This window comes from Erithacus rubecula, assembly GCF_903797595.1.
Source record: "Erithacus rubecula genome assembly, chromosome: 11".
Lineage (NCBI taxonomy): Eukaryota > Metazoa > Chordata > Aves > Passeriformes > Muscicapidae > Erithacus > Erithacus rubecula.
This window is the reverse complement of record NC_136663.1, coordinates 13,625,472-13,868,665: the sequence shown is the minus strand read 5'-3', so window position 1 is coordinate 13,868,665 and position 243,194 is coordinate 13,625,472. Positions and strand designations below refer to the sequence as shown.

Genomic DNA, 243,194 nt, shown 5'->3' with positions numbered 1-243,194 from the left:
TGAACAGTCTGGTACCTACCCTGATAAGCTTTACAGGTAAATCTTTGCTTCCTATGTCTCCATTTGAATCACAGGGAATATTTTTAACACCGCATAATGTTTTTGTTCATTTTTAAAAAGGGCCTCTGCAAAGACACATCTTCTGGGGGCTTGTGTGGAGCATATGTGGGATGTCTCTCATTAACAAGCCATCTTTGTGGCACACATGAGGAACACTAAAGGACAGCAAGCCTGAGGCTCTGTGGTTTCTTACATACAGATAAAATAATTGCAGCCTTCAGTACACTCTTGTTTTCTAAAACTGATTTTTACTGCAAAGTGACAGCTTTTGCATTATTTTATTAAATGTATTCACTGGTTGTGAAAATTCTTCAAGATGAGAAAAATTAAATTTTATTACATATTTATTAATATTTTTGATTCAAGAGGCTGTTTAACTTTTTTTTGTGTGTGTGTGTGTTAGGCTTCCATTTCTCCAAACCTGTTCTGTGTGTTAGGCATTGATGTGGCTTTAAATTGCATCACCTTACCATGCAACCTTTCTGTGAGTGGGAGGGGGGAGGGATGAGAAATGGGGAGGGTTCCATGTTTATACGTGAAAGTGCGGGGAGATTGTAATAAAAATATCAAATCAAAAGGGATCTGGCCTCTTGTGAACTGTTTGTAAAAGCCAAAGCTTAGCTGCAGGTACTGAGTGCTGGATGACAGCTGGTACACTGCTGCTACACTGGTGTATCCACAGGCTTCACACAGTTAGAGATCTGTAAATGTGTTGGGGAAAACCTTTGCATGTGTAAATAGCCTCCCTGGCTGCACTTCCAGAAGTAGGATCTAAAAGGTCCAAAAAATATATATTTTCTCTTTTTTTTTTTCCTGATGAGAGACACTGTTATAAGATTTTGTGAATTGTTGGAAATGTGATAATTAAGTGGGGAATTCTTTTTGCTAATATGAATTCTGAAGTGATCTGGAACATTTGAAAATATGAAGAATGCTTGCATACAGTAAAGACTTTCTTAGAATGAGTATTAAATAGATGCATTGATTATGAAAAAAAAGAATATACCTTTAAACTCTGCATATTTCTAAAACAGATTCTTTATAATGTATTATAAATAGATAATTTTTTGTATTTTTTTTCTGCCTGTAACATAAGGTGTTTCAGGATAGGATTCAGCAGAGATTTTTGTTGCTGAACTATTATAAACCAATTTATTTTTTTCTTAAATGCTGTGTATTCATACCTGGCACAGACCAGATGAGGCTTTCTAGAGATAAATGTAGGTACTGAAATCAGTTGGGGACAGGGAGAATCCTAACTGTGCAGTGGGAAGATGATCACTTCAGATCCAATTAACTTCTTCATTACTTTTATCTTGTAGCTGTTTATAAGTGGAGGAGTGATAAATGTCAGTGTTCTGGGTCAAGTGGGACTAAAGATGCTTTGCCACAGGAATATTTTATCTGCAGAATCAATTCTATATTTCGTTTAATAGCTAAAAAAACCTTCAGGGTAGAAAATCACTTAGCATTTCAGGTACTTTTCAATAATTTTAATTTCAGCTTTTATAAAATTCTCATCAGTGATTATAGAAAGCTTAAGCCAAGTAGCAAGAGAGCTAAAGGAGCACGCACACCCATTAGGGTTTATTTTGTAACTGCTCTATTATGCAATACCTTTTTCAGTGTCTGTTCTCTAAATACAATTGTCATATCTCTTGGTCTTTGTTTTGCTGCCTGGGCTCTAAAACAGCTGTTCTTACCCAATAGTCTCTTAAGAGCAGTTAAGAATCTGTATCCTTTACTGGATTGCCTGGCTTTTTTGCCCTGTAGAAAAGAGTATACTTTGATCCTGCTTTGTTTTAATTTCCTCCTGCCCTGGTGCTTTTGTTTATAGCTTGGCCTTTCCACAAAGAAAAACAGGAATCAAGTGGCATCTGGTAACAAATATTTTGTAAAAGATGCAAAGTATTATTGAAGACTTAATATTAGGCTGCTTTTGAAATTTATTTTTCTTTAGGTCATGCTGCAGTGACAAAGCACAGTCGTTGTGTGCCATTATTACTATGTGACTTGTGTTTCTGCAGCCTTTTGGGTGAAGTGCTGAATGGGTAATAACAGATCTGGGATTCAGGAAGTATCATTCAGATGAGTCCTTGTGAAATGAAGTGCTGTCCTGAGGTGGTGTGGTCCTGTGTCCCCGATGGTTTCTGTGGTTGTAGAGGAAGAGGGAGCCCATTATCCTCTGAGACCCCTCAGTGTGTGAGCATCCAGCTCTTCACTTTGGGAGGGTGTAGGGACACGAGTGGCTAACATTCCTCTCCTGCCCTGCCTTAGGGAAACCAGAGGGAAATGTTCATGCTTCAGGGTTTAGGCTTGTCCAAAGCAGGAAACTGAGTGTAGCTTGTACAGCCTGGTTCTAGCCTGGCTGAGAGCCCCCATGCAGCCTGGAGCAGAGTGGGGTGCCCTTGGGAAGGGGATGTCTGTGGTGTGTCCTCAGTCGGTGCTGGACACTGCTGCTGTGATGAGCTGTGGTGCAGCCTGCCCTGCACTCCTGCACATGCCAGTGCTTAGGGCAAGGCCTGCAGGGACACAGCTGCAGGTGCATCTGCTCTGAGCCAGCCCTGGCAGTCTCCACAAGGCTTGGTCAGGCTCAGTGCTGGCCTGTGGGCCCTGTGCTGCTGCAGAAAGCCAGCTACTGCATCGAGCTTCCTTGCAACAGGAGGCTGCTTCTGTAACTTCCTAGTGTTACAGAATTGTTTTAAACTTTGCCTTCCCTGCACAGCAGCTGCATGGTTTATTTTTGTAATACTGTTTGAGGAAGAGTTGGTTTCTAAATGTCAGTGTCAAGTTATTATTCAGACACTGTTCACATGCATGTGGTCTCCCCCCAGCTCCCCTTTGCAGGTTTTGAACTGTAAGAACACCACTTAGGAGCAAGGGTAACAAATCCATGTTTCCCAAAGCGTGTATTTAGAGCCACAACTACTGCTGATGTGAGTTCCTCTGTCCTGGTGACATGAGAGCAGAGAGTTCATGGAACACCTTAAAAACCAGAATCTTGGGATGAGAAAAGCCAGATCAGCCACAAATGGCAAATCTCTAATCACTTGAGGCAGCTTGCTTGAGGGGTTTTCTTCCACAGGCATTGACAGTGCTTCAGTGGAATTAATGCTTGGAATAAATAATGTGAAGAATTGCTGTATTGCTGCATGTGGACTAAGGTCTGAACTTGATGGGTTTTGGATAGGTAACTTGCTGCACCTTGTACAGCTGTGGGAAGAGTTTGGGCTGGGAGGGTTATCAGCTATTCTCCGTCTACTCTGAATATCTAAGGTGGATATTCTAGAGGAGAAGACAGCAACAATGGCAAAACCTAGATGAGAGTTTTAGTTACCCTTTCTTAAAATCAAGCACTGTTTGGTATCAATCTACTCAGTATAATGAGATTTATCAAAATACAAACCTGATTTTGTAAGTCTGAAAATTTCATCAGTTTTCAGAATAAGGCTGCTGAAGTTTTATTAAAACAGCTCATAGTAGTATTTTAAAGTTTCTTTTTCTCATTTCTGCCTGTGCTGTTGCACTGAACCACCAGTACTTTAGTGGTTCTTGCTGCTGCTGGAGCTGCTGCTCCTTAATTTCTAAGCCACTCTTGTAAGGATCACAACTAAATGCTAATTTAATTTTGTCCAAATCTCTTTCCCCTGTAGGATACAGAAATCTTAAACAACTGCATACTGTTTATTCCTCCACCTGCTTCTGTCTGTACACTGTTGGCTTTCATGGGTGAACCTGTCCTATTTGCCACTTCTGATGTCTGATCTTGTGCTAGGATATTCTACAGTGTAACTGTCATAAGCTGGAAAGTTTTCTGTTTGTGGCTATTTAAAGGGGAAATGGTAGTTTCACATGGACTTTTTTTTGTCTTACTTACTTTTGGGTTTATATTTTATACAGAAAATTTTCAAATTGACATGGCAACAATAAAATTGTCAGTTTGCTGATATCCCAAAATGGTTTTATTTTTAACCTGGAAGAGAGCAATGTTTGTGCTTGTTATGCATGAGCAGTATTTGGCCTCACCAGCTCTCCTGCTGCTCGATGCTGTTCTGCCTTTGTTGTCCAACCCTAATGGCTGCTGTTCCTCTGTCAACAGCGACCTCTGTGCTCCTCTAACTCATTAATGATCCAGGGCTGCTCACTCCGTAGCTGTCTGTATAAATCTCTCTTGAGCAGAGGAAACTCCCCCTTGGGACTGCTGCTGGACAGGGGGATGATGAGCAGCTGGTTAGCAGGGCAGCAGTTTGCAGGAGGGCAGGGAGCATGGGTGCTGCTGCAGAGGGACCTTGAGTGGCTGGGCCAGTGTCACACCTCGGTGCTGCTCTGGGGGCAGGTCCTGTTCCAGCCTTCCCTGTGCCTCTTCCATCCTTTCTGCTGCCTTGTTTGACAGCTTTCCTTGTGCAAAAGGGTGAGTGGGCACAGGGTGGGCAGCCCATGGGATGAGGTGCAGGGCAGGAAGAATGTGCAGAACTGGGGCCATCCCTTAGCATCTGTGAGCTGTTACAGGCTGGGCCTTTCTCCTTCTCTCCTTTGCTCCAGGAGCACTTGAACACAGCACTCAAACTGAGAGGAGCAAATGTCTCCAAGATAATTTAGGTTCTGCAAGATCTGTGAAAGATGAAAAAGAGGAAAGAGACCTCAGATGCCCCCACAAGATGGGAAAGGTTGGGATATGAACTCTTGATGTTAGAACCCAGAGTATTCCTTTGGGATAGATTACAATCCCCAGTTACTGAGAATTTCCACTTAGAGCACAGAGTTTCTAAACATGGGATGTTTTGGTGTCCCTGGACCTTGCTCTATTTTTACTCTTGTGTGGACTGGGGAACTTGCTGTAGCAGTTTGCCTTAAATACAGACCATCAGTTTGACTCTTCAAGACCTTGTTAAGAGGCTGCCTGTAAGCAAGTGAGGAATGTGTTTCCTGAATTTTTCTTGGCCTCCTGAGGCTGGACCTAGGTCTGAGATTAGAGCTTGTGTATGATAACTATGCCTGTAGAGAGATGAGCAAGGGTAAGCATAAGGTCTGTATAAAGCTCTCAGAAATCCTTCACATAAAGATTTTACCTGGCAGAATTTCTTAATTCTGTATGACAAACTGTTCTTGTTTTAAAATTTAGCTGGCGTGGGAAGAGAAGGGTGGAATTGATGCATACAATTTGGATTTGTGGAAGATGGAGCAGCCTGTGCCCAGGATTGAACTTCCAGGATCTTTACCATCAATCAGAATCATCACCAAAGCCATCACTAGGAGAAGAAGCCAGTTTTCATCTTTTTTGAGCCATGCTAAAGAGGTACAGCTCTGGTGTTTCAGGAATGATTTGGCCAAGTGTTTTCACCTGCCAGATCCTGCTAAAGCAAACACTGACCACATTGTTGCAAATGGAAGCTCAGGAGGGTAGAGATGAATCTTCTGAATTTATGGTATAGAGGTTTGCACTGTAGCTGATACTGGGCATTTTCACCACAAAATCTGCATCTCTTGGATTTCTGGTGATTTTTTTTTTTTTTCCCCTGGCATTTCAGTTTATCTTTGTGCTATGAGAAAAGAACAGTCTGCTGATTAGCTCAATGGAGAATTTTGCCTTGGGCAAATTCTGGAAAAGAATTGGCTATAAACTTTTAGACATGAGACTGGGATTGAATTTTGACCATTGTGTGAACTAAGGAGCTGGAGATTCTCATCCTCTGTTTTAGCACAGGGTAATTACTGTAGTAAATAAATTAGGAAAAGAAAAGAAAAGCGGAGAAGAGAGAGAAAGAAGATGTTTGTCATAAAGCCTGATTTCACCAGGGGAAAACTCATCTTTCATGCCAGCCTGCAGGAAGTCTTCACTGTGGTATGGGGTAGAAATACGAAAATGCTACAGATAGAGTCCCTTTTGCTCAAATCCTTGGGATTTTCAAGAGTAATTATTGAATGATTTATGATACTCTTGAGTTTTGAAGAGATGCAATGGATTAATTTCAAGAACCTTCCTAGACAGTAATTTACAGTACATTCAGAGAACTGAATTCTCACTCTTTTGCCCAAAGCTCTGTGTTTGAATTTTCGGATAAGGATTGGCAGCTCTCTTCCTTGGGATTTAAATTTGTCCAATCCATGTCAAATGAGGAGTGTCTATTTTGCTCTATCACTGGAGAGCTTAGATCCAAGGGAACATTGTTGTGTGGCTCCTGCCTCCTGCCCTCAGGGAGAGGAGAGGCAAGTGAAGCCCTGGGGCTGTGCAGCAGGAGGTGTGAAGACCCTGCCGGCAGAGCCCCTGGGACAGGGGTGCTATCCATCCCCCTGGGACAGGGGTGCTGTCCATCCCCCTGGGACAGGAGTGCTGTCCATCCCCCTGGGACAGGGGTGCTATCCATCCCCCTGGGACAGGGTGCTGTCCATCCCCCTGGGACAGGGGTGCTGTCCATCCCCCTGGGACAGGGATTCTGTCCATCCCCTGGGACAGGGTGCTATCCATCCCCTGGGACAGGGGTGCTGTCCATCCCCTGGGACAGGGTGCTGTCCATCCCCTGGGACAGGGGTGCTGTCCATCCCCTGGGACAGGGTGCTGTCCATCCCCTGGGACAGGGATTCTGTCCATCCCCCTGGGACAGGGGTGCTGTCCATCCCCCTGGGACAGGGTGCTATCCATCCCCTGGAACAGGGATTCTGTCTATCCCCTGGGACAGGGGTGCTATCCATCCCCCTGGGACAGGGGTGCTGTCCATCCCCTGGGACAGGATGCTGTCCATCCCCTGGGACAGGGTGCTGTCCATCCCCTGGGACAGGGGTGCTGTCCATCCCCTGGGACAGGGGTGCTGTCCATCCCCCTGGGACAGGGGTGCTGTCCATCCCCCTGGGACAGGGGTGCTATCCATCCCCTGGGACAGGGGTGCTATCCATCCCCTGGGACAGGGTGCTGTCCATCCCCCTGGGACAGGGTGCTGTCCATCCCCTGGGACAGGGTGCTGTCCAGGAAAGGGCTGCCCTGAGCAGCTGGAGGGCTCCCCAAGCCCGAGGATGGAGGGTGCTAGCACGGTCATTAATCAGGATCATGGATTTAATTGGAGGGAGTTTAGAGATGCCCGAATGTGTGGGGCTGGGGTAGCTCTTAGGTGTGACCTGCTGAAGGTTTGGGAAGCCTTTGAAGTGAAACAGTGCATTGCCCATTGTTTTAAAAGTACATGGTTACAAAAGTAGAATCTCTTAATTTCCTTTAGAACTTCAACCAGTTACACAACAACTGAAAAAAGATTTCTAATTTTAATAAAAGTCAAATAGAGGCTAATCTATATTGTAGTGTCCTCAGGACATTTGCAAGGTTCTGGAATTCCTTCAAGCTGCACAAACAAAAATTTATAAATATTTATTGAAGTTAAGATTATTGAAAATATCACCTGTGCAACTGAAAGTGAACATGAAAGAGAAACTGGGGTGGAAGGAAACAGCATGTTACAGACAGGTTGTCCACTTGGCTTTGTATTTCTGGTTTATTAGTGGCTGCTTTAATTTTGGTCCCTGCCAGCTGCTTCTGCACACACAGTTCAGAAGGAACATCCAAGAGAAAATGGATACTTTAGGAGGCAGATCATGGCACCTATCACTCAATGGAATGGCTGCTGAAGGAGTCAACATTACCAGAAAAAACTTTTTTGAGAGAAATCACCTGCCACTGCTGCGGGACATGTTGAATATGCTGAATTCTGACTGGGGCAGTATCACTTCAAGGGAGGAAGAAATTCAGCTAGTCAGGATTTGGGTTGCCTAAATATTACATGTACAACTCATAAACAGAGTTACTAAATATAAAATACTAAACTGTGATATAAAACATTTAAGTATTGAATGAAAAAAAAAAATTATTTCCCCTCATATTTTAAATCAAGGCATTTTAATTGCAAGTAGTTATCCCTCACTTTACACATTGCTGGCTGCAGAGTTTGAGGTGAATACAGCCACTCTACTTCTGAGTTTTGTAATGTGTAACAATCTGCACTGGAAAAGGAGCATTCTCTTCTGCTCCTCAAAGGAAACTACATGTAATTGTTCAAAAGTAAAGCTGGCCTAGAAAGAAGTGTTAGGGCTTAGAATTTTACTTTTTTGATGATGAATTTTGCTTTTTGAAGAAAGGAAACTTTTTATTATTTAACATGGGTGATCTAGTGTACTGAAATTAGTGAGCCTAAAATAGATGGCATGAAGTAAAATAGCGGGTGGAAAATGTACACTGAAGTACCTAATATATTTGTGAAGAGCTGATTTTGTTCAGCAGCAGAATGTTCCTCTTTCACCCACTTTCTGTCTCTTACCATTTTTTATATTTTTGTCTTTCTTTTCCATATATGCTTCTAATGCTTTGCAATAGATATATAAATTATTTTAAAAAACCAACCAACCAAAACTTCAAACTTCTGAATTGAAAGTTGGCTGAATAAATCTCTTCCATATAAACTTATTCAATATTTGTTGATATTGAGTTATTCAAAGTGCTAACCAGGCCAGAAATTTCTGGGAAGATCAGCTAAACATCTGCACTGAACCTGACTGACTGCAGTTGTGTTGTGCATGGCTACTTGGATCCACCTGCACAGCATAAATACCCACATGGCTCCAGTTTTGAAAAGCAAGATTGTGTTTAGCAGCACGTAGGTCAAATTAAAGAGCTGCTGGGCCTCGTGTTTTCCTCCATGAGTTGGAGCAGTTTGATGGAGGCAGCGTTGCTGTCAGTGCTTCTGCACTGGCTGATTCAGAGAGATGTAACCACTGTGTAACTGCAGGGAAGGTGCAGAATGCAATTACAGCTTTGCAGGTTTGGGTTTACTGGTTAGTTTTACCTTTTCACATGTTATACCTGCAGTTCATGTTTGCTTATCTTTATTTGTTACTTGCTAAATTTTAAATGCTGTAAGAACTGGAGGTGGCATTGTAGGTTTTATAGAAAATTTCATATCTCTTTTCAAGCAAGTGAAATGGAAAGGGGATTAATGTGAACTTCATGGTATTGTAATGATTTCTCACTGCTATGAATTGGCTTTGCTCCCTGTAGCCTCTGTCCTTTATTGCATTAGTGCTGCAGAACAATAGTGGTGGGAAATACGGCTTTATGAACTCCAGTGTCTCAGCACTGCTGTTGTCATTCATCATCTAATATAGGCTAATTGATGCTACTACAGACCATTCCAGAGTGAAAAAGGAACATTTCTGCTTTAGCTAGGTGATGGTCACTTCATCTGTAGTGAGCATGGAAAGCCAAATAAATATTTGATGTGAACCTTTATGAAAATATATAAAAAGGCAGAAGTCTTATATTATGTGAAGAGTTCATGGAGAATTTTATGCAACAAGATGCTCCAGAGGTTTATTATTTTTCATCATATACTGTGTTTCAAGTGTTACACGTCAATTGTTTTAAGCTGATCAGATTTAAATCAGATTTAAACATTTCTTTTGCCAACTAGATACAAATAATTTGTACACAATGTGGCTTTAAAGACGGAAGTCTGGAGCACTGTAGGGTAAAAAAAGGCTTCCCCTTCCCCCTCACTTTTGATGAAATAGAGACATTTTCTTGAATATCTAATGGTTATTTGAAGTCTGCTATTAACAAATTACTTCTGTATGAAAAGTCACAGCGACATTTAAACCCTGGCAGCATGTGGGACGGTTCTGAGTTGCTGTGTGTGGGTTGATGGCCGTGTCGCAGCCGGGACAGCGGCCGAGGGTGGCACTGGTGTCGCACACCGGGGCAGTCCCTGCTCCCATCCCGCCGCCACCCTGCCCTGACAGCGCTCGGAGGAGCAAGCAGGGAGGAGAGGAGCCCTCCTGCTACGGATCTTACCCTTCACTATGCGGCTGGAAGGGGCTTAGAAGTCTTTCCAGAAAGGGAACTTGGCTGTTAATATCCCTGCAAAAAAAAGTGGGAAGAGTATTGAAATATTTTGATAAGGGATATGAAGATTGCTTACACATTTAGCTCCTTCACCCTCTTGTATTGTTTTCTTGCCTTTATCAGTATCCTACCAGGCAAGACACACAATTTGTGCTTTATCTGCTTTCTGAGTGTAAAAGCTTTTGCTGTAGTGTCAGATCGGTGCTGTTAATAAAAGTTCCAGCAAAATCTCACCAGTGTCACCGATTTGGAGGGATGGTGTGAGCCAGGGGCAGCCCCCAGCAGCTCCCGGCTGCCCGGGGAGCCCGTGCCTGTCTGTGCTCGGTGGGAAAGGCTGCACCGCTGCGAGAGCTGCTGGGCAGAGAGAGCAGTGGAAGGGAGAGAGCAGCCAAATGCTTCTGTAACTCGTGAGCAGCCCCGGAGCGCTCCGAGCCCGGTCGGGGGCGGAGGAAACCGCTGAGAAAATTCCAAAAGAGTCACTGGGCATTGCCGGGAGCCCATCGGAAGCCTGTGTCCCACAGGCACGCTGTCCCCACGGGACCCGCCACTCCGTGCCCTTTTCAGGCGCGTTTTGGGCATGTGGTCGTCTTTAAAGCACCGGTGCTGCCTGGGGCTGCACCACTGCTAACGCTGCCCTTCGCACAGCGCTGTGTCTCCGGGACACAGGAGAAAGCCCTGCCCGCTTTGATTCACCCTGGCGGAGGGAGTTTCGGGGCCCATCGCCGGCCAGCTGCGGGCGGGGAGCTGGGATCTGGGTGCGGGGAGCTGGAGCTGGAGCTGGGATCTGGGTGCGGGGAGCTGGAGCTGGAGCTGGGATCTGGGTGCTGGGAGCTGGGATCTGGGTGCGGGGAGCTGGAGCTGGAGCTGGGATCTGGGTGCGGGGAGCTGGAGCTGGGATCTGGGTGCGGGGAGCTGGAGCTGGAGCTGGGATCTGGGTGCGGGGAGCTGGAGCTGGGGCTGGGATCTGGGTGCGGGGAGCTGGGGCTGGAGCTGGGATCTGGGTGCGGGGAGCTGGGGCTGGGGGCGGCAGCAGCGAGGCCGGGGCGGCTCCGGCCGCTCCACGACCGAAGGAGTCCCCGGTGACTGAACGCAGGCTATAAAACACTGTGAAGAACTGCGGGCGGATGGGTTTGTCCGGAGCTCTGCCAGGAAGATCCAGTGTGAGGGTTTTTTTAAATGTTGTGGAAAACCTTTAAGAACTCCGAGTTTCTGCACAGACCGAATAAGGGAGGGGGGCTGGGCCCGGAATCCTCTCAGGCCTTTCAGGGCTTTCCCCCTGTGATGTTTTTGCCGTTACCGGCGCAGCTCGGCTGTGCGAGCGGTAGCGGTGCGGAGCCCCCGCGGGGCAGGGCTGGCGGAAGCGCCCGGCAGAGAGCGGCTCGGGCGGAGCGGGGCCGCGGCCGCCCGGTGCGATCGGCGCGGGCGGAGCGCTGCAGCCGGCCCGGGCGGGGGCCGCCAATGGCGAGCGCGGGGCGGGCACCAACAGTCGGGGCCGCCCCTCGGTGGCGGCGGCGGCACCGGAGCTCTCCGGCCGCGGCGGGGCGGGGCAGGAGGGATGCGCTCCGGCGGGGCGGCGCGACCCCCGCCCGCCCCTCGCTGCCGGTCCGCGCTGTGGGGCGGAGCGGAGCAGCGCGGTTCCGCCTCGCCCGGCGGCCGTGAGCCGTGAGCTGCGCTGCGGCGGCGCCCGCGGCCGCTCGGCGATGGCGGCGCGGAGAAGCGCGGGGCGGGCGGGCGGCCGTGCCGCCGCTAAGTAGGGCAGGGGCGGGGGCGGCGGCGGCGGGGCCGTCGCGGCGGCTGCGCTATGCGGGCCGGGCGCGGGGGGCCGGCCGGGAGACGGCGCCGGGGGCGGCGCGCCCTGCTGCCCGCCGCGGGCCCCGGGGCGCCGGGGCGCTGAGCAACAGTTGGCCCCGCCGCCGCCCAGCATGAAAGTGTGCCGGCGGAAGGCGCTGGCGCTGTGCCTGGGCTACGCGCTGCTGCTGCTGCTCGCCGCGCTCAACCTGCTGGAATACAAGTGGCGGCGGGAGCCGCGGCGCTGCGGGGAGCCCCCGGCCGCCCCCCGCCACCAGCCCCCGCCGCCGCCGGCCGGGAGCCGCGGCCCGCCGGGCGCCCGCCGGCAGCTGGTCTATGTCTTCACCACCTGGCGCTCGGGCTCGTCCTTCTTCGGGGAGCTCTTCAACCAGAACCCCGAGGTGTTTTTCCTCTACGAGCCGGTGTGGCACGTCTGGCAGAAGCTGTACCCCGGTGACGCCGTCTCGCTGCAAGGGGCGGCCCGCGACATGCTGAGCTCCCTGTACCGATGCGACCTCTCCGTCTTCCAGCTCTACAGCACGGCGGGCTCCGGCAAGAACCTCACCACGCTCGGCATCTTCGGGGCGGCCACCAACAAGGTCATCTGCTCCTCGCCCCTCTGCCCGGCATATCGCAAGGAGGTGGTGGGCATGGTGGACGACCGGGTGTGCAAAAAGTGTCCCCCGCAGCGCCTCAGCCGCTTCCAGGAGGAATGTCACAAGTACCGCACGCTGGTCATCAAGGGCGTACGTGTCTTTGACCTGGCCGTTCTCGCCCCGCTCATGCGGGACCCGACCCTGGACCTCAAAGTGATCCATCTGGTGCGGGACCCCCGGGCCGTGGCCAGCTCCCGCATCAAGTCCCGGCACGGACTCATCCGGGAGAGCCTGCAGGTGGTGAGGAGCCGGGACCCCCACATCCACCGCATGCCCTTCCTTGATGCTGGCCACAAGCTGGGCGGGAAGAAGGAGGGCGGGGGCGGCTCGGACTACCATGCGCTGGGTGCCATGGAGGTCATCTGCAGCAGCATGGCCAAGACCCTGCAGACTGCCCTGCACCCCCCGGACTGGCTCCAGGGCAATTACATGGCCGTGCGCTACGAGGACCTGGTGGTGGAGCCCATCAAGACCCTGCGGCAGGTGTACGGCTTCGTGAACCTGGCGGTCAGCCCGGACATGGAGAAGTTCGCCCTCAACATGACCAGCGGCCCCGGCTACTCGTCCAAGCCGTTCGTGGTGTCGGCCCGGAACGCCAGCCAGGCGCTGAGCGCCTGGAGGACTGCGCTCAGCTACCAGCAGATCAAGCAGGTGGAGGAGTACTGCCAGCAGCCCATGGCCCTGCTGGGCTACGAGCGGGTGGGCAGCCCCGAGGAGGTGAAGGACCTCAGCAGAACGTTGCTCAGGAAGCCGCGGCTGTGACGGGGCGGCGGCGCCCGGGGCTGGCGGGGCTGCCGGAGCCGCTCCGGCCGCCGCCAGGGAGGGAGGGAGCCGGGAAAGCAACCTGGTCTGATTTCCTCCACAGACTGCTGAAGGGTAACATAGAGTAATGTGATGATTTCGTTCCTCCTATTTTCTTTTATTGTTTTTATATTTTATTACCCGCCCCTTGAATTGGGTTAGACGCGATTAAAAAAAAAAAACAAACATCAACTGGAACTAAAACTATGTGTAAAAAACCCTTTCCTCCTTCTCTAAAACGCCAGGCAGTTATTCTGTACCAAAATCGTGTTCATGAAGTTCTTGTGGGTTTGAAGATGGTAACAAAAACTCTTGCACAATCTCTAACACATCTTTATCTCCCTTGGTGCGGAGCGATGCCCTTGGAAAACATAGTGCTGAAAATCAGACTTTTGTATGAGAGCAAATGTTCAGACGTGATAGTAATAAAAAATAATAAATGATATTCATTTTTATAATTACCTCAATTGTTTGGGAAATACAGTGTTGCTTATGTACAGCTGGAGGGGATGCTTGCTTAAAAATAACAACGTGGACTTCTTAAAGGGTGTGGGTGGAGGGCTGGAGTGCAACATTTGACGTGTTCAAAGATCAGGAGCTGCTCTTGCAGAAACAGATGCAGATCTGGCAAGTGTAGTGCAGGTTTAATGGCTGTGTCAAAGCAGGTTTCTATTTAACTATTGTCTTTTCCGTTGTATTTAAAAAGTCTTTCAAGTGCCACTGTATTAGTGTCCTAAGAGTTCTAAAACGTTTGCCATCGCAGCAGTATTTATTTTTGTCTTGACATGTATGTCCAGGAGTCACTGTCAAATAGAACTGGATCTACAGCGTGACCAGAAATGCAGATTTAAAAAGACATTTATCATACTGGAAACATTAGCATGTGTGAAAACAAAAATAAAATTATATATATTATATTCTATAGTGCTAACAAAACATAAGATATGTAAGATAATTCTTGACATTGATTGGTAACAGGCATAGTAGGGAAGCATAGAAAAATGCATAAAGTGATTTATTTTTTCCCCTTTGTCTGTGTCAGAGGGTGTATTTATGTAGGAAGAGGGAGGAAATGTACAGCTGTGTGTTCATGGCTGCAGTGGAGCTTTTATGGAGCCAGCCCAGCGTTTGATTTCAGAGCACTGGTTGGAGACTCATTGCCTGTGAATTGTCATTGCTCTGTGATGGAGCCAGATGGTGGTCTGGCTCTTTCTGGGAGCTCTGCCTAGAGTCTGTCCCATTGTTAAAACTTGATGATTAGGAAAAAAAAAAAATGTAAAAAGAGATTTTACTACTTCTGCTTTTGTAATTTCTTGGGAAAAGTCCTGATTTATTAAAGGTTAAGTGGTGTGTTGCATGTGAAAAGTGCAGACACCCTAAGTAGTTTTTAATCTTGGTGTTCTCTGCTGCTCTTTGAAGGCTCATTTTGGAACTTGAGTTTTTAAACAAACGTAGTTTTGCCAAACTGTTCTCTTAGGAGACTACAGACTTTTCTACAGGAAGTACATTTTACATTGCCTATTTGGGTGTTGTGCCTTCAGAAAATGTGAAGAGTATGAGTAGGAAAAAGGAGATTGATTTGTGAAAATAAATTAATATAAACAGGATGCTGATAAGTGTGTGTGTATGTGTGGGTGTATGTGTGAAAATTTTAGTGATGTGTAATATGTCTATTTCTTGTAACTCAAGTTAAACAGCTGATAACTGGCTACTAAGATTTTTGAGTTCTTGATGAAATTTTGGCATTAGATGTTGAATTTATTCTGAAAAGGTAAAACATTTAATAAACTAGTTAAAAGATTATTGCATAAGGTTGCCTATGCACTTGCTGAATGACTGCATTACATGTTGGTTCCCTCAGCTCATTTTCACCATCAGTGAAATAACATAACATCTAGCAATGGGAGATCTTTTAATTGGCCTGCTAGGATGTATTCTCAGATTCCAAACAGCAGTGCTAGAAATGGGAAGGATAGTTAATTTGGTATTTAAAACACAGATTAAAGAACTTGTGTTGTTGTGGAACGACGAGTTTTGTGTTTCCACTGTGCATGTTCAGTGCAGTGCTGAAAGGATTTTGGATGTTTGGCTTTGGGCTGTACCCAGTGGGGTTTTTAATTTTCTTTGGTTGTTGTGTCCGGGGGCAGTGCTTGAAAATCTGCCCTGCTTGTAGAGCAGGGTGCTTGGTTTTTCTCCATGCTGCTTTCTGAAACTGCCTGCCCTGCCCTGTGTGTGCTCCTGCTGTGGGCAGGGTGGGAGGCTGGAGCTGGGAAACCCTTTGGAGCTGGGAAACCCTCTGGAGCTGCCATGGAACCCCAGCCCAGCTCTGGGACACTGCCACCACCTCCTGCTGCAGCAGTGTGGAACTTGACTCGGGTCTCTCATGGGGGCTTTTCATGGCAGCATGTTACAGGAACAGCTCTTTTGATCGTGGCAGCTGAAGCACAGTCATTTCTGCATGCAGAATTCCTTGGTCTTTTTTTGGGGAAAGTTTTCAGGATGAGTAAAGTGAGCAGGAATTGATTGCCTCTGGGAGTGTGAAGCAGATGAGCACAATTGACTTAGCTTCCAAAAATGTCCTTTGGATAATTATGTTAAAAAGCTCGTCCTGTCATTCTGAGAAAGCACTTGCTGCTCTTTTAATAGTGGTGCATTGCAAGCATCTGCTTCACTTTCTTGATACAAATGCTGCCAGTAGAGTTAGAGCATCTGAATCTGGTCCATAATTTGGGCTCCACCTACTACATTGCAGCAAGGAATCACCCAGCACACTGTACACTTGTACCCTGGTGTGCTTAGGTGAACAGAAGAAATAATGCAGTGTTCATTTTGTGAAAATAAAAGACTGCATGTTTGTTCAGGTAAAGCTTCAGGAGAACTGAATGGGATCCTGCTTGTGTAAAATGCTGGTGGGCTAAGCCCTATGATTAATGCTGCTCTATTAAATATGTATGTGAACAACTGACAATTAAAAGATGATTTTTAGCCCTTTTTTATATTCAGGAAATAGAGGAACTTTAACAAGCCAAAGAGAGTTGAGAAAAGGTTTTAAATGTGGAAAATTACAGGAAAAAGTAGGGTATCAGAAAGATGAAGGACATGGTTGCAAAGCAGCTTTCCTTTTGTGAGGAGGGACAGCTAGCTGTGGTCAGAATAAACTTGTCTTTCAAGCTTGAAAATGGTCCTGGGTTTGCTTTCTGTCTGATTTAATAATCACAGTGTGCTTCCTCAGCTGAAGCTAATGCATGTATTGGTGAAGGATCAATAGCATAAACAAGGTACAGGGGGCACTCAGTTGCACGGGAGGAGATGGTTCTGGAGACTTGGCATGTTGGTTTGATGGAAGAGAAAGGCCAGTGAGCAGCTACATGTTGCTTTCTGCCATGAACAAAGCCAGAACATCAAACAGGTGTGATAGATCACAATGATCATTCAGTGCATGTAAACAGGAAAACCCTCTGTCTTCCACTGAATCAACTAAACCACAAGATGTGTAATAGTGTGCAAGTTGCTGCTGCTAACCTCAGAGCTGACATGAAGAGTGCTAGACCAAGTATCTCATTCTTTCTTAACAAAAGGAGGAAGTCCCTTATTTTTCCAATCACTTTGTAATTTGTCAGCCATTAAACTTCATGCCGTGACTGGGAAGAGAAACATAATTTAAATCCACAAACCTTGTATTTCCATTATGGTTAGAACTTGGGTCTTTAGAGGTGAAATACTGATGGTTATGAGCAATCCTGAAACAAGTGTTTCTCATCCTGTGGGTCATGAGAAGAGTAATGAGATTACTTCCCCCTTCATTTCTAATTGCTAGCAGAGTGTTGAAAGGGTTTAACGTGAGCCCTTGCACTCTGCACAGGTGGTCTGAGAGCTGGAGTTCAGCTCTGCTCCTGTGCATCCCATAAATGCAGGCATGGGTCCCTTTGGAGCAGTCAATGCCAGCTGTGCCCAGCTGTGTGGGGCTGCTTTACCTGAGCAGACTGAACATGGGGCAATGCTACCTGTGTTATGTTACTTCATCAGATGCATCTAAAATGTTCTTGTTCTACTGCCAGTTAAGGGTGTTGTGTAAATATTACTCTGCTGGAATTAATGTATATGAATAAGGTAAGCTGATTTAGTTTGGAGGCTTTAAGTGAGTGTGAGAATGCTTTGCATTGATGTATCTGAGTTCACCTGTCAGTGCTTTCTGCTTGTTAGCCTGGCAGTCAGTTCATAGGGTTTGCATTTTGTATCAGAGATCCTGATCTCTGCAAGATCTTACAAAAATGTGCATGTTTTATAATTAAAGAATACATAGAACAATCAGTAATACTGATAATTATATTGCACACATTTAAAGTAAAAATTAAGGTTTATCTGGTTTATTTGGATTCCCTGGTAACAAATGAGTTCTGTTAACATGTCTAAATAACAGTACTTCACTGTCATGACATCCATGATTCTTCATGTAAGTTATAATTTCTGCAAAGAAAATGCACAGAATTGGTACAACACAGACTTTTTAATATTTGGAAGTTGGAAATTTTCCTTGTATTTACTTTAAGTTGCAGCTCGGGGCTCTCTGCATCATGAGATTATGAAAGGAACACAAGAATGGGTCTCCATTATTGGCAGTGCAAAATCAGTGGGTCATTGCAAATTCAGTGAGAATCAGTGCAAAATGTAAGGTGTCAAGTCTTCCCTTGATCAACAAAGAGCTGAAATTCATCACACAGATCAACACCATGAAAGGTATGAAGAAAATAATAATATAATGGCCATGAAATGGGAGAACTGGGATTAAAGAATCATCTGCTTCTGCAGTGAAACACAAATGTGTGTAAAAATACATGGCACATTTCTTCACAGAAGAGAATTCTGTATGTAAGAGACCCATTTACATCAACAGATGTGGGTGAGCTCTCTGGTGTCCACTGCAGTTCTGAGACAAGAATATGCTTGTTATAAACAGGGTGGTGGGAAGGGAATTGAGGTGGAGTGGTGGCTTACCATCTTATTGTTCCTCTTGGAAAAATCGGTGAGTAGCCAGCACAGCCTGCAGGGCTTTTAGTATGAGGTACTGCAGACTTCTGTCTGGATATAATGTCATTATTCTGATGGGATTTGAATGGGAATAGGATTTTCATGCTGAAAAACAAGATGAAAATGTGGTTGCAGGAACTCCCCAAACTAAATGTTATTAGCGAAGTAGCCTGAGCGAGGAAGGATCTGCTGAGCCACCTCTGACACAGCAGCAGGTGAAGTGGAAATTGCTAATAGGAGTGTGCTCTACAGACACAGTATTAAGAAATCTGAAGATTCTAGTAAGTTCTAAGTGTGATTTTCAAGAATATTTGCATGTGCCATTTTCATTGGAATTGGAATATTATGCAGGAGTCAGTGGGAGTTATATTTCAGGAAATAGGTGATGAGGCCTCTGGAAATCATGGCATCATAAATTTGTGTTGGAGGGGGTCTGTGTGGATTTCTGGTCCAAACTATTGCTCAAAGCAGGGTCAGCTTATGAGATCAAACAAGGTTTTATCTTGGTGGGTCTTGTAAACCTTCAAGGACAGAGACTGCACAATCTCCCTGGGCAGCCTCAGTGCTGTGTGGTCCTTGTGGTGATCCATGATGCTTCAGCAAAACCAGCCCCAAGAATCACTAAATATGTTAAATAAATTTATTAAATGTTGTGTTTTGCCTGTGACTACTGACGTGGGTCATGTCCTCACTTCCCTTTAACTGCAAGAGATGTTGGCTGCAGCTCAGCTGCTGCAGAGGGTCAGCAGCAAAGTGGCTAATGAGTGGTGATCTCAGTGGAAAAATGTGGACTCTCAATTAGAATGCTTCATCCAGCAATATCCTTTCTTTTACCCAGGAGGGATAAAGAGGAGAGCAAAGGCAAAAGAAATCCACTTAAAAGAAAGGAAAATAACACAAAATGGGGCTTATCAGAAGTTGCTCTTTCTCTGCTATAGGAAGAAAGAAATACTGTTAAGGAAAATAGAAAGAAACAAATGATTCCATGCAGCAAGGTCAGGAAAGGATGAATAAAGGCATTTGCATGTTAAAAGCAGTGAGGATAGAAACCTGAAGGACAGAAGAGGAAATGTGGTACTATGTGCTGTAACCATTTGTGATTAATCATGATGTGCAGAAAGAATTCCTCATTTCTAAATTCACAGTTCTAGATTCGCTGATTTTCCTCACAGTTTCAAGATGAATTTCAAACAGGAATAATTTTCATAATTATTTGGATAGTTTTGATGTTCCAATTTGTTTTGTGTATAGATAGAAACAGAGTTGCTGAACTTTTGTCTAAATATTCCTCTCTGCAGACCTCTATGCATAAATTTGCAGGGCCCCTAGTCTGCTAAATTCTTGGCACCTTCTTGTTTTCCATCTGCCAGATGGTTCCTTCTCCCACCAGTCAGGGTTATCAACAATTATCTGTTTCAAGCCATGTGCTTGTCTCATAACAGTTTATCATGGGAGACATAAAATGGAAAAGTGACATATTTAGTGTTTATGCAACTTTGAGAATCACTCTTGGCAGCTTTCATTACTTGCTTATTTGCCACTGGTGGTTCCTATGTATGTTTGATGTACTGGTCTGGGATCAGCCCTTCAGATCTTAATTATTTGATCAATTTACTAGAATCAGACACCTTGCACACTCAGTCTGCTGGTGTATTTTTTCAGGTGTACTGACATAGTGGGTCAAGTGGTGACCTGTTTTGTTCTTCAGAACACGCTTATATCTGCTTCACTTCTCTTTTCCCAAGTAACAAGTGATAGGAGATGAGAAAATGGACTCCAGTTGCATCAATGAAGGTTTAGATTGGATCTCTAGAAAACTTCCATCACTTTGAAAGGCTTGCCAAGCAATGGAACAGGCTGCTCAGGGGAGTGGTCCAGTCCCCGGCTCTGGAGGTATTGAAAGGACATGGATGTGTTGCTTAGGGACACGGCTCAGAGCTGGGTTAATGTTGGACACGACATCACAAAGGTGTTTAGAACCCAAACGGCTCTGGTGTGATGGGCACATCAGACCCTGCCAGTGCATGCAGGGGTGGGTGGGTGGCGGCACTGGGGCTCTCCCAGCTCACGAAGCAGAGACAGGTCTGAGTCCAGAGCAGAGTTTGGGGGTGAGCTCTGCTGACCTCGGGCTCTTGCTCTTTTCAGCTGCTTCCTGGCTGTAGCTGCACCACAAACTGCCAGAGCTGTCTCTGGTGAAGGATGCCTGGTTCAAAGAGGTACAATGCTAACGAGCATGGTGGAAACAGCTCTTTGTGCTTCTCTGCTCCTCTGCAGGAACGAGCACGCAGCAGCCCGTGCTGACCACAACACTTTGGGCTGGTAGGAGTTTAACTTCTGGTCCCTAATTACTCGTTCTTTCATGGTGAACAGAGGTAAAAATAGAGAGTATAAAAGTGAGCTGGTGTGGCTACTGCCCAGAGAACACCTGCGGTGTTGTTTTAACGCAGGACACAACTTACACACACATGAGCTCCTCATTTTATTCTACTTTACACAGGAGCTGCTGTCTGGGGCCACACCTGAAGGCACCGCTGCCGTTCGGGAGGTGGTGCCCACAGGTGCTAATGAGTAATGTTAATGAGGCCGGTACAGACAAGGGGCAGCTGGGAGTTGTTATGGGGCTGTGCTGCTCAGCCCTTTCCCCTCACAGACAGGTCACTGCTGCTTGGCAAAGGAGATGGGAGCCGAGGGGCGCTCGGTGCTTTGTCCTTGTCGCCTGTGCCCTCCGCCTCCGGGGCAGCTCTGAGTCGATGCAGGAGGGGAGCTGCTCTGGGGGACGCTGTGGCTTTGCCAGGAGCACCTTGGATGAAGGGCTGCGGCCGGCTCCGAGTGCCTGTGGAGCCCCAGGATCCTGCTGGAAGGGGCCCGAGCTGGAGCGCTGCCCAGCGCCGAGCCCTGCTGTGCCCCGGCTGGCACTGCAGGAAAACCGGGATATTCTGCAACTGCCAGAGGTGCTGGGGCTGTGTGCTCGGGCACATTTCAGTGTAAAGGGTTGATGAAACACATGGACGAGCACCAGCTGGGACTGAGGAGGCTCTGAGAGCGCTGGAGCAAGGAACAGCGCCTGAGAGAGGCGCAGGGGGCTGTGCGCCGTGCGGGAGGTGATGGAGGTGATGGAGCTGAAGGAGGTGATGGAAGTGATGGAGCTGAAGGAGGTGATGGAAGTGATGGAGCATGAAGGAGGTGAGCCATGGCGAGGCGGCTGTGCTGTGCTGTGAGGGTGGAGCTGCTCCGGGAGCACCATGTGCTGAGTTGTGCTGGGGATGAGCACCAGCATCGATTGTTGGTGCCAGCAGGGCTCTGGGAGGGTAGTATTGGGACTGGGAGAGGCTGAAACTTGCAGAAAACTCGTCTGGGGAGGAGTTACAAGTGAATCTGGTGTTTGTCTGGGCTGTTGGGTGGGGGTGCAGGCTCTGGGGGTGCTCTGAGGGTGTTTGTCTCCTGTCTGTGCCATGCAGTGCTGGCACAAGGCTGTGTGCTGCTGCTGTAACCCCATCTCCTGCTGTGCCCTGGGCACACCCGCTCTGTCCACCTCCTCAGGGACGTGCAGTGCTCAGAAAATCTCCTACACGTAAGGAGAGGCTTCAGAATTGATGGTTTCTTGCATCTGACAGTAACGTTTTTTGCATTTTCTTGCCATTTTAGTCTTACTAAGTTTCAATGGGGAGTTCTTTAGTGTATCTACTGGTCCTGCCCCATGCCTGCAGTCACTCTTTGTCTTCTTTCTGAAATGGCCATGGCTCTCCTGACCTCTCATCCCTCCTGCACAGGTGAGCTGTTGTCTTGCTCCTGTCTCATTCAGAACAGTGATCAGGCTACCTGTTGTTTAATTAGTCTTTTCATAATTCATAATTTGGGTAGGTGCTTTGCTCTGAGTGGTAACCAGCCATTTGTCTTTGTCGTGTCTACCTGAATGAAGAATTATTTGGAAGTTTAACATTTCACAATTGCTGACTTTGACTGTGGCACAGCCTGTAAACTATACTTAGATTCCTTAAATCATATCAAGAAATCGATAGGCTTTTCCTCACTGCAGGCTTCAGGTCTTGGTGCAGCAATTCATAATGGCCCCTCATTTTCACTTATCAGTCTCTGTGTAGGAGAAGCTGAGAAAATGCATGTGTGTGGCCTTACAGCTGGAGTCCTGCTCACTGCTCTGAGCACCATGAATGTGTGTCCCTATATGCCTAACCCCTGGTTAAAACCATAGACATACATTATTCTCACATGTAAGCCCTGGATTCTTTTGCCTTAGGTATACAGGAATCATGTAGCAGCCTTTTGGATAGGTGCTGAGTTTATCCCTGTGGGAAGGTGAAATGGAAGAAGTGAAAAATCGAAACATAATTTGAGAGAAAGGGTAGCTGAATGCACAGGCAGATAATGAATTTAAAATGGTTTGTGTTTTAAAAAATCCCTCATAACTATTTAGTACTTGTGTTCTGTAATTAAGACAATTATTTCAAGTTCAAGTATTCCAGCAGTTCTTCTGCACTAGGTTACTGAAGCTAAATCAAGATGTCCACTCTTCTTATTTCTTTGACTAGTGTAAAGGCTCACTCTGCAGGCTGTTGCTGATGGGCATTCTGCTTCTGTGCTAAAAGGGTGGCCTTGGAGAGAGGAGGAGGGTATCCCATGATATCCAGATGGTGAATAAACTTCCTGTACCCACACTGGCCATTAGAGAATGTACGAGCATCCTTTGGTACAAGGCTGTGCTGGGTACTCTGGGGATTGATGAACAAGTGTGGCAGTGAGGAGATGATAACATGTTTGGCACACTAGACCATGTTATTGTCTCAAAAGTTTGTTTGACATATGGTTATTCTAACACAAATAGTAAATACCTCATTATACAAAGCTATTACTGTTTCTAACTTGGCTTTCTGATACTTCAGTGAAAGCAATGTATCTCTGGCATTTACTGGATTTACTAGTGACAAAAATGCAGCACACTGGCACCATTATGTATGTACAGAACTCTATTTTTTTCAGGCCACTGGACACATCACAGATGCAGATCTATTCTCCTTCATTGTTCATGTACTTAGCCTTAAAATCTGAGCACTTGTAGTGCCAGTGTCGCCTGAGAGAGGCAGCTCAGAGCTCATGTGTGACATTTCTTTCTAAGTGAAGTTTCTCTGCAGAGAGAGGTTGTGGTGAGGATGGGTGGAACAGGTTGTGCTGCTCCTGGACAGTTCTAGGGGTTTCTAATGCCAGACTGGGGCAATTAGGACTTAAAACAGCCATGAGCAGCCTACAGCACTATGCCTGATAGGGAGCCTGTGTCCAAGAGCTCTTTGTTTCTCTGATCCCCTGAGAATAAGCAAGATTTTTGAGCCAATGGCTGTGAGAAAAAAACCCATAAAAATACAGTGAATCACTTAAGAATGTGTTTTCAGAAGGTTTTTAAAATAGTCCAGCAATGCTGCTAATTGTGCATACATTTGCATTCCAACTCTCCATGCTTGGCCTGTGTGATGAGCACATTCAGGGGCAGGGCCAGTGGCACAAGAGGTTGCTCAGTGGCTGGGGGACATGGTTAGACACAGGTAAATTTAGTTCTTTGATGCAACATACTTAATTTAAAAACCTATGCTCAGTAAAAAGTATTATTGCATTAGGACTAGAATGTAGTCTTAACTCTCATAGACATTTAATTTTCACATAAACCCCTCTTAAGTAAAAAAGGAACTAAGGTTATTTAGAGGAAGCATTTCTATGCTAATGTGAAGCATTTAGGGAGCAAGTGGTGCACGAGCAGGCCACTGAAGACTTGGTCTCTGAAGAATGGGAATGGAGATAAGTTTGATTTTTACACCTAACAGCAAGAGCTTATCAGGCAGCAGACTGAAAATGAATTTCTAAAAACTAGGACTGGGAGCTGAGGTATGGAGTGACAGAGTTTGGATTTACAGGAGAGGCTGGGTAAAGAGGTGCAAATATACTTTTTGTACAGATGTATCATGTTGTTTTAATAAAGCATATTGCATTGTAACAACAATCCTTCCCTTCTGTTAGGCTGGGCAGTGTTTGAAATGTATCCTCCCCCATCCCAAAATGGAATTGAAATGTCTAATAATTGCTTCCAGGTGTGCTGAATTTTGCTTTAGCCTTGCCTTGTCCCTGGGGTTTGGCTGGCTCCAGTCACACCTCCTCCTGCCCTGGATGCCCCTGTGAGCTGCAGGCTTTGCTCTGCAGCCAGGCACAGAGCAGTACATGCCCCAGAACTTGCACCAGGCTGGGGCTGGGCCACATCCTGGCAACATCTCTGGCAGGCAGTTGTTTCACACTTGTTCTCACATACAGTTTTACAGCAATCCGTGCCCTGGCAGCAAGGGTAATGTTTACAAATTTCTGCTGTGGAGCTTTTAGGGTCACAGGAACACTTCTGGTCATAGCAGGAATTTGGTATGACCTCATACACTAAAACCAGGGGTCTTCACATGAAAGGAAAGCAGGATTTTTCTATGCATTTCCAATTTATTTTATTTTTTATTTATTTTATTTTTTATTTTATTTTTTTAATAAGAGCCGTTTGCTTCCTGAACACTCCTATTATTTCTGAGCTGTTGTGGGAACTGGTGTTGCTGATCTGGCACTCTTGCTTTCTTATCTGCTGTTTCATCATGATTTCACTGTAGTGACATTTGTTGTCAGAAAATCAATACAGAGAGTTTGGGAAGAGCTGCAGCTGCTTGGGGAGTGGAAGCAACAAGCTAAACAACTGATCTATCAAGTTCACTTGCAATATTTGTTTCAGTAATGGATTGCAGCCCCATCCAGTTAAGTGATGGCCTTGGCAGCCACCTCAGTACCAGCTTGGGCTGGCTCTGGTGATAAAAAAATCTGCTCATACAACAGAGGCAATTCTCCTTCTGGAGTCCCTGAAGGAAAACCAGGGAGTCAACCTCAGAAAGGTCAGAGGCAGCCCAGCCCTTATTCCCTCCATCCCCCTTTTTTCTCTGCACATACCTGATTTTTGGCATGTGAACAGAAAGGCTTGGGTTTTGGTATTGGAATATGCTTTCTGAAGTGCTACCCTGAGGGGCCATGACTCTTCACCCTGGGTTTTTTCACTGCTAAATGCTGAAATGATTCTTTAATATGCAGGTTGATTGAATGAAATGACTAAAAAGGATGCTGTCATTATTGCCCTGGATCAGGATTGAGATTTGATTGTGTATTGTATTCTTAAATATATTCAGCAAAAAATGCCTTGCATTTCAGTGAGTGAAATGGAGGCAGGGCATCAGCTGAAATGGGCTGTGCACTGACTCATTAGACAATGTGTCTGATTTTTACTGAGTACTTCTATTTCAATGGCAAGTTTAGCACTTCTGATGGGAAGCATGAATGTTCAGTAGGCAATATAACAAAATCAGCTGGTTATTTGATGGGGCTGAAAAACAAATGGCCTGTTCAGTGAAGGATGAATGTTTCTGAATGAAGCTCCTCAAATTCATAACCATGCCAAATCCAAGACTAGCTGGCTGGAAATCTTTATCTGAAAAGCATTACCCTTATTTTCTAGAAAACTCCCAATGTGCTGGCTGTGAGCCCAAGATGTGGTACCTTGTTTTAGTACAAAAGTGAGGATCAAATGTGTTAGTGGAGTGCATTTAAAAAATACATTCATTAAATAGCTAATTTAGAAAAACCCTTGGGATTAGCCAATTACCATAGAAAAATCTCTGCTCTCTGGAGTCTGTTTTGGAGATTCTACCCCAAAGTTTTTCAATACAAGGTTCTTGAAGTTACATCTCTAGACTAGTGAGTGCCTAAGAGTATAGATATCTATAATTAGGCTCTATTAATGTGTCTTAATTGGCTTATTCTCCTTTTAGAAGTCATGTAACCAGATTCTGCTCACGTGCAAATCTTTAAATCAAGATTCTTCCTGTGGATAATCAAGTTGAAATATTGCCTAATCATTTCCCCTCTTAGAGGAGGACTAAGTTATGGATTCTGCAGATAATTTTCTGATTCTTATAATTACCAGATTCTTCTGGATTCTTATGGATTCCTGGCATGAGTGTTTTCCAAAAAGGGCAGGGCTGTGTCTGCACATCCTGTGCCCTCATGGCTGTGTGGGCTCATGCTGTGGGTCTGGATGTGTGTCCATCTCTTTAAATCTGCCATCATTATAACTCTCATTCTAATCACTTGGTGTAAGTGAGAGGGAGGGTGTAATAAACTTGTGCAATTTGTTTTCTTCTTGTTGTCAAGCTCTCCCACTTGTAAATAACACAAATTAAACCACATCAGTAATGCAGTCAATGTGCACTATAGCAAAACTTACACTTGTTTCTGATCTGGGCTGCAGATCAAATTGGAATGCATTTTTTAGACAGTTTATAGCACACATACCAAACATCACAATTCTTTTGCATACTGAAAAACATGAGAAACAATGTAAAATTCATTGTATAATTATCATAGAATGGTTTGGGTTGTAAGAGACCTTAGAGATCATTCAGTTCCAATCCCCCTGCCACGGGCAGGGACACTTTAAATTTTATACGTCTCTATTTTCTAAATCTAGTATTTAGTATAGTAGTATTTCAAGTAATCCAATTTTAAGTTTTTGTCCCTAGATTTAATCTTTTTTTTCTATGTATCAGCTTTGAGATTGATTCTGCTGCTTTTTTTGTACCATAGTATTTTTGTGTGAAGTCACTCGAACTTCGTTTTTAAAACCTAATGAAATAAGACTTCTTTGTACTCTTCTTGGGATTGTTTAATAAGTCTGTATGTGTTTTGTGAATATTGTTACTCTTATTCATTACATGTATATTTGTAGATGAAAAGCAATGTGAATAATGATCATTGAAATACCTTTAATTCCAAGAATATCTGGAACTACCAAGGTAATTCAGTGGGGCAACACCAGAGTTATTTTTGCAGGACTGGTCAATAATTGCCTTAATGAGGAAACTATTTTTTCAGCACCAATATCTGGCCAAAACATCTGATATACCAAGTGTGAAACTTAATCTTCAAGGAAAAGTTTCATTGCCATTTGACTTATAATGGACTAGGTACTGTGTCAACTACTGTCTCAATGTGGCTCCTTTAAATGGGCCCATGAAATGCTTGACACCTGTTCAGAGAAGATCTATAGTGAGGTCTTTTAAGCTGAAATACTCTTAAATCTGCAGAAGGAAAAGAATTTCTGGATTGAATTAATATCTTAAGAAGTTCTAAGTTTTTTTAGTTATTGAAATCATGTAGTCATCTACATTTTGATTGGGACAGAACAATATACACATAGGTATTTGCATAGGACTTGTGCAACTGAATTCTGCTCTGGAATTAAGAATACTGACTACATAGCTGGCTTGACTTTTGGCAGTGCCTTTTGCAACAGTTAATCCCTCAAAAGTACTGTGCAATGTATGAACTTATGCATTATATAGCAGTAGCATAAGCACTGTTTAATTTGTGTGTACCTTGCCAAATCTCTCCTTTGGCTACCATTTCAAAAAAGAGGCCTGAAGTCAGCAAATATAAACTTTCTGACATTTGAAAATCTCAAAGTTAGAAGAACTTATTTTTTTAGGAGGGAAATGCAAATGAGTGTGTTAGAGTGGAGCTGGAGCAGAGAGCTTTCCCAGTGCCTGCCATTGGAGAGTGGTTCTCACTGCTTTCTTAAAGGAAATGCCTCCTCTGCAATATTCCCCAGAACAATCCTCTGGCAGTTCTGTGATGGGACTTATGCAGAATTCAGTTTGTTATTGCACAGAGCTATTGGAGGAGGAAGGGTCTGGATTTCTGGTGCCATCACTGTAATGAGAAATAAATTAGATGCAAGGAGCATTTGTGTTGGGCTTATGATTCGGTGCTGTCATGCTGTGTTGTGACTAATGCTTTTTCCCACTTTATTGTTGCTGAAATCAATAGCAAAACTCCATTTATGTTAAGAGCACATGACAAGATCCAGAATAAGTGAAAGAAGCAGCTGACTAACAGTAATGGATGTAATTGGGGAAAAAAAAGTCTTATCTGAGGGTATATTCAGGGCTAATTTAGTGAAGATAATTTGTATCAGACTCAAAACAAGATAAAGGCAACAGCTACTAGAGGCACATTCAGTGTGCACAGAGGGACAGAGGGAAAGGGTCCTTTCATTAATTTTAATTGGGGGGGCAGTGACTGCAGATGGTAGTTATGTAAATGATCTTTTAATTGCTAAGCAGGAATATTTATCTTTGCCCATATTTATTTTTGAGAATAAACTTTTGCTTGTGCAAATAGTGTCTTCAGGTTGGTACACAGCAATGGGCATCTCTGCTTTTTCAAATCATTAGCACTAGATTAGAAATTTTGGCTGAAATTCTGAGTATTGAGTACTAGCTTGCAGCTTCTGGTTTCAGTGGATCCACATTAGGGTTGGGTACTGTCCCTCCTCTGGCCTGTTCTTATCTACCCTTTTTGAGTCTTTCTTTCACTGGAGAAGCATTTCTTTTCCTGGGAAAACTCTACCAGATGTGCTGCCTTCTGGATTCTCTCATCCTTGGCAAGAGGAGGGCAGCAGAGCTGCCTGTGCCCCTGGCTCATGTGCTCTGCAGGGGATTGCCTCTTGGGTTAGGGATGGGCTGTTTAAGAAGTTGATCTGAACTTGGGCTCACTTAATGTGGTCTCAAGCACTGCTCTGACAATATGAAGTGGCTGTAGTCTTTTTTCCTTCTCAAAATGTGTGCATGGACAAGTGTTTGGTGTAGCCATGAACCTGAACTGCAAGTGTGGGGGAGAATGAAGCTGGGAAATGAGCAGGTTAGCTAGTGGCCACCAGCTTTGGTTGTGGCTCATTTGGGATCTAAGTCTTGGTGTGGTCCTACTGTCTTCAAGTATAGGAAGATGCTGTTAGGTGTGGGACTGCTGGGTAACCTGATTAATGTCTCTAACTAGCAGGGAGATTGATGTCTCCTCTTGGTTTAGAGCGATGCATGGCCAGAATCCAAACTGCTCATCTGCAACAGTGTTGTGCAGGGGAGCTCAAATTCTTTGAATCATTGCTTTTAGCTTGGTTGGTCATATGTATCAAATGGCTAAATTGCAAGTGATGTCAAGAGTCCTGATGTGATCCCCAGTATTTATGTCCATCCAGTTTGTGAGCTGCATGGACACTGAGCTCTGCAGCCCTGAATCAGAAAGAGAGTTAGGTTAAGAGTTGTGTGAAGAAAATGAAACTGTAGTGTGAATAGGAGAGTAGATAAGGGAAATCTGCAATCCAGCTTATTACTAGCACAGATCTTATGTATTTTAACTTAAAAACTGTGGGTTTAAACCCTGTCTGTTTGTGGGTCCCAAACTATTTTGGTGGAGATGTGGACCCGTGACCAGTAAGTTTATTTTTCTTGACTAAACCTAAAAATGCATGACCTTAGTTTCTTTTAGAATCCTTAGAAGCAGTTTCTGGACCTTGAGGATTCATGGCTTAGAATTAATGGATTACTTTAACTCAGGAGAATTGCTGATTTGCAAAAGAACTCGATAGAAACAGGCAGAGATATGTAAATTTAATTTCCGGTTGCTGGTTAATTAGAAGAAAATGTCCTGTATCTTGGGGAGAAAAAGGACAGGAGGTGGCCCTTGGCCACCTCTGAAGCCACAGCTCTTGGCCTCTGCAGTAACCCTGCTCCCTGCACCTCCAGCTGCTCTGTGCTCATGCCTGGCTGAGGCTCCCTGCCCCAACTCTGCCCATACAACTGCTGTAGTATTCTGCTGTAAATCAGATCAGTGAGTGGGGGGCTGATTAAAAATAATCTGCCTTGAACCTGGGTTGTGTCACAGTCTCGTGAGCCCTGGTCACAGGCAGGGTGTGCACCCCAGTGTGGGTGGAGGGGGAAGGGGCTGGGTGCCTGGGACATGCCAGGGCTGGCAGCCTGTCAGGCCAGCCTGCACTGGAACTGAGGGCTGTAAAATGGCATGTTGGGGTGCTGCACATTCACATGTGGGCTGCTGCAGTGCTGTGCTTGGGTCCCTGGCACCAGGTGTGTGCTGTAGAGCTGAAGGTGAGGGTGGCTGGCCCTGAAATGCAGGCTGTATGTGAAAACATCCAGCTGCTCCGCCAGGGGCATGAAGGGCAGGACACACAGTGCTCCAGCATTCTGAGCAGGGAGCTGCCATGCTAGCTCTGGAAATGGTAGGGCAGAGCTGTGCCTTGCCTCCTGCCTCTCCTGGGCTGCACATCGTGCAGAGGCAGTTTCTGCTCCCAGGGATGCTGAGGATGCTCCCAGGCAGTGCTTGCTGGAGTGCCCATGGAGGAGATGCAGGTGGATTCCTTTCTGGGGATTTTCCTTGCTGTCATTGCAAGTGGCTTTGGAGGGGTAAAGTCATGGCCTGTCTCCAGCTCTTACTGCTGGGATGAGGCTCAGAAAAGGGTGAACAAGAAAGACCTTGGTTTTATAACCTCCTAATTAGAGCATTCAGATTGAAGTGGTCATTAGCTCCTGCTTCAAGGAGTGTGTTAGGCACTCAGGAAAGTGTAATCCTCCCCCCAGGAGTGAAGCAGCCACATCTTCCAGGATGTCCTGAAGGCATTCTTGTCCCAGCATCTGTAACACCTCCCCGAGTTTGTCAGGGCTCTGCCACGTGTTAGTGGTTAACAGGTCTTGGGCAGAATGACAAGGCAGGCTAATAAAACCCTTTGTCTGTGTTAATGAAATTTGAAAGTTGAGGTCAACAGGGCTTCAGATTGAGTCAAAGGTGAGAACCAATAAGGTGCCAGACCCTTATTTGGAGCATTGACTCCTGAGATTTGTGATCACAATCAAAAAACTTGACAAAGATGCAGCTGAAACTGATGATGTGTACAGCTCTGAGTATCATAGGATGAAGCAGTTATAAATAATTTCTGTAAGAACCACATTTAAAAGAGAGAATAGTATTTGGCAAATAATGTGTGGAGGTAGTAATCTTTATTGTGTAACAGCAGTGTATACATTATTGAAAACTGCTGAGAAAAAATAATCTGCAAATGCTCTGTATAAAAATGTCTTTCTCCAGCTTTAATGCTGGACAAATTAGTAGGTTTTCAGTCTTCCTGGCTTTTGACTTTTTGTGAGTTATGTGGCTGCTTTTCTACATTCAGATTTAAAAAACACGATGTCAAAATGCAATGCAAAAGCCCAGCTCTGTTCAGAGACATGTAAGAGCAGTAAGGGATGCTGTGCAGAGGCATTTAGCATGTGCCTGCCCAGGGCAGTGCCCAGCTGGGGGGTCCCAGGTACACAGAGCTGCATTACACCTGCTCTGCCTCTGCAGCTGCCCTCCCTCTCAGCAGAGCTCATCAGCCTAAAGGGAAGGCTGCACTCCTGTGTTTGTGCTCTTTCCAGGACTGGAGTGGTCTGATTTCTATTTAAAATTAATTTTGCCATCTGTAGTGTCTCATGCTTTCTTTTACTGATATCTTCCTCTTTCTCCAGTACACAGGTTTCAACACAAGCTGAAGGGGGATGTTTGTGGGTGATATCAGTAGGAACAATGCTGGTCTTGAAAGTCTCTCTATAATGTTTGAGCTACTGGAATAAATTACTGCATTGTGTATCTGTGCTATTTTTTTTTTCTTGAGGGTACTTTCTATATGTGATTACTCAGCCCTGTTTCTGTACCTCGAGAGTTTCTGTACTTAAAATAGCCATACTTGAGCTTAGTTTTGCATAGTTGTTCTGTGGTAAGATTTCAAGATACTGCAGTTGGTATTTTGGGGTTTTTTAATGCTCCTGAGGACACTGGCATGATATTGCAGTCCTACCATAACTGGTTTCTTGTAGAGAAAAAAATCTTAAAAATGTTTTAGAAGAGGATAATGCATTTCTTTATTGTTAAATTGTTTGCTAGAGTCTGTACACTAATTCATGAATATTTATACATTTATTTATATTATAAGCAATATAAAGATATATTGTATATAATAACATAAACATACAGTTCATTTTTATAAGTAATGTATGTTATCACCCATATTATTTGTGACTCTACTTGTTTTTCTTGTGCTGCTTGTACAGGTTTGCTCACCTGGAAAATCATTTGTCTATACCACACAAACTATTGCCACTTACCAGGTTTTGTATTTTAAGGAAGTGATTAATGCTCCCTGTCAAGACTGGTCTGTTGCTGTTGGCTTTTTATGGAAGCTTGCTTCATTCATGCATCTATTTCTGTATATTAAGTTTGTCTTCCTTGGCTTCTTTCTCTTCAGAAGCAAATCCTCTAGCACAGCTCAGTTGCACTTGTCACACCTGTGCTCAGAAAAAGACAGTGTTGAAGGGAGGGTTTTGCTTTGGGTTGTGCTGTGAACAGCATGATCCTTTCTTGCTAAATCGACCAAAACCAGAGGGGCTGCTGTGGGACTGTGCTGTCACGCTGTGTCCCTGGGCAGCTCGTGGAGTGACATCTTGAGTCTCTTGCCAAGTTGGAGGTGTGGTGGTGTGATGATTTTGGTTCATCTTAGGCTTGTGTTTATTGAAAATAACTAAAGGCTCAGGATATTTGCTGACCTCTTTTAGGAGATGTGCTGATCACTGCAGATACTGACTCTAGCAGGAATCCATCCTTAGAAATTATGTCATTGTTCTCAGTGTCAAAAAGAAGTCATGTAGCAGTGTCTAAAAGTTGTCTCACTTTAATATTCCATTTCATATTTTTAAATATTTGGGGCTATGAACCTCTCACTTCTGGAGTCCTAAATTAACTTTAAAAGGATATAGATATCTCAGCTGTTGAAATTTAGCAGAGACTATTGGTAGTGGGGACTGATCTAACTGTCCCATGTTTTATTGATTTTCTTTCTCATTTTCTGCCTCTTTACTGAAAACATAGCAGTGATCTATCTTGATAATATTTAGTTGCTTATTTTGATTTCATGCATGTTGACTAGATTTTTAAAATTTTATTTATTTCCTGTTCCTGCCTCAGAAGAGGTAACTTGCATTGCTATTTCTGTTGCCACTAAGTTTTGGACAACACCTGACTAAATTGATCTATACCTGTATAGTATCTGCCTGGCTTTTGGCTGTCCCTCTCATCTGCAGACTTGGCTGATAAGTTGCTTCCTGATAAGAAAGAGTTGTTAGTGATGGTCCGCTGCTAGTCTGGGTCTATTCTCTTTGCTGGCTGTTTTCCACTGACAACAATTTCCTTCCTTGCTTCCAAAACTCATTATCATCTTTTACTTTGAATGTTCTTGTGAGGCTAATATTTTATTTGTTTTATTTGAATTTACACAGAACTCTGCTAGCTTTAATTAACAGGCATCCATCTGTGCTCTCAGAGCCCTGATGGTAATTAAAATTAAGCATCTCTACATTGTCCAAAGCAATATATAGAACCAAATTTTTCAAAACATTTCTGGAAATGTCTGTGTGTGAGGGTTTCTCCTGCTGGCTTCCCTTAGTTTGTGGTGTTGTAGTGCAATCACTGCTGTGAATTAAGCATGTATTGTAACAGCTTTGCCTGCTGCTTCTCTTCAAAGCTTAGCAGGTTTTTTACACACAGTTCTTGCACAAAAAGTAGTGGCATTTCCAAGGCACCCAGTGCCTGCAGCAATTCACTCCTGGTGGGGCAGGAACAGGCATGCCAGAATGATCCCAGCAGGGCCCCAGCATTGCTGCTCCTAGAGCTTTCTGATCTGGAACAGCCATGGTTTTGGGATTAGGGTAGGGCTAGTGTTATGGTGAGGGTCAGGCTGAGGGCTGGGTTGAGAGAATCAATATCCCACAGCTCCAACAACACTGGGGCAGGAAAGGGCACACCAAGGTGATCCTGGCAGGGCATCAACACTGTTAGTGTTAAAGTTGGGTTAGGAGGTTCAAAGAGCCTGCAGGTCCAAGAACTCTGGTGCTGGAATAGGCATGCCAAGGTGATTCTCCCGAGGTCATTGTTGTGTGGGTTTTTGCCATCTTGAATAAGGCTTCACAGGTTTTTCACAATAGTAATACTTGACATTACTTGCTGGAGTTCACACCCTCTGCCCAAGGGGGAGAAGCCCAGGAGCTCCTGTGAAATGGCAAGGTGTTGGGAAAACAAAATAGAGTGATAACAAAAATGCAAAAGTTTTGTTGTAGTTCATCCTGTGAGCTGTGCTGTTAAAGACTGTGCTGATGGTTTGTAGAAAGCCTGTCAAATGAGGCTGTTTCTGGAGCTTGTGGGTTCCATCCAACCTGCAGCACTTGCAGGTTCTTGCCCTAACACTAATCTCAGCCTTCACCCTGAACCTAGTCATAGCCCAAACCCAATACCATGATTGGTCCAGATCAGAAATCTGTAGGAGCTGCAGTGCTGATACCCTGCTGGCATTGTTTTGGCATGCCTGGTGTTCTTAGAGATATGATATATTTTACTCAACCCTAACAGTAGTCCTAACCCTCACATTAAACCTAGTAAAATGCAAAATAATTGCTTTCCCCCATTCAGTGTCTCAAGCTCTAATGGCTGCCTTCTAGTCATGAAAAGGAAAATTTTCATTAGTTTGTTCTCTCTCTTCATTCTCCTCCCAAAAGCTGCAGAGTACTTTTTGGAAACTATTATTAGATATCTGGGAATATACTTTTTTCCCTGTTGCCACCTTGCTCTATCAGTATTAGTCCATTCGAACCTTCTCACCTCTGTACTGAGAGGCCTCCTGGCAGTGGAGGAGTGGGAAGATGATGGGATTATTGCACCATACGCTACTAACAACCCCACTGAGGTGCCTGCTACCTGTGTCTTGAGATATGTGCTTAGGCAAGGGCAGTCTGCAGTGAAAGTCTGGTCTCTTTAGTCTGGTAGAGACAGGTTGCAGGACAGAAGGCTGCAGGGGGAATTTCAGGACACTGGTAACCTGTTGGTGAAGCTTGCCTCAGCCTTGAGGCTGGCTCAGTTCACGGGGGAACTGTGTGACCAACTTGTGCAGTGACATTGCAATGCCACAAAATAAGCACTGTGTTTAATGTTGCTTGATGGGGAACTTTTATCTTTAAGGTACCTGTACTGGTGAATTACTGATAATGATAATGGGAGTTATGATGACAAGCAGATCCCAAGGACTGGGGTTTTTTTTGTATCATAGGCTGTTCAGGTCTATTTTGAGATTTGCAGCTGTTAGTTTTTCCATGTCTTTAATGCATCTTAGCGGACAGATTATGTTATAACCCCTCAACATTATTCACACCAAAGTTTTCTGGTACTTGTAACAGTGTGCCTGTTACATATTGCATCCATTAGCATTTCTGCTTTTGGAGGGAAAGATTTGGGGAGCAGCAGCAGAGGAGTTTGAGGATAGAAAAAAACACCCAAAATACTCGAGGTGTGAATGGGAGCACAGGTTTTTAACAAACTGTACCTCATTGTTTGTTAAGGCTAAATATTTTCAAGTTGGTGCTTTGCTAGAAATGTGTCAAAAGGCTGATAACACAATCTTAGAAGCTATTTTTTTCCCAGTTACCGTTTAAAATCATTATGCTTCTGACTTGCAGATCTGGCATCCTTAGTGTATTGATTTTCATGTTTAAAAATATAGATTAAGTAATCCTTACACTGGTAGGTCTGGCATCCTGCACTTATTTAGGCATAAAAGACAAAATTTATAGGTCAAAATAATGTATTTTTTTGGAACATCTGATCCAGCTGGAAGAAAGTTGGAAAGCATTTGGGCATAAGGTCTCCACTTTAGGCTTCACAAAATTAGTGTAGACTTCAGGCTAAGGATATTAGCTGAAGAGCTGTTGCACTTTCTGTAACCTTCCTGTATTAATCAGCTGAATAATTTTAAGGGCATTTCTGGCAATGCTAGGTGTGTAAAAGTGATGTTTGCTGGAAGACAATTCATGTGATGGTTTTGAGGGGCTGAATGTATTTTAGAATCAGGCATAATTGCTGAAAAACCCCTTCACATAAAGAGATTTCCAGCTTGTTTTTTCTAGAACCATAGATGGCTTCTAGAATAAGGCTTTGGGATAATTCAACAAAAAATAATTTTTTGGCCAAAATAGGATTGGCTGAGTCTGTTTCATTTGTCATGGCTCAAAGGACCCTTCAAGAAACCTCTTATATTTGGACCTTCTGGGGAAATTGCTTTTCAGCCAAATCTGAGCCTGTGAATAACAGCAGAATAAGCACTGCAAGTTGTAATCCCACATTAAATTGTCAGTCATAGTCAATGTTACTGTCTTCTATTTTTTTCCCAATTAACTACACTGTGGACTTGTTGGAACATGGGGCTGATTCCAAAGGGGGAAGCATTTAGTTGTAAAATAGGATGTATGGTGAGTATAAGACCTGGGGTCTGAGCTGTTAATCCCACTCACAAGAGGAGAATTTGGAGATAGAAATCATTTGTTTCAGCATGTGCTTGGAGGGCCTACTCATTACTGGGGGCTTTTGCCTTTGTAGTTATTTCCCCACCACTGAAGGGAAAAATATTTAATGCAAGTAAATGCAGTCTAACATGGAGGCTGGTAGCACTAGAGCTACAAGTAAATTTAAAAAAAAAAAAAATCTCACTTTGTGTGTATTTATGCAAGACAAATACTGAAGTCAGAGCAGTACCTGGTTCTATTTCCTCTGTAAGTCTACTTAAAAGAATGAGAAGAAATATGTTCAAGTATTTAAACAATGTCATCTATACATTATTTTCAAACTTTAGAATACTATTCCCAAATAAAAAATAGCAACAATTAGACTCAGCAGCCTGACACCAGTCAGAGTGATAATTATTAATGCAAGCAACTGATTCCTGCTAGATGCAATAGATGAAACACTTTCAGAAGAATAGTCTTTGGCCCAAACCTAACCCTATGGGATGTGTCTCTGCACGGAACTGATTTTGTCCTTGCATAGTTTTCTACCCTGTTGTACATTGTGTAAATTGCTCAGCTGACTGACTGAAGGTGGTTTTGTGTTCGTAAGGAATCACAGCAGAGAAGTCCCTCTGAAAAACTTCAGGAGGATGATGCAGCCCCTGCAGCAAGGGTGGGACAATTCCCTTTGGAAGCTGTCAGACAATGCAGATTCTCCTGTGCAGGATTGCCTGTTCCAGCATCCCTGTGGCTGAAAGCTCCTGGGAACATGAACCTGATAGGAAATACTGGTCTGGGATCTAGACTCAGTCACTCAAAACCATAAAATTATCGAGAAATTACTCACCCACTGTGAAGTGTCTTGGGGAATTTCTGTATTTGAACTGTTTAGCACTTGTGTGGTTTACTTTGTGGAAATATGTAAAAGAAGAGAGGCAGCCTGGAAGAAGGGGGAGAGAAAATGAGTAAAGAAATGAAACTGGAAGCAAAGGGAAGAGGCTGAGAGCTGCAGTACTGCTGGAAGGGAATTTGCTGAATGACCATAAAGTCTTGTGAACAAGTACACACTGCATGCACACTCCTGTAGTTTGCAGTGCATCCATATCCCCTCTCTTCCTCCCTTCTCTCCTGTGAATGCTGCTCCTGGCCTTGCTGAGATTTGATTGTTTGCTTTGTGGCTCATTCTGGATCTCTTTAAGGTCCTGCTTAAAAGTAGATATTGTGGTGCTGGGTTGAGCATATGAACTTGCATTGTCCTGGATGAGTTTGTAAGTCTAACTTTATTATTTTTTGGGATTCTAAGTATACAGTGCTCCCTTTCAGTAGAATAAAGATGTTCAGATAAGGATAGTGTGATTTACTATGCCAATACATTATTGATGAGAGGCACTAAAAAAATAATGTGGCTTTTTCTCTGCCAGTTGGGGCCTGAAAGGCAAAAGTTGCAAATACTATTTCTTTATGATACCAAAAGGCAGGGTCCTCCCAGGTTTGCTAGAACAAAGACTATGGCTGGGAAATATTCCCATCCTTTGTGGGATCTGTATCAGTCCCACCCACCTCCCTGCAGTGCCCCAGAAACTCTTGTGTGCCCCAAAGCCCCAGAAGCTCTTCTGGCCTCTGTGGTCCCTGTTGAGAGCCCTGGGGCTGAGGCAGCAGTGGGAGGGTAGAGCTTTCCACAAGGCATCTTCATACCATAGCTCAGCATCACGAGTGTCTCACCTTCATTCTTCACTCGAGTCTTTTAGAACACCATCAAGGGCATGGTTCTTTTCTTTACCTAATTGAATTAGGTCGTTAGATAGAAATTAGCATACAGTAAATTGGCAAAGCAGCAATTGTCTACAATAACAGAGCTTGGGCACTAAGCACAGCTCAACATCTTTTCCTAAAAAGAAAAGCCACCCTTAAAGCAGAGAAAGTGAGCTGAATTTGCAAAAATGTTACCTTTTATTCCTTGCTGGATCCTCTGAGATTGCTCCCAAATCAACACTGTGCAGAACAATGGGGCCATTGTCTGTGGGCTGGCAGCAGCATTTGCACAGCTTGCCTCAATGAATATTTTGTCAGAACGGTTTCTGCATTGCCAAACTATGCTAACCCCCACCCCCCAAGTTGGAGCTAATTAGTAATGCATAACAGAGGAAGTGGCTTTGTTCCTTGTCCTCTCCCTGAAAGGATAATTGGACCTGCTAGCAGATAACTTTTGGGACTATGGGAAGAACAGGCCACAAAAATGTTTTTCTTATAGTAAAGATGCAGCAGGAGAAATTGTCTGTTTTGTAGAAGCTGTCTTGGGATTGTTTCCTTGCCAAACATCAAATATACCATGGAAAACTGACTTTGTTTCTCAGAATTTGCCTTTTTGTCCCCTCTGTTTTGTTGCAAAATTGGATATACATATTATAGTTCTACTGTAAAACAAGTAGTTCACAAGCCCATGCTCACGCCCACCATTTGTTACTTTTGATGATAAAGTTTGTCTGATTTATTTTCTTCCATTCTCCACCCACACCACAGCATCCCTGTGAATTCTTTTGTGGAGGCTGCAGCTTTCTGAGCCCTTTGAGCTCTGAGAAGAGCATGATGAGCAATGCACTGGCCTCCTCCAGGCTGTGTCTTTCTTCTGAAGATGGCAAAATGTAAATAAGCTGTTTGTACAATCCCAGATTTGTTCCTGTTTTATAGCTAAGAATGGTTCAAGTAAAAAATCTAATTTATAACATGGTCTGAGGGAAATGCTTAATTATGCACCAGGGAAGAGAAAATGGTTAAGGGGGAAATGACACCAAGCCCAAAAACCATAAAAATTAATGTATGCTGTGAAAATCCACAAGAACTGAAGCAGACAACATAATTTATAAAAAACTATATAGGTTTTCTTTCCTTGAAGGGAGAGAGACACTCTGCATTAATGCTGCCCTGAACAAAGCCCTTTTATCTTCTAGGGCTGATTTTGTATTCGGTGATATTAAAATAATTCCAATTCAAATTAAAAATACTTCTTGTCTTGAAATCACCTAAAGATGCTTGGCCCTAATTTCTGATAACTTATTCTTCACATATTGCTTTTCATCACTGTGCATTGTGCTCTGTTGTAAGCTGCTGCCTTTTATTCATGGGAAGCCTGACCACATCTCAGGCCAGAATAATTCAGTATGGCAGCTGTTAGGTTTGCCAGCAAAAGGGAGAAGTCTAATTTTCTTCCTTTATTAAAAGTTCCAGCTTTTGGTGTTGCTGAGGATAATGAAATGGTTATAGCAGTAAATCTGAGTAGAAACTCCTGCTATTGTTGTTGAATTTCTCATAACTGATCCTAGGCTGTGTTTGTGGATCTCTGGAATTTCATTATTTGTGAAATATGTTGTTTAAATAGAGAAATGGATTCTGCATCCCATAGAAGACATCATCAAATTTGGTCTAACTCAACATGTTGGTTATAAGTGTTTTCTTGTTGGTTGTATTCTTCAGTATTTTTAATTAGAGCACTGATGGACAAGACTTCTGTTACTGTCCAAGTCTTTGCATAGTTAAAGTTGTCACATGCACAATTATCATATTTTCTTTCCATGATTTCAAGCCTCTATTAACTTAGTTATAATTTCAATTTAACGTGATTTACTGAGAGCTTTGTAAAGACACTTATGAAACAAAATTTTACTGAAATAGTTGAACACAACAAAAGATGAGGATGAAGCTACTCTATAAAATACTTCCCTGAAAGCAGTTTTGGGTTTGCTTTTGCAAGTAACACTTTCTTCAGCACAGCTCAAAGGCTGTGTCAAAATGTGCTTGACTGTTTCAAGCTTTTGATGTTGATAGGAGAATTATTGGAAACAGGAGGTCAAAATGATCAGGGAATTAAGGAGTGAGCAGTAAGAATGACTGAGAGTGTGACACTCCTATCACTGTTAGAAACTAATGTTGAAATGAGAGATTTGCTTGTGAAGAATTATATAAGGTGTATATTGCTTTGATGGACCTTTAAAAACATAACCTTTTCTATATAAAGCTTGCTGTATGATGTCTTGAATATAAATTGGTGCATCCTCTGAAAAGCTGGAACACTTTAGGGATCAGGTTGAAGCCATTAGACTTAAAATCTTGGTCCTGGTGTCAGGACCTGGGAAGCAAAGCAGTGTCATCTCTGGTCTGTGCACTGATGCTACTGGCTCAGGCTGTAAGGCAGTGTGTAGGATCCTGGAATTTTGATCTGATGAAAAGGCTGTTGACCATACACTGAGTATCCTGTCCACCCTGCAGATGGTCTCTCTCATGTATAATATGGCACATAATTTATTTTCCATCTATTACACTGATTCCCTTGAATAAAATGTATCTCACAATAATCTGTATGTTAATTCTTCCGCCTGCTTGTAAATGTAGTTTGTGATAAATTCAGAGACAGAAATTGCTTAAGGTTGTCTCAGAAAAAGTAGTTAGACACAAGTAAATTCTCCTGGGTTTTTTTGCTTTTTAATTGCAAAGCCTGGCTTTCAATTATGCATACTATTGAATAATTTCTCTCCAGTGGGTAGCCAGTCATATGAGGCAGTGAGCTTTCAGGGGGGTTCTTCATTAGCTTTATCCCTAATACCAGCATGTATGGGAGCTTTTGGAGCAGTTCTGCAGGAATGTACATCATCTTGCTCGACCATATGTTCATCAGGAACAGGAATGTAGGAGCCCTTCAGTAATTTTCAGGCACAATTATTAAACTGTTTCCTGTTCTTTCAGTCCAAGTGATCAGCTGTGGCATTAGCACCATGTGGGGAGTTATGATAAGGTTTCCAGGGTCAGTTTCTCTGAGGAAAAGCAAGATGCAGATTTTAAGGGATTAGGAGGAGCATACCTTTACTGCAATCTGGGGTAGAACTGATCCTTGTGAGGACTCAAGGACAGCAGCTGTGGCAAAGCTCCTCTCTGAAAGCAGCTGTGCTTTTGAAGTATGGTCTGAGATATTGAGAGCAAACTTGGGATCCTGAATGAGCTTGTGCAGGCCCTGGTGGATCCCAGGGATCTGCAGTCTTTCTGATCTGGATAAGAGCTGTCTAGCCCAAAGCTAGTTTGTTTTCTTATGTACTGCAGATACAATTCTTGACTGCATTGCAGATAAACTGTATATATAATTTGATTTATGTATGTACATATTTATTCACCCTGAAACAGAGAAACACAAAGACTATGTGCAGCATTATCCTTTCTGTGTGGAGTCTTCCAGTAGCAATAAGCTGATTTCCAGGGGAAAGCTGTGCCTTAATTGCCTCAAACCAATAACATTTTCCAACTGCCTAGTAGAGTATCTTACAGTTTTGACATCAGCTTGTATCATCTTAAAGATGGGTACATGCTGATGCACAGCAGAAATAGTTGAGGAAGCTGTCTGTGGCTTGCCCTTCCGTGCCCTGTGACACCAATGCAGCGTGTGATGCTCACAGTGGTTAACATCTGGTGAACTGCAGTCACCTCGGGTAACACAGGAAAATTGGAGAGCATGGTGTATGCCCAGACTGCCAGAACCTAAGATTTTTAAGGATTCCTTCACTGTGGCCTTCTTTAACTCTTTGAGGGTATGACTGCAATTTCGATTTTTCAGTGAAGTGTTCAAGTATATGAAAGCAGTGATATGTGAAGTGCCACAAAAAAATATGGTAATCTGTAGCAAAAAGAACTAAGTGCACTCCCAGCAACCTGGGGAGAGAGGAATAGCAATTTAGCCAAAGGTTCAGAGAGAATAATTTTGTGCCTTTACCTGCCTTTTTGAAGTTTCTGTGAGCATATGGCAGAGCCAGACTTAAAGTTCAACATGGCTCTAATTAGTGACCGAGGAGAGGAGATGTATTTGTGTGTCAGCTGGAAAAATGTGCCTTCAAGGACTTGGCTTTGTTGATCTTGGATCTGATTTCAAATTGGTTGACTTGCAAAACAGCCCTTTAAACTTAGATAATGCTTCAGAATGACTGTCAAACTAGTAGACAAAAATGAAAAAAGCCCTATCTATCTACCCCTGCAGTGTTTGTGAAAAGCAGCTGTAGGAGCAGCATGGCTGACTATAAGTGATGTGCCATAGGCATCCAGCTGTGTAGATGTAAGGCTTCTTCCTCTGGAAACACATGTGCTTCCCTTTGTGTTTGCTGAGGCATTATCCAAACTCAAATATACGGTATTTTCTTGGGAATGGAACTGCATTTTTAAATGCTCTAGTGACCTCATCACACAATCTGGAAGAAATAGTTGACTGCTGTATGCATTTGAAGACAGAGGAACAATCACACCTTTTCCAAGCAGGGTTACATGGAATAGAGATTGGAGAGGTAATGCTTGAACACAGGAGGTGGTGAGATTTTTGTTTAGCCTCCCAACCTGTCCTATGCAACCTTGTCCCACTGTTCCAGCAGTGAATCTATTTTTTTCAGATGTAGATGTACATTTATGGGATGATTCAAGCATGAAGAGGTTTAATCTGCTGATCTTTTGGGCTCAGGTTTTGCAAAAATATATTTGTGTATGCAATATTAAATAAAATGGGGAAAAAAGTAAATACTCATTTTTGTGTCAATTGATTTTTTTCCCCCTAGAAACAGAGCAGGGTTTTGGGTTGCTTTACCACATTACCCCTGTTCTCAGAAAAAAAAATATTAGAAACATAGTTTCAATCTAGTTGAATGCTCATTTTGAACATCTTATTATTTTCCAAGAGAACCTCACCTGAAAATGTAAAAAAAAAAAAAATAGGTATTTAAACATCTTCAAGAATCCTCATCTGCACTTTTTTAAAACATGTATGCTGAATTTGACATGGGGCTGTGAACATTTATGTTCTCGTGGAACTCCATTTCTTTGAGTTTGGAAGTGGATGGAGAGAATGCTCTGTCATGACTTGCTTTGACATCAGGCAAATGGTGCTCTCCATGTGCCCAGTGTTTGAGGGGACATTGCAGAGATTAGTGTATTCTGTTATTTCATGTTACAGGGCAGGCTCAGGCCCTGGACTAAGCAGACCTTGTCCATGAGGTCAGTGGGGTTTCCTGGAGCTCTGGTGTGTTTGGAAGCACCAGAGCAGGAGAAACAGCCTGGCTGATGCTGCAAACAGAGCTGCTATTCAGGGCACTTGTGCATCTCTGGGTTATAAACTGCAGATTGCTATTGCTATGCCTGGTCTCCTCCAAGTTTGTACATGTGTTAACAAATTAGAGCAGGAGAACCAGTGACCTGGCACTCCTGGCTTGGCTTACTCCCAAAAAGAGATCCAGCTTCACAGTCTAAATTTCTCTTGATTGCAGAGAAGCAGGACATGAGTTTAATATTCTGGATAACAAACAGGGTAGTGGATTAAACAGGGATGATGCACCAGACAGGGAATTGCTGGTGTTGCTCTGCTTGTCTCTTTGGGTCTTTGCCTGGCTGGCCAACACCCAGCGAGCACAAACTGCTCTGATTTGCTCCAGGAGAGCAGCAGCTGAGGGAAACTGGTTGGGAATTAAGTCCTGTTTTCCATTCCTGATGATGAGAGGTACTTACTGAGTGCAGCAAGGGATTTGATGTTTTTTTGTTTTTTTTTTTTTTTAAGGAAAGCAGCTTGCCGGTACTCCAGAGGGAATGGCAGCTGCTCGGGGAAGAGGAGCAAAGCATGGGTGCAGTGGTGCATAAGGCCAAGCCTACAGCTGTAACAGAAAATGTTATTTTTGAAATTCTGAGCTGATTCAAATAACAGCCTGGCTGAACAACTTCAGCATGTAACAGTGCCACGGTGAAGGCACTGAGAGAGACCTGCCTGAAGCACCAGGGCAGCTGCAGGTCAGCAGCAAGTGGAGCAGCCTGGGAGAGGTTTGGGGCTTGATCAGAGACCCCACGGACTGTGGCTGCTTTGGGGACAAACATCTCTCTGGATGCAGAGAGAAGCTGTGGGATAGGCAGGGGAGCTGCCCTGAGGGTTTGTGCAGACAGAGTCAGTGCTGCACATGAGGGATCACAAGCACCCTGGATATGTGCCGTGGGAAATGTGCCCACAAGAAAAACAGGAGAAAAGTCAGGAAGGCTGCTCATGTCCACTCTGATGTACTCTAGGTAGAAAAGGAGAGGGAACTGGGGAAACTGGAATGGTGAAACATAGTGGGCAAGGGGGATTTGGAGGCTGAAAATGTCTTGGACCACAAAGTACATTTCTGGGAGCTGCTTCTACTACAAATGATCCCGTTCCTCTGTGCCATAAGTTTCTCCCCTTCGTAAAACAGGGACACTAACAATTGTCAATCTAATGTTTGGCTATGTGCCCATCATTTGTGTGTGGGAAGGCCCAGAGACCCCAGTCAGGGGCTGAATCTTGTTACACCAGGGGTTGTAAACACCAGAAACGCCCAGATAGCTTTTATAATAAGTCATGTGCAATTTAAGTGTATTTATGTACCACTGTAAAGAAGTTGTTAGGAGAGTCCCAGCAATATATACTATAGCTTAAAGAAAGAGGACATAGGTGGGAAGTGAAGAGTAACTGTGAACTGGCAAAAATCAAATAAATGAAGCTCACAGGGTTTTAGTTCTTAGTTACAGACAGGAGATAAAGGCATATAGGCAGAACTGAGAATGGTCTTTCCTGACCTTTCAGTGCAGATGAAGATTAAAACCAAATAAGACTTGGATACTTAGGAGAAAGGGGCACAGAATTAGAATGGATTATGCTGCTCCTGCTGTGAGAATAAAGGTGATCATAAGTTCTTAGTTTGTAACTTCTGTGGCTTAATAAGGTGCATGTTATTAATTATGATTTGGAATCATAAAAGGATTATTTGGTGTCCTATATGTTTTATCTGCCTCAAATGTGATGTCTGTTTTTCACCCAAATGTGGTGTTGTTCTGTTCTTTTTTTGTTTCTTTTTCCAAATGAATAGTGCAGGCAGAGTGCATTCAATCCCAATCTGGTTAGAGGGAGGGCTGTTAAATGGGAAGTGGTTTATTGATTACTATTATTGCAAGCTGTGATAGCCTACCTTTATCATTTTAAGAGATTCTTGTTTTGCCCTTTCACTTAGTGCAAGGTCATGGAACAATTGATTTGGCATTTGGTACAATTTGCAGTTAAAGGGATGAAAACCATGGGTGAGGAACTAAAACGGTTGCAGTGTTTGTTTTACTTCTTCTTGCTCTTCTCCTCTCCCCCAAATGATTACTTGCTGCATTTTCACGGAAGATTAATAATCAGATTGTCAATCTGTCTACAGATTTCAACTTAAACAAATGCTCAGCTGGATCCAATAGTTTTCTCCAGCAGGTGTTGAAGCAGAATAGGATTCTTCTGCTGTTATCCACACCCTCTCTCCCTTTCCCCTCACTGAGAGCAGCAAATCCATATTACATGGTGTTATCAAAAAGTGTAATTCAACATTTGGGGTGTGTGCATGGTTATTATTTATTATTTTCTGTTTTTAATCCTTTACAAGGCTTTCATCTAACATTACAGCTTTTAAATTATGAAAGAGCGTGCTTTGAATGCTATCTGAAGATACAATTTTGAATTTATTTAAAAAAACAGGAGCAGACCACAAACTAACACCCACGAACTATCTGTGGCAAAGGTGTCTAATGTGATGTTAGATATTGTTTTGACATAATCTCCCTCATTACACAGCATTTCTTTCTCCATGGGGATAGAGAGGTCCTGTTGTAGTTTGAGGGTTGCCAAAACTGGTGGGGATTTTTATGCAGTGTGGATATAGGCTCCTATAGGAGACACTGGTCTTGGTACTGGGGACAAAAATGAAATATAGACTGCAAAGATGTCTTTATCTTTATGAAGAGGAGTTTATGATTATTCTAATCTGTTATAGACCAGATGCAAAAAGAGAAACCAGCTTTTGAGGTCTGGTATCAAAGATAATTTTAACTTTAAAGAGAGCTGTAAGGAGCAAATTGTCCTTAACCCTGTTTTTACAATGAAAACAGATAAATCTAATTAAAACAGAGAAATCTAATAGGCCTTTTGTCATTAGTGATGATCAGACACTTAAAGCTGTCAGCAGCCCAACTCTTTCTGCACAACCTCTCTAGGCAAGAGATTGCTCCTTTTGCTTTCTTCAGGAACATTTTCTGTTAACAAGCCTATTTAGAATGTGCAAAGAGTTAATTATATCCAGTGCTTAATGAGTTCTTAGCTTCTGAGAATTTCTCTGGCTGAGGCTGAGAACTGTTGACATATTTCATAGGCAAACAATTTGCTGTTATCTCTGCTGTGGTGAAAGGCTGCAATTGTTGTACCTTTGTAGGTGCTGGTAGTAGAGCAGAGAGGTGGATCATTGGAATGGGAATTCCCTGAGAAAACTGCAGTAAAAAACATGCTGTGTAAATTCCACGAGCAGTTTCTTAATTTTTGTAGTCTTGCTCTTTCAAGCCACCCAGCCTCAGTAAAAGCTGTTGTGTATAATGAGCTGCCTGTGCCATGGAGCCATTTACAGAGGAAATGTGGGGATGAGGTGGCAATTCCCCTAGATGTGAAAATAAATTGAAGATGCATGATTATTCCTTTACTTCATAATGGAAATGGGCTTTGTGTTTATAATGAAAGATAAGCTTGTTCATATTGCAGTTACTTCATATTGTAAACTGCATTTGAAGATGGGAAACTGTCTGCCATGCCTACCTAATTTTAGCTCTAACAAGGGTCTGTGTTTGAGAGTTATTGACTTTCATGCCTTAGAGCTGGGGATGCCCAGCACTGGGACATGAGGGAAACTTTTAGCTGTTTCTTGTTGATGTAAGTCAGGAGTAAAAAAACAGTTGTGCTGACATGGTTAGGGTGAGAGAGAGAAGAATGGGCCCAGAAGCTGTTGTTGTTGTGGTGGTTTTTTGGTTTTTTTTGTTTTATTTTTTGTTTTTTAATAGGGATGTTGGCTACTGCAGTGGAAGTCTGCATGTGTGAATGATAATGACAAATGAATCAGGAAATGAATGGAGGAGAGCATGTCAGGAAATGGCAGTTAATATCAACTGAAAATAAAATGAGCTGTGTACAGCACTTAACACAGCTAGGAATGAAAAGTACAGGAGAGCAAAATGGTCAATATGGCTTCTTTCATCATATTTAATTTTTTTTCATGGGCCTGAAAGCCTGAAAATAAGCTGGAGGCAGCAGACTTTGTCTAATCCCCAAGCACCTCCTCCTTTTCCAGTGTAACTAGGGGAACCTGGCATTAGTCATCATTGCAGGTGATTGGGGAACAGGAGGGATTTATGGCTGAGAAGTGAAGGGTTTAGAAGTCAGTCACAATTCATCTAATCACAGCCACTGAACTGACTTTAATTAGAGAGCATTTGGTGTGTTGTTGGCAAGCTTTCCATCTATCATAAACAAAGACACCAAACTAGCAAAAATACTTGCCAGCCCCCTTACCTCCTACACAAAAACATTAAAAAGGCAAGTGGCAAAGACATATCTGATAAAGAATTATTACTGGCAGGGATGGGAGAACATCTATTGATTTGCTTTATGTAGGCATGTCTGTAACTCAGATGGCTGTGTTAAGATGAAATAGCAGGTAGAGAGATGAGTTTTAGTGCTGGGAAAGAGGGAATCTGCCTGTAATAATTATACACATAGGCAAAGAATCTTTTAAAGCAAATCAAAGTGAAGCTTGGTCCAGATTCAACTCTACTATACTCTGCTGAGGGCAGTGGTGTTACACCAAGGATGGATTTGTCTTTTAGACCTTCACAAAGGGGATGTTATTGAGGCTGGTTAAAAGAACTGACAATGTAGTGGATCTCAGGAGGGGGTATTCAGAGCAGTAAAAACCCTGGCCTTTTTTTTGCCAGGCAAGTCCTGCAGACAGTGCAAAGGGCTCTGTGTTCCCCTCAGTGCCATGGGGAGGGATCTTTCTTTTTGTGAAAGGAAAAGGTAGTGATGAGAGAGAGAGATGGCAGCCTACCTGCCTATAGGAGTAGTCATTAACATGAGAGGAAATAATCAGCCCTTTGTCTGGGGAGGTGGAAGCAGGCAGCAGCCTTGCTGAACAAATGAATCTGCTCAGTCAGGTTATGCACATCTCTGCTGGGGCAGGAAAAGGAAGCGGTTGCAAGGCAAGTGCAAAGCTCACATGGTAGCTCTATTCTGTGTTTTATTTATGGTTCATAGTGCTTTCAACTCTGGCTTCTTTGTCAACAGCTAAAGCAAAGCACTGCTAGACGTCCCCAGACAAACAGCCTTCCAAAAAATGACTGCAAAGTGATCCTGTTGATTCAGGGAGTGGTAATGTTTCTCCTGACTCAGTTCTGTAGCACTGGGAGGCCAGGGGACATTGCTATTTGTCATTTAGCTCAACACTAATAATGAGCTCTTGGTAAGTTCTGACAGAGAAAGTGCCTGTCCATCTTTCTGAGAAAATGCTAGAGATGTATTCATGTGGAGAGTCAGCTGCTTCAGCAAGAAAAATTGGGTTGTTCTAAATGAAATTTTTGTCCATTGCTTTACACAAGCCTGCAAAGATGTAAGGGCTGAAAGTACCACTTCTCTGCTTAAATTTTCCCTTAAAAAGTGGATGTGAAGAGAAGGGCTTTCCTTGACTCATGCTCTTTTGCAGCTGAGGTGAAGTTTGGCCATTTAGAAATGCAGGAAAAGTAAACTCATTTTCTGTGAGAACATTAAAAACAGAGTTTCTGAAGGGTGTAAATGTCATGAAGGAGACTTCATTTCCACAATGATGAGAAACATGCTGGGAGCAACAGATTGAATTTAAGGGAAGAAAAATTTGGGCTTTATATAATGAAATATTGTCTTTCAATGGAATGTATGTGCCCCTGGCACATTCTGAGGAAGAAACAGACCATGCCAGAAACTGGCTCTTTGGAAAGTGGGAAAGCTGAAACACTGATGCCCTGGTCCTGGCAGTAGCTGGTGATGGTAAGATGGTCTGAGACCAGCATGTTCAGTGAGACTGAGGTTGTCATTTTGTTTGTGCTGAGTGCTGGCCTGTGTGGCAGAGATTTGGGTCACTGCCATGCTCCCAGCAGGAGTGATGCAGTGCTTTCCAGGCTATGGGCATGCTTAGGCTTCTATGGCTTCAGATCTGAGAAACAGCCTGAAAAGCTAGCTGTGAAATAATTTATTTTCAATATGGTATATATTCAGTATATAAGTATATATAAAATGCATTTTATGCTCCCCTTTGGCACTGGAAAACTGAAGTATCTAGAGGAGATCAGGAGACTTGCACTGGTGACCATCTGCACAGGCTTGTGGCAGAAACAAGGTGACAGAGATTAAGGAAAGAGTCAAAACCAGAGCTGCAATAGGACACTAAATTTGTAATTCCAACCTTTTTAAACTTGAGGTAGAGATCCTTAAGGCCATGGTTTCTGGCTGGAGTCTGTCCACTCCCAGAACTGGTGGCACAAAGCTTGATCCTCTCAAAGTGTGACTGTTGTTTAGTGTTTAGAGTTTTTGCAAGAGAAATAAGAAGCAGCCTCTGATGCAATCTGCTCCCACCAGATGGGTCAGTTTTTATTTGTAGTGCTCAGCCTCAGCTCTCTGCTGCTCTGAATGTAAACCCACCATAATTCTATCCATCCCAACACACATTCCCCAGCCCATCTGCAGCTTGTCATACCACAGGGGCAAAGCAAAGGATTTTTATTAGAGTAAATGAGACCCCTCAGTTATCTAATGGTTGCTGATTTGCACAGAATTGCTTCCAGTGAACACAATTTGTTGCTTTGTTGAGGAAGACTAGGAGACTTCAAGTTGTCAGTTTCCTCATTATTATTTTGAGCGGGATGGGGATAGGAGTAAATTTAAAAAGCCCCACAAAACCAAAACCACGACTCCCCCCTCTGAAGGTCTGGAAACGGAGCAGGAATGCATTTTATGGCATGCCCACTGTAATAATGGTTCAGCCAGCAAGAAAACATCACTGAATAAAATCACTCTCAGAAATGTTCTCCTTTAAGTGCTCTTACTAACATCCCAGAGTGTAACAGCAGTGGCAAAGCCCCCTGTCCTCCTACTCCTTGGAGCACTGACCTGGAGTTCATCTTCTGCTTCAGCAGCAGAGATGATTCCAAAGGCTCTCCCAGGCTCTGCCTCCCTGCCCTGCAGCACTGTGAGTTCAGCAGAGGGCAGGCACTGCCTTCCCTGTGCCCTGCCTTGCTTGGCAGCACTGGCAAAGGAGGCCAGACATGCACAGTGACATGTGGCTGCCATGCCTGTCCTGGGAAACCTTCTAAGCTACATTCCCCAAAATATGGTGAAGAGGGGGCTCCATTTATGCATCTGATCCCCAGGTGCAGAGGAAGATGGTGCTCTAGGTTGAAAGGCAGACAGGATATTTTTGGTGTTATCCTCTTTAAATTCAAAGTTCAGTTCAAAGATCAGTGAAATTATTTGATGTTTGCCTTCTGAGTTTTTAAATTTCTGCAGTCAAACTGGTCCCCTTCCTCTGGAAAAAAAAAAAAAAAGCCCTGTGAAATATAAAAATGCAAACCAGGTTCCTAGTCAGAAGGATATATTCTCTCAGAAAAACCAGTTGGCAGGCATTAAAGAAATTGGCTGCACTGTTCAGATGTGTGCACCATTCCATTCTTCAGATTGCTGTAAAACCTACTTCAGGTATTGGAATTCAAGCCACTGATGCAAGACAGGAAAAAGCAGCACCACAGAAAGGGAAACATTTACACGGCAATGGCCACTGTGCATGGCAGGCCCTTTGTTATCCTGCTCAGGATAAAGTCTGTTACACAAAATGATACACCTGAAGCTGGGCCAGTGCACAGATTAATATTTCAGCAGGCAGATCTGAAATCAAGATCACACTGAGTCCCCATAACCACCTCCTCTGCTAAGCTGAGCCACACCTGTTTTTCTTCCATCTGAGCAGCAGGATGATGAGCTGGGCTATGGCAGGGCTGGTGTGAAGGCTGCCAGCAGCACCTGTGCCATCAGCAAGGTGGGAGGGTGTGCAGCTGCCTGGAGTCCCAGCCCTGGGCAGGCAGGGCTGTGCCTGTGCCTGGGTTTGCTCTGCTCTGAGCCTTAGCCCTCAGTGGGACCTCCTCTGAATCCCAACTGAGTGATGCCCCAGGTTTTAAAATGTCCTAATTGCACTAAATCGTTTAAAAAGATGAGGGGGAAAAAAGCAAGGCAAAAAAAAAAAAAAAAAACGGGAAGCTGATGCTTCTGAGTTACTTTGTGCACTCAGCTTTCTTTTGAGCAATATCAAATTAGATTTTGTGGAGAAAAAAAGGTATTTTGTGCTGTTTGGTTTGAAAAAAATTTTTTTTAGTTTGTCCATGAGAAACTTTGAAGAAAATTAAAGTGTTTTATTCTAAACATAGAAATTCTGATTTTATACTTGCAGAAGTGATTTCATTGTGGAAAGGATTCATACAATTTGTTTCTTCAAAAAAGTTTTTTTCTTTTTCCCCCAGAACTTTTCTTAAAGAAAACACCAAACCAAAATAACTTAAACCCCAAATTTGCAAACCGAGGGAGTGTGCCAAGTTCTTCCAAATATATTATTTCTATTGTATAGATTTTCTTTTGACATAAAGAAATGTGACACTTGAAAATATCTTTTTTTCCCTGTAAGAGGATAAAACAAATGTTTGCCAAATGGATAGTTTCTATAAATGCCTTATTTTATTTTTCCATAGAAATCTGTCAGCTATGTGCAGCTGGGTGTTTAATTCATAGTGAATAATTTATGCAAGAAATTTCTCTTTTATGTATTCATAAATGGGAGTTAAGCCTGAAATTAAGATTATGTAAAAAAAGAATTTGACAGATGCTTTTACTTGTGATCATATTAATAGACAGTTGTCCTTCCTTTAACTAGTGTGAGTTTCCTGGCTTTGTCATCATGTTCCCATTTAAACCTCTGGGGGTTTAAAGGGCTTGTCATGGAAAAAGATTATTGCTGTGGGATGGAGCTTGTTTGGGTGAAACCGACAGGGAGCCAGGAAAGAGAGGAAGTGAGCTGGTTTGGGAGTGCTGGAGTTCATGTGATAAATGACATTCTTTACTATCCTGTCACTGGCTGGAGCAGAGAGATACTTCTCCTTTCTTATCTGGAAGACCCTGTGCATGTCCTGCATCCCCAGAGGGGCTGTGGGCTGCAGTAGTTGGGCTGGAAGCAGCCTCAAAACACTGTTAGTTAAGGCTCAGAGAGACACGTTGCTGCTTTTATAATGGTTAATCCTAGTGGGGATAGAAACTTCTTCCAGCTGAAATATTTCCTCCCCTTCTGTACTAGAATAAAAGCCTGAAATTTCTTATGAGGACATTAACCATTATTGTTTCATAACTGAATTATTTTAAGATTTACTTGTGAATTTGTGTATAGTATATGGGCAAATAACATCACTCTATATTAATTTTTAATGCGTACAAGTAATAATAAATTTTATTACTAATTTTAACCAAAACAATCAAAATGATCAATGTTAGACGTATGTTCCATGGAGCCTTTAATGAAATCAGCACAGTACTGTACAGCCTTTGATTTTGATGCAAAAGTGCTTTTTTTGTTGCACAACATCTGAGTGGTATTTTTGGCCAGTTCAGTACAGTAAGTGCCCTGCAAAAACAAGAGATAATTTAACTATGCCTATGCCTTAACTATGCCAAGAAAAAATAAAAAAACCATCAATGAATGCTGAGACCAGGGTTCTCTGACTCTGTCCTGTCAACTCTTGCACTGACTTGGCCAGTTTTGTGCACTGTTGAGACAAGAAAGAATATTCTCTATAGAGGGGGACAAAAAGGGACGTGACAGATTCTGAGGGCAGGAGGGTTTCTGGCTGCCTTCAGAGGGATGTTGCTTGCTGTCTCTCCTCTTTGTACACTGCATTTTCCATGGGTCTTGAGGCTGATCTGGCCCTTGTAGAGATGACAGGCAGGAGCAGCAGCCTGTGAAGGGCAGCTTGCCATCTTCAGGGAAGCATCAGCATAGCACTGACAGCAGACACTGAGCATAACTGCTGGGAATGAGGGATTTGCTTCCCAGCCTTCAGGGGTGGTGGCTTCTTGTCAAACCAGTTCACCTGGGAGTAAAGTGTGGAAATGTGAGTCCTTGCAGGAGGAGAGTGGGAAGGGTTATTTTGGATCTGCCTGGAATTGCTGCTGTCCATGCAGGTGTGGGCAGGCTCCTGCTTCCTTGGGAGCTTGTGGAGCAGGTCATCCTTTGAGGGTCCTTCACAGGAGTCTGCTTAGGGGAGCTTTTCCCCAGCTGTTAGGCAGCTGATGCCCACCATGTCTGGAAAACTGGGGCAGCATCATTTGTCAAGGAGTTGGAAATGGGTTGAAAAGTCAGGGATAAGGGCTGGAAGTTCTACTTTAAGAAAAGTAGGTACTAATGGATTTTCTTCAGTGGAATGTGGTCTGAAGGTGTTTAAAAATTGTTGTAACTTAGCTTGCTAATTATTAATGATTTTAATTTCTAGGTAATTAAAAAAAAAATCTCTGTAAGAACTGTGTGGTGAAAGGTGATCTATTTGTGAAGTTGACCAGTTTAATTAGAAAATCTTTAAAGTCATCTTAGTTTTAAAGAGTTTGGGTCTCTACTTCATAGTATGAAGATGTATGACAGTGAATTAGTGTAACCAAGGGAATTCTTTCACTGTGGCAAAAAGTGAAGGCATTAGAGCTTCAACCCTCTATTTATGCCTGAAGGAGAAAACTCAGAAATGTTATGAATTATTTTCTCTATATGCAGTGTATTCCTGTATAAACTGCAGAGCTCATTTGTGTTTGTAGCTGCTTGTGAAATGAGTTTTCTTCATGTTTTCAGGATTTGGAAGAACAGATGGTGAAAGCTCTTCTAAATAAACTGAGTCCCAACCAGAGCTCTCTCCATGCGTAAATCCTGGATGCTAAAACCACAAAGAATGCAGGAACTTCAGGCACTGGTTAATGCTAACAACCTCTTCTCTAGCCTTGCACTGTTGTGTCCTGAAGAGATACCTTTTTGTACAGAAGTTTCAGAAAGGCTGCCCATCAATCAGGCTGTCCTGAGCATGAGGCCAATCACACAGAAGGCACCTTCAGGACAGCCAAGGGAAGATGAGCTGCAGCACACTGGGCTGTCACACAGATTGTGGCTGCACTGAGAATCTGGGCAGGCTGCTCCCCACCAGCTTGGCTGAACAGAAGATGAGATCATCACTGCTCAGGCTTAGCCTGGTCCACCCCAGGTAGCCTTCAGAAAAGAAAAAGGAAATAAAAAAACCCCCAAACCAAATCTAGCACCAATGGCCTGAAGGGGGTCAGTCCTGTTTCAGCTGCTAATTTATTCCTTACACAGAAGCTGAGTCATCCTGTGATAAAATCAGTTTCATTCCTGGAATAGAGAGCTTATTGTGCCAATTGAAATAATGTGTGTTTTATGTTGTATTTTTTTTTGTCTTGGAGGCTCTGCTGGGAGCAGTGTGTGTTTTGGCACTTCTTTGGGCTAATTTCAATGTGACTTTAGGGCTGTAATAGGTTTCAGTGTGAGTTCTTGAGTATTCATCACTTGAAAAAATTAGATTATTTCTTAAGAAGCCCATGAATTTTAGGAGCTTAAGTTTAGACTCTTTCAAAAATTGTGTCTCAGTTTAACAAGAAACAAATCTTTGGACAGCCTTGGGCTTGTAAAAAATGAATTTAGTAGTGAAGATGGATGGAGGGTTATTATATGCTGCTCCAACCTTTCCTTGATCATGTTTCTGTAAGAAATGAAGGGGGAAGTGGCAAAGGAGAGGCTGTACTCTGTAAACAGCATCTGTGTCTTCCCTGCTCCAGTCCTCAAGGCTGGACAAGTGTGATTTCATGGACTGTTTGCTGGCTCAGGTCACTCAGGTTACTGAGGCAGATTCAGGGATTTTTAAGTAATCAGAAGACACTCAGTGGTCTAGAAATAATCTGGAAAGTCCTAAAGGAAGAAATTGTTTTTGTAGTGATTTTCCTTACTTCCATTGTATGCTGTGTTGAGCATTTTTTAATAACAAAAGCACTTAGTGAAAGTCTGAGGTGGTTCAGACAATACTCATGATAAAACCATTTCTAAATCTTTTGGGAGCCACATTAAGTAAATGATGAGCTCTATTTTTAAGGATACCAATGTATCTTTGTTTTTCTCTAATAAACTTCATTAGCCATGCTCTAAACAGTTTTAGCTCTCTGTGGAATAAACCAGATTTACTCAGACCTGATTAAGTTGGGAGATAAAACAAGCTTGTAAGTTTTTTATTATTATTACTTCACGCAAATGCATTCACAGTTTGTTTTTGACTGTATATTTATAGTAAACACTAAGTGTGTCATTACTTGTTTATTGAGGATATTGCATTAGCAGAAAGGAATATTACAAATTACTTTTGTAGTATGTACAGAAGGTGGAGATTTCTGTAAAATAGCCATAAGAGTTATATTCCTTGTGAAGTTCAGCTGGAATACCTGCCTTTGGTTGCAAACATGTGCCAATAGTGCTCCTTAGGTGTGTGTCGTTTTTTATGAGAAAGTTAATTTTTGGCAACTGTGGTTTACAGTTGTGGTTTACCTTCTCAGAGCACCTGAACTACACTAAGAATTGGTGAATCTGTATCCATGTATCTGAATTTTTACTGAAATTCTCTTCTAGTGTTTAAAAATTTCAGTTTAGTGATAAGCTATTGCAGTTTTCCTGTGAACCAGGTCAGTGTGAAACCCTGTCAGATGTGAGAGCATATGGGGGAGCTCATGCAGAGGGGGAGGATGCTTGTTCTGAGCCAAACACAGGGAGTTTGAGAGTTCCTAACAGATCTCCATTACTGGTGTTTAGGCCTGCAAATATCAGGGGCTTGGTGATTGTAGGCAGATTCTTGCAGTGAACAAAACAGTTAAGAAATAGAACAGTGTTTTCTTTTCTTTTTTTTTCTTTTTTTTTGTATGGGCCTGATGGTTCATTCAGCAGAAACTGGAGTACTTGTCTCAAGTGTCCACTTCACATTAGCTTTCATCAGAAAAGGTGCTCCAGTCACTTCTCTAATCAGCAGTGGCAGCAGAACTCGCTGAGTACCAGCAGAAAAACGTGCCTGGACCACGAAAGAGCAGGAGAGCAGCAGGTTCCCTGCTCTGCCAGCTGGAAACATCTGCTTGGTTTGCTGCAGCTGAACGTGAGCTGCCCCATGGCTGAGGGAGCTGCCCCAGGCTCTGGGGATATGTGCAAGGGCTGGACAGAGGGGGTTGGCATGCAGGGTGTGCTGGTGCTCTTGCTGTGTGCCAGCCCCTCCCCAGAGCAGTGCCATCCTCTGTGCCTGAGCCTTGGGAGACATTGCCATCCTCTGAGATTAAACCATGCAGGCACAGTGCTCATGTGGTGTTACTGCCTGGCACTGAAGACTTCATGACAGCCTCCCTGAGAATGGCTCTGCAGCTTTTCTGAAGGGTTTTTCCTCTTCTTGGTTCCTGTAGTTAAAAATACATGAGCTCCTGCTCTTAGCATCTGTAGTGATAGAGAAGTGCTAAAGGATATTGCAAAGTGTTTGACCCCCTGATTTTGAGCACCATCACCACTTGGGGTAGAAGTTATGTAGTGCATGCAATCTTGCATCATATTAATTTCTTCTTGAAGAGCTATTTAAAATTGTGCTGGGTGTGGATATCATGCAGAGGAAGAACAGGACTTCATAATTTTGTTAGCTCAGGGGATGGGAAAAGTAAAGTTTTCATCTTAAAGTAAACCAGAGAAGCTGTAAGAGACAACTGGGTGAAGAAAATGGATGGAGGAGGGAAGAGATGAAATAAGAGGACTGCAGAACTTGTATCTTCAGCCATTTCTCAACCCTTCTGCAAATAGAAGGCTTGTGTTGCTTTTATTGGTTTCCAGCAGGGCTGTTGGAAGATTAGCCTTTCAGCTTCGGTCCTTTTTCTTAATTTTCTTTATATTTGATCTATTTTCAGCTGGTAGCTGTTGCTGTCTTTAAGTCTGTGGAATGCCTAAGGTTTGCAATATAGTTGTATCAGGGCTATCTATGGCTCACTAATGTTTTTAGGAGTGTTCTGTGAGGTAATCCTTAGTTTCTCACACTGCATAATTTGGGATTTAGCCTGTAGTTGGTATGAATATCTTTCTGATCTTTTTCAATTTGAATCTCCTTGGCACTGATTCATTTCACCCTTGCTCCACCTTTTCTCCCTTCATCATTCATTTATTTGTGTAGTTTTATTTTATATTTTCATTTTCAGTCAGGCATGCATTCTAAAGTTACTTTACCTCTGGAATAAGAAATCTCATTATGCTTATGGGATATTATCCTGTTTCAATTCACTTATATATAACTTGTCCTAGGCTTGCATGATGTCTAATATCATGGCATAAGATTATTTCTTTCAGTGTTTAGCTTGTTGGGTGTAAGGCTCCATCTAGTCTCAAGTCCTTATTCAATAAAGTACCTGTACTTCTTTAATGTCTATCTGCTTTTGCTGCAGCACACCAGAAGCAGACAGCCTTGTGGTAAACAATAACAGTAGCTGGAAAACACTCCTGGATGTTCTCTACTGCTTCCTGCACCAGAATTTCAATCTCTGCTGGGTCCTCAGAAGGATGATGTTAATTTGATGTGCTCAGATTTGGGAGCCTCTGAGCCCTGAAACAATATTTGTTCTTCCCTATCTCAGTTATGATTTTTGTAGGGGTAATAATGTTGACCAGTAACACTGAATTAGTTGGGGAAAATGTAGCTTCTGCTCTGACATTGGTGGGAAACAAAAGGTTTATTTGTAAGCAGAATCATTCCTGTTGAGGGTTGTGCAGCCCTTGCTGCCTCCCTGGTGTGGAGACTGCCCAGGGCCAGGGTGGGTCTAACTCTCCTGAGCAGTAACATCTACCACAAAAACTAATTGTTGATCCCAAGGAAGGATGGGGCTTCATGATCTGAAAACAGATAGATATTTGGACCAAGAGTGTGAGATAAATTAATATTTGCTTAGAAAATTTGGGTCAACTGAAGAATTTTCAAGTTCTGAAAGACAGTTTCTGAAATAAAATTTTGATGAGTCCTTTACAGTTCACTAAGCAGAACTCATGTCTTTTGGGATTATATTGCCAGAGATGGGCTTCCTTGTATTAAGTTATTTAATATTCTCAGAACTGGTTTGCTTTAAGATGTCAATAAAGGCTATTTTCCCCTTTGCTAGAAGGAAGTAGGACTAAAACAATGTTGTCCTTAGAGGTATGGAATCACAAAATATGCTGAGTTGCAAGTAGTATTTTCCAATCTCTGCAGTGGCTTTCAGGATGTTGTCTTGGGTCTCTGAAGTTTATAGTTAATATTTGTATCCTGAGAATTCTCAGTCTCTGTGAAAACAAAGAATTTCAAAAGCTCACACTGTTGATGGCTGATAGCAAAATGCAGAGGAAGAAAGGAAAGAGACTAGCCCAGCAAGGCACTTGAAAGTGCTAGGTGAAAAGGGTGTGAACTGCTCTCAGGGCTTCAAGGCAATTATTTTCCTGGCTGAGGTTATACACAGGGTTCATCAGTCTGGAGATAGCCCTTACCTTGTTACTATTGAAAAGTTTAAGTTTTTAACACAGCAACATAAATGTTTACTTCCAATGGCCCCTGTTTGCAGTGAGGTTACCAAATATTGCACTTCTTGCTGAAAGTTATCATAGTGATCTGGTATTTTCAGTACAGTGTCTTTTTGGACTGGCTCTGCTGTATAGCCAGTATTTGTTCCACTGCTTTCAAACTTAGCCAAATGCTCTTCATAGTTGTGTATAAAATGTCAGTTACTACTTTTGAAACCTTGAAGATTTAGCAGTATTCCAGATTTACACTTTGTCCCACATATTGGCCTTCATTCTTAATATGTAGTCACTACATTTTTGACAATATATATTGCATTTCATTTTCCAAGCAGTGTTTTATTAAATTAAGTCAGATAGAAGGAATAGCTTCACATTTATCATGAGTGACTTGCACATTCAGTCAAACACTGTGTGATATTGAGTAGTTTAATTCTCCAGTGTATAAACTGTAAATTAACATTAAAGGCCTCTCTTAACATTCATTATTCTGTTTAAACAGTCATGCAGAATTACTAGTTGACAGTAATTTTTTCTTGAATACAAATATGTCATTTGTTCTAATGTTGTTGTAACTCTCTTGAGCTGTCATAAAGAGTGTCTTAAAATAGGGAAATGGTGAGTGTAATGGACAATTGAGACTCATTGCCATTTAGCAGAAGATTCAGGTTTGCTTCCAGCTCATATTGCTAATTTTTCTAACAGCTAATGCTACTTTGCTTGCTGAGAATGATCCCAGGTGATAAATACCCTTCCTGCTGGAGCCACTGATTCAGCCTCTTTGGTAGCCTTAGCATAAAAATCTGACCTGTAAAGATGTGAAGTACGACCTGTCTGTCATAAGGGATGACTTACTTTACCAAGCAGCCCTTTAAGGCATGAGGGTAGAACAGTGTGAAAAGTATTTGTTGCTGACTTTTTTTATAAACAGAAAATTTCAGACCCCCGAGCTCTCCATTTATCATTGTACAAATGTGAGAAACCTGGAGATAGGCACAATAAATAAATCAGTAAGGCCCTGTAAAGTATGCTGCAGGATGCATTTCAGAGTAGAATCTCAAGCAAAACTATTGGAGAGCTTGTCATTTCCAGTTCGTGTTGCAGTTGTGGAAAACAGCTTTGTCTCTTCATTATGCTACAGCACCTTATTGATTTCCAGTATAATCTAAGGACTGGGATCCAGGCTTCCCAAGAAACTCAGCCTGGTGACATGCCCTCAATAATTCCAAAGGCTGGAACCAGAAACTGGCTTCTGAAGTCAGGATGGTGTTGGCACCTACCCTGAGAGCTTCTGGCTGTGTTGCCACATCTTCCCCTCCCTCCAGTGTCTCTGCCTGCTTCTCCTTTCTCTGTTCTCTGCTGTCTCCCACAAAATCTGGCCACAAAATCTTCCCTCCTTACCCATTCTCCATCCCTTCTCCATCCCTTCTTGTAAGCTGCTGCACATCTTTTTCCAGCCCATGCAGCTAAACAAATCAAAGTGCATAGCTGGAAATTTGATAGTTCTTAGAAGAACTTATTATTATGCCTGATTATTATTTGTTTTAAACCACATGGGGATTAAGGCTCTTTGAAGATCTTTGATTAGGGTTTAGGACAAAATAAAATTTCAGCTTAAGCTTCTGATCTTTTGTAACAGCACATACAACTCCATTGTGTTCAAATTTAGGCTTAAAATGTCTGTTCTAGAGTCACATATAAATTAATTACACTAGAAAAGAATGACTAAAACTGGCTTATATTTGTATTTTAGGTTTTATTTGTGGTGAAATTAAGACCTATTCATCTTTATGACTATTGATAGAGACAGTTTGATTTTTATTCTTCTAGATCACAAATTTCTTCTTGCCCATTTTCTTTGTATATTAAGAATGATCTTCCTTAAAAACTCCTGATGTTTTGGTTTTCTTAGGAGGAACATCATCATGCACAGTTAGTTGAAACCTCTGCTGTGAGGAAAGGCACGTTTTCTATCAGCAGAAGCCTGCCTCTATCCCTGGTTTTGCCCTGCTTAGCTGATCTGTACAGATGCTGGACAGTGTATGGCAGTCAGCTGTATGTATGGCTGAGCAGTTGGTTATCCATTTACTGTGGTTATGCAGAACAATGAGCACTTTGATACCTCTCTCTCTCTCTCTTTTTTTTTTTTCTTTTTTTTTTTTTTTTTTTTTTATCTAGCCACCACAGTCCTCGTTTCTAGTGTAACATTGGGTGCCCAGCATAAGTAGAGAGAGACAAATTTATCCTTGGAGCAGGCAGTCTGAAGATACAGCTGTTTTGCAGAAGTATTTAATTCTAAACAACTCTTCTTAAACAGTAAAAAAAAGAAACATTTGGGCTCTTAAATCAAAGTATATGTTTAGAATGATCTTTCAAAACAAGAAAACCTTGTCCTCATCCAAGCTTTGCATGTAGCCAAGCTGTAGCAAGAAAAGCCTTGTGGAGTAAGTGCTGGTTTTAAACAGTGGTTGTGCCCATTTGGTGCTGCCATGAAGGGTTTGTTGCTGACTTCACACACCTCGATGTCCCCTACTGTCAGTGCTCAGTTTGTGGCAGCCTAGTGAGACCCTCTGTGGACCAGGTATAAAGTGCATTTGGAAAGCAAATATTTGTCTGGATGTCAGGAAAAGTCTATGCTGTGAGCATGAAGGAGCTTTATTTATCAAGACCGAGGTTCTGCAAGGCATGTTTTAAGCATTTTCAGATCACATACTCTTTGGACAAGGAATCTTCTGCTTCTTCCTTATAAATGCACTAACTACTGAGTAGTTATGAGTGAATCATGTCAGGACCAGCTGTAGAAAAGAGCTGTGAGCATGAATGTTAGGAAGCTATTTCTCTCCATTTAAACTTACTGAAGACTCAAAATGATATTCAAAGGCCTTGTGTACATGTGAGTGGCACAGAACAGTCAAATGGATTTCCAGTGGGCTGGTACTACCCTATGTCTTTATACTAAAAACTGCTGCACTTATAAAACCTGCACATGGTTGTAGATATATGGATATGATAGCAAGCTCCTTTCCTGGGAGGAACAGGCATTTAGCAGATGATATCTAAATTTTCTTTGATTTTTGTGCTTAGTACATTTTTTCTGACCTCTTTTTACATAACAGGATCTTTTGTTTCTTTGTTTTAGTCTTTCTTGTGATTAACATTACACTGCTCATGCCAATGAACTCTTCTGGGGTTGATCTGCAGAGTGTTGAAGCTGGAGTTTGTATCCTCCTAATCCCAGGTCCCCTTCCTGAATATCTTCCTTTCCTGTAGCCTGGATGGAGCCTGTGCTGTCCTGTGCTGGCACTGGTATGCGAGCAGAGGATTCACAGTTTTCAGTCAAGTCATCATTATTGATGATATAAACTGTGTCATCATCCTTCAGTTGATCCTGTATTCAAACAAAGAAAAAGATCCATGGAAGAGAGACTCCAGAGGGAGATTTTTGTTAAAACTTAAATGAACAACAACTCTGATGCAATTTCACTTTCATTTTATTTCATTACTTTCTTATTTTCTCAGATGTTCCTTTACCATCTTTTTGATTAAAGTCAATAATTGCTTAACATGTTCTGCTCTCAAGCAGTGTTGAGAAACATAACCTACCCTTTAGATGTTTTAGATAATTTCAGTGCTTAAATATTGCTGATGGGTAGCCAATACTTTCAGCATCTGGATGAATTATTTAGAAGATATCACTCACATTTGAAGCTCATAGTGGCCATTCATGAAAATGTACCTCTCAGCTGAAGAAATGGTAGAATTCTTAGCATTAAAAGTAAAAAGTTTTAGAAAAGGGACTGTACTGAAGCATTCAATCTAAAGTGGCAGTTTGGCTAACACCCTGAGCACAGCTAGCCAAGCTGGGTACTTACCCCATATGCCCTGGGGCTGGTGAGAATCCTGGCCACAGGGCTGCACCACTCAGGTAAGGTGGATGTGAGAGGAGGCCCAGCGTGGGTTAAGAGAGGCTTCAGATATCTGTGAGCTTTGTTAAGGGCTATTTGCAACAGAGATACTGGTGGCAGCATGCTGCTCTATTTTATTAAGAAATTTCATTTTAAAGCACAAGAAAATCATCTAACTAAATGGAAATATAGAAAATGCAATCTCTTTACCACCCCCCCAATAACTGCATACATTTAGCTGTCATCAGTCTTATCTAATGTTTTTCAGTAATGGGGGAAAAAAACCCCAATCTAAAACCTCCCCCCAAACCCAAACCATTTGATGCTCAAAACCTGTCTTGAAAAGGTACCAGAATGGCTGAAGGGAATGTCATGGGATACATAATGCAGCAGGAGCTGAAACACAAGAAGTGAATTCTAGATTGTCTCCTGATCAAATTGCATAGGAAATCACACTTAGAGCAAGATGTAGGAGAGTAAACAAGACACTTTGAGATGCCATTGTATCAGCTAATTTATATAAGAACAATGGCAAACATTTTCTTAAATACATATATTTAGCCTTTTGGAAAAATCAATGCATTTCTTCAACAGACAAAGTGTATTTCATCAAATATTAATTCCTTTCTCACTAGGAGTATATGTAAGTTCTTCTCTAATACTTTATCTTCAGCATTCAATGCATTTCTTTTCCACTTCACATATGAACTCTTCTTTGTATAAAATTATGTAAGTAAGGAACAGGCCTTATGCTGTTGTCTCATACCTGTCTTTCCAACCTTTTCATCCAGAAGTGCTTTATTGAGATAAAAGAAAAACCTGCTCATCTTGAGCAATTACATCATCTGTGTATCTGCCAATAACAGCTCTCCTGTGAGTCCTTCAAGTTGACTTAGCTTCTCTGCCACTTTTGCTCACAAAGTAATTTTCAGTGTTCTTTGGGAAGCATATCTGTCAGCTCTTTTTGCTGCTCAGAAAAATTTACTTTATTGATTTGTCATCCCACTTTCTCTCCCCTGCTCCTTTCTTTAGCTCTCTTGCTTGTGCCATCTTCCCCAGTCTTTCTCTCTGCCTCCTTAAACAAGAAAGGAACAAATGTAACAATAGTGATTCAGGTTCTTCAGCAATATTGTAGAAATAGTGAGGAAGGAACACTGAGTTTTGGGCCTACCACACCAGTGCCTCCTTTTCCTTCCTTTTCCTTCCTTTTCTTTCCTTTTCCAGCATTTCCATTGTTGGCTGTTTATGGTATCACTGCTTTTCACACAAAGTACAAATTCTTTATCCTGAAGAAATGTAAAATATACTTCTGATCTCAGTTAAAAATTGTAAGGCTAAATAATTTGCTGTGTCCTATGTGCTACAGGCATGGAAACTGTTCTAGAGTGGTGTTTGTATGTGCACACTTTGCATTTATTTTTAGAAGTTAAGCTGCACCTGTCAGAAGATTGGGTGATTTCTTCATCCAAGGTCATACACTGAGTTTGTGTGAAAAATTGAGTCTATTTCAGAAAAGATGGTGAGATCTTAGTATAAACTCATATCAGAACCATGATCAAGGTGAGAATCTCACGAGATCTAATTGTGTAGGGGAAGTTTAGATTTGTCTCATTTCTGTTTGAATAAAATCAAGCTAAACAATCTTTTCTGATCCATTCCTGATTTTATCTGAAACCTCCAAACTGCCAGGCTGTTAAGAGCTATTATTAAAAAGCAAAGTATGAAAGCCATTAATTAGAGTTGCTCTGTTTTCAGCACTTCAGAAAAACCTAATTAGAAGGCCAAATTTGGAAATACAAACATAATTCTATGTTGTTAATCCTTGGAAATATTTGCTTTGTTATTACAAAAAACTTGAATTGTTTGAACTGAGTTGTCAGATTGAGTGTGAAAAATGCAGGCTTGTAAGGGAAGTTGCATTTGATTATACTGAATTCTGTCTGCTCTGTTCTTTCATTCTCTTCCAGAATAAGTAATTGAAGATGAGTATAACTCTACCTTTCCTAATCCAGTAGTATCTGAGCTAGGTCTTTCATGCAAGCAGGCTTATAATTTCCTAATGAGCTTTTATCCCACTCTGTAAAAATGAGTTCTGTTTTTGCCCATGCTTGCAGAGAGCTTTGACCACACAGAGTACCAGTGCTGAATCTACCCAGCCACCACTGTAATCTTTAGTCCCTTGAGCCACTACAACTTTCAGCGTAAAGTTTAGTCTGGTGTGTCCAACTGGCTGGCATTTATGTATGTGGATATTCTGAAGTTGACTGATTACTCCATTTTGCAACAGGTTCTCTAAATCCCCTTCATTTTGCATTTGCTCTGACACATTCATTGTGTGTTGTCTGTGCTTCAGCTCTGAAGCCTCTTGAGATGCAGTTTAAAGTGAATGCAATTTTCTTGTGCTTGTTGTGTTGATTCTGTAATAAATTATTTATCTTTGTTCCTTATTGTTATGGGCTGATGTTTGGACTGGCTCCTCTCCTTGCTTCCCCCGTGCAGCTGCCGGTCCCTCCCTCGGATGGTTTTATCTAGGCTGGTGTTTTCCGGCTCTCTCTCTCTTGCTGCGCTTCGGTTGTGGGCTGTGTCTTGCTCTCTGCCGTCTGCTCAGCTGTGACCCCCTCCCCTGGCTTCTTTGGCCGTTTTTTCCCTTTTCCCCCAGCTGTTTTGTCTGTGCCCCCGTGTTGGCTTGTCTTGGGTTTGCTTTTGCTTGTCTTGGGCTCGCTTTAGCTTGTCTTGGGCTTGCTTTGGGCCTGCTCCCGGCTGCCCCTCCCCCTCTCTCCTTTCTCCCTGCTCCAGGGATTTGCACCGACTCCGGAGGACAAGGATCTGGACTTCGGGGGCCGCTGCTGGAGGTCGGCTTGGGAGGCTCTGCCACTCTCCCCGGCGAGGACCGGCTGGGTTCGTCTCATCTGGGTTTGGGTTGGGGGAGTGTTTCTTTTGTATTTTTGTTAATAAAAAGTTTTTTCCATTTTCACCACAAGAACAATTCTTTCTGAGCTCATTGAAGGAAGTAATTGTAAAAAAGAAAAGGGGGGGGGGGGGGGGGGGGGCCCTTTGGAGCTCTTTTTTCCCCAAATTTGTCCTAAACTTGGACATACTTTTTGGTGCCCCGTGTGAGGAACTCACGACCTTCAGATTATCAGCACCAGAAAAAAGTGGAAAAAACTTTTATCTAATACTATGTTGGTTTCAGCTGTCGGCATGGCTAAGTTTCTTAAATCCATAATGTCTTTCGTGGTGGGGACCTGTTTGTATGTCGGCTCGTTAGGTTTCTTTGATGTTTTGATGCCTTTGTGGTCAATGGGTCTGTTTACTCATCCGGAGATAGCTCCGGTGTTGTCTTTGATGCGTAGTTTTTGTATGAAAGGAATATTGACGAAAATGCTCATCGGGCTAGGCTTGGTTGCAATGGCTTACAGGAGATTTATGAGAATGTTGGAATCTGCTTCAGGAATGTATAAATCATGGTTTGTGTTATTTATTAGAGGAGAAGCAGGCAAAGAAGATTTCCTGCCTTTATTTCCTTTCCTCTCCTCTGAATCGGTTACATCTTTATTAGAAAACATTCAGATCTCCCTGATCTCCTTGAGTATTAAGGAAATCATCTTTATGGTAATTAATTTAGTAAGTCTTTGTTGCACCATTTACAGTCTATATAGAATGAAGGCTGAGATTTCTAAAGGGGCTGGGAAGACTCCTGATTTAGGAGTCAAGCTCGGCAGGAGGAATCTTGAGTGGAATGGCAAATGGGAGAAAATGGGCCAGATTTTAAAGGAATTTTCTGACCCCATAATCTGGGAATTCCCAACTGAAAAGATTCAGGATCCAATCGAGGTTGCAAGCTACTTAAAAGGGAAGTGCCAGGATGGTTCTAAAGAGAAAAGGATTATTACAGTGAGCTGGGCCCTAGCACATGCATATCGCACCCTGCTAGGCACTATAGAGCAGGAGACAGAGGAGAGGGAACAGGGAGATAAATTGTCTCCTATCCCAGTTACGCAGGTTGTTGCCAACACCCTAGGCCAAAACCCAGCAACTAAACTGGAGAATAAGCCCCAACCAATGGCTGTGGCTACCAGTACAAGAAGTGGGAAACGCACCAAGAAGACCGATCGGCCGGTGGAGGATGATGATGATGATGATGCTGGAGAGGGACCCTCGACACCTCCTGATGTAAAATTAGAAGTCAAGACAACTGGTGGGAGAGCAGAGACCAATAATGAGTCTTTTTCCCTGAAGGATCTTCGTGGATTAAGAAAAGATTACACCCGGAGACCTGATGAATCTATTATCAGCTGGCTGGTTCGTCTCTGGGATGCGGCAGGTGAGGCCACAGTTTTGGATGGCTCTGAGGCGAGACATTTGGGGTCTCTGTCTCATGATCCTGTTATCGACCAGGGCGTGATGAGAGGGGCTAACCCTCAAAGTCTCTGGGAACGGGTCCTGGATAGTGTGGCACAAAGATATCTGTGTGCAGATGACTTATATGTTCAGCAGACCCGATGGAAAACCATAGAGCAGGGGGTCCAACGCCTCAGGGAAATGGCAGTAACAGAAATTATTTTTTCGGATGATGTAACAACTAGAAATCCAGACCTGGTACCATGCACACCGGTGATGTGGAGAAAGCTCGTGCGGCTTGGGCCACCTGAATATGCGTCTGCACTAGCAATAATGAAGAGAGATGAGGTGTATGAGACAGTACTCGATATGGCAAAGAAGCTTCGTGCATATGCGGATGCAGTACATGGCCCGACTCATGCTAGGATTGCAGCTGTGGAAACACGCTTGCAAAACTTAGAAGATAAAATAGAGAAAAATCATCGGAGACTCAGGGAGGAGATTAAGGAGGACCTCCTCCAAATTTCAGCTGTACAGATTAGAAACCCTGATATCCAACGCAGACGTTACCCCAGTTGGGAGAGAGGGTACACTCCCCGAGCTGAGTTGTGGTTCTTCTTGCGAGATTCTGGAGAGAACATGAGAAGATGGGATGGGAAGCCTACTGCTGTTCTGGCACAACGAGTGCGGGATTTGAAGGAAGAAAAAATTTCCAAAAAGAAAGCCGCTCCTGTTTCTCGCAGCCAAAGTGCCGAATGTGATACTGATAATGACATGTCTGACCCTCTTGAGGGAACTTCTAAGATGTATGCCTCAGAAAAGAAGGAGCAACAGGCTTAGAGGGGCCCTGCCTCTAGCCAGGGGGAGGCAAGGGAGAACCGTGTTTTTTGGACCGTGTGGATTCGATGGCCTGGCACTTCGAAACCACGGAAATATAAAGCTTTAGTGGACACAGGTGCACAGTGTACGATACTTCCATCAAGACACGTAGGAGCAGAATCTGTTTCAATTGCTGGTGTGACAGGTGGATCGCAGGACTTCACCCTGGTGGAAGCGGAAGTAAGTTTAACTGGAAAGGATTGGAAGAAACATTTTATTGCGACTGGTCCAGAGGCCCCATGTATTTTGGGCATAGATTACCTTCGGAGTGGATATTTTAAGGACCCAAAGGGACTAAGATGGGCATTTGGAATTGCAACTGTGATGGCAGAGCGCATCCGGCAATTGAACACCTTGCCTGGACTATCTGAGAATCCAATTACAGTAGGACTTCTGCAGGGAGAATGTACAACAAGTACCAATTGCCACTTCAATAGTGCACCGTCGGCAGTACAGAACAACGAGAGATGCCGTGATTCCTATTCATAAGATGATCCGAGAGCTGGAAAGCCAAGGGGTGGTCAGTAAAACCCACTCACCCTTTAACAGCCCCATTTGGCCTGTGCGTAAATCTGATGGGGAATGGAGACTGACTGTGGACTATCGGGCATTGAATGAAGTGACTCCACCGCTGAGCGCTGCCGTGCCAGACATGCTGGAACTCCAGTACGAGCTAGAGTCCAAGGCAGCAAGGTGGTATGCCACCATTGACATTGCAAATGCATTTTTCTCCATTCCTTTGGCAGCAGAATGCAGGCCTCAATTTGCTTTCACCTGGAGGGGCGTGCAGTACACCTGGAACCGACTACCCCAGGGGTGGAAGCACAGTCCTACCATCTGTCATGGACTGATCCAGGCTGCACTGGAAAAGGGTGAAGCTCCGGAACATCTACAATATATTGATGATATCATCGTATGGGGAAACACAGCAGCGGAAGTGTTTGAGAAAGGAGAAAAAATTATTCAAATTCTCCTGGAAGCCGGCTTCGCCATCAAGAAGAGTAAAGTTAAAGGACCTGCTCGAGAGATTCAGTTCCTGGGAGTGAAATGGCAAGATGGACGGCGTCAGATTCCTACTGATGTTATTAACAAGATTACAGCTATGTCCCCACCTACTAATAAAAAGGAGACACAAGCTTTTCTAGGTGCCATCGGTTTTTGGAGAATGCACATTCCTGAGTACAGCCAGATTGTGAGCCCTCTTTACCTTATTACACGCAAGAAGAATGATTTCCACTGGGGCCCTGAACAGCAGCAAGCCTTTGCTCAGATTAAACAGGAGATTGCCCATGCAGTAGCCCTTGGCCCAGTCAGGAGGGGACCAGATGTGAAGAACGTACTTTACTCAGCAGCTGGGAGCCATGGTTTGTCTTGGAGCCTGTGGCAGAAGGTGCCTGGTGAGACCCGAGGCCGACCCCTGGGATTCTGGAGCAGAAGCTACAGAGGGTCCGAAGCCAACTACACTCCCACAGAGAAGGAAATCTTGGCTGCCTATGAAGGAGTTCAAGCTGCCTCAGAGGTGATTGGCACAGAAGCACAACTTCGCCTGGCACCTCGACTGCCAGTGCTGGGGTGGATGTTTAAAGGAAAGGTTCCCTCTACTCACCATGCCACTGACGCCACATGGAGCAAGTGGATTGCCCTCATCACGCAGCGCGCCCGTATTGGTAACCCAAATCGCCCTGGGATTTTAGAGATAATTACAAACTGGCCAGAAGGTGAAGATTTTGGTCTCTCTGATGAAGAGGAGCAGGAGCAAGTGACCCGGGCTGAAGAAGCTCCACCGTACAACCAGCTGCCAGCAGATGAAACACGCTACGCCCTTTTCACCGACGGTTCCTGCCGCATTGTGGGGATGAACCGGAAGTGGAAAGCTGCCGTATGGAGCCCCACACGACAGGTTGCACAAGCTACCGAAGGAGAAGGTGGATCGAGTCAATTTGCGGAACTCAAAGCTGTTCAGCTGGCCTTGGACATTGCTGAGAGAGAGAAATGGCCAAAGCTCTACCTTTACACTGATTCGTGGATGGTAGCCAATGCTCTGTGGGGTTGGCTGGAAAGGTGGAAAAAGGCTGACTGGCAACGCAGAGGAAAACCAATCTGGGCTGCTGATGAGTGGAAAGACATTGCCACTCGGGTGGAGAAGCTCCCCGTGAAAGTCCGTCATGTGGATGCCCATGTTCCCAAGAGTCGGGCTAATGAAGAACACAGGCACAACAAGCAGGTAGATCAGGCTGCACAGATAGAGGTCTCAAAGATAGACTTAGATTGGGAACATAAGGGAGAGTTGTTCCTGGCTCGATGGGCCCATGATGCCTCAGGCCATCAGGGTAGGGATGCCACCTATAAGTGGGCACGAGACCGAGGGGTGGATCTTACCATGGACAGCATTACCCAAGTCATTCATGACTGTGACACTTGCGCTGCCATCAAGCAGGCCAAGCGGGTAAAACCCCTCTGGTATGGTGGACGGTGGTCCAAATACAAGTATGGAGAGGCCTGGCAGATTGATTACATCACACTGCCTCAGACCCGCCAGGGAAAACGTTATGTGCTGACCATGGTGGAAGCCACCACTGGATGGTTGGAGACTTACCCTGTGTCCCATGCTACTGCCCGCAACACCATCCTGGGCCTGGAAAAGCAGGTCCTTTGGAGGCATGGTACCCCTGAGAGAATTGAGTCAGACAATGGGACGCATTTTAAAAATAAGCTTGTTGACACCTGGGCTAGGGAACATGGTATTGAGTGGGTGTACCATATCCCTTACCATGCACCAGCTGCAGGTAAAGTGGAGAGGTACAATGGATTGTTGAAGACCACATTAAAGGCATTGGGTGGGGGATCTTTAAAAAACTGGGAGCAGCACCTGGCAAAAGCCACTTGGTTAGTCAACACTCGAGGTTCCACCAACCGAGCAGGTCCCGCCCAGTCTGAAGGCCTTAATGTGATAGATGGAGATAAAGTTCCAGTGGCCCATGTTAGAGGGTTGCTAGGAAAGACAGTATGGATTCATCCTGCCTCGAGTACAGGCAAACCCATTCGTGGGATTGCCTTTGCTCAAGGACCAGGATGTACTTGGTGGATAATGCAGAAGGATGGAACAACCTGCTGTGTACCTCAGGGAGATCTGACTATAGGATGAAGTATAGACAAATGTTATTGTTGAGTGTTGCCACCATTGTATACTAGATTCTATGAATAGAAAGAAATGTGTAAGTATTGAAGGTTTAAGCAAGTCAGGAAATTTCCATATCGTGTTTAGTGAGTGTGTATCCCAATCGTGTGTCAATGATCACGATGTGGGATAAGGGGTGGAATGTTATGGGCTGATGTTTGGACTGGCTCCTCTCCTTGCTTCCCCCGTGCAGCTGCCGGTCCCTCCCTCGGATGGTTTTATCTAGGCTGGTGTTTTCCGGCTCTCTCTCTCTTGCTGCGCTTCGGTTGTGGGCTGTGTCTTGCTCTCTGCCGTCTGCTCAGCTGTGACCCCCTCCCCTGGCTTCTTTGGCCGTTTTTTCCCTTTTCCCCCAGCTGTTTTGTCTGTGCCCCCGTGTTGGCTTGTCTTGGGTTTGCTTTTGCTTGTCTTGGGCTCGCTTTAGCTTGTCTTGGGCTTGCTTTGGGCCTGCTCCCGGCTGCCCCTCCCCCTCTCTCCTTTCTCCCTGCTCCAGGGATTTGCACCGACTCCGGAGGACAAGGATCTGGACTTCGGGGGCCGCTGCTGGAGGTCGGCTTGGGAGGCTCTGCCACTCTCCCCGGCGAGGACCGGCTGGGTTCGTCTCATCTGGGTTTGGGTTGGGGGAGTGTTTCTTTTGTATTTTTGTTAATAAAAAGTTTTTTCCATTTTCACCACAAGAACAATTCTTTCTGAGCTCATTGAAGGAAGTAATTGTAAAAAAGAAAAGGGGGGGGGGGGGGGGGGGCCCTTTGGAGCTCTTTTTTCCCCAAATTTGTCCTAAACTTGGACATTATTTAACTAGTTATTATTCAGCCCACTCAAGGAACTTAAATTGCACTGGCCTATTTTTCATTGTTTTAATAACCTATGCCATAAATATTTCCTCTTTATAGTTGACACAGTTGCTTTATAGTATTACAGACATAATCACATCATTTAGGGCAGCATAAAAGAGGAAGAAAAATCCATGTGCAGTGCTGGCATTTCCAAAGCATATCAGATGTGGGTCCTAGTGCATTTTAAGGCTGGCAAGAAGCCTTATCACACTCCAGCTGCTCTGGTTGCATCCCCAGTGAGATGTAATTTAAATAGTGTAATAGAAAAAGGTAGATGTTGCACTAAGGCTCCTTTAAAAATTGGAAGAAATGAAGTACAAACCTCTTGGCATAACTGGGAAATTACAGCTGGACCAAAGTCATGCCTGCCCAGCTCAGGGCTAGGGAGAAGCTAGCAGGCAGCACTGCTGTGCCCTTCAGCCCTGCCTGGGCAGCACAGCCCAGTTGGATTTGATTGTGCTGAGTGTATATATGTGAGTATACAGATACTGCATGGCATATCTATGCCTTACAGCCTGTGCTAGAGAATGGTGTTAATATTGGAAAGGTGGCAACTTATGAGTTGTGAAACCAGATTAAGGATGCCAGAATAGGCACGTGCATAGAATTTTAATCCATATATAATGCAGGGATGTTACCATGCCCTGCTTTTATAATCAAATACCCATCTTCCCATTGATCTCCTGGTTTCTGCTCTCAGTTCACACACCCAGAAATATTTACCCTGGTTTGCCTCATTGCTGTTTGACCATCCCTTTGCCCAGGCAGTTTCAATCTTGCCAGGCACAGTTCCTCTCCCTTCCTGTCTCACACACCAGGCTCAATATCTGAATCTGTTTCCTTGGTCCTGGTTGAGCTTCTGTCTAAGTGCAATGTATTTAAAAACAAACTAAGGAGGATTTATCAGGAATCAAACCATGGAATTGTGATTTGTTTTTTTTTAATATTGTCTGAAACAAACAGCTGCTATGGAAATCTTTCTCATGTATAACTCCTGCTTCACAAAGATACAGGTAACCCCAAAGAATGCTTTAAAGTGAGAAGTCTCAAGTAAATCTTGGCAGAAACACTATTGCCATTAACCATATTGCAGAACGTTTAGGTTTTCCATCACACAGAAAGGCTGAAGATGTAAAAAATAGTTTTGACTTAATATTAGGGTGAAAAATCAGAACCTAAGCATTTATGTGACCACACTTTGTTTAATTGACATGTTCTGTCAAATTTTGATGATGGCAAAAATCACTAACTTTTTGATAAAATAGGATTAGCATGTTCAAATAGGGAAAGATATTCTGGCAGAAATGTTGTGGCTGTTTAGACTTGGACTTCAGAGTCCCCTTTTGTCAGAGGAGCAGAATCCTAATCCAACTGTGGTTCTGCTACGAAAAATATCATATTAAGAGAGAAATAACTTGCTGGGGTGGGGAGGAGAACCCCTCCACCCTGCATAAACCTACCATAACATCAAAAAATTCAAACCCAGACACCCTACCCACCCCCTCAAGAAAGCAGCAGGTTTGGTCCCAGGTGGAAATAGAGGTGGCAGCTCTGTAAAGCCCTGCATTTGGCCTCAAAGGTGGTTTGCCTTTTGCCTCATCACATAATGGGGGTTCTGTAACTGAAGGCAATCCCATCCTCCTCAAGGGAAAATATTCTCACACTATATTTGCTATTAAAAAGCCCCAAAGTATAGGAATTCTTGTGATACTAATCAAAATTACATAGAAAATTTTTTCAGAGGATGTTTTCTTATACCAGACAGCTATAAATGCACATTTGTTATATATGTTGTTTGATATTCCACTGGTAGGTGCAATATTTCTGCTGCAGGCATACATCTCTAGAAGTTAATGTCAGCATTCCACAAATCCATCCTTTGGGCAATGTTTTTAAGATTTCTTGAGCTTTGTAGCCTTTTGTTTTAGTGTCCTTTTTGTGAATATTTTAGAGTCTCAATTTTTAGATTACTTATGAGTTTTTAATATTACTTTTTGTTGTGTTTATGAAGAAATAGAATTAGGAAAGGTGCTAAAGTAAAGATATCACTTCTATTTTTTCAATCTGTTTTCTGTAATAAGGAGAATTCACATTTTGCTCTTTGTTAGAGTTCAGTTTGTGTGTGTTACTTTTTTTATAGGATGATTTGGTATAAGTTACGTGTCAGCCTAAAGAGCAAACATTTCCATTTTGGCAGTGTTTGAGTGGGAGCAGGCAAACCATGAAGCTTTTCTCTGTCTGAGTGGTGCAGGTGGCTGACTCCTGCTCAGCTGACTGAGATTATTGGGGTGCTCTAGAGCAGAGCTTGTGTGCATGACTGGGCTGGGGAGGCACAGAGACATCTCTGAAGTGCTTGGGCAGCAGATTAAAATGCCCCAAAGGAGGAGAGGTGTTCCAGAGGGAGCTCTGCCCCTGGCTCTTGCAAGAGAGGATGCTGTACATGCTCTCATGGAATTTGTAGAGGATGGGGAGTTATCAGTACAGACTGGTTGAAAAATTGGGCAATGGTTATGTTAGATTAAATTGTTAGAATAACAGATGTGTGTTTGAAAAGCCAGTGAGATCTATGGTTATTTAACATGTAAAGATAAGCTAATCTGTGGAGAAAGGTGAGGAAGAATCACTAAATCTAGTATAATTATATTTTAATCTTAATTTACAGCTGTTACTAGCAAATTCTGTTCTAGTTCTTTGTGACTTTTTTTAATCTTTTCAAGGAGCGGTTTAAAAAGCATTAAAAAGTCTGCTACTGTTGTAACAAAATGCTAAACAATTGGGGATAAAAGAAATAATACTGTAGCTCTGCAAAGCCAAATCATCAGGTCTCTTTTTTATTTTAAGATTATTTCTGTCTTTGCCATTTTCATGTCTGAAAGAAGGGAGAGTAATGAAAATCAGTATTAATAAAATCTGGTTTAATGTGTATTTACAGGAAAGCCTGTCTGACTTAAATTCCAATCCAGATGTAATGTCAGACATCAAGAATTAAGTCTGGCTTTTTTGCAGAATGGGGCTAAAAATTTGCTGCTTTCAACTTTGAAACGGGAAGCATTGCAGAGATATGGGCAAAATGGAGGAAGTTGGTGGAAATGATCTTAGTCACATCTTCTTATGTATAAGTAGCTGCAGACTGAGAAGTGGCTTGTTCTCCTATATGTGCTGAGTAAAATGTCTGGGGTATTTGCAGACCACAGTCTTAGCTGATAGCTCCCTGAGGCAGAGCAGAAAATCAAGACATTATTCAAGTTATTTGAAGTCTATTATACCCTGAATATAATGCCTCCATGTGAGTAAAAATCAGAGACCTAAATGGAAACCTGCTTATATAACTGATGAGTGGTAATGTAGCTACTCTTGAAAATAGAAGGATACAGCATGCAAAGGATGGAATAATACTCATATAAGATTAAAAAAGAGTATAAGATGAGACAAATTAACATTAGAAAGAGGTTTGGAAGATGCATACTATGTGAGGCAGATAAAGAGTAGAAGAAAACCTTCTCTTCCATCAGACACCTGACAAAAAACCAGCTATTGCCCCTCAAAATAGCCTCCCAACCCTCCCCAAACAAAACAACCACTACCACCACCAAAATCAAAACCCCAAACAAATGTAAGATGCCAAAAATCTTACAACCAAGTAAACAGCACCACCAGAGATGCAGGAATCAGCTACACACAGTGAATGGGTGAGACTTGCACTAATCACATCAGTGTTCAGGACATGCACGGGACTTTTCTGAAAAACGTGTGATTTTAATCCCCTATTTTCAGACACCTTAGAGCAGGATATCAGGCAGACATCTAACTTGCCAGCTTTACTTTTTCATCAGCAAAGAGGAATGGCCAAATCCAAAACTGTTGAACTCCAGTAATGCAGGATAAGACTAATTGGAATGAATTGATATTAGGATGAGTTTCTTTGCCTTCATTGATTGTAGAATAGGCTAAACAATTAAATTAGACTTAGATGCCTAACAATTAAGTATCTATTCAGAAAATGAGAATATAGAATTCCTAAGGCAAAATATAAGAGATCAAACACAATGTCCTCCATACCAAGGAAACTAGGACCATATAAAAGGCATCCATTTTTATAATCAGAAAATATTACATTAAATACATCTAGAAGAAAAAGATAAAAAGCACATGGATTTCTGTGTAATAAGTATGGCACCAAACCCATAAACGAAGCAAAAACTTAAAAAATGTTAAGTTAGTGAAAACCTGAGTGAACACGGGATTCATAAAAAGAAATTTGACCTTGGAAAACTTAAAAGGATTTCCTGGCATGTTTTAAGGCATTGAAATTTCTCAGGACATTCCAAAACTGCTCTGCCTGTAGCTTGGCAATAGGGTTTCTTTTCCTGCAGAAAAGGAACTTCAGCATATGGTACATTTAATATGATTACAGAACAGGAGATACCATTGGTATGAGTAAGATAAATGACTGCATTAGAAAGGATGAACACTGTTGTGACCTGGCTGTGCACAAACCCTTAAAGCCTCAGAAAGTCTCTGGTGCCAGCTGCCCTCAGGTGAAGCTTTTCCACTTGAAGTGCAGCTTTTGTATAAAACACTTGAACCCTGGTGCTGGCAGAGGGAACTAATTTAGAAGCACAGGCAAGTTAGCAGGGGTTTCTGCACTCTGTGTGGAAGATTGTTTCATGAGATTGTCCTTGGCATCACCATCTGGCAGAGAAGTATTCCAGAAAGCAGATGTGTGAGGAATGAGGACTGGCAGCAGTTACAGCCCTTGCTAATGACAGTTTAATACCAGTGGCACCACAAATCTAATCATTGGCAGGATGCAGGGAGAATAAACCTTAAAAAGTAAATGCAGTGAAGTATAAGTACAAATTGTTTTTGATCAAGTAAATTACTTCAATATCACAGAGAAGAACAGAGAAGGTCTGATTCAAATAAAGTAAAAGCTTTCAGAAACCTTTCCTCCATAAATTGTCAGGTAAAATGAATCTGCACCAAGACAGCTGCTGAGGACAGCAGTGGTTGTAGTGTCTCTACATTGTAACAGGAGAACCTTGGGACCAGAAGGATGGTGGAAGAGAGTAACAAGAGAATAATGTGGGTTTGGAAACAAGAGTTTCCAAACAAGTGGGCATCATTCAGCTCAAGCTAAAATACTGCAGTGAAAGCAAGGCAAGAAAATGGCTGCTAGAACTTTGTGAGTAACAGCTGGAGTAATAGTGTTGCTATGGGCCTCTGGTGATGCAGATGCAGTGCTAAAGCCAATGCACCAAAATTATGTTCAAATAGAAAAATAATTATTTGGAAATTTTATCAGGAAGTCAGATGAGATATTTAACCAAACACATGAGATACAGCAGCATAATAATAGTTGAAATAGTTCAACTATGAATCTGTGGAGAGGGCTTTGAGAGATCTCCAGCTTTTGCATTACCATGAGTTAAAAAGTGCTCTCACAGTTTTAAAGGTACAACTTGAAAGAAAAATATGATCCCTTATGAGAAAAATCCTGTAAAGAACTTATTTTTCTACAGAAAAAAAGCATGGAAGTAGGCTTTGAGGAACAATGTCTCTCTTATTCTGATACTTGCTTTTTTTTGCAAATATGCTAAAAAAAAATAGAAGCAAAAATAACAATTCACTATATATTTTAGAAAAGAAAATCTACATAACACAATAGGATCTCTCTTCCTTTATCAGAAGACTGTGGTATTAAAGAACAAGACAGGAGACTGGTGTCATGAAATGAAAATGAAAATTCTATAAAAGCTTTTTGAGGGCTGTTTGGTGCAGTAGTGAGGGTAGGCTGGAGTGCTACTCTTTTGGCCCAGTATGAGAGTACAAACACAACTTGTAATCAGAGATGTCTGGGTCCCTATGGAATGTAAAATCAGGATACCAACATGGCCTGTGCTGGGTGAAGCCCTTGAGTAAGCTGACAGCAGCTGTGTGACATACAGTGCAGTCATGGAAATATAGCATTGCTTTTTTGTGTGACTCTGAGAAACCATGCTCATATGTAAGATAGATATGTAAGTAGATTCAAAAGCTGTATGGCAAGATAGGACATGGTTTAGCATTTTGCAGTGTATTTAGAAGCATGTTGTACTTCTGGCCAGATTGGTTTTGAGTAAGGTGCTGGGACTGGCTTGAGAGAAGCAGTCCTTACATCTCCTTCTGCTGAGCTGAGCTGCTGAGAGCAGAGCAACCTTTGTGGTCTTGCTAATACAAAGTGTGTTTAGTTTAATGCATCCTCTGAAAATCTCTACTCCTGTGAGCAGATTGGCCCAAAGATTGTTCAGATTGTCCAGCAGCTCTTTCCAATGTGTAACTCATGTCCCATGTTATAAATACAATTATTTAGCTGGATGAAGTTTGCACTCTGATAGGTTTGTGAAGAAAGCACGTTAAGAAGGGGAGGGCTCAATGTTGAAGATGTGAAGACACATTGCCCAGGAATAGGTTCTGCTGTGATCCAAAGAAAGCAGCCTTCTGGCAAGCCAGATCTTTGCAGTTGCAAGGATATTTTAACACAGAGAAAGACGTGCTAGAAAGCCCTCACAAAATAAGAGGTATGCAAATTCTAGTGCAAAGAACAATTGAGGATAATTAATTATGGCACATGTCTAAGAAAAAAGTAGGTTAGTGAACTTGTAAAGAAATGAGGTATTTATTCTACTATTAGTTTAAAATTCTGAATAGGTAAACCAGAATATTTTGTTTATGAACAGATTAAAATATCAGAACAGAGGACTCATATTAAGAGATTTCACTGCCTTTTGATCAGCAGAGCAGCTTATCAAGTATAAATCAGAAGAAGGAAAAGCAAATGTTAGCTCTCCAGCCAGGAGGACTCATCTGCCTGCTCCTGTCCCTGCACTAGTCTGGAGCAGGACAAATGTCTGGAAAGGGCTGAGGCTTTCCTGTGAGCCACAAATGCTGGCAAACTGTGAGAGGGGACAGGGACATGTGATGGACAGAGCTGGAGAGACACGGGCAGGACGTGGGTGGAAACAAGACAGATTTTTTTCAAGTGTGACAAATGACTTCTGTGGTTGGCATCATTCCCTTCTGTTTATTGCCAGCACACTGCACACATGCAGTGGTGCTGTCCTGAGACTAACACAGACAGAGATGGGGAAAAGTGCAGTACAGCATGAATGAACATGAGGTTTTCTCATTCTGTTTTATTACAGAGCAGGTCACTTACTGGGTTTCAATCATGAGCTGCTCATAATACAAAAGTCAGCAATATTGTGCATGAGCAGGTGTAGCTATTCTATGAACATGATTTGGTTAAGAAACACATTTATTGAATCACTGTTTTCTTTCACATCTTTGACCTTTAGAAGGTATTTGTTGCTAGGAATGCCATAGAAGTACTTGTTCAAGTTAATTCCCTTTGCTAAGTTAGTTGATTTAGTATCTGAGGAAACACTCAATCTTCAAATTGTACTTTGTTTTTTGTGTTCCTAGGTGTCCTGGGTTATGTCTGTGTGACTAAACTTGCTAAACTCTATCTAGTTACTTATCTTTGCTTCTTTTATCTTGCTAGTGTTCTGTAGGAGCACATCATCTTAGCTCCTCTTTGTTCTCCAGCAGGGAATAAGTACTTCATTGTCTTTGTGTGTGAACCTGTAGTTCTTTAATGAGTTTTACAATCCTGTATTGGATTGTACTCAGTTATAGTTATTAACTTGAAGATTGTCAACAAAGCAACGCTTAATTCATTTAACAGAGAAAAATGCTTTGTGCAATGTATTTAGATGTGAAGTATTTTTTTTTTGTTCTTGTTGTTAAACTTGTATCTCTATCATATAAGAATACAATTACAGTAATAGAATCTGGAAGAAAAAATCTCTTACTCTAGGGGAAAAAAAAAATCTCCAAATTGCATGGTAGATCTTGTGGAAATTGACACCAGTTCAAAGATTCCTGTATTTCTGCAGAACTCTTGTTATAGCAAGGTGCAAAGGGAAATCACTATCTCAGCCAGAACATGATTAGTGATAAACAACTTTCAGAGGCTCAAATGTTTATTTTACTGCAGGTGTTGAACAAAATAGGTGTCCCTGGCAATAGGTACCTTCAGTACTGTCACAGAAGCTGACTTAAAGCCCAGTTAGGTAGACTCAATCTCCATGAAGATCATGATCTCTCTGTGCTCTCCAGTTCCTATCCTGGTGTTTTGCCCAGTCTCTGCTTCTCCTGGACAAGGACTGCCTTTCCCTCTTTCTGCCTGGCCAGGGGTGGCAGTCCCTCTGCCCCAAGGAGCTGGAGCAGAGCTGTGTGTTCCAGCTGTGCACTTCTGGACCTCGGGGTGCAGCAGGGGAGGAGGGAGCTGGGCTGGGACAGGGTGTTCCCAGTGCCTCTGCCCCTTTCTCTCCAGGGGCAGATGCTCACCTTCTGGGGAGTTAAGTGAACTCCAACACAGAGATACTGGTATGTTCTCCAGAAATCTGATCAGCTTTTTGTCCACAAGGTTTAATAATGTGACAGTAGATGATTTCTGGTGTGTGAATGATCACCTGTGGGTGTAAATGTCATGAAAGATTTAAATAAGGTTGCCTCTCTCTGGTTATACTTCCTCAGCCCACAGAAATATCTGAAGGGTCCATTTATTTTCATTCATTTGGATCATTGGCATTGCCATGATCTAGATAAGAGATTGACACCTTCACTAGAAATATATATTTTTTCACTCTAGCTATTTGTTTTCCAGAGCACCATTGGAGCAGCTCCCACTGCTCTTTCTGGCTTATACATGTCTAGATAGTAGACAAGAGCTCTCTTGTCTACAGTCTAGAGGTGTATATGCTAAATAATTCAGGAAGCCTGGGCCTTCCTGAATTATTATTTTATGTGTCTGTGCATGATGGTGGGTGTTGTTCCAAGTTCTTCCATAGTAGTTCTTGGTCCACCCTCAGGAAAGCTGTTTGATCAGTAAGGGATTTGAACTAATTTTCTGCAAGACATTAAATTATCATTTATAATAGAAATATCTTTGATTTCTTAGTAGGAAATAAGTCTGGGTTTAGATGCCTGACAGTTCAATGGAAAGTCTGAATTTTTCTAAGAGATTTTTCATTCAGTTGAAAGCTGATTTTTCAGTTGAAAAAATTTTGACCACCACATTTATTACAGCTTTGTCTGACTTATGATAGTAGTCAAGGACAGAGATTTGTAAGTATTTTGGATTGAGGATGGCTATGTATGTCTGACCACAGTACTAAACAAAGTCTTTGAACCACTTGGGAAGGAAAAGGTAGGTCAAGGACATGGAGTTACATGGAAAATTGGATAAAATGCAATATGTTTTTAACAAAAGCCAATTGTGTCAGATTAGACCAGTATCTGTCTTTGATAAGAACTGTTTGGCTAGACAAGGTTGAATAGCAAATCAAGTCTAGATATGTATTAAGTAAGGCACATAAAGTACACTACCTCATGGGACATTATGATTTGAGAGAGACAAAGGGGAATAGTATACATTTGAAGACAGATAAGAAATTAATTTCCTGTTTAGCCAGCTTGGGTCATCTTAGAAAGGGCATTTAGAGAGGGAAGAGAGAGTATATGTGTTGTAACCCAATATGGGGTGTGCCTCAGACCCAAATCTTGGCAACAGGGAGTTTTGAATCTGGTGGTGTTGCACGGCTGTCCTTTGCTGTGGTAGCTAATATCAGTTAGTACAAAATATGTTATACCCTCTCTGCATCATTCCTCCTTGATTTTCTTATTTCTAGTTGTTTTTCTCTGTATCATGCTGCTTGTCACTTAGAGCAAAGCACTCTGACATGTGAGAAGTGCCTGGGACGTGCATGTTTCCTCTCCTGTCACTCTGGGGCACGAGACATTGTCCTGTGAAACTTCTCAGGTGAGCAAACTGAAAGGAGCCTGTGACACATGAAGTGGAAGGAATTTAAGACACAGAAAGGTTTAATAGAAGAGCACTCTTTTGACCTCACACTTTTGACAAAGAAACTCTTAAAGCATTATATTGAGAGGCAAGTAGAAGACTTTTCATCCTGAAAGAAAAGATGACAGCAGATTATCTTTTATGGCTGCAGTAACACTGTCTGAATGGCTAAATCAGACTTCTGTGTTGGTGTAAAGATGAGATGAAACTTGGAACAGTTTAGAGATTTGGTGTGTCAGGTTGTTTTATTTGCCTGCATCTCAGTTCTGTCACTGAGGAAACTGAGAGACCTCATTCAATCTTTGGCCATAACCTGCTGAGATGCATCCACTTAGAGTTCTGTTCCTTGCCTCAGCAAAGTACAGAAAATACTCTGCAGTTTCCTTGAGGAATTGAGACTGGCAGCTCCCAGCTCCCAGGTAGTATTTGTGCCTCTGCTGTATCAAGTCATTCTGGTTTACTCAACATTGCAAGGTCTGTACCTGCAGGGTTTGACTTACAGTTTAGGCACAGTTGATCCCTGTGTGTGTGTGTGTGATAACATTATGGGGTGGCCTAGCAAAGGGCAGAAAAATTGAAATACACCATAGCAGTACTAATATTAGTTTGATTTTCTTATTGGCAGTGTAATGCTACCTGAAAGCTGTTCAAACCCATATAAACATTTCCATTTTGAAAGTTTTTTTCAGTAAGCAAGGGATGATTGTTTTGGAATACACTTGTGGTTCACTTTCTTCTCCCCTCCAGTTCTAGACCTGCTCTAATGATCTTTGTCTTTTGGATGGCAAGAGAAACTATTGTAGATGTATATTTGTGCTTATACCATGAAAATGAGTATGAACTTGGAGGAGTTGAGAGGTGGTAACAAGGCAAAAGGAACAGCATAATTGGATGAATTTTGCAATTGGAAGATTCTGACCCTCTGTCAAGCTAAATGAAGGGGTTGGGGGGGAGGCTCATCGACTTGTAATATTGTACTCACTCCTGATATTTGGATGGAGAGTTGGCAGGTGAGCAAAGCCCTCAATGGGAAGGTGGGTAGAAAAAGTAGTAGCATGTGCACTGATCAGTCAAACATGACCAAAACAGTTGTGAAGGAAAAAATAGGCTTTTGTGAATAAACATTGGTTTGTACCATAGTGCACACTGCATGCTGTATAAAAATAGTAGAGATATTTTCCAACATTTAGAGCTGGAACAGTGCAGCTTTAGAAGAGCAAAGCCTTTTGGTGTGCTGCTGTTAATGAGAGTGAGGTCCTGCTAAGGGGTTGTTGACTTATCCCCTAGATTTGGGATTTGGGGATGGTTTGTCATTCTTAATCCCAGGAGGTTCATGTACGCAGTAAATCCTCCCCTTTTGTTTCTTCTTCCTTTTGACTCTTTCTTGCCCTTTTCCCTGGGTTTTCTCCTTGACATAATTTTCACAAGTAACTTCCACCCCATTGTGACCCTCTCACTCGGGATAAAGAGCTGTCCTTTACCTCTGCTTTGTCATCATTTTAGCACATGTTCTCTACCTATAATATTTTTCCAGACAGCCTGTTCTTTGTGTTGTCCCTTTCTCTTCCACTGAGCTTTCTTAGACAAGCACTTCAAAAAGTTTTAGCTAGTTTAAACTCCTTAAAATACTATAATATTATATAAAAATATACTATTATATAAAAAATATACTATGTGACAGACAGAGGCATAGAAAGAAATCACTGTATAGTATTATGTCTTGCAGGTTGCCATCCTGTAGGGTGTGAGAAAGCTTTGGTTTTTGTGCAGTTTTGAGTGCATCAGAGCCTATAGTTTGTTACTGATTGTTCTGAGAACAAGGAGTATAGAAGCAGTAATAAAAAAATAAGCTGATGATTTTCCACTTATTTTGTGCAGGAGTTTTCTGTCATGATGTTTATACACACAGTCTCCATCACACATGCCCCCAAATGTTAAATATAACGAGATTTACAATTAAAATGGTGCCTACTCAATTAAAGATCAAAATTAAAACTAGAAAACTAAAAACCCCAAACCCTAAGAAATAATTACTTTTTAAAAAATTTGTTTTCATTCTATTTTCTTTCAGTACCCTTTTACTGAGTGCATTAGTGTTTTCCTCAAAATGAGTTTCTCTTTGGCTTTTGGGCATTAATGTGCCAATTTTCTTTTTGCTACTGAATATTATCTGATCCTGAAGCTGGCTACAATTGAATTAATGCTGCTGTCAATCACAGCTGCTTATCTGAGTCTTATTGGGGCTGAAATTTAAAATTCCTTAATAGTGTGGTGTCAGAGCATTTTCTCATGGTGGTCAAACCATGATCCCTCCTTCTGTGGGCAGCTGCAGTGGGGGCAGCCTCATGCCAGGGCTTGTGTGGAACCTTTGCATCCCACCTGTGAAAAGTGAGGGATGCAGTGGCAGAAAGGAGGTGTAAGCTGAGATTAGAAACCAGCCAAGTTTTTCAATTTTGTTTTGCACTGCAGCAATGCTGTTGGTGCAGCAGCTGCTGGAAGGTGAGGCTGCCCTGTCACACATGAAGGAAGATCCTGACCCAGCCTCTTTTCCTGGGCTTTGCAGGATAATGCTTCCTTCCCCTCTACTGCACAGCTCCCAGGAGATGTTAGAATAACATCATGTCCAGATACCTGTCCTCAAACCAACTGCTCATATTAATAATTAATAATTTTGTTTGTTAGCAAGGGTTGTGCTTACAAGGACACTATAACTTTATATTGTGAGTAAAATTTGATGGAAATCATGCTGGGGAAAAAAAAAAACCAAAAGAGAAAACTTTAAAGGGTTTTATAAAGTCATACTGAGAAATAAAGTTATAGAAAAGAAACTAAACCAACATGGAGTTTTGAAGTATTGAGGAAGAACTCAACACACTAAACCCACCATTTTCCTTATAAATCAGTATGATGGAGCTGTGTTAAGGCATGATTAATTTTAATAGTTTTTAGATTTAATCTGTGTTTATACATAGTGTAATATTAAGTTTAATTTCTACCCAGCTAAAGCATTGATTTCTGCTCCTTCAGAAAACTCATAAAACAAAGATAAAAGATCCTTTTTGCAACTTGTTTAGTGCACCTTCCCTTTTTATATTTGATATAACTAGGTTGTGTCACATACCCTGTGAAAAATTTGTTTTAAATTGATGAAGCATAGCATAAGCCAAAGCAGTCACAAAACTTCTAGCACTGCACAGTTTTGGTGTTTAAGAAGCTTTGGGAAATTATGAAAAATAAAAAATTCAAAAATTGGAACCGGGGGAAACAGTTTCTCTCAGATTTTCAAACTCCTTTCTTTGCTAACATTTCTCAGTAAATATCCTCATGTTTGGATTCTATGGAATTGATGTAAAGATTAATATGAAACAGTTTGCAACATAAGTATAAGTTGTTTGGCTTGTTTCAGAAAAACTTTTGGAGCCCCATCTCCATTAGAGTTTTTGATGAAGACAAAGCATGCTGATGGGTATTGGAGCACACTGAATCCCATTAGCCCACTTGTATGTGAGCACAGATGAATCTATTCACACCAGGAGCCAGAGCAGAACAGATGTTACCTTTGAAAAATTGATTTTTTGGTAGAGTTTATTTATTCTGTTTGTGCTATTAAACTTTGGCATGTCTCCAAAGAACTGCTGGAATACTCAGACTTTTGCTGTGTTTTGCTATTTAATTCGTTAGCTCTGGGCATGTTTATATTCAGGGCTGTACCACTGAAACTTAAATCAGGTAATTCAATCATAAATTAGGTACATTGAGTGTCTAGTGCACTAAAGGTGTCCACTCAAGGTTTTGCCTGACTTTAAGTCACTTTTAAAACATCTCTATGGAGCCAGCGTGACTTTGAATAAAGATTGGGTGTAAGTTTCCACCTGCTTAATGGGGTAATGTGAGAACAGGGGAAGAGAGATTTGTTTTACAAGTAACATTACAGACCAGCAGTCACATAAACCAAACTGCCAGCTGAAAAAAGCAAGCTCATGAAACACAGTCCAGCAAAGATGGATTGCTTCCCTTTCCCTTATCCTGTCTAGCCAGTGTGACTGGGCAGGACTTTGTTCTAAAACAGAAATACCCTGTGCCACTGCCTGGGCTGCAGAATCCCCTTTAAAAACAGAGAAGAAAGTCATTAATTTTAGCAATCTGCAGTGAACCAAGTGTGGTGAGATTTACATAACAACATAAAAAAGGTAATGAACACTTAAAGTAGTGTTATGATATTGTTTTAATAGGTGAGGGGGTGCAGTTCTATAGTCCTTGTCAATAAACCATTTTCTCAGCAATACCCTGACCTTCTCATTTGTGTAGGTACTATGTAGTGTGCACAGGAGTTATGGAACTCCATCTGCTGAGGTTCCATAAAGTCCTTATGAAGCATGTTTGTGAAACTGATTCTTTGAGGCATTTGGTGTTGTAGCACTCAGCACTGCTGGATCCCAAAGTGCCTGCAGGATTTGTGAGCTTTGAGTTCTGTAATAACAGGGCTTAGTCATAAAGAGACTTTAGTGTCCTGATGAGTGAAAATCCACTGGAGCTACACTGAAATGAGATGCTGAGACAGGGTGGGAAGCAAAAGTATCTCTCCCTGTTTAGCTCTGGGAGGCACTTGCATCAGTGGATCTGTCTTGGGGCCATGAACTAGAATCTGGTGTTAGATATTCTCTGTGGAATGCACTGCTGGCAGTTATGGCTCCCATAACTCCAGGCACCTCATGGCCCAGGGGAATGGGGCACATTCCAAAGCCTTGTTTCACTTCTACTTGGCCTCATCCAGAGTTGCAAGGTGAACCACAGTGAGGGTTATGTGGCATTCTGTGATAGTGTCTGTGGGTCCCATCTGTGATAACAGTACTAATAGTACTATTTACCTATTTATATGTAAGCCTCAATTTTCCTCTATGAGGCAAAGACAGGCTTCAGTGCATTAATCTCTCTGCCTCAGGGACTATCTAATTGTTTAGACAAGGTGAAGTTGTTTTATTGTGAGAAACCAAGAGTACTCTGTATTTGAGGGAAAGGATTTTCTAAGAATTGGGATCCATTCTCTGATGCAAACATGTGGCTCTTTATACCTTAAATAGCCAGTGACTCTACTGGGATGGGGAAATCTGCCTTTAAAGTGTCTTGTCTTGTGAGCACAGCTCCAGAACAGGAGCAGAGTGGCAGCAGAGGCAGGGGATGCAGATTTCAGGCACACTCCAGGATGGCAGCACTGAGAGCTGGTTGAAGGCTTTGCCTGCTGGTGGGAATTCACCACCACAGAATGTAGGGGCTGCTGGAAATTGTTCACAAATAAAGAATATAATGTCTGCCATTTAGATTGATAACCATCAGCATATGTAAAGACTAGGAAGCTTCTAACTTGTTTTGGACACTTTTTCTGGAAATTATAGAACTCTGGTATACTGGTTCTCCTGCCTTGCAGTTTTAGCTGGGTAAACTGAAAGTGTGTTCTTGAATCCAACAGTTTTGTTCCTTTGGGTTTATCCTATGAATCATGCTATGGCTTTATGAAACAAGATTACAGTCCTATATATATCAGGAGCATAATATATATATATATATAATTTTAGATCAGCACTGCAACCATTTTAGAAAATTATTTACACAGAGAAGCACAATAATATAAGAAATATGTCATGCGAGATGTCTATGCAAATCAAGTCACTATATACTAAAACAAGAAGTAATTGATGCCCTTGGGTGACAGACTAAAGAGGAAATAGAAAAGTGAGAAATAGCATAATAAATCTGAGTGTTATTAGAATTAGGAAATCTGTTTAGGATATCTGCCTGCAAAATGGAAGAATATTTTATGGAATTTCATTTACATTAGCTAGCCAAGAAGACTATTTACTGTGCAAAAACGAGTTATTCTTTAACTTTGGGTTGGTCTTCTCTGCTTTCAAATGCAGCATGGTCCAGTGCTGAGTGCACTGATTTCTGCAGGCTTAGATGCTTATCCAGAAGATTATTGTCAAGTCATGCTAAGGATTTCCTGTACTGAGAAAGCCAGGTGTGTGGGCCATGCTATTTTGTAATAAAGTGGACCTTTTTCCAAGGTGTTGACTGTTTTTTTTCTTTTTAGTATCCAGGTATCCTTTGTGTGTTTGAAGCTGAGTACTAAGAAAAGAGGTTGTTTGAGTCAGTAAAAAAGGTGTTCATAGCAAATACATACAGAAAAACCCCCATAGCTAAATGAGTATTTTTTTTTGGGAAAAAAGTAGCCTAACAGCTCAGTTTTGCCCACATGAAGTAGTTCTGCTGTAGGAATATTTTTAGTCATCCTAGTATCACTTTTAAACATTAGGCAAGTAGAGTAGCATTCTGCTAATCAATCAAAAAGAGAAGGACCTGTCCTCTCAACATGTTCAGTCTTTGCAAGTCCTCTAGACCATTCCTTCACCACCTGGAGATCTGCCTGCTCTGTTCAGAGCCTGCTCCCAGCAGCCAGGGCTGATCCTTAGTGGATCAAGCTATTGAGAAGAGCAGGAAAGCAGAGACAGCTGGTAGCACTGGAGACTTTCAGGGGGAGCACACAGAGATAGGGAGGACTGGCCAATTTCCTTCCCTGGTCCCTCTGGTCAGGTCAGTATTTTGGTCAGTCATAGATAAAACAGAAATCCTGTATGTATATTTTCCCTGCTAGTTTTTTTTTTTTTTTTGACTTTTTATGGCTTCTGTTCCAGGTTCTTTTCTTTTTCCTCATTATTCACTTTTTAATGCACAGGTAATAACTTTTTTTTTTCCTCTTCCCCCCCCCCCCCCAACATTCAAATTACATTCCAAATTTCTACATTTAATATACTACATTGTAACTGAGGAGTAGTTATGTGTTTTAGTGGGTTTTTGTTTGATCTTTGTGATTACTAAATCTGAAATTCGTTTTTGACGTTCTTACATTTCACTTTTCTCTGTCAACTAAACATTATTATGATTGGATTAGGTTTGTATGTTTCAAACATCTTGTATTATTTTGAATATATGTTGGCTTTGTGCATTAGTTATAACTTACTCTAGCTTTTAGAAACACAAGAACTAGTGTCCCTACTTGATATCCGTCCAAAGACCACCAGGAAGCATTCAAGTTTCTACTCTTGAATCAAAACATATTTTTTATTTTTATTTTTTTAATGGTAACCTGAAATATGTTTACTAATCTCCTGCTCTACTGAAAGCATATTCTTCATTGAGAAAAAAAATCCTTAGTGTTGTTTGACAGTCATTACAGTATGAGTAAACACAAAGATCTATTTTATTTTTCATTCTAGCTTGGATTTATTACTAGGCATCAGATTTAATAGTAGGGGCTTAACAGCTTGTGCATTAGGTAATATAAAATTTTTATCTAGCATTATGCATTTATCATATAATTAAATGATATTTGAGACACATTCTGTCCTATGAGGAACACTCATGTTTCTACTCAGAAATTAAATTAGTGAAGTATTTTACGTCTTCATTAGAAATAGTGCTTAAAATGGAAAATTATTTTACAATTCATATGTGAAGATACTACTTATCTGTCCTCTGTTCTGAAGCTCATGAGAAGTCTTTCACACCTATCAAAGTAACAGGACCTAGCTCTTCTTCAGCTGCAGGTACAGACACACCATTGCACTGTGGTTCAAGGCACACAGAGAAACTCAAAAGAAAAAACCTGTCTGCAACAGAGTCTTCTTGATCTGGTTGGTAAATGTTACCAGATGAACATGGCAGATGATGATGGCAGTATAACAAATGTCAGAATATTGGAAGGGCTGGAAAGGACCCATCAGGATCAGTGTCCAGCTCTGGACACCCCGAGTCACACCCTGTGCCCGAGAGCACTGTCCAGACCCTTCCTGAGCCTGCCAGGCTGGTGCTGTGACCCTCCCTGGGAGCTGCCCCAGAGCCCAAACACCCTCTGGGGGCAGAACCTTTTCCTGATACCCAACCTAAACCTCCCCTGCCACAGCTCCAGGCCATTCCCTCAGCTCCAGGCCATTCCCTCAGCTCCTGTCCCTGCCAGCACAGAGCAGAGATCAGAGCCTGCCCCTGCTCTTCCCCCATGAAGAAGCTGGAATTGCAGTGAGGTCTCCCCTCAGTCTCTTCTCCAGGCTGAACATAAAAAAGAGCCCTCAGCTGCTCCTCACACAGCTACATATGGCTGGTTTGTTTTAGATTGGCAGACAGTATTGGCTTCTTTACAGAAAAGTGACAAATGAAAGGGCAAATATGACAAAAGATGGGGAAGACATTGCTCTGGGATTCTCACCATGATATTAGATAAAATTCAGAGCTCCACCATGAACTTCAGATAAAGGAAATAAATCTAGACTACAATAAAGATATATGAAGGTCACATAAGTATTTCAGCCTACTGTAAACATATAGCTTTTGAGATGAGATTTAAAGATAGCAAAACAGAAAAAATGTCATAAAAAGCAGATTAATAGGAGCAGAATATAAGGCTATGCCAAACTTTTTAGAATTTCTTCCAAATCTAGGGATGCTGGTTAAGAACAAGGGCTTAGATCTATTCAATTAATCTGTGAATACCCTATGTGGTGAGATAAATCAGTTCCCAAAAAGCAGCATTTCACATAAGCTTCACCTTCTTCAAAAAGTTACCAGTTAGTAGTTAATATTTTACTTATCTGAATAGTGAAAGAAGGTTTCATTTTACTTCCTTTCTTACTACCTGTGGTACTTTAAAGGATTTTCCCCAAATTAAATTACTGCAAAGAAAATAATAACCTGATGAGAGCTGAAGTGAGAGAAATGCATGGCACCTCTCAAGTAACAACAAGTGCTCATCTGGCTTTTCCAAGGCTGACATTCCAGCTGCAGAAAACAGTGAATCTTTCCCTTAGGAAATATATACATCATTTTTCCTCTCTTACAGGGAAAGAAGAGTGAGAAGAAAAATGTACAGTAATCTATGGAAAGGGAAAAAGTCTAACATGAATTTTTAAATAACAAATGAAATGATATATTTTTAGTTCTTGTAAGGTGTTTGTAGACTATTAAAATGTACTTTGTGGTGAGCAGGAAAATATGAATATAAATTTTTTAATGTTGGCAAGTGTGTGCAGTTTGGAAAGGACAGCTGCTATTAAATATTTTTTCCCAGCAGGAAGTACTCTGAAGTCATCAGGCTTCCACATATAAGTAGGTCAAGAAAGACTTTTTCCAAAATTTTTACTTTTTAGCTGCTAACAGGAAACTGTTCTTCATTCTCATGGCCAAAAGGCCACACTTAACCTGACCTCCAGCTTATGTACAGTTTTACTTGACCTTTATTTAGAATCCCTACTGCTAGAAAATTGCCTTTTGTTGTCACTAAAAATACACTTCACTGTCAAGATGAGTCAGTATTCAAAGAGAAGAACTTTCAATCCAGTGTAGAGGTGCAGTGGAATCCTGACTTCAATGATGTCAGGGGAAATGTTTCCACCTATTCTGATACCACTAATATTTTCTTCCAGCTACTTTATTATGTCAACTGCTTTCCTTACATTTTTTCCTTTCTGTTTTTTTTATCAGGATTACAAAAAATGCCCATTTTTTTCAATGGAGCAGCATATGTGTTTGTATATATAGAAGCATTCAGTTCTGCATTTATGCAGTGGCAGTTTCATTGTGTAACTGGCATTTTTCATCACTCCCATCTTTATGAAAGAAATGGTATTACTTTTCCTTCTCTTCAATTGTTTAATGTGTGCAATAAAGCAAAATTCACTAACTTGCTTCTCATGCTGTTATTTCTCTAAATACCAACCTATTTTTTTATAGCAAGGATAGTGACCCTGCCTGCAGACAGCACACTTGACAGCATAAGAAATGCTCACTGGCCAGTTTTTTGTCTTGCTTCTCTCATGACAGCAAATCTGATGTAAAAGTTTTGATAAGAGCTGGAACAATAGCAAAATAGAGATCTATGAAGTTAATGTTTTTTTTTTTCTTTCCACCAGCTTAAAACACTCTAGGTTCTCTTTTTTCCCCAGACTGCCTCACATACCACGAGCACTTTTCCTTTCTATTGGCAAAGTACTTTTATATCCACTACTTGTGGAGAGAAGAAAAAAAATCCTTATAAAAAGTGTGAATCATCTTTGAAAGCAAAGTTGCAGGGACAATTTACTGTTACTGCATCTGTAGAAGTGGATATTTGGTACTTAAAGGCTCTGCACTGTGGTTTATTCAGCTGCAAAAAGGGAACAGGAATATTTATATCTTACATGCTTTTGAAAGAATAAATATTGTAGGGTGATTTGAGACCCATGCTGACAGACTTTTCTTACAAACATTAAAGGCCTTTGGTTTGAAAATTGGGCCCAAAGAGGCCCAAATCTGTGTGTTTTAAGAGAGATAAAAAGCTTCCCATGACTTCACTGGTGCTGATCATGGCCCATGCAACTTTGGAAAGTTACACAGTGAAACTGCTGAGATTCTGGGCACAGAAGTCAAAGGTCCTTTACCTTGCAGACCTCAGTCATATGCTAAAATCCATGGTAAGAAGAAATTTCCTTAAGATTCTTCTCAAAAGTTCAGGGTATTTCTACTTCAACCGTTCTTGAATATTTAGTGTATTTTGTGAAATCTGACTCCTAAAATTAGAGACATTTTTAGAGGGGAGGAAAAAAAAATCAAAGAAGTTAGGCTTCTTGCTTTTTATGTCCAAGCAGTATTAACAAATTAAGACATATAGCAGCAGCTTGAAAACAAACTTGCATACTGTTTTGACATGTGCATCTCATGGAAGGATTGCTAATTGGTGAAAATGCCAATCATTACAGAAAGTGATTCATGTTCAGGGGTGGATGATATCTACTGGTGCCACATGGCATAGAATCAATGCTGTGGGAACCAGTCACGTCCAATATTTGAAGTATTTGGGAGGGATTTCAGCATTCAAAATAGGATTTGCATAGAAATAAAAAGCACAGAAAAAGGGGGATTTGGTTTTTAGGGGAACAATGTTGCAAAGAACAAGAAATTGCTGAAAGAAAAAAAAATTGATGTATCCATATTTTAATTTTTTTTTTAAAAAGGAAAAATTTTGCCACTTAACCCCTGGGCTCACACAGTGGTGCTGAAGAATCACGAGTCACCATGGGAGTGATGTGGTGTGAGTGTCCAGCTGTTTGACAGCTGGAGTAGGGGTCTCCCTAAAGCCCTGTCTGGCAGAGGGGTGGTGCTCCTCTGGGGACACAGGCTGCTGGGGTTCAGTGGCTGTCTGTGCCTTGCTGAGAGAGGGTGGGAAAGGGACTGGGTGAGCCACAGCTCTGCCCTTCCCCAAATGCTCCTCTTTGCCCTCACACTGAAAGATATTGCTGTGCATCTTATAAAAAAAATTTAAAAAATCACGTAGTCTTTTGCCCATCCTTGCCTCCCAAGCCTGGAGACAAAGCTTACCCCAATGTCTGAGTACTTGTCAGCTCTGCGAGCCACAGAACATTGTTTGGTTTTTGTTATGCTAAAGTTCATTCTCCTGCTTTGTCACTTCTCCTCTGGATGCAATGATGTACTCGGTGCTGCTGTCAGAGGTGCCACTGCAGCTCCCCCAGGCTGCTCCTGCTGCTCTGCCTCACTGGGGATCAATGGCTGGGAATTGACTCAGATGTCAGGACAGGCACTGCTGGAAGCAGGCAGGCAAAACTTGTCATAGCCATTAAATCCAGTGAGATGCAGAACGTGCTCTTGTCTGTCAGGAATAAAGAGCAGCTGAAGTTTCATTAATAGGGCATTATCAAATGCTTGTGAACATCATAAAATAAGCTCCTACTCACACGAGGTCAACAATTTGCCTTCTCCACTGGCTGTTAGTCACAGCCCCTTGGTGTTAGAGCTTACAATTTGCTAGGCAGTGGCCATGCTGGGGTATATTTAACTGAAAAATGTGAAACCTCCAGAGACTTGTACTTGAATTGTAAAGAACAACATTTAAAAGAAGTTTCTAAATGAAACATAAGCTAAAACGTGTTGTAGCAACAAAGAGCTGATTTTCAAATGGAGGACAGCTCAGTGCTCTTGGGAGTTGGGGTAGGGAAGAAATTCAGCTACTTCACAGTTTCACAGATTACTAAAACACAATGTTGTTAATGGAGTAGTGGGCAGAACCTTTTCTTCTTGCATCCTCTACAGCAAATTCTCTGCCTTGGAGACTTTTCCATGTACTAGAGAAAATACCTCAGGGAGCTTTTCTGAATCACAAGTTTGCTGGCTTGTAATTTTCAGGCTGAAGGAGGAGAGCTATGTTTAAATATGTGAACCTGTATTTCTCCCCTTATAGATCAGTTCAAAGTACTGCAATTTGTCCTAGTGAGGAAGACTGGAGAAAACTACACTGGTGGGAGGCTTTGTGTGTAATTATGGAAGTTGCCTTCCAGTAAATAGAGAGGTTTGGAATGGCTCAGTTTAGAATTGTACTACATTGTATATGGCTTAGCAAATATTTATGAAGAGGGTTGTTTTTAGTTTTCACATATATCTAATTCATGTCATTTAACACATATGAAACTTAAAATATTTGCACTATGTGCATTTAACTCTTAAAACCGGTTATGAGGCAACTTTAAAATCTGAAAATGCCATGATAATACTGAGAAAATGGATGATTCCAATAAAGGTAATGAATCTATGAAAATAATACCTGTTGATTTATGGAGATCTTTTAACTTACAGATTGGGGGTTATCAAAGTCTTGTTTCTGCTATGCAGATGGTGTTATTAAATAATGGATGACATAGTTTGGATCAGTCCACTAAAATCATGTAGGATAATCAAAAGGACAGGATCTCACTGGGGTTTTTTTTGGGTTTTTTTTTTTTTTTTTGGGTTTTTTTTTTTTTTGTTTTTTTTTTTTTTTTTTTTTTTTTTTGGTGAAGATCTTACATTCATTTTGGTGAAAACCTTACCACCCCAATGAAACAACTGGAAGGAGTCACAAGGAAAATTCTACCCTCAGTTACAGCAATTCTAAGGCAGAGTAACTGACTCCATCTGTTCTGGGTTTAGCACTTGGAGCAAGAGCTAAGTTATGTCAGGAGTCAGTATCAATTCCATTCATTCCAAAGAGCTTATTTTGGATTTACTTTTTTGTTGGGCCATTTGTTATTTTATTGATGCTAATGCAAGATGGCAGTGAATATGTGCTATTTTTGCATGTGATTCACCTATACACTTTTCCTGTATGCTGTTTTTAACACAATTTGTATAACTGTAGTTTTTCTTTTAAAAACACATCAAAAAAGTCACCTGTGTGCTCCAGTGCCATGCCTTTTACAAAAGTGGTTGATGTATAGTCTGACTAGCTGAAATTCTTTGCAGAATCTTGCTGACCTTCCAAGCCCTTTATCATTTACTGTGGTTTTTTTTTTTTTTTCTTTTGCTAGAAGACTCTACTCACCTCTTTTGTTTCCCCTTCCCTGAAATTTGTGCACTCTCGCAGCAGTCATCAAAACTGCAGGTATTAAGGCACGGGGTACAGAATCACAGGAATCCAATAATCTCCTGACTGTGATAGATTGTAGCTCGTGAGAATTAGTCTGAGCATTGTTTGATAGTTACAGTTTTGCACACAGTAGCTCTAAAAAACGCTCATTGCCGAGGAACTTACACCCACCCCTGCAAGCAACTAGAATTCAAATGAATGGTAATGAGAACTGTTCATGCATCAGAAGGAGAATAGAATGCAAGAAAAGTCATTTCTCTCCTGAAGCAGCCTGTCTCCTTGACTGTCAGGAGAAGGAACGTATACCTTAGGAAATCAGTCTTCTCTTGTTAATTCCAGCTGAAATGGCTCAAAAAGGTTTCTTCCAAGTGTTTTGACAGAAAGTACAGAGAAGGATAAGAGATCTATTCCTCTGATACTTCAGCTGGAACTAACACAGGAAGGCTTTTAAAAAGAATATAGTGAGGGGGCTCCATAGTCAAAATGGGAGCTTACATATTGTTATCCAAGCTAAAATAAAACTTCAACATCTGACAAATGCAAAACAAAATAAAAAGAAGGAAAATCTTGCTGGAAAACAGAAGCCTCTTAACCAGTGGAAGTAAGGACTTAGTCCTCTTGTCCAGTGCCTAGAAAAAAGGGCTCACCAAGGTTGGTGCCGACAGGTTATCTTACGAGAGGAAGTCAGGAAAGTCCCCATGCACCAAATGCAAAGCAAATAAGCATTTTAATTCAATCTGTCAAAATTAATTAGAAACAAGATTAAAAAAAGCTCCTTCCAATCAGATGAAGCATTAGCTTGTTAACGTTAATTCCCATTCTGTTGTTGTGATAAACTGTGTCATAGCTATTTGCTTTGCAGCTGATCGACTGCTCTGCAGAAAGCTGGAGTAGAAAACATCTACCTGTGGTGACAGGCTGTGGGGAGGAGGCAAGAGCTGCAGCTCCTGCTGCAGGAGCTCCCTCCCAACCTGGAGAGCAGCACACCTTGCAGGGAAGGGGGATGGCAGAGGGTGCCCAATGTGCCTTAGGAGGAACTCCTGAGAAAACACTTGTGATGCATCTGCCTTGAGCTTCTGAGCAATCAGAGCCACAGCTCCTTGCTTACAGCTGCATTCCATAGGGAGCTCCCTGTGTGCTCCTGGGGTGCATTCAGGAGGCAGCAGCTGCAGCCTGGCACAGCTCTCCCCTGTGGTTTCAGCTGGCAGTTCACTCACACCTGGAGGCACAGCAGGCATGGGAGAGTTTGGGCTCGTTTGTGTGGAGTGGACCTGTCCCTATATGCATGAAATCACATCCCAAACTCACTTTATGCCTTGTGTCAGGTCTGGTCTGACCAGTTCTGTAGGGATGCACACCCCACTATGTGCAGGGGTCTTGTGCTCTCAGACCTGCTGGGGGAAAATTTGTCCAGGAGATGTCTATTGTGATCAGACCTGTCTGATACTAGGAAAATATTTCAAGTGTTTCATTACTGAAATAGGTAGCAGATTGTTATTCTGTGCTGTACAGACAATAGATATGTTAATAGAGGAAGACTGAGAAAACAATCCAAGACATAATATTCATTTTGCAGTTGCACTATAATGGAAGGATCCAAGTACTTATGGTTAAAAAGTAGGATTTAGCTCTTCTATGTGCAAAAGTAAAACTATCACCATAAATACATGGCTATTTTGTTAAATCTGTAGCAACACAGCCTAAAGCAAAAACATAGATAAGTAGGTGTATTTATTGCTATGAAAGAAGTTAAAGAAAAAATGTAATTTTCAGCTATACTTTGTGCGCTTGGAAAAATTGTTGATTGTGCATAAAAGGAGCACAGTTGGCATTTTACCCTGTTAAGAATAAACCACAGGTCATGTGCATCATTAGCCCCTAATCTCCTTAGGTCCCTAATCATATCCCCGTGCATGCCAAGAGCAACCTGGGCTGGGGAGGGGTGTATCAAAGTGGTGGATGCCTTAGTACCCCTGTAATTTGGAAAGGCTTGTGAAGATATTTCATTTCTGCCTTATTTCCTAAAGTGACATGGTAAGTTAGTTGTCCTTGTACCATCCCTAACTCATTGAGACAGCAGTGAATTCAACCAAAAAACCCCTCATGCTGCCAGGTGAGCTACTGGCTGGCTTTTTACATAATAGCCTAGGTGTTAAAGCACTGATCTGTGAAGGGAAAGATCAGGATTTTTGTTTCCTCTTAGCCCAAGAGGGTTTGAAACCCTTGTTTCTGTTTCCTAAAAATATCCTAGCAGGCACAATAGAGATCAGCCTGTGTTGAGGCTATGCTTTCTCTCCTCAGGCCTCCTTCTGAGGCTGTACTGTTTTGTGAGAATGAGAGTTGGGCAAATGACAGTAGAAAAATATTATATTCAATATGGACTGCATATGGATGTAAATTTGTTGTATTTGAATATTATTTTAATTATTTCCTTACATTTTAAGATCCAAGGTATTACTGAATTGACAGTCATAGATAACTAAATATAATGGTGTTTTTATATTGCCTCTTTAAATTTGTGTGGCAATTTATGGAACAATCTGATCCAGAGCTGTTTTATCTGCATTTTCATGGATCGTTAACAAACAGCATTTTCTGCATCACACAAAGTGTAAGTCTCCAGTTGAACTGGGACCAAGCCCTAATGACCAATCACAATCTTTAATCACACCAGTTCCCACTGACACTTGCCAAGATACAGAATATCAATAGTAATTTAACTGTGTCATAGCAGCTGGCACGTATTTATTTCTTACTACTGAGTTTTAACTAAATGGGAATGCACCTCATATGCAGTCATTTGTGCAGCAAGTGTAACCATCTTTTAAGCATTTGAAACTTTTGGATGCCTGCAGTACATGAAAAGCACTCTATGGGTACTTGCATTATTGCATATTTCATTATAATGTAATTCTGTATTAGATATTCTATTTATGCAGAATCCAAAAATAGTTCATGCTGTGTAGCAATGCAAATTTCAGTGAATAATCCACAAAGAATTTCAAAGCCTTAACCATTTGTGACATGCACTATTCTGTATCTTTAATGAGGACTCAACCTTTGAACAGATTATACTGGTCTTTTTATGAGTAAAAACCATTTCTATGCTTTCCAATTAAAGAGCAGTCTATCACTTCTTATCTTAATGATATTGGAAATATTAGGGGTTATTGCTACTGCTCAAAATTCCTCAGACTGGTTTTAGATGTTCTATCAACAGTAGAAGTGCAAATCAGGTTTCTGCACTTGAAGGCAGTGCCCCCCTTCCCAGCTGACAGCTGACCACCAGAGAATGGGACAGCAGCAGCAGTTCATGGCCAAGGCTGTGTAGGGTAGTGCCATACCTATGGAAAACTCACTTTCCTCAAGCTTCATCTCAAGGAATCCCACTTAAACCAAGGGAGAATGAAGGGAATTTCCCAGAGCGTGGGGAAACAGCGGGTGTGAGTAGGGACGCTTTTTGTTAATCTGCAGTATCAGACTGAAGACCCTAAGCCAAAGATGTGCAGTGAAAGGTGTGCACTGCCAGCTCTGCTGTGCTGGATGAGCCCACTCTGCAGGGCTGTGCTCAGGGATGTGCTGTTGGTGTGCCAGGAGCTCAGTGGAGACCACGGGTCCTTAGTGAAACAAGCAGCAAAGTGAAACAAGGGGGGAACTTCCTCCTGAACTATTTAAGAGATGTTGCAAAGCTGGGGCTTTCTGCTTTTTAAAATAGATAGCACTGACCAGAAGTTTGCCTAATAAGGATATAATAAATAACAATTTCCTGAATCAGTTCAGAAAATCACCAGCTTGCTTTTAGCAAATTGAATAAAACATTCTGTATGAACTCCTAATGAACAAATAGCACCCCAAATCCATCAGTGCTAGGAATTTTTTAAAATTTGAACGAGATTTTACTATTCATAGCACAACTGTGTTCAGTGCATAATTACATGGAAGAACAAAATAAAAAAAAATCTGTAGAATTGTCTGCCTAAATAAGACATCCTTTGCAATACATTTAAATATGTATTTAAGAGATTAAAACCTTTTTTTCCTTTGGGCATAATAGCACAAGTTAAAAATTTTGAATAAAATAATCAGATAAAAATACTTACTCCATTCCTTCATGTATTTAAGTATGCATTTCAAGAAGCTTGTATTATAGTGTAAGATGAAAGACAGCCTTTGTCTGGGGACTTTTACATCCTCTGACAGTAGTTAAAGTGAGCTAGTCAGATGTGAAGATGTGCTGCAATACCTCATGCAAACTTGTACTCAGCCCTGTATCAGTGTATTCTATCCTCTCCACCTTTCCTTGGCATCCCCTTGAGAAGAAGAGCTCAATTAAGAACTGGTACTAAGCCTGGTTGATTCACAGTCTATCTGAATGCAGGATGATGTTCACGTTCTAGTGAATCATGTGCCTATTTCAACATCAGAAATAGAAAATGGCACTTGAGTTTCTCTGCTGCCAAAAATTGCTTCATTTTGAATTGCTGATTGCTAGTGTTCTTAAAATTAGAGGCAAAAAAGTTTCTTTTCCTCTCACATTTGCACATTTGCCTCAGCCTTACTGGTTAAGGTGTTAAAGTAGTTTAACTAAACTTGAAACTATCATAGCCAACACAAACCAAGGGGACCAATGGTGCTTTTATTTTTTAGAGCAGCCACCTAAAATGGGGAGGATGGCAATAATACAGACCAAGCTTCCAAATAAGACTTGTTTGGAGGGTCTTGTTCTCACCTACTTGAAGGCACTGGAACACAGCATTGACTTTACAAGGAATTTGCATCCATATATTAACTTTCTGTAAAAGAGTTCAATTCAACAATATTTTCTGATGGAAAATCATTAATGTGCTCTTTGCCATTCCTGGTTGATAACATTAATCATCCTGATTCCTTTAGTCTCAAAGCTTTTACCGGAATACCACAGTAATTTAACATTAATAACAGCCCCTTACTAGGAAGTATTACCAATTTCTTGCCTAGATGATGTTATATTTAGCAATATCTTGCTGTGACAATTGCTGCTGTGAAAGAAGTGCCATTTATAGATGGCATTACAGATGCAGCAGGCATTTCAATATACATTAAATGTCTGGAAACACAACAGTCACAGATACACATGCAGAAAAACACTTTAAAACCATTTGGATATACTACAAAGTAACTTTTTGCACATACAGAGGTGTAAATGAAATAATGACAGACTTGAAAGAGGGTTTTAAGTCATGCTTGATTAAATCTGTGCTATAAGCTTCCAGTACTCTTATATCATACTTGGGTCTCTTGGGTGCTATTAACTATTGTCAGCCAACAAACTATAATTTCATGCTTGAGTGGACTAATACAAGCCTGGGCTTCTGCTGCTTGGTACAGTCAGCCTTCACTTTGCTGTAATATTAAAGTGAGAAGGGGAGGGAAATAAAGAAATAAAGAATTGTCAACAGAATGATAATACTTATCAGTAAAATCAGATACTATGATGGTTTAAGCTATAATTTGTTCGGGTCAGTAAACTGAGTCCATTTACTTCACTAAGCTGTAGATCAGCTCCAAGTTTTTATTTTCATGTGACAGGTACTGTAACAGGCAGCTATGCAAGTAGAAGTAAGCTGCAGAACTGGAAGATGGTTTTTGTTTGGTTTGGGGGTTTTTGTTATGTTTTGGTTTGTTTGGTTTCTTTGGAGTGGATTTGTACTGGAAAGACTAAAGTGTATTTCCTCTATGAATAGTTTTATTAAACCCCATATGGGGTGATGTTTGTGATTTCTATCTATTTTAGGTTCTAATCATTTTAATATATTATGTGAAAGGAAGTGATATAATTGCATAAAGAGTCATGTATTTATACTGGTCCACCTAGAATCTGTGAAAAGTCTCTGTATTCAGCTGAGGTCCTTGTTATGAGACATTCAGAGAACACCACACACCAAAGGTATAATATGTCACGTGAGCCAGGATGTCACATAGAAAAGCTGGTAATTCTAAGCAATTGTCCACAATAACCTCTAGGTCAGGTTCTGCCTTTGCTGTGCAAAACTTTAAAAAAAAATCGATGAGCACTTGATGCAAAGAACAGGAAACCAGGCCCAGCATCTGTGATAGATGACAACCAGGATTTGGTGAGAGCTTCCAGAAAAGCACTTCCCTGCTCTTCAGACAATAATGACATGTTCTTCTCCACTTGTCCCATCCCCACATCTCTCAACCATTATTTTGAACATTGATTATTTTTTTACAAAATCCCATAAAGTTTCTCCCATGTGACTATTTCTTCCTTTAAAGACAAAAGCACTGCACAGTAATTTGAAGGCTCTAAAGAAATCGAGGAGTTTGGTATAATGGCTTTGTTACCAGTGAAATAAAACCTTTGGCAAAAAAAAAAAAGTTCAATTTGCTAAGAATGACTTAGTGTTTTTATTATTTTATACAACTTTAAGAGTTAAAATTAGACCATGAAAAATAATCTGATTTTTCTATAGTTTTCCCTTGTCTGTTTTCTCCCTAATTTAATTCTTTGTTTGTTCTTGTTTTAAACATGTAAACAGGCTTTCTGCAATGTACTGAATCTTAGTATCAGGATGAAAGATCTAAATAGTAAAAATTCAAGCTTTATTTCCTTTTGATTATATTTTGTGGAAACAAAATACCCGAAGTTCCCTTATTGCAGGATTGTGGTGAGGAAAGGGTGGGCTTGAAGATTTGCATTTTTTGATAAATATATCAATAAGTTATCATGAATAATCTTTGTGTGTCTCCATGCAATGTAATTGTGAAAAGGATCATATGTCAAATATTGTAAAAGCCAGGGATTTTTAATTTAATACTTTGTATTTAATTTTGCGCTCATACTTGTTATTTAAGTCATGTTTAGTAATTTTTCATTGTAAAAAGATATCTGGACATGAATGAGACTGTCAAAGAATTGAAATGAATGAAGCTTTGCAAATCAGAAAGTTTTTACTTGCTTATTCGGGGTGGACTTGTTTCAGAATTATTTATCTAGGTTTCTGTGAATGGAGGACAAAATGAGGTCACTTATTATTCTGGTTAATAATTAGCCATGTTTATTTATTAGGTTAATTTGCAGAGTTTCAACAATCCTGTGCCCTTCAAAGGGTCAGGAAATAGCACCAAATCAGCTATACTGATTATCTGTGCTGTAGAAAGAACAATGAGCTTTTCTAGATCATGTATTTGAAGATGTATTTTGGGAATAGTCCAGGCAATTGTTTCTAATGATAAAATACCTTCTGGGGACCCCCCCAGTATTGCTGAAGTTTGAGGAAGCTTCATGACAGAGTCAGCTGCTTTTGTTGTGCTCATGTTATGAGATCCACTGTAATTCATTTGCTGTGGTTTTCCTCTCAGCCTTTATGATCTGCTTTTAACACCTGCAGAGCTGATTTTTGGGCTCTCCTGGCATTTCTGTGCTATGCTGGTTTCCTTTCCTGCCAGCCCATTCTGCAGCTTCCATGGTACCTGGCTTGGCTCAAGCTGTGTTATCTCTAGTGCTGCCTTGGTTCATGTTTGGACTGAATTGTCTCTCAGATAAGATTCTTTTCTGTTTGAAAACTGTGTAGCAAAGTGAGTTTCTGGGCCAGAATTAGGACCCTAAGTGCTTTTTTGCTGTTTTCACTGAAGTGCTAAAAAGAAGAATAAATCAGAATATTGGTAATTAAGAAACTTTTAGTCCTCCAGCAGGTAAAAGTGAACACTGTGTATGTGCATGCTTTTAGGCTCTTCCTTGCCTTGTCCTTCCAAAGGTGTCTGAGGTGAGAGTGACAAGACAGCCCAGAAGGAAAATTCAGCTGGAAAGGCCACAAAATGCTGAGCTTGTCTCTGACTGCAAGTTCACCCTACAATGCACTTTTGCTTTTAGTAGGTTTCCATTTTCTCCCAGGCACAGAATAGTACTTATCTCACTCAATAGTCAGCCATTATGTCTGTTTTATCCACGTACAAAGCACAGGAGAAATAAAATGATAGGTGCCCTGATAAGGAGGATAAACTTTTGAAGTCTACAAACAGTTCCTTTTGGCTGATGGATTTCAGGCAAGTGCAAAGGACATAAACAGCTTTTGCTGCTGCTTTTTTTTTTTTTTTTTTCCAACCTAACTGAAAGACATGAATTTGAATGATGGATAACTGTGGTTTAAGCAGAAACACTTTTAGGAGTTACTTTACAGAGAACTGTCTCACTCTGTCCCAGACACCTGCTTCTATTCAGTGTAACTTAGTTCCTCAGATTAAAAAAGAGATCTGCAGAGAAGGAGAAAGCTCTCCTCCCTCTGCTTTCCAGGTATCAATGTGCAGCCTTGGTGCTCTGGTCATGTTGGTCTTGGAAAGCCACATGTGCAGTGCCATCCTCACCCCTTTGCCACAAAACCACGATTAGACTTTGCGGCAGGTGGGTCCAAAGCCAGCCTTTCACTTTAACACTTATAAAGTATTTAAAGAAACTTACCATGCATTAGATGTCTCTGTCCCTCTTCCTTCCCTTCTTGCTTTCTTCTATTTTATCTTGCATATATTTTCTTATTATGCAGTAACTATTCTTTTCTCAATTAAAGTTTCGGTTTGTACTATCAAAGTCCCACCACACAATGTGGGCTTCTTCTTATGAAGATGGTGAACATTTCTATCCAGGAATATCTTGGTATATACATTGTACTCTCCTTTTCTCATCTTCAATTTCCATCATTTTTGTGTTTTAGTGCAGCAATTCCAAGTCCTTCCTTCTCACTATAGAGCATGAGAAGCTGGGAGAAAATTGTAGTTAACTTCCTGATGGATGCTGCAGAACAGCCAGCAGGAGCAAGAATGGCCCCACATGAGGAAGAAAGAATTAGATGGATTCAGGGAGAGAATGAATCCTTAGTGGATGAAGAGACTTGTATAAAATTACATGAAGCCAGAAATTATTGCAGAGTTTAATCTAGAGTAGCTGGAAAACCAGGTGATGGTTGCTTGCAAGATGCTTCTATTACAATAATTTCCCTTCATTTTTAGAATTGTAACTGGGATTCCAGGCCTGTGTAGAGGAGGAATCCCAGCTCTAGTTGGGTACACAGAATCTCAGGACTATGCAGGCAGAAGGAGGATATTTGCTAAAGTAAGTGAGAGGCTGGGACTGAGCAGATTTAAGAGCAATTGCTCTTAGCTGGGAGCAAAGTTAGAACTTTTTTGGGGATGTTGTGGAAGGGGAAAATTTTGCTTGCTGTTTTACTGAGCTCTGCCCATATACACACAGAATCATGCCCTTGCTGGATGAAATTTCCACTTACACATTCATTTTAGCTAAACTTGCCTACAACTGCTTTGAAAAAACACAGCAGTTTAAAGATGTGTATATAATGCTGGATTGTAAATCTGTGGTGTCTCTTTTTCCTGATAAACTCTTGACAAACCTTTGTTTATTCCCCTGCTTTCCCACTAGCCTTCAGTAGGATATTATGGCTTCAAATGATGTAATGCACTGTAGGCTGTAAAAACAAGACTCACTGGAATTACCCCTGTCAGATGGAAGTATTTTATTTTGCATTTTTCTTATTTAAATTTTTGAGACAGAAATTCAAGAAGATAACTCTATGTTAAACTAAAATTATTTGTTCTTCATTTTTATTATTTCAATGTTAGCATTTCTTGGCCTAGATTTTAGAGAATGATATCTCTTACCTAGGTGTCAATATCTGATTTAAAGAAACTTTTGCTGAAGGAAGACAATCCTCACTGAACCCATTTGGCTCCGGGTCCAGCTCCTGATGTTTCTTTCAGAATAAAAATAAAATGTGATTCTCAAACAGAATTGCAGGGATTTTTTTGCATAGTTCTACCCCAGCATGGCATGTTGCCATTGCCCAAGATCACTGAACTAATTGGAAATCATTCATAACGACAGCAAGGAACAGAACAACTTTTTGATTTCCTTTGTGATATTTCCTCCCTCTTGCTTTCCTCCTGTGAAATAAATAGGCATAAGAGATATTATTGCCAGAGGAGTGGGTAGATTTGTGTTAATGCCTAAGAGCAAATGTCAAACTATAGAAATGTCAGAGGCTTGTATGCTTTCGAAGTATGTGAACAGATAGGTTATTAGTTTGGTGTATATTTTCTTTGAAAACTTTATCATAATCCTTTCTGTAATCTTGTACTGGGAACAAGTACTATGCTACATGACAATTTCTTCTTCTAAATTTAGCAACATGGCTTTATAACATTAGGCAGGGAAAGGCAAAAGAAAGTTTGGGTGGGTAATTTTTCTCTCCTTGAAAAGAATGTCTTTCAGAAATAGTCATAGCAAAGAAAAGCTCAGAGCTGTGAGTCACAGCATTAGTGGGTTGAACTATCATTCCATGCAGGAATATGGGCATACATTTTCAGGATTAGTGAAATGTAGATGTATTATTTGTAATAAATATATATTTTAGAGTAATGGCACAGCTATAATCTGTGAACATCTGAGTTCTAAAGAAAGATTATGGCTTGACTGCTAGTGAGACTGACATGAATAAATGTGTTCTTTTAAAAAAAGCTATTTTTTAAAATCACTTAAAATATTTTCTTGAAAAGCAAAGGACATAGAAACCAGAATTACTAGAATAAAGGATCAATCACCCATATTCAAGATCTCTACCATACAGATAATCTCTGAGAAGTGGTACTTCTAATGCCTTCTACAGACTTACCATTTTACATGTACTGCTGTTGACTTTTTAATATTGATTTCTCTTTCCCTCTTCTGCCTCTGTCCCTTGTTTTCTAGCTCTGCCCTTGCTCTCCTTTATGTCTTTAATTCATACTTCTGTCCTGCTTCTGCCTTCCACAATTTTTGCTTGTTCTTATTTAATTTTTTTATCTTCAGAGGAAAAATTCCCCCTTCCCCTTCCCCTCTTTGTCTGTTCCTTTGACTTATAGTTTCTAGGATATACCACCACCACAGGCTATTTCTTCTGAAATAGGGGTGGTTAAAAACAGTCATGTTGGTACTCAGCATTAACATTTAAACATATTTTCTCACTCCATATAACATTTACCTACTAATTCTTCAAGAATTATCCAAGGGAAAGATTTTAATGCCAAGTGCTTTTTGGCCTTTAAAATTGCTCGAGTAGATGAATTAAGGGAAAACATCCATTTTTAACCAAAAAGATGTTTTTCCCTCAAAAGTCTCTTTGAAGGATAACTTCAGTTGAACTCTCCAAGGAAGCTGTATTCCCAAAGAATTACATTTTATCAGCTGAAATATTTCATTCTAGTTTGCTGCAGCTGGTATCAGGAAAAACACATGCAGCCTGAGCATTAATTTCTGCTCAGTAGTGCAGGGTGTCTGGCCAATAGATGTGCTAATGGATAATGGAGACAGCATTGGCAGGGCTTTGCCTGATCAGCTCCTGAGCCAGGATGCACAGAAATCAGCAGGTGGGCTTCTCTTATATTCACTGTGCATCTCTGTTAAAGGCTTAGGGTGGGATTGTTACTGTGGGATCTCACTGGCAGCTGTGCAGAGTCAGTTTAAAATTACAATAAATTAGAATGGTAGCGTTTACAATTTTTGCACAGGCATTAGAGTCAGACTGTATGTTCTGCTTTGGCTTAGGGAGGATGTTCTTTTATCACTTAAAATATTTTCTTGAAATGCAAAAGACATGGAAATCAGACTTCCTGGAATAAAGCATCAGACACTTGTATTCAAGGTCTCTACTCCACATGCCTCAGTAGGAATGTGCATAAAAGCACAAAGCTCAAGAATCCAGGGATCAGGAAGCATGAGCTTCAGGAAAGTCCTGGGAGTTTTCATAATGGATACCCCCTTTCTGTGTTTTATTGTAGGTGTAGGTAAAGCAGTGTTGTCTTATTTTTTTTTCTTAGGTAGCTTTCTGAGTATATGGTCATGCAGCAGGCATTTGGCTGCTTCTGGCTCCAATCTCCTGGTTTTCCCAAACACAGAATCTACCCTATCTAAATAATGATTGGATTAGTTTTATCAAGGAATTTAAGAAATTTAATTAATTTAAATGTATTGTCTATATACTATTGCTCAGAGCTCCTTAACTTGTTCCCTCTCACCATAGCCTCAGTCATGGTTGGACCTTCTGATGCCTTGGAATTCAAAATTTCTACTCCTTAGGAAGACATTAAAATAGATTACACTTCTGTTTTGGTCTTTAAAAGTATAATAATTTTTGATTATTGAATGTTTTGAAGGCAAATTGTAGCACAACTCTCATTCAAGGCCCATAACAGAAAAGGATACCTGTGGTCAAAGCCATACCATATTCTGAACAGCCACGCACTCTCAGCTTTGGTTGTATTTTTATCCAAGCTAGATGCACTCTGCAAAATAAATAAATGAATGAATGAAGCGAGGAGCATTTTTATAAAATAAATAAAACATGGAGTTCCGATATTAATAATACATGTCAGACCAAATTACAATTAACTGCACTTTTTTAATTTAAAAAGCTTTGTTGTCACACAAATGTCATCCCTGCGAATGAGTTCAGGAGAAAATTGGCTCATACAGCACATTTCTCATTGCTGCACTCATTGGAAGGATGTAGCACTTACTTCTATAAATGATTCCATTTTTTTTTAAGCAGTTGAGAAGTGCTGCACTCTGAGATCAATAAAATTATATTTTGATTTAACTGCTGTTGTGGGATTGAGTTTACCCCTACAAGATCAGAGGCTGTTTGTGTATGTCTAAACAAATGCCTTTCCCAAAGGGATTGAGATATTCTAATAACTAGGAAAGTCCTTTCTATGCTTCTTTCCAAGGGGAGGGAAACATGAATAAAATTGACAAGATTCAAAATACCCTTTCCATTCTGCAAGCTAATTCTGTGACATGCTGCACAGGTAGAGAGGTGGACTGTCCTTTTCCTTTCCACCACCCTGAGGTGAAAGTTCTTCATTATTCCATATTTTGGAATAATAAATTAGGAACAGTTATCTGTACAAAGGCAGCCAGTTAGGTCATACTCTAGGTATCACATCAGTACTAGTGGAAGAATTACTAGCAGGATGAAATTAGGAATGGGATGGCCAGTTCTCTAAGGATACTCAGCTGTTGTCTTGTCTTTGGTTTTTATTAAGTTAGGTTAGTTTAAATGAGAGTACTTCTTCTTACGCAGTTTTAAACCAATGAATCTGTTAATTTTCATGTTTCAATCTAATAATATATTAAAATATAGTAACTTATTATAGACTAATATTAATGTAAATTGGCTGATGATAATGTCAATGGTCTGATCATCAAAAGAGTAAGTTCTAGCTCCAAGGCAACCTGTTCATGGGAACTTTGGAACAATGGGAACATTGATGTCATTGAGTTTTGAATAAGATTAGACAGAATCCATGCTATAGCTGTAATGATTTTGCTAATGCACCAAATAAAACAAATATTATTCTTGGGATCTGTTTCCTTGTTAACTGCATTGAGTATTTTAGCAACTCTTCCCAGTAATGGTGGGAAGAGGATGGCACTAATCCCTAACTGAGCAGCAGAACACTCTTCCAAGTTCTAAACATCTAACAGTGCATTTTGGCAAGAAAAAGATTGGGAAAGGGGTTGAAAGATTAAAGCAGGAAGTGGGATTATAGGTAAAATCTGTGTTAGGTCAGAACAACAGCAACACTGAATAAAGGAGAGGGAAGGACTTGAGAGCACAGGGGAGATGAGGAAGAGAAGGACAGGCATGGAATTAAACAATGTGGTGTGGGCTGCTCATGTGTGGTGCAGAGGATAGCTTGTTAACAGCACAGTGAGCTCTGTAAATGGCCTGTGTTCTTTGTTTGAATAGGAATGTTGTTGGTTAATTCCTCTTTCCAAATTTATTGCACCTCTAGCTTCCTCTAAAGGAAAAGGTTTCCTCATTTGGGAACATGAATTGTTCCTGTATGAAAGCAGTGGAGGAAGATGTCTACACAAGGTTTTCTGGTCCTGACCTGGGCCTTCTTTTATTTCTAGTTTGACATGTGTTGCACCCTGCTCCTTTTGCATATAAAATCTGTATTGTGTTATCAGCTTTTGTGGGAATCTGGGTGGTTATCAGGGGTGCAGCCCCTGCAGAAACAGTACAAGGGATAACAGGAGAGGTTGGTGTGGATGTTTCAGGGCTCTTGCAGATCCTTGGGTTCCATGATTTTAAAAAGTAACTTTTCACTTTCTCTGCAGTTCAGAGAGGTAAATGCAAGGGAGACAGTGTTCTCTCTCTTCCACCCATTTTCTCTCTGGGAAGGGAAAATGCCAAAGTTTCTCACATCTCTTCTTCCATATGGGAATTGCCCATATGGAGATTACTCTCATTAGTCCTTGCAATAAATTCACCAGCCAGCTGGCAGATGAAACTGATGAGAACAGTGTAACTAAGATGTAGGGACAGTTAAATAAACTATGCAGACTAGTTTGACAGAGAGGATATTGATAAGCATTTTGCAGGCTATTTAGTTTTTATCTGAGGTCAACAGCTCATCTACATATTTTCTTAATTGCTTGTAGAAAATATATTCTTACCCTCTCCCAACAAGTTAACATAGCAGAATTTGAGATACATAAGCCATCTGAATGAAATTTGCTATTGACTGTCTTTTAAAATAAGAATTCAGTTAAATAGCTCACTGTCATAAAGGTTTTGCCTTTTTAAAATAGTCCAATTTTATAACTCTGCTTTGTGTTATGTGTCCTGCATTGTGCTTTTCAGATTGGCTTTTGGTGTTTATACACTGAATGAACACAATATGCAGCAAAAGGGTTTGTTTTTACATACTATTTCCTATACAATAATATATATTATTTTAGTATGTATTCTGTAATTTCTTTCAGAACTAAGTTATGACAGTCCATTAATAAGTAAATGGATATGAATATGAGGCTATTTTATTTTGTTTATCCTTATGATGTGATAATGGTTTAATGATAAATTCTGTGGTAAGACAGAATTGAAATGGATCATGGTATGGTGAAGTGCAGATGTTAATTATACATGAAGAGGCTCCCCACCTTTTCTAGGGAAGAAGTTCAGGGTTCCAGGTTTTACAATCTGAACTGGAATTTGCTTCCAGCTGGCTGCCAAAATTGTTGTTTCAGTTAGCCCAAAATAGAACATAATCAGAAGTTTAGAAATAATTGTGTACATAGAACTATCAAATAAATCTCTTCACAGAAAATTGAATTTTTGGGAGGCAAAGGAGGGAAAGAAGGGAGATAAAGATGAAGAGGTAAGGAAGTAAAAGGGTTTTGCAGTCATATAGCTGGTATTGCATCGTACATAGTAGCCATGAGGTGGAAGGCCTTTAAGGCTCACTCTGTCCCTAAAAATAAATGTAGGTATGGTTACAAACACAGATTGGGAGGTTCCCAGAGCAAGGCACCCATGTCCTGGCAGCTAAAGTGGCCACAGAAGAGCTAAATTCAAATCTCAGTAGCAGACTTGTAGCTTTCCCATTCTGGCTGAGTACTCTGACCAGGGAGAAGCCTAGAGGTTCCTTTCCCATTAATTTTTGCTCTCTTTTAGACATCTTATTCTTGAAGACATTTCCTTCTTATTTCTGGTACAGTCTCCCCTGAAGCTTCAATTAACAGCATGAGAGTGGGGATGTGGTTTAAAGTTCACCTGGGCAAAAGCTTTAACTGGCAGAGGGAGGGACTGGCATGTGACAGGTTATTTGTGCAGGGACAGATGTGTAGGAAAATCAACTGCCTTCACTGCAAAAACACAGGAAGAAAATAAGCAATGAAAGGTAAACTAAATAAAAATATCATTTTGGAAATGAAGGGAAAGAAAAGAGGAAACATGGGAACAAGAGGAATGAGAGAGAGAGAGATGAGATGAAGGAGAAAATTAGAAGAAACAACCTGACTTGAATAACTATGACAGGTACTGAGTTAAAACAGTGAGTGCTACAGAGAATGCAGCAAAGGTCTGAATTAGAAAAGATTGGGATGTCAAATACAAAAAAAAAAAAAAGTCAGACAAATGAAAATAAAATGCCATGGGAGGGGAGAAGAATAAGCAGAACAGCAAAACTATTTTCCAAGGTATAATATACTACTATAAAGAATGTTGAACTGGACATGATAGGGCATGAAAAGTGTTATATTTATTTACACCTTCTGTGTTGTATCGTTCTGCTTTGTCAGGAATAGTTAGGTGTTAATTCACAGAGCACAGCTGGGACACTGGATGTGTTACTGTTGTAAATAAAAATTACTATTTTCAGTAAAAGAATGAGAAAATTAGATGCCTAGAGGTTTCTGAAGAAATCAGTTTTTTGCAAAACATGCATTCAGTCAATTTTATGCTGCATTCTGCATTCTCGGATCTTTGATAATTTATGAGTGCTGAAAAGCAGAAAATTTCTGCAATTCTGTATCTCAATACTCCAATTAAGAACAGACTATGGTTCTGTGTCCTGCTCTTGTTCAGAATTCAGACAGAGACATTCCAGGAGTTCCTACCAAGATGCTTAGGAAAGTGAATTTAACATGAGTCTCCTCAGACTCAGAATAAAACAGTGCCTTGCCAAGGTGCAATGAAGGATTATGCTAAACCTTTGAATAGTGACTGGGCTGTAAAATGAAGATGTGATCAGTGTGAATAATACTGGCTTTTATTCTTTTAAAAGAAACATTAGGGTAATTAGGCACCTGAATTCTACTTGCTACAATGAAAATTGAAATCCAACTTCTGTGCCTTCAGATATGTGTAGATGTGTCAAGGTTAGGCATACTCAGTACATAAGATATATTAAAGTTTGGCCTAATGATATCTCTAATGTATTTTCAAACGAATAATGGATCTTGTATCTTCCTCAGCTTATTTTCTACATTTATGTTATTGTTGGATGATTTAAATTTCAGTTCCAGTTGTGTTGTCTCAAAGGGTGCATGGGACAGTATCACCAGCATTAGGCACTTGTTGGCTTTTTTTTTGGCAACTTGTCAGCTGTACTGTGGCTTCTAGTCCCACTGCTGTTCCACTCACCATGCTGAGCCTCAGGTCATGTCTCTGCATTGAATGCAGATTTCTGCTGCTGCAGGCAGTGCTGCACTTGAAACTGCACCATACATATATGACAAAAAATGGAAGGGCAGAGATGAACAGCTGCAGCTTTTTCAGGAGCCCCCTTTAGAGGTTTCAAGTTCACAATGTACTTAGGCTTCCATGAGAAAAATAACTGAAAAATATTTTCATACACCTGACCTACTAGAATTGAACATCACACAATTTCATTTTTAATTCTTTTAATTCTAAACATTGTTCTGAGATGTCTCATTTCCACAGATGCAGCCATGATCTGCCAAACACTGAACACTTTTAAATTCAGCATGTATGTCCAAAAGCCTGACATACCTGGCTCGCAGCTTTAGCTTTCAGGTCTTCATCTGGATCTACACCAACTCTGTAAAAAAAAACCAAACCTGAGCACATATGGTCATGATCTGATGTATATTAGATAGCTCTGAGTGTAAAAATGTTTCTTGTGTCACTCATTTCCTACTTGGTGAGAAATGAGGAGAAGAGATGGAAAAACATTAGCATCACTTTTTGAATAAAGGAACTTCTGAAGTTTTCTAAAAACTTAAGATGCCTTGTAACTGCCACTCCTAGCACCTGAGACTAGATCTTTATCCTGGCTCTGATCCATCTCTGGGGAGAGACAATCAAGCTGTTAACCTGTGTTAGGAAATCCCTAATTGCTGACAGAAGAGCAGAGCTGAGCTACTGCAGTTGGTAGTGGAGGATTACAGAACTCCAGTGAATTTTGACTGTGCTGCATTTTGGATCTCTTGAAACACTTGGAAAAGGCTTTACTTGGCACATCAGGTGCAGGGAAGCAACCCAGAAGGGAGAGGAGACTGCAGTGAGTGATGTGCAAGATGATGATAACCTTGGGTGGCATTTCCCCATCCCATATGGATGGGAAAAAATAAAATTTGTTGTTTAAAGGGGCATGGTGGAAGAATTGAAATCTTTTGATTAGGGCTGATACTGAGAGCTGAGGAGAAATACAATTGAAAAATGTTTTAAGTTGAACAACAGAGGCTTGTGCTGATGAAAGTATGGAAAGCAGTGAGGGATGACAAATAATACACCTTATTATCACCCAAATGTGAAGCACACAGGTAAGGTGACCAACAGCCCCCATACACCTCACAAGCTCCCACATAGCAGCAGGTCCAGTAAGCTAAACCAGAATTTACTGGTGCAAAGAAAATGTAGTCTTTCACTGGATATTAATTTAAGGACACTTTACTGGTTTTCTTGTAGGCTTCATTCTTGAGAAGAGTTTTGCTTTTGGTAATAGCATATCACATTATATTTTAAAATAGTATTTAATATTAATAATTACATGCCTCAACATTCTTGCCTGTGAATGTTATGAATGCACTCATTGAATTGGAGACACTGATAGGAAATATATGAAAAGTAGATGCTTTTTATATGTAAATACTGAATGGACCAAAAAAATAAAGGCATTTCTTGCTATCATAGCTCTAGAACTTCAACAAACCTGGGTCCTTCAGGCATAAATATTTCTATCTTTTTATTAAAAATAACCATCCTGGTGGTGACTCAACAAAGAGACAGAATGAATAGTAGAGTCTCTTTTCTTTTCTTTTGTCCTCTTGGCCTTTAAATTGCAAAGAAAAGCTTCTGATGACACTAACCCTATTCATTAGTTGGAATAAAGCAAGTAAGATATTTCCATTTCATTAAAATGGAGACATTTACATATGAAAAGGAAAAGAATCATTACCCAGAGGTTTAACCATCTCTCTGACAGTGGGTTTACCATTGCCATGTGCAGAGCAGAAGTGCCCAGGGCCTTATCTGTGCTCAGCCCTTGAAACAGTCCCAGGCTCATAACCCAGGTGAGAAGAGAAAGTGAATCTGTTTCCTGAACACAGGCACTGTTTACTAGACTGTGCTGATTTTGACATGTGTTCAGCAGCAGCAGCAGCACATTAGCTTGAGGGCTGCAGAGACCTGGAAGTGAAATCCAGAATATTTACAGGTGATAGAAAGGCAGGGCTACAGCACAGCCTGCACAACACTCTTCTTAATGAGCTAAATGTGACCTCAGGAAAGGTCAGCTCTGGGACAGAAGTGACTGAGCCTTCCTGCAGTTCTCACCTTCCTGCAGCTGAGAAACCACCACTTCTGAATGACTGTGTGTGTTGGGCTGTGATGTGTCATTAGAGACTGAGCTAAGACAACAAAATATTTCACCCAGGACTCAATAGCATATTGTAATAGCAAATGGGAAAAGGGGGAGGCCATGGGGAAGATAGGATAGTCAGAATTTCTGGCTGTGGTATTGATTCAGTAGCAGGGATATAACTAATAGCTAATTCCACTGACAACATAAATTAACTGGTATTGTAAATCCAAATTTTTTCTCCTGAGTTCTGCAGAATTTGTGGTGTGCTGAAGCTTCTCTGCATCTATAATTCCTCATCCTTATAGCTACAGAGACAGCTAGACATTTTGCTTTGTTTATTTTGCAGACAACAGATTATTATAATATGGCACAAATGAAGATTCTCACATTACATACTAACAGGAATGTTACATTTAAAGCCAGAAAAAAACAACTATAAATAAGGAAATCAGCTCAGATTTTTCACCTATGAAAAAGGAAAGAAGGCTTCTATGCCACATGAATTCACAGAGCCTGAGCTGACAGTGTTTTTTGTCTGTTCTTTGCCCTCATTTAAAATACATGGTCAGATGTAATTGCTGTTTTTCTCATGAAATAGTATCTCACTACTGGGAATTAATCTGGATACCACAATATCACCAAGTGACTTAAAGTCCTGTGGGAAAAGAAGCAAATTATTCTTTGCATTGTACGTGAGATTTCTTTCATGCATTAAAACAGCAATACATTTCTCTAATTTTATAGAATATGAACTAAGCAAACTCAGTCCAGTCAGTTCTGAAATTGTGGCTAATCATTTCATATCCAAAGATTGGCTTGGGAGCCTAATATCAGGCTCCTGGCATTGAAAATCATGATCTTCTAGAATTAACTCTGATACTCTTGGCATGAACTAGAATTCTGTTTCTAAATATTAAATATTGAAAAACAAATACCAAATTATATGAGACAGTCAAGATGACTGGAATTAATCATAGATATGCACTTCAAGTTTACAACCTTGGCTTCTTCAAAAGACCTACTAGATCTAATGGTATTGCCAGTAGAATTTGCAAGCTTAATATAGATATGAATTACTATAACTGCCTCTAAGAAACAGCCTGATAATATTTGTACAAACATCTTTCCTCTTTTAACATTCTCATGTTTTCATTCCTGTGAGAAAATCTAATGGATGCTCAGAAAAATATTTTCTTAGTATTTTTTCTCTGTTTTTGCTATCCACTTTTGTCTCTATTCTCCTGCTGTCTTTTACTTCCTGCAGCCTCTCTTCTCTCTTTCTGTCCCACATTCCCCGGAGGCTAGCTGTTCCTTGTTTGTCTTCTAAATATTGTACGCTTTTATTTCTGCTTATTTTTGCTTCTTTTTATTCTATACATTAAGCATTAGGTTGATTACTCTTCTATGAAGACAAATGCAAAGACTTAATCAGTTCTACACTGCAGTGAAGTTTACTTTATGTATTTAGATAGTCTTCAGTAATATCTTGGGTCCAAAGGCCCTAAATAGGAAAGAAATCAAAACCTTGACAGCTTCTCTGTGTTGTGCTTTTTAGGTGTTTTTGGGTGGGGGATTGGGGTGTGGTAGGGTATGTGCTGTGTTGGTTTTTTGTTTTTAAATAAGGACTGGTTCAAAACCTGGATTCAGAGAAGGCTTTGAGTTTGCTGTGCTCAAAATCTGGAAGGGAAGCTTTTGACCTCAGCCAGCCTCTAGCAATCAGGCCTAAGAATTGCTGGAATTGTGCATTAATCTGCACAAGTACCCCTTGCAGTGGATGGGATTTAAATCCCTGTGTGCTATCAAGTGCATCATTTTTTTAGCAGGAGTCAGAATGCATTTGGTAATAAGGAATTTGTCACTGAATACAAAGCAGTTGAAAACATCTTTTTTTATATGGCTGGAAATGAAAATGGATCAAAAGATAAATCCCAAATTGCCAAGGGAACCAGTAAAAAGAAATACACACCCAATCCCTAGGAATACTGAGTAGTAAATCACAATTCAGGCATTGTAAACTTTTAATTCCCTCACATCACCACAAAATCAACAGTGTAGGATAAAATCTCTGCTTTCTGCAGTGAAGTCACAAAAAAGTCCTCTATAGACTCACATCTTCATGAGGATCTAGGCACACAGAGCACAACTGTTGGTGTCTATACTTACAAGTGTGATTCTCAGCCCTCCCTCACTTTAAATGCTGGGAAATCTGCAAATAGAGACATTTCTCTGGAATCTGAATTCTAATTACTGAAATGATCCTCCTGAGCCTGTGTAAGCTCTCAGTACTGGCCCAGCAGAGCATGGTTCATGCAAGTTAAATTTGCCTGCAGTCCTACCTAGTCTGGTTTGCAACTACCACAGACTCACAGGGTTAGCTGTGCCCAGCTGAGGCAGCCAGGATTGCTTTCATTTGAAACCTTGTTCTGAGAGCATGTCATTAACTCTATCCAGCTGAAGCCCCTAGAAAAATTGTTTATATCTGTATTATTTAGTGCAGCTAATGAACATTGATTTAATGAAAAAAATATCAAGCCTGGGAAAGAGAAATGTCTCCTAATCAAGAAGCAGTCTTCCCCTGATCTAAGTGTAAGGAGGTAAATGTGTGCCTAATGGAACAGGACATCAGTGAGCTGTCACATAAGGGTCAGGATCAGCCAAATGTCCTCTATATCCTTTTCTACTCCAGTGCAAGAGGTGAAAAGTCTGGCATCTCTATCCATTTCTGTCCTCATACTGTGAAATGGGGATGACACTTCCTTCACTCTATTGCTTGTCTGTTTTGTGTATTTAGCTTGTAAGTACACACCCTTTATTATGTTTGTACAAAATCTAGCACAGCTGTGATTTTGTTTAGAGCTCTAAGAGTGCTGCTGTAAGTTAATTAATATCAATATTGGCTTCTTTGCTTGTCAAAGGTTTCACTGGAAGAACTCACCTTGTCAGTGCAATCACCTCAGCCTTCCTCTGGCTCTGTCACTGTAACTAAACCAGACTTTAAGCCTCAGCTTACATCTCACAAGCTACACATCCCAGGAAGGGTTTTTTGAGTAAGTGATTTAGAACCCAGTTTTCAAAGATGGCCATTAAACAGCATTTGCAACAGGAATCTTGAATATTTTTGCATGAATAAATCTCAAGCTTGTAGCTATTCATCATTAGTATATTGCATTCAGTACAGAATTATTAACTGTGAAGACTAGACACATGAGCAAAATCCAAAAAAAGATTGTTTCATGATCTCTAATAAATCATTGTAATTTAAATTAAAAAAACCCTTCAGGATAAATAATGATTTGTCAGGACATTATTCTTGTCCTTGTGACAATAAGTGTGATGTGTATTCCTAGCAAACTGATACCTAAAATCTGCTTTTGTTTCTAGATGGCTCTATTGCTGCTACATGCTGCTTTTTTTGTGGACTGATGCTGTCAAAAACATCTGCTTTTTTATAGCACAGTATTTCATTGACATAAACCCATAGGAATTATGGCATGAGTATAGATCTTCAAAGTTCAGCTCAAGCTGATTTTGTTAATAAATGAAAACACTTCAGTTTAAGTTTAATGCAAGAGTAATCACTTGCATCTCACAGCAGAAAGAACAAATCAGTTTAATTTCATGCTGAGGAGGGTTAAAAGAAATTATCAGGTAAATGATGCTTCCTAAATGGCTATGACAGCTGTTTGTCATGTAGCTAATGCTTTCTATACACAACATGCTGAAATGGAACAAAAACTGTGATTTTAAACTTGTCAAACCATGTAAGAGGTAAAAGTGATGCAGTTTGACTTTTGAACTTGGAATTTCATATAACTGGTAAGATAATTTTTTAAAAAAATGCTAAACATTTGTTCTGTGGTCAAACTCTATGCACTGTTTTTGGTAGACATATGGAGAACTAGTTGGTTGCAGAATTCACAGTTAAATTAATACACCTGTATAAATGATGTCCAAATAAAGGTGGGGTGAAATGCATGAAGATAGTGGGTAAATGCAAATAGAAGATAAGGCTGAACAAAGAATTGTAGTACTCTGTAAGAGATCCAAAAGATCTAGATGTGACCTTAAGTATCAAAAAGGTTGTGAAATCGAGGGTAATGTCACTGCATAGAATTTTACCACTTTCCTATAGCTGTGCAACTGTGTGAAGAAAGTGCTGAAGTTTAAAAACAGATGATACCTTGCATTTAGATGATGAATTTATTTGCAGAGCAGCCAGAATGATGAACTGGATCTGTAAATAGCTGGTACCTGATCTCCATTCTGATAATCCTATTTTATCCTAATATTGGGGCACAAGCACTAAGTTAGTGTGGCACTTTGGAGTCACAAGATGCATGTGCATGGCAGAGTCAATGTCAGATGTCTTGCAGTCATGGGAGCAGGGCACTCCAGCATCCTGAGCTGCAGGGGCTGCATCCCTACAGTGCTTCTGGCACACACAGTGGATTATCAATGTTATTGTGCTGTGTGAATATACCTGTAGAGAAATCAGGCCTCTTGCTTAACAACATGAACCTAAGTTGAGTCAAATTAACATAATTTAACTTCTGTAGAGTTTTTAGAAATCATAATTTGTAGTAGTATCAATGCACATGAATAGAATTGGGAAAAAGTCTGCATGAAAGTTGGAAGCAACCAAAATAACAAACTTCTGGTGTCGGTGTCAGAACTGGGATGAGTTTTTAGGTTTAAAGAAAGATTATTGTAGTAGATTCTATGACAAAATAAAAGGTGTTATTGTTTATTATGACACTCAGGCTTGTTACATCAAAGACCACCAAATCTATCTGGACGGGAAGTGCAAGTTGCATGTTTATGTCCACAGACACAGTAATTACACAAATTACATTGAATGCCATGTCAAATTGGGGAAAAAAAAAGCAGCTACTGACTGTACCAAACCCACTCTGCCCCCACTGCTTTTTGAGCAGGCTCTGAGTTGCAGTGAGTGAGGGGAGGTTCCCCAGGGCTCTGCAGACACAAGGAAAATGTCCTGGACCAGGACAAGGTCTCACAGCTCCCAGTCCATCAAAGTCACTGGGGCATTGACTTCACAGGGCCAGAGTCACACCAGCACTGCATCTTTCCAAACACGGTTTCCCTGCTATTTTTGCCAGCTTCTCAGCATTTCTGAGTTATACTGGGATGTGGTGGTCATTTTAACTTTCCATTTATGACTGTACTGGCATCCCTCATCAGCCTGGGTTTCATTAACTGGAGACTGGCACTCACTGGAATTGCTGTCATTTACTCACTGAAAGAAAGAGATCATTTTATGCAGCTCATTTATGTAAAACCTGAGATCTGCAGAACAAGGTAAGCACTTCACTGCCTGTCTTTCAAGCATTTAGAGTTTGTCTATAATCTCCCTCTTGTTTTGAAGTGCAGGAAGGGCAGGAAGTCCAGAGCAGGGTTATAGGAGGCACAGCCACAGGGAGTTAATAGGCACTGCCCCTCACAGTAACACTGCACTTACTGAGCAGGGAGGTGATTACTTGTAGGAAATCAGACACAGATTTATGGGCAACGATGGGAAAGCTTGAAAGGACTGTAATACTCCTGAATTTTTATTTTTAATCATAGCTACAGAAAAAAAAACAAACCCCAAACCCTCAGTAAGTCTAAAATTCAGGATAACTGCTACCAGAAGATTTCTAAAATGAAACTCTCATGCTAACAGTAGATAATTTGATATCAAAATGTTATAAAATTATTAAAATTTGCTTTGTTTAGATTGGAAAAAATCTATTCAGACTTGAGATGGAGACACCTCTGGAGAAAAATGTGGTTACAAGGGTCACATCACTCAGGAATACTGTGTTCCAATCAGAGAAACAAAAAAAATAATAACACATGAAAAATAATGTGACTTGAATAATTTTATAAAACTGCAGGAGAAGTTCAGATGTGAGGAGTGTGCATGGTAGTAGCTGATATATACAGGGCAATTATCACTTTCTCAGCAAGGTGTCATTTTGCAATTTAGCTTTCACCTGAGTTTTATATCTCAGATGAGAACTGGGACTCAGAATAAGAGAATCCCTAGATATCATATTATAGTATTGATGCAGCATTGACCTCAAAGCAAGGATGGGATTGGGTCCCTTTTTTGGTAGCAATGGCGTTTATGCTTTTGAGTGCCAACCCAGTTAATCCTGACAAAGGGGAGCCTTTGTTATACTGAATCACAGCAGTGTGGGAAGGTTGTCATGAGGTGGCTGTGATGCCTCCCATCCAAAATCTTTACCACTGTGGGGGAATAAAAAAAAGAGGAAGAGATACATTTTGATTTCCATTTCTCTGAGTCAAAGATTGTGTATTTTCAATAACACCTACTGGGACTGACCCCAGCCTACTTGTCTTAAGGAGCTACTGGGGACAGTGGTTGCTTTTTTTGCTTTAAGATGTTGCAAATGGAGAGGTTTAGGCACAGAGATGCATCTGTGTATCATCTTTTCAATAAGAGGCAGTGAAGAAAACACAATATTGATCAGCCTCCCTGTGCTTTAAGAATTTCATTATGATAACCATGCCTCTCCCCATGCTGTGAGGAAGTCTACAGATCAAATGCTCTGTACACAATACTGGAAATGTATTAATAAATAAAAAAATCCTGGAACATTATTAAAAACACATTTGCAGTTAATGCAAAAAGACACAAACACACTGCATTACAAAAAGTATCAATTTTGCATATAGTAAATATCCTAACTACTACTTTTATGAACATCATGGAGATGATTGGAGCTTAAAAACAAAAAAATTAAGGAATTAGGCTGTTTTGTTGGTGTCTTACTTAGGCTACTAATAAACTTTGCCAGCTAGGAAAAGTGAGAAAAGTGGTTTTACAGAAGATCTGTTTGAGGAAAAGAAACTGCACTCAGATGCATTTGACAAAATTCTATAGATGAGATTAGTCGATGTCTGGCTCAGAAATAGCAGTTCCCTCCAGTGAATTATGTCAAAGATTTTTAGAGCAGTAAAATGCTCTTTCTCTGAATCACTTTAGGTGTCTGTTCCTTTATTTTCCTTGAACATAAACAGCAGTGTTGGAAAGAAGCCCAGGCCATGGTAGATGCATTATATTATTGCTAATGTGATTAACCCAAAGTAAAACATTAAATCCTCCTGAGGCATTAGTCTAAATAATGAGATGGCCAACTCTAAGTTCCCTGGCCTTACAGCATGGGGAAAAACATATCATGTGCTTCATCTCTTGCATTGACATTTGAAATTTATCATATGAAGCCAGTACTGGGAGCAGTTGTGCACAGAGCCATTGTAAGGGAAGAATAAATGTGGTCAGGCTTAATTGCAGGTTCCAACCAAAACATGCTGAGGAAATGCCTCTGCCTTTGCTGCTGGGACTGCCACAAAAGCTGTCACCCATCTGCCCACCTAGGCTACTCATCTCACAAGAAGTTTGTAAACCAGCTGCACTGTTTAAGATCATATTTAACTCCTGCTTTGAAATAAGTTCACCTAAGTTCTGTCTGAAATAGAGCAACAGAGAATTGTAGAAAGGACTTGCATGGGTTGATTGACCCAAGGCTGTACAAAGCAGTTGAAGGTGTATTCTGTATATAAGATATGCTGTACCCTTTTTTAAAATCAAAAATTAAATCAGAATGGCAGCAGATGTGGCTTTGGGACAGTGTTGTTTGGGGGTTTCCTTTTCAATTTGTAGATGACTTTTACTTGTACAACAGTACCCAAGAAGACAGACAGTTGTAAGTTGCTGTGTTTATCAAGAACTGCAGGAAATGGCCACACTTCACAGTGTGCAAAGGCCCTTTGTGGAGTTCAGAAAGTACACTAAATATAATGCTAGGCATGGGGTTGTTTTAAATTGTTTTTGCTCACTTTCTTCTTGAATTGTTTTTACTCACATTTCTAAATATGTTTGACTTGGGAAAAAATTTTTTTTTTTGGAGAGAGTAAGAGCTTAAATGGAATGTAAAAGGTCCAGAAGCTCAGGTAGGGTGCCCTAAGAGAGATGAAATTCAACTTGTGTACATATTTTTGTATTGTGTTGCATTGTATTCAGGAGAATTGAGGAAATATCAGGCATTTGTTTTGCATTTCAGCACTCTTATTGTGGTAAAGCAAAGGTTTCAGATTTCAATGCTGGCTTTTTCCTTTGTGTCAGCAACACAACCGTGGCTGGAAACCTCTTGATTCTGCTATTTCTGCTGATCTCAAGTCAAAAATTTCCTAATTTTCTTTTGGTAATGAACCAAATTGGCATCTTTGCCTTATTTGATGGGGGCTCTCTCATAAACATGTACTGTTTGGAGATTTTTTTTGTACTGCCTGCACCAGTCTGTGCAAGGTTTTCATGACCACCAGGAGGAGGGTTAATCACCCTTTTGTTGAATGGCACTTACTAGTTGGGAAACACTGCTAAGACACTTTCATTTTAATTAAATAAAGTCTCTCTTTTCACAAGTGCATTTGAAGGCACTCTTCAGAGTTTCTAGTGTTTGGGGTTTTTAATTTAAATTTTATTTTGTCTTCTCTCTACAGCCACATACAGCTTGAGCAGTAATCCTGAAGCACCCAGTTGAAGTTCAAAATGAGTTTAGGGGAAAAGGAGTGCTGGGAGGATGAGATAGGGACTGTGCTGTAAAGTTTCATAGTTTTATTTAAGCTTCTTGTGTTGCTTTGTACTGTGTTGTTGGGAGGTGTTTGCTGCATCATAGTTAAGAAAAGGGCTCCATTCTCGTTGCCTTCTTGTAAAAATAAGAATAAACTGCTGTGTGTAGCAATTATGAGCCAACATCTGAATTCTAGTTGTGGTAACAAGGAAAGCAATAGCTTGCATGAGATTAAGAAGAGACAAAGTGAGAAAGTAGAGTGAGAAATTGCCTTGATCAGGCATTCTGAAAGCATTGTGTACCTCTGCCTACAGGCCAAGAAAATAAATGAATGTCATTATGACAGCCTGCACCAGCTAAGGATCTGTCCCCATTTCTCCACTCAGCTTCCCTGGGGCTCTAAGTACTTCTCTGTGGCCAGTGACTTGAGGCACTGTGATATTTCTGTCAGTGTTTTCATAAATATGTGATATTTTGGTACTGGCTTCAGGTTCCTACCTTACTGAGAAGAGCCAGTAAACTTCAGAGCTGAAAGGCAAGTCTAATGCCTAAAACTCCCCATAGATTCACAGAATCATTTTGGTTGGAAAAGGTTTTTAAGACTGTTGAGTTCAACCATTAACCCAGCACTGCCAAGCCCACAGCTAAAGCATTTGCCACATCTACATTTGGAAAGGGAAGAGCCTTCTTCCCTTATTTTGTGAAACAAAGAAAAATTCATAAATTTTGCTTTTAAAAATTTATCATTTCTCCTTTCTGGGATATGCAAGTTGAGATATTTGTATTAAATTGTATCAACATTTGCTTAGTCTAATTTAGGGAGCTTATTTATAATTCTGATTTTCAATGTAAGTGATGGGGAAGTGGCACACATCCATTATTACTTAGATTTCAAAGTCATAAGGTAATGCAAGTAAATGCTCTGAGAGAATTCAGTGTCTCTTTCCCTAGTATTGCATTAAGCATAAATAAGAAAGTATATTGGCTGCACGCTGCCTTTTGGAATTATGCTGAGACAACAGAACTAAAATTCAAGTGTATGTATGTGTAAGGGTTGCTAGATCAGGAATCATGTGAGCTGGACTACTGAAAAGGGTACTGGAAGACCTGGATTCTGAACCTTGCAGAAGATGATAGTATTTTAGTTGGTAACTCAGTTTAAATGGAACAGAAATGCTTGCTTGGACAGAAGCTGACACCTTATTTGCACAGAAAATATTTTGGATTTATAAAACCAGAATTTAGTGCATGCTTTCAAGATTCCTTTATATATTATTTGTCACTATAACAGAATGGTGTATGTATTTGAAGAACTAAAGGATGCAGAAGCAGAATATACTTTTAAGGACATTGAAATCAAGTACTTCTTGCTGAGATAAGAGGTAATTTTCTCATTCAAAGCTCATCAATGTACTGACCAGCCAGGCACTGTTGGGCTATTTCTGATAACTCACTCTACAAAAGTCCATTACTCTGCAGTTATCTGTTTATTAAAAGCTAAAAGCCCAGATTGCCATACAGAGCCTTGATTACTTAATATCTGCTTTAATTAACTTTACACATTCAACTAATTCTGGAACAATTTGATAGGCTTGTTATCAAGCATGCCAGACCTGTCCTTCCACTCTGCATTTTAAAAAAGAACACCAAGTTCAGAATTTCCAGAGGAATGTTTCTTGATCTGTGAGTTTCATGGAAGTTGAAGTCACAGTTCTGTCACAAAGGTCCTCTGCAAACCCAGAGGTACCCAGTAATGTTTCTATTGTTTAGGATCACTATTTTTTAGTTAGAATATTTATGTCACAGTCCATACATTGCATAAGAGCCTTAGAGCCTGTAAGACCCCAAATCTTCCCAGTTAGTACCTTTATTCTTGTTGGAAGACACAAGGTATGTTTTGGGGTTTTTTGTTCATATAGAGTTTTAAAATGGAATGAAATGATTTTGCACTTTGTGGAATATTTGATAGCACCAAGGAAAACCACATGGAAGCTTAAAAAGCCTGAGAAAATTTGAAAAAATTTTGGGTTTTTTCATACTGAAATGATATTTTAAGTCACGCTGAATACTTTTATCCCTTCTAAATGAAACATTAATTTCATATTTTCTTGGTGATAATCTAGTATTCTTAGTCAAGAAAAACAGGAGAAGGATGAGTGGCAATTATGCAAACTAATGTGAAAACCATTAATTCCATGCCCTTCTATCTTTTTAGTCCAGCTGACAGTTTCACTGTCATATCAGTATCAGTTCGTAAAATATGAAACTTCAGTGAGTTTTGAGAGCACTAATTTTACAGAAAGCAACAGTTTCTGGTTAATAATAGAAAGAATTAAGCACTATCTTGTTCAATACTTACAGACCAGGAATATAAGATTCATCATAGTAAATGTGATCCTTATTTTTTCTAGAATCCAATTTGATATCACATATTTATATCAAACTTTTAAAGGCTCAGACCAATTTCTGTACCTTGTTCTTATCTTCAAGTGACACAGTTCTGACATATATTGGAAATAAACTGGGTTTATGCTTGCACCAATTTAATTCTGACAGAGCAGTCAGAGCTCCAGATTAATTTGGGATATTTTGGTAGAAAGCAATAAATCATCAGTCTCATTCCAAAGTTCCAAATAATTAAGATGTTCTCTGGGACTATTTTCAGATAGGTTTGTTTGATTCTTTACTTTTAACTTGAAGAACTTCATCATGTTGACTGCTGCATAGCAGTTACCATTTGTATGATAAGGAGAGAAGTTTTAATGGGAGAAAAAAATTCTTGCATTGGATAGAAGAAATTTTTTTAGCATAATCAGACATATCAAAGCAACAGTATTTTAAAACAGGATAAACTAAATAGTTTAATTGACACAAATCCAACTAGATGGATTCTATTCCAAATTATAGATTTATTTATAGTTTTCCAGAACTATTCGGGGTTTTGGGTCTGAGGAAAGTCCATCTTACCATTTGAAAGGCATGAATCTTTTATTGTTGTGTAATTTTCATTCTCTCCTGTACCAAATATTCTAGCAATAAATGTATATCTTCCATATCTTTCTTTTTCTGTTTTCAATAGCCATGTGGAGCTAGAAATACAAGCTGTGTGAGGTGGGATTTAACTGTGTGTCCTGTTATAGGAGACTGTGCTCAAAATTAGATCCCTCTGGCCAATAAAGACCAACAGAGTTGATAGCTGGAGTCATGTACAAGTCATGCACAAGGCACAGCTATAATCCAAAATCTCCTACTCAACATCTGCCCTGGACTGCCTTCACATTTGCAGTCAGAAAGCCCAAGTGCTCTGTATTTTAGTCCTGTATTTCGTTATCAAGCACAAATGTTTATAAATCTTTTTTAGTGCCGTTCAGGCAAAATGCTGTGGTGAATAACTGTGAGAGATCAAATGCACACCTTATCTGTGCTGAGAAGTACCTTGCAAATAAATGACAGGCATTTCAGGAGATCACTGAGATTCATTACTTGGATGATTTCTCATTTTCAGATAGAAATGAAAGGAAATTATCCAATTTCTTCTTTTTATAATAACATCCAATACATTTAATGTCCAATTTTATAGTGCTTCTTGATTTATAGCATTTCCCAGGCTAATCGTGCTCTAGCTACCATTACAAAAGCAGCTTTCATCTTAACCCTTTCAGTGTAGGTGTCACCCAATAAATGCTTTCTTTGCTCAAAGATAATTTCATGTGTGATGGTGAACTCCTCTGGGTTTGAAGCAGAATGCCTTTCTAACATTACTTCAGTCAGGAACTCCAGACCTCCTATCTTGAAGTTAATGCTCCTTCAATAACTCTGGGACAGCATTTCCTCTGAGCCTTTGTTGTGGGCTGTCCATGAACACCTGAAAGCTTCCTTGTTAGTTTAGTTTTACTTGAACAATTTTCAAGGTGTTCTTCACAACTGTGAAAAACACTTTTTAAACAGCAATGTAGATTGTGTGAACTGAGAGTCTGCATGTTGATCAGTAATATCCTAATGCTGAGGAGAGCCTGGGGGGTCAGCAACGTGTTTTCTCATGTATATGCCATTAGTGGTAATGCAGGAATATTCAAATTTTATCAGTGTAAAAGATACCAGGCAGAAGGTTGTCCTGAAGATGTTCACAGGAGCAGATAGTTGGCCAGCTAATGATAGGGCATTAAAAATAGTTGCAGCATTTATGGTTAGACTTGTTACATTAAATTACAGCTATTTCTGGATTCTAGAGAAGTTTTTTTAGGATTAAATGCTTTTCCGGGCAAAGACAGTGTGATCTCTCTTGAAAGTGTGTCTGGGTGAAAAAAAAAACCTCAGGCTGAAGTGACTTGGCTGAGATTGGCCTCTCAACAGGAGTGTTTATTGCAGTGTCATTTAAATACATACTGTACCATGCCTTAAGAGCAATATGACCCTGCAAACCAGATCAAACTTTGTTTATGTGAGCTATATTTGTTACTGAGAGGGAACACTAGTTAGGCTGATTATGACTGTTCTAAACACAAAACAAAACAATAACCAGTACAAAGTGCACAGAAATATAACTGTGCTTGAAAATATCCTGCTTTTAATTGTACTGCTCATCTCTATGTTGTGGTCACTCACAAATTACAGTTGAAGATTTTGTTTTCAGCAGTAAAAAACAGATGCTTCACTTCAACTAAACTGTTTTCCGGGACTCTAGAGGAAATATGACCCAAAGGAATATGGTTATAGGAGTGAGAACCTGTCAAGGCCAGGAAAAGACATTTAGCTAAACTTCCTTTTCTAAACTGACTCTCCTTCTTCTTGACAAATGGTGACAGGAAAATGTATTCAAAGGAATACAAGCAAAACAATTAACAAGGTTCATAATAATTTCTAAGTATTGAATTATGGATCATCTGAGGGTATGTACACACACTCTTGGCTGGTACATTCAGAGTGTGAAGGACTAGCCATGTTTCAGGAAGCTTAATCCTTGTGTGCCCATATGAGGGAGAAAGGAAAGCCAAGATGTGTTTCCTTAATTTAGGAATAAATGAGAAGCACTAGAGATCAAATTAGTTTGACTCTAGCTCATAGGGAATGGTTGGAAGTAGATGTACTGTCTCATGCTCTTCTCCATGAACAGAGCAGCACTCAGTGATTAAGCACCAAATTCTGATGAGGCTTCTCTTAACCAAGAGGATGATTCCTCCTTGCCTCAGCTGACTGCAGCCTCATTGCCCAGGCCCCTGTCAGGAGACCATTCTGTCCAGGGCCTTTCTGCAGCACCCCTTTGAACACAGCTGGGCACAGGCAGTGCTACTCCAGAGTTTGGGAATAATGAAAAGAATATTTTTGCTACTGAAGCACCTGTGCTATGATGCTGGCCATGATCGTGTTATTACTGTGGTTGCTCTGTCATTAAGTTCTGTCTTTCAGCAATCTATAACTAGGTGTTAAATGGCTGAGATAACCACAGAATCTTATTCTACTAACCAGTTTTTGGTTTTCTTTTGTGGTAGACAGCCATAGTCATTCACAGTTAAGGCACAGCATTTCATCCCACTGCCCATCTACATCCCTAATGAGCTATTCTGGTAAACATATGCACTGCCTTAGCCTTTGATGTGGAAACAAATTATTGGATACTGAAGGATCCAAAATGTTGACTCTTCTGCTGAGTGGGATGTTTTTGCTGAGAATGTGAGTTAGGTCAGTCTTGGTCATCCCCCAAAAATGGGGTATGACACACCTCAGGATCTAGAGAAACCTGGATGTTTGGAAGTTTCAGGTGAACTAGAAATGGTGTGATTTAAAGGACATCTAGACACAAAGACAGCTCTTCTCTAAAATACATTTACCAACAGCAGTGGCCAGATAGGCACAGTAGTAAAAGTTATTATCCAGTGCTGCTTAGTATTTATTCAGAATATAGAATAAAATTCTTCCTATCAACTGAAGAACCACTGCAAAGAGATGCACAAAGAGTCTGGAAATCCCTTGACAAACATTTACACAGAAGGTGATGATAAACAAACAAGACCTAATACCTAGCATAAAGCTTTTATAGGCCATGTTTTATTAACAGCTTGGAATTTTTGCTCTGCCTGTCAGGAGAATCCTTTATCCTCAAACCTCTCAGTGCAGATTTACTGTAAAATGTAGCTCTCTATTTTTAATCAGAGTATGGGGCATGAAGGGAATCATATATCCAAAAGCATTAGCAAGTAATGCTCAACGTCTCTGAAGGCACATTTATTGAATAGTTCAATTTGACTGCAAACTTAAATGGCTATCTCTGTTTTGGTGTTGATATATTATGAAATTATTCTCACATGCTGATCCAGGTTTATTCATTGTCTGCCAAGAGCTGAATATTATAGACATTTCACATGGGGGGTAAAAGCAATTTTTTTCCTGTTACAACTCTCAGATAAGTCAAAAGACAGTGTATTATTTAGGAACACAGTGCAGGCAGTTCTGCTCTCAGCATGGCAGTGATAATGCTGTAAACACTGTGCATGTGCCTCTGTGCTGGGAAGTGCTAAGAAACTGCACCAGACAACTGGGAACTTTTAAATACGACCTCATTTCAGAAAGGGAACACTCAACACTCCCTGAAACTCAGTTTCAAGTGTTTAGAAAGGAAACAGCCAAAAGAAATAAGACATTTCTTAATGGGAGATGGAAATTGAGCCTTTTTCTGTGGCAGATGGTTAATTTTGATAGTGTAGATTACTCTGTGTTTTAGCAACAGTTCACAAGTGATGTATAAACCATACATATTCCTGGAACAAATCAACTGGTAGTTATCTCTGAGGACATATGCTAATCTTTTCTCTAAAAATAGAGTGACAAATTATATTTACATTATGTTAAATTTTAACTGAAAAAGAAAAGTGTGGATCTGATGCTATTGGTGTGCGGAGAGGGGGAAAATTAAGGGAATTCCAGTTATTATGGAGGCAAATATTGATTTTTTTCTGAAGAAGTTTTATTCCTACTCTTATTTTAAAATTGTTATTGTTCTATTCTCTTATACACCAAGAGTTCTGGTCACTGTTATGAGAACTTCACAGTGTAAATTATGGAGAGTGCAATAAATAATTGAAACATGGTATTATATGTGGGCAATGATGTACAACAAGAAGGCTGTACAGATCTGAGTACTGTCTTCTGCCCTAACACTGCAATGCATTATGGCAGAGCAAATGATAAATATATTGGTGTGAGTTCTTTCTGATTTATGTTATTTTTATGTATTTTGAACTGAAAGGGTAATAGATTTATTTATGCTTTAAATCTGAACTGTGGGTAAGTTGGTCTGTACCATGTAAACTCAAGAATTTATTTCTAGGGTAAGCCTGAGTTGATGAACTTTGAGGAGTTTAGAGCTGCATTTCCTGAGCTACTGATAGGAACTGGAGCCTATTTCACAGAGGGAAAGGGGACACAAAACAGTGCATGTGAATAAGACTCAATCCATTCAAATATATTCAAAAATCATATACTCCTCTCGATTAATCTCTGAATGCCTGCAGTTCAATTAAATACATTATCTGCAGGATAATCATTTTATGATGAAAAATTGACAAAAAAGCACACTCTGCTTGGGACTGTTGCTTTCTTGATCATGCTGTTTCTGGCCATTCTCTCCTGAGAAGGTTTATTTTACCTATACAGCAACTTGTAGTTTATGTAGGGAAAGACAGTGTAGACACTGGGACCATTCACATATTTTAAATTTCCTGTAAGCACTTGATTTTGATGAGGTGAGTAACTTTAGTTGTTGAGATTAACTGTGCTTTGGATTTGACCAGTACTGGTAGATCTGGCTCCTGGAGCACTGGGGAATCACACAGATGATTTTCAACCTGCCCTGGGAAGGAGCCTGGATATGTTCATATCAGCTGATCACAAAGGGCTGCTGTGAGAAAACCTCCTCTGTGTTCATAGCCATGGTTGCATTTCCTTGGCTTCACCCCTTTTTTTCTGTAACTGATGACATCCAAATCCATTCCAATAAATCTCTTCAGAGGCAATCATATAATTGTCATACTTGTAATGCAGTTTCCCTTGGCTTTGTGAGCTGTAACCTCCAAACTAGCTTCAAAAACAGTCTTTTCTTCTAAACAATCCCAGGGATAGATGCAGTTCAGAGCTGTTCAGACACAGGTGCCAGCATGCTGGGGGGCTACACTAAGCAAGTTGGTGTCATTTGCCACAGCCCCATAACTTCCCTCAGCAAACTCATCTGCCAGAATCCATACAAGCATCACTGGCCATGAATTATCTCCACCTTTAAATACAATTATTAGACAAATGCTGATAGCTAAGGACAAAAGTCCACATTGAGGTGTAATAAATTATAAAAGGACAATTAAATATCTTCACTAGAAGCAGAAATCAGGGCCTCAAGATACATTTGTAATTAAAAATGTCTATTTAAAATTTTATCTCAATTTGACCTCCCCATAATTTATGAAGATGTATGTTTCAATGTCAAGAAATTAAGTGGAAATTATGAACCTAATAGCTTTATAGCAAGGAAATCTATATCCTGATTACAAACCCAATTTATTTATTGGTAAAAATGTCTGGCAGATCTGATGGGATTCAGAGGAAATCCTCAGAGACAAGCATTTCAAATCAATAATGATTGTCTACTTTCAGTGCCTTTGGTGAAACTGATTGCACAAGAGGCTAGAGAAAAGCACATGCATTGAACAGTGTAAAAATTTAATATGAGAGTTTTTAACAGCCCCTCACTTGTGGTTTTGGGGGACTTTGCATCTCTGGGTAGCACTAAGCAGCACAAGAAATGCCATTGCATACAATTCAATTGCTTGTTAGGGACAATCTTAATTTAAAGATTTCCTAGAGAGCTAAACCATGAGGGGATCTGGTGACCCAAGATCACTGACCCCTGCTCACAGCCTTTGCCCTTACTGTAATCTCAGCATTATTCCTTATCTCCTGTTATAGAAACCCAGACTGATTTGCTCCCCACAATCTAATGAGAATGCTCTTCCTCACCCACATTTCCACTGCCACATGGAAAAACTCTTGCTGACTGACAGTGAAAAAGTGGCAAATCTCAGGAAGATGACTGATAGTGCCAGTATATCCAAACTGTAATGGCCTTGATTGACATTATGGGACATGAGACATGTCATGAAGAAGAATCAAACTGTCACAGAAATAGAAAACCTCCACACTGTACTGGATGCCTGCATTTTATGTTTATCCAGTACACTTTTATGCTGGTCCTTATTTTGTCTGCAAGTTTTATCTCTGCTCTTTGTAAAAGCCCCAATTTGGTTATCTTCAGCTGCTATTTTATAGCAAGTCTGACATGAAGGCTTGTAATCAGGCATCATTTTGTAAACAAGGAAAACATATGCTTTATATAGAGTAAGTGATAAGGAATTGTGAATTGCAGGCCTATCTCGATACTGAGGTTTTCTGTGGTGATCTTACAAATCACAGCAGGGAGTTCTGAATGGATTGGGAAGTAACCAGAATCAATAATCAGCATGAGTACACTCATTATTAGAAGCTGAGTTTCAAAAAAGCACATTTGGAAGGACATTGCATTTAAATTAGATCCTTTTTACTCCAGTTTTCTATTGTCCCCTCTCTTGTCATTTAACCTCCCTTGTCATTCAGTGCTCTCTGTGAATACAAGTGACTATGAAGTAATTTAAAAATAATATATAAAACAATGCACAATAAATTAATGCCTCAAAAAGGCAGCAGTGAAGAAAGATTTTTCCAGCATATTCTCATTATAATCAGAAATACACAATTTATTACATGTTTGTGTGATAACTGCAGGTTTTGGTATGAGGGCAAAATCTGCCTGTACAGCTCTTTCTTCAGCAGCAAGGAGAACACTTTTAAGATGTATTGACAGTGTTTAAAAGGAGCAGTAGCGAAACAAACTTAGAAAACAAGGATGTGTCTGAGCCACGTCTAAACCCATAACAAACTTAGGAAGAACCTGTTCCTTGTGGTCGGGGGCCTCTAACAGGCACATAACTAAACAGGTCTTGACAGAATGCCATGTTTAAGAATTGAGAGGGAAAAAGCCTGCTAGTGCCTGCAGCCCTCAGGATGCATAATACAAACAATACTCTGTATTTTTCAACGCCTTTCATTTATCCATGTGTGTTAAAGCTCATCAAAAGGCGTTAGAAAGGGCGGGATGCAGTGACTGACCAGCGGAGCCGCAGGTTCTGCTCTGCACTGACCTGATCTGCAGCCAGGTGAGCATGGGGGTGGTGCCCCCCCCGAGCACCCAGACGGTGAAGAAGACGATCAGCAGCGCCGTGGTGAACATCATCTGCTGGGGCTGCGAGTCCGCGTCCCGAATGGCCAGCGCGAAGGCGATGGCACCGCGCAGACCTGCAACACCGCGGGGAGCAGCTCAGAGCGCGGAGAGACACGGGGACCGGAGAAACACGGGGGACAGGAGAGACACGGGGGACCGGAGAGACACGGGGGACAGGAGAAACACGGGGGACAGGAGAGACACGGGGGAGCGGAGAGACACGGGGGACAGGAGAGACACGGGGGACAGGAGAGACACGGGGGACAGGAGAGACACGGGGGAGCGGAGAGCCACGGGGGACAGGAGAGACACGGGGGACCGGAGAGACACGGGGGACAGGAGAGACACGGGGGACCGGAGAGACACGGGGGACAGGAGAGACACGGGGACCGGAGAAACACGGGGGAGCGGAGAGCCACGGGGATCGGAGAGACACGGGGGACCGGAGAGACACGGGGGACAGGAGAGACACGGGGATCGGAGAGACACGGGGGACAGGAGAGACACGGGGACCGGAGAGACACGGGGGACAGGAGAGACACGGGGGACAGGAGAGACACGGGGGACAGGAGAAACACGGGGGGATCAACTCTGCAGCACGGAGAAACACGCGGCAAGCCCTGCACTCAATCCACCCCAGGGGCAGGGGATTCTCAGATCATGATCCTGCTTGCAAAATACTGAGTCATGCTAACTGAAAGGATGGGATTTACTGTGAACAATGAAAATACTCTCCTATTCACATAGTAATCACGCTTTGGCTTTATATACGCTGAATTATTTGTCTTGAATAATTGCAAATTAAGTAGTAATCTAAACTTAATGCAGGTTGAAAAAGAAATCTATATCCTGTGTTAAGTGGGACTACTCGTCAGGAGCAAGTGAAAAAGAGGATTGACATTAAAATCTGTACTCAAATATGCTACTCATTTCTTCCTTGAAAATATAGAATCTATCCCTTTAAAATAATTTATTGTTCTAAGACTAGTCAGAAAAAAAGTGACTTAAAAAAACGAATAGTTTTTCAAAGATAATTTGAAATATCTGAAAGGGGATGCAGAAAAAATTAAAGTACTTGAAACATTATAATAGTTGTAGAATTATACACCCACAGACTGAATAAACAAGAAATTACAAAGGTGGTGAAAACAGCTAAATGAGTTTTAAAAGAAAAGCCCCATAGGTAGTAATAAGGCAACTAAATAGGTTTTGACAGAATGCCATGTTTAAAAATTGAGAGGGAAAAAGCCTGCTAGTGCCTGCAGCCCTCAGGATGCATAATACAAATAATACTCTATATTTTCCAATGCCTTTCATTTACCTATTTAAATGCATTTTATAGTTTAAAAAAAAAAATTCACAAAATAAGTGTAGAGAGCAAAGTCATTATGTCTATACAATACACACTGAGTCCAAAAAGTACTCTGCAAAGTATTGAGAGATTAAATCTAGTAATCAAACCTCTTGTAAGGCACTGATGACATATGCAGAATCATTTAATTAACTGCTAAATTCAACTATTTTTGGCCTAGAACTCCAAAGCTCTTGAAGATTACATAGCTAGAATGTGAATTATTTGGTATAGAAGCTTGGCTTCCAATTATTTGGTATAGAAGTTTATCCAGGGAACAGCACAAAGCCATTTCTGCAAGGAAGAAGCAGACTGGAGTTGCACTCTGAAAATAGTCAGTGGCAACAGGTTCAAAACCCACAGGCAGAGACTGGGCTTGTCCTTGGTTTTGCTTTTGTGTAGAAGATGTTTCTGAGGATGCAGATGCTTTACTATTTTCTAACAGGGAAAGAATATAATCTCATTTTAAACATGTATCTGAGGAGGGAATTAACTGTGTTGAAATGGTCTTTATTTCAATGGTTATAGTGGTAATCAGGATAATGAGCACAGCTACATTTCAGTAGAAAACAATGCTGCTTCCCACAGTTGCATCACACCTTTAATTTTAAATCTAGAACGTCTGTTTTTGTGAGAGGGGGTGTATATATATATATATATATAAAAATTAGTATGTCTTTGTTTCTTGCACAGTGGACTGGCTGTTTCTTCATAAAAATAGTGGGTGACTTCCTCACTATATCATCAATATCTATCTATCTATCTATCTATCTATCTATCTATCTATCTATCTATCTATCTATCTATCTATCTATCTATCTGTCTATCTATCTCTATCTCAATCCTCAATCTCAAAATACTTTCCAGGTAAAGAAAATGCTGAGATGCTGAAATGGACTGAAGTTAAGGAAGATTAAATTTTCTGTAAAACTTCAAGGATAAATGCCACCAAAGCCCAGTGCAATGATTGGATGCAGTGGATGTTGGTACCTCAGCTACACCTGGAGGGAGTGGGGCAGCAGAAGGACCAGCTCTGATGAACCATTAGCAGAGATTCTCTACCCTCGTCTTCCAGAGGTGCACTGATGGCAGCTCCACATCTGTGTTAATCCATTCATCCTTGGGCTGAATCCCAGATTTCCTAACAGATGTTTTTTGTGCCAGCCATTAGAGATTAATCTTTAAGCAACAGTCTTTAATGGGCCAGAGCTTTCAAAGCAGAGCAGCCCAGGGTTAAGCTCCAGAGCCCCCAGGACAGAACTCATGTAGGGCTCTCAGCCATCCTTTATCCACGCCCCGCACAAAGGAAAAAAGAGCCCGGGAGGGCTGGAGTGCTTGCTATTGGTGTGAAAAGCATCTGCCAGGAAAGAAGACTTTCTGTGGGTAGCTCTGGTGTTTTGGTTCCAGCTGTAGTTTTCTGCTTTTTTCTTCCTTGCTTTCTTTTCTTCACATATCTACATCCCTTGGGCAAGTTCCCACCTCCCTGTCTGTATGAGTGTGTAGATGGAAATGCCTGCACAACAGCTGCCTGTGCATGGGCAGCTTTTGGTTTAATTCTGCATTTGTGTTCATCCTTTTCAGACTCCACTGATTCTGTAAAATGCCTTATATTAACAGCAACCACCCCTGTAGCACTGTGTCCCACCAGCCTCCCTGTTCCCTTTTTATATGTTGTAGAGAAGAGGAAAACAGAGTAAAAAGTAAATAAAGATGTTGGGAGAAGAGTGGAAGGTGCTATAAAGTCTAAGATTCTGAAATGTTTCTTTTTCACATGAGCAGAGACTGTTGGACTGCTCACTTTAGCTGATGTTCAACTTAATTTGAGAAGCTCAGGCTTAATTAGTCCTTGTATAAAGGACTAATCAAATTTTAATTTACAATGGAATGTTATCAGGAATCATGATTAAAAACAGTTGTAGAAGTGAATCCACCCTCTGTAATGTATTGTTAGAGGAGTGGCAGAAGCAAATAAAGAATGTTATAAATCAAAATGTTCCATAATCCACCTCCAAGCCTAACTCTTCCACCTTTTCTCAATATATTAATATGCATCAAAAAGTAGCACTTAACGACTTCAGGAAAGTTCTTTGCAGAGTAAGGTACAATCAAATGCTAATCAACAGTGTATTTGCCTGACCTTAATTGCTTTTCTCAGCAATTTTTCTCAGCAATCACTTTGGTGATTGTGGCAGCAAAACAGGCAGTAAATGTTTGGTGGATTTGGTAATGATAATATCGAAAACAAAACTAACCCCAAATTCATTGTTTTCTACATCTGAATGTGTGTTGCTGTGGTGAATGAAGCCATTTCCCCCTGGGATCAACTCGAACCTGATGCTGTACCAGAACAATGCAGGTGTGAAACACACACAGGGGTGGTGGCTGCCCCATCCCTGGAAAAACTCGAGGTCAGGGATGGGGCTCTGAGCACCCTGATCTGGTCCCTGCTCATGGCAGGGGTTGGACTAGATAACCTTTAAAGGTCCCCTCCAGCCCAAACTGTTCTGTGACTGCTGCTACTGATCTGTGTAGATAATTTCATTCAAACTCAAATTCAGTGTCTTGTTTACTCATCAGAAATGTGATGAGTCTCTCTTCTGGCAGCCATTGTCCTCTCTGTTTATCACTATATGCAGTATGATCAGTTTACAGCACAAAAAATGTTATTGGTAGCTAAGCACAAATCTTGGTGCATCTTAAAAAAATGAATTACACAGAAAATCTGTGTATCTTGTGTTCTGTGAAGTGTGCAGCTGCTGACAGCATGAGAGACAGTCTTTATTATTATAGCTGCAGATTATGCCATTACTTTATTATAATGTGAAGACATTTTTCTCTACAAAATAGAGGGCTTTTTCCTTTGAAAACAGTTAAAAATTTTCTTTTCTTGGAATTTTAACATTTACATTTTAGAAGCCTGCTGTACTACTGTTTCAGTTCTCAGCTGCCATGATTGTCCTGGAAAGCTAATGTGTGTGAGTTCTCACGTTCAGCTGCTGGCTGCAGGCTGCTTTCTGCTCCTGTTCCATGGAGAATGAAATTTGACTGCAGGAAACGAGGACAGAAAAGTTAAAGAATAAGAGAGATTTCAGAAGGTTTTCCATTCTGTACTTTAGCTGATGAAAACCAAAAGGCCAAATGGAGCCCAGGAGCTAGATACCAACTGATATGAAGCTGTTTTTCATGCTGCTGTCTAGTTGGCCACCTGCTAGGCTTTCCAGAGGGACCTACAGACCCAAGTCACCAGTGGAACAATTGCAGGGAGCAGTGGGGCTGACAGGCAGCTCCTGCTGGATGTGTCATCATCCCTCGCTCCAGCCTCGCTGGAATTAGCTGACATTTTCCGAGGCAGCTTTTAGCAGAAGGATTGAATGGGTATAGAAATGAACTGCTGTGTTGCTCTCTGGAGAGTTGGAATTACAGAGGCACAAATGAGGCCCCCTGATGTGGAGTAGTCCTGATGAGGAAGCTTGAAATGCAGCACATTGTATTTCACTCGTTATCTGCCTAAATGGATCTCTGTACATCAGGGTTGTCAATCAAGAACTTTTATCCATACAAATGTGGAATAAGTTTTTGCATAAAAGGCAGGAGAATGAAGCAAAAAAGGTGCTGAGTTTCTAATTTTAGAAAATTATATCATCAATAGCATTGGGGTATCTGCATTTCTGTCTTTTACTGAACAGATATTCTTAGCTTATAAGTTTCTCCTAACTAGCATCAGAAAGTCAAGTGGAATTATTTCTAGCTTGTACAAGTAAAAAAAAAATACTGAATCCAGATGAGCTTTAACAGTTCTGGGGATGATGTGCAAATCAGACTAGAACATGGCTCCCTCTTCTGGATTTTTAATTTTTTTTATTATTCTACAAGGTTAACAAAATAAATAAAATTAAATATCAAGCTCAAAAAAATGAGGGGGACAATGGATTGAAAGACAGTGGCTTTCTGGGAGTGAGTTTCCAAAACTGAAATTAAAACAGGTTGGGAGCACAGCGAGGTTGATCAGAAGGCATCCATTTGCTTCAGTAGCTTTGGAGAGATGACCTTGAGTTTTAAGATAACGAATTCTTTGTGTCAGATGTGTCTTTTTCTAGTGATAGATGACATTTTTGTCATTTATTAAATGTGAACAGAAAAAATACCAAAAATCCCCAAAATAGCTCTTACCTGAAAACATCATCATGTGCTGAAAGTTCCTGGGAATCTTTTGTTTTCGACCCAAATTCAAAAGGAAAGAAAGTGGGTATATATTGGAAGCTCTTGCTACAAAAACTGCCACCTAAAATGTAAGATGTTGAGGAAAACACTGGACAAACTACTGACAAAACCATAATTAACTCAAATATTTCTCTGAAATTATTTTAAGGTGTATCTAAACAAATATATTATCTTCTTTCACGTTTTACATGCCATGTTCTAATGTGGCAGAGATCTGCCTTCCCCAGACATGCTGGTTTTATATTCATCATACCTCACTTCAATCACTCTACTTTTACTCATCACATTTGTGTCACACGTGACTTCATCTTCAGCCCTTCAGGAAAATGCCCATCATCAATTGCAGAGAGAACATTATCTCCTTGAGCAGCAATTTTCAGAGAATAAATGTGCTTTTGGACCTGATTATTACTTCCTTATTTCCTGGCGATTCATATTGTCTATATCCAGCATTTTTTGCCTTTTCTTCCCCTTCTCTGAGGACATTCTTCTGATGAAGTTCTTTATTATATATCCCAAAAGCTGCCTTGATTAGAAACACGAGGCCATTATCAGATTTAAAGAAAGGCACTCTGAGCTCCTTTTCTGTGCTTTTTGCACATTTGCAGGTCTGTGCCCTCCCTTGCCTTGTGGCTCAGGGATGCTCTCCCATCCTGAGAGGTGGGCTGGAGAACAGGAGGTGTCTGAGGGGTGATGGCTGTGTCCCATCAGAGCTGCCTGAGGCTGCAGTGCTCCTGCCCTGGCTCAGGCAGCCCCTCTGCACTCTGCTGGCTCTCAGGGACAGCAGGGACAGAGCCAGCCTGGGTCCCTGCCCTGCTCTGCAGCACTGCCCATCCCTCCTGGAGTGCAGGGCAGGCTGGGCACACAGGAGCTCCTCACTGCCAGCCAGCCCAGCCTGCAGCCAAGGGAGCTCTGCTGCAGCCCTGATTATGCATTTAGAAATTACACAGAAAAATTACTGCACGTAAACAGTATGCTCCCAACTTTCAAAGCTATTACTGCTCATTTAAAAGTGATAAGCAGAGGGCTGCTGCTCTGAGCCAAAAAAAAATATCATTGTGTAAATTGTCAGCGTGAAAAGAATCTGTACTGCTGTACAAGTAAGGTTTGTTGAGAAACCATGGCAGAATTAAAGACACAGAGCTTTTCTTACCAGTCCCCTAGGCAGACAATGGTGTAATTCCATGTATGCTAGAGATATCAAGATAAAAGAAGGAATGAGTTGAGCAAAGCAGAACTGTGTGATTTTTAAGGACTTCATATAATTTAAGTGTTTTTGGGGAAGTCCTGCTTATGGCACACATCTGTCTGGAGGCAGCTCTCCAGTTTGTGGATATGCACTGGCTCCAGATAGGAGAAAAGGTTTTGTGTTTCACCTGTCCCCACAGATGTGTCCCAATACCTATTCAAATTTCTCACACCACTAGTAAACCATTGGAAAAAGTTCCCCAGCTGGTTTAGAACTATTTGCCTGTAGCAGAGGACAAAACAGCAACTGTCCAAAGAACATGTACCTACATGTATTGGGGCAGCTACTAGGACATAGGTAATAGATGATTGCATTTGGAATTGACAAAAAACTGATCTTTACTATTCAAGGAACTGATTGCTTTGCTTGTTGAATTCTTTTTTCACATGCAACCTGCATTCCTTATATATATATATATATATATATATATATATATATATACACACACACACATGTATAGAGATATGTACTTCTTTAAAATAAAGGATACAAGTGCACCAAATATGAAAAGAGGATTGAAGATGTGATTTTGAAATGTAAATAGCGCGAGTCCCATGTAGCAGAAGATGACATTCTCAGCCAAAAAATTCATGAACTCGAACAACTTAAATGAGAGAGAAAAAACATAATTATGACTCCTGTCTACAACAAACTACTGATTATCCCAAGTTCCCTTGGAATACAGAACTGTTTAGATGAAAAGAACAGAAATTGCTGCTATTTCAAGGGAGGATTTTAAACCCACCTAATTTGCTATACAGTATAACAAGGTGTCTTTAAAAATCATAGTTGCTTGCATGTTTTTCCTTGATTTGTATATGAAAGCTTGACATAGACAACTGCTAAAATACATAAACAGCAAATAAGTTATATGAGCTTCAGTACAAACTGCAAGGAAGCTGAGGGAAATCATCTTCACTCATGTTTACAGGGTGAGCCTGGGAAATGGCTCCTGGCTACACAACTGGCTGTGCACAGTGGAGTCCTGGGTATGGGGACCCTAAAGCCTGGAGAGAAAAAAATTTCCTAAATGGATTTTTAAGAACTTGTCACTTTAAAATATAGCACAGTCTTTCTTACTACCATGAGTATTATCCTGCAGGTGGAAACTCTTATTGCACTGTATGGACATCAATATCAATACTCATTTCAAACCAAACTATTTAAAATACCATTTAAAGGTATTATAAAACAAGCTTAAAATACATGGCTAGGGTAGAATTTTTTCTGTGAAAAAACAAGCAAAGCCAAAATATTCATTTGCCTTGAGGAGATGTTCTTGATTTTATTTGCAATTGATTATATTAAAACTGATAAAATAAATGTTCCTATTTAACCACATTTGAAAAAAATCAATCATTGCTACCAAATGACCACAGAGAGAAAAAGGGACATTTCACTTCTGAAGTCACTTTTGAGCTCAGGATTCTATGCCAACAAATTCTGATGCAGAGCAAGGACTGAAGTTTGTCAGTCTATCTGCAACCAGCCCTACATCACTATTCAAAATGTTACTATGGAGATGTTTTATTCATCCTCAGTGGGATTCTGTATTTTGTGTAATATGTTTGTGCTTCTAGAAACAAATATCCAGCAACAGTCACTAAGATTTAACAAAGGAAAAATGAGAGCTGTCACAATCATTAAAACAAATTTGAGTGGCAAAATGGAATAAAACCCATTAGTATGGGAGAATGTTTTGGACCCCATGGCAGCACCATCAATTATCTCAAGCACACATTCCATAGCCCTCATTTTGTACTGCAATACTGAACAACATGAAAACAAACACAAAAAATATTTGCAGGTTACCAGTCTTAAATTATTTAAATTAAATTTAGATGAGAGAAACCAGTTGTCAAAAACGTCAAAGTATGGGATCTTGCAACTCATAGAAATTATGATAAATTCTTGCATTTCTACTTGGGAGCAAATATGATCCCATGTCTTGGTGGGAATATCATTTGATGCATTGTTTGAAACAACAAAAAAATGTATCTGGAGTGCCACAACAGGATCTACATCTCTATAAAATACATATCTGTGTATATATGAAAATCTTTTTGGGGAAGGACACTACTGTGAGGAGCCACAACTGCATACTTTAATTGTTGGTATGAGATAAAGTACTCCACAGGTTTTAGAGCTGAATGATATTTCATTTTTCATTTAGAAAATCTAATTCAAGACTCAAAAAAATTTAAAGTAGATGTATTATTGAGGCATTTTAGAAACAGAAATTCTTAAACTAAATTTCCTTTCTTGTATCTTCAAAACTTCTGTTAATATACATTTTTTGGAGGAAAAGAGATTTTTTTCTATACCATTGCCTTTGCTCTGTACTTTTTACCCAGCAATCTTACTAAATTCAAGCTTTTACTCTTGCCTGAAGTGCTTTCATGGCATAGCTGATTTTAAACTTCTCCCCCCAGTCTCCCAGAAATCTCATCAAGATGCAATCTTTATGGATTTCTTGCAAATCCACTTTAGGGCATCTTTTCCAGTTCCCCATAAATTCACTTCCTTTTACTCACTACATGCATCCTGCTTTTTTCCTACTACAAACTTCCAGGCTGATTTCAGTAAATGATTGTTGAAGGGAAAACAATCCCTCATTCTTGTCTGGCTGTTTGCACTCAACATGAACAACATGGACATTTTTCCTTTGCTCTCTGGGCAGATGTGTCGTGTCCCACAGCACAGACCTGGTGGTTTCCTTGGCCTCTGTTCACAGGGGATGTAACATCTGTAGCCACAGCATCTGTGTCAGATGCCTCCACTGCTGGAATTGTATTGCTGGATGTAATTTTTTTTTTTTTTTTTTTTTTTTTTCGAGAACAAATATAATCCAATTTTTTTTCCCCCTTTGAGGTTGTTTTTTTGGGGTTTTTTTGTTTTGTTTTTTTTTTCCTCGTGTGTGTGTGTCTTTGCTGAACTGTGCTGTTTTTTTCCCTCTTATCTCTAGTTTCTCCATAATTTGATCTCTCACTATCAGAGCACGTCTTGCTTGCTGGAAGATTAAGTCCAGACTACTTTTCTTCCTTTGTGTAGCAAAAAATCCAGGTGCTATTTCAATAGCTAATTTAGAGCAGGCTCTACTCCTTCCTATTCCAGGCACAACTATGGTATGGTCTCTTATCAAAGATTCAGCTCCTTAAGATGGTAAAAGTAGCTTATTAGCTTCATTCAGAATCTTCTGTGTTCCCCACATAGTTTGCTCTCTTTTTCTAAAAGTCTGTCACTCACTCATATGACACATTTATTCACTGTCTGCAACTTATTCAAATTTCTCACCATGTGTTAGAAAAAAATTAAATAAAACAACTGCTTCAGAACTAGTTTTTGGCATAAAAGAGGTGATACCTGAATGCCTTTTCCTGGAACATGACACTTGCTGATACAAAAATTACCCACTGTTCTCTTGACTTTACTTTTATTCCAGTATTTAAGTGTAGTGTTTTAATTTAGTGTTCAGCTTCTGTGTTTTGCTCAACAGTAATACAGAGCCCATGGAGAGATTCCATTTAGCACTTAACTGTCAGTGCTGTGCAGCACAAATCCCTTCAGAGCAAAACAATTTGCTCTAAAGAGATCTTCTGAAAACCATGTTAAGAAACAGCTTCCATAGGAGCATTTTCCCAAATTCTCATGCCTTTCAGTCAAATGTTTCTGTCATTATTTTAAGGAGAAGATGTCAAGATCTTCTGATGAGAAGTAGAAAAATAAGAGTAATAGGCTTTCAACTTGAATTTAAAAATTCCTGGGTCACCCAAGGAGCTGTGCCTTACACAGAAGCTTCTGGGTGACATCCTCTCCTGTCTGAGGGGCCAAGAGCCAGCCCATGCTGTGGCCCATGGGCCTCAATGCCACTCAGAAATTCTTAACTTTTTAAATATATGTACTTGCAAGTGGGAAGAAAAAATTAGGACTAAAATCCTGGGTACTGAGTTTTTGGAAGCATTTTTTCCATAACCATAAATTCCCTTCCCTTGTCACCCACCCAGACAACCAACCTCCTTCTACTCTAAATGCAATTGTCAGCAAGTGCTTATACACCACTATTACCTTTCCCAGGGCTACCAGAAAACCATTTTAATATACACATAGCAATAAGACATTTTTTTGTTGTAAAACTAAACCCCCTCATTTGTAATGTGGCATTTCTAACTCTCCATGAAGTCTATAACTCTGGTTATACTTTTAATGTAAGAGCTGTAATTAATCACCAATGTCAACACATTGCAGAGTAGAGTATTAATTACAAGAACACTGGCTCAGAACTAATCCAGGCCCTTGGTTTAGGTGCTTAGCTTAGTGAGTTACTGGAAATGGTATTTGCTTTGCTTTGGTAATTTCCTCTGTAAGTAATGGTTGTTACAAAAGATTTATATTAAAATTGACACAATATTTATGTATTTAAAAACACATAATTCATGAAATATTTTTCTATTGCTCTCAGCTGTTGTAAGTACTACGAGAGATGTGCAAAAATTCAGTTTTAAGCTGGGACACTGTTCTGGAAAATACCACTTGCAGTTCAGTTCTCACTGGCAAAGGAAGGAATCAATGCAGACTATCTGTACCTTAAGCCTTGCTTTAACCTCTGAGTTTATCCTACATCAATATTTTATTTTAACTTGAGTGAAAAAAAAATATAAAATATCTATCATTTTATGATTTCAGTGAGATAAGGAAAGTATGATCTTTTTTCTTCTCCTTCCTTTCCCCCACCCCCACAGTTAAGTTCCAGCCAATTAGAGCAATAAGCTATGCCAGAATGGCTTTTGCAAGTCAATTTATTTTCTAGAACTACTTGTATTTTCATTGAGTGTTAGAGAGATTTTCTAGGTAAGTAATTAGTGCACCTGGAAGATGGAACACACTAAGTACCAATCTCATCTGCAATGAAAATAGAATTCCTTAAAGGAGCACCAAAAGGAGAACATAATCTGTGCCACAGTCCCCTTGTGGCTGGGGAGATGGAAAAGATAAGATTTTTCAAATACTGATACTTTAAGGAATATTTCTCATCTCAAGGGAATAAAGTTAGTATGACAGGGCTGGGTAAAAGCAGAATGGCAAACAGCATTCTTTTCTCTCCAGGGAATACCATTAGTGTGGAGATACTGGGTAGAAGCTGAATTACATCCTCAAATTCCTTCCAGCAAAGTTTAGTGAATTTTAATCATCAATGGCAACATTGCATTTGTTTACTTGATTTAATATCTGCTGAAGGAATGTCATCCCCCTCTTGAAGGTACCTGCAGGCCTTCTGTAGTTGCACTGATTTCAATAAAAACATGGAAAATGTCACCTGTCTGGGGGTGCACCCTACAGTGATATATCCTTGTATCAAAACAGGGAGAGTTTCCACAGCCAACAGCAGCTGGGAAGCTAGGATGTAAAATTGATTATATTTTTAAGAGAGATCTAAAGGTGGCAGAGATATTAAAAACTGCAGACGTCAATGTGAAGTGATGGTTATAAAATTTATTATCTTTGAATAATGCTATTTAATTAGATTATAGATATCAAAATATTCCATGAAGTCAAGGATATTGATAAATTAATAATTGATGAAAATTCCTTTACCTTAACTCTTTTGAATTAAAATGCAGTGAGAATTCAAACTACCATAATTTCCCTGAGATTATAGAAATCTTTATTACAGCCTAATTGCTTTATTTAATTTCTCTTTTGATTAGAAGTCTCAAAATTGGGAAAAGGTTTAGATTTGAACATCTTGAAATATTATACAGCTATAATCAACATTCACAGCATAGTGATATACTGCTCATTTCTTAATATGCTTAGATGAAAGAATCAGCAAAAGTAACTCAAATTCATGATAAAATATTAACTTGTTTATGGTGCTAATTCTGATATGAAAACATATCTGAGTCTCAACTTGCAAACACACTAAGAGAGAGAAATTCTTACAGGATCTTTAATGTTCTGGGGAAAAATTCTGATCTTTTTTATCAGTTGGCTTTGCTACTGAATTAAATGAATTTCACCCCAACAGATTTGTTGAAGACACACAATAACTTTCTATTTCCCTATAGATCTGGGAGGTTTCAAGGATTCATAAGGCCTCAGGAAGAACTAGAAAAAGAAAAAGTTATAAAAGAAAACAGTAGTACCAGGGGGAAGGAAAGGCCAGCAATATTTTGCATTTCCATGGTATGGATTACTCTTTCTGGCATAATCTACTCACCATCACCAGAGTTCAGCTTGGGAGAAGCTGGATAAACTACTGGCAAGAATACACTTCTGACCACAGCAAAGCAAAACTGTTGGCCTCAGATATAAAGGCAAATCTTATTGATAAAATTATCATAGGTCTTGAATAGGTCTTTGCTTAAAATAGAAATTCAAACCAAAAATGTTGGAAATTAGGCAAGCAATAAGAATTTGGCATTTAAATTAAATGTTGCCTCAAATCAAATTTGGATCTCGCTCTAGATCATTACTGTTCCTAAATTGCTTAGAAAAGGGAATTTCTGCAAAGTTGTTTTTTTCAAACGTGGCCCAGTTTGTAATAGAGAGATGGATCATTTTTATATCAGTATCTCCTTTTCATGTAGCACAACCAACTTTTGCTAAAATACAGGACTTTAAATGGTACCTAAAAATAACCCCAGCATGACCCCTGAATGGAAGCTGTCACCAAAAGAGAGGGGATGGTGCTAAATTCTTCTTTGGCTCACAAGCTAGAAACAACCATTTTCAAAGTGCTTATTTATCTTAAATTCCTAAGCTGAGATGTTGCAGGCACAGAGGAAGGAGCACCCCAGTGCTCTGTTGTCTCAGGATTATGTGCTCAGGGATTCCTGCAGTTCAAACTCGCTCAGTTTATTTTAGCAGGATTGGTTTCTGCAAGGATTAAGGAAAGGTTCTGCTCCAGATGGGGTGTAATAGAGTGCAACTGGAAAATTGTTTGAAGGGGTATGAAGAACTTTTGACTGGTCAGCAAATAGTGGTAGTACTGGAATAACTGTGTTCAGGGTGAATTTGGAAATTTTTGGGAATATTGATGCCTCTTCCATTCCCTGATACAGGCAATGATGGTAATGGAAAATGAAGAGGCTGTTAACAGGGTGTGCTGCCCAGGATTAAGCAAGAATTCTTATCAAGCTGAAATCAGGGAATAGACTCTGTGAAGAAAAAGAAAAAAAAAAAAGAAAGGTAATAACATGACTGAAAATGAAGCTAAAGGACAACCTGAATGATACTTTCTTGGAAGGTTCCTTCTGGGGTGGACAGTCACTGATCACGTGGAAGGGGGGACATAAACTGAGAGTTTAGGGCTATGTGGAACAATGGTCAAAAATAAGCAAAAGAAAGAAACAGTTGGTGGTTTTGCCAAAGCAAACTTTGAGTAACAAAGAAGACATAGTTGCTTTAAAGCATGACTGTTCTTCTTCTGATCAAAGAAACATAGGAATGTTGTCAGTGTAATATAGTTATCTTTAAAATGGCAATGAGCTAATAAATCCTTTGCATCTCTGCATGTTTATTAGAACTAGGGGAACTGCTGCTGATTTTTTAAAATTAAAAAACAAAATCAATCTCATCTTTCTATTTTGTTCCTCTCAAGTGTGTTTTTACTTTTTCTGTGACCTGCCACCATAGTCCTAACCTTGTGCAAGCAATTCAGTTTCTTAGGAGGACAAATGCAATTTATTTAATTTTAATGTGTTGAGAGGAAATATACTCTAATACTAATTATTGAAGTGTTTTCATAAAAACAGTTTCCTTCCTTGCCAAGTTTTGGATGTAGGAAAGAAATGCAGTTAGTCTTTGACATATTAGGAATTAGTCACTTATATGGGGGGTCTTTAACTTATCAGGACTGAAACCAAAAGGTTCTTATGAAGTCTGTGGTGTCTTTTCTTCATGACTATGAAATTTCAATTTCACTGTCAATCTGGCACTACAGGACAAACTCTTGCCCTCTTTTCCTCTGTTCTATAGAGATGATACTGCAGCTTCTACCTATGAATAATGATTCCCTTCAAAGTCTGTAAAAATAATTCTATGGAAACAATTATTAACAATTGGTTAACAACAAAGCTGTAGAACTATAAAATAGGTACTACTCTATTTTACCTAAACCAGACAGCAGTAGCAGTATTCACACGCATTTTTCTGACGCCATGTTGTTTTTTTTTTAAATTTTTTTCAGGGCCTAATCTAAGATAAAAGAGTTTTTATTAAATAACTTTTCTAGTCTCTGTGCAACAATTGTTTGTTCAGGGTTTCCCATATTTACAATGCTTTGTTCAGAGAGGCTGGAGGGGAATGGACACAAGGCCTCACCGGTTTTCAGGCAGGCAGAGCATCCTCACACTGAGAATTGCTCTTGCTCTGGACAGTGTTGAATAGTATGAGATTCTTGTGATATTAACCTCCTTTTATTTTTCTTAAAAACTATTATTGATGAGACAACTTTGAACTACATTACCATGGTAGAGTGCCACCCAGGAGATAAATTGGGCAGGGTTATTTGCAACTACTCTGCAATTCTAACATCAGCATCTGAAGCAGGATACTGAATTAATATGTTCACTGATGGTGCTCTTATATGTGGGAATTTGGGGAATTCTTTGTTTTATTTCTACAGTCATCTTTAAACAACTTCCCTGCCTCCTGATGTAGGCTACTATTCAAGAATTGAGATTCATTTGAACAAGAAGACTGAGAAATGTGAATAGCAGTTATGTTCTGTGTGTTACACTTTTTTCCTTAAGTATTAGAGTATGTGGCTTTTCTCATCTAACAGTCCTTTACACTTAAAGCTGTAATCTGGAGTGCTCTATGGAGATGTGATAAATGAGACATAATGTGACTCCAGCTGAAGCAGAATAGAAGCTGCTGAACTGTTGGAAAAGGTATTGCAAAGATTTCCAGTGTTTTCAGATCTACTAAATTACTTGTGGTCTCACTGTTATGTTTTACTGGTGTCACCAAAGGGGAAAAAAGAGACAGTAAAACAAGCAGAAATAAAGCAATGCTGCACTAAGATACATCTTCAACTGTACTTAAATCTGAGAGCTCAGGTGACTATTTTACATAAAATTAAGAATCTGTAGTGAAAAGATACTTATGCACCTTAAAAAAATCTTCTGTAAGATTCTGTGGGAAAGGAGAAGTTAGGTGAACTAGGGACATGATCATCAGGCACCTCAGAAAAATGCTTTTACAAGAAAAATATTAATTACTACACAAGTGTGGACTTCTGAGGGTGCTGAATGTCTGCTTGGAATTTTCAAACACTCCTGAACACTTCTCAGGTTCTCTGGAAGCATAGAGTGGTCCTTTAATTTGTGTGACTGAAGCTGAATTAAAAGTCAAAACTTGGAAAAGATTCTCAAACTTGTATCCCATTCCATTATTGTAGGTTAATGGAAGTATATAGGTACCAAAATATGTATAAAAATAGGGCACTTATTTGAATCCTGGCCATGATTTAGACATTTAGTCTGAAAACTTTTGACAAAGGCCTTTTTCAGCCCCTAATGATGTGCACAGACTGTACCATGAGAAAGAGAGGAGTTGTAGTCAGCTGTTTAGTATGTCTTGCACTGTGCTACCATTTGGTACAAATGTCTCTTTGGAAGGTAGGAAATCCATTAATTGTGTAATGGAAACACAGCTGTGCAGTCACTAAAAAGACAGGATGCTGGCAAGGGCTTTAGACTATTATAATGCCTTATTTGCATGTATTTGTTTTCTTCTTGCAGCTTATTGTGTGAGAATTCTAGTGTTACCTACATGCTTCTGAAAGTTTTGACCAAAGTTTTGTGCAGTTCTTATAGCTGATAGGGAACTTTGCAGATAATAACCCTTGAAAGAGGATTGTGAGGAATCAGCATTCATGCAAAATCATGTAAGTTACAAAGGAGAAACATCAGCCTGCAAGAATGGATCTGTGTCAGCTCAGATTCCTTAAGGCTCCCATTGCCCAAGACACTCTGGGCAGGGCTAAAGCATTCCTGATTAAACAATATAAAGTATAGAAGCAGCAAAGCACCAGGGCAGCAGAATGTTTTGGCTGAGGTCAGTCCCCCTCTGCAGCAGAGCTCTCCCTGCTCTGCAGAGATCCCAGTGCAGCCTCTCCAACCACACCAGAAATAGCATCCTAATTGTGTTTCCAAACACAGGCCTCAGGGGAAGAGCAATTATGGACCTGGTGACACACACTCATGCAAGGCAACACAGGGTTCTAATTAAGGAACTATTACTAATACCCTTAACATTGAAAACTATTTTAACGTATGTGCTGAGCAATTTTACTGCATTCCAATTTAGCAGTATCATGTACTATGCACAGAAATAAAAACCAGACAGGTTTTCTCTAGAGATTTATTCCATAAGTGAAGAATTTATTGATAAATCTTGTATTAAAATCATCTAACACAATAACATGAAGTGTCAGTGTTTCCAAGCTAGAGAAAATCATTATCATGGGATATAACTATATTTTTAGTAAGGGACTGAGTGATTTTACCTCTCTTATCATTATATATATTTAAAACTTACTCATTTATAGCATAAGCCAAATGTTATTGTAGTAAAAGGGCTTTGGTTCATAATGTAAAATTTTACTAAATTAGTTGTTCATCAGTTCATACCTGTATGAAAAATTAAGGAAGACTTAAAAGAAGAATCCTATCTTTATTTTCCATCCTTGTCACAAATTCTCAGATGAGGGAGTTCTGACTGACTACATTTGAGGGAACTGTAATTATCAGCTTTTACAAAACACAAGATTGTAAAAGCTGTAGCTCAAACTAAAGTTAACCATATTTGTTCTAAGTATGGGATGTTGAAGTGCACCTTGCTCTGTCTCAGCACCACATATTGATAATGTGAGAATATGTTCCTAACCCAGGACTAGATAGATTCTGGTTTGCTTTTTCTCTTTATGCATTTCACAGTTGCTGTTATGGGGGTGGCAATAATTAGGATGGGCTTGATTTCACAGGCTACACACGCAGAGAGGATTCTCTTCACAAAACTAGATATGCTTTACACAAGTGGGGCACAGGGCTGGATATTTGCACAACTGAAGAGTTAAAAACTAGGGATAAGTGCTAACTACCCAAAGTAGGCAGGAATATCTCAGAGGCTGCCCTTCAAACCTCTTGTGAGAGCACTGAGAGCAGCACAGCAGCATCTGCAGGGCTCTACAAACTGTGTCTGGCTTCTGCAGCAGCTGACAGCCCCCAGCAGAGTGACCCCACTGACACAGCAGGACATATGAGAGCCTCATTTGTGAGTCAGGGCAGCCCCAGAGAAGCTACACATGAGCCTCACTTCAGAAATTCATTACACATTTCTCCATATGCCAATGAGATTTTGGCCAATCAGTTATAATTTCAATTGGTATGTGTCAGCTAACTGCTGGCATCTGATACTGTGATGTAAAGAGTAAACTACAACCTTAACAATCTAAGATCTTTATTAATATTTAAAGAAAATGTTTAATGTTTAAACAGATTGTAAAAACTTTAATGAAGCCATTTGGAAACTAGTTTGCATATGGTATTATGTTCCTTAGCCTACCAGCATCAAAAATGACATCATTTTTCAACAAGATAAGTTTCTCTGTAGAAATACTGCTTCATTACAGTTCTGGGGTACTTCAGGGTATGAATTACATTTGAGTGTGTTATTTTCCAGTTTTTGTGCTTAAGCAAAATGAAGGAATTTTTTGGGTTTTTTTTTTTTTTTTCAAGAGAATTTATCTTCTTCATATTCTTTATTCTGTGTGTGTGTGTAGGACACTAGAACATGATATTCCTCATAAAATGCTGAGGACAAAGGGGCACATCCTTGATGGGAGTTCATGAGGTCAGAGCACATCTGCACATTCTAGTTAAGGAATCACTAATGCAGGTGTACAAAAAGAGGGAAAATGGAAATTGCAGAATGAAGAATAGAACTGAATATTCTAACAAGATTTCTGTATATGGACTCCCAATATTTTCAGTATTATGGATAGGAAAACAGCTAATTTATTATATAAACCATAAATGATGCAGGTAATTACTGGTGTACCAGAGTTATAAAGTCTGCAGTTATTAGTTTACTCATAGCAATATTTCCTAGCTGTTTACCATCCATCATGTAGCTCACAGCTGAAAGAGAGGAAACAATTTCAGCATTTTCACATAAATTTAAGGGGAGTCACATGTAAAGAGACTGCAGATTAACATTCTTTTAGATGGTTAAGTAATCAGGAACATCAGTCAGATAATGAGGGATTTTGTTAAGAAATTCAGATTGAAAGACATAGTAGTATAATTCCTTCTGCAGAAATCATGATTTTCTTGTGCTGTTGTGATTCTTCTTGCTAAACCCATACAGTAAACAGCTTTAGATTTCTTTATAGCATTACACTGTTCTACAGGGTTCCATAAGATCTTATGGTACATCTGGTCAAACAATGCACCTGGCATGTGTCCAACCTTCATCTCTTTCTGCTAAACACAGAAAATAGCTGTGCAGGGAGCTGGAATTCATTGTACACTTCCTGTCAATTGCAATCCATTTAAAGGTAATAATTATTACCAGCAACAGGCATGTGGTGCATATTTAATTAGAGACAAGCAGGCAATTGCTGAGTGAGGGCTGTTTGTGACAGAGCCAGGGGCTCTGCAGAGATGCTCTGGCTCTGCAGTCAGGAACAGGGCTCAGCCAGCACCTCTGACACTGCTGGAGCTCATCAGAGCCTCAGGAGGGAAAACTGGGGCTTGGAAGGGAAAGCACAGGACAAGAATGAGGGGCTGCTTCTCTTCAGGGTACATAGGCTGGAGCTGTGATGATAGCTAATGTCCAGAGATCTCAGCTTTTGGACTTTTAGAAGGGCAGGAGACTCTAGATTGTGTTGTTTCCAATATAGGTTAGTTACCTCAAAATCAGCAATAGTTTTTACCCACAGTTTCAGGTATCTGATCCTAATAGCCATAAGAGAAATACTACATGCACCATTCTTTTTTAAACTTGTGCTTACAACCCTTTTATGTATAGTTTTCTTCTCTCAGAAAAACAAACAAACAAAAACATCTGGGTGAAATACCAGAAGAGCAAGGTTTTCCCCTAATATTACTAATCTCTGAAGTATTTTTGCAAAATTAGCTAAAACATGGGCAAAACTATACTAATGTTATTCCAGTACAACTAAATCTTCCCAAATGCTATTTTATTTTCAGACTCTTATTACCAGAAGGAGCATCTTCACTCCAGACCTTTCTATTGAGCCCTGTTAGTTGATCACCTGTGCTTTTTCCTAAGCAGCACTGCTTGAAGCCTGTCTTTGGAGTCTGAACTTGCAGGAGTTCCAGGGGGTTGGGAATTAGGGATTTTTTTTGTTCAGCTGCAGAAAGGGAACCATGAGACAGTGCCCATCAGAGCTAACTTTTATACTCAGTCTCCTCTTAAATGAAAAATGTGCTTCATGCATGCAACCTATTTAATGCTAACCAAGAATTTGGACTTTACTGGATTCTTTAGGCAAAGATCTCTTGTGTATTTTTGAAGAGTGCCAGACCTGAATGCCATGCTTAGCCAAAAAGAATTTCTAGTTTACTCTCAGAGGACCAGCCATCAAATATGTTATATCAGACAGCCAGCTATATGCCTTGGAAGATAATAAACCCCCCATTCTGGTATGAAATATTCCTGTAGGCACTGCCAATGTAGCGTACTGGGAAAACAGATTCCTCCTGCACAGAACAGATGCAAAGACTGATTAGAATCTGGTACTGGTGGTAACCTTTCTGAGAGATAACTTTTCTCCCAGCCTTCCTCTCTGCCAATCATTTGTGTAGAAATACCTGACCTCTTGCAGTGCCTTAAAGGTCATTTTTCCATAAGAGTTACTGAACAAATCACAGCTGTCAATTAGGCTGCTCATTTCAAAAGGAGGAGAATTATCCTTCTGTATCCTTATGTTTTGTGGTAGTTTTGCCTTGCTACTAATCCTAATAGTCTAGGACATTTTGCTGTAATTAAGGTTTTCCTCAGCCTTGAAATACTCTCAATTTTTTTGTAAATGAAGAGCCTAAATTAGAAGAGCCATTAAAACCTGACATTTGTGCATGTATTTTTCTTCCTAGAAGTATAAACTCATTATCTATAAACAGTCCAATGTTTGGTAAGAGAAAATAGTAGGCATTAACCAGAGATAAATTAATATAGGCTGTATAATACAGAAGCAAGCCTAGCTCTCTTTATCTGGTGTCTTAAACACTCATACAAATAACAGAACCAGAGCCCCAGGGCACACACATGTCCAGTGTGACTGTGGAGGGTTTAAGATAAAGGCACCAAATCATTATATTTGGTGCTGCAGCTCCCTTGGAAGTTAGAGGGCTGCCTCCCAGAGGGCTGCTTCTCCCCAGTTTGGGTGCTGGATATCTGGAGTGGGCCAGATGCAGTTTGGGTGTTGGTAGTGCAGCATCATCTCTGCCCAGCTGCTCTCCTTCTCTCACAGAAAAATAACAGCAGTAGCTGCAGTCCCTGGCATGTGCTTTTAACAACAAACTCAGGAGAAATCATTCTGCTACTAAAGCAGAATTTACAGTGTGTTATTTATTTTCTTATCCAAAGGCAGCTGATGGGAGAATCCTGTAAGACAGTATCATGTATCTGGAGAAAGGAGATTTGTGCTTGCAGTGCTGGCTCTAGGTCTGCTTGTAGCTGGTTTAAAAGATACATGGGCCAACAGAAAAGCAGTAAAATGTGGAGATCCCAGTGGTGGTGTTTCATTTGGATACAATGACTTCAGTCACCTCTCTGCCTTTAGTCCTGCAATGCTCTTTTTAGTAAACATTGTTTGTTGGTATTCAGGTAACACTTCTTTGATTAATTGATTTTTTTCCCCTCTTTCAGCTGATTTGGACATCTCCATTGCCATACTTTACTCCAATATTTTGCTTTGCTTCTAAAGTGTTTCCCTAATCATTGATGGAACAGCTCCCCAGGGAAGTGGTGGAATTTTCATCCCTGGAAGTATTCAAAAAATGAGTAGATGTGACATGGTGGTATTCAGTTGATGATTGGACTTGATGGTCTTGGAGGTCTTTTCCTGTCTCAATGATTTTATTATTCTAGTTTTATATTGAGATTATACTACAACCTATTAAGGTCAGGGGACTATAATGATTTGATTTGAAGGTTTTGAGAAATTAAAACCAATGTTTTATGACTTTTTTTTCTACTTATTTTGATTACTGTGATGAATTAGAATTAAATTGATATGCTGATAAACACAATCCTTTTACACCAAAGTGTCTTTAGAATGCAGCTTTATTTCTGATCCAGCAGTCAGCTGATTGATCCCTAGCCAGTGTCCTGGTTGGAAGACATATATCTGCACCATTAACGAGCTAGGGATGTTTTGAAAGCTTCATGTATTTTCCAGGGATTTCCAGGAAATATTAGCTGCTCTCCTGCAAAGTGATGACTTTTATTAATCAGAGATAATGATGTCTGCTTTATAGTGAGGAGATTAAAATTTGAAGCAATCACTACTGTGTCCATCAGCGAGCAAAGCCCAAGACCAGTCTGAACTTTCATTCCTCCAGTGCAAACTGATCTGCTCAAGCTCCTAGTGAGACTGCATGTCTGGCTAAAGGCATTCACAAGTTAAGCAGCTCTGAGCTCTCTTAGTGTGTCTTTACCTCATTTCCCTGCCTGTGTTAAACCTTGGAGGTGAAGGGCCACTGAAATCTTAACTTGGAATCTCGAGCACTCAGCACGCCCGTGCAGCTGAACAATCAGGCCAGGAGCTCTGATCTCCAGGGCAGCCTGTTCCCTTAATGGCTTGGCTACCAGGAGCAGCACAACAGGTGAGGAACTCTAACCTAGTGTGATTAGAAGGCTGCTACACCAAATTTGAGAAAGCAACTTTCACCAACAGTCAGACACACCTGCTTCAGAGGTGAGCATGAGAACAGGGTTTAGACTGGGGATTGGAGGGAGACAGGCAGTGAGTGTGTGACACATTCCCTTACTGGCTGGACATGCTTTCCTGTGCCTTCTTGCAATTCCCTGGTTCTTCTCCCATAGGTGACGCATTTCAGAATTCCCTTTCCAGAATTTATAACTTGCTGACACTATTTTGCCTGCAAAAAGAATTCTTCATACCTTTGACACTTAATCAAACCAGAAAAGACACAACTCCTAAGTATGATGGAAAATATTTATGGCCATTAGTCAATACTCCACCACTAGGAAAATGTGCTGGTCTTGGCATTTGAGTGAAAGTGATAGAGGGCAGAAAGAAAAAGAGAGTGAGGAATGTCAGCTTCCTGTAGAAAACACAATATTATCCATGAATCCTTTTCTAGAGGTGACCTGTACAGATTTCCACTCTGCCTACTTTTAACAAACCAGGGATTTCTATTTATCTCACAACAAACACTCTGTCCAGCCTCTGACTTACTTGTAGCAGAGCAAATCAACCCAGCCCAGCTGTACATCTAATGTAAGATCTGAGCTGTAATGTCCCAAGGTTTAGAAGCAACTCTCTGGCTGCAGCACAATGTGAAAGGAGATAGCAGCTGCAAATAATTCTGGAGAAAGCTGCTCAGAATCAAAGAGCTTTCAATCAGAACCCTGCAGTTTCATCTTCTCCTTCACTAAAGATACATTGGATAAATTAAACTTTAAGTGCCTGAAATTCAGGAGCACTCTGTTAGAGCTAACCTTGTTTCCATGGAGGTCAGGGTCAATCTCACTGTTAAAATCATGATGGCTGTTGTCAGGTTAATGATGATGACTTAAAATTTCTGCCATGAAATATCAGCCATGTTAAAAAAATGACAGTAAAAACACACAGAATGTTTATAAATACTTAATGAAAATTGGTGTAATTGAATGAAAACTATCTAAAGCCTCCATTTTCACTAAATTTTTGTTATTTACTTTCCTTATAAGAGTGTTAAAATAATTCATTTGTGAAAAGATTACTGTTGCTTTATAGTTTCAGATACTGTAAATTTCAGATGCTTGAAATCAAATATTTTTCTTTCATGGAATCTTAAAGAGTGATTGACAGAATAATAAAGGATACATGGGGACTAATAATTACATGGCATCTTTTAGCAGGCCTTTTTAATAGATGTTCTTAAATTCTCATTTAAAAAATGTAGAAAAGTTCTCATTTTACATCAGTGACTGAAGAGAAACTTTTTTTTTTTTTTTAGACCAAAGGATGATGTATTATGGAAAATGCAGAACTTGGCACCAGGGTCAGAAATATCTTCTCTGTTACTGTATACTGGATTTTACCATCAAGCTATAAAATTTTAAAAGCAAGTAAAAAATGTAAAGAAAATTATGCAAAGCAGTAAAGAAAAAGTATGTTTAAAAACAGCTAACACAATTCTGCAATCTGATTTACAATTTTAAATCTAATTTACATGGTTTTTGTTAGCTTCAGCTTCAGCCTTAACTCACTGTTTTGTCAGTGTTCATTACAGTTCAGCACTCCTTTCTGAAAGATCTGTCATATTGTAACAAAAGAAGGAGACTGCTTTGGAATAATTCTATAAAAGAACTGAAAAGCCCTTGATTTTGGCCAGTAATGAGTAATAAAAATGACTTAGATTGGGAGCAAAGCCAACTGTCTGAGCAACAATATTCATTGAAGATGCACTGAAGTTACATGTGATTATGAGAATGCCAAGTGTGTGGCTTATTAAATTTGCTTGAAGAGATTTCATGGGAGGAGAGAAAAAAAGAGGCAGTGCAGGTCTCACTGAAACAGCTGCATATGAAAGGGTAATATTTGGATTAGAAAATAAATTAGAAGAATTCAAAGGAATTCAACAACAATGTTTGAACCATATCGTAAAGGAGGCTGAGGATTAAGGGTTTATGGGGAAGAGAAAAACAGAATAGGAAAGTGTGCATAAAACTCATAGCTCCATAGAGAAACACATAATCCCTTTGCTGTGGGTGTTCAAGGGTAAATTTGGTTTATTTTCACTATTTTGTTTTGCACTTGTTGAATAGGAGGGAAAAACAGAGTAAGCATAAAAAAACTCAGGATGCATTTAAACAAAATATCAGTTAATTCTGCAGCTGAAAAGCTTCATAGGTAATTAAAAATATCACAACCTTGGCTTTTTCTGTCTCTGAGGCTATGCATCACTAAAATATGCAGATGAATCCCTGAAAAACCTATTCAAATTGTAAGCAAGTTATATGCAAGGGGAGTAATGGCATATGTAATTCAGTCTTTCTGCAAAACAGAAACAATTCTATAGTAGATTTCAATGTTGTTCCCTTACAATGCAGTTATCAGAGAAAGGTTAGCTCTCTGCTGGAATACTTTCTGAAAGCATCAGCCTCTACTGCTATAGTAGAAATACAATTGAAAAGACTTATCCTGTTCAGTAGCTAACACTTTATTTTGGGAGTACTGACCAGAAACTTTTTTGTGATTTAAAATCTGTGAGACTCTAACAGTTGAACTGATACTGTGACCAGTATTTTTTTCTATCAAGCTGTTTTTGACAGAAAATTGGATTTTTGATTAAATTGAAATGTGCAAGAAGTGATGAATTTTTCTATGTAAGATTTCCAATGCTTAAAAGAAAGGAATTGCTGAAAAAGGTATGAGACTGCATCATGAAAATTATAGTATTGGGCCATAAGTTTCCATTTTGCTCGAGGAGATAGATTTCCTACAACCTGGGGTTCTTGGGACATATGAGTCAATGTTAAAAGGGAAGAAAACTGCATTTAAATGACTTCTTACAGGATCTAGGTAGTGGCAGTGTTGTCTAAAATTACTTGTGCTGAAAAGGGTTTTGAACACTGCAATGCCATAGATCTGAGAATAGCCCCAACATTCAAAAGATAATTACAACTGTACTAGTCACTTGTTCAAACAAAAACCAGAGGATCAAATTTCACATTTCTAAACTCTAAATAATACAATGAGAAGAAAAAAAATCTCTATCTTCCTAATTATGACAAATTTTAATAAAACAGAAATTAAATGATGTCATTGCTTAAATCTGGGGGCCAGACTGCAGTTTATACAATGCCTTTGCAAAAATCCAGTCTTTCAGACCACTCCTCTCTTACATACTGGAGCTCTTTGATTTCCTTAATTTTGAAGCATTTTTGTATGCAAGTGGGTGTAAGATGTTATCTCCATACCTGTCTCACATTTCAGGTCTCTTGGGAAGAACAGATTCTCATGTTTTTATATTTTTCCTTATCATGGCTATTGTTACTGGTTATTATAAGACTGGCAAAATCTCCAGTCTTTCCCCTGATGAAGAGACATAAGCCTCTTGCTTTGCATTAGTGGAATCCCACCCAGCTGTAATCCACTAACTGTTAATCCTTAACCAGTGTAAGACACCATGTCAGTTATTTCCATGTCCTACCTGTTTGGTTCTCATTTTGGAATCTGGTGACAGATTGTTGTAGGTGTAATGGGCCTGTGTGACTCCACAGAAAAGGACAGCAACAATACCTGAAATTCAAGGAAAAACAGAGTTAGCTGCTTCTGTTTTCTTCCTTAGGCTTGCAGTAGGCTGCATAGAAAATTAGTCTGTTAACAGCTTTTTATAACAAAAGAAATTTGAGATATATGTTCTAAGGAAAGCATGCTTTCACAGCATTTCCCCTCTTGTGTAAATTGCTATATGTAAATGCCCATGGAGGAAGAAAGCTGTTTTTTCCTTAAACTTGGGGCATGTCTGCATAGATAATTATTTTCACAACAGCTTTCTCGTGTCCATTGTGCTCATCCTTCCCTGGAGCCCTGGACACAGGGTGGGCTGAGCACAGAGCCAGCCAGCAGTGGCAGTGCTGTGTGCCTGCCCTCTCTGGGACTCATGTACACACAATTTCCCACCACCCACCCCCCAGTGCTTCAGTCCTGGTGCCTTTCAGCCTTCTCCTCACTGCCTCCTGTGCAGGAGCTCAGCATGCTCTAATTAGCCCTTTAGTTCTGCTGCCTCATGGGCTGCTCTGCACATTGCTAGAGAATCTTCAGCTCACAGGCTGCTCACATGTACTGGCATTATACTGATGAGTCTGAGGCAACAAAGCAAGCAGAAAGATCCCTGTCCAGGTTTAGGCACTATTCATCCTTGTGATGTGATTGTGCTACAGTTTTCTAGGCATTTATGGGGTTAAACAAGCATGAATGGAAACATTAAACCAGTTCCACTGGAAGCAAAGAGCATGAGGTGGAATGGTGTCTGCTCCTCCAGTCCTGGAGGTAAAGCTGGATAAAGCTCCCTCCATCTCCTCAGGGCAGGGACTCCCCTGGCTTTATGGGGGCAGCTGGAAGGGGCTCAGCACGGGGCAGAATCTGCACCTTTAGCACAGCAAACCCAGCAGAAGCCATCTGTACTTCCAAAGCACTGATGGGAGCAGGCCAGAGCCCAGGAAGAATGGACAGGAGCAAACTGAACGAGTGTCCGCTGCCCCCAGCACTGCTGCCCCCACAGGCTCTTTGCCAGGCTTATCCAAATCTCTCAATGCTGGAATTTTAGCAGGGACAGGGCCCTTGAGGCAGGTGAAATATCCTCCTGCCCTGAACCACAGCACAGGTAAGGAAACAAATCAAAGCAATAATTTAGACAATGCTGAACTATTACATTTGGGGGAGATTGCGTGTGTGGGATCTGTGATCTCTCACATACCAGTTAAATTAATCATTACCTTGCCATGTCTTTCTTTAGACTCTACTTATATTGCTAACCAAGAAAATATTGCCTAAAAAAATCCAATTTTCTTGCAAGCCCCTCTCCTTTTTTTCTGGAAAGAATTGGGGCCTGGCATTAATATGCCTTTGATGGAAGAAAAAAGTATGGAGTAAATACTTCTGATTTGATTTGGCACAAGGGACAACTGTCATCAGAAAGAAAACAAGGAGACAAACATGTTTTTCCCCACAAACCACTGTGAACAATTTGCTTGCTTCTGGGTTCTCTTTATATTGTAAATTTATATTGTAAATTTACCTGTACTGCTTCTATGGAACACTGACTCTTTAGCCAAGAGAAATTCCACTGAGCTTATAGTTTGTCTTTGTTTTTTTTATATTTATTTCTTAAGACTGTCTTGATATTTATTTTTTTCTAGCTACACTAAGACTTTTATTCAAAGTAAATAATGTGGGATGTGGTGAGATTGTCACTGCTTAAATACATTCCAGCTAGTTTATATTTTTGTGAGGTCTAATTACCCTCATAAATGTGTCTAATTATTTTTTCTCAGTAACTGTATTTGATTGTGCAGAACTGATCTGTGGAGTTTAAAAATTCTCAAGGCATTAATAATATGCACTGGGGTGTTCAAACAATGACATTTCAGTTAAAAATACAGCCAAACAGTAATGTTGCTAAGTATCAGTAGCTCCAGGCTCAGTAACTGAAATGGAGATAAGAGTTTCTGATGCAGTTTCTTCTCTATTAATCATCAGGATGTCAAGTCTTGCATTTTTAAAATTGACTATTAAATTCAGTTGTGATTATAAACTGGTTTTGACTGCTAAGAAACTGTTAATTATGGGTAGTGAGAAAACTGAGAGAGTGTCATGAAGAATAAAATAGCTTAAATCTGATTTTGCAATAAGAATAAATGAACTGAACCATGCAATTATGCAAGTGTGGAAACCAGATACCCTGTTTCCAGGGAAGACTGGGGGAATGCAGAGGAATATTTCAATATTGCTACAAATGAAAGCTTAATATGTACCAGCCTGGACTCTCACAATGAAGAGTTCATTAAAAGGTTTGGAGAAAATGGCTTGTAATGAATGTCCATAAAAATGATTACTTAAGAGTAATGACCAATTACATGTTAACTGTAAAGGAAAGAGAAGTACCCAAAGAGGCAAACACAGAACTCTTTAGTTACAGGGAAAAAGCAATCTGGATTTCTTTGTAACACTGTTAAAGCTGGATTTTGAGGTTAGCTGCTAGCAAAATACTGCATGAGCAGAATATGGCACAGAATGAGGTGTTTTTGTGAGTTTGCTTTCACAGAGAAATGGTGAAAGCAAATATGGCAATACTGGAGCTGCAAACAGAAAGTGTCCATTAGATGCAGGGAGGCAGAAAAAGCCAGGCTGCCCTTTCACTTGGCCTCAGTTTCAGACAGCTCACTCCCTCATTGCTTTCTTAAGTGGCAAAATTAGCAATTACTAAGACAGTACTACAATTGCAGAACAAAATTCTAACTTAAAGTAAGCAGGGAATGTTTTGAGCTGAAACAGGTTGTAAGTTGTTAAGTACAATACAGCTCCTTGTGTTTATTAACAGATTACTGAAATTTTTCACTTAATATAAAAGATGAGACACTTCACAGAAAAAAATCTCATTGGTAAACTTTCAGCTACAGATCATCCTCTTTGAAGAGGTTTTATTAGAAACACAGCCCTACTTTTATTTGATTTTTTGTAGCAGAGAAATTGAGACTGCTTGTTAGCTGTTAATACAGCTAGAGAATTTATTCTTACATAAGTTTTTACAAATACATGTAGTTGAAATGGCTGTTGAAGTTATTAATATAAAAAGGTAGCAATTTTATAGGGACTTAAACATTTAAGAGTATTTTGTTGATAGTGTGAACCCTAAAATTATAGTCTGGGAGTTAGTTAATTTACAAGTGCTAATCTGAAAATGGCCCCTATATTGTCACTAAAAAACATAATCTTTTTTACATCATTTCACAAACATGCAAAAAGGAATGTCAGAGAAGGGCAGCATGTGCAGTGTTACTTTAATGCAAACCTGAAAGTGAGTGGCCACAATCAAAACCTGAGAATTTGCTAATTTGAGAGACTAAACCAGACATTTTCCTCCAGCTGTCAGGTCTTTTGGTGGTAAAAAAAGGAATTTTGAAAAAGAAAACCACCAAATCACTACCTTCTGGGGGAGCAAATGAACAGATAAAAAGTATAGCTTAATTTCAAAAGATCTATAAGCAAACTGACCAGTTTTTATCCCAGCTTCAAAGGTTTCCTGAGATTCTGGGATGCCTTTCTAAAGATGCACAACATACTGAAATTTCACAGTAAAGCAGCAGGAACTGGTCTCTCATCAAAGGTGGTGAAATAAGTGGAAAAAGCAACAATGAGGATTGGGTGAAAGAGAAATTATTTAAATTATTTGCTTTGGAGTAATTTTTAAGTCAGAATCCCCACAGCATCCCATGGGATGCAGGCTGAACGTGTGAGTGCAGGAAATGAGATTTTGTGTGCCTTGAATTGCTGCAGTCATCAGCCACACACCCCTGCAGAAACACCCCTGCCCAGGCTGCTTTCACTGGGGTGTGAAGTGTGACTAACCATTTTTGTGGTGATAAGAAAAGATTTAAGGCTTCTAACACCACACCTGCACCAGTGCAGAACCAAAGCTCGTGCTTTGTTCATGAGGCTTTTATCTCTTGAGTCATCTGAGGTTGATTTTATGTTGAAGTGACAGAAAGCAACAAAAGGTGCAGCTGAGGGGATTTTTTAGGCCCTTATCTGGGCAGTGTTCATTGGTATTGCACCTGGCTGCTTCCAGTGAGACCTGGGCTTCAGGGTTGTACTTCTGTAACCCCAAATGCTGGATTCAATTCACACTGGAACTCCTATGGTGACATTTATTCTGGACATGCTGCAATTGCTTACCCTGTTTATCCTGAACATCTGCACCAGCAATAAGGCTCCACTATCCACATTTTAATCTCAGCTTAATGCCTTGCTAGAATATGTGCTTTTCTCTAAAAACATACTCATTTCTCTTTTTTTCTTACTGCTTTAGAAGGCTGTACCTAGAGCAGCCCTAAATTAGCCAGAGCCAAGCCCTGACCCCAGTAATGGGTTTGCAGCAGTCCAGCTCAGCTGTCATCTGTGCACAGCAGGGCAAATGTCATCTTACCTGTTGTTTTCCTAATTAGGCTTAGATTTCATCCTGTGCTCCTGGAAATGGCAGATCTAGAGCTTACAAGAGTTGTGGTCCTTTTGTCTTGGAAGCCAAAGTATCCCTTCTCCTTCCTTACTGATAGCAGCCTGCCTACTCTGCATGCCACAGCATGGCACATTACTAATGAACAAAGAAAAGAAAACCACACAGTTTAGAATTGAAAGCCCAGAATATCTTCCTTGTATGGAATAATGTCAGCTCAGTGAACTAAAGCCCATCAGGCACCAAACTGCCTTGGGCTCACAGTGCTCAGAACTGCAGACAGAAATGTTTTGGTAGATCCCTTCTGAGAGTGTCACAAGAACTGGCCACAGCATTTTAAAAAGGCAATGAGGGAGATGACAGATTCTGCACAAATCACAGCAAACAGGAGAAGTGAACAGCACGGGGATAAATGCACTTTGTCAGCAGTACTAAAGAAAATGGGAGTTGGTGACATTCACTCTTGCTATGTCCTAAATACAAAGGTAGCACAAAATTGCCACAGTGAGAGACCAGATCTTTGGACTCATCCTGGGTACCTCATTCATAACATGCTGCTTGTTTATTTTTGAAGGAAAATGAGGAAAAAGCTTTCCTGCTAGGTAGACTCTGCTCTCCTGTGATCCCCTGAATAAGAAGGCAGGTGTCACAAAGGCAGAAACATCACAAAATATTCAGAGAAGCATTGCTGAAGGTGAGGAAGCAGCAGTAATTTATTATCACAAGTTTTTTGCTTTATAATGATCAGAAATCAAAGGACTCTGAAAACCAGTAAAGGAACAAAAGAGACACTCTCCAACAATTTTTTCCTTCAAGGTCTATTGTCTTTCTTGTCTTTATAGTGCAGTTCTTTAGTGTGCAAAAATCAGAGGAGCTTGGCTGCAATTTTGGTGCCTTTACACCGAGTCACTGTGTGACTTTGAAGTATGCATCAAATGAACATACACATGCAAGCCTAGTCCCATATATATGCTTGAGTGTGTTTCTGCAGGTAAATTAATCTCTTTTGAATATCTGGTCACTTCAAACAGCTGTAGATAGAGAAGGTCTAACTGAGGTGACCATTAAATGCTCACGTACCTCATGGAACCTTTCTCAGACTGAGTGATCATTTAAAATTTAGAAAATTTTGTCAATTATAAAACAAGATAACAAACAATTAATAAATGCAAGATGTACTTTCCTCATTTATTTCAACAAGTGTTTAATTTAAATTATTTATGATTTTATTAATAGCCTACTAGTAAATACCATGTAATGAAGTTTGCAAATGAAAACAACTCTATTAACACTGACCTTACTCTAGTATTCTGTTATTACAGCTTTGCTCAGCAGTCAGGAATGATATACTCCAGGGCAAATGAGAAAATGCACAAATTAGATTCTACTGTATAAGAATCAATTTATCATGCATATGCCACAGCTTGATGATATAGCTATAAGATTAATAACCATAACATTAATTTATAATTTCCAGTTCCCAGTATAACAATAATTGTGTAGTCATCCTAGGTTTTTATTTTGATTTGCTGGTTCGATCACATCCATTTTTCAACCAGGGTCAGGCCCATATATTGTGTGTTATATATCATGGGATATCTTGAGGCAGAGGAATGAAATATTTTCTGAAATATTGACCTGTACTGCTCTCCATTTAAATTTTATTTTGGAAATCTGCAAGCTAAACAAGTGAGCCCTACCACCTACTTTACCCACTAAAAAACCAGTATAGCCCATTATTTATAAATTATTAAATACTTCAATATTACACTTCAAAAAGCCCAGAATGATTGAAGGACTGCTTTGGAAAGCATTATAAGAATAAAATTATATTTCAATTACATTACTTAATAGCAACAGGGAAGTACTAGTCCAGTGTTAATCCTTTGAAGTTCATTTAGAAGGAATGAACAGAGAAACACAATATCCAAGGAAAATGAAGATGAATATAGGCATAAATGTCTGATGGGACAAGTTAATTTTGGAAGCATGTCAACACTAGGAGTGTGGTCCACTGAATGCAGTGGTGCAGCTGTGCCATTGCTGGACTCTCACAGCTGCTTTTAAGGACAGGCACAGGGACTGTGAAACCAAAACCTGCACGGGCTGAGGCAGACAAAGGGCAAAGCAAGAAAGCTGGAAAAGACTGGAAATGATGGAGAGTGGATTAAGAGCTGAGTGTGTCCTGAGGCATAACTGAGTTTTTGCTGGGCTCTCCCTGCCTCCTGCAACAGGTGCTTTGTGTGTGCCCACCTGTGGGGACTGCTCACAACTGCATTTTCAATTTCCTTAGCATGGGTACAAGAAACCAGAGCTGAACCAAAGTCTGGTGAAAATTTCTTAACCAACAGAGTATTTCTGCTGCTGAACTTGGCATTTAAAATATTTTCAAAGGATGGGAGTTTGAACTATTTCAGAGGAAACTTAAGGAAGACAAAAAAAACCATCAAAACTGGTTAAGCCAGAAAACTAAAGAGTAGTGTCAGCACAGTACTGATAAAGTAACTGTATTTATTAAACACAGCTTTGAACTTCTGAAGCCACAAGAAAGGCTCCATGATTTTTTCTGTAATAATAGCTTCTGACAAAAGCCTTTTACAGAAATTAAGTGGCAAAGATTTAACTGATGAAAGTTTCAAGATTAAACTGCCTTCTCACAACAGGTTAATTAAACCATTTCCATGTGAAACTCAGAACCCATAGAAACATACCTATGAAAAAATGCTAGTGACAGACCTAAAAATGCCTGATACTTTTTATTGGAATATATGTGTTGATGAAGTAATTATCTTTCCTCCATCATTTCCTTTTTTGATAAGAATTAGTTAAATTTCCCAACAATTTTCTATTTTTTCCCTTAAATGGAAACTTTACTTTGGTTCCACTCTTTTCCTCTGTCTCTGCCTCTGTCCATTTAAAATTCCTTACCATGGCTACCACCACCATCTGTGGTGTTCAATAATTAAGTCTTTTATTTCAGATATTTTATATATTACAGCAGAAAAGAGCAGTGAAACACTCTTCAGGGTAACTACCAGGAGAGACTCTGCTGTCCATCATCAAATCTGCAGCATGCAAAAAAGACATATGCCAGTTATTTTTGTCTGGACATACAGTCTGTTCCTATGCCTGAGAAATGGAAATTACCTTTGGTGCAGCACCTGAGCCTCTGAAAGATATGAGTGTTTCCTTTACAAATCTACTTTTTGTGTATAATGTATAGTCAATTGTTCAGTTGCTGAAACATAGCATCTGAAACAGAGCACGGGCTCTGTGAGGAGTTCATTTCAAACAATCCTTACTTGGAAGCCACTGGGTGGGGAAATCAGCACCCCCAGCAGCAGGCAAGGATCAGCAGTCATCCTCCTGGGCTTACACTTCTCTGTGCTATTTGTGCCACATTTTAAGAGCTTTTTTGAGTCCAACCCAGGCAGCAGCTCAGAGCCTCAGCTGCTCACTCCTCTCTCCCTCCTCCCCAGTGGGATGGGGAAGAGAATGACAAGGGGAAGAGTGAGAAACCTTCTTCCTCCAGCTTCTCCAGCTCTGGGGTGGTCAGCTGGGATCAGCTGTGCTGGCTGGGTCCCCTCACAGCTTCTCCTGCCCCCTCAGCCCCTTTGCTGGTGGTGTGAGCAGCAGAAAATCCCTTGGCTCTGTATGAGTGCTTCTCATGGCACCTGAAATATCCCTGAATTACCATTGCTGTTCCCAGCACCACTTTAGCTACTGTGAGGAAAATAATGCTACCCTTGCCCAAACCAGTACAGGGCAGCTAAAACACCAAATGGACTTTCATTCCACCTGATATCTGATTTTCTTTATGTAATGCAATACCACCCTTTTGTTGAGTTCATGTTCCACTGTTTTTATCCATTGGCCTTGAAGAATTTGGCAGTAAACAGGATCCAGAGTTGTATAATTAGTGATGCAAAGATGCAGATATTAATACCCATTCAGAAATAGTTTGATTGTGTGTCTGATATTTAAAAAGTAACATGCTGGCTCCAGGGAGCTCAGTAAAAATATAACTGTTGCCTTCAAAAAGCTTGGAACAATTTTGCAAACAAACCAGCATGGGCTGCATTACCACTCCATTAAGCATTTTTCTTCTCCTGATTTTCCCTGACATTAATTAGAGCACTAGATTTCAGGGGTGACAACCTCAAGAGCATTAAAACAATCAAGGTCATAGAAACTTTGTTCATTTGAATACAACAAACAATAGGTTGCTGTGGAGGTAAACTATATCCATTTAAAAATTTTGCCTAAACTTCTGTGTGCACTTTAATGGAGGCCCTGGGTACATAATTGACTGTGATTGTACAATTTCTTCCCTGGCATTATTGAAAAAAACAATTGGATCACTCATCTTTCTACCTGTCACTGAGACATGGCTGTGCCAAAGATATACATGTAAATGCACTGAACAAGATGACTTTACTTTCCTAAGTACAAAGGTGGATGCAACCCACTGGCCCTTGGCCCTGTTCTTTTTTACTACTGATAATTGTCTCAATTATTGATAATTGAGAAAAACAAGAAAGGCTCAGGATATGGAGTGTGTGCAGAGAAATACAAGGCACTGCCTATTTCCTCCTTGTACTTGCTGTTATCTTTGGTCCTACAGCTGGCCAGAAAATAGGGGGATTGATAGAGGGACTAATAGGGATGGGATAATGCAGGGAAGGAAGACTGAGGACTAGAGCCTGATCTATTATGTCTTTGTATGGAAGAACTGTTCAATGTCACTATAGAATAGTTCATAGAGATGCAGCAATCTTCAATATAGCCAGAGGCTTTTAGAAGCTTTGTATATGATGTCATGCCTAAAATAAACCATGCATTTTACCCACACTAGAAGCATATTATGAAATTGCTTTTATTTAATTAACTGCAACACTTACCTGTAAGCCCAGCAGCTTCTGCTGATAAGAAGGCACTCCAGGATAGTAGGAAAAACAGACCTGTCTCCAACATAGGAAATTCACACAGCTTTGTAAATTTTGTCAAGTGCTAAAAGATTACTAAGGAAAATTGAAAATGCAACTGTTTTGTAAGCTAAAATTACCCCCACACTGAGAAAGGATGAAAGAAAGAAAGCTCCCCACCATATTCATCTACACATGTTGAATTTGGGAAAAACTGCACAGATTCTAACTTATCTCAAAGAGAGAAATCCAGAACAGATTTAAAAGTCAGCTATTTTGAGTACTGTTGTGGAGTTTGAATTAATATCTAGTTGGTTGCATTTGATTTTTTTTTCCCCAGAAAAAAGGAAAAGGAAGTAATTTTTTCTGATTTTATAAATGATGTGGCATTTGTTTATATTTGTGTGAATGCAAGAAGGATCAAAATCACTGATCTTTCTACAGTAACATTTTACAGGAACTTTAAAACACAAGAAAAAATGCAGAGCAGCAGACAGACCTTTCATTTCTAGCTTAGTTAACCTGATGGGCTTGTTGGTCACACTGACACGGTGTAATATTTCCTTTGTATTTTTGTACAATTGCTGCTAGCCTGGAGTTCATAAATAAGATGCTGTTCTTAATAAGTTCATGTTTGAGCCTCAAAATACTTCAAAACACTTTCCTTAAAATACAATTATTTACAAATAGGATGGTAAAGGTCAGAGTCCTGCCTGATGGTAAATGCTAAAAAAGAAATTTGTAGATTCTGACAAATGACAATTTCTTGTCAATTTATGATTTGTCTGTTTAGAAACACTTGAGCCTAGAGTGAAAAGCTTCAGGCTCAAACTAAAGATGGTCACTGTCAGATACTGCATTTTTTCCCAACATATATACATTTTATCCCTGAAAACAAACCGTAGAGGATATTAAAGCTGTGACAACAGCATAAGAGGATCCCATAGCAAATGATCCAGCAAAGATCCCCAGAAAATTTCCAACTGACTGGAAGAAAGCAGCAGCATCAAACGTGTTTGGATTCTCCTTAGGACTGTAAATGGATATGGAGCTGAAAAGAAAACAAAGGGGTGGGGGGAAAGGAGAGAAAAAGGAATAACAAATTCAATCACACTGCAACAATTTTGGAATCAGTAGAACAGTTTTAGGCACTCAAAATGCAAACCAAAACTTCTTTGGGCTAATAACAGATGGGAGCAAAGCAGATGGAGACTGGTGAGAACCAATTTGTTTTCCAGGTATCACACTGGAAATAGTCTACTGCCAGTCAGAAACACTTTTATACCAGAAGTGCCATAAACAATATTGTTTCCAGGCCAACAAAACATTAAAAGGTGGTAGATGGATAAGAAAGCTGCAGGGAAGATAGATAACTTTGAATTATTTATTGTCCATATGTCCTCAGAGCAGTTACATATTCACAAATATCCTTGATAAAAAGTGCAGCTTTGGGGCTGAGGTTCAAATGGGTGACACAAATCGCAGCAGGCACCACACAGGCAGCAGCAATTTTGTCACAAGCCACCAAGTATTTTCCTTCTTGGTGCAACCCTTCATAACCAGGGCTGGAGCTGTAGCAAGCAATGGGAAACCTTGTGGTTTGAACCTTGTGGAATGAATGTTGTCCCACAGAAAGAAACTGCTGCAGCTGTCCAGGTCATCTCCTGTTTCCCAGAGTGCAGCCACCACAAGTATTTTGGAATGGGAAAAGGTGCTACCAAAGCAAAGGGGCTGTGCAGTAAATAATTCTTTGAGCATCTCAGAGTTATTTGCCACCAGTCAGGCATTACCCAGAACACCAGTAACTAACTCCATTGTATGCATGTTTTTTTTCTTGTTGAAATGTTATATTGAACAGATAAAAATAGCTCTAAGTCTCCCAAACTAATTAAGCAACATTTTAGATTTGTGTTCTGTTGCTTTGAGTACTGTTTTGAGTACTTGTATGATCCTTGTCAAAGAAAATGTGCTGAGCTTGGCATTGGATTCCAGAATGTACCTTGGATTGCAGGAAAACAATTGATATTTTTAGAATTAAAATTCTAGAATTTTAAAAAAAATTGTGAATATTTTAAGCTTTTGGTTATTAAGAGCACGATCCTTGCAGTCTGAGGGTTTTCATTTGGAAACAAGGCTGAGTTGAAGTTCTGTATAAAGGATTTTCTAAACAGTTGCACTGAAATAACATGAAGATGTGAAAACAGTTGTCATGCTTTCAGTCTGCAAAAATGGCACAAGGATTCTCAAGGCATATGGTGGAGCACCACAAATATGAGGGTGAATGCTCATGTACTACAACAAAAGTAACTGAGCACTAAAATCTGTTATCTCCAGTCATGCTGATTAGCAGCACCACAAAATCAGTGAGATGATTTCTAGTGGAAGGAGCTGCTGATGCAAGGACAGAAAACTGGCAGCAGAGAAACTGGTAGTCACCAACATGTTGCTATCTAAATTTTCTGTCCTTTTTCAACTGTGGCTTTTTTAGACCAGGGCATCAGTTATAATTCTTTGTTTCTCTTGCCTAAAAACTTGTAGGTGTGTCTTGACAGCAAAGCAGCCACTTGGTTTTTTGATGTTTGTCCCAGCCAAGTACACAGAGACTGCAGCTGCTGGTCTGTCCTGCTCAGTGAATTATAAATCAGGAAATGATCTTTTGTGCCACTGGACTGCATTGGGTGGTGAATTCAGAGAGGTCCTGAACCCAAGAAAAATGTTTCTGTTAGAATGATGGGCTCTGACCATGACAGTGATGCACAGGAACGAAAAAGGTCTTGAGTGAAAATTTATTAGTCAAATGCAAGCAATAGTCAGTAACTGGCTTTTTATTAAGTATATTAATCTTAGGGCAAGAAAAGTTTGCTTTATTAAGGCTGGTTAGGGTTACAGTTTGCCCTCCAACCTACCAAAAGGTTTCAGGTATGAAGAAAACTAGAAAAAAGCATCCTATTCTTAATGTAGTTATTTCAGGAGCAAATATGAAATGACTCATTCTCACTGAAAAATTTTTCTGCTCAGTGTGCCCCCCATGATTTTTTAAAACATGACATCTAAAACATTTAAAACATGACATATCATGACATATGCTCATTATACTGCTGTGGTTTCTGATTGAAATCTTTCCAGAACTCCTGTTTCTCTGCAGCTCAAAGAATGCCTACTTGTATTTTTCATTTTGCATTATTCTCTACTGGAGATATTTATTTTTCTGGAGATTTTTCTTTTTAGCACTAACTTTCAGTCCTTTCAAGCATCCAAAATACACAGTAATTTACCTGACAGTTTTTCTATATAAGCTGCAATTTAACAGAACAGGATTTTATCCTGTTTATTCCATTACTTCCTGCCAAACCAATTATTTGACCTAAAAACAAAATTGCAAAGTTTAACACTGGAGAAAATCATAATTAAAATTATAGTGCCTCTACTCTTCTTCCTTTTCCTTGGAGAGCAATTCAAGAGCTCTGCTGGCATGACTTGCCCTCTCTGCTATCTGCTCTCTGTGCCCTCTGTGCAAAGGGGTTGATTGCAGTTCATTAATAAGCAGTGAGGGAGAGTTTGATACTAAATTTCAAACTGTTTTTAGGTTTTAGAGGCTTTCTAAACTAATGAGTCTAAGGGAAAAAAAAAAAAAAAAAAAAAAAGGTTTATTTCTGTAAACTTGTATCAGAGGTGGATTAAGGGAGTCCTCAAAGTAAATGCAGCAGAAAACTGTTTTCAGAGATTGATAAATGGCAAAGGCTTGCTTTATCTGCCAGCTGTAATGGGAAAGAGTGCAGGGACAGGAATGAGAGATTTTTGCTGGCTCCTCAGTGAGTGATCAATATGTATCCCACAGACACCTGTCCCAGGTGTGTGAGCTTGGTAACCTCTGCCTCTCCTTCTGCTTGGAGTCAGGAACAACACTTCCCTTCCTGACTGGTTCTTATAAGGATTAGCCAGCACTTTCCATGTTAGAAATCTATTTAACAGATCTCTATTTCCAGTTCTGTGTTTCCTTGAGCCAAAAACACTGGACAGGCTCAAGAGCTTTCAAAAAAGGAAATATTGACCATATTTATTTATGCAATATATTGCAAGTTAGAGTGGCTGTTTTTCTTGAAGCAGATAGAAGATTAACAGCCTGTGTCAGTTCTACCACTGAAGCATTCCACTTCCCTCATCTGCTGAGATCACCTTAGGATGAAAGCTCAGCATCACACTTCAATTCTACACACTTTGTAGGGATCTAATACTAAAGGCCTGCATGATCGAAGGGCTTTTGCAATAGAAAGCATCCAGTCATGTTTCCATTCACATATTAATTGATTGCTTTTTACATATTGAGTTCTTCTTAAGCAAAATCTCATTTATTCATAAGATCTTTTTCTTCCTGTTAGTTTTCTCAGCCTATGAGTACTGCACAATATATTTTCCTTGGAAAAAAAGAAATAAAATAGAAAGCACTTAGCATTGCAGCAAAGATTTTCCAGTAATTCATGCAAGTTTTTTGAGGGAAAATCTGTTACTGAGGTTAAATCTTGTATCCTACTTTTGTTTCTGTCCAAACCTGATGTGCAGAGGAATAATATGGCAGCATTTTATAAAGAGATGCTAATCAGCTTTAACTAGCAGAACAGCATAAAGATGCTTTGTTTTGATATAAGCCAAAGTGAAGCAACACCTGTATCAGATGAATTTTAGAAAAATGCATTATGCTGAAGAAAATACACTCAAGCATCAGAAGGAAAATGTGTGCAAACACCAGAAAACTTCAAATGGAATTAGGTAGAATCAGTTATTAGAAATAATCAGCAAATAGACTTTCTCATGTTTATTTGACCAACATGAAAATAAAGAGCTTTGGAGAAGAATATTTCTTTCTATTTGCTAAACCAAAGGGTTTCCTTTGGCCAAGTGCCCTTCTTCCTCCTTGCCACTTCATCCTGTGCCATGTAACACTGCACAGAAGAGAATCAGGAACAATGTGAAGAAAATAAAAGAATACCTGAAAATACAGGAAGGTCAGATGTTCCCTAAAATACCTTCATTGAATAAAGGGGGATCTCCCTCAGGTGATAAATAATTATAGAACTACATGGTGATTTCATCAGCTGCTAATTAAGAAAAATAAAACAGGCCAGAAAAAAGTATTCTAGAGTTCAAGGTTGTTTTAAAGAGGGAAATAAGGTTATTTTTGCTGAGATTATAATTATGCAGAAAAAGATAGGTCACTACAGCATGTAGAAAACTTGGATCTCTCAGAGAAGTGGATTGAATCAAACAGTTTCTGTTCCCACACAACTTTGTGGTTATAGTTTTCCTAAAAGTGTTGGAAGAAAGCCAGAATGTCAGAGCTGTAATTTACCCCCAATATGTGTTTAAACTGGGGGGAAGATGTGAAAGCCCGTGCATAGCACAGACACCCACAGCTTCTTCTCTGCTTAGACTGCCTCACAAAAATCTACACACAGGAGGAACAAGTAGATAAGCTATAAATCTGTGTCATGGGTTATTTCCTTCCTCTGTTTTCTGACCTTTGTTCCTTTGTAGGCTTTTCCAGAATTTCTAAAATACTAGAGGACATTTTATCTTAATTACTTTAAACCAAGCTAACACTTACTGCTGTTGCAAATGAGCTTTTATTTCTTTTACACTGGTAACTATTTTCAGTTTTCTTCAGTGTCCAAGCCTGAGCTGACACACAGCAGCAGCAGCTTGACAGAGAAAACAGCAAATAGTTTGTGTAGTTCCAGGCAGACTTTCCCTAATGCAGATCTTAGGTGTCACCTACCCCCAAACACCAGGGACTGCAGAAAATCTGTCATTCTCCCTCCTCCTTCTGTCTCCCAACCCACTATCCTTAGGAATTCTACTCTACCTCCTTAGAGAACCTTGGAAAACATCTATCCTGGTGATCCCATTCTTGCCCTAAAATTCCACCACCTGTGCCATAAAAGGACCTGGCATCTCACCCACCTGGATGGGGTTGAACTCAGTTTCCCTGGTGCTCAGGAAAAACTTTGCCAGTCCCTGCTGGCAGAGGGGCTGCACACCCTGCATCCCTCTGCCCTGCTCAGAACCTGCTGCAGCCACTTTGACTCACAGGAAGATGTGAGATGATGGCTTTGACAGTGATTAAGGACCTAATGGGTCTGCAGGCAGAGCAATTTGAAGTCTAACATCATCTCTGCTCTGGAGTGGAGCTTCTCTGCCCCAGTGCATCTGAGAAATGGTGTGCACTGTCATCTGTACAAGTATCTTAGCCTCTCATTACCTTGTTCTAACCTGTTTTTATCTTTGACAGAAAGAAATCCTGATGAACAGCAACATGGGCTTAAAATCTGTGTAAAAAACCCTAAGGCTTTAACAGTAAAATTTGTTCACATATCTCTGAAGCTTGGCATAGGAATATTTCATTCTCAAATGACTGTTACTGCTTCTAAATGCCTAATTTTCATAAATCTATTTGGAAATATCACAATCACAGTGACAACTCTTTCCTGTCCCTTATCTTCCAGAGGAATGAAGCACATCAGCACAAACCAGATGGCTGATAGTGGGTTGTCTGTGACAGCATGTGCTGCATTCTGTGCTATCCCTGTGACTGTCCTTATGAGCTGATCATATCAAAAGGCACATAATTTACACATTTCTGTGCCTGCAAATGTGATCCTTTCTCATTTGGATATCAGAACTGTAATCAACTCACTGTTTAATTCTTTTTAAACCTTGCATGGAGAGGAAAGGCCTGTGTGTATCTAGAGCAGCTTGAAGTCAGTCCCTCAGTTAGGGAGCTTTTATTGGCTTCAGCAAGTGGAAGATGCACATAGTGCTAAGAAAGTAGAAACATAGAATCAACCACCAAGGAAGACATAAATATATTTATGGTATACAGAGATACAAAGAACTGGACTTCTCCCCTGACTAGCATCTCTCTGTAATCACTTATGCAAAATAGAACTTACAAGGTAGAACAGTACTGTAAAAAACTTGCATTTTTTTTCTGCAAAGAAAACATGACTGTAAAAGTTACAACCCATCAATGCTCTGAGTTTATGAGAAACAATGAACAAGTTAAAAATTCTTCAGTCAATATCTGGAAGGAAAAATGAAATAGTTTTCCATGTTATTTGAACCAAATCTGCTGCAAGGGTGCCATAAGGGGACTTAGATGTGCTCTATGTGTTAAGACTCTTGCTAATGCTGGTACATGAGCCTGATCAATCTTTTTGCCTTCCTACCCCTGACCCCCTGAATAGTTGGGAGCTATTGTCCACTCCCAGCTCTGGCATTACTATCTTTACATTCTTCCTCATTATTCACCTTTGTGTTATCGTTCAATTTTTTACTTGTAAGCCACTCATCTCCAAAGTTACTTAAATAGCTGAAAAATATTTATCAGAAACATTTACACAACCTTTCCTTTATATGACAGTTCTTCCCATTAGAGCAGAGTGATGAGACCTTGGAATAAGGATTTTCTGTGAAAATGATACATCTCTCTTGAAAGCAAAAAATTGAATTAATGTTCAATTACAAGTGTTCTGTCAGCATAAGCAAGAGTTTAATGTCTCCTGGAGGCTTAATTCCATCCATGCCTCAGGTTTATTTGTACAAAAGTGGCAGAATGTGATACTATGGGACTTCATTTACTCTACAATCAGAGTGCAAAGAATAAAACAGCAGAGCACTCTCACAAGACACTGTCTGATGTGTCCATAAGGGAAAGGGAAGGTGATTACTGGAAGAATGGGTAGTCTTAATTAACCCTCCCTTTTTCTACTAAAATTTTTGGGATAACTCAAGGATAAGGTAACAAAGCCTTCCAACTACCCTTGTCTTTCACAGTGACTTCACTCCTGCAAGCAAATTTTACATTTATCTATGCCAGTTGAACTCCACCTACCTGTTGATAAAATGATGTGGGCTGATGGTTGCCTGCACAGAGCATTAGAACGCTGCAGATTACCAGGAAATCACTGTGATTTACTGTCATCCTGCTCCAGAGCAGAAACTGCCTCAAATTACCCTTACAGTGAGGAGTACCTGGAGTAACTCCACTGATTCAGTGCAGTTGGTATAGATGTGCACTGGCATTACAAAAAAAGCAGGATGTGACCCAAACATTTTAAGGAAGGTTTTAAGCAGCCTGGTTAGACATGAAAAATTCTTTGCTCTTATGGGCAACTAGCAGAGATTAAATGGAAAGTTTCCACTATTTATCTTTATGAAATAGTAATTTTCTTATCACACAGCCTATGATTTTGTTCAGGAGCAGTTTGAGACTGAAACAACAGAAAATGATGTATATTTTATGCCAGACAAAATTTAGGCTTTGACTCATCCTCACAACCCTGCAGGAGAACCCATGAGACCTGTGAGCACTGTGACATACCCAGGGATGAATAGCAGCATTTCCTTTATAATAACAGCTGCTTCTTACCCTTCACAAATGCATGGTCCTATTCACCTCACCCTCCTCCAGGCTTTAAACCAACTTGTCCCTGAGATTTAGCTGGCTGAACAGCACTACAATACACTGTAATCTTCTCTGAAATCCCCTTGAATGAATGTGAACAAAGGAGTGAAGGGTAATATCACATTGCTTAGCTGATCAATAGAAGAACATATGCAGCAGGTTGTCGTTTAATATTCAAAGGACTTTTTCTTCTGTGACCTCTGCTTATGAAAATCTGACGTGCCCAAGGGTGGTGCAGCCCATGTCTTTTTACAGGCAACATCCCAAATGCTGAGGGAGCCTGTCTGTGCTCAGCTCAATGCTCCCAGAGACTGGGAGGGAGCTCCAAGCCCTCCTCACCTCGAGGAAAGCAGACTGAGCTCTCACTGCTCCTCTCCTCTTGGCAGTGGCCAGGAAAGGACCCACTCTCACCCTGGTCTGCCCAGCCTCAGCTGTCCCATGGCACTTTCAATGGAGGGGTAACAGTGGGTGTAAATTACTTAGGAATGTGGAGCAGGAAGGACAGAATTGGGAATATGGTACAAAGAATTGAAAGGTTAAGTGAGAAAGCAGGAGAAAGAAAACTCTTTGTGATTTCTACCAGATGTCAGTTTTATACTCTATCCAGTCATATATTCTACCAGATCTCATTATAAAAATAGAATGTTCTAATTATATGCTTTCATAGATTTTTCTCAGGCACAAGGTGTAATTTCATTTTTTTCTTCTGTTTTGCCTGTTATATCCCTGAAATAAATTGTCTGTGACACAAAAGTAGTCTAATGAAGTCAGACTATATAATAATCTTTGTTTGCAACAAACCTAGAGCTTAGTAAGTATGGGTACTCTTTGTCTTTTAAGAGATTCTACTCTTTGTGTTTAAATTACTATATCCTAGACACAGCTAAGTGTGCTGCTAGAGGATGCAGGTAGTCCCTGGAGCAGGTGGATAATTCACTGCCAACACTATGGGGCTGTGCCAAATTTCTGGCCTATCAACAGCCTTGGGCTTTTCCACTTGCAGACTGTTTTCTATCAGAGATTAAGAAAGGATTCCCTGTGGTATGTCATCCTTCTATAGTCTGTGCATGCAAAACAGATTTTTTTCTAGTCAGAAGGGAGGAAAATGAGAAAAATCTACATTTCATATAGCTTTTTAATATCTGGAGTAGAATTTGTCTATCTCCTACCCAGATTTTTAGAGAGATTTCAAAAAATAAATAAAAAGCTCCAGGAAATATTGTCAATAGATGCAAACAAAATAGTTTACATGATTTCTAATGTGCTCACACCATGCATTAGATGACCTCACCTCAGTCCTGACTTAGAACAATCTAACCTTGAGGCTGTGCCAAACATCCCTCTTTAGCCACATTTTACTCAGGAAAGCAGCTCCCTTCTCTCAGGTGACACAGTGCAAGGGATGTGAAGGGCAGGGCAGTTCACTTGGAGCCCTTGTGTCAGCACTGCAAGCTGCCTGTGCAGTTTTCCTTTGCATTCATCATTAGAACTCCTCAAGGATGGCTCACATCATTTTTTCCCCCAGTGAAGACACACCCTGTGTTCTCAGTTGTCTCTTTCTGTGCTGCAGTTGAGAACCCAGCTGCTGTGGGAATGGGATTTTCAGAGCTCCTATTGATTTTTCCATGTGCCCACTGAACAGCTGATAATTTCTGCTTTCACTAATCTGGATTTGAGATGAGCCAGTAATCTAAAGAACAAAATCTTTTTAATCTCCTGAGCTGTTCAATCCCACCTACATTTTATTATTGAAAATATTTTTTATATTTTACTTTTAAAAAATGGAACAGCTAGGGTAAAAAAGACTCAGGCATTGTCTGAATGAAATGCTATCCTGCCTGATAACAAAGCTTCTCTCACAAATATTAGTTCCACTTCTATTGCTTTATAATAAATGGTTGCAGCTGTTGCCATGGCAATTTTAATTTTTAAAAATGTATCTAACTGAAGACAAGAAATGCAGCTGTTGTTATGAGAAAGTCTAAAATAAATCCAGATGTGAATTGTATGATCTAGTGTTGGCAGTATTAACGTCAGAAACAAAACATGTTACATGTTTTGTTTTCTTGATATACTGGAACTGAGGATGGGGATTTAGGGATATTCTCTATTGTAAGTCTCTGTTCCTGATCCAAATATAGCAAATAAACAGAATGAAATTTCACCTTAGGGAAAGGCTCTTCACTTGCTAGAAAACCTGGTCAGCCTTGAGAATGGCAGTAATATTCCTGTAGGAGAAAAGTGGGCCTCAAGCTCTCTTCTACTTTTCTGCTAATATGCTAACATTTTAGTTTTTACAGTTTATAAAAAGGAAACTCCCAGCCATGGTAGAAATCTTAGAATTGCAATACTACCTATTTTTTACTACCTTATCACTCTGTAGCCTGAAGTTCTTTAACCTGTTATACCTTTAATGTTAAAACAAAATTACTGGACAGTGCTCTACAAAGAAAGCATAGTCCAACAATTCCCAGCACACGTACTAAAAATCATCCACTGGAAAAATCCACTGTGCTTGGATGTTAAATAGTCCAAGTAAGTATCTTTTGGGAAAAAAATATTTAAAGATAGAATTTCTGAAAAGGTGAAAGAAGAGTATGTCCAGACTTTTCTGAAAGTGAACTTAGCCCCTGGTAAATGCTGACTGAAAAGCAACAGCTCAGAGCAGGAGCAGAGAGGTGTTTACAGTGACAGGAGTGGGACTGGGGCAGGGTGGCCCATGGGCTCAGAGGTGGCTTGGCACAAGCCTTGCACCTTTCTGCTTGCCTTGGAAGTGCCCAGGCTGCTCTGCCTGAAGCCCCTGTGAAGTGCAGTGGCTCTCACAGCCTTTCAGCAGAGTGGGGCTGCTGCACCCTGTGGAAATTGGTTTGCTCAGGCGTTCAGTGAGTGCTGATCACAGCACCTGCCAACAGCTCCTGGCAATCTGCAGGATTACTGGACTGCACCCACAGAAAAATTAACACAGACAGGGAATCACCACTTAGGCAGGGAACTTGATGTGGATAGAATATCAGTCCCAAATTCTAGACAATCACAACAGTAAAACATTCTTTTTATGCTTAAGGATTACAGCAAGAAGAGAAAACAAGAAAACACACACAAATACACACTCAAACACTCCTTCTATTTCTCTGACTTCCATCTTTTGGGACATTTTACTCAAAATAATTTGAAGTCTGTATTTCTTTATCATTTGTACAGGAGTTTTGAATATAAGTTACCTTTAAGCCTTGCTACTTAAACATATGCTACTTGAAGGAAATCTAAAAGTTAATGGGAATCATGAAAATAATCTGGAAAATAAAATCTTACCCATCCCAATTTCCTAAATATAAATCACTTGCTCAAAGTGTCCTAATATCAAATACACCAGATGAGAGGTTTTGCTTTGATAAAATTTAATTATTTTCAAGTACACATACTAAGGCAGTTGGACACAGCTGCCAGCTGATGGTGAATTATTCCTCAGTGCTAAGATTGAAAGAGTTAAGGAACATCCTCTTTTGTTAAAATGAAGGTATATACTATTAGCCTATCCAATGCACTGTGAAAAAGCTCACAGAAATGACATGCAGCCAAACAGATAATTTTTCTTTCTGGCTTTGTAAAGACTCCATTGATTTATGGATAAACACATAGTATAATACATTAATTTCCACCACTTAGTTTAAAAAGAAATACTTTCCCTTGTCAGGAAGTTCTATGAGGCTTAAACACAGCTAATAATAAGAGGAAAATAATTCTGCCTGGCTTCATTACCCTCATAATTACTAGAACATAGGAGTCTTGCCTCAGAAACTTTTGCATTCACTTCACTTTAACAATGCACAATGAGAACACTCTCCAAGCCATGGACTAAGTCCTGCTAATGCTAGAAATAGAATGGAAAACTGTGAACATCCTACAATGAGAGTTTAGAAATACCTTTCACCTTACCTTCTAAGAATAAAAATATTGTAATAAAGAAGATGTACACTGTTAAATAGCTCAGGAGGCTGAAATTTTCTTCAGGAATATTTTCATCTAGCTGTAACCTTCTCCCAGTGTGTCTGAGGCAGAAGCAGCATCCTGCTAGGCATTCCATTATTCTCATTTCTCTCACTATTGCTTCTGGCTGTGCTTGCTACAGATCAGTAGAACAATGTGAAAAGAAAAACTGTTTGATTGCTTTTAAGTGAAAATAAAGTAAACATTAAGTGAATGGGGATACAAAACTAAAACTCTTTAAAGTCTAAAAAATATATCACTATTGTGAGATTTTGTAATGGAGAAATTACTGAGGGAAAAATGTGAGTATTGGTTTATTCAATGTATTGTTGGGATACTACTATGCTCAAAGTTTTAATCCTACTTGAACATTCCTTTCCAAAATCCAAATCCTAATGTCACTATGTCTGCCCAGAAACATGCTGAAATTCCATTAGGAATCCAAATAACATACATACATGCACATTACATTCAGAATATGTAGATCATTATAATTAGCAATTAGTTAGGGAACATCAAAGTTCCAAATGCATTAAGAGCAAACTGATAAAAAGACTGGATGTCTTTCCTTGGTACAATGGTCGTCACAGGGAATGTTCCTGAGTCCCACTGCCTTGAACACAGTAGAAATGAACGAGCTCTGTCACACTGAGCTCTCTCAGGGCCACTTGCACAGCTGCTGCCCTGAGTGTTTTCTTGTTTTCTGTCTCTGTCATGTCACCATTGAGACTACATTGCCATGCTGCATTTGCAATTTCCATGAATATTTTTTTCTTTCTCTCTCTCTCTCCTTTTTTCCCCCCCTCTCTAAATTCACATTCTGCAGAGCCATTATAGAGAGAATGTCTCTGTGCTTATCTTGGACATAAACCTCACAAACACACAATTACAAAGCTTTCTCACTGTACCACTTTGGAATTCAGATTTGTCATTTCCAAGAGGAGGAAAGAGGAAATTACCCATCTGTTTCCTACATATCTTTCACCCTTGTGAAAATGTGACAAAATTATGCAAATTTTTGAAGTTTTCTGAAATGTTTAGCTGACAAATCTCACTGGAGGTCTGATAAACTTCATCAACTAAAAATCTTCCAGGATCTCATTTTTTTAGGCATGTACCATCTAAAACTTAAATATGTGCTTTTTCCCTGCAGCTGAGCTGGTCCCCAGACTCAGCCAGCTGCTGTCCCCAGTGCTGTGACCATCACATCACCCCTCTTGTCCTCATTACCTCTGTTTGTCACAATAACAAGAAGGACAGTGAAGAGGTGCTTGCACCAGGGTCTCTGTCAACTTCAGGGTATGAAGGAGGTTGGAGTTTAGAGTCCTAGATTATGTCTAGAAATAATTTCTCTTTATCTCAGGTGGAGACCTAGGACTGGTGAGTGCCACAGAAGTGGTGGAGCTGGTCAAACAATTCAGGGGAATGGGTAGAGTGAGATGGAGATGGTGACCACTGTCTTCTGAAAAGATAAAGGGAAGAAAGATTGAGACCAACACAAGAGCAAGCGGAAACAAGGAGAGAGTGGAGCTCTGTAACCATTGCAATAAATTCTAAGAATAGAAATTTGCTGAGTCTCATGATTTAAGTGGCTGTGAAGTGCAGTAACTAGAGGTTTGCAGTCACTCCTGCTGTGCCTGGCACTGAAGGAAGGCAGCTGATGCTACTGTTATCAATTATTCTCTTTGCTCGAGTGACAAAAGTATATCCTGAAACCATTAAAGGTCCTACTCCAAAAGGTGAAACATGCACCCTGAAATGATGTCTTGGGTATGGAGAGTGGGGGGTTTCTGTGTATGAAAAAAGAAACATAAAAATTACATTTAATTAAAATGCTTACAAAAGGTACCTCCTAATTCCTCCTTTGTAAGATATGAAAATGTTTGGGCATTATGTAACTTTAGAGTACTTTATAACATTTGCATTATTTTGATGTGTTTTATGGACAGTTCCCCATGCACACAGAAATATATATATATGCATGTATATTTGTACATGCCAAAGAATTTTATGGAGAGTTGTGTCAGTTCTGACAGCCTCAGTAGCTTAAGGATTTGAGCCTTAAAAGATCAAGGCTTGCAGGAGGAAGCAGTTTACCTGATATTGTTGGTAAAAAAAGCAAAGATGCTTGGAGCAGGTCAGAATGATGAAATTCAAATTGAACTGTAGCACAGAGCATCTGGAGGGGTTCACAGAGGGATCACAAGAGACATCAGTCTTTCCCAGTGCTCCTGGGTAGCCACTGGAAATAGTCTATTCTCCCACAATAGGAATGGGTTCTTTTTTAATCATAACCTGATCTCCAAGGAATAACAGAATTTTTATGGAGTACCCTGTTGTGACAAGCTCTCTGTCTCTCTGAGAGAACTGTGCTCCCCAGCACTTTATTTCTGGGAAGGATTTGGGCAGTGAATAGATATTGGTGGCTACCCCACAAATGCAATGGCAGAAAGGACTCCCTCACCTTTCTGACACACACTCCTCCTCTATCTTCTCTGGAGGAGACATGATATGTATGTGAATTTATTGCAAGAGCCAGGCAGACTCTTACACACAGTATTTCATCCATAGAGGATGAAATGGGCTTTCTTTTGGAACACTTCAAGGGAAATATCATCAATACTATCATTTTAAACTAGAAGGGACTTGTCTCTGCAAGTAGAATTAGACTCTGTAAGTAATTATCTTGCTCTTAGGAAAAAATCTGTCATGATCACTAGAGAAAGGTTATTTGGACAAGAAAAAACATCTGGATAAGCTCAAAAACCAGGCTGACTTGTACCAGGGTGTACTTCAGTTCTGAAGAGTTCCCAATAGAAATCTTTGAAATGAAGAAGCTTTGATGCCAGTTTGGTCATTTGTAGGGAAAATGTAACTATATAATTGCCACTTAGGTGTGATTTGCAAGGACTGCAAGCAGCATTCTTAATTCTGAACTTAAAACTTATCTGTCTGTTTGTGTATAAGTGGACAGAGGTACCTGCAGCTACTCTGATTTGATTGGGTCTGACAAGTACAGACATTCCCAGCTGATTTGAGCTAAGCTATATCTTCATACATCCTTCAGGGCCCTCTCCATACATTGTTCACTGAAATCCACTCTAGCTTAGCAGTCTGCAACTGAAGGCTGCTTCTTCAAATAAATTGCATAGACAAACCAGTGCCAATTAGAGAACCGTGGTGGGCTGACCCTGGCTGGATGACAGGTGCACACACCAGCTCCCTCCTCTACAGGATGGGGTGGGGGGAGCAAAATAAGATGGAAAAAAGCTCAGGAGTGAAGATAAAGGCACATTAATAGAGCAAAAGTTGTGTGTGAAAGCAAAGGAAAACAAAGGTTTTATTCTCTGCTTAGCATTGGTGGGTGATGCTCAGCCACTACATGTAGCAGATGCTCTGGAAGAGAAATGCAGGGACATTTACCTGCCCCTTCCTCCTTTCTCTCAGCTTTTATAGCTCAGCACATGATATGGTATGGAATATGCCTTTGGTCAGTTTGGGTCAGCTGTCCTGGCTGTGACCTCTCCCAAGTGTTTGTCCTTCTCCTTCCCCTGGGATGCTGGAGATGCAGCTCTGCTGGGCCAGCACTGCTCAGCTGCAGCCCAAACCCTGCTGAGTTATCAGCAGCCTTCCAGCCCCCAGTGAGGAGCAAACACAGTCTGTGAGCACTGCTGGGGAAATGAACTCCAGCTCAGACTGACCCAGCACCACAGAGAGCAGCACCTTTAGCATGTATCAACTGGATCCTAAGTATAATTTTAATATGGCACTAATATTGGGTAAAGGGATATTAAATACTGAAATGTGAAAAAAATCTAGGAGTGAGAATTACCTCCTGAAAACATTATGTTCTGAGCACCCATTTTCATACTGAAATTTTGGTTTTAACAAGCATTACAGAAATTCAACAGCATTTTTTCCTCTGATTTGAGCATAACACTGGTCTGTACAGTAAAGCTTATGGAGAAAAAAAATAAAGAAACTTTTGTTAAGCAAGGATACAAACATTTTATGTAGGATTTCATCTATTCTGGGAAAGAAGCTCTTTTTAAGTTGCTGCTAATAGCAAGTTTGGTTAGTTTCCCAGTGCTCACATCTCCTGTTCCAGATGGTCAGTGACGTGAAACTCTAATTATCATCAACAAAATAAGCTGGGGCTAAACCCTTCCTCAAAGGTAAAAAGAGCAGATGGACAACCATAATTTCATTATTATAGAAATAATAGAGAAATAGGACTCCTCATCTACCTTTTAAATCACTCACTAATGTGTGGTACAATTAATTCCTTGCTCTATTAATACATAAATTACTTGGCTTTTAACAGTTTGAATGGCTGCTTGGTATATAAACCTTTCCAACAATATTTGGAATAGTAGCCAAATTCATCATGTGTAAGGGGAACCAGTGAGTGAAATGATTGGGCTGAGCTTCCAGCATTTCATTTGCTTTCAGGTTTTCAGGGGATTCTGTTTTATTCTTCTCCACAATGTTACATACATCCCTCCTCGTGAATCTTTGTGGGAATAAAATCACAAGTAATATTTATGTGGAATGAGGCAAGGCCTGTATCCAGAGACCCAGTTAGTACTTTGTCCAGAATTGTAGCTCCCAGACACCGAAGTCCCTAAATTTGTCAAGGATTCAAGGTCATGCAGGTCAGAACATGGAGCAGCTCTCCCTCTGCCTGCTGGGTTCTAGTGCTGGTCTTTGGGCTGTGATTTCTAGTCAGGTTTTGCAAAGGCAAAACCATCTAAACCTGCCACTGCTCTCACTGAGCTCATGCAGACCTCAGCCCCTCCAGGGCTGCCCAGCCACTCTAAAGACATCTGCAAAGAAAGGCTCTGGGAGCAGCCCCCTGAACTGCTGGCAGAAACTCATTTCTTTTCTGAATTCAGATTCCCTGCCTGATTGTAGCATATCACTCTTTAGAACTGGCTGTCCTAATTCCTGTTCTGCTGCCAGTTTTCTGCAGTCCAGGAGTAGATTTTGATGTACTACCTAAGGATTCCAACACAGACATTCATAACAAAACAATATAAAACTACAAAATTGCATCAGAGAAAGATAAACAGGTTTTCCTCTGCATCCCTATGAGTTTTCTTCCCTCTAAAGAGTCCCAGCTACAGGTTTATGTATCACTGTCATGATCTGCAGTTACACACTGTGCTTTATCTTTGTTCCTTGCTTCTTTTTCCTAGCCATGCCTTCACCATGTCCATTTGTTGCTCTCACCAGCTCATTTTCTTACATCTTCATTTCACCACCTCTTCTCACCCTGGAAATTTATTTTATTCAAACAGGAAAATGTTGCATGTGTTGATACTTTTTACCTTTCTGTCACCTGTCTGATGGCACAGGTGCTTTTATTTCCCTCTTTCCTTCCTGCAAAGACTCTGTGCACACTTTGTACATTAGTTGGCAAGGAATAAGGCTTTTATCTTTTTGAAAAAGAATGACCTAGGCTGAAGAGTTCTAAGTGTAGGTACACTAAACCTTTTAGCTGTGTGTACATGGCCCACTTATGGCTAGAAGTGTTTTTTTACACTATTTCTATTTACTGATATGCCTAGGATGTGTGAATAACATCTTGCCTGCACTCAAGATGCATGTTGAAAATAAATATAACTTAAATGAGTTTTGTTTTTACTGTAGTGGCTGAGATAGTATTATAAAAGACACTAAGAAAATGCAAGAAAACAGGGTTTAAAAAGTGACTAAAATATAAAGGCTATATTCTTTTTTTTCTCATGCAATGACTCAGTACTTTTTGCCATTTGTTAATAGTGCCTAACAGATCTCAGCATGAGGAAGGCAATTCAGCCTGACAGAATTCCCTGTGTTCTTAGACTGAACAAACTCCCAGTCACCTACAGGTGGGGAAGAAACTGAAACAAATGGTTAGCTAAGAGAAAAGTCTTTGTTTCTTAATTGATGCATATGAAACAAAAGACTTAGACACAGTACATATGGAAGCCCACAATGTCATTTTTAAAGGCCACTTTCTGAAAATAACTGCAGTTTGTGTGAAAAATATGATGTGAGAACATTCAGATGTCTTTTCTCTGTAAAATTTGTTATTCAATGTGCTCAGGGATCAAAGTGTGGCAAAAACTATACAGAATATTGCTTTAAAAGCAGAAGGGAAAAGGATCCAAATTAGAGACAGTCCATGACAAAAGAAAAAAGAAAAATATAATCATAAAGGGAGCGTCACATCTACTGAGATATGCACCAAGGAGACCCTATCATGACTTCCAAAGCCAATTCCTGCAACTCCCATCTCCATTATTCAGCAGCATAGTTACAATATCTGTTCTTCTCCTTTGCAGAACAGATGATTTTAATATATAATACCCAAGGAACAACAATTGGAAACTGTGAAAAGTAGGGATGGAACACTTGCAGATAATGGACAGTTACCTCAGCAGGCCAATGACCACATGGAATACAGACTGAATACTTGTAACTGTATTTGATGTTTGTCAAATGTCTGTTTCTTTAGTCTCTGATTGCATTTCTCTCTTGTGTATGCTACCTTCAACTTCAGTGACATAAAAACAGAACTAAACCCACTGAAATAATAACAATACAGGTAAACAGGTACCTAGAACCAGAAAGATTCTTAAAGATTCTTATTAATTTTTTATTTGAAGTCCATTATATCACAAGAGTTTCTAATATTTTGAAAAGATCTAAACTATACTAGAATTAGTAATATGATGATTATGCCTACCAGTAAGAATCACCAGTGTGTCAGAAGTAATTCTCTTGTCTGCCTAAGATAATTACAGGAATCACTGTCTGAGAAAAGTCAACCTTAGAGGATGCTCAGCACAAACTAAGCTGAACTCTGGCTTCTGAATTATTTCCCCTGGAAATTGATACTGTTTTTCAATAAAGCTGTTACCCTTTCAATACATCAGTTACCTTAGCCATGTTATTTTAGAAAGTGCTATACAAGCTTCTGTCAAGAAAGAATGGTTTGAGCATGATATTAACTTGTATAAGCTAAGTCTAGACTAGAATCAAAGTATTTTTTGAGTGAAGAAGAGGTACTATGACCTGAGTTGGTATATGTTCATCCTGAAAATATTTAAGAGGAACCATGAAACTACTTTTATCAGTACTTTCCTCAGTCATTATCCCAGAAAAAAAAAGTATGTAGGAAATATTTGTGGCATAATTAGCCACAGGGTTTTTCTGGGTATAAGCAGACATGTTTAATAATCTAATAAGTATTGTCTTCTAAGGCTTTGCTATAATTTTTCTTAAATACTTTGAATTCTTGATGTTTATTTTCTGTGAGAATTCTCACATGTTTTTATTAAAAGGAGAATTTTATCATAAAAAGGAAAAGTTGTAAGAAACTCTGGAAGTGATTTCTGTATGAGAAAATCCTCGTTGCATCTCCAATGCCCTTGTTTAGAGAGGTGCTTGTGTGTGTGAGCTCTCCCAGATGCACAACAGCTTGTCAGCCTTCCTGCAGTCACTGCTGTCAATTTGAGTCACAGTGATCCCTCCTGCACGGATTATCTTAAAATAGCACACTAGAAATGAAATCTTGCAATTATCACAAACACCCAGGTGTTTGGTGAGGCAGGATGGCCAGAGGAGAGCAGTGAACTGCCCAAGAACTCGTGTCCTTGGTTAGTGCTTCCTGAGGGCAGGTGGCCACTGTGTGCACATTCCTGCAGCAGCACAGCTCCTGTGACTTGCTAAATCCACAGAAAAAAACAGGGGTGGCTGATCCTGCTGCTGTCCTCCTTACACTAAATGATAAAAGAGCACAGGAAAATAGAGATTGGAGGGAGAAGCTGAAAGAAAGGAGAGAGATCAATCTAAGCCCTGTTGGCAGACAGCCACCCTGCCTTCACCTTGCCAATTTTCACCTCCAGCCATAAGGGCCTTCTCTCTTGTCTCTTCCTGGCTCTCCTGCAGTGAGTCACTCCTGCAGACATTATCTTACTTATTCTGTTAGATAATGAAAGACAATGTTTATTTTCATATTCTGTTTTTCTGGTTATCATTATGTAGTGTACTAAATTACTTACTATTGCTTTTCCAGATTTGCAAACATTATTCTCACACCTTTTTAAATAGACTTCTATTGCTGTAATTATGAACATGTTGTGTTTGCACACAAGGATGGTATGGGTTACAGGAAAAAAATAGCTGTTCTTTTGGAGTGACAGAAAAAACAATTTTCTTCATTTAAACTCAGGTTGGTTTAGTAGGGCATTAATGACCTAAAGCTGGTAATATTAACAGTATAACTTTACTTAAAATGCTACAGGAAGACAATATTGGGTTGCAGAAGTATTGTATTTGTGCAGAAGCTGATTATTTAAGCCAGAGAGTAATGAAATGTGAAACTGATGATGCCATGTATTCTCTTCAGTCTCTACAAATGACTGCAGAAATCAAAAAGTCAGTGACAATGAATATATAAAAAAACCACATCAATTTTCCAGTGACAAGAGGTTCTACAGTAAAGATTTGTAATCTCCCATGTAACAGCACAGAAAACATGAGAAGTAGATAGGCTGAGGTGCATAACCTAGACCTGAGTACTGGGAAGAGCAGAGTTTAGGAGCTCATGTACTGGAGATCATGTACTGGAATACTGATGGAACTGGAATCTGAGGGGACTTTTTAGATTTGTTCTGCAGTTGAGTTGCTCCTTTGGGAGATGTGTGTGCTTTAGCATCAGGGTGACTGAGAACTGGGGAGACTGAAAACACTCAGGGCTCCCTTGAGCTGCTTGGAGCCTCACTGCTCCTCTCTGGGAGCCTTGCACTAACAGATGAAGAGTCTAAATGGGCAGAAAATGTCTTGGCTGTTATTAAACAATGCAAGGGAGAGAGATAAAATCTCAGACATTGCCACCTACACGGTTCTTTCCAGCTCTGATAGCTGCTTCAATGCTTTTCTGTCGGTTCCCTCTACCCAGTTACGTGGTCTTTGCTTTCCTTCTGTGTATTTTATTATCTGATGTACCAGATGCTGTCCCAAGTGACACATTCCAGCCATGCTGTGTCTGATCCTGAGCTGCTGTGCTCACTTGACAGCGTTTGGGAACATTGCTCTTGCTCTGAAAACACTGTGAGTTTAGGGTAGGTGAAGGTCACTAGACTGATAATTGAAGAATGATAAATTAAATAGGAATACTATTTCTTTTTTTGTATTGTGAAACAAATTTGGGTTTTTTTCCCAACAGTTATTATTATTGCAAAACTCCATGGTGTTTCAGAATAACTCCATGGGGTTTCAGACAAAATATTGAGCTCATTTGTTTAGCTACTGTAAACTCTTAAAAAAACCCATTTTTTTTCCTGAAAGATAGGATAATTCCTTATTCAAGGAATCCTGCTTTAAGGAGAAAGTTGGCACTGAGTTGAGGCTCACTGTGAAGCACCTTCAAACATCGTGGAGAACTGAATTTGACTTTGCAGTTCTGTAACTTTTAAGATTATCTGAGAGGATTATTTGTATTTCTAGCAAAGCTCTGGGAAGCATATAATACATGTAGAGTGGAGTAAACTTGAGATCTCGTTAATCATGTACTTAGCATCTGTGTTTTTAGGACAGCACAGACTTCTGTGATTTTGGCCCACCATTTGTGATCTGTTTGAGGCTTCCTGAGAATAAAAAAGCTATATATAAATTTAAGATAATATTATCAGCTGAAGCTCTGCCAGCTTCCATAGACAGAAGTAGATAAACAGATACTATGCACCACTTTCTGGTTTTAATCTTGGAAAATAATAGATTGCAAACAATAAAAAGAACCTGTCTGAATTTTATAGTTGCTCTATGTCCTAGATGCTCATTTCGCATTATTTTTTCAAGATACCTTGTTTATATGAGAAAATAAATCATAATAAATTAAGTTTACAATTTTACAGAATATACTGCTTTCTGGATTAGAGAACATGAAACTAAAATTGCATTCTGGATATACAGTTGCTATGAACAATATTGGAATTCTAGTGTTAACAAACCAAAAAATATTCTAAAACTACATCTTTGCAACAAATATCTCAAATGGTATAGCTGTAGTTGAACAAACTGTAGAAGTGAGAATGATGTCAGTGAATTAAAAAGCTTTAATTATTTCACCAAGTAAAGAATGGAGGTGGGTGTAACTTACTGTGTCAGCACAATAGCCACAGCATCATTTAGGACACTCTCTCCAAACAGGAGTGTGTACAAATCTGTATCCACATTCAGCTCATGGAAAATAGCAAGGACTGTCACTGTATGGAAAGAAAGCAAAGTGAATAGTTATTTTCATATTCCTCTGGCAGTTCAAGAAATAAAGCAATGTTAGAATACTGCTTTTGAGAAACCCAGTCCTATATATTGCCTAAGTGGATAAAAATGAGTTAAGAAGGATCAACTGGAATATATAAGATCCTTAAATTCATCATGTCTATGAGTTTTGCTTCTTCAGCTGAGTTAGGAAGAAGCTTTCCCTCTCATGAGAGAATCCTACAGAAATGAAAATGTCACAGCGTGTTTCACTGTGCATAAAGCACTGTGATTTTGTGACCACACAGGAACAAGGGTGCTGAAAAGAGTTGGGTTTTGCTGTGGATTTTGTGTGTGATGAGTAGGGGTTTACCTGTTTCAAGAAGGATATAATGACACTGATCCATCTGTTGCTCATGTTCTCCAAGGAACGTGCAGCTAACCACCCTGTCCTGCCCCATGCTCAGCAGGGATGTAGCTCATGGGTGCCCACAAAGCCTCTGACCCAGACCAGGATATTTGACTCCTATAACCCATTCTAAGGCTCCTTCAGCATTAAACCAGTAATTTAAGTTCCTTCCTTCTCCCTAAGTTATACCCTATATTTGATTTTCAGTTTAACAGTGAAGAGAAAAAAATAGAATGTGGTGAATTTAAAATGAAGTTGAGCAAATAATTTAAGCAAACATCATCAGGAGTGTTTAGGTATTTGGTTCATATTCAGGTAATTAAGGCCTATTGATATTAACTTAGGCCTTCTCTGATCTTCCCTCTTCCCTGAAGACAGGGGGTCACAGTTCTTTCCTATGGTCTATCTTGCACTTCATAATCTCCAGCTGAAGAAGGCTGTCTATGTTCTATGTATGTATTATTTGAATTCTTATTATTCTTCTTATTTTCTCTTTGCATGGACAAAGCAGAGCTTTCTCACTTCAAACAGAATTTAATGTGAAGACCCCCAGTTACTTGTCAGGTTAAAAATTACGTAGTAATTCACTGCTTCATTGGTGCCCATTCTAGTACATAATTGTGCAATTGACTCAGTCCTCATAGCCCAGGAACCCCAAAGATAGGAGCCTCTGGGATGCCATGGACACATCTGACATCTTAGAAATAAAAAATGATATACTTTCACATTCACATGACTGCTGATAATTCATACAAGAGCATGACCAGCTGATTATGCTTTGCCTTAATAACATTTCTTGGACCCTTGAAAGCATTGGTGCTAAGATTTTCTAATGGCATTTAAATGTCTATGTAATCTCAAAATCAGTTTATAAACCCAAAATAGATTCTCAGTTCTCCTCTGAGATTTTATGTTAAAGTGATCTCTGTTGACGTGCTGTCTCTGAAGAATTTTGGAAGTGTTATTCTACTGAAGACAATTTAGGAGATGCGTGTCGCTGAACACTTGCTGATATAGCTATATTTAAATTAGCTAGTTATATATAACTATCCTGGTAACCTCACCCATCTACTCCCACTGCAGTTATAATTTAAACTAGGGAAAGAGCTCTTTCCCCAGAATAGCTCAAAGGTGTAGGCAGAAGCTTTATTGACAAAAGATATTTTCTTGGTTCACCAACATCTATATTCAGGTTTTTGCCTGATTAGCAACGCTGACTTAATGTGCTAAATGTGGATTCAGTTTATCTCCTGCTCTCTAATGTCACTGGCATAAAAACAGACTTGTTTTTCAAAACTATTTGCCACTTTCAGCTTTTGTTTATTAGCTAATTAGTTTGGGCTCTCGTTAGAAGTCCCTGTGACAATGACAGAAGGACAAGCAAACAGTAATCAAAGTCCAGCGTGCTGCTGGGGGTGTGCAGCAGGCCAAGCCAATTAGACAGATGCCTGCACATTCCTCTTCTTCCTCTTGCCTCCTAAGTAAACAACTCTCTCTCCTTGCTTTCTCTCCCAACTCTACCCCAAAAATACAACTTTAATCTTTTCAAATGAAAGCAAAATAGTCAAGCAAGCAACACAGTAATGCATCGATTGCCTCTTCTGGGAGAAACTCCCCAGTTCACCCAGTTCTCAGGAAGTATCTTCCAATTCAAATGTTTTCCCATTTCCAGGGGTGGTTATTGGATCTTCTTTGCCTGTCCCTGACTGAAGGCTCCTGGTCTCTGCTCTGCCCTCTGCTTGTCTGGCCCAAGGCAGAGCAAACTTCAGCCCTACCACTGCTGACAGATATCTACCTACTTTGGTTTTAAAGAGCTGAAATGATGCTGGTTCCCCAAACCCCAAGGGAGCTGAACTGACTCTTCAGTATTCATACCATTTATAAATGCAGTTATTCCTGAATCATGTCTAACCCAAATCTCCCCTTCTGCTTTTCAAGTCTGCAATTTCCATTCCTAGCCTAATGAGAGACAAAAATTTGTCATATTTATTCTGATTTTCTTTCAGCAGAATTTGTCTATTCAAAGACTCATTTCAGACATCTTCTCCCCAAAATGACTCACTTCTTTCAATCTCCTCCTTTTAGTAATGTCTCTTGCCCTCTAATCAGCTCATATCTTTCCTGAAATACAGTACCTAAAACCAGATCCCAGTAATGTAGTTGACACTTGCTGTCAAGAAATAGAATGAAAAAATGCTGTAGAACATGTTAATAAACCTGGTTTGCCATTTTTTTTGCTATGTATTGGTACTTATGACTCATTTTCATAGGCTGTAAACTTGAAATCCTTTTCAGAATTGAATGCTCACTTTTTTATCTGCTATCTATGAAGATGCTTTTTAAAAAAATGCAGCATTTATCCTTGTCTATTTTAAATCATGACAGGAATCATATTGAGTTCTAATCATGCCCTTTCAAAGTGTTTGCAATCTCCTTTTAGCAGAATATTGTACAATAAAGAAACACCCTCTGTTGCACCAGCCAACTCATTAATGAAAATTATAAATAGTATCTGCACAAGAACAGAGATCTGCAGGATCTTTAGCACATACACTCTGTTTAAGAGCTCCAGGAAACATTTTCACCTTGTTTTGAACACCACTGTCTAAGCACTTCCCTATGATCACATTTGCCTTCATTAATTATGAGACTCTATGGACATAGGTCAGAATGGACACATCAAAAGGGATGGGATTCTCTGCTAGGGAAGAAAGTTAATTTAAGTTACCTCTGGATAGATAAATGCTCTAGGAAGAGTCATCATGTCCAATGAAGTCACATCATGTTTTATCTAACAGATGACTTTAAAACTTTAAAAGGGAAGTAATTTAAAAATAATCCTATACCCCAGTAACATGTCTGGTCTGGAGAACTCGGATATCTAAGTAAAGATTGCAGATGCTGCACTGCAGTGAGCTTGGCTCCTGGCTTTTTGAAGGCGCTGCTGAGGAACAGTAAATAGGGTTTTGGGTGGTAACTACTCAAAAACTTGTATAACTAATTGGATACAATTACAATGTGGTATTATAAAAACACCAAACTACTTTTCATTAAGTACACAGCATCTCTTATTTCAATGAGGACAGAAACAGAGGTGGGTAAAGAAGTGGCTGAACTCCAGGTCAGTGGAGGAGCACTAACACCTTTTGTGGCAGTAGAAAACTGGCACCAACAGAAATAACATGTACTAGAGCTGCTGACTCAGAAAGGGTTGTGAACTTTGGTTAAAAATTCAGTGACAGGAAACAGGAAATAGTGAGACATCTAAGATTTTCACAGTATTTATGCCAACAAAAGTCTGATTCACTTCTTCCTGGACTTCATGGGCTGAGGTAACATCTATCACATGCTAAGCCAAACATGATTTCAATTGTACTCAAGTCATAAGAAGTGTCTGTGGAGCTGCTTTGTGAAAGTATCTTTTGACAAATGTAGAAACAAGTTGGCTTGTTATAGATCTCTGTAAAAAGTATATATAACTGAAATATCACCAAACTACAACAATTCCTTTGCTAACAATGATACTTTGCTGTTACTTTTAAAAGAATAAGGAAACAAAAAATAAATTACGCCATTATATGGAGTACTGATATTATTTCACTTCAGTCTTCTGACTAGAACTATTAATATATTTTATACCTAAATTCTTTTGGGAGTGCAGTATCAAATGAGAAGAAAATAAGGTTATAGAAATCTAACTTTTATTTCCTATTGACTTTGTCTAAAAAGAAATATTTCAATTTTAATTATAGGCTTCTTTCCCTATTAATAAGTCACAACACTCACAGATTAGTTCAGTGGTGAATAAGAAGAAAGCAGACATATTTTAATTAAAAACACATTTATAAACCGTTTTACATAACGAGCGTTTGAAATGCATCACCTTGTTGCATTTATACAATATGCTTCTTAATGCAAAACCCTTCAATTTAGGAGCAACAGAAACTGCTCTTTCTGATAAATATCCAATTTTATCAATAACAAGAGCAACCCACAGCTCCAGTTCAGCTGTAACCATAGTAACTTCAGATGGGGAAGAGCCGTGTGATTGTCAATGTGACCAGAGGTAGGGGAGTTCACAGAGCTCAGACACAGCACTGCTCCAGCACACCCTGGGAAGCTAAATCAGTTTTCTGTACTTGAAATGTCAAAAATCAGGAAAAAAAAACCAAAAGGAAGGGGTAAGGGTATGTGAAATTAGGATGGGAAGGTTGGTGCCCAGGTGTTAATAGAGCAGCCCTGGATGGCTCAGTGTTTGTGTGTTCGGGTGGCTGGGGCAGGTGCCCTGTTAACATCCCTGCTCTGTTCATTATCCCAGGCTGCACAGCCCTGCTGTGCTGCTCCCCTTGGGTCCCTGCAGGTCCCTGATGCTCCTTTCCCTGCACCAAGCACAGAGGAGCTGCCCTGCCCCTGGAAGGGGCCACAGCAAAGCACCCCCAGGGCCAGGGCCACCAGAAATCCCAGCAGGGACACAAGGAACCCCCTCTGCAGCCAAACAGGGAAACCTCTGCTGTTTCTGCAGATGGAACAATAAGATATCATTTCCTTGACAGTGTGATAAAGTATGCCGATTGATCAGGATAAAGAAAAATGTAAATACTGGTCTCATGTTTTAAAGCAAAAACTATGAAGGCATAATTTGGGAATTTTAAAATTCTATTTCCTAAAATTCAACCTCTCACCTGAAGTCTTAAAATGAGAAACTTTCTCTACTGAAAATGGTAAATTATTGTAAGATGTTCTCTGTATGATGAATTATTTGATTGAGAATAATCTTGTTCTGTCCCTGAAGTTTCTAACTATCCTTTCTAGAGACAGAAAAGTTTTTTGAGGCATCACAGAGTATTGTTGATATTTAAGGATCACAGTTTGTAATGCAAAACACAGTTCTAAGAATATCCAGTCATAAATTAATTTTCTAATCTTAGTTCTAGTTTTCTATGTAATAGAACACACAGCCTATAAGAGCAACTCTTCTAAATTACTTTTATGCCAAAATATCTAGATTAAAAATCTTCAGATAAACTTCAGAGCTAAAAGCTACAGAGTGCTGTGACATTATTTCCTTTTTCTTAACAATACTAAAAAATTTTACCTGGCATACATTTGTTTACTGCCCTGACAGTAAAAGTCTTTATTTAACATGTAAACATGTACCAATCATCTTTACTATCACAAATAAGGAGCTCAATCAAAGCAACTTCTGTCAAATCAACAGATCAGTTTTTAGCATCTTTTGAGACTTAATTGCTTTCCACAGCCAAGGGAAATTAAATCTCTTTTTGAAATGAGTTTATAATCCTACATGGTGAAGAATCAAATGAAAAATCATGCAGCAAATCTGACAGGAATTTATTATTTCATCTTAAGACTAATTTATTGTTGATAACACTAACAACATTTTTCCTAAAAATTTCTTTAAAAACCCCAAAATGAACCATAATTATCACAGATAAAATCTTTATACTGATTATTTTATGCCCTAATATGTATCAGTTCTCTAGGGGACCATATATTAACTGATTTTGAAATGCCAGTGAGCTATTTACATACTTGAGATTGTAATTCACTAGCAAGTCCTACAACACAATGAAATATTTTCAGCAGTGTCGACTATTTAATTAATGAAAAACTTAATTCTTAAGTCTTTGAGGGGTTGAAATTTATGGATAAGATTAATGAACACATGAAACAACTTAGAATATTGTGAATTGATGGCAGAGGGAGCAAGACTGAACATTAAAAAACTCTTGGACGTGCACAGACACTATATAAGCAGAGAAGCAATTAGAAACAATATTAATCAATGACAGTTTGTCACACTAAAAATAGTTTTCTCAAGTGCAGCTTTAACTTTTTAAGCCTGCTTAAAACTCTGGGAAAAGTAATCCTTGTAACTTATTCCTTACAGTGCAAGGGGAGTTTATGTTTTGTTGATTTTTTTTCCCTCTTGATTGTTCCAGATTAATCAGTGGTGATTTATTACTCTTGTAATCAAAATCAGTGCATTTGTCTCATACATTACTCGTCATAAGTCAACATTTGTGAGACTAAATAGTCTTGGACTGGAAAATGGGAAAATAAACTAAGTCAGCTGCAAAACCCTATTCATAGCACTATTAAGAAATATACTTGGAAATTGTAAGGATGCTTTTATTCCATAAGCAGTTGATTTTTCTAGGCTTTCCTTCTACTTCCAACTTCTGTGTTTTTGTCTTGCTCTGAGGATAGGCTTTAATCATGTGCTGAATCTTATTAATATAGCTGGGTGATCTAAGAAGTGGCAGCATATTTGATGTGTGGATTAATTTGAGAATAACAATTTGATGCAGCCTTTACAGTAATCTTGCAAAAACCGGTTTTGTGGAAATTGTTTTGTACCCTACTTTTGAGCTGTCAGAATGATAAATCACAAGCCCAAAAATCTTTCGTTAAATATTGAGACTTCATTTAAAGACTGGAAAAAGTAGGTAGAACAATATTACCTTTCCTCATTTCTTTTAAAAGCCAGGAACTTGAAAGCTTTATTCCTAAGTCTATCAGAGAAGCTTCTCAAGGGTAGTTTTTTAACACTAATGCAGCATTTCACATCCATCACAAAGTGTTTTGTGTTCCGTCGCCTTTAACAGCTCAGCTGAAAATTTTGCAAAATTCCAATGCACCCTTGGAGAATTTGTACTTTGTCTTAGTAGATAACTTCCAAAAAATTCTGTTCACCTTCTCCTTTACTATGTTGCCACAGCTGCAAATAGCAATACTTTTGTTTTAATATCTGAGTACTCTTATTGACATTTTCAACATAACAAAACCTGGACAAATCTATGAAACCTGGTTTAACTTTGAGATTAGGCTGTTTTAATTAGAAGGTTGGACTAGAAGACCTTCAGACATCCCTCCAAATCTGAATGATTCTGTAATTCTGTGATTCCAAAACTGACTGAGTCTGCTTCCCAGACTTTGCCATTTTCCGTAACTTGGGACTTTAAATCTCACATCTGCAAACTCAAGTCACTTTCTTGGTATCTGGTTTTCTAGAGTTGTATTTATCATGAACACTTCATTGATACCATTTAAACAGCATTTATATGGCCATATTTGAATGCTCCATTCCCCCTATCTTAAAACTGGCTTAGGCCCCGCGTGGATGTGAGGTTGAGATTTTTATCTGTGAGGCTCCAGCTTACAGCAATTCTCATATCAGCAAGCAGCAGGTGGTGTCCTGAAGATCAGAGAACATTTTCCCAATCTTTTCAGCAACCTCAATTACAAAGTTTGTGATCTCCACCTAGGAAAACCAGTTACTGAAAAACCCACAACAGACCTCTGGAGCTGACTTTGACTTTGATTGACTTATGATTATCAGAATACCAGATATTTAACAGCTAAGGAAAGAAAAAGAAAAAAGCAAGAAAGGAGATTTTGAACATTTTTATGACATATACAGTTCTTATTTACTGTTTTGACTTTTGAAAAAAGTAATTTATTTTAAATGGTTACCTGGATCTGTGGCAGACATCAGTGATCCAAAAAATAAACAGTCAGTGAAGTGGAATTCCCATTGCTTTAACTGGCCAATATGTACCATGGCCTTCACAAAGCCATACATTATCAACCTGTCAGGGCAAAGATAAGACTGGTATTCAGACAGAGTATTTAATACTTATGTTTAATTTACAGTATTAAACATGTTCTTATTCTCTTCAGCTTCTTTTCAATGATGTATCACATGAATAATGAACATAAACTGGCGTCATAAAAAAATTCTATTTCCTGTTCAACTGTCACATATTGTATTGAAACATCAGAGACAATTCCAAATCAAAGTTTTTCAGGGTAATTTTCATCTGCTGTTAGCAGAGAACAATGTTTTGGCCTGTTTATTTTTCAAAAGGAAAGATAAGGTAAGCTTAAGAAGACCTTATTAAGACAAATTTGTCTAATGTAGAACATTTAAACAAAGGCAATTTTACTATCAGCTCTGTGGCTTGCTCTGTATTTATAAATGAATTGTTTTATTCTATCAGCTTTAAATGTTAGCAGCACTCAAAGTGCTACATAAGGTCTCTAAATGGGCATATTCAACACATTTCTCACAGTGACAGTGAGCCAACAAAGCCACACTTTGAAATGCTCTGCTACAGCCTCACTAGTTTCACAGGGTGTTGTCATTGGTGTATGTAACTAGGTAGTGTTTTCTGAAATGTGCATTCCAATGATGATCTTGAAATAATGGAAAAAGAGATTCACTTGTTGTTAGAACCTGTTGCAGATTTTTACAGTATTATTCAGGTTCAGTCTAGTTAATAATAAACCCCACTGCATTCAGTGCCTGTTCCACAAACACATAAATCAACAACTGTGCTCTTCTAACTTCAGACTCTAAACCAAGCATTTAAACAAGTTCCATGCATGCTTATCCTGAGCTAGGTTTTGCCCTCAGCTGTCCTCCTGAGGTTCTCCTAAAGTCACACAAACACAGATCTGAGGGACAGATAAAGTGTAATTAACAATCAGCCAGAGAGTTAATTACAGATCACTTTCAGATACCTCACCAGGCTCACTGTATTGCACAAGGAGAGAAGCAGATGGGTCACCAGAGCCTTCCCCCGTGGCCCTGAGTGTTTGTGTATATATTTACAAAAGCTCTCAAGCAAATAGTTCCCCAGCAATTTCCCTAAAACACTGTATGCAGCTGTGGGTCTCCTTGATTGATGGGCTCACTTTCTTCCCAAATAATAACCACTCAAGACCTTGCAGTGAACTTAGTCTATTTATCCCCAGCAAAATTTGTCAGCTTTAAGGAATGAGTCCTTCAAAACCTGATTGTGGTGCTGCTCTCCCAGTTTTCAATTGTATCCAAAGTCACAGTAATGGAAGTGAGCACAGCCATGTCTTTAGAAATAACTGCCTAAACCTACTTGCAGGTTTGAGATAGTCTTCTCCCTGCTTCACCTCACTCTTCTTTGTTTTTCCTACACTAAGAGCCAAACTAGGTCCCAGTTCCTAGAAGCTGCTCCACCTTGCTCATAATAAGTCATAATTCATTAAATTAGGCAGTTTATATGTGCCTGAATGTGAAGGTGTGATGTGGTACCAGGTGCCCTGGGTCCTGTCCTGGGTGATGGAAGTATGGCCTTAAGCCTACACTTTGAAGGCAAATTCTTTTCCCTCTGTCCCTCTAGCTTTGTGTGGGTGTGTTTAAGCTATGAATTCTGCTGGGTGACAAATTGTCCCAAACAATGCAATTTTTTTTGCATCTAGGTCTGTTGTCTATCTCTAGATACATGTCTGTTCTAGAAGCTTCACAGAATCAGGACAGAGCAGGGAGTTGACTTGGGATTGTCCTACCTCCTTATCAGCTTCTTTTTGTCAGGAATAAATCTTCAAATTCAGCAATGTATTTGTGTGATCAGAAAGTAGATGATTAGAGACTTTATACTTTAGAAGCAAATTGCAGATAAATTGTTCAGTAATTAAAAGTTGCAGAAAATTTCTCAGTTGGACTTAGGAATGGTTTGGTTCTTCAAAAATGTTTGTGAGTAACTGATTTGTCATAGATTTGGAACATTAATGAAGTAAGGAAAGGGAAGAAGAATAAGCAGATTAGCTTTGCTTCAGGAGACCTGACATTTTCTACACCCAAACATTTTTTTTTAAGTCTTGGGAGGAGCCCATCAAGTTAGAGAAAGTATTCTACCATTTCAGCAGGAAAAGAGAAAAACAGTAACATAATGAAACACATGAGAATTCAGAATTTTCCAGATTACGCAAGTCTGGCACTTACAAAGTGCCTCATCCCTGAAAAATGCTACATAGAATGCTGTCATTACACAGTAGAGGAGACACCATATAAATATTTGACTTGCTGAAGTAAGAATTTTCTGGGAAACTGAACTTTAACTATCACAATTTCCAGTATGAACCAGCAAGTAAACCACATGAAATCTCAGCACAACAACACAAAAAACTCCTTTAAACTGACAAAACTAACTAAAATAAAAAGTAAATAACAGACACTGAAGAACCAGAACAAAAACTCTTAGAGGCTTTAATTATTCTGAGCATTGAGTTGTCGTTAAATTTTTGAAGCTGGACTGAATTTTGAAGCTTGTTGGTGTAAAAATGGAGGTGAAGAGTCTCCATTTGTGCAAGGTCCAGTTTTTTTACTACCACAGTTCTGCTATCACTGAGGAAAGGGGTTTGGAAAGCACTGGCTGTCTGTGCACTGCTGGAAGGTTCCAGTGAATTTGTTTATAAAGCTGCTCTCTAGGAAGGCTACTCTGGGACTGGGACATCTGTGAACTAGCTGCTGTTTACATGTAGAGGGAAGAAAAGAGAGCCATCTCCTAAGGCCTTTAAAGAGTAATTTCTATACACAAACCTTTCTAAATGCTCAGGAAGAGCTTTATATGCAGCTCAACAGAGGCATATTTTTTGCAACAGTTTCCTTTAGCAGGATAGGGTTTTAAGAGATCTGAAAAGAGACAGCAAAATTGCATTGGGGGTTTTTGGGAAGCTCTTGTCAGAAAGCTCTCAATAGCAAAACCTCTCTTCAGCACACTGCTGGCAGAAGAGGGATAATTGGTAGTTTCAGAGCAGAGGAAGTGGGGTATGTCTGATGCAGAATGGGGAGGCTGCAGGAAAGATGCAAACGACAGAAGCATTGTAAGTAGTCACAAACAGGATCAGACCACACTGGGAAGGGAAAGGATACCAGATTCTTCAAGAGAGGGAAGCTGAAAGCCTGGCAGGAGTTTCAGTTCTCTGAGTGCCTAAGAAAGGCCATACAAGCAACACAGGGTGAGCACAGCACACCTGACAGGTAATGGACAGCAAAGGCTGAGCTGCTCCTACAGGCAGCTGGTAAAACCAGCCTGGGACCAGCACTCCTGGGAATGTGAGACATCAGGGGGCCCAAAAGAACTGCTGAGAGCAGCTGTGAACAGTGCACAAAGGGGACAAGATGACAGTGCACAAGGTACCTCAGGTACATGTGAGATGACACAAATGCAAATAGAAAAAAGCCCTTCAAATCCCTTGTGGTAAAAAATATGCCTCAATGGTGCCAGGTAAGAAATCTGTGCTGAGCTTTGCCTCCCAAAAATCCCAGACACATCTTCACCTTGCAGGACCTGGCATCACAGCACCTATCCCTCTGCAAGTGGAAAACTGAAAAAACTGAAAAAATTATGGCAATAAATACTTGTTGGCAGGTTAGCTTACAGGCTACAGGTTCTTTGAAAACTAACTACATCCTCTCATGCCAACTAAAATGGGGAAACCTAGCAGTTCAAAATGAATCTACTCTTAATTTAAAGCTCTAGGGAACATAAATCGAATGCAACAGAACCTGCTAAGTGAAGATGTAAAGCACACACACATGCCCTGTATCCTCAGTACAGATAGCCCCATCTGCCTGATGATTTTATCAGCAGTTGTATTTTCTTTGGCTTTGTATTCATTGCATTATCACTGCTGAATCTCACTATGGGTCTTTATTGTGTTAACTGTTTTACAAGCATAATTCCAGATTTAAAGTGTTTGTGCAGTTATGCTATGTAGCATGGAAGAGATTTGTAATTTAAATCTTTCTTGCCAAATATGTTTTCTAGTCTGCAGAGAATTTTTTATCTCATAGTCTAACTCCCTAAAGAATCTTACCCTATCTAGACACGATTATCTTGTAGCTTGAAGGTATAAAAGATGAAAAAATATGTCTTCCTTCACATTTCTTCTTTTTCACAAGGAATAGTGATACTAATAAGCCAACAATAGGAAAAGGGGATGATTTTATTCTTGCTTGTATATGAATTAACATAGAGATTGGCTGATACCATAATAGAAATAAAGAAACAACTTGTTAGAATATAAAATATATGCTGAAAAACATAAATAGTAGAGATGAAAATTAAAAATTCCTTCCTTTATTTTGATCTTTCTATTTCTACCATACCAATATATTTCTATAACTTTTCTCACACAATAGAATTCTTCACATCAAATGTTCTGGCCGCAGTGATCTGTTATTTCAAATGGCTCTATGTGTTACTACTTCCTTCTTTTAGTCCTCTTTTAAATCAGTTTTGTTACTAGAAAGAGTACTATCATGGGCTTTTGTCAAAAAAATTATTTTCTCACTAATCAAAGCAGGAGAAAACCTCACTGAAGTGTGTCAGGTAGCAATAAAGCAATAGTAACATTACCTGAAGTTATTCTGTATAAATCACACAAGAAGAAAAGCCCTCTGGCTATAGAAATAACAGAGATCAGAAAGAGCCTGACTTTACAAATTCAGTGCATCCCCAGCTACCTGGGGCACAGTGAGTGCCCAACAGCAGAGCATTACAAGGACACAGCTTTGGCTCTCTCAGAGCTTTAGCCCCAGCAGGGCTGACACTTTTAATAGAAAAACTGAAGAGATCTGCAAGAGGCTAAAAAAGAGGCAGGGCTGTTGTTTCCCTTAAGGGAAGGCCAACCATATTTGTGTTCAAGGCTTAAGGACTGGCTTGAATGAGACTGTGCAGGAGGCCTGAGTGCTCAGAAAGCCTCAGTGTCTGAGCCTTGGCTTAACAAAAAATATCTTTTTATGGATTTGTGCTCATGAAAGTAAAGAATAGCTACATGTCAGTATGAATTTTATTTTGGTTAGTCTTCTGTAGTATATTCAACCTTGGGAAATATGTATTGAAATATAGAGATGATTTCCTTAAAAATGGAAAAAAGCATTTTGCCCAGGTTCAACATTTCAGGATACAATTGTAGATTTTTCTGGTAAATGCTAACAGTGTAGCAAAAGTAAGGAGTGAAAAAAGGGGAGTAAGGTGTGAACATACATGAGATGAAAGTTAGTTGAGGTCACCAATCTTCACTGGAAACTGTCAATAAATGGTATTTCATGGTTTGTTTTTTTTCAGAAAAAATCCCTTATCTCTTTTTTCAGACTGATTTTCAAACAACCCTTACTGTATTAGAGATTTATAACAGTGTGTATCACAGACATACAAACCAATTCACCACCACTCACGACTGCACACTATAATTTAATGTATTTTTAATATTTCTTTAATGAGTATAACACAGTTTCAGGATCCTGTGTTCCTGAGCCCCACTTAGAGCCATTATGCATTATATACATAACAACCTGAACCTCTGCAATGAAAAACCTGCACTTGATCTCAGAGTGCTGAATAAAATGTAATAATTGCTTGGGTAAATGAGCCATGAAACACTGTCAACTGTATTGTGTCCAAATCATAGTGCCACTTAATATTTTATTGTACTACACAAATTTAAACATTACCTCAAGATTTACTTTACTAAGTGTTATAAATTGAGAGAACCTTTGAAAAGGTGATGAATTACTGACAGTCTTACATAAATTGAGACAGATATCCTCATGACAGTAAAAATTAAATCTAGAAGAAGCAGACATAAGATTTTCCAGATAAAATAATAAAAATTATTTTAGAAATTCCTAAATTGCTGTTGTACAAAAGGTAGTAGCATTCTAAAAAAAAAAAAATTAGTCACACCAAGAGATTTTCATTATGAAAAAGGACAGAAAATACCCAGTTTACAGAGAGAAAATAAGACAGTGATTGTATTATCTACAGGAGTTAAATGTAATTAAATGTCAATAACTTGGAGTTCTCAGATTACACAACTGTTGTCTCATCCTGAACTAACAAAGTCAGTCAGGGGTTGGGTAAATTGGGTTCACTGGTTAATTGGCTCATTCAGTCAGTCAGCAATGAATTCACTTCACATTGAGATATTTCAATGATTACCATAATTCTAGCAATCATAACATGCAAGGTTCTTTCTTTACTTACAAGAAGTCAATATTCTGGAGAATTTAGTCTGGTCTAAATATTTAGAGGTTTTGTAAGTTCAAGAAAACCTGTTGCAGCTCATAAAATTGTCTCCAGTATGAGGTGTCTCTCTAGTTCTCAGCTGAGTGAGTGCTTTGTATTCTGAAATGTTAGGACCCTTAATCCCGTCCCATTATCAATATAAATGTCTGACTCCAATATTAAAGCCTCTGCTAAATCCATGGCTTTAACCACATCTGATATGACTAAGTGTCACAAATGAGTTATGGACCCAGAACAAAACTTTGTATCTGTTTTCTCCACCTATGAAACTTCAAATGTGCCAACATTTATTATCACTGTACATCACCTTATTATTATTATATTGACAGAGGGATATATTTTGTCTTTTCAACCTCAAGAATATTTTATGTGTCAAGAAAACTCTAAAAAAAAAATCTTGCTTTCAGAAATAGTTTTCAGGACAGGCAAGAATATTAGTTTAAAACATCTGTGGAAAGATCTGTCTGTGGAAAGTCCTCAAACCTCTCAGATCTGAATGATTAAAGGAAAAACCAAGCCTGATTCAGCAGAAATTCAGAAGAAAAGTATTTTGAGTCAAGAAAGTGAGAGCCAATAATATTTTGAACTCTCTCTCCAAGTATAGAAACATTGCTGGATCCTAACCTGCTGCCAATCTATGATGAAGGCAGACTCATGCTTCTGGTTGTTATTCGTGCTGAACTAATTAATGAATAATTCAGCTATTCTCTAAATATCAGAATGAACTCCTCCAAAGATTCTGAAACAACAATACTTTTGCCCCACATTTGAAAATACAGTGTAAATATTGAATTTAACACTTAAGAAAATACTTCCATTTAATATTTCAGATCAAAATACATAAACCCCACAATCTCATTTGCAAGGAACTTCTACAGTAGGTTTCACTGCAGCAGATGAGCTTGTATTAACATTAAAGGGTAATCAGGATCAGTTTGTGATTTCAGACTAATGTAAATTGGATTAGAGAATAACCTGCTGTAAAATAGGGCATGAAATGATCAGGTGTATGGCAAAGACCAGGACAGCTCTGGGAATGGGGGAAGAGTGGATTTGGAGAAGAGGGAAGTAAGACAACTTGCATTTCTATGTTCCCTGTCCATTCTAGTGCCTGCTCCTCAGGCTGCCTCAGGGTTTATGACTGGCCTAAAAGGTCCCAAAAATTTCTGACACATTGGTTGCCAAAAATACCTACCTTCAGCCTCAAGAGGTGCAGCATTTTCATGGTAAATCTCTTGGGGCAAAGACTCAATAACCAAACACGTGAAATGTGGAATGTCAGGCAATTGTTGTTTGTGGAGTGTGAGGGATAGGACAAGGGAAGTCATTCCCCAATCCTCTGCTTTTCAGCAGCAACTTGACAAATTCAAGGCAGTGAGTGAAAATGCCAATGAAAACATCCTATCCCCACTACCAAGAAGGTTCTTGATATTCAGAGTACAAGCTGCTTTCTGTCAGATCAGGACATACCAGGTGGATCCTCACAGACTTTAACCACATAAAAAATCCACTGTAGAATTATTTTTTTCCTTCTTTTACTATGTTTTACTCTGCACAAAGCCCACCCACACAGCAGTATGAGTATGTTCTGTGGCTCTATCCTGTATCCATGCTCCTCACTGAAAACAGCCAAGGACAGACCCCATTAAAGCTTATGCATTGCCAAAACATTGGTTAGTTATTGCTAGCAGAAGGCAGTAGGTGAAAGTTATTTCCTATTCCTTCAGAGATTTAGGATATAAACCTATAGGGATCCTGTAGGATATATGATTGAACCTCTAGCATAAATCTACAGATGTCTCAAGATCTACTTCACTCCCTGTCCAGGTTTTCATTTCCTTTCCCCTGAAGGCAGAACGACCTTCTAAATAAATATATTTTATTTTTCTAGCACTAGGATCTGATAAGGAGATTTACACAGGCACAAGCTGGAAATATAAAAGAGAGTTTTGCCACAGCATTCCTGAACAGTTTGTGGAAGTAAGATCTCTAGGACAGATGGAATTGGTGCATCTCATGAAGGTCACTTCCCTAAGGGAAGCACATGCCCAGCTACAGGACAGGCTGTTCCCATCACAGTGTCTTTTATGATTGTTGTGTCTGGTTTAACAAACAAAGCTTCCCATTCTACAGGATGAGGTTTGACAATCTTTAGAATCCAAACTACTGCTGTAGCTTCTAGCTGAAATGATTAAATGGAAAATTGCCTTAAATGTTTCCTGGGTGAGGCGAAAGAATGATAATTAGATTCATTAAATGGAAATGTGAGGTACTGGCTGCTTTCTCATGGAAAAATTTACTTTGTAAATACATAAAAAATGAATAGTTTTGATGAGAAAAAATTGAGATATTTATTTAAATGATTTTGACTTTGGAACAGTGGTAACAGTGAGAGTGGATTACAGGAGATAAAATTCTTAAATATGTATGTAAAAACATCATGGAAAAAATTATTTTTGTCTGACTCACGCACATTACATTTCAAATTAAACAGAAGTTTAAATAAGACAAACATACAAGATTTGGCCAGATTACAACATATCTGTGTTGGGTGATATATCAGTCCTGAGAACTGCATACTAAGCTTAAACTGTCCTTAAATTTCCAGGGTTTGTGAAGGCAGAACAAAAACTACTGATTAGTAGAAAAGCAGGTGCAACTCATTGGGATTCAGGGTAAATATACAAATATGTGTCACACTGTGCAGCTACGTTTGCATCAGGATGTAGCAGTGACTCGATAGTGCTTATCACTCTGATAAAGCATGCAGAACAGGGAATGAGAAACAGCCTACAGCCAAAACTGCTGGGGAAGTCTGGTTTTGATTTAATGCTGGGCAGGATTCTGTGAGAGGCCCAGTTACTGAAGCACTGAGTGACACTGCTGCATTGTTTCCTACAAACCAGCACCAGCTTCAAAAATTCTCACCCAGCCCTCTGGTGATGTGTGCAAGGGCAGGGTGAAGTGGCTTTGCAGTAATGCATTGCAATCAGACATGGATTTGACAAGAGGCTGGAAAATATTTTTCCAGCAATAGGACTGATTAGGCATTCACAGCTAGAGCTGAAGCAGTGTAGAAATGCAAATAGATTTGTTCTCTATAATGGCAGCAATTACTGCTTTGCTTCATCCTATAGCTGGATCAAAGCAGAGGGAAAAGGACTGACATTTCTGCACACTAAAATTGCTCCTTCATTCTTTCTGTGCTCCCAGGATTTTAGGTGTACTGGACAAAGCACCCAAGAATGTACTGCAAAGTAGCCTTTTAGGGGTGGAATAATGAGCTCTACAGTCTAATAGCTCTTTTACTGCTCTAATTTCTATGCCTCTGTGATCTACTCCTTCATTTCATCATTTCAAAGATCAAAGAAAGATTATATTCTTAAATGAGCAAGACTGAAGTACATTCCCTCACTGGGAGGACACTGAGACAAATTAACTGATACTACATCACTGAGCATGGCTTACCATGAACTGCAGTAACTTTGGGATTGATTTTATACAGCAGCTGCAGCCAAATTTGTTTAACACTGTATTGGGTTGTGTGGTGGGATTTTGGTAGTGAGGGCAGCTAAAGAGGTGGCTTAAAGGGGTGGCTGCTGTGAGAAGCTGCTGGAAGCTTCTCCTGTGCCTGATGGAGCCAATGCCAGCAGGCTCCAGGACAGACCTGCCACTGGCCAAGGCTGAGCCCACTGGCTGTGGTGGCAGCACCTCTGTGATAAGGTGTTCCAGAAGGGGCAAAAAACCCACACAGATGGAGACAGGAGTGAGAATATGGAGAGAAACAGCCCAGCAGACACCAGGGGCAAGCAAAGAGGAGCAGGAGGTGCTGCAGGCACTGGAGCTGAGATTCCCCTGCAGCCCCTGGAGGACTCCATGGCAGAGCAGGGAGATGTGCCTGACTGAGGCTGTGACCCCATGGGAAGCTGGAGCAGGAGAAGAATGTGAAGATTCCTCCCCCTGAGGAGGAAGGAGCAGCAGAGACAAGGTGTAATGGTGTGATGAACTGACCACCACCCCCATTCCCTGTGCAGCCATGGGCAGAAGGGAGTGAACATGGGACTGGTTAAGCTGGGGAAAAAGAGAAGGGGTTTTTTAAGATTTGTATTTATTTCTCATTATCCTACTCTGATTTGATTGGCAATAAGTTAAACTAGTTTCCTCAAGTTATTTCTCTTTTGCCATGAGAGTAACTGGTGAGTGATCTCTCCCTGCCTTTATCTCAACCCAAGAGCTTTTCATTGTATTTTCTCTCCCCTGTCCAGCTGAGGAGGGCAGGGACAGAGCAGCTTTGGTGGGTCAGCAGGGTCAGCCTGGCACAAGAACAGTTTTACAGAGTGTCTATTTAGGCCTCACTGTAAGCTGGAAGTTGCAGAAATATTTTTTCCCCTTTAATCTCATATGGACAACTGATTACTCAAAATGCTTGCCAATAGCAGTTTTTTCTATAGGTTGAACTTCAGTTCATCAGATACTGCTCATGTCACATTAAAGAAGTCCTTAAATCTGGCCAAGGCCTTCACAGATTGAAAAAATTTGGGACTACTGACAAAACTTACAAGTGCTTCAGAAATAAGTAAGCATTTTTAGGCTGCCTGTTGGTATAGTTCCACATAATTAAGTTAAATTTCTGGATTTTCTTGACAAAACTTTTAAAATTGGTCTTAAGATCTACATGTCCTTCAGTTTGGAATTCTTGCTGTGCTAACTTTATATTATAAGTTTCATATTGCATTCCAGGTATTTTTTATACATGCAGCCTTTTTTTTTTTTTTTTTCTCACGGCAGCCTCTCATATACAAAATCACTGGTCTGGGGGAGCACTGAGAGATGTTACAGATTGACTCACATCCCCAAACAGGAGGCACCACTCACTTGGGCTGAACAAGGAGACAAGGGTGCCAGTGTTTGCTCTGGTACCCGAGTGAGCACAGCAGGGCTGGCTGCAGCCAAGCAGCAGCAGTGAGGTCAGGGGACGCATCTGGACCCCACACCAGGCTGAGATCAGGGTGGGCAGTGCCTGCAGGAGCCTGGCCTGGCTGGGGAGCCCAGGCTGAGGGAGCCCCAGCACACTCACCTGTATTTGCCACCCCGTATTTGGGGTGAGACATGGGGTCCATGGGACAGGCAGGATGCTGCACCAAAGCTTCTGTCCCAGATGCCAGTCTGGCACCACCATGCAGTATGGCATCAACAGCCTAAGGCATCCCATAGGATGGATTATTCCCAATTTTCCTGCTCTTCCTCATCTTGTGGCAACTTGAGCCTGAAGAATACCTGTGCTTGTTTGTCCTAGAAAGACTGTTTGTACCTGCTTTTGCTGATTGAAAATATCCAATCCCAAATTAATTTCAGAGAGTGTTAGAACTTCTGAAGGATAAAAAAACTGGTCCAGGGGCTCCATTTACATTCACTGAAGCTTGAGTTTATTTGGTGGCACAGAAAGCAGAACTGCCTGCAACACCTTGCCAGGAGAGAAAGCACAGATGAAAGGAAGAATCACAGAACTGAGGATTTTACATTTCCATTGCACTTTGATGTTCAGCTCTCGCTCCCCTCCCTCCCTGAAGCAAACTAACACAGCCAGTGTCACTACACCCTTCTAAGTGCTTGAATCTGCCTCCAGGCATTCTCCTCCCAGTCTTCCTTGCTACATTTGAAAGATCATCTGCCTCCCCAGCATCTGTTCATGAGTGATGATGATCAATGCTAAAGGGAGAGCAAGGGCATCTCAATGGCAATTTTATCAACTGGAAATCATACATGAGCCTTTCAAAATGGGCCAGCAAGAGGAAATTAAGATGGGTTGGAATATAATGATCAAACAAATAAAAAAAGTGCGAGAAGGCAACTCAGACATATTTTTAGAGACTGAAAAACCCTGCAGGAAAGGAAGTATGAAGGCACAGATACCTCAGCACAGCATCTTGGCACTGCACTGTTACATATTCCCTTGAGATAGCACAGCTTACATAGTGTCAATATGGCAAGAATAAAGCATTCCAGCAGGGATATTTGCTGAATAATACTGCAGTGTTTCCATGCCCAACACATTAAAAACCCAGTAAAAGATAAATAATTAATAAATCCTTAAACAAGATATTTTATTAAATTACAGTTTGTATTCTTTAGATTGTTCAACTTTTAGTTTACATCTGGATCATATTCCCCAGTTTTTTTGTCTTAATGAGGCACTAAAAAATAATGCAATATTATGTCTTTGTGCAACAAGAATATCTTCAAGAGTGGCACTATAATATAAAATATCAAAGATAAGGAGGTTTGCAAATAAGGCCAGGTTTGATAACACAGAGGTATGGCACTCTGAAATGTGCTGCCAGGCTTCGGCCATCTGTCCTGGCTGCTAGGGAAGGGTTTTGTCCTTGTAACAAAATGGAGCTAGTTGTTGAAAAGAGACATGTAGGCAGCTTGAATAATTAATTCTTTCAAAGCAGAAGCGACACAAGGGCCAGTAATAAACAGAGGAAGAACACAGAGGAGAAAATGTTTTGAACAGTGTGGCTACAGACACCTTGTTTACAGCCCATGAGGAGCTGATCTCAAAGTGTGGCACTTTCTACTCTTTGGTAGAAAAGACTTCCCAAGACTCTGTCATCAGGGAGAATATTATCTGAGAAGCTTTGTGGAACTGTTTGTCTTTCATGGAGCATTTGCTGGCAATTATTGGGAAATGTTTTAAACTGCTACCAGTGCTCTGCTGAAGTGGAAGGAGCCTGCTTGGATGCCCCATAGCTCCCAGGTCAGTTTAATGGAAGAACAGCCAGGTTTAAAGAATCTACGAGAAAAACCAAGGCACAGTGGAGAGATAATGATGTTCTTTGACTACATGCATCACCTCATGCTGTCAGACAGACTGTGGTGAGGGACACCGAGGGAGTGCTTGGGGACACTTGTGACAGATGGATTCCTAATTACAGAAATTTCTGGTCTTAGTGGAGTACCTGAACAGGACCCCCTACTGCCTGTCTGAGAACAACTGCTATTGCCCTACAGTAATGTCAGTGCATTTAAGTCAGTCATTATGTTGTTGATAGATAAATTTGTTTTTTAATTAAAAAACATACATATACATATGTATGTGTGTATATATATGTATATACGTATGTCATTCTTGCATATAGAAGAATTCTAAGTTGTCTAGAACGTCCACACCACAAAAGAGTTTTGTGGGGAAAGGAAGCTATTTAAGGTTACTGCATGTGTCTTGGCTCACTGGGAGAATACTACAAAATTTATGTGCTTACAATTATCATTAGATCCTAATTTTTGGCAGGTTTAACTACTACCTTCTCTTCCCATTTATTTTTAAGTGAGTTGTGAGTTCGTGAATGTGCCAGTTTGATGGCCCCAAAGACAGAGAGCGTCTGTTTGCCTATAAAGGCAATATATTTACAACATTCTCTTCCACAAACTGCTCCCGAAAGAGCGCTTCAGTGGCACACTTGAGGGGCTAACAAGAGGATCAGTAATGTAAAACCCCCATCAACTTGCCAAGATTACTAATGAGGCTGCAATTTGCCAGCGAGAGGTTGCAACTGTAATGGGTTTTGCAGTCTATTCCTTTTACTGGGAGGGCATTGTAACAACTCCTGCAGGCCTCTGAGTCACTTCCAGCCTTACAAATCGCGTAGCTTTGTTAATGATGTCCTTAAATTGTTGTGTCACAACTCTAGTAACTAAGTCCTTACTTAGAAAACTACATGAAAACTTTGAAAACCAGACTGATTATTAGCATTCTGATATTTTTGCAGACTGGAACAATTTTAGCTAAGAAACTCTTGTATCCCCAAGACATCCCTAGTTTGTTAATAATCGCTCATCAGAATTGTTTCATTTATTGCATTATTCAGAACCCCTGGGTCGATCAGTGTTTGAAAACTGACAAGTAAAGGATGATGCTTGTTTAATAACTTGTAGTAACCCCAGTACAGCCCGTGCTCAAAGTCCGAGTAAAGAGAAGCGAGAGCCCTGGCTGCTGCGGGCTCTGGAAGCTGCTCTGCCACAGGATAAACAGGAGAGCTGGCGCTGGCTTCTCCCGATCGGCAACAGGAGCACATCCTGGATCTGGATGTACCAGACTGGGCCCCCGGGTGCCTCCCAGCCGGAGAAGGCCTGAGAAGATGTCATGTAATGAAGTTTTACCGCGATGTGGGCAGCGCTGTCTGCCCGCCCGCTCCCGCAGTGCCCAGGCCCGGCCGCGCCGCCATCTGAGGGCCCGGCCGGCGGCGCGGGCGGAGCGCGGGCGCCACCCGGTGCTCGCTGCGGGCACGGCGGGCCCGGCCGCGCTGTCCCGGTGCTGTGCTGTGTGAGCAATGCGGGCACAGCCGCGCTGTCCCGGTGCTGTGCTGTGTGAGCAATGCGGGCACAGCCGCGCTGTCCCGGTGCTGTGCTGTGTGAGCAATGCGGGTCCGGCCGCGCTGTCCCGGTGCTGTGTGAGCAATGCGGGCACAGCCGCGCTGTCCCGGTGCTGTGCTGTGTGAGCAATGCGGGCCCGGCCGCGCTGTCCCGGTGCTGTGCTGTGTGAGCAATGCGGGCACAGCCGCGCTGTCCCGGTGCTGTGCTGTGTGAGCAATGCGGGCACAGCCGCGCTGTCCCGGTGCCGTGTGAGCAATGCGGGCCCGGCCGCGCTGTCCCGGTGCTGTGTGAGCAATGCGGGCCCGGCCGCGCTGTCCCGGTGCTGTGTGAGCAATGCGGGCACAGCCGCGCTGTCCCGGTGCTGTGTGAGCAGTGCGGGCACAGCCGCGCTGTCCCGGTGCTGTGTGAGCAATGCGGGCACAGCCGCCCTGTCCCGGTGCTGTGCTGTGTGAGCAATGCGGGCACAGCTGCGCTGTCCCGGTGCCGTGTGAGCAATGCGGACCCGGCCGCGCTGTCCCGGTGCTGTGTGAGCAATGCGGGCACAGCCGCGCTGTCCCGGTGCTGTGTGAGCAGTGCGGGCACAGCCGCGCTGTCCCGGTGCTGTGTGAGCAATGCGGGCACAGCCGCCCTGTCCCGGTGCTGTGCTGTGTGAGCAATGCGGGCACAGCTGCGCTGTCCCGGTGCCGTGTGAGCAATGCGGACCCGGCCGCGCTGTCCCGGTGCTGTGTGAGCAATGCGGGCACAGCCGCGCTGTCCCGGTGCTGTGTGAGCAATGCGGGCACAGCCGCCCAGTCCCGGTATTGTGTTTTGTGAGGGACCACAGGATGTCTCTAGTTCAAATTCCTACTCGAAGCAGGGTCAGCTATGAGCTCAAACCAGAGTAGTTAGGGCTTTAGCCACTGAGGTTGTGAAAGCCTCCAAGGATGGAGATTACACATGCAGCATCTCTACTACTTGTTTTGATGTTTGAGTGTTCTCATAAAGAAAAAGTTTTTGCTTATGTCAAGTCAGACCTTTTTAAAATACACTTTACATCTGTCAGTTTTGTCCTCTCACCATGTACTACTGTAAGGAGCCTGGCTTTTCTTTCTTGGTAATCTCCCCTCAAAGCCCCTTTTACTTAGGCTAAATGAGCCCAGTTTCTTCTTTGTGGGTGAAATGTCCCAGCCCCTGTCCATCTTGGTGACCATCCACTGGACTTGCTGCAATTTATCATCATTGTCAAATTAATGGAAAATGGAGTAAAATGGAATGGAGTTTTCTTAGACAAATCAGTATTAAGGAGAGCCAAGACTAGGGACACACCTTATATGATTTATTGTCATCTTAATAATCAGAAGAAAAGCTCTTTGTCGTCTGCCTCTCACTGTCTAGGATCTGGTTAGCTGGCCAGACCAGGTTTTGTCTGCAATGAATGCAGCATCTGCCCCAGGGCCATCATGAAAACTGATGTATTTACAGTGCATTTCAGGCCAAAACCAGTTGTGCTCCATGAAAGACTTGTTAGATACAAGAGCACCATTTGATCAACTGGCTCCAGAAGCAGGGTATGTAAAATGGTGGTGGGTGGGAGAACAAAGCAACCTTTGAGCTGGCATATTATGAATTTTTCAAGGTAACAGGCAGGAGAACTCAGTCACCCACTCTCTTCCTGCTCCAATGAGCTGCTTGCTGCCTGTGCACTTCCCAATGCTGCTCAGCATTTGATCTCTCTAACAGTAAATATGTCAGTTTGAAGAGACTGCAGGTTGCAGGTAGCTCCATGCTACTGTAATGGAACAGGTTTTTCCTCCTCTTTAAATTTCTGTTGCACTTTTCACAATGAGGCAGCTCAAAGCACTTTGCAACCAATTCACAAGTCCATGTGCTCCTGATACGGGTCACACTGGTTGCCTGGCTCACTACCTAGCAAAGCCATACAGGTATTTATGGCCTGGAGCAATGCACAGGCTGAGCTGGAGATGCTTCCCCAGTTACAGGCTTGGTGTGCAGGTTTCTCATGCAATATGGAAAAATATGTGTAAGAGATGGAAAATGAACTAACATATCAGAGTCAATGCACCTCCCTCTGCTTTCATCTCCTCTGTAGTCCGGAATTGTTCTGGAAAAAGAGGATGTACTGAGAAAGGCAGTGAATTTCAGGATCCATAGGGAATGAATATTTTCCATTTCACCAGCTCTGTAAAGATGTTCTCCCTGAAAGTCATTGTAAAGACTGCAAGAGAAGACTTGCAAATTTGAGACTGCAGATAATGCTGCAGCCAAGGAAGCTTTATTTGCACAGGTGAATGGATGATCTACAGAGAAACAGGGAACTGGCAATCTTTGGAAGCCACGAACATTGCATGTTAATTCTTAAAGGATGCATGAATATCAGGGAAGAAGACATGAGGAGTCCTATTCAAGAGTATTCATCCCTGCAGTTAAAGCCTTGACCTTCAAGGGAACTGGGAAGATACTTTGTAAAAAAACCCCACAAAAGCAAACAAAAGCCACACAAACAAACTCTTCCTTCCAGGATAGGGTTTCTTCTTGGGAAATATCTGGACTTGAGTATTTAGCCTGTTTTGCAACAAATGTCATTTGCATGTTTTTCAGAAGAGCGCATGATTTAAATTTTTTCATCGATTCCCAGAGAACCTGCTGGGTACCAAATACCAAATTAAACATTCTTTTTATTTTAGATTAATCTCCTGCTATTCCAAGTCCTGTTTGTCTCTGCAGCCCCATACCTTTGTTGTTCCTTATCATACATTTTTTTCCTTAGTGTGCTGAAGGGTTCTTCTGTACAATACAAATAATTACACCCTGCTGTTTGGCACATCTGTTTATGACAAGAAAAACTGTTTTCTGCATGATCAGCTCTGCTGCAGTAAACAATGTCAGATGCTTATTGTGAAACAGCTACAAATTCTGGCTGAACTTGCAGCAACACATACTTGAAGGCACCACAATACTCTTAGAAGTTTCCATGCACTCTGTGTGGGTGTCAGTGGTCTGGGAAACACTATTATATATCAGTGTCTTGATTTAATCCTGCTTCTTATCCATAATTTCACGTCATACAAGTACGAGGTGCTTTTTAAAATACTTTATAACTTTTAGACCTGTGAGAACTCTTTGAGTTCTCTGAGGAAGCCTCTTTCCTCTTTACTCCCTGTGCAGAATTCCCCAACCCAGGTATCACAGTGCATGTATATTTTCAAGCTTCTCTAAACTTACACTTTACAAACCCATTTTGGATTTACCAAACACCTTTGAACAAAAGTGAGCAACTCCCCTTTGCAACTGCAGCTCTGAGTTGCAGGTGGCAACTCCACAGACTGCAATGGGATTACCTCAAATTTGGACTGACCAAAGAGTCAAAGCTACTGGGCAACTGAGCTGCACACTAACAACTAAACACCAGTTCTTTGCCTAATGGGGCTCAGTGTTCATCTGCCTTTAGTGAAATCTTGAGAAACTTAGCTTGATTTTTCAGCTAAATCATCTCTGTTGAGTTTTCTCAAGTCAAGGTAAAACTGGGACAATACTGTCTCATAACTGAAAGAAAATGCCTGCATTCACTCCAAGATGGGACATGGAAGCAGCCAAAACCTCAAAAAGGGATACCAACACAGGCACTGTACTCTTACAACAGTTACACTATATTCAGTGAATGTTTTCTTACTAGTTTTATCTTTATTTCCACTCATAGGCTGAATATCTGGCTTTAAAAGATTGTTAGAAATTATTGAAGTCAGACATCTGATGTTCAGGGGGTTTTACCACTGAGGAAGGAAAGTGGTCTATATACAATCTTCCCTCTTCCTCCCTCAGTTAATTTCTACAGCACTAAGATAGTTTAACACTCCCCCTTACCAGTTTCTGTTTGTACCAAAAAGAAAGCTTTTATTCTTGCTTGTGGGGAGATAAAGCATTTGCCATTTGCAAGTGGTATGTGGAGGAAAGATGGACCTGGGGGTTTTTATGTGTCATTTGATGGGAACATGAAGTATAAAACAGTATTTTAATTTGAAAAAATATTAGTTGCACACAAATTAAGCCTAAATTAATACAAAATTATCACCTGAAAGGTATGTGTTTAGCTGGTGCAGCAGCAGATAATCCTTATAATAGTATTTGCTTTGTTTATGGAGAGCTCTGTAACAGAGATTTTGATTTTTGTTACCCTTAACTTGGCCCCATTTTCCCTTGCAGAAACAGTTCCAAAATCCAGAAGAATCCCTCAGCGCCGCACAGTAAATTCAAGCCAAAAACCATTTGGCTTTGCTCTGCTGGAGCACATAGCTACAAGTGTTTCATTTCCAAGCTGTAAAGTCTATGCATAGCCCTCCAGTGAGCAAGAGCAGCCAGATTACAAGATCAGTGCTGTTCCCTATCAGCAGACCCCACTTGTATTTTCCATTCTGCTTCCGGCAGAAAGCAATAAACACACCCCAAGCCTCACTGAACTCCCCTCTAGCCTCTGCCAAACCACCAAAACACTTACAAAGATAAAAAAAATACCCCCAGTCTTGCAGAGCTCAGTAACCACAACTGCTGCCTGCTGAAGCTTTTGGGTAGGTGTCTCCTTTTAGAATAATGTTTGGGTAGATGTAACAATGACAAAACTAAATTCCTGACTGGACAGTTATGTCAGCCTGTGTCTTACCCAGGTAAACTGTGCTAAGGAAGGTTGAACCTTTCTTGCTAGTGTTGCATTTGAGCAATAATGTTATTAATTCAGCCCAAGCCATCCTTCTTTAGAAGGCACAAAGAGGGACTGCCCTAACAGTACAGTTCAGAATAAAGAAAAAAATTTCATGTGAAGGTGGAATCTTGATACCACAGATATTTGAATGGAGAATGTCTACTTTCATAAAAAGTTATGATCAAAAATAATCTAATCTCATGATCAACAAAAATACCTGGATTGGTATTTGATATTCTTGATACTCCTTTTTCTCTTAAAAAAAATTACTTATACGTGTATATATCTACGTACAGAAACAAGAACAAAAAATTGTTCTGGTTTTCAAGTAAAACTATTTAACATTCAGTTTTTAAAAGAAAGAATTTAGAGAGTATATGTTGATTATATTACAATATATTATATTCTATTAAATTAATTATATTTATTATGTTGTATTACTGTAGTGTCAGCATTTAGCAACCATATGCAAACAGCATTTGAATATTCATTTGTAGAATGGTGAGAAATGGCAAAGGAAAGGATTCTTGACTGCCTGTGAGAATCAAGTATGATGACTTATTCCTCACACTTGAATTTAAATGTCAGAGAGACTTTGTCCAAACTGTTAGTCACTGCAGTTAAACACAGATGCACAAAAGAAATACTTTGGTTCTATGAAGTTTTTTAATTAGAAGTTGAATTTTGAGCACTGATCGCCATGAAATGATCTGACATGGTTACTGTAAATCCAGCAGATGTACTGGAATGAATTGAGCCAAACTAGCCACCTGTGGCTCCCACTGAAATATGGAGAAGCCCTGTCTCCCCAGCCAGAGAAGGTGCAAACTGAGCAGCTCATAAAAACACCAACATCTTTCCTCTTAAAATAGGGATCATCCTGGAATGAATTTTCCTAACACCACTATTATCAATTATTTGCAGCTCGTAACTTTACTTGCTCAAAACTACAATTAATCTGCTTTTTCTGATCCAGACCCCATGTTTAATCTCAGCTTTATTCAAGCAAAATTCTCACTGCAGCCACAAAGACAGATCAAACTCGGCCTACATTTTCTGTAAACACATTTGTTATTTGAGGTTTAAATTCCAGAAAAATCAGGCCTTGCCAAACATAGTAGACAGGCTGGAAAAATATGAGTAAGTGGCTGCAAACATGCTGCATTCTGAATATTGAAAATGTGGTTTTGGCATTGCAATTCGAGAGAACCCAAGTGAAACCAAATAAATAATCTCAGATAAGACCAGCTTAATGATGTCAGTGCTCTTGTGCATAGGCATTTTGGCCCTGGCTGCCACTGAGAATGCTCATCAAAGAAGTCAAAAGGATTTCAAGAGGGGGAAAAATGCGAATATTTCTACACCCTCTGCCACTCAATATGTTGCTCTGATAAGTTGTTACCACAGTCTCAAGATTCTTCCAAATACTTAAGCACTCTTTCATTACCAAAATAGAAAATATCTATGACAGACATCAATTCTGGAATATGCACCCAAGCACAGTTTATTAAAAATAGAATCTAAGGGAAGAGAGCACTATTCCTTGCAGAAGTTTGCATTAGGTCCTTCTCCCTGCTTCTTCCTAAGATGTGGAAAATAAAAAAAGGCAAGAGGCAGATGTTAATTTAATACTTCAGCAGCCCACTTTTCCTGCACTCACTGAGCAGCATCTGCTCAGTGGTGCTTCAGTTTACAATGGTCACAATACACAAATTGTGAGGTACCTGTGGAAAATAGAGCAACCCTATGCAGCAGTCCCACAGAGGCATGGCTGGCTACACAAGTGTGTTCAGAAAATCCCTGGAGTCCTGGGGGATTGCAAATGGAGCACAACCAGAGAGAGACTTCACAAGAGCAACTATGACTGCAAACTACACTGTGCTCATGGGAGCAAACCAAGAAAAGCCATGAAGTCTTTTGTTGGCACCTGGGAGCTGACATGTGGAAAAAAGTGTTTGAGTTTGGACTCCAGTGCAGGGGACAGCTCAGCAGAGAGCCACCAGGATAATTTGAGGGCTGTGGTGTATGAGAAGAGACAAGGTGATCTCTCTCATGTAGATGGGAGTGGAGCTAAGTGCTGTCTTCAGGTGAGCACAGAGAACATGAAGCCACCTTCTTAAGGCTGCATAGGGAAAGGATGTGAGGCAAAAGTTACAAGGTGAAACAAGGGAAATTCCAACTGGATAAACAGAAAGATAGTCTTTGTAGTGAGGGTGGTTAAGACTGGAACAGCTATCCCAGAGGTACTCCACACCACTCTTCAGAAGATGGGAAGCTGGAACCACTGAGAAAAGATCTGTTGAAAGATTGGATCTTATATGATGGTTTGTCATGCAGATCTGGAGTGAGCAGACTGTTCACTGTGAAGGGGGCTACTTCAGCAATTCTACAGTCAATAGGGCTTGGAGAGGGAGAATTTCCCCTTTCCCTCCTGGGATCTCTCTGCATGGATCCTTGCTAGTCAGGTTTTGTGCAAAGGGCATAATTTTGCTCTGCTGGGAAAGCTTTATGTCTTTCATGTGTGTTAAATGGCTGAGGACAGTCTTACAGCTAATATGGGCAGGCATTCCTTAGAGCAGTACTTAGCTGCAAGCACGTACGTTTTGGCACAATCTTCACTAAAAAAAACAATCTCTCTTACTCCTCCTTCCCCCACCCTCAGTGGGGATATCTGATTATAGCCTTTTCACTCAAATTCCACACAGCTCCTCTTTCTTGAGGCCTTTCACACAAAAGCAAAGACTCACAAAGAGCAGACAGGCACCATTGTATCCCTGTGTTCCATGGCAACGTTTTAGCACTCTAAGAGTTTGCAGCAAATCCAAATGATGTTTCTGTTCTTTATTAATGATATTTCCCAGCTGTTTCTGGTTGACAAAGAGAGGCCTGGTCCTTCTTTGTTCCAGGCTGTGCCCTGGCACTTCAGGGAGGGTTCACACAGAGCTGTGTAACTCAGCAGCAGCAGCAGCAGAGCCCCAGGAGAGGCTGCAGACACCCAGAGCTTTGTGGATGCTGAGGTGCTGCATATGTGAGTGTTGTGCTCATAGAACGAGAAGAAAGAACATGTTGGATCATACCTGTGCACAAAATATTTGTCTGTAGCAATGTAGCCTTGAAGTACCTCAGGGTTCTGCCCTTTCTTTTGTAGCAGTACCTAGTTCTTCACCCTTTCTCTCTTAGGACATATTTTTCTTTTAGGAATTACTTTTCATTCCCTTCAGTGAAGTTTTCATATCATCTTTCTTCTTCGTGCAGTCATTATCTCCTTCTTATCCTGACATGTACATTATGCAAACATGGTTCACATTCACACAAGCCCTGCTTTGAATATATTACTGCCTTCTCTGCAGTGACTCCAGTGGGGGCTGTGGGTTTGTGCAAGAACACAGTGAAAGGCCCAGAGCTTACTACTCTCTACCTTAAGGTTTTCTGACTTTTCTGACTTATCCATGACTTTGGGCTTGAATGCTGAATTGCTAGTAGGAGTTGTTCCTAGTAGGAACTTCATGTAGTAGATTCTATCTGCATTTATTCTGTTTTAGGTAAAATTGCATGGATACGGGAAAAAACGTATTTGGAATAAAGGCTAAATTCAATAAATATATTATGTTTATTTTAACAAACTTATCAAAGCTGCTTTGGCATTTTCCATTTGCAAGGGGAAAGGTCAGAGTCATAAACTAAATGCATATTTAAAAGCATTACTGGACTGGACAACCCTAATACTTTCCTGCAGTCTCACAGATCCATTGGCTTTGGTTTATGTTGAAAAGCTGAGACAAGAGACAGGAAGCACAGGAAGAGTCCTACTGAGATCTGGAACCACTGTTACCTCAGAAATGTGCTACCATGTGGCTCAAACTGTTGTTTGGATATAGATTTTTTCCTAAGTTTCTAATTTCAATCTAAGGGGTGCTCTCTATGCCATACATGAGTATGAAAGAAACAAGAACAAGGGTTGTAGGTATGTTAATGCAAATAAAGACAGGGGGAAAATATGAGTGATGTAGTTGTCCAAGCTGTGAACTTCAGGAAGTGATGAAGTGCCATTTCTTGAGGAAAGCAAAATTTCAGAAAGAAAAGTGAGATTAAGCTTTTCCTATCTAATAAATAGGACACATGGCACAATGCCTCCTGTAGTTACAGTTTTGGGTCTGAAATGGAAGGCATCCTTTTTCCTGAGCCCATAGATGTTCAGTGGGTTTTTTTTTAGATGAAGGGGAGACAGCCACATTGGAAGTTTACAATCCTTTGTGTTTCAGCACAGAAGATGATCATACTTTGATTGCAGAATCTAAATTTTCCTGGCACTTGGAGCCACCATGGCTTGCAAAACTTGTAATACCACAGTGCCTCCAGTGATTTATGCTTACTAAGTTTGATTATTAGGAATCTAGGATATCAAGATAGATATGATGACATATCCATAAAATAATAGTTGAAGTTATAGGTCATTCATGTATTTTACTATTATTAAAATGACAATAAAGGAGAAAGTTCCATCACCTAATAAAGCCAGTAAGGACTTTATACCATGATGCAGTACATACATCTTTACTATAATGAAAGGGAAAGACAGACATAAAAAAATTTAACTGCTTCTATAACTTGACACTGCTGTCAATAGGTACAGAACCTTGACCAGTTTTAAATTCAAGCACCCTCAACAATACCTGAGATTTTTCCACATACCTTTCCATATCATGCAGAGAGTAAATGTACATTTCAGAGTTCTACAGCCCAGACCCTCAAATAAGGCCTACAAATTATATTGTGCTTCCTAGGCTAATGCCTGAACCAGAGTTCTGTGACTTTTTGCCAATTTAACTCTGCACAATACCAGCAAGAGCAGGGCCTCTCAGCAAGACTGACTTCCCTGCAGCACTGCTCCATCACCTCCCCAGACTGAGGCAGCTCAGCTATCCCTGCAAGTGCCCAGCACAGAGATGCCAGGGGATGGCAGTGATGCTCAGGCTGAACTGGGAGCAGTGCCCTGCTCCTTGCAGCAAGACCTCACTGCAGAGTCCAACTCTGCTCCTTCGTTTTCAACTCCATCAGGAATTTTCCCAGATTGTGAGAGCTGAAATGTCTGTGTGATATTCATAAATATTATTAAAACCTTGAAATTTTAAGGTCCAAAAGGATTTTGAAATGTTTTGTTTAATTTTGAGTGAGCTAATCACACAGACAAACAGAATTTTCACACCATGTCTCCTGGAAATATATAATCCACTTCTGAGTAGCAAATATTTTCTTTAGTTAGGCAAATTTTGGCACAGAACTAGAATTTTTTCCCTAAGCAGGTCTGGAAATAAAACAGGATATTTTGCCACTCTGCTTTTTTTCCTTCCTCTTTTTGTAGAAGCCATTTAGTCACAGCCAGGCTCAATTCACACATAGTTCCAGACTGAGGCTTTTCATGTGATCTTCAATTACAAATTTCACATAGCCTTTGAAATGACTGCAGTTATTTTACATACTTGCCAGGAGGTATCTATTCCTACTGCCGCTGAGATTTAAAGTCCTTCCTTTACTGTTAGAGATCTGCCCTTTTCTAGAAGAAATTCCAGTTAGAAGCACGGAATGTCAATTGAGAGAACAGTCTTATTTCTCAGGACAGATGGTTAAAGCCCTGGAGTGTTCATGCTTACACCAGTCATAGACCAAAAAGGAAGAACACAGTTTTCTCAATGCCTAGGACAGTTCTTGGCTATCCATGGGTTTTGCCTCTTCCATCTCAGCATTCCTTGAGAAGGAATTACTGTACCTGATACACCAGTTGCTAAGTATATTGACCATGCAGGGTCTGCAATTCTCTTTACAGTTTAGTTGTTAATTGAAAGAAACACCAAGCATGTGATAATAGCAGAAGTCAATCACTTACCCTATGACAATGCAGGAAATGGCAGTTCCCAAAAAGGCGTAGGCTAAAATTGATCCTAAGTTACGAAAAAAATGTCTCTGGGGAGAAAAGTTGGAAAGAAAGTCCTTTGTTATATAGTAAATAAAAAAGCATTCAGACCATGTAGAAACACATCTAGAAGTGCCATTTGTTGCAACACATATAGAAGATGGAGCAATATTGGCTACTTCAGTTATTTTGGAAAATACAACTTGAAGTTGTTTAATTTTTTTTTTCCCTGGTGGAATGCCATCAAAGTTCCCTCTTTTTTATGTATGTGGCCAAATGTTTCAGGGTCACAGCAGAAGTTCACATTGGAAGCACCTGATTCAAATGGTATCATATCCCTTGAACAAAGTCCTGATCAGGCAGGATATGAAACAGTCTGTTCCTGCCTGCAGTTCACAGCATTCTAAGTGGTCTCTCTGAAAACAGGGAGGCCTAAGTGTTATAAGCTGCACACTCAGACCTTTGCACAGGGACAGAAAGGGAGCAGAATGAGGGCCATGAATCATTCATTTAAATCCATTCCTGACAAGTCCTTCCAGTAAAATTGTTATTTTATGGCTGACCCTGTCCTCTGTCACTGGCCTGTTGGGTCTACAGAGCAGCAGCCACACTCAGTCCCTTTTGTCACACCAGGAAAAGACACATACCTTCTTCAAACTATATCCAGCATGAAATATAATGGGAGGCAGCAAAATGTTGAAGAAGATGGAAGGATCAAAGGTCATCTGCCAGGAAGGACAAAGGAGAGGGTAAGGACAAATAAAGTAGCATTGAATTTGATATGATAGTTTTTAATTGTATCTTCTTATCAGAACTGATCTCAGGCTCACCTCCACTGTTAGCAGGATTATTCTGAGTTGATTTTTTTGCAAGTATAAATACGTAGTTCCTTACAGCTTATAGATGCAGATTACTGCTTGAAAAGTATTCCTTCAAGAAGGAAATCAGTCAGGTGCTACATTACAGGGAACACATAAAAGCAGTGTTACCTGTGCCAGCAGCTGCCCTACCAGACATCCAACTTGGCAGTCCCATGACATAACTCCTGGTTCAGACATGGATCACCTGCCACTTCCAGGAAAGACACATCAGCAGTGTTGTGCCTCAATTCTGCATGTGCAGAAGGGTGATAAAATGCCTACACCACCAAAACCAGTGTAACATTTCCTTTGGAGGAAATGATTTATAAAACAGCCATTAAAAGAGAGGATTTTAGGATGAGGAAGTGCACTGATCATATTGGCCTTCAACTTCTGGCACAGAGAAAAATCAAGGACATTGCTCAGCCATTGCAATTCATTACAAATAGCTTTCAATAGAATAGAATTCTCTTTAAAATTACAGCATTGCTGGAGACAAAAAAACCCTCAACTTGAATAAGCCTGTATACTGCTTAGTGTTCTGTCAGTGGGCTATATTATATCAATACTTTTAAGAGAGGAGGTAATTAGTGCAAAGGCTTGCAGCTCCTTTCTTCAGATGAAGTGATACTTTAAGGCTACAATATTCTAAATTATTTTCCTTCAAAAGAGTAAGACCTGCCTACAAAATTTCTTCTGCCTTCTTACTAACACACAGTTTGATTCAATAAACAGGAAGTGAGAGCTGAGACTTTTTTCCATCCTGCTCACTTTAAGTTATAAAGCTAAAAAATATAGCCAAATAATCTGCCAGCAACATTAGCTGTGCTGGCACCATCATTGAAAACCTGATGGAAAAAGGATTTTCTTCATTTATGAACTAACATTCTCAAATTTTAATTTTGGAATTCATTCAGCAGATATGTTAAAATATTTTTTTTGTGTGGGCATCAGAAATGCTGACTGCATTGTTTTATTATTCAAAATTATGTTCTGAAGAATACATGTTTGTAAGTCATGGCACAATCTATTCTCTCTGATAAAAGGCTAAGTAAATGCTTTTAGAGAAGTCTAAAGGGAATTACAGTTCTACAAAACCCAGAACTGGTGTGATCATGCTTTCTGTTTTTTACATTTGTGCTTTTGCCAGTCAGGAAGGCTGCCAGGCATTGTTATTGTCTCCTAAATACAGCTGAATTCATCCTCCTCTCATTTTTTATTTATTTTCTTTTCAAAAGGGCATCTACCAGGTAATTTTAAAGGAAAAACAAGTGAAAATCCAGGCAGACTGAGATCTCTCCGATAATTTAAAGTTGAGACTTTAAAGAGCTTTCCAGGAAAGTGAGACTATGGAAACATGATCAGGCAGTTCCCTGTAAGGGTAAGAGAAATTTCAGTGCAAGTCATTGCTCCTCCTTTCTCCTGAGTCAGCTCCAGTGCCAGGTCTAATGAGGATGATTGAATGTAATGGATTAGTCCATATGCACTGGAAACTAAACATGCACTTTGACTAAGACAAAGCTGCAATTGCAATCAACTTGCAGGAAAAAGGATGGAGATTCAGCAAAACCTGACTAGTCTGACTGCCACAGTGTTTTCCTGTCTCCACCCACCACAACTCTAATGGTCCTTGACAGTCGAGTTCTTTCTGAGAAGGGCAAGTCTGGCAGTAACAGCAGACAGGCACACAATGGTGCTGCATCAGCAGGAAATTTGAGCAGATGGTTAAATCCTAATTCTGCTGAGCTTCCCATTGTACATTCTAAACATAACTTAAAAGTTTTCCTAACAAAAAATGTGTAACACACAGGATCATGCATTACTGTCCTAGGCAAACAATAATACTTGGAAAAAAGCAAAATAATACATTGCAGTATTGTAAAAAGCCACTGATAAGGGCTTAGGAGCTTCATGTGAATATACAATGTCTTTGAGTACAAAACCCAGGTTTTAGAAAGTGTCTCTGCACTCCAGTGCCATTTTGATAAAAATGAACATTACAAGAAGCAAAATTTCATGGGTAGGGAAAGACTGTACTGACAAAGTAAAATATTTTGTTATATACCGGAAAAAAGACCATGACATTGTGAAAGACTACAAATTTTCTCCCACACTTCCCTTTTTGTACCCAGCCTGAGTTGTCCCAGTGCTATCTCCCCATGGCAGTGAAGTCCCTACTAAGGACCACTGCAGGAGTGGAAGAATGTATCAGAATGCTGTGATGAACTTAAATGTACATTAAGTATTACAAGTTTGTAATATATTTACAAGTTTGTGTTTTGTAAAATGTTTAGAGTTTGCAGTTTCCTGTGTCATCCACAGGAGGTACCTCCCCTTGCATTATCGTGCCAGAGAAAGTTACTTGGAAGACTCAGGAAAAATAAAGATATCAGTGGTGTTTATAAAGGTTTAGTGGCAATAAATCCAAATTAACAGCTGTGTGTGCAATGAACTCAGTGTCTGCAGGAGCTGGGACTGTCATTTGAAACAGCTGAAGCAATCATTCTGTGAATGCAGCTTGGAGATAAATGATGGTCAGGGTTCCACCACACTTCCTTTCTTTTACTGTTCTTCTTCCTCACCTTGCCCACCCTAAATTCAGAGTAGACTCTGTCTCATTTTAATTTGAATCTTGTTTTCCTCTCTCAAGCATGAAAATAAAATAAATAATTTACAATATCTTAATTTAGAGAAAAATAAGATAGGTTTTACCTTTTGAAGCATTGCATTGCCCTGGTGACCATTGACATTGTGGTGGCTGATCTCTCTTTTGTATTGATATTCGTAGACTTGATTAGTTATATTAATAAGCAGAGTGGATGGCCCAGATTTCAACTTCTCACATTCATAAACAGTCCCACTTTCAACATCTGGTGATTTTGTCACATAACGTATAATTAGTCCCATTACAAGGCCTGGAGATAAAAAAAAAAAAAAAAAAAAGAAAGATTTTCAAGTACTTTTAAGTATTTGATGCTGCACATTTAGAGAAAAATTAGCTCTGCCTAAGCTAGGAGACCTTTACAGTATTCCTACATTTACAGAACCTCTCTCAACACTTCAGGGATGATCACAAAATATTCTTCCAAAATGGTCATTTCATTAGAATGCAGATGTTGGTTTGACATATGCACAGTCATATTCTATTTTTGTGATCCAGTTGCTGTCATAACAATTAGCTGAGTTTCTCATCAACTGCATTTTCAATGTTATTTAGAGCAGGGAGATGCCTGCACAACTCTTGTGCTGAACTGAGCATATAAAGATCAGCTGTGCTGTTGGGTTTTTACAGACTTCATTTGTGGGGACAAAACTCTGACACAGCATTATGCAATAAATCAGATAATAAATCTAGCTATAGTAAAAGACAGAATTTCTCAAAATGTTAGGGGAAAGTATGTACAAGTAAAGGGAAGCAAGTGCTGCATGTGCAGCTATGAAACATGACTTTGGCAGTGGTCAGCCCAGATGTCCAAATCATGAGTCAGAAACCAGGAAACCATTCATTAGTTAAAACTGTCAGGGTTTCCAGCTTAATTTTATTAGGTTTCCTCTAGAAGAATCACATATTTAATTTTTAAATTCAATTTAAAATACATTAAAAATTCAGCTTAATTTGATGCTTGAACAAGACTTGATATTTTTCATTTTCTGGAGAAGAAAACTTACAGGCTTCCTTTACCATTTTTGTCCTTATGACTCAATGTTTTAAACTATAGCCTCTGATACACTTCTATTACCAGGTATTACTTAATCTGCTCAGGTAACAGAAATATTTTGTAGACATTCACCAAAGCCTGTGCAAGGACACCGGCAGAAAAAGAGTATTCAAAAAGTGCTTTAAGCACATTTAAATCCAGCATTGATACAGAAAAGGGTGTCACTAACGTTACAGATTTTTTTAAAAAAAGTTTTCACTCTCCTTTGAAGTGAGATCTTGCAGCAAAATCTCACTCTAACTACAGCTCAGTCATGTTTCAGCTGAAGGCAATGCAGGTTTTCCAAGTTCTTCAGTGGAAGAAGGATAAAATTGTTAGTCATAAATGTGACCATTGGAGGGATTTTTAAAGTCACCGTGCCAAACTCCTGAGTGAAACATGAATGTTCTTTCCTCAGGATTTCATCTAGTCAGCTGTTGAATGCTTTCCATAGTAATAACATTTGGGGATGCAGTGTTTAGTCATTACTTGATTTTTCCAAATATTTAAGATTTTCTTTCAAATTTATTTGTCTCAAGAATGATATTCCTCTCTTCACCCCACCACTAAAAAAAATGTCAGTTTCTGCCTTGATTGTGATTTCCCCACATTTGTGATACTGTCTTCTGAGTTCCACCATTTCTTCATTGTGAATGTTGTAATCAGGATGACAGTGAAATCCTGTGTTTTACTGAGGTTCAGAGATTCATCTTTCTGGGACCTGTTCCATCAATTTCTGCCTGTGAGAAATAGGGATACTCAGAACACACCAGCAGAAAGCAGCTACAGTTACATCACAAGGGCCATACTGGATTTAGAAGGTGTAAGAATCATAGTGCTCAGCATTGGACACCTGCACCAAAGCCAAATCCAGAACTGAGTGTGCCTCTCTCCAAACACACAGAATGGGGTGCTCAGAAGGGCTGCAAAGGGCTCCTGTGAGCCAGCTTTCCCTCTGCACACCTGTCAGAACCTGTCCCCTCAAACCTGCTGAACACCTCTAAGCACTGCAACCAAAGCCATTTGATGTCAGCACCACAATGGCACTTCTGTCATTCAGCCTTTTTATGTTTTCCATCCAGTCTGACCAACTAATGCCATGGAGCACAAAGCTGAAGGCTGGTACCTCTGCAACCAGCCTCAACTCCACCTAGGGGGTACCACCCTCTTCCTAGGGGTGACAATTACTCAAGCTGAGAACAATTTCACTTTAAATTTGATAATTAACCTCCCATATAAAAGGCACAGCTTGGTTTAATACTGGTTTGGTTTTTTTGTTGTTGGAGTTCAATTCTGGCTGCCTATTTGCAAGTGTGTTTCAGTCTCTTTACTCAGAGCTGAGTGGTGGTGCCTCTATGTGAGCCTGATACCTGAGCTCTGGGGAGAAGGAGGAATTTGGATATTTGCTCTCAGTTTGTCACTGTGTAGCTCTGGACTATTGCTGCACTGTGAAGAGCCATGGCTTACACTTATATGGGGAATTTGGTACCTAAGGGTTTATGACTGGGGCATTTAAAGATATCTGGCTTACAGGAGGTAGCTACAGGCACTTTGGTGTTTATTGGCTTTTTGTGTCCTCTCCAGCACTTAGGGGTAACACCCTGCTGTTAGGAGAGGTGTCACCTGCTCTGATCCCTGGCACATGGCTTTGTTTTCATCAGTGCTGGTGTAGATCATCTCCCACACTATTCCTGAGTGTGCTCTTGTATAGGAAACTCTCACACCCACCTGTCTCCCTGATGAACAGACATCAGGAATTTAGCTGAGTTTTGTGGTTTGTTTATCAAACCCAACTACAATGTGCAAAGAAACTTGCTGAGACTCAGGAAAATGAATGAATGAGTGAATAAATGAACAGGTAAGCCTGTGTTCTTCCTCATTGTTTGTGATTTTTCAGTTTAGTCTCAAAACAATTTGTATCTTTAAATGCTTTCAAGCTAAGTGCCTTGCTAGATATATATATATATATATATATACTTTGTGAAATAATGTTGAATTGATTCTTGTGAATTAATTCTGCATGGTTCAAAATGCATTTGGGTTTTTTTTTGTTTTTCTTTGTAGAAAGATTTTAAAATTAAATATCGCTATACTTATTGATGAACCATTGGTTTGATAAAAAAAATTAACGCACCTCATTTATTCAAATTTCTAAATGGACAGTATGGCAGATTATTTATTTATTTATTTATTTATTTTTAAGCTGGAACTATTCAGCCTAAAACTGAATTTTCCTACAAAACCTATGCAAAAAAAAGGCAACCCACCCTATCATCTGTTCTCTACTTTAAATAGAACATTCTATCAGGCTGTGTTCAATTTGTGGCTGTTCAGCACTTTGCAGTTACTGTAAAACTTCCTGGTTTTGTCTTTCTATGTTTGTTTTTTCCCCTGGTGTTCCTCATATTTTGCCTTCCCTGTCCTCTCACTGCTACTGCCCTGTGGGCACAGCTGAGGAATATGGACCCACCTGTCATCCTGTGGGACACACTCTGCAATAAGTGACCATATCCTATCACTTGAAGCCAAATTATCAGTTCATTGTATTGCTATCCACATACCTAATAAATATCTCAATGGAGTGGAGCAAAGCAAACTGTAAGGACTGGGACCTCTTTTTGTGCAGAAAAGGTAGAAATCAATTGTTTGAATAGGAAAGATGAAATTAAGTGAGGGCAGAACTTGTCCCACTGTCAGTGCTTGGAGTCATGATGATTTTCTCCCAAAGTTGTTGCCTTTTGATCTGACAACCTCTCTTAAGACCTTTGAAATTTCACTTTCTTTTCAATATTGCCATTCCATGGTAATAATACACCCATATCCAAAATTTTGAAGGATAAGAAGGACATCATTACCTTTTTGGATTGTACAGATGAGCTTTTTTTCCTGTTTGAAGGTTACTATAAATAATGCAAGACTAAAGAGATTGTAAATAAACTATCATGAGGAATGGTTTAATAATTCAAAAGCTCTGACCTGCTGGAACACTGATCTCTTAACCAATCAAAAGAATATTCTCATGAGCAGGTTATCCTCATGATGTGCAGAGTATGTTCTGAGCAGGCAGCAAAAAAGAACCCAATGACAAATAAAGCTTTAATTCCATACTTACTTATTTTTTGTTTTGTTTTGTTGTATTCTCCCATGTTTCATTTCTGTTGGATTGGCTTTTGCCAATTTTCAGAAAATGCCATCAGCTGCACATGGCAAACAGCATAATAGTGAGAAGGAAGCTACTGCAGTAGAAGCACCCATTTTAACACAATCAGTTTTGGGTATTACACTGCTGGAGGATGTGGTGTGCACAGAATGTGTCAGAACAGGCTGTCACTCAGATAATGACTGAGCTGTTGATTTCTATCTTCCATGTTGACAGTTTGCCCTCCTGTATGTATCTTATAGCAGTGGAGTCTCAGTGAAACAGCACTAAGAGAATGACAAGAGAAATCATTCCATGTCTGAGTGTCTGCCATTAAGCCAGAGAGTACTTAGGGGACATTGCAGAAAGTTCTGTGTGAGAGCGAAATGCAACATGGCAAAGCTTCATAAGAGATTAGAACTAGACAGGCAAACTAAAGTTCCTCTACAATGACAGCATTGAGAGTAAACTTGAGACACATTGTTCAGTGTTTTCCAAAGGCACAGAGCAAAGCCAAAAGAAAGCTCTCAGGATCATTTAAACTTTATTAGACAACATGTCTGTATCCACAAGGCTCCTTAGACTAACAGCTTTGAATGCTATAAAAACCCAAGCAAACTGTTTTTGTAAACAGCAAACTCCCCATCTCTGCTCTCTGACCACAGAGGAGCAGAATGCGCATGCTGAGGATAACCAGCTCCTCACAGCTCCCCCATCAAGGTGGCCTCTGGCCACTTCAGGGGAGATGCTGGCCAGTCATTATTTTACCATACACTTATGGAGCTGATGACATTTAATTCAGCACATTTCTGAGCTTTGTCAGCACTTGATCTCAAGTGCCTGAGCATAAATATGCAACTAGTCTGATGCTATGCTGGCACTTGAATTTATACTCACCATAAAGCATAGCTCCTCCAGTTTCATGCAGAAAGCGGAATCGATGGTTTTTAAACAACCAAATTGTTAATATTGTAAGAATGAGTAGGAAGTTAAAGATTAGCAGCTCCACAGCTCCCTGATGATAAAAGTGATCTTCATCTTTCACTGATACATATTTCTTCAACTTCTCCATTTCTTTCCCTTTATAGAAAGTATGTGAAAAATAAAAGAATTAAAAAAAAAAAAAATCGCAGGAAGGAAAGTATTGTCACCTTTAGTCCAAAAACTCCAGACACTACAGAAATTCACAGCAAGCACATCTGTTTCATTTGCAGCCTCATGGTAAAGTGCCCCAGCTCAGAATTCAGCTGGATTCTAGTTACAGCTTCCTGTTTCTCTCTTAAAGCTGCCCTGTCTCATTTTTAATGTTATGATTGTGTCGCTGGACTGCGCTTGCTCTGGCTGTGGATTCACAAATTGCCTCCAAGGCTCAGATTCTCTATTTCTAAAATTCTGTTGTAAAACTCAGCGTGGGTTCATAATGTTTTCTTCCTGTAGTTTACAGCCCAATCTGAATCCTAGGAGTCATATTTTGTCTTCACAGTTTAAAATAGAAAATATTATGTTAAAAAAATGGCATAACAAACTTTACGACATTTTGGAAGTTTAACAACCTTTTCTCTTTCCCACTTTCCCATGTTTAAATGTAAATAACATGGAATAAAGGTGTCACTTTACTGTGGTGCAAAGACAGAAGAAGAAAACAAATAAATGGGTAAGGATTTCAAGATTTAGGCACTTGTATTGGTCCTGCTAAAAGACAGATCTCTGTAAAAAGCAAGGGTACAATTGCCTGGAATTAGAAGTACTTAAACCCCCCTATTGAACTGAATAAAATGCAGTGGAATATACTTTTCATAATTTCTGCTGTTTGCACATTTTGATTTATTCAATTCATTATTCCATTAAGCCAGAAAAACTGTAGAAAAACTCTGTGTATGGCAAATACTCCTGGACTTTTCTGTCAATGCTCACGGCTACAATGCATTTGCATACAGAGAATTTCAAACAAGCTCTAATCTTCATCAGAAAAACCAGCAATTCTACTTCTCATTATAAATTATAACCTTATCATTATTTGATGTTAAAATCTCATAACTGTTTCTTTTTTTTTTCAAATATATTTTGGAGCAAACTAATCTGTAAAAATCCATTCCAAGCCAGGGAGGTGTCAAAGGTGAATAACCCAGGAATACCCAACTGTACATACTCTCAGTAACTTTGGGGCCATAGCTCATAACAGAGTGTTCCTGGGGAGGCACTGTTTCTTCAATCAATCTAAATATATTTTTTTCAATAATCAATCAGTTCTGTCCTCTGCATAAGCAAATTTCATGCCCTTTAGAGGTTTCCCCTTTTTCTTTCACTTTGTAAGAAAATTATTTTACTTCTAGTTCTTTTTTAATGAATGCTTTTTCTATGCTTACCAGATATTCTTCAAATTCTATCAGTGGTTTCACTTTGTTCTCTACATGTTTCACTACTTTCTCTCCTTTGTGTTTCCCTCATTTTCTCCTTCTTTTCATAGGTTTACTATATAATTTGCAAACACAGTCAGGGTTTTTAAGTCAAAACTGTATTTCTGAACTAATTTTCAAGGGACCCTCTGTGAGATGCAAAGTTGGCAGAAAACAGATGACACCTCCCAAACTAATTAATTGTGCAACAATTTTAAGCAAGGATAATGATGCTAACTGGTATTTTTCAGACTTATTCAATACTGTATTTTGAATTAAAAAATAATGTAAGAGAATTTGGTGTAGCAATTTCATTATACAATTAATGCAACTGTTTAAAAAAAAGTTAGTCAAATAACCAAGGCTATTAACTTTCATAGAGGAGAAAAGAATAAAGACTTGATTTGGTTTTCATATTCACAATTAGGAAATGACAGTGACCTCAAGTTTGTGAGTCTGATCATCCATCTGCAATGTGGAAGTATCATAAGCAAGCAAAAAAAAAAAAAAATCAATTGAAAATAATCAAATTCATTTTCTTTTGCAATAAACCCCAAGGATTTGTTTATTGTGAAAGCCAGTTCTTTCCCACCCTGTGAAATAAGTAATTTGCAGCACTTATAAAAAAAAATCAATGTAGAAGCAGCCCAAAACAGTGAAAGAAGGTAATTTTATTCTGAAAATCTCATTGACTGGCCTATTCACTTCAGATTTGGGAGACCAGGCTCAGGTTTTTATTTGAATTGACCCAAACTCATGTTTCACCAAACAACAAGGAGTTCCTTAGTTTTACAGCTAGAGCAGGTGGGGTATGAAATACTTGAAACACACAAGTGTGAATTTCCAAAGCTGCCTTTTCTCTTTTGCAAAATAGGGTTATGATTCTGCCCTATCTCACAAGATAATGTGATACACATTTGTGAAGCAACCACGTTACAGCAATTTGCACCAGACCAGAGCTTAAATGATAACAGAATTTCAGGTTTAGTGTCAGGCTTGGAGGTGTTGGACTTGGGGCTTAAATTCTGCCAAAGCTCCTTATATAATTTTGGGAAGATCTGGTTCTAAACAGCACTCACATGTTACAGGATGGGGGTTCCAGGTGTTGCTTTCCTCTCAGAGGTGTAAGACAGTTTCAAATCAGCTTTCCAGAACCAGCCACTCATCATAGTTGCAGCTTCTGAGGCACCCAGAAACAACGTTTAAAACCTCTTGCTTTTCTTTGTATTCCCACCATTGTATTAATTATTACTATACACTATCTAAAATATGCCAAAGATTAGATGATTAAAGCAGAGTAACTTTTGCAAGATGTGCTTGTAAGTGATAATATTATGCATGTCTTATTGGGGGAAATACATTGGAATTAAGTGCTGCAGGACTTTAAGAATGCATTTTTCTTCTAGTAATCTGCTGTCATTTGGCACCTATAGCTACTTAAAGGGATGCCTCAAATGTTCAGTCATACATGGAGAAGAGCTAATGTGAAAGCTGTGGGTAGCAGAGGGGTCTGTATGAGATGTTTCAGTCCTGTTATTTTGTTGCACCTTGTCCCAGCTGGTATGGCTGTATTGTTATTCCCTGTATGCCATGTGATTTTATTAGAGGTATGCAGAGCCAGAAACCTCTTGAGCTAAATTCAGCCAAATCACTTCTCCAGTGCTTCTTCAGCAAATTTTTGTTATGTACAGTTCTGTAAAGAAGGATGGGTCTGAGTAGTTTAGGAGCAGCTCTACTGAGAAAATAGAGCTACCCATGAAAATGCACAGAAAAACAGTATGGACTCAGAAGACCTTATCTGGGTTTGCAATAAGGTCTCACTGGAAAAACTGTTGGCAATGTAATCAGGTAATTGGATATTTTTTGTGCTCAGGTCTTTCCACATTATTTCAGGTAAACCTATTTTTAAGGGTATCCAGGCCCTTCAGCAATTTCCCTTCCTAAAAATGGATTGCCTTCTCTCCAAGTTTAGGTTGGTTTGCAGGTTAAAGAGGAAAACAATCTGTTGCAACAGCTACATCATATTTCTAATATTGATAAGAGATAATAAATTTAGAAGGAAGTGAACGTGGTAAAATAGAAAGGTCCATTTTGGCTTTAAGAACAGGCTACTAGGTGAATGAAGAAAGTTTTCATGGGGATCTCTTGAATATTACTTAACAGGTGAAAGAGACAAAACAAGGGAAAGTTTTTGTGGAAGGCAGTACATCAAGGAATTCTCATAAAACTATGTTCTTGCTACAAATAATATTCGCTTCCTCTCCTCTGACATGTAATTTTAATGAACAAAAGGTAGTAGTCTTATTTTCTGTGTCCACCTTATCAACTCTATGGATTTCACAGAACAATAATCCTTATCTTGGCAAATGTAGAAGTCTGCTCTAATAGTAACTATCAAGATAGACTTAGAAAGCAAGAGAAGTCTAGTAAATTAGTAGAGGGATTCTCACCTTGCAAGATATAAATTTACAAAAGGAGCATAATGTAAAAGTTGTAATAAATTACACTTAAGTGGGAATTCCAAGCAAACATACTATGCTCTAGCACCACTGGCAGTTCTGCAAGCCTTGGAAAAAGAAAGACAAGAGTGAAAGCAAACATCGAAAAGAAGTGCATCTGTATATATAATTAAAAGCCCAAGCCAAACCAACTCTGAGAAATCAACCACTTTGTGAGTACACAGATAACAAATGTTCTGTCACAGCTCGCTTGCCTAAAATCCCCAGACAGCCTGGAACAGGATTAGTGGGATCACAAATGGTTATCCTTCTCTAATCCATTCCAGCCAAGAAGATCTGCCTTGCTAGCTCCTGCTCTGATACACAACTGCCCAGGAAATACTGTGGGCTAAGGCCACTTAAGGCCACTAAGCCCACAGTGGTGGGCTAAGTCTCATTTATAACTGCCAGGCCTCTGTGCATTTTAAAATCTCTTATTCTACTGCTTAGAATAGGCTTCCTATGAAACCAGTTTATTTGCTGGTTGCTATTGATCTTGTTCTCTCTCTTTTTTTCTGAGGTCAGACTCTGTTTTTTTGTATTTGATATTGCTGGTATTCAATCTACATGGGTCACAGAACCTCTAGAGACAGAAATAAATCCACATAATCTATGTATCTTTATGTTACAGCCAGTACACCTAGCTGAAAAATACCTTTAAAAATAATTTCTGCTTACTGGAATACAGTTTTCTATCCAGAAGGTAAAGTCTTTTGTTTTTTACCCCCCTTTCCTTGGTTCAGAGCCTGTTTTACTGACTTATTAAAATACTGTACTAATTATGATTAATACACATTGAATTGAGTAGAACTGGACTTGTAATCTCCCAAGACTTGTGATTCTTCTGCTCATATGTCACTGTCTAGAGGCATTGTATCAACATGGGAAAATCTTTTCTTCCCTTAGAGCATGAATAAATTCAATGCACCCTGTGATGTAACAAGCAGCTCATCATGCTGGAATCTTCCTTCAGAGACCAAACTCAGTTTAGACAGACCTGAAATGCTCAAGTGTGCTTTTCTTACTAAGAAGAGAGAAATGCCAGCATGTCTGAAGAAATAAAAGCTTTGAAAGACAGGGAGCACTTTGGTTCTATGCTACAGGAGAATTAATCTGTTCCAGTTTAGAAAGTTTTAGCCAACAGGTTCAGAACTAAACAAATTCTTACAAAATTGTGGAAAACTGATATTACCTGTTTATGCAGTTTAAATTAATCCACACAGTTGAATGTCAGGATTATGAAGGAAGTATTTCTAAGTTTACTTCTGTGGATTTAGTGCTGATTTTCAGCTTGAACTTCTGCCCTGTGGTATTTTAAAAAATATTTTGATAAACTGAAAGCAATCTCGCTAATTTTTATTGTTACATTTTTAAGTTAAATCTTTCCAAATTAGTTTCCTGGTGGCAGACTACTTTGGGGAGCTGACTCATGTTCAGCTCTTAGACCTGTGGATTTGTGCATATATGCTGGTTTAAGTTTAGTTTCCTATAAAAGCAGGCAGTGCATAGGTCCCACAGGCTATGTTACAAGCTGGAATGTGTGCACTAAAAACTGAGGCAAAAAGGTCGTTGAATTCCTTTTCCATGTCCTTTGTCACTGGTTTCTCTGCCCCAGTGATCCTGGGTAGTGCAGGAGCCACTCTTGCTGCCCTTTTCCTTATATCCCTACCAAGCTACAACTCTGTTTCAGTGTTTGTGTGCTCAGGCAATGTCTGATTCCTGGGTTACCAGGAATGTCTGATTCCTGTCTATTCCTCCTGGATTGCCTGTTTCTGCTTCCATTTCTCTACTGTCTTTTCCCGTTTGAGCTCAGCCAGGTGTTCCTCCATCCACACCAGCCTTCTGCCAGGTGTGCTTGGCTTTCTGCACGTTGGGAGGTTTTTGTGATTTGCAGCAGCTCTCCCAGAGATCAGTCTCTCCTGGGCTGTTGATATTAACACCCCACCCTTCCATATCGATGGTGACACCACATCACTGATTCAGCTGAGTACAGCTACTACAGAAAAACTGCTGAATTCAGGATTGCCACACCACAGCAGAAAATATCCTGACTTTCATTGCCATTTTGGGCTTAAAATACCCCCACCAAACTCAGCTCTCCCCCCGCCCTCCAAAAACCCCCAAAGGCTGCCTGAGAAAGTTTTTTGGTGCAGCGCTTTTTGTTTTACTCAGGTTCATTGTTCACCAGTGTATCATTTGGTGATTCCGGGTGTTTCAGATACAAATTATATTACATTGTATTCTGCTGTAACAAAACGCTAGTGAGGAATGCAAAACAAACACCTGATTAAATAAACTGCCTTGGATGACAAGGGCTGCCCCTTTCCCCCTGCTCTTTTTCAGTCGAATCTGAAAGCACATCCCACTAGAGGGCTCCCGTTACCCGTGAAAAGGAAATGTGACTCCAGCACTACTGTGTCTTTTATCAATTTTCCAGGTTAAAGATAGGTTTTGGTTTATTTAAACAAAGCATTGTAGTGCATCACTATACTGGATTGGATCCCTTTTGGAATTCATAATTACTTTTGTGACTTTATTTTCAGAGGAAGCATGCTGATCCAACTGATTTTTGCTTGCAAATGAGCATTTTGGATAATTCCTAATTAAACTAACCATCTTGCCCCAATTCTTATTTCCATTAGATCAGTAGGAATCAGTCTGAACTTATTTTATAGGTTCTGCCAATATCACTAAACTATTTTGTGTGGGAACTTATGTTTACATATGCTGGCATTTCTTATGTGCAGATAACCCTGCTTCCTACCTCAGAGCCTAAAAGTGTATTTTACAGAAACAGACCTATAATTAACACTGCTGTTTTAATCTCTATCAATATCCAAACAGCAGCTGTTCCTTTTTTAATTTCAACACTGTTTAAAAACTTGTAAATAAGTAACATTAAGAACAGTTAATCATCATTCCTACATAATTGTACTGTGCTATTCACAGCAGCATTTCAAGATAACAGATTGTATTCTTCCATTTTGAAGACAAACAGGGCTATGTTTGTAAAGGAATATAGGCACAAGAAATGCAGGCAGGTGAAAATCCTGGTGGACTGTAACTCCCACTGCACTCTTTAGTAGGAACCAGTTTTTCTTTGAGAGAATTACATCTGAAACACAACTAATTTAGATCTGGAAATATCTCTTTGGAGTACCATATTTCTTTCCTTACCCAAGGGAAAACCCTCTCTCATCTCCAGTTGAGCCCTTGGCCTGGGCTCTATTCCTTTGTCATTCCCTGTGGATGTTTGGGACAATCATTCCTCTTCACTCCGAGACATGTTTTACCCTTACGTTGCTCTTGCTTTCAACCTCCTTATTCACAAACCTCTTTTCTTCCAGCTGACACTTTTCAACTATTTTTCTCTTGTTCTCTGGAAACTCTAGTTGCTATAGAGACACCTGATGATTACAGAGACAGTGACTACCTTTGTTAGAACCTCAGTTGCTATAGCAATGACTGTTGGCTGTGGGTTCAATGAAATCTGCTTCATGGTTCATGCCCTTTTACACAGCAATACAGCTTGTAAAAGCTTCTTTTAATTGTTATGCTCAGTAATGAGACTGTGAGCCAAATTCTGTTCTAATTGAAGTCAGTGGGAGTTTTGCCATTAACTTCAGTGAGGCCACAATTTGATCCTAAACTCCTCTGCCCATAAATAACAAAAAGAATCCACTTTCTGTACTGTGGCCAACAGGGTATGGCTTCATTCAGAAACAGCTGAACCTGGGAACAAAGCTTTGATGTCTGTGACTGTATTTCAGTAAAGTCTGGCTTAAATAATAACCTTCTTCTTTTGAATATCATAGAGATCCTGTGACTAAGTAGTCAATTCTCAGATCAAAAATATCATAGTCCTTGAGGAGACCAATGTGTATTCTTTTAAACTGAAGAATTGTGAAACAAAAATGTCATCTTTAAAATACTTAGACTATTTGTTTTTCTGCTAAGAGAAATGTTTCCCTTTTGTTGCTTTGTGGAAATAGTGTCAAGAAAGCAAACATTTTCAAGGAGATATAATCACTTCACAGAAGAGGTATCCCTACTGAAAAGGTAGATACAATGCTATTCTTCCAAAGGATGTTATTTCTTGGCAGTATCCCTGATTTTTTTTTTTTTTTTTACACTATGGAAATGACCACTGAAGAATGTCTTAAAGTAAACTTTGAGTTATTTCTGTTCTATTTAAGGTATCCTGGAGATACTTTCAAAGTCACAGGAATTCCATTCAAGTAAAAGTTGAGTTTGGAAAGCACTGTATTTGATGTGTCCATCCACAAATGTTTGTTTTGTTAGGTTATACCCAAATTATCACATAATATGACTGTAGTAGTCATTTGTGCTTTTATCTGGGAGCCTCTCCAGGAACTCATTGTTCTCCTCTTTCTCCTCTCTTCTTCATTTTTTCTGTGAAGTTATGGGGAAATTTGCTATAAGTTTGTGTCAGAACAGTTCTTACCCTTGACCCTCTATTAGGGTTAAGTTACAGGCAAGATTACAAAATGTCTCATTTCACCATGCCCAGAATAACAACTCCACATGCCCACTTCAACAGCTGCTGCAAAATTAAAAACCTAGGTAGTCCACTTACAGACTTCTACCATGCATATTTTGTGTGACAATCTGCTCATTTTAAGCAGTCATGACTAGATGAAAGAAAAGTACCTGAAAAAATGCCATTGATCTCTTTGGAAAAAGCTAGGCCAGAATGAACAGAGCAGAAATTTTCTTTTGCTAAGGGAAAAGTAAGAAATGGAAAAGCATTGCCATTACAGCTGAAAAACTCAAGTAACAGCTTATATTAACACATACTGTGTATGCTTTTCTACAGGAGTCACTTCCCAGGCACTGTCAGATACCTGCAGAACATCAGGACTCTCTGTGTACTCCCATGCTTTTGGTGTGCTTGCTTCTCTGTGGCATTTTTTGTACCCAGACCAAGATACAGAGGGAGTCCACAATTAACTATCCCTCCTTTCCCTTCATACATTTGCCTCCAAACCTGGCATTTTTCCTAGCTGCAGCAGTCATTTTTATTTCTCTTTTTTCTGCTCTCCAAAGATAAGCTGTGGAAGACTCCTAAGATGAATCATGAAAAAAATCTTTTCTCATGAATTCTGCTCTCCTCTGGTGATCAGCTTCATCTGCTGATCAAAGACCATTTAGGCATTCCTTTGTTTTGACATAAGCCTGTTGGTCAAAGTGGTTGTTCTTACTGTTTATGAATGCCAGGCTTTCTGTGAGTAGAGGCTCATGAATTGTAAACAATGATCTATTGTGAATCCCGTGCAATTATCTTCTTGAATTTCTGACTAATTTAGCACCAAAAAATCGGAATGAAAGAATAATTCAGATTTGAAGGGACTTCAAGGGTCATATTGTCCAAAG

The 243,194-nt window shown here is 40.1% G+C and overlaps 2 protein-coding genes and 1 long non-coding RNA gene across 3 annotated transcripts; 2 read left to right on the top strand and 1 right to left on the bottom strand.

The window, feature by feature from the left end:
• Window positions 1–11,523: 11,523 nt before the first annotated feature.
• Window positions 11,524–14,464, top strand: CHST2 (carbohydrate sulfotransferase 2). The gene has a single exon (XM_079314928.1). It carries the CDS (start codon window positions 11,860–11,862, stop codon window positions 13,141–13,143), a length of 1,284 nt encoding a protein of 427 aa, XP_079171054.1. The 5' UTR covers window positions 11,524–11,859; the 3' UTR covers window positions 13,144–14,464.
• Window positions 14,465–20,229: 5,765 nt separating this feature from the next.
• Window positions 20,230–118,223, top strand: LOC306806210. Its single transcript, XR_013775421.1, has 3 exons — window positions 20,230–20,426; window positions 117,575–117,706; window positions 118,041–118,223. It is a non-coding gene; the product is annotated as an uncharacterized lncRNA (long non-coding RNA).
• Window positions 61,935–234,131, bottom strand: SLC9A9 (solute carrier family 9 member A9). Its single transcript, XM_079314715.1, has 16 exons — window positions 233,804–234,131; window positions 228,782–228,984; window positions 225,857–225,934; window positions 225,183–225,259; window positions 199,853–199,968; window positions 191,846–191,951; window positions 170,163–170,298; window positions 169,224–169,332; window positions 159,799–159,887; window positions 140,871–140,984; window positions 139,081–139,192; window positions 133,480–133,633; window positions 112,847–112,895; window positions 107,746–107,825; window positions 62,890–62,995; window positions 61,935–62,405 (listed from the first exon to the last, which is right to left on the bottom strand). Exons 1-16 carry the CDS (start codon window positions 233,976–233,978, stop codon window positions 62,184–62,186), a joined length of 1,926 nt encoding a protein of 641 aa, XP_079170841.1. The 5' UTR covers window positions 233,979–234,131; the 3' UTR covers window positions 61,935–62,183.
• Window positions 234,132–243,194: the final 9,063 nt, after the last annotated feature.

Coding starts and splice junctions, on each gene's coding strand:
- CHST2 (XM_079314928.1), top strand. CDS start 11,860: ATGAAAGTGTGCCGGCGGAAGGCGCTGGCGCTGTGCCTGGGCTACGCG.
- SLC9A9 (XM_079314715.1), bottom strand. CDS start 233,978: ATGGAGAAGTTGAAGAAATATGTATCAGTGAAAGATGAAGATCACTTT. Junction 228,985..233,803: donor TGGAGGAGCTATGCTTTATG/GTGAGTATAAAT, acceptor TTTTATCTCCAG/GCCTTGTAATGGGACTAATT. Junction 62,406..62,889: donor CCAGCCCCAGGGCATATGGG/GTAAGTACCCAG, acceptor GTTTGAATACAG/GATCAACTGAAGGATGATGA.